Source organism: Rhipicephalus sanguineus, chromosome 8 (assembly GCF_013339695.2).
Source record: "Rhipicephalus sanguineus isolate Rsan-2018 chromosome 8, BIME_Rsan_1.4, whole genome shotgun sequence".
Classification (NCBI taxonomy): Eukaryota; Metazoa; Arthropoda; class Arachnida; order Ixodida; family Ixodidae; genus Rhipicephalus; species Rhipicephalus sanguineus.
Genome location: NC_051183.1, coordinates 13,464,077 through 13,675,565, shown reverse-complemented (window position 1 = coordinate 13,675,565; position 211,489 = coordinate 13,464,077). Strand labels below are relative to the sequence as shown.

The 211,489-nt window shown below is 44.9% G+C and overlaps 7 protein-coding genes across 7 annotated transcripts; 4 read left to right on the top strand and 3 right to left on the bottom strand.

Annotated features, from left to right (window-relative positions):
- Nucleotides 1–1,787: 1,787 nt before the first annotated feature.
- On the top strand, nt 1,788–40,387 carry LOC119401409 (RNA polymerase II-associated protein 1). Its single transcript, XM_037668187.2, has 28 exons — nt 1,788–2,285; nt 4,718–4,795; nt 5,293–5,521; nt 6,009–6,167; nt 8,835–8,996; nt 10,987–11,111; nt 13,379–13,489; nt 14,923–15,024; nt 15,925–16,089; nt 16,691–16,816; nt 17,834–17,968; nt 18,652–18,721; nt 19,335–19,441; nt 21,000–21,055; nt 23,053–23,154; nt 24,355–24,580; nt 25,625–25,767; nt 26,648–26,858; nt 27,566–27,721; nt 27,919–28,049; nt 30,443–30,625; nt 31,376–31,474; nt 33,625–33,755; nt 34,776–34,917; nt 35,616–35,781; nt 36,654–36,738; nt 38,629–38,762; nt 39,841–40,387. Exons 1-28 carry the CDS (start codon nt 2,013–2,015, stop codon nt 39,889–39,891), a joined length of 3,858 nt encoding a protein of 1,285 aa, XP_037524115.1. The 5' UTR covers nt 1,788–2,012; the 3' UTR covers nt 39,892–40,387.
- A 9,744-nt stretch (nt 40,388–50,131) lies between these two features.
- LOC119401408 (histone-lysine N-methyltransferase PRDM9) lies at nt 50,132–62,905 on the bottom strand. The gene is made up of 10 exons (XM_049418763.1): nt 62,788–62,905; nt 60,726–60,775; nt 59,930–60,086; nt 56,335–56,445; nt 55,337–55,438; nt 54,726–54,802; nt 54,304–54,489; nt 53,561–53,816; nt 52,519–52,684; nt 50,132–50,769 (listed from the first exon to the last, which is right to left on the bottom strand). Exons 4-10 carry the CDS (start codon nt 56,387–56,389, stop codon nt 50,271–50,273), a joined length of 1,341 nt encoding a protein of 446 aa, XP_049274720.1. The 5' UTR covers nt 56,390–56,445; nt 59,930–60,086; nt 60,726–60,775; nt 62,788–62,905; the 3' UTR covers nt 50,132–50,270.
- Nucleotides 62,906–68,727: 5,822 nt separating this feature from the next.
- On the bottom strand, nt 68,728–70,147 carry LOC119401404 (peroxisome assembly protein 12). Its single transcript, XM_037668183.2, has one exon. The coding sequence runs from the start codon at nt 70,139–70,141 to the stop codon at nt 69,152–69,154; it is 990 nt and encodes a 329-aa protein (XP_037524111.1). The 5' UTR covers nt 70,142–70,147; the 3' UTR covers nt 68,728–69,151.
- A 268-nt stretch (nt 70,148–70,415) lies between these two features.
- LOC119401406 (LYR motif-containing protein 1) lies at nt 70,416–72,342 on the top strand. The gene is made up of 3 exons (XM_037668185.2): nt 70,416–70,667; nt 70,741–70,801; nt 71,784–72,342. Exons 1-3 carry the CDS (start codon nt 70,509–70,511, stop codon nt 71,948–71,950), a joined length of 387 nt encoding a protein of 128 aa, XP_037524113.1. The 5' UTR covers nt 70,416–70,508; the 3' UTR covers nt 71,951–72,342.
- Nucleotides 72,343–74,332: 1,990 nt separating this feature from the next.
- On the bottom strand, nt 74,333–84,725 carry LOC119401405 (mitochondrial glutamate carrier 1). The gene is made up of 8 exons (XM_037668184.2): nt 84,575–84,725; nt 82,905–83,039; nt 82,755–82,810; nt 80,688–80,781; nt 79,951–80,066; nt 78,928–79,264; nt 77,922–78,059; nt 74,333–76,652 (listed from the first exon to the last, which is right to left on the bottom strand). Exons 1-8 carry the CDS (start codon nt 84,601–84,603, stop codon nt 76,637–76,639), a joined length of 921 nt encoding a protein of 306 aa, XP_037524112.1. The 5' UTR covers nt 84,604–84,725; the 3' UTR covers nt 74,333–76,636.
- A 627-nt stretch (nt 84,726–85,352) lies between these two features.
- On the top strand, nt 85,353–117,814 carry LOC119401403 (26S proteasome regulatory subunit 4). Its single transcript, XM_037668180.2, has 10 exons — nt 85,353–85,397; nt 85,803–85,868; nt 86,882–86,978; nt 91,281–91,420; nt 92,769–92,897; nt 100,623–100,784; nt 103,728–103,922; nt 107,425–107,525; nt 111,125–111,431; nt 117,628–117,814. Exons 1-10 carry the CDS (start codon nt 85,395–85,397, stop codon nt 117,760–117,762), a joined length of 1,335 nt encoding a protein of 444 aa, XP_037524108.1. The 5' UTR covers nt 85,353–85,394; the 3' UTR covers nt 117,763–117,814.
- Nucleotides 117,815–123,171: 5,357 nt separating this feature from the next.
- Nucleotides 123,172–161,509, top strand: LOC119401402 (cyclin-T2). Its single transcript, XM_037668179.1, has 10 exons — nt 123,172–123,341; nt 126,156–126,237; nt 130,040–130,168; nt 132,315–132,375; nt 132,477–132,539; nt 134,707–134,752; nt 140,459–140,549; nt 140,653–140,725; nt 157,522–157,676; nt 158,341–161,509. The coding sequence occupies exons 1-10, from the start codon at nt 123,196–123,198 to the stop codon at nt 160,549–160,551; spliced, it is 3,057 nt and encodes a 1,018-aa protein (XP_037524107.1). The 5' UTR covers nt 123,172–123,195; the 3' UTR covers nt 160,552–161,509.
- Nucleotides 161,510–211,489: the final 49,980 nt, after the last annotated feature.

Genomic DNA, 211,489 nt, shown 5'->3' with positions numbered 1-211,489 from the left:
GCGATTGTTTTAGGTACCACATATTTTGTACGGTGAAGCCTAGGTGGGGAAGAGAGTGGGGAAATAATTCCCTGGAATTTCCCTGCATTGTCTTCTTACTGCGTTTTGATTGGACAACAGTCGACGGCCCTTTTTTTCTTTTAATGAGCGCGCATTTGTTCTAGGTATCACAGATTGTGTAAGTTCAAGTATGGTCCCTTGAATACTGGTTCAAGGCTAGGTGGGGGAAGAGAGGCGAATATCATTCCCTGGAGACCTGGAGTTTCCCTGCATTATCAAGGAGAATTAAAAAAATTGCTGGAGTAGAAGTTTCGCCTCGAATGTGAAGCCAAGAATCCGCCATCTTACCTGTGGCAATATATAAAACGTGCCTGTAGCGAAAAAAAAAGCAGCGTTTTCCTCATACGCCCTAAAGTTTAATGTGGGTAATCCTTGGGACAAAGAGTGTTGGACGTGCGCCTTCGAGTTTGGTACATTCGACTGGTCGTTTTCGAGCGCTCCGCAGACGCTGAAAAAATTACGTAAAATAGCAACTAAACATTGCTGCTAACATTATCGGGTCAAAATATGATCAGGAACTGAAGCAGCGCTTGTTTGTGTTCCCTTCTATCCGTCCCGTGAGTGTGTGCGCTGTTACCGCCCATTATGATCAGGAAGGAGAAACATGACTATTCATACCTGTTTATTCTTGTTGGAGAGCTTTAAAGGCGTTGAATTGAACACTTTGAAACAACGTCAGAGCGCTCTCAAACGACCAGTCGAATGTACCATTAGACATGCCTTCAAATAAATCAAGTCATCAATACTGATCTCGATAGGTTAATACCGTCGGCAAGAGCAAAAGCACTTGCGCTCACCACCCGAAAGAGCATGTTTCCGAGACGAACCAGAGGCAAATCATGACTTCACCTTTGCGGATAATGCGTTGCGATATCTCTGATGGGCATTGTTTTTGAATCCTCCTTCGATGCATACCGAGATTAATTCCAGGGGCGAAGGTAGAAAATTTTTTCGTGGTGAGGGGGCACCTCCTTGATCTGAGTGGGGGACGGGCAGGCATATATGTGGTCAAGTGTCATATTTTTGTGCTCTATATGCCATGGGGAAAAAATATAAATAAAACAATAAAAATTCGGAGGGGGGGGGGGGGCGGTGTGCCACTGCCGCCAAGTATAATATTTCTCGCGTCAGCGATCTCTGTTCAGCGCGGTATCCGTTTGCGGGCGCAATAATTATACTCGCGTAACGTCGCTGGCCGGCAGAATTGTTTCCTAATCGAAAGAAATAAAGTATTATCCTCCCGGCCGTGTAGAGATCAAACTTCAAAGTATGTTTTTCGAGACATTTTGCGTTTACAAGCAATATAAGCGTGTATTGCTTCATGCTTCGGATGGCAGTGCCAAGGATTTTCTGCTGTAAAAATTCTAAGATGCTGGAGCGATGTCAGTGAAATCGAAACAACTAGGCAAAAGATGAAACACAGAGATTAAGAAAACAGACTAAAACAATTGAGTCGGATCACTGTTAGCAAAAATTTAGAGTACTTTTATTCTGGGGTAAAGATGTGTCGTTTGCATTTGCCGCGAGTTTTTACCGCCTCCGCTCCGTGGCTCCCGAGCGGCCGAACTGCAACTCTGCAACTACACCCATCATGTTGTGGCCTCCGAGCGCTAAAAACCTGCCGGCACGTTTAATCTCGGAGGCCATGCTCACGCACTCTCTCATTGAAAGCCGCCGCTGGGCTGAGCCATGTGCAGTTTGAATCCAGCTGCAGCCGTGCCAGACAACGCGCGCTGAGCGTAAACGCACGTGGGAAGCGTAACGTTTTACGTCAGTTCGGCCTTTTTTACCAGTATCTTGTTGACTAGCGTTATTGCTCTTGTAATGAGCAGAGTCACCGGTAATCGTCAATCTATTAAGAAAGGAAATATGTTTGTGCCGCACTGTGTTGTGTTGTGGGTGTGTTGAAGGAAAACTGTGGCATCTTTCCGCGCTCGGTGCACAGAATCAGGATGGATGTTTGTCGTCCCAAACAGGGCGAGACTGACGAGGAACTCATTCGCTTGCAAGAAGAGTTTCTGAAAAGCGGCGAGAAACCATCGGTCCAAGTGGTTCGAGCCGAACGGAAGAATCATGAATCCGAAGCGAAGACGCACTCGGTCGCTGAACCAAACGAAACCACTGGTGTTTGTGATCGAAATCCGCCGATATCTGCGTCAAATGCCAGCGATAAATCACCTGACGTGGTGCACGTGCAACTGGAATCCGTGCTGTGCGATGTCATTGTAAGATATCGTCCCGTATTTGCGCGTACACGCTTGCGTTAAAAAAAAAGGAAAAAAAAAAGCATTGTGTTTGCTAATGTGTTGTACGTAACAGCAGGTGTCCTACAGGCACTTTCTATTGCCATTGAAAGTGCACGGTGTGAAACCTGTGTTAGATGTGTTCATTTGTAAGGGTACTTGCTTGGGCCAGTTGGTATCTAGTCATTGTTACGTTATTGCGCACCACTTTGAGGACGAGGACTGAACCACTGAAATTTTATTCGTTTCGTATTCACAGTAGCACTTGATTCATACGAAAGTGCTGATGCATAGACGTAGGAAAACATTCCGAGTGTAGTGCAATTTCTTGTGTTTACTGACTAGTGCTTTTGAGCTTAGTTGATAACTACAGATGACAAGTGGTGAACGTTTCAATCAGACACACACTTTAGGCGTGTGTATCATGACAAGTGGTGAACGTTTCAATCTGACACACACTTTAGGCGTGTGTATCGCTAACGCTACTAGCTGATATTGGGATATGATCCATCTCATGATGTGAATTATAGGAACAATGCAAACAGAGGAAGCAAAGAAGCCTTAACCACTCCTTGTCCATTAAGGTGTGTCACAGTGCTAAATAAGTTGATGCATCTCTCTTATATATTTATCTATGGCATCAATGAAACAATGCTTTCTCAAGGAATACACCATTCACATGCAACATGTCAACTCTGTTGTTCCCCCTGTATTTCATTATCTGAAAGAGAACAAATACACCAGTATCTCACCAATTCCACCTCTATTATGCAATGAACCATGGTTTACATTTTCCTTTCACCCCCCCCCCTCCGTAAACCTAAGTCTTATCTCACTTTCTAATACTGGAAAGTATCCCTCCCATGTAAACTCTCCCTTTAGCACTTCTAACACTTCCTGAACATCTGTAAGAATTTTTGCTTCAGCTAGATCCCTGCTCTGTTTAATCCTGCCCGCTGCTTAATCAACCATGTGCCCCGAGCTTGGCAGATTTATTCCTTATTTTTTTTTATAACTCTTCATCACAAAGTGCCACTAGTCGTAGCTCACTTGTTGCAGTAGTAGCGTTAGCAGTAGTACTTACTAGGGTTGTGTGAATAGCAATATTTGAGACTCAGTTGAATACCACATTACTTTTCTAATAGTTTTCCAGTACTAAGCCGCCATTTTTACAACTAATACAAAATATTCACATTCTGTTATTAATAATTTAGGCATTAAGATCACAAGTCGGGCATCTAGAACAAATAAAGAGGTTCTTCACATGCACAGAACTTGTATAGCTGTTACCTGCCTTAGAGGCATAGCATGCTGCATTTTGTGAGTGTTCATGATTTATGCATTTACTATGCCCTTCAGGATGAAACTTATCGTACTTTTAGCATGATAGCGTTGAAGAAGTCATGTTGCAGAAAATGCAGTGTCGACATCAACGGCATTGGTTGTGAGCGAAAAATCGGCACTGTCCGTGAGGATAAACTCTTGATAGATGCAAAGAATAAAAATCGGGGTTCAAGGCAGACTTGAATCCAGGAATTCTGCGTAGCAGACAAGTATTCTACTGCATAGCCCCGCCAGTGCTTGATATTGCGTCTGAAGAAAACCTAAAACAATCGTCATGTTGAGCGAGGAGTCACGTTAACAGATGTAATATTTTGTATCAGAAGCGTAGGATCATACCAGGCATCACACCACGTGAACTACGTAATGAGTGAGTGGTTGAGAGCTGCCAACCCATTACAGAGTGCTGAGCTATAATTCATTCAACCCATCAGCCACAGCATCAACAGTGTGCAGCTACGTAGGTGCCTGTATTACCTCACAGACGCGTAGTGGGCAGTTTACAACAGTTACATCCTAGTAGTAGTTTACGTCCTTTACATCCATGCAAACATTTTGTCATGACATGTACGTCGAGGGGTTTCATCAGTTGTGCGTGACATTATAATGGTAGCAGGCAGAACTCGCCAGCGATGCGCTTCATGGTGAAATCTCTAGATTTCTTCACCCTTTTCTTACTAGTGCATGTTTATGGCATGCAAAATAAACAACTTGTTGAAAGCCCAGCTTCATGTCCTTATTTGTTTTATTCAGTCCTGCCTTTTCTTTTTTCGCTAAAGTAATAAGTTATTCTCGGCTATAAAAGTCTCCACCATGAACAACTAGCCGTGCTTCTCACTCTTATTGTAATCTGTTCCGACTACACTTTAGCCTTATATTAAAATGTGTTCTATGTAGTTACTAATGGCGATTTTTGTGTTACCCATGGTTATCAAACTAGGTAATGTGGATGGGCTTACACAAAAGAAGGCCAGTGTTGGGAATATTTTCTGTTTGATTGTTAATTTATGTGTTTTTGACCATCCACACGAAACTAATAATGTATGAACACTTTGTCTTTATAAATTACGCAGGAACGCAATGTTGACAAGGATATCATTAGACCTCCGTCTCCCACAACGGTGCCATTTCCAGAGCCCACGAGAGTTTCGGTAGGCACACATTTTTCTTCTTCTGACCTCTTTCCAATGTCTGCAGGGGTGCTTTCCTTACACTACCTCGTTGTATTGGTATTAATTACACGGATTAATTTCACGCAGTAGGAGTGTTCCTACCGACAGCCAAATAGACGGGCAATTTTCATGGTTACAACAAAAGATGTGCAACTTGGGAGTAGACTCATAAAGTCATTACAGCAGATATGTCACGTGGTTGTGATAGTGGCAGTATTACTTTACAGAAGGGCTATTAGCAAGCTTTGCCTAAAGCAGTGGGTGCTGTTTGATGAACAATATGTTCCAAGTTAATTAATGTGGTTTTTGATAGAAGGCCTTTGTCTCACAGGCCTGACACTTTTATATGCACACCGACATGTGTAGTTCCATTGCCACTGTTCACCACGGTTATTGATAGGCGCCAGAAATACGGCTTTATTCCTTCATTCTGGGCATTTATGACAGCGTCTGGTGCATCACCTTCTTTAATGCAGGGCGCTGCAGTGCAAGGTCGCAAGAGCCTTTTTGCGTCGAGGTTCAAGACGCTGAACGCAGCAGGGCACAAGCGCGATGCTCCAAAACCGCCATCTTCAATGTCGCCACCTGGCTCGGCCCTGTCGAAGGATGATTACGAAGCCGTGCACGCCGAAAACCTCGGACGGTTGGCTTCCATGTCGCACGAGGAAAAAATGAAAGCACAGCAGGAGCTCCTTTCTCGGCTGGGTACACCTCTTCTTTGCTTGTCCACAACGTTACAGTGTGCACTTTTTATGAACCAGGTGGTTTTCCACATATAACCTGGACATGTATTAGTTATCTGTTGCCAGTAATACGCCACTTCAATCGCTTTAGGCGCATTACCTGAAGAGGTATTGTTTCAACATTTCCAAGTTCAATCAAAGGTCAAATGAACGTGAAATATGCCACATTCAAATGTTATAGAATAAAGATTGGGAAAATGTTAATACTTTTTATGATAGTTTTCAAAGCGATAGTTCAATAGATAGTTTTCAAAATGATTAGAGAATAAAGATTTCTGCAGCCACTTCTAGTGTCCCACATTGCATTTTGTATGATAAAAATTTAGTGAACTGTAGTGCAGAGATTTATATGAATGTCACTTCACCTTATCTTCCAGTATGTAACTTGTATAGGATCTTTAGCCAAAGGAGTTGGGCTCATCACTTGAATATTTTTGTCTGTCACTTAGACCCTGCTACGGTGGCATTCCTGCGATCTCGACGGAAACCTGCAGACTCAGATGGCTTGAGAAGAGAGCATGCAAGGATGGCTTCCGGCGATTGCATCTCTGCTTCAAAAGATAACGTGCACACTGATGCCTCGTCTGGTACGAAGCAACAGATGCCAGGTACGTGCTGGTAGGCCTTTGTGCACCATTGTGATTTGACCCTTAGCGATGTGGCGTCCTCATTTGCAAGCATGACTTACATTTGCCACTTCCGTGCATTATTGGCAAGTAAGCGAACGCTAACACTGAGCTAATGGTTAATTAAGCACTCTTGTTGCCTAAAGTTCCTTTATATCACTTCTGGTTGAAATAGTTTGCTGCACACGATCGCTTTGGTAGAGGGAGTACCCTGTTTAACCCCTTGAGGGTTTTCGCCGTACCTGTATGGCAGAAGCCTCCTGGTACCAAAGGGTTTTCATCGTACATGTACGGCATAGCGTTTATTTTTAAAACGCGCACCTTTTTCGATCATTTCTCTCGCTTGGCCTGTGCTTCCGCACTTCGGGAATACGTGGAATTTTTTTCATGCCCTAATGTCTCTGCGTTGTATTTTTATTTTGCTTCCCAAAACGGCGCGCCGGCTATCCCTTGCCCATCCGAGCGCGTTCGCGGTGCAGCTGGTTTAAAGTGCGCGCCTTTTTCGATCATTTCTGTTGCTTTGCATGTGCTGCCACGCTTCGGGAATACGTGGAATTTTTTTCATGCGCCGATGTCTCTCCGTTGTTGCTTTTTTTATGCTTCGCAAAACGGCGCGCCGGCTATCACTTGCGCAACCGAGTGCGCCCGCGGAGTGGTTGGTTTCAAACGCGCGCCTTCTTCGATCATTTCTCTTGCTTGGAATGTGCTGCCACGCTTCGGGAATACGTGGAATTTTTTTTTAATGCGCCATTGTCTCTCCGTCTTTCTTTTTTTTTTTTTTTTCCAAAGCGGCGCGGTGGCGTTCAGTTGCGCATTGGAATGCGCGCACGCGGTGCGGCTGGTTTCGATTTCGTCCTTCGGGTAGTTTTCGCTTCTTGCGCCCGCAAAGCTGATGGCTGTTTGGTTTCTAATCTCTCAAAGGGTGACCACTTGTTACTGTCTCGTTTATTGCACCCCAGGGCGCGATTACATCTGTTTCCGTGCGGCGCTAAATTACACAAACTACGTCGCCGTGATTGCGTTTCCTGTTTTGGGGTCTCGGAAAAGCTAACTACGTCTTGTTGGCGATAAGGCGAAGGATTACTGCAGATTTTTCACTCGTTTTGCTTTCCGGACGGGCGCACAACCATAGAGTTTTCTTGCGTGCGCTCACTGACGCAGTTGACGCTTTGGAAGCGCGCGCCGGTTGCTCTGTTGCCGGTGAGTCGAGCAGCGATTCTTCAGATGCGGACTATTCCCCAAGTGCCGAATCAGAATCTGATTAATTGGATTTTAGTTTGTCAGACGAGGATATTTTGACGAGTTTAGACTCCGATGACGATCACGGAGCGACATCTGAAAAGCGTGCGCGGCGAGCCATGCCTCAATGACTATCACACGCTGAAAAGTTTTGTGTTAGAGCACAAACATTTTTAGCTGGAAAAGTACTCTGGTGAGCTACGTTTAATACAATGCATAATTTTTATTTATAAAAAACTGTTCAGCTTCTTTTTTTCAGGATTTTGCTTGATTTTACTACGAATAAACCATGTGTACGTAACAACAAAAATGATGTTTTTGTCACTTTACGGTCACGAAAAAAAATTTAGACAATTTTTTTCTTAAATAAAATCGTCTGAAGAATTTATTTCAGCAATTAAAAAATTACACATTTTTGGAATGGATTTCGCGAAAAAATTCGACCCTCAAAGGGTTAATGAGACGTTGGATGTGGGGTGTATCAGCAGGAATTTCAAAATATTTTTTTTGGCTTTTTAGGAATGCTCGCCGCCAGCGAATAACTGTTGCATGCAAATTGAGTGGGTCGTTGAATTCTGTTTAGGAAGAAATATAACATTATAGACTTTACAATAATTCGACAAATATTTACATTTCAATTACAATTAATTGCTATAATACAGGCTATGATTTATATTAACACCTCCTCTTGCTTTAAATTTGGTCTCCAGAACCTTGGCATCAAATTATGTAAATTTCACACATTTATAGACAGTCTGTCATAATGTGTGTCACAAAATGTTAAGTACCATTTAAGTTCACTATTTAATTGCCTTACTGACAACTGCATTTCATACAAAATATGAAAATTTGCTTGTCATTTAAAGAAAGCATTAGAAAAATGCTGCAATATTTCAGATGTTTATCGTGAATTGAAAATAACTGATTAAATGAACATCCTTTGCATGAACGACCTTTGTGGATGACACATGTAAGTTATGCATTTAGCAATGAAGCCTTAACAGACTCGGGTGTCTGCTTATGTCAGAATACCTAATATTTTACAGACTAAATGTGTAAAAAGTGCATCAAGCAGGCACGTAGGCAAGGGGGACCCCCCCCCCCTCGAAATTCATCATCCAGCCTTCTATATTCCCGGGCAACTTTCTTTTTCTTTTTGTCATGGAAAGACTTTCTTTCGAACAATTAGGCCTTGCCCCCCCCCCCCCCCCCCCCCCGAAAAAAAAATCCTGGCTACGTGCCTGGCATCAAGCATTATGTTAAGTGATGAAGTGCTGCTTTGCAAGTCGGTAGCGCTGCCGCACGTTATGTGTGCTTTCAATTCTGTGCCTGGTTATGTGAGTTTGTGCCGGTGACTCCTCATTGCATGTTACATCAGCCAAGTGACTGCTTTCATTTCTACTTCCACAGGCTCCCATACCAAGTTACACCCTTTAGGTTTCATAATGGAACGTTCAAAACTGGATTCTTCTAAGCCAAATGTGACCACAGCTTCTGAAGTGAAGATTAACATGCCGGCTTGCTCTACCACTGATACTTCCGAAGCAGATGATGCCCAAGTGCCAGCATTAGGTGAGCACTTTGTTGGTCAGTACTACCTATGGACCTGTAGTATCATCATCCTACTCATTGTAGCCAGCCTATTTCAAGCCGGCATCCGGTGAAAGGCCCCTTGCAGTGATGCCTCTTAAATTGGCACACACTAGAAAATTTTCTCTAAATTTCCTAATCTTCCCAACTGTCCCTCCCCCTCTGTTTTGTTTCTGGTCCTTGTCACTCTGACAAGTGATTGAGCGGCTGTGTATTTCATAACCTTCCAGGCTCAATTCTTTTTTACCATGATGCTCTTGCAGTAAACACACAGCTTTCAGATGTTGACATGTAGAAGTTTAATAAGTACTGAATTGGGAGGGGGGGGGGGGAATGAGTGCAGAGCTCATTTGTCATTGAAGACAGTTTGCCATGTGCCCTGACTTTTCGTGGGATCTCTAAATGAGTACATACTTCACTTTTATAGTACTACCATACCTTCCTATTCCTTGTGGTCCTGCGGATGTGAATTGGGGCCACCGGCTAGAGCCTACTACAGTCGGGTACAACTCTAGAAATCACGACCTCAAAGGCACATGAATGTGAGCCGTGCTGCCAGTGACTCCACCGCCTGGCACCCAAGCAATGCTGTTTGTTTAGTCACAGAGGTAATTTGTGGTCATGCTTCAATTGTCTCGGTGGGGCCTCTCCTGCCTTCTCAAAGGGCCAGTAAACATGCTCCGACTCTTTCTTTGTACCTCCCAAAAAAGCCAGCTAGTTTGTGAAGAAGGCTGCAATCATCACATTTTGCAAATATCGCAGTGCTTGGTGCTGCGTAGGCGCTCCATTTCGAAAAACAAGTGTGACCAGTCCTTTTCGCCTGCACAGTGTCCTAATGTTGCCCATGGGCAAGATTACGTAGCATCGACTTCGTAGATTGGTGCTCTGCACTACGAAACGGCGCCCTGGCCCTGCAGTGATGCAGTTTTGGCCACACAATCTGCATTTTCATTTTCCAATGCTGCCCTCTGCCGTTTTTGTAGAGCCAAGACTACGGGGACAAGCGGTATCGCCAGAACAAAAGCTTCCGAGATCAAGAGGCGTCTCGTGACTTTACTGCTAGAAAAGGGCGCATGCGCGTTGGCATATGTGTTTACCTTGCCAGTGCCTCGCGCTTCCTCACCACGCCACTCTGACACAAGCTTTTGTAGTGGAAGCCTTGCTCAGTTGTTAGCTACGCACCAAGGATGTAATTGCTAATGTTGTGTTACGTTTCCAAAGTGGGCGTAGTCACAACAAAGAGCTACGCCTACCCCTCTTGCTTTCTTGAAGGGTGGCAAGGCTGAGCGAGAAAACGAAACCAGTGGAAGCAGGTTGTTCTACAACCTGTAACTTCCTTGAACAATAATTAGAACTAACAGACAAGAAAGCAGGCAGAAAAAGGCTTCCACGCTTAAATGCACATATATACCCCATAAAGTGGATGGGGGGATGAGCGCTGCTGTAGCCGAATTGGTAGAGCATCGGATACGTTATTCAAAGGACGCAGGTTCCGTCCCTGCAAGCAGCAAGTTATCTTTTCGTCCACATTATTTTGTTCACATTTACATGATAATTACTACAAATAACATCCCCTATACTTTCCTTGACTTTCTTGTCTGTTAGTTGTAATTAATGTTGAGTCTTAAAAATAAAAACAAGCTCTTGAAATTCCCCTTCTTTCGTTCCTTATAACAGCACTTATTCACGAAATTCTTGCGAGAGCAAGTTCACATCGTACAACTGCGCAGTTATCTCTCCATCACAAATTTTGCACCACGAGGTTGTTTACTGGCCCTTAAAGTTGTATCTGACTATAGACTGTATCTGACTATAGTCCAGAATTTTTTTAGTGTAAGCTTGCTCTGGGTAGTTTGGTTCTTATAGTTGTGCAGCAGCAGAAAAACACCCATCCTTGGTCACATGGCAGAGTGTGGAAAACTGCCATTTGGTTTTTAGCTGCATTCGTGTTTTGGTTTGGCACACCATGCAGATGAAGAGGAGCTGCCAATCAAGCCATCGGAAGCAGCCCAGAAATGGATTCACATGGACGACGTCGAGAAAGACAAGCTGCAGTGGATGACCATGCTCCCGCCCGTGAAGGCTCCAGATCCCAAGGTGTCGTAATCTTAGCTCCTGGAGTCTGGTTGCTGAGTCTGTGTTTGGCTCATGGCTAAGCATGGGAGATGCCAAGCAAGCAGAATAGATAAGAGCCTACACTTGATATGCAAGAACAAATTTCATTGCATCTGTCTTCTTTCTGTACTACTGTGAGGAAATAGTGGTGTGTGAATGTTTGAAAATTTTGATTATTACATCGATTAAACTGGATTTCTTCTTCACTTCAAATAGCCACTACTAAAAAATACGAATATTTTTCGAACAATTGATAAATACTTAAACACGTCTACACAATATTGGTGCGAAAGAATGATAAAGTTTTAATCCCCCGGGCTTAGTATATACGCACAAAACGTGAGAGCTAATCATGCACATTCTCTGAAAGTTCTGTGTAAGCAAGGATACTGCCTGTTTGTCCTTGATGTTCCGTTTGTGCTTTTAATGGTACAATTACAAATACTAGGATGTGGACATCATGTTATAACATCATATTACAATATTATAGTAACTGTAAATAAGGCTTTTCAGTATTCAGAAACTATGGAAAAGTTTTTGATATTTGATTCTATTTGCATCTTTCACCATTTGATTTGGTCTCAAAAGCTGCTTTTCGCAGACCACTACAGGGGGGGGGGGGGGGAGTGTGCAACACTGGACGATATTCAACCCTCCACCTGTCAGCAGCAAAGGAGTATGTTGCAATCTGAAACATTAGAAAAGCTTGTCAAGCTACGTGGTTGTGGGATCGAATCCTGGCCGCGGCAGCCACATTTCGATGGAGGCGAAATGTTCGCTTAGATTTAGGTGCACGTTAAAGAATCCCAGTTGGATGAAATTTCCAGAGATTTCCACTACGGCGTCCCACATAATCTATCGAGGTTTTGGAACGTAAAATCCCAGCAATAATTTTTTATTATTAATTGGCAAGCCATGCATATACGGTGTCTTCTTTAATTGGCTAGAAAACTTAAGCTGGCAGGTATGCTTAGCAGACATAATGCAGAAACAATGCTAGTAGCACTGTGGTAGAAGTTTCACTCTGTGTATTTAGTGCGGGTGCTTTCTTTATTCTCCCTGTGGAATGCTTACTTCACATGCAACTACAACACGTGGACATGCGGTAACGTCAAATCATGTAGTATTCTCTGTGTACCGTTATGCTTCCATTATGCATCATACAGTGTTTTGCACTGTGGCCGCTGGTCATAGCAAAGTGTCACTCCATTTGTTCGCTGGAAAATCATTCTGTATTCATGACGCCTTCAGTGTCGTGATTACGCTATACTTAGTGACATAAGAGTGTTAGAAGTGCTGTTACACCAAAAACATAATGCGTACCTTTCATACGTAATACTATATTTTGGTTATAAATGCAAGCCTTGGGAAAAGTCTCCACCTTTTGCAGTCCTGTCTGCTGTTAAAAGGTGACCACTATCTTCGAAATTTTTTTTTACAATTTTGATCATATACAGATTAAATCTTCGGCCAAAATATATTTTAGCCTGCTAAAAGCAGATATCCAATTCATTTTTTTCTTTTCTAAAGTAGTTTTCGAGATAATCAGTATGCTATAAAAAATTGATTTAACCAACATTTCTGCAGTTTTATCATTAAATATCCCAGAAAAATTTATATGGCCATATTTTAGAACAATTGGAGACCACAGCTAGACCATCACTGCAATTTTAGCTCCATTCATGTCAAAGTTATTGCCATGTGTAATGTGGTGGTTGGGAACCCCAGAATATTTGTGAGTTGTATCACCAAATAAAATATTGTTTCATGAAAGATATCATAATTTGTTACCTTTATTGTGTGCAAGTACTCGTAAGCTTTCAATTGCAACAATAATCATGGTAATCTCACTTCTATATCAAAGCATACTGCGGGCAACAGCACAGCAAATAGGAGAAAAGTGCCTCTTTGTTGGGGCTGTTGGTGAGCAAAAATGGTCATAAAGCTGACTTTAGAGCACAATAACAAAAAAACACTCATCAAAATGCATTATTATTGCAGCAATAGGTTATTTTGGATGTCTAGATTGCATAAAAAATTATTTCAAAAAGTATATTTTTTGGCGATATTTCCAGGAGACCAGTGTCTGCCCATAAGTTGCGTTATGTCTGCATTACATTAGCGTGTGGAATATGGCATGTTTGCATTGCGGGTCACATGCTTTGCTTAATTATTATTATACTAACGTTTTAGAACTTCTATATTTTTCAACTGTTCCTCGTTTTATGTGTAATCGTTCTGTTGCGCAGGATGCGGCTGCACCGTGTGTCGGGCGATTCGACTTTGACGGGGAGCTGGTGCCTCCCGACCAAGAAGTGCCAATTCACAGGGGCTTGCATCACCACGGCGATAACCCCGAGGTCAGGCTCATTGTATGAAATGTCCGATTACAGTAGAACCCCGCTGTTACGTTCCTCACTGCTGCGTTTTCCCGGCTGTTACGTCGTTTTCCGCCGGTCCCGGCATAGCTCCCATAGGATACAATGTATTGGGAACCCCGCTGTTACGTCGTAACTGTCGGACCGTTCCCGTATGATACGTCGCGAAGTGCGCTCGGAGCCGACCGAGTGACTACCAAAGAGAGTGGCGATGGTGCATTTTCACGCAGCTTGGCCTCGTTTGACCGTAATATTAGCCGCATGAGAGGCGCAAGCAACAGAATCTTTCAATTGATGCAAACAAAAGCATGGCCTTCGAGATTCAAATTGCAAAGATGGCGTCTATGACGTAACTGCTCGCGAAAGCAAGGCCTTCGAGATTGGCATTTACTATTGACAAAAGCATAGCCTTTGAGATTTGCATTGCACAAACATGGCGTGTATGACGTCATTGCTTGCGAAAGCAAGGCCTTCGAGATTGGCATTCACTTCTGCCATTGCGTTGGCGTAGACTCATCATCATCGTTATTTGTCGGAGAACGGGAGGAGTTCGAGCTGGTTGGAGCTCGCATGGTCGTGCGTGCGGTTCGCGGTCGGACTCGCCGCGCTGGTCGTGATTGCGTGTGCTTAGTTCTTTCATGCCTAGAGCTGTTGGTGTTAAAAAAATCACATACGTTGATTACATTTCTGTGGATGAGGCCGTCCTTAGCTCCGCGTTTCTATCCATCAACTAGATCGCGGCTGAGCGCACCAATTTTCGTGCTGCTCGTAAGAATTGAAATAAAATTCTGTACCACTAAATATTTTGCCGTTTTTCCTGTTTTTCGTCTCTTACGTTTCCCGTCTCTTACGTTTATTTCCTACGGTCCCTTCAAAAACGTATCAGCGGGGTTCTACTGTAATAATGCGCATTGGTGAGCTAGCAGGTACATGACTGGAAAAACGAGCAGGAAGGGCTAAAAATGGGTACTAGACAAAAAAAAATAATAAGTAAATAATAAGGCCCATTGTCGTGTGTTCATCCTAGTCCTAGACTCGTTTTCAATGCTGTTTGTTCTTCTGTTGGAAGATATGTCGTAAGTATAAATGATAGACGGTCCCTCTCACAAGAAGCCACTTGTGCGATATTATGGGGCTGCATGCTCAATTATGGCATTGTCTTGATTTGAGTATTCTGTTATGCTGGCAAGTCGAAGGGTGCACACATTCTGAATTTTTTCCTTTTTCTTTTCTCTCTCTCTTTTTTGGTTATTCATAGTGACTGAGAGTGGGGGTCGAAGGAGCATGCATTGTGAATTTAAAAGTCACGTTCTGAAAACGTTAATTTAAACCAAGCGTGTGACTGAAAGTGTCACTGTTAAAGTGTTAACAATCACTACATTGCATGGACAGTAACCGTCTTTACTGATCTTCAGCTGGCCGGCTACAGCACTGCAGAAATCCTGAGGCTCTTGCGAAGCCAGGTGCGCTCACAACGCCTGCTGGCCCTGCAACTGCTGGAGCGCATGCTCACAAAGGTAAACATCTTGTATTGCTTTTGCCCATCTTTTTCCTGCATTCAAAAGCTTCAGCTGTCCGTTGAATAGCTCATCAAACTTAATTCCTCGTTTTCAAACGCGCAAGCGTATCTACGCCAACTCAACATGAAAACTGTTCGTCCATTCATCCCTCTGTCATGTAAGACAATCATCACTCTAACGAAAGCAAATAAATTTTCTTGGCGGGGCTGGGTGTGAGCCCATTCCACATGCTGCGAAAGTGAGTGTCTTAACCACTGGCCTACACACCGATGCTACCAGAATGTGAATGTATTGGAACCATACGGATGCATTGTAACCACGGTGAAAATAAAACGTGAAAGGACAACACTTTCTATAAAGGCTTCGTTACATTTTGGGATAGTGTAATAAAGGACCTCTGCAGGATGTCATGTAGGGCCTCTATGCAGGATTGTACAAATCAGGAAAATTTAAGCTTCGCAAAAATTTAATGCCAAACTTGCATTCCAGTGGTCATGGGATGTGCTTTCTCAGCTTGCCATTCGAGATGCTGACAAACACTAGAAAGAAGATTAAAGACACCATACCGATGCTGCCCAATATTTGTATTTTAGTGGCATCTATGTATCTCTTTCAAGCTGGAAAATCTCTTTTACACCGCCCATAGAATAATTCCTTGCAGTTAATAAATGTGTAGGACTTACTGTAAGATTCGAGTTCTTCCTAGTCGGACTAGTTGGGACGCCCATCAGTGGGCTTCGTCACGACTTCGTTACATTCTCTTGTTTACACTCGGTGTTTGTTGCATGTATTGCGTCATCGAAATAACGCAGTTTACCCGAGCCAGTGCAGTCATCCGATAATCGACTGTTGTCACAAGATATGCATAGAACAAGAACTATGGATTTCTCTTTCCAGCACTGGCTCGGTCATTACGTGGGAAGGTTGGAAGGAGGGGACTTGCTGACGCAGCTTCTCCAATCCGGACTGGCACCCCTTGTACGGTCGGCACTCGATGACCGAGCGACGGTGGACGCTGCGTTGGCGGTGCTCCAGGCACTGCTGGTCTCCCAGCCAGAACAGGTGCGCCCTGTTGCACTTTTTGAAGGGCTTAGTTGTGGTTAACGAAGCAAATGAAGTGCCCAGTGTTGCATAGCTGCTCTAAAAATTGCTCATAGCAAACTCGAATGCAGTCAATTGCACTCATAATCAAATAACCTGGAATGTCAATCTCTTTGTAAGCTAGTGAAGTATTTATTAGAATGAATTGAGACGATGCCAGGTGTTTGATGCATTTGTTCCACTTTTTGTTTCTCCCTCTTCAGTTATTCAAACAGAAAAATGTGCACTACCTGTTTCTAATGAGAAATCTACGTGTTTGTGTCTTGACTTGCGTCAGGCCACCAACGTCTAGACATTATTTTAACATCAAATTCGAGAAGTTAATAATAGTTAACTGTACACCAATGTTTGTAGTTGCCTGCCCTAGTAATTCATAGCTAAGTAGTTTACAAATGTCGTGATGGAAAAAAGAAAAGGCAAAAGTAACCACCGGCCACATAGCACAGAAATGATTTTTTGTGGAACCCGATGTTAATGCTTGCACTACACTAGTGTCATTTAAGTTTGGTCAATGATGTCTAACATGGTATTATTTCTACCACACGCATTTCTTTCTCTCCAGGCATTATTTGGCCGGGCATTCCTTTGGCGGCATGGTCATCATACGTTTTTTCTGAGGCCACCCACTGAACTTGAAAACTCAAGTGAAATTTCGGATGTGGACTTGTCACAGATAGACCTCGTTCAGGTAACGTAGGCATGTTTGACTGAGACCCTAAGTGGCACTTAAAGGTACACTAAAGGGAAACAATAAATCAGTTAAACTCTACTCTCATTGATTTCATCATCATAGGTTTATTAATAGAAGGTAAAATGAAGGCCGAAGTTTTGTTTTTAAAATTTCTTGGCTAAATCTTCACCAGGGCTTTCCCCACTGTGGGCGAGAGTGGTTTTGTCACCTCTAGGAATTCAAGCTAGCAGTACTTGAGTACAGCTTTCTGTAGCCGTTGAGTACAGTCGACGTCCAATTTTTTGGACTCTATACACTGTGCTGACAAAACAAAAGCACGCGCAACAGTGTTGGTAAACCTTTCTACGCTTGTCTTTCATTTAATAAGCGTTAAATGTATTTAATGAGCGATATTTAGGATTTCAGTATATTACCACCTTAGGCATGTTTTTCTTTGATAGTTCCTGTTAGGCATATTATAACTGAAGGGCAATGATTTTTAGAAATCATGGCGGACCTTTTTTTTTTTAGTAGGTCATATTTACCTGGCATGCTGTTTTTCATTCTATGTAAAGGATGCGTTGTAATCCTTCCAGTCTCTGCTTTTAAGCTCGTAGTAATAATTTTTATGGGCATATTTACAACCTTTGTAAGACCCGTACCCATCCATGGGGGATGTCCCTCCCCTGTTTCAATTTCATGGACATAGTGCTAGGCAACAGCACGTGACACTCGTCACTCTGTCGTTAAAACACTTTCTGGGGCTTGAATGATTTTCGTGTCATTATTATTAACAATAAGGATCCGTGCAGTCATGCTGTGAAGCCGCAGCTGAAGGCAAAATTTTTGTACGATCAGTGCACCCTCACTTTGCAGTTTTATTTTTCGAACCATCAGTGTGGCTTACTTGCAGGGAAACACGCTAATTGTCAGATAGCAGGGTGAGGCTAATCCAAAACGAGAGATCGGGGTTAGAAGCTCTGCAAATCGACTCCTGGGCACTAATAGGGTGACGCTCTGTGCCCTCGGCAACAGGCGCTTCTGCGGATGGACCTCTTGGAGCGACTGTATTATGTCTTGAAGACGTTCCGGCCAGGAGCCAGCGGTGTTGCATCCGCGCTGCTCGTTATGGCAAGGTTGGCGCGGCACTCCGCGGAAGCTGCAACAAAGGTGATTCATGGTATTGCGGAAGCCGGTTTTTCTTTCTTTTCAAGAGCTAGAGTATGTCTTTTGTGCCCCCCCCCCCCTTTGGTGAAGGATAATTCGACAAGAGTTGGAGGGGGAGCGCTTGCTCGGTCATGGATCAAATTCAAGATGGTGGTGAAAGAGCCGCTAAGAATAAAGAATGCATACCCGTGCTTCTAATGAAGTGCTTTATTGAATACGCATGTTTTCACTGTTTTTATTCGTCCTCGTCGGGCGAATAAAAGACTGAATGAAATCTCCTGAAGAAGGGAAGGGGACACTTGCTTGGGATTTTATGGTATACTACAAGCACATTCTCGCAACCATGAGCTTTTTAAGAAGGAGGAGGCTTATTTTAAAATTATTTAAAAGCAAACGGAAATAACTGTAAAGAGCATTGGAGCAAATTGACTTAGGGTGAATCGTTGTGGTGTGCAAAGCAATCAGTGTAATGAAGCGGAGGTGCAATAGTGCACATGTATTATTTTATTACGTTGTGTTAAGAATGAATAGCCAATCAATATCCAACAGTTTACCAGTGCCGCTGTTACGTGAGTAAATATGATTGTTGTGAAGTGCAAACCTTGTTGCTGTATGCTCATATTCTGCCTATTTTAGGCATGCAAAGGCAGGATATGTCGGCACTTATATTTCCTTGGTTTATGCAGGTCCTAAACCATCCGCATTTGATCAACTTAATCTTTAAAGAGTTCCTACCAGAACACTGGAGCACTCCGGGTAAGTACTGCTGACCGTGCCTCTTGTTAAAGCTTTTATTAAAAGTATAATGATACATTTGAACATGAATATATATAGTATTGAATCGGGGTATATCAAATTATTTGACACATCGAACAGTTGTCACATCCCTACGGATATCCCATGCAAAACTGTAGCTATGTACTACTACGTATGCGTAATAAAAAAACGTGTAATATTTCGAGAGAGTACCACCACAGGTGTGATCCTTGTGATAGTATTAAACCCACAACCTACACACGGTGAATTCCCACCGGGAATAATTTTCTTTGTCATTTATTTTCATTCCTGTATATCTAATTTGCTACGTTTCAGTTACAAACTACAAAGTAATGTTCCCTATGCTTCCATTGGCATCATTATCTGTTCGTTGCCTCCATATCGCTGTGTTCAACAAAAATGCACATGACTACCTGGCCTAAGTAGACGTATTCCTTTACAAATTTCAGTTCGTCACTACCAATCGTAGCGCGTGTTCCTCTTCCGAGACTGTTGGACTTTTATGTTTACTACTGCTTTAATCTGAGCCTTCTATTAATTTTTGTACAATGAGTAATAACGTTCATGGTTGTAATTGCCGATTCTATAACAGCTGTCATCAAGGGCAAGATCACAGAAGCCTACGGTAACCCAATGTGGCCAGCACTTGAGTTGGTTCGAACAATTGCCGCAGCTGGAAGGGAACTTGCAGAGACACTGGTGAGACTTTGTGTTCTCTGAGTGCTATGATTCAAATTCCAAGGGACGTGTAAATTTGTTTGAATAAAACTAATTTTAAGCTAGGGGGAGCTCCTTTGAAAATATCACACAATGACCTGAGCCGTGTTTTTCGTGCTGCACTGTCAACACACACGTCGAAAGAGGGGTGCAAAACAGTGCAGGCGTGCATTTTTTTAATTGGTATAGGGGGGCGGGGGTCTTTGCATTTTAACCCCTTGACAGTTTTTCTGTGTAAAAAGGTTATTTTTAAAAAATTTCGTATTGAATATTTTGCTTCTAAAAAGCATGTTTTGATAGATGAAAAAAAGATTGCTGTGTATGTCATCATTACTATCACTGTCGCTTCCAGAATCAAAGTAAACTTCGGTATCCAAATAATTACTACCTGAGGAGCTGGACGATGACGAAAGGCTTCTTTTCTACGACGACGACGCATGAGTAACGAATGCGTTGCCTTCGCTGGACACCAAAATCTGAAATGATGGTTAAAATATAAAAAATTGCCTAGCAAGTGCTGCCATCTGTGAAGTGACACACAAACTATTTTGGAAACGAGTGACTCTCGTTCAAAATGCTCATGGGGAGATATCATCTCAAGCGGACACTCCACACTTGTCCGAGACGGTTTGGGCACAGTTTGGCAAGGACGAGCTGTGCTCGTCCAAGACGGTTAAGGGGTTAAGAGGGATCCATCGTTGGAGTGAAATAATTCAGGCACATTTAAATAATGTTCACATTAAAGTGGGAAACTAACAGCAACACCATTTTTTCTTTCGTTTCCGGAGCAAAAGTTTTTTCCTGTCTGAATGTATTACCTTACCTTATTACCTTGTCTTATGTATTAACAAAAGAATTTAATTCAGGAACATCTGGTTGTGAGCCACGACGGGTACTCTCACCAGTTTGACTTGCAGCAGCCTGCTACCAGCCCCAGCTCTACCAGTAAAAGTTCAGCGTTAGTAGAGAGCAGATTAGGGCTGTAAATAAAGAAGTTTACTAGAGTACTTCTCAAATAATTACTTAAAATACAATACCTCATTGTCTTAATGATGAGGGAAAATGCAATGCCAGTGCTGAGGAGGCCTGTAGTTGGGCTAAATAGATTTAGGTGAATTTAGTATGCGTCATAAACGTACGCTTTTGCACAACACCTTAAAAACCTGTTAAACTGTGTCCTGTGTGTTCTTGGTAGTGTTACCCCACCATAAGTGCATAAGTGCACCATAGTGCATAAGAGCTAACAGCCCCTTTCGTCACATCACTGACCTTGAAAACGTGATCATCTTTGATCACATTAAGCAGAAACACAGCTGCACCATTTTGTGTAATGTGTATTGATGCCACAGGGCAAACTAACGCGAATAAAAAAAAAAAAGCAGAAACTGGTGCTTGTGAAGTAGATTGGCGATCTGCCAATCGAGCAGCTACATGCGATAATTAGTTCCGATTCTGAGTTAAATATAATGCCCGTGTCACAAATCTGCATGCGGTGAACCTTATTTGGGCGACTGTTGATTCTTTCCCAATGCACTCGCAGCTGCAGAGGCACAGACTTCGACAGTGCTTGGCTGCCTACTTGGCCTTAGAGCCGAGGTGGGTATCTTTTGCTTACGCTTAAGCTAGAGCTGTCTTCTTGCCATTAGCTTGTGGTTCGTTAGTCTTAGAAGGTACTGACACAAAACTCTTCAGTTGTCATTTTTTTTTTTGCGTCGAATGAAAGGCCAAGCCCTCAAGAGCCTATAAAATTTACTGGTAAGCATGAGTGCATCCTGAGAAAATTAATTACAACGTGTTTCTGAAAGCCAGTGTTGGTTCCTACCGCACCTCGATGTCATGACACAGTATGATCTTCTTGTCACATGTTCGTGCAAGATATTGTGACGTTTCCATGGCCGCTCCACTCCGTGCTCCATTGGTGGTGTGCAAGCGGCCATTTTGTATTTTTTGGCACCTGATGTCATCACAACTAGCCATACTGGTGCGTGAAGTCACCAGAACTGATACTGTAGCCTAACGTCACATTATGTCAGTAGGTGTGCCATGTGGAAATTGACTTTAACATCAAAATAAAATATCTTATCAGCATTTAGAACTTCACTCTTTCAGAGCTGTCTTTGTATACAGGAGCTTTGTATGACGAAGGAAACTCAGCTTCAGAAATTGGTGTCCGTAGCCCTTTAAAGCAGTCATATCAATGTGGACGTGCTAATCTCAGTTTATCATAGTAATTGACAGCATAGAGGGCTTAATGTAATTAGTCACACGCACAAAAAAAAACCTACACTCTAAATACACATTTTAACTCAAAATTCCTGTTTGACATTGCTGCTCTTAAACATCTCCCACCAACGGCGACCACCATTTTAATGTGGACTCTGCAACATTGTGAAATAAACAGCCGCAGCTGTTTTGTCTGCTTTGAGACAGTTTGTGACAATACTGCATGCATAACACAGCAAGGGCGTTGCAATTAAATTATGCCCACAATTATTTCGTTGTGCCATAAAAAGTAGCGGCAACAGATGATGTGCATGTGAAAAAAAAAATGCACGGCAGCCATGGCATGTCTCCTTCCTACTATAGCAATTGCTTCCTGTTCTTACAGTGTACAAAAGGATGGCCTTCAAGATTGAGCTCTGTTAGTCGGTGTTGTTTTCAGGATTTTCGATTGATTTCATCACCACTTAGTGTTCTTACACTGCTTTAAGGTTCAATTGCAACTTTAGAAAATACAATTTTTTTAACTGCACCAAATGCACTTTAATTTTGCCAGCTTGCTGCGGTGGATGTACCAGATAACATTCGCTGCATAATTTATGTGTTGTGGCTGTTTAGTAGCTGGCATGCTTTGCACTCGGCTTTACACTCTAACCTCAATATAACTAACGTGAATATAACGAGTTATTGGTTATGACGAAGTAAATGAAAAATAGTTTTGTTGTAAATACAGTGTTACAAATGCACATTTATAATGAATTTTTGGATATACATAACAGTCATTCTCGTGTCAGATGCGACTTCTTTAAAGGGACACTAAAAATAAAAACGTTTTTTCTCATATTAGTAAATTACTCTCGTAATTTCAATATCACCAACCTTGTTGCGAGAAGTCACTTGGTGAGGGAGAAAACGCACAAAAAGAAAATACTGAAGGTGACGCCACCCTGAAGTTACTGCACCAGTCACTATGACATCGTAGACCTTGACGGCGTCTCCTGGGGGCTACGTAGTTCGTAATCGCTAAAAAGCAAGTACGTTGTCTTCTGAGGCAGCCAGACACTGAACATACCAAGTTTCATGGAATTTTGTTGAACCAATGTGGCCAAAATACGAAAAATCATCTGAAATTGATTACGTCACCATCGGAGATTTCAGCGGGAAATTTAAGTGTGACTTCTGACATTGATTTTTCCATCTATTAATAAACCTAACACTAGAGTTTTTCAGAGTATAATTTATCAGTTTAAACTAATTCATTGTTTTACTTTAGTGTCCCTTTACAAGTATAAAAACTTGTTGTGTGGTTTGGAAACACATAGCTGAACGTTTCTTAGATTGAACTTGGACACTTTTCTTTTCTACGCATGCAGTGCCAGCCAGTTGCCGACCACGGACTGTCTCAACTTGGCCCTGGAAGCGTTGAGGACGTGGCGTGTGCTTCTCACGTATGGTTTGGTGGGAGAATTGTGCGTGTGAGCATTATGATTGTCACTTTCTTTTTCCTTTTTCTTTTTAGCTTCTTCCTGTGTAGTAATACTGAGTAACAATGACATTTTTCTTGATTTGATTCTTAAATTCATTAATTACTTGGTTTTCTTTTATTCACCTCATTGACATAGTGGGGATGGGGGGGGGGTGATAGGTACAAAGTGAGCGCAATAAAATTGCAGGTACAGCCTTATCGAGAAACTCACAAAACAATTCACAAAGAACACCTGACATCGCATGAAAACAATGAGCTAAAAGTCAGGAACACCTCCAAAAAATGAAGGTTACAAATGGACACCTGAAAAATCAAGCACTCCACATTTTTCTAAATATGTCAGTGCTTCGAGCAAGCAAGACCGCTGCTGGGATTCAAATCAGCTGCAAGCTGCCATACTACTAGCGAAGTAACAAGAATGTTCGGAAGCCCCGCCTCCGTAGCCTTCGCTCCTCTGCCAAGATGAGCTGTCCCTGAGTATAGTAAATTGCACATAGTTATGTCTTAGAAAAGAACATGTCACTGGAAGCAGCAGTGTGTTACTTTTTCACTTACAATTTTTTTTTTCTATGTTAAACCTTGCAGACACTAATGTGAGGGTGAAGCAGAGTTGCCAGGTGCTACCGAGCTAACAAGCAAATAATCGTCACGAAAGAAGCCCAAAAAAGCAATGCGACTTTTGTGAAGCCCAAAAGAAGCGAAAATTTAATGGATTTTCCGCCCCTTGAAAATATTTTTAATTATAATAAAAAAATATCTCTCAAATACGAAGGGGAGTTCAAAAAATCAGTTTAATTATTTTTTACAAGGAAAATATGCACCACTATGAACGAAAGCATATATTTACTTCTTAACATTGTCTCCAGGGTAGCTGCATTCAGTTGAATGCACGTTTGCCAGTGCACGATTAACGTTACTTGTTGATTCCTCCGGCATATGTTTGACTTCAACATTCAACTACTCAAAGTCATTGACAAACGCACTGTTGGTGAACGTGACGATCACCAAAATGACTTTATTTGTTGTAAGAATTTAAATAAGCCCAAAAAACACGACAAGCGACTGGAAAATTCTACAAGTGACTCCGTGAAAAAAAAGAAGCCCAAATTCACTTATTATAAGCAGAACTGGCAACTCTGGGGTGATGCGTATGTTTTGTGAATTATATTTGCCGATGTCTTCCTTCTAGGGATCTGTATTCCGTGTTAGCGAGGAGGTTGCAGTTATTCTCGGCCCTCGACTTGGACGGAGTGCCTTTTGATCTCGAGTACGGTGCCCACCTACTACACTGCCTGGCTGTGCTACCCGCAGAAACTGCAAAGTCTTGCCTGGCTGGCCTGGGCGTTGCACTAAACATGGTTTCCAAGCGGTGGCTTACACTCCTCGCTAGGGCAACCGATCTTCGTTCCATCCAGGTATGTCTTGGCCCCGGCGCAAGACTCGTTAAGTGAGGACATTCCTAAAGTGCGGTCAGCCAGATAGAGTACCAACGCTGTGCGCCATACGCTGTCAGTGGTGCTTGTCTATTATCGATACAACGCAACTTCAATGGGGATGGTGTGTGTTCTCAAGATCTTCATCAGTGAAAGCATCCAGTTGTGGTGTCTCTTGCACTCGAGGAACAAGGAACACAGTACACAGCTGGGCAAATGAACAGAAGAGCATTTATTGCACCTATTATATAGCGAGCCAGTTAGCGTAGTTGTACAACCAAGGAAGTTCTACTCACAACGCCAGGATATCGCGCGTGTAATGTTTGCCTCTGCCGGAGACCCTGCCTATGTTATTCGTGGATGAAATCTCACAAAGGGAGGTATATTCAAAGGAAGGAAAAATGACTGTGGCGAGGTATATTCAAAGGAAGGAAAAATGACTGTGGCACAGTTCCATGGAGCTCTTTGTTGAGCACACGATGCCATCAATCCCAAGCTAAAGAGATAGTGCCAGCACACGAACACTTGCGCCATCTCTCGCTCTACCTCACAACTACGTCGACCTCAGCATGGCAAGAACCATCTGAGGAAGCCGGATTTAATAGTAGATGTAAGAGCCATCTGAAGAAAGCAACCTTGGGGAATGCGAGATAGCCGAGCATCTCGACCAAGTCCAAACCCAGTCAATTCTGTTAATATCTATCGCTGCTTTTCGCTGCTTCCTTGTATTTGAAAATGTGTATGTGACTTGCAGTTTAATTTATATGGTTAACATTGTACTCGCTAATTAATATTGTACCGCAACATGTCATCTTTGTAATGTATCCGTAACTAGCCATATTGGCTGTGTATCCAGATGTTGTCTCAGAAATTTTTGTACATCTTTTCAGTGAAAATAAGAAGCATTCTTTTTCTATTCTTCGGAGCATCCACTAGGACTGTAGGCTCTTAACTGATTGGGTTATCTTATTTATTTATTTATTTATTTATTTATTTATTTATTTATTTATTTATTTTTGGTTCCAGATGGGAGTGTACACTGTGGCAGCAATGTTACACTGCTTGTCCTCGATGTGGAAACTTGGTGAAGCACCAGACACCAGCATAGTGGGCACCGTGCAGTTGGTTCTCAACTCTCAGCTTGCCACCTTGATGACTTCACAGCTCAGGTGTGTATCACCCCCTCGACTTCTCTGTGTGACAGTTCTTCTTGCTGGTGCCATTGTTAGGACAAAAAAAAAAACCCAGAAAACGACGAACTTGTGCCATCTTGATCATCAAAGTTTCTTAACGTGTTTTGCGTGACCTGAGGACTTGTTAGGCCGCTTACAGCTTGACAAAATGTAGCTCCAGAACATATAGCAGAACATGTAGTATTGAGTCAGAGAAGGGATTAAAAGCACAAACACGGAACGAAGAAACAAAAACACGAGGACGGGCACTATGAATCCATGATAATTCGTTCCGTGTCTGCACTGTTAATCCCTTCTTTGAGACGTGCATCAACTAGCCCGCCTTTCGCCGCTTCTTCAGTATTGGGTCCCAATGCATGGCGTAAAGTTGACCTTCACGCAAAATCATAACTCTGTGCAAAACTGAGGTACAGATCGGTCAGTGGTTTGGCATTTGCATTGTGCTTGTATTTGTGTGAAACTTGGTACAGTACTCACGGATTAAAATCCAACATCGTTTTCTTTAGTAATAGGACTGCTATGAGCAATCGCTCGTCATAACCACATCACGTTGCTGCAAATCTGGGCGCAAAAGGTAATGTTGGCTCTGATGTAAGTGTTCGAGTCAAAATTAAGCCAATATGAAACAAGCTGTAGATGCTGGAAATGAAAGTATGTGCATTGCTCAGCCCTAAATTTCCGCATTTCAGTCTGTGAGTACTGTACATTACAAACACTTTGCTTTAATAATGGCAAGCGTAGAACAGCACTCCAGTTAATGCACCAGTTCAAATGTAGTGCTGACGTATTGACAGTAGCATCACAGAGTTGGAAGACGAATTGCTACGCTTTAGAACGTGTTCTACCTTGCTTGCAGGAGTTGCTCATTGTTCCTAACTGAAAGTGAAAGAAACAAGCTGCAGTCAGATTCCAGTTCCAGCCAGTGCCTTCCATGTGTTGCCTCTGAGGAGCCCATCCCTTGCGAGGGTTGGGATATGGCTTCGTTTGAATTCCTGGCTTCTGCGGCCAGGCTGCTTCGCGTAATGGCTGCCAAATCAGAAGCTAGCAAGCATGAAGAACTTTCCGTGGTAAGTATAGTTCAGCTGCTCTATAAATAGATATTGTTGGTTGCCTGGCAACCATAACATGTTTCTGATTCCTGGAATTATTTCCGGCTCTTGACGTGGACGAAAGCGCGGCCTTTTAGATTGGGTTGACATTAACCCCTTGTGACATGCATTATGATTGACTGTCTATAAATACGTGAAACTTACATAATTTGATGCCAAGGTTGCAGAAACTAAATTTAAATCTAGTGGAAGTGTTCGAATAAAGTATAACGCATTTTACAGCAATTAATGGTAATTATGACATAAATAATTATCTAACTATTGTGCAGTCAGTCATGCTACATACTGTTGAACAGTCAGCCATTGATAAAGCAACGTAACTAAACAATTATTGTACCCTTATTAATAAAGAAGGCCCTCATATATAATCAATTAGATGTAGTGTTACAGAGGAAGAATATATGTTTGGGTCCTTTCACCATGTTTCAGCGGTAATCTATAGTAGTTACCAAAAGGTGTTCCCTTTAACAGAGGGGTGGACTGTACATAGAGTACTGATGTATCCAGGGAAGACCGCATTATATCCAGTCCTACATTATAAGCACTTGAGTGATGGGAGTGATTTTCTTGAAGTAAGCAAGATGAACGTATTGAACGCAAATTATTATGCACTGTTGATCTTGTTCACCTAAACTTTATTATTAATATTTTTTTACCCTATACAGGCCAAGGCCAGTCTTCTCTGTAATGCTGATGTGAAAGCCTACCTGGAAGAGCTCTGTTCTCAGGCTAAGCACTGGGTTCGGAGGTGCAGTCAGCGATGGCTTTGCCGTCCAGAGTTCAACCTTCTGTTTGAGTTGTTACGTCTTGCAGCGTCTGAGGTGGGTCGCACATTGAACGGTTGCCAACCATGCCTTTGGGAAATTGTGTGTTTGTCACGCTGCCTGCAAATCTGCATTGGGAACCAGTGATTTGTTTATGCGTTAGCTCTTCAAGTTTCCCTGTTGGGGGAACTTCGATTCGCAGTTTTTCACGTACTTTTTATTCTAAGCGTCAATCTCTTCTGTCTTTATTCCAGACTTTAGATGAGGATGACGCTGCACTTTACCACGAAGTGTCGCTCACGCTTCTGTGCACGTGTGCCCCAGGCTTTCAACGCCAATATCTGAGAGTTCTTCAGGAGGTTTCTTTTGCCAGAAACCTCGCTTGGTGAGAGTCCCGGCCATCCTTTGGATTGCAGTTATCCTGTTACAGTAAAATCTCGTTAATTCGACCCCCGTTAATTCGGAATTTCGGTTAATTCGGACGCGGCGTCTGGTCCCGGCCAAAATGTGCATTGTTCTATGGCTGAGAACTCTCATTAATTCGGACAGATTCGACCGCGCTTCGGTTAATTCGAACTCCCGACTGAGGTCGGGTCGAGACGGGGAAGCAGCAGCGGATACCGCCACGGCCGCGGTTCGGACTAGTTCGGATATAATTCGGATTCGCAGCCGAAATCGACGGCGCATCTGAACAATTTCGAGATCGGATCATGGCCTCCGAGATTTAAAACGAGCTTTGCATCTCGGAGGCACACACACAATGAAAGGCAGTGCATCGCTACTGTCATCAGCAACAGGCAACATGGTGACGGTCCGTCCGCGTTATTCTAGGCACTCTAGCGTTATCAACGCTACAGTAGCTACAGTTACGGTCCCTAGAATATCGGACCGTACTAGCCACTGTATCAACGCGATCAGCCAGCCATGAGTGGTGGATGATAAGAATAGCATAGAATATGGCATAAGGCATCGTTCCGCGATAGCACCCCTGGTGTTCCGCAACGTGCGCGGTGAAGCGTTGTGCAGGCCTGGCGTTCCGGACTTTCCGCACTCCTTTCTACGTACGAGCCGTGCAACATTTTCAACACTGACGAGACAGCGCCTGACAAGACGATCGTGTTTAAGGGGGACCCGTGCGTCGGCGGGAAACGGAGAAAAGAGCGGGTGACGGTTCTTCTGGCTACGAGCATGACCGGCACAGAGTAGTTGCCGCTGCTCGTGATAGGAAAGGCTGCGAAGCCAAGATGTTTGAAGAACATTAAGCAGCTGCCTGTCGACTACCGCTTTAATAGAAAGGCTTGGATGACCTGGCTGCGTCAGCTAGACCGCCGCTTTGCGGCACAGTGTGCGCGGACCTTCAGGAACTTAGCAAAATTGTGATTTCCTTGCACGTTGCCTCCGCGAAGCAAACCGCGATCACCGACTTCTTTAAGAAATAAAAGTCTGGTGGTGGCGGAAACATTTTTCTAGTGTTTTGATCGTACTCGCGATAATTCGAACCCTCGGTTAATTCGGACATTCTCTCTGGTCCCGTGAAGTCCGAATTAACGGGGTTTTACTGTACTTACTTGTAAGGCACCAACAGTTAGCAAGGCCAGAAGAAAAAAAAAAAGTGGTGTCCTCAGTTGTTCACTCACCAGTTTTTGTTGGTAAGAAAAAGAATGAAGGTAACCTCAGTTTGGCTTTATTTGTGAGAAAAATTGGCAATCAAACAGCACTGGAAACAAGACAGATGAAAAAAAAGCAAGTGCAAAGTTTGGTGGTTTTTTCATTTTCGATTCTGTTTGATTCCCCGTTATGTACGAACTAGCCCCTTAGCGTGCATTATTGAAAAGAAAGCCTTATTGCATCGGAGCAGCTGCAAACAGGGCACCACCGACCATTGCTGTCGGAGGCTTCCTCATCAGCTGCCCAGAGCACGTCACCTTTGGTGTAGTCCGTGCAATTTGGCATTGTTTCATTTCTTGAATGTCTTGCAAACCACTGCAAACCTGATTGTATAGCGTCTGGACTGACACGGTAACCTCAAAATCTTGAGGAGTGCTAACACACATGCCACAGCTTGCAAAGCCTCGGAGATTTTCATGGACGATGAGGATAACTTATTACTATTGTATTATTTATCTCGTACTCGACACATAAAGTACGGTCATGCGCCCAGTGAAAGGGAACTGCAAATCTGTGTTTATGCAACGATTTGCTCATAAGGTGTCTGTATGAATGTGATGTATTGATTAGCAAAAAGTGCTTTTCTGCTTGATCATTTAGTGTGATGAACACTTCTTCACTTGTCAACTGGGTTTAGCTGCTATCACTTTTTGAAGATAATTTCAGTGTTTCCTTTCGTATTGCTCACGACTGTACACGTCACTTTTAAGCTGTATTTCCTTGGGAAAAGTGTGCGATAGCGTGAAGTACAATTGAACCTCAATATAACGCACAGTGATATATTGAAGTCTAAATCGAAAGATAGTCTACTGCTATTGCAGTGTGGCAGACATACATTTAGTACAAGCATTGGAGATAAAGCTATTTCTGTGCTTGATGTTACTTTGAAATTTGACTAAATTCAGTAAGCACACTAGAGCCTAATACCTGAGGAGGCAGTGGAAAATGCGGTTGTGTTGAACTCGCAGCGTGCGTAGAATCACTGAAAGGCAGGCAAGTTGTTGCAGGTTATCTAGTACTTGTACTTAGGAGATCACACAAAGCAGTCGTGAAGCATTTCTGGTATTATGGTGTCTGTGATTTTACAAGCATATTTTTATCTGCTTCTAGCTCACAGTCCAGCCACTCAAAGACGTTGTCGATAGAGGGTGTTTCGGCAACTGAGATGGAAAGCATCACAGGGTGCTCGGTGCCCGTCACTGCTAGTGCCAAACTTGACAGTGCTGCGTTGTCGGACATCAAGGCTGCCTACTTGAAGACTTTTGGAACAATCCTAAGGCAGATCAATGAAAGGTTGGTTCTTCTTTTTGTAAGACTTGGCTAATCAGTCCATTTTTGTAATTGAGTCTTGTTGCTGCGACTTTTAGAAAGTGCATGTAGTATTCGTTTGAATAGTCAGAATATGGATGCAATAAGTTGCAACACAATGTGATTGCTGGAAAGAAAAGTCTCTTAATTAAATTAACCACGAACCCCTATTCGGATAAACTGCCTTAAACTGTATTAAAGAAAATCACTGGCTTGGCCAGAGCCGTGAGGTTTGCTTAGATTTACAGAATTTAACATTAATCAGCGTTTGTATCGTCATGCTTTCACTGCATCTATTTAGCGTGGTACTGTCGAGTTTATCTACAGTGATCCAAGTTATACTGAGAGCTTGGTTGTTGCAACAACAATGTTCATATGCAACATATAGACATGTCATCTTGTATGTCATGCAAACATCTCATTGCTCCATGTTCCTAGAGAGCATATGTGGTCGTAAAGCTATGGAAATGCTTGCTGAGAGTGTTTTCACAAGCCTGGGTTACACTAGGGGGCAATAAAGCACAGTTTTTTTGTTTTTTTTTCAAGACAGGCCAGCTTTAGAAATCGTTGACATCATAGTATCATTTCTGCATGCATAGTCAGTATACAAGGAAATGGTTTCATATCTGCCTATGTATTTCATGCTGTTTACAGTGATTTCTGAGTTAAATACTCATGTCCTAATAACTTTCAGCTCATGCATATTTTAGAAACTTTACGCTCACTCTATTGCAGCTCATCAGTGTCATTAACGTTGAAAACAAAGCCCCCGTATTCGTATGACTGGCTCTACATCCCGTTGCACAGGCTATGTGCTCTGGAGGAAATAACGAGGTAGGTGAGTTTGAATGTTTCAAAGCAAAGCTGTTTTTTTTTTTTTTTACAGCAGAGCTGTAAGAGGGACACTTGCTTGATTTGTGTACTTGTTTCCCCACGACATTTGAGTCGGCTGTGCATAGCAAATATGAGTCAACCGCTCGTTGTGAGAATGCCAGTGATAGAAGTGCTGCTCCAATTGCTCCAAATTGCTCCTAAAGAGAAATGCTGCTACACGCTGCTCGAAACTGTGATATTTGTTAGTAACTGCTCTGAACCTGCTCCAAAACAGCACTGGGAAAATGTAGAGAAGGGGCTTACCGTATTTACTCGAATCTAGGCCGGTCCCGATTCTAAGCCGACCCCCGAAATTCACAAGGCCAGAAAAAAAAAAAAACAAAAAAACTTGATCATTGTACTCCAATCTAAGCCTATCCCCCCCCCCCCACTTTCGCGTATCGTTTTTTTCGGAAAAAAAAACATCGGCTTAAATTCGAGTAAATGTGGTAACCCTGTGACCAACTTGCAAGGCCTTTAGAGAAAACAAAAAAAATTTGTATGCTATCATCCTAGTATGCTAGTATGCAGCTTTATCGGCTCTGATCTCATTTCCGCCACAACTACTGATACTTTAAAGATAGCTCATTTCACGGTGCATTCGATAACCACCCATCTTTTTAATCGTTGATTTCTTGCCATTTATGTTGATTGTTGGTGAAATACCTCTCATAATAAACATTAATATTTATGGGACGCTTCGGTGATGCTCTGAACTCCAAGATTTGTAGGTCATATTTTGCCATCTGCTCCAAAACACCAGTAGCTGTTCCTAAACACCAGCAGCTGCTGCAAACTGGCATTGTTTCTGATCTGAATACACTTATGGCTGCTCCAAAGCAGTAGTTTTTCTGCTCCGAAGTCTGCTCCAAAAAGTAGAGAGACACTTTCATCACGGGAGCGCCCTAGGAGCAGCGCGTTTATGAAGAACGCCGACGACAACATAGGTGGGAGCGTACCCGTCATTTCCTCAGTTAGAATGACTGCGTCATTTTGCATGGCAGGAGGCGTTTCGACTTGTGGGGTAACGCATTGTGGAAAATACTTGAGGTGGGAGACAACGCAAGCCATTGACTCACAGCTGTGAATGAACGAAGGAAGGGCAATTTTTAAGGGCTCATTTTTCTTTGCTAGACACAACATTAATTAGAACTAACAGACAAGAAATCCAAGTATGGGGGATGTTATTTGTAGTAATTATGATTCAAATGTGAAGAAAGTGAAGTGAGTGAAAAGATAACTTGCTGCTGGCAGGGACCAAATCTGCAACCTTCGAATAACGTGTCCAATGCTCTACCAACTGAGCTACAGCGGTGGTCATCTCCCCGTTCACTTTATGGGGTATATATGTGCATTTTAAACTTGGGAGTGTTAGTCTGTGCCGCTAGTAGCCACGACGGCGAGTGGGGAACACTTTTTCTGTCTGCTGGCGTCACAAAGCACGTGACCTTTTTACGAGCTGGCAGCTGACTAACACTCCCAAGTTTAAAGTGGATGGGGGGATGACCACTGCTGTAGCTCAGTTGGTAGAGCATCGGACGTGTTATTCGAAGATTGCAGGTTCGGTCGCTGCCAGTAGCCAGTTATCGTTTCGCCTACATTACTTTCTTCACATTTGCATCATAATTACTACAAAATAACATCCCCTATACTTTCCTTGGCTTTCTTCTCTGTTCATTCTAAATAATGTTGACTCTCAGCTTGAGCTTTTATTAAGGAGACATTATATATCGACATGTGGTCATAGAAAGCGTTGGGATCGAGTCAGAAACTGAGATTACCTTTCGATGCATTGCAATAATTGGATAACCGATTTCTTTCCTCTCAGAATGTGCACAGCTGTCAACTATGAAAGAAACGATGTGTCGAAAATTTTTTTTCATTTTGTGTATTTTTCGTGGTGACATTATATGCTGAAAATTAACCCGTGCTGGCCCAACTTTTCGTACTTCTGAAACTAATCGATTTTTGTGGTTAGGGTGTTGTTCTGAGAAGAGAATGGAATGGAACAGGTGGCAATCTTTTTTTTCCTGTGTCTGTAATTTGTATGCATGTATTAATGTGCTGGAAATCGGTAAAAATAATTAACATATTATATGTTGCCGTTGCAGAAACTACGATCGTGGTCATGTCCTGTCTTGCTTGCGCTGGGCCATCCACCTGCTCGACGCAAGGCAGCACTTCATGCGAGCGTTCCCACCACTAGTTCATTTCACCCGTCTAGCGTCAGTGTTTTTGGCTGGTAAGGGCCCTTTTGGGAACACACTCGAACCCGCATATATCGATCTCACACATAACGAAATGTTGCATATATAGAACAATTGTAAAATCTCCTTGGACATATTTTCGATGTAGTATGAGGTTTTTTACCTATACACAGGTAATTGTAGGACATTTTCATGATCACTTTCAGATTCGAAATATCTGGTTTCGACTGTGTCCATTTCTCATTGTGACTTTCTAGGGGGGGGGGGGGGGTAGGGGGCACAGGGGTCATAGGACAGTGAACCAGTGGCCGAAAGGTCATTTCTGAGAAGAACACACGTCAGACCTGTTCGTACCCTCGAGCACCTTTCTCAATATCATTTAACTCTTATCTTGACTAGCAAGTGGGACGATGAAACCTGCTCTGAAGACGCCACAGGAGCCACAAAATTTTCAACAACAGGCACAATTTGTTCTAACTTTCAAAGTGCACTTTGGGCACAGCGGCCACATGGTTGTTTCTGTCCTGCACTCTTTTTAAAGCTGGCTTCTTTGTGCGCATTTTTCTGTGGTTTAAAACGGCTTCGACCCCAGCAGAACAAGCAGTCTTACCACTTTTTTGAAGAGTAGTTTCAAGATGCTGGTTGCCAGACTGCGAGCAACCCCCCCATCACGTCTCCAATTGGCAGGCGGGATCGAGGCACCCTTTATTTAATTTGTAGTTTTGTTTTGCATCCACCGCTGTTGCAAAATGTCATTTTAAAAGCTGTGTCTGCTCTTGGGGTAAACAGGAGAATTAGACAGTGAATAGAACAGAAACTGTGTGTGGCCTCTTGAATGTTCACTTCATTGTGCACACTCAAAGCACTGTCAAAGTTTCTGTTAGCAACATATGGTAAAATCATTTGCAGTATTGGCCAAACTTGGTTGTCTTCGATGTTCATTGTCAGTTCTCTCATGCCCAGTATATTGTGCTCACCGTTTATTGTCATTGTCATTATGTTATTAGTGGCCCTGTTAAATATTGCGGCACTAATATCCACGCTTATTCTGGCAGGTCCTGAGCTGTTTCTAGACATGGAGGTGCAGGGTGCCATGTTACTGCTTCTCCAGCTGCTTGAGCAGACGAAACTGCTGTGTCGCACGCAGCGCCACCTGGATCTGAAAGACTGGCCGGGACTGCCATCGTTCTCAGATTTGTGAGCTTTCTCTTTCGTGTCGCGCTGCAAGGGTTTGAATGAAAGGAGGAGAACTGATTAAGGGGCCCATTTTTGGTAGATACATCCATATGAGGCCAAAAAAACACATATTTCAAGAGGTTTGCTGTTTGTTCCATAACTGCCGCATGAATTTTGCGTCACACAATTAGTGCAACGTACCCAGGAATGTTAGCCAGCACCCATCGTAGCCATGGCGGCAAGTGTGGAACACTCCTGTTGCCCAGTAACATACCGTGTGGGCTTTACAAGCTGGCAGCTAGCCAATATGCCCTCGTATGCTACCTTAAAGCATAGAGACATTAGTTTATGGGGGGGGTGGCTTACCAACTCTGAACTCGCAACCCACTTCTCTGGCCATATATACCTTAGTAGCCCTAATTAGTGGCTGCGTTTTCTTCTAGACGAGTATAATGCTGTAAGGAATGTACGAATTCTGTGCTGAGAATGCAGTTTACGCCGCTGTAAAACACATATTTCTTGGGAGGTACTATTTGTTGACTAGTGGCTAAAGCAAGTGTGCCATGAACTATTCTTTAATTTTGCAACACCCTTTCCAGAATTTTCCGTTCCTTTCATGACAGCCTAGCTGACTGTAGCAGGCACTAACTTTTAAAGGTGTGGCAAGTGCTTTGTAGCTTGATGACACACAGAATGTAATTTTGTGTCATCCTGTGCAGTTATCTTCAGCTTCTGGAGGAATATGTCGGTGAGTCCTACGGAGACGAAGTCTTCGCCTCGTGGCTTCTGGTTCCCCTGCAGGGAGCGTGTGACCCCCACTTCCGCAAGCTTCTCTTTGCCGAGAACCCAGAGGCACTGGCCATGACACGCTTGAAGGCAGAACAGGCACGAGAACATCATTGCACCTAATGATCTTGTCCTTAATTAAGTTTTTGGGCTGTGCCACCTCATTACCAGCAGCTTACCAACACCAGGACGATGGGCAGAACAATTAGGGTTGATGAAGTAGCCAAATGTGCTGAGGCTCATGCAATGAGCAATAAAACAAAAGGCCATTATTAGTATGTTAAAAGGAAAAAAATTTTTACAGTGAGGCTGTCGTAGTCTACCCTATGCCGCGGTTGTCATAGTAGTAGTAGTAGTAGTAGTAGTAGTAGTAGTAGTAGTAGTAGTAGTAGTAGTAGTAGTAGTAGTAGTAGTAGTAGTAGTAGTAGTGGTAGTAGTAGTAATAATAGTGGTAGTAGTAGTACTACTACTACTAGCACTATTACTACTACTACCACTACTACTACTACTACTACTACTACTACTACTACTACTACTACTACTACTACTACTACTACTACTACTACTACTATGACAACCGCGGCATAGGGTAGACTACGACAGCCTCACTGTAAAAATTTTTTTCCTTTTAACATACTAATAATGGTAGTAGTCATCACCACACAGGTCACATGACCAGAGGAGGGGCGTAAATAAAGAAATAACGAAATGATGATGATGATGACAATAATGATAAATGATAATGATGATGCTCGAAATGTGTTAGCGCGCATATTTCGAATCTAGCGGTGGATTTACGACCCACGGGATCTCACTAGCCAATCACAGACACTCGCGCGCTTACAGCTTCACTGTTCGATGGTTTAATGCATTTATAATGACCTTTAATGTTTGCCATTATGCGTTCAGCATTGTTTTGTAACTCTTTTTGCGACACAATGTTTGTGCAACTTTTTCACTCTTCCCTGCAGTCTGTTGTGCCTCTTTCTCGTTTCCTGGAACCACCCGAGGAAAATGCAATTGTGCTCGAGACGTACCTGAAACTCTTACTGTCAGGTGAGAACTGCGCACCTGTTTTACCACCTAAAACACCGGTAGTGCTTAGCATAGAGTTTCATAATAGTACAAAACTGACGCTAGTGTCTATGGGAGCTGTAATGCACGGCGCTTCAGCCAGCATGGAAATGATGGGTGGTACACAAAATTTGCCTAAGCTTCGTTGTTTCAGCTCGGTGTGGCCTGCAGCTGCTTTGTTGCAAGACAAAGTTCAGCAAAAGCTCGGCAGTCCCATTTCATCACCTTGACCCCTTTAGGCTGACCAATTCAAGTTTGTTCTCAAGGTTCACAACGTGTCATTCTTTGATCAGAAACAAAAGCCAAAACAACAATGAACAAAGCCACAAGTGCGTTTGAAGCCGTAAGTACGAAGATTAGGCAAATCCGTGTACTACCCATTATCCCAAGATGGCTGAAAAATTGTAGCGTCACAGTTCCCTCTTGTAGATATTGTAGAAAACTCTATGATGCTGGCAAGTTTTTTCTGTTATGCACTTTGTCCCTCACTTGTGACAGCTAACTCAGCTGCTTCTACTTTGTGCTAAATCTAGGCTTGTGCGAATAGTAAATTTTATGTTCGAAGCGAATAGTGATTTGGTCGAATAATTTCGAATCGAATTGGAATAGTATATATCACATATTATAAAGAAAAATTAGCATATTTGTCGTGACCCAACAAACCTGTGCAATATTTTTTAAAAATTGAAACAAGACATGTGCAAATGTCATTCTTTTTGGTTCAGAAGAAGTAGAAGCAACTTCAAATAGGAGCAGGATTTGACTTTTGGAAGAATGCAAGTGATAACCTGTAAAATATGTTACGTTTTAAAATTTACTATACTTGGAGCATATAAGCCGGTATAACAAGCTTTTAAATTTAAGAAAGGATGAATCAATGCAAGGGTAATTTGTTCATTTAACCTTGAAGTGAGGCTTCGCGGCACTGCAGATTTTTCCTGGAAAGGTGTATTCACGTACAGCTCCTCAGCACTGCAGTGAAACCATCTTTACAGGGGGTTACATTCGGTTTATACATATGTATTCGTTCATTTCGAATTATTCGAAATTTAGAATTTAAATTCATTTTGAAGCAAATTTGAATACTGTAATATTTGTTCGAATATTCGAACTGCTCGAATATTCGCACAAGCCTAGCTAAATCACCTAATCGTCTTGGGTGACAAGCCTTACGTTACGTTGTTAACGCTCTAGAAGCTATGCTCATTGTAGCTATTGTGTTCATTGTTTCACGTTTTACTCGTGGTATTTTACTTTCATCACGCTGTTGACCTGTTCCTGCTTGAAACCGTGAGTGCACTACACTCCGTTTAGTATGTCAGCTGTTTTAGTGACTTCTGAAAAGATAACACCATTCTACTACACACTACGATATCCACAATGCTTGCAGCACGTCTGGGGATTGTTTTAGTAATCGCCATTTGGCACGAAATATGGCATTTGCACTCCATACGTAGTGACCCGGGCTTATATTTAGAGATTATCACTTTTGAAGGTGTCGCTGTAACATCGCTGTTAGTGCACGCTGCTCGGTTGTTTGAGGAAAGGCGGGCAAGAAGTCGCTTCAGTCATTGGACACCTGTGACTTCGTGTCACGCAGTGACACTGTCACTGACAGTGATCGTCACAGAATATGGCCCCAGGTGCAAGCCACGCCATTTGACCTCTTGGTTGTGCTTGCTGCTGTCAGGTAATGGATGTTTTAGTAGCTGGGTAAACAGTTTTAAATACACAATAAACATTTACCTTTCATATTCTTTGTGTACCCATATGGTGTAACTGCAAAGCTATAACATCAGAGCCACATTACCTGGGCTGGGCAAAAGCTATTTGTAAGTACTTTACGTTAATATCAAGCTTGTGTCTTTACAGGGAGGTTGAATCGCACGAGAAGCCCACTGTTACATACCATCGCTGAGGAGAGCGTGGCACAATTTGTGCACAGCATAGCTTCAAGCCCCTTCAAAGTCCATTTGCTTCAAGTTCTCTCACATCATCAGAAGAAGGTGCATATAATTAAGGTCTTCACAGGAACATATCTGTTTCTGCAAATTTGCTACATTGTCATCAACACGACTGTGCAGCAATGTGCCGTTACATTGTCATGTTAATTACATCTTAGCAGCACATTGCTTTGTCGCTACACCATCATGTTAATGACAATGTAGTGGCACATATCAATGTCATGTTTCATTGTCATTATTATTGCCATGTTAATGACAGTGTAGTGGCAGATTGCTTGTAAAGGAATGCACTTCAAAAGTTGCACACTCTAACCACAGGTTAGGTTACACTCACTAGCCTAGTTTTGCCTGAAATGTGGTCATCACGTGAAAGGTCAAGCGGCAGGCTTTAACCACATGGCGCTTTATTTTGCGGTAATATTGTTACCGTTTGGAAAAGAAATTAATGTCAGTGAGATAGTTTGTATCGTATGCCAAGCCTTTGATTGGAAAAAGTGTCACGTGACCACATAAAACTTTTACAGACATTTGCAGCTTATAAGCGTGAAGGAATGAGTATTTAGATAGCAAATGTAGCTTTATTGAATGATCATCTGAGATTTTAGTCCTCGTAAAATCGCTCATTTTTTATCATGTTAGCAATGACCTCATAAACAGGAAGTGTGATACAAAGTTATGTTAATGGAGTAAGAAGAAATTCTGTAATCTATACTTAACAGTTTAGTAATAACAAATCTAATTATTCCACAAATTATTATGAGCCATATGGTTTAAATGCCGGGGGTGACATACGTATGTCCATTTATGGCGTGTAACGGTAATCTAACCCCTTTTAACGGGTTCGATACTATATATCATTAACTCTGTTTCCTCGAAGCATGGAGCAGCAAGGCTAATTTTGATTGATTTTGAACATTTTGATTTAATCTGAAGTATTTCATTTGTTTTCTGCAGCGCCGGGTGTTTCGCAGCAACTTTAATATACGGTATTTCTCCTAAATAACGTCACTGCGACTTTTTAGGAGCGTCTTTTTTTTTTTTTCTCTCTTTCTATTTTTTTCTCTTTCTATTTTTTTTTCTCTTGAAGGGCTTGACAGTCTTTTGTAACATCTTTTTGTAGGAAGCTGCCAAACGCATCCTGCGGTGGACACATGCAAAGGCAACATGCTAGGACAATATCCCAGTGCCATCATGCAAGCTTGCAGTCTCATCACTGCAATTATCCCCAAGTTGTGGCCAGCGTATTGGTGTGATTCAACGACCCACGAAGCGTGTTGTTGCGTGCACTGGAACTTTGCGAAAGGCAACGAATGTGTAGCTGTTGAACATTTTCATTCGTGAATCACGACATACTGCTTGGAAAAGTTTTGTACTGTCACATTTTTTCTGTAACGTTTCACGATAACCGTGCACAGAGCCAAAGCACTATCGCTTCATTCTTTTTCTTCGTCTTCTTCCCGTTCCCACCAGATCTGTCCTTCGACTAAACTCTCCTGGGCTTTGTTTCATCCCTCCGCTGCAAATAAGAGATGACGTTGGCAATGGCTGCTATTTCCATCACACCATTTTCCGTCAAGTAGCCAATGGTCTTGGGTGCACCTTCTTTTGTAGTCAATTTTACCACTTTAAACGAAGCCACAAGTTTTGTGTTAGGATCACCACAAGCTTTCCACACCAGAACAATACACCAGAGCAATAAAATTCAATTCAATTCAATTCAGTCATATCACCTAGTGCAATTGCAGGAATGTTTGTGTTACAACCTTTGTCAAATGCTCTCCTCATTGCTTCCTTGTGCTTCTTTTGCTCTTCTGAACTTTTCTTTGTTTCCTTCAAGTGAAGCTTCTCTATATGCCAAGCATGTCATCCGCAGTCAAATAAGCAGTTTCCCGGACGGCGGCGTATTGAGGACTGCATCCCAGAGCGCTTGTGTGAGACCTGTTGTGGGGCAACACAGCTGCTTGCAGACAACACTTCCACCCTCCTGTGAATCCTACATACACACTTATATATTCCTTTATATCTCGGATAACCCGCTCTGCTAGTCCACTAGCTGATGGATGGTATGGGGTTGTAAACTTCACGGTAGTCTTTCTCTCGTTTGCCCACTTTGTGAATGCCTGGCTCTTGGATGCGGGTCCCTTGTCAGATACAACGCATTTCAATGCTTTAAACATGTCTCTGCTCAGTAGAGATATGACAGCATCACCATTTTGGTATCCCGGCTTGGCAGCTAGCATCCTTGAGCATTCATCAATGCACACTAAAAAAGAATTGCGTTTTCTTTAGGGGTGTGCGAATATCCGAAATTTCGAATATTTTTCGAATAGTGTTTGCTATTCGATTCGATTCGCACAGGAATTTTACTATTCGAACTATTCAAACTTCCCAAAAACAAATATAGTCAACGTCCAATTGAAAATGACCCCTTCAGATTTTTAATATGCTTCACCTCATTACACCCTCGTATTGCGGCAAAGCTGCCTTTCAAGCTCCGTTACGGTCGAACTTTGCCAAGAGACAGTCAACGTCCGATTGGAAGTGGTCCCTAGATTTTCTATTTGCCTCACCTCATCACACCCCGGTATTGCGGCAAAGCTGCCTTTCAAGCTCCGTTACGGTCGAACTTTGCCAAGATACAGTCAACGTCCGATTGAAAGTGGTCCCTAGATTTTCTATATGCTTCACCTCATCACACCCCGGTATTGCGGCAAAGCTGCCTTTTAAGCTCCGTTACGGCCGAACTTTGCCAAGATACAGTCAACGTCCGATTGAAAGTGGTCCCTAGATTTTCTATATGCTTCACCTCATCACACCCCGGTATTGCGGCAAAGCTGCCTTTTAAGCTCCGTTACGGCCGAACTTCGCCAAGACGCAGTCAACGTCCGATTGGAAGTGGTCCCTAGATTTTGCAATATGCTTCACCTCATTACACCACGGTATTGCGGCAAAGCTGCCTTTCAAGCTCCACTACGATTGTAGGAAACTCTATGCCGCTACGGACGCAAATGTATTAACTCAAGAAAACGCTGGTTCCAACATGGAGATGAAAGATGTGGCAGAGATGGGGGCTCAATTAATGCTGTTTTGGATCTGAAATTTGGGCAGGAAGTCCAAAAAATTGGACGCCGAAGCTTTTTAGCATCCAAAATTTCAGATGTTTTTATATATTGACGTCTACGAGGCAGATTTGGAACTCCGGACTTCAAGGGAGCAGACCCTTGTCTGCCACATCAGTTGGGCATCAGAGGAGGAGAGGCTGAGGAAATGGCATCATTGCCTATCACGTGTAAAGTGTTGTCGGCAACACTTTGGTTGCACCAAATTATGTACATAAATACAATTCGGCCTTTACATTGCCTCATTCCTGATAAGACAACTATGAAACACCACCCCACCCGTACTTCATCAACCTAGCGAAAAGAAACACTTTCATGTTGCTATCTCATAAGAATATGCTTAGGAATCCTCTCTAACATTTTTTTCTGCAATTTCACTTCGAAGTATTCGAAAAATAGTCTACAGTGGAACCTCGTTAATGCGTACCTGCCGGGAACGCCGCATAACTACGCACTAAACGGTAGTACGCATTAACCACCAAGTAAAATTTTGCATCTCCTCGCGTATGCCATCGCCGCCAGCAAAGAAATATATACAGTGCCACAGCAAATATTGCCTAAACTACCCATTGCAAAGCCTTTTCTTTGTTTTTGCCAAAGTGGAGAAAAGATTCTGGCACTTTCGCACGACCGTCCGGTAGTGCCGATAGCGCGCGGTGGCGACGCCAAGGAGCATTTCGGAACTATTACAGGGTCCGGTATACGCAGTGACCGATATAGCGACGGAACGGACAGTGTCGGCTATGTGTGTGTGCGTCTGTACCGCGATCTGCTACTAAACGAAAACTGACAGTTTCAGTGAAACGCGGTACGGTTGCGTGGAGCCGATCGTCTCCTGGCTAGTTGCGTGCAGCACGTGGCCTTCTCGGCTCACGCCGTCACTGCCGGGCTGCTTGCTGCACTGCACGCGCGCATTTGTCGTGGGAGTGTGCTTCGTACCCACTTAGCTCCGACCGTGCACAGATGCGGCGAGTAGCTGGATCAGTTAACGCGCCGGCGGCAACGACGACCTTCCTGCAAGCGATGCGCACTCTGCGACGCTCTAGCGGTGCTGACAGCGGACGGAAGCGCGTTTGGGTGGTCGCCCAATAAAAGCGTGCAGTATGGTTACAACAGCGCTACGCTTGCTGTAGGTACGCGTGCGTTTATCGTGATAGCGTCAATACAAAGAGGTTTCTCGTCACCCGCGACCAGCAACGCTCAAATCCGCAACAGCGAGCTGCTTTCGTTTCTACAAAGCGGCGCGCGCTTGAACACGGCCCCGCACAACGAGGCGGCAGCGATCGGCGGCCCGGCGCGTTCAGGTTGTCGCCTATTAAAAGCGTGCAGTAGGCTTAAAGTAGTGCTGCGCCGCACGCGAGCCCGACCAGATATCTGAAGATACTTATTGTGATAAGGTTGTCGGCGATAAGTCATGCTAGCACGTTCTTCGGTGGCCGCCGCCTCACCTTCGTTCTTTCCCGGTGCTTACTCGCAAAAGCGTCGTCGCAATCGCGCGGAAGTCGGAATCAGCGATCGACCGATCTACGCACTTCTCGAAGATGGAAAACCTTTGGCGGCACTTTGGGGGGTCCGGAAGTTCAGCGGCGCAGTAAAATTTTATGGCACAAAAAGTTATCGCGGTACGTAGGGCACGCACTAACCGGTAGGCGTAGGACGAAGCACTACGGCTTAAGCGGTCAGCGAATGCATCAGGCTCTATGAGACTCAGTCGGGGATTCATCGCAACTGCGTTTTAACCGTTAGTACGCTTAAAGCGGGTACGTATTAACGAGGTTTGACTGTAGAAATATTCGAAAAATATTCGATTCAATTCGCACTCACACTTCAGTATTCAAATTCGCTTCGCACCCTAAATTTTGCTATTCGCACAGCTCTAGTTTTCTTCACTCCTCCGCTTTTTTTTTTTTTCAGTTCAGCAAAATCAACATGTACGGTTTCAAATGGGACATTTGAGTGAGGTGTAAAAATCATGCTGGCTGTTTTCTGCTTATATTTTGCTTTGTTCTGTTGATATTATTAACAAGAGCTAATGTAATCTCTAATATATTTCTTCATGCCGGGCCACATAAATCTTTTCTCATTTTGTAGTATGTTTGCCAGAAGCCGTCATGGCCTGCTGACTCTGGGCTGTCGTGATAACAGTCAAGAAGTCTTCTTTTTAGGGTATCCGATACGTGAAACTTTCTTTCTAGTACATACATCGGCTCTTCTGTGCCTTCCCACATATTAAGGGGAGACATGGCACTTTAAAACGTTTTTTTTTAATTCTTGATCGATTTTGATGGAACTTTCAGAGTTTAAGAATGTTTATGTGCTGATTTCAAATAGGCAATTGTTTTTTCCTATGATAAGTAGTTTTCAGGATATCACAAACACCTACTTCTTTGTTTAAGGCCTAATTAGCGAATTAACCACAACCTGCACACCAATGTACAATTCACAGAATACATTGAGAATGTTTGTAGTGTGTCATAAAGTATAAATCATTGTTTTAGGACATTTTCAAGCAGAGTTGTGGGCTGTTGCACCCAATTTAAAAAACGCCCCAATTAATACTCAAAACAAAACCTTGATTTAGAACATTTTCTTGAGAAAGTACTATAACAAAATTTGCCTTACGACACATCGCATCTATTTATCTTAGCAGCGAAAAAGAAATCATAATGATAACCCAGACAGAACAAAAAATATAGCTCCTCCATTACAGAAAGAGCATGAAAAATTGCTTGCCGTTTGCCCTCAATTTAAAGGGCAGGATGCAAGGTTTTGCCTTTTTATAGTATGATCTGGATAGAAGAATACGGTATGCAGCAATAAAAATTAGTAACTAGGTGCACAATGATGTCAGGAACGTGCAGAGATGGCCAGCGAAAACTAGATTTTTTGGTTGATTTTCATTCCCTAAGTGCCACGTCCCCCTTAAGTGAGTTCGCTTTGTCCTCGTTCGTGCAGTTACTGACAATGGGAATTCGAGAAGGTGCATCGGCGCCTGACAAACCTTGTCTGCTTCTGTGTGCGACCTCAAAATCAAACTGCTGAATTTCACTTACCCATAGAGTAACCCGGCCTTTCAGTTGAGAACCATTCAGCAAATGAGTAAGCGCCTGATGGTCAGTGAACAGTGAAATTCGTGCCTTCTAGGTACAATTGAAAATACCTAATTGCTAGCACAACAGTGAATGCCTTGTTTTCAGACGTGCTCTAGTTTAGTTCCAACTTCGGGAAAGTATAGGAAAGGTGCATTGAGCAGGTGGCGTTGTGGTGCGGGTGCTTCGTGCAGCAGCCAACCCATGAGCGGAGCCATGTCAGGTTGTTAGTGGTGCTTTGCAATGTTGCGTATGAATTGCTTTGTCATAAACTGTACCAATACACTGAAACCTCAATATAACGAACACGGATATAACGAAATATCGGTTATAACGAAGTAAATGAAAAATAGTCTTGCTATACATATAGTGTTAGGAATATACCGTTATAACGAATTTTCGGATATAACGAAGTTATTTTCGTGTAAGATGTAACTTCGTTATAATGAGGTTTGAGTGTAGCTAAAACAACTACCCGGCTGGAACAAAGCTTTTCAGTTTTTGCTTCGGAGACCAGCGGGAACGCTGTATTCACAGAGTGTGCCGTGTAAAGCAACTGGTCCCGGGCATGTTCATGAAGTATGCGCTGTAACTAGTTTTCTGTGAATCTACGCTCCACGCCAGTTAGCAGATATTTTCACTGTGCTGACGGAACCGAGTGGCAGCCTGTCAACATGTGTTGAAAAGCTATATTGCACGGAATGTTTGCACAAGCATCTGAGAATGTGTCGAAAGCATCTTTATGGAATACCTTGTTTAGCAAAACGCTTAGACTGTGTTGAATAATACAGAAGGCTTTTCCTCGAGCGAGGCATCTAGCTAAAGCACACGTGAGCAGGCTTAAATACAATTTTAATGTTTAAAAATCCAATACCAGTCATCCAGTTTCATTGTCAATAGAAATTCATTCATTTCTGCCTTGAAGGCAAGAGGCATCTCAGATTCAATCGCCAGACTGCTGCGTTTCACGTGAGTCGAGGGTAAAAATTACTTAGAAGTCATCCATACAATGGAACACTTTTCCTACCACATGCTGAAGTTAAGTATATAAGCTCCAGTCATAACGCAACATGAAATGTCATTAAGTATCAGTTCCAGGCACCAACTTACAGACACTCCCCCCTGCTGGCATGATTGACCAACGAAGCTCTTGAAGACTGTGAAAAATAGTACGTATTGCCAAATGAATGACATGTGCTCTAGATCTTTGTGTTGACAATACTTTTGTTCAAAAGGTTCATTATTTCTCTGCAATCAGTACAGAACACATTGACGTGTTCTGTAAGTAACATGTTCTTTTGATACTCTCATATAATGACAGGTCATGGCATTTGAAATTAACTCTCTCCATGATTGGCCAACCTTGCTGTGTCCGCAGGGGAGGCATGGCTTATGGTCCGATCGTAAAGATAGTGCACTTTACTGTCGTAGACCAAAAGCGGGTGCACTGATATGCAGACTGAAAAGAAGGCTGTGCTGAGGTAAGTTCAGAAAACGTTTGTTACTTTACTGCGTGGCACTGCAGGGAGCAGGGTCATTGCTGTCTTCTCTGCCTCCTCTACTTACCTTGTATGCTTTTTCCTCTGCTCAGGTTCATGTACTTGGACATAGCTGATGCTAGCTGTTCATGTGCTGATGGACGACATGAAAAATTCTGACCACATGTTCTATGTACGGCAAACCAAATTCTATGTACCACAAACAGCTTTGCCGTACAAAGAGGGGTGGATTGCAGGCAGGCGTAACTATTTTGAAATGGCTGTCCTCAGCTCGTTCTGCATGCATATTAAGACCTGGCTATCCCAAGCCTCTCATTTCAATCAGCAGTTTGCCCAAAAATAATGTCTTTCAATGTCCTTCTTATGTACTGACAGTGCTCGAACACTTTGCAGGCACTCACTCCGTAGAAACATTGACGCTTTATGCGGGTTTAGGATGAGGTATGGGTCGTTGTCGGAGAACGTGGGTGGGAGTATTTCTTTAGCTGCAGAGGTAATTGCCACTTGTCCTTTGGTGTTCTGGACGGGGCCTTTCCTACCTGCTTATGTTCTATCAGACGCTGACACCTTTTCCAAGATCACCACTCCGACACTTTCACACAAAAGGGGCTGCCCATGTTAGGCTTGTGAAACTTGATTTTTATCTTTACTTTTATTGGCCTTTCCCTTAAACAAACGGCAGAAGTTGATTTCCATCTTTATTGGCACTGCTCTTAGCTTGTTGATCACTGACACCCATGACGTATTCTCGCTCTCGTTGTTTACTGGGTTTCCTTCGAGTTCTTCACATGCACGACAAAGTGGCGGTATGGCCGAATGCACCGCCCTTTTCTTGACACCAACAGTGATGACTTTTCAGACTTCAAAATTGCTTTTGTTTTGTGTGCAGACTGCAATAAGGCACTGTGCGTAGACTTAGTTTCAAGGAATACTACACTCTGAAATACTATTGAACATTTTGCAGTTCTGAGTGATGCTAACACCAAAATACTGTTCCTGATTTTTTTTTACAATTTCTTCCCGACATTAGACATTTTATATGTTCAAAATCTACAATAAACTAATTTGACCATCTGGAAAAGTTTTTTTTTTTTTTTCAGGAAAATTCCATCTCGAAGGGTTAACACCATTCATTGTGATACAGAAATTCTCGGTAGTGGACGTTGACATCTTTTCTTGTAGTTCAAACACACCAAGACTCCTTGGCATCTCATATATGGCTGGATACAGCGTCTTGCACTCACTAGAACCCTTGTTTTTTGTCCTATTTTTATTCTAAAGGCATGTGACTATACGTCTACTCATGCCAACACGGACGAAACCGTCAACACGGCATTCCCACTTGTGCCCATACGTTTCAGCACAACGCAACAGGCGGCACTTTTTTTTTTTAATTGAGCAACCGTGCTTATGGAATCAGATTTGACAATGATGAAGGCAGGAAAATAGTTCCACTCGTAAGCTGTTTGTGGAACAAAAAAAGTTCAATAATACCCCTGCCACGTGGCACATGTAATGTTGTTTGCGGGAAATTACATTCCTAACGAATGTCATTGCAGTCTTGCTGTCAGGGTCTACACGGCCATAAAAAATGTCATTTGCAGTTGATGTTATTGTTTATCCACAGGCTGCTAAGATAACAAAAAGTAACAAATCATGCTCTTACTTTACATATTTTCTTTTTATTGTTATTTATACTGTAATAAGTATTGTCAGACTATTTGAAAATATACTGCGATGCGATACGACAGTGTCAGTAGAAAAGAAATCCTTGTAGTACATTTCCAAAGCAAGACTATCCCAAAGCCGCTCACAACTTCTTCAATCAGCGGTACGGTGGACTGTGACAGTGTGATGGCCGGCGGATAGATATCACATCTCTGCAACTAGTGCTACGATCCCTACCGGTGCTACCACGGCGCTGCTTCATTAAAACAGTGAGCGTTTGTAAACATGGCCGACAGGATCGAGGCATTAGCATCAAGTTGGAGTCTGGGAAAGAGAACATAGCTGCTCAAATTGCTTGCAATATCACGCTGTATGTAAAAAAACTTCTCAGAAAGTTAGCAACGGCCAGTAATTAAGAACCTTAACATTGATTACATTTTGCTTTCAGTTATTGATTTTACAATATTTTGCCGAGCCCTTGTCATCGAGATTACACATGTAGCGTGTGCAGGAGTTCAGTTGCAGCCCCTTGATGGAAACGCGCAAGGTGTGGCCTGTGACATCGCCTGAAACCGTTGTGCAAAACCTAGTTCTCTGCACCACTGCAGTGTGCTACAGGACAGAAGCACGAGGGGCCGAATCCACATGCTTCGTGCAATGGCCATGCTTTGCCTTTACATTTTACTGACGCGAGAGTTGTGCATTCTATTTCTAAGATATAAAACGAAATTTCAACACTGCCTGCAAGGATATGAATACCCAGGAGCTCGGTATTGGGCCACTATATGAACACACGAGCCTGAACAGCGCTCCTTTGTGAGCTGGTTTCGAGTCATATGGGAACTGGCGAGTTCTTTATCGAGTGACCATATTGCCTATACAGTGAGCGCTTTTGTTGACTATGCTAGTTTACTTTCCTTGCTCGATGTACTTGTTTGGGGGAGGAAAAAAACATAAGGTTAACCTTCTTACGAATGCACACATCATAATGATAGTTGTCTAGCTGTTTGGAAAACTATCTTCCGATAGATTCCTTTAGTTCCAGGTATATTCAGCCACATTACTGTTTGAATACAGTAATTGCAGTTGTGAGAAAAAAAAAAGATTGAGGGAGGCTGCGTCAAGCGTTATTGTCATTATTTACACAATGTGAAGCCACAGAAAAGCACCTCCTCCAATAGCTTTGAAATCGCATCGCCTGACAGATGCTTGTAGGTGAGTTTAACCATTTTTACAGTTGCATTCAGGTCTCTGTCCCACTTCGCCAGTAACAGTCGTAACAATTTGCTCGGAAGCACTTTACACAGTTCCTCATGGTAGCCTTGATACTCTCCCCCCTCCCCTCCCCCTTTTTTTTCTTTTTCTTTTTTTTTAATTTGAAGCGAAATAGCGTTACACCATATGCCAGGAGTCCTTTTACAGACTGGTGTCCCATCGTACAAAGATTGTAGGGGGATCCATAATGAAAAATGCATGGATTACAAAATGCATGTGGAAAAGCAAAGAATAAACATTAATGGAGCAGTGGTGAACAACTACAGCAAAACTAAGCTATAGAAAAAACAGTAATGAATGCATCAACAAAAATAATACAATAACTGTGACACAAGCTAAAGAGGACATAAAAGATATAATTGAATGAATTATGATGACAGAAGGAAAAATTTCAGAGCTTTTTTGAAAGTATATACAGGTGCGAAGACAACTTTAGATTGGGTGGCGAAGAATTTCCCAATGTGAAATGACGAAATAAAAAAAATTTGTGCCATAATCAGTAAGAACTCCTAACAGTAAAGTTCCTTCTGATGCAAAATGGGTACAGTTAGTGTTTTTCACTAAGTCATGGGTGATAAGGTTGAAAGGTTGCTGACGATTCATTATTTTTAAAAAATAGCGCAGCTTGCAGTAAGTCACGCAAGGCTGGGTCACATCAGAGCTGGTGGGCACCTATACTTGGCCCTGGCTTGGCTAGGCTTTTACCCTCTCACGTGTCTCTTTCCCAGCCCTGCTGTACTATGGTGGTAAAGGTACAGTGGTATAGTTGTTTGGCTTTTATTTAGAATCTACAAGAAATGTCAACCGGGTTTTGTTGTTTCCTTTGGTTCTTCAACATTCCGGGTCTTGCACACAAAGTCTCTCTTGTTGTCCAACTCTCCATCATGGCTGCTTTTTGCTTCAAGCTTCACTGTTTTCTTTGTTGTCGTCACAGTGACGAGCAAACGTGTGCTTTCTCATTTCTCTCATGTCCCAACACCCTTTGCCGCAGTGCGGGCAGTGAAGCGGGTACTGGCGACCATGCACGATGATCTCGTGTCTCTTGGCAGTACTGTGCCGTGTGAACCTCATCCCGCAGACGGAGCAGGCGTGCGGCTTTGCACCCGTGTGGATTAGCAGGTGTGTGCTGAGATAATAACTACGCGTGAATCCCTTTCCACATTGGGAACACACGTAGGGTCGAGCACTGTTACCAGAGTGCAGTGCTCTTTGGTGTTGCTCCATGGTTGACGAGTGGGTAAACCGCTGGCCGCAGTCTGGACACTCGTACGGTCTCTCCGCCGTGTGTACAAGCAGGTGGCTGTTGAGGGCTGATCGTTGCGTGAAGCCCCTGCGGCAGACGTGGCAGACGAATGGCCTCTCGCCCGTGTGGATCCTCTCGTGTTTGATCACATGTTGCCTGCAAGGATGGAAATGAAAAGGGGATGGAACAGAGCAGATTTACTCCGGTCCTAGTATTAGGTCTATTTTGCCACACTTAATGCGGATTCTGTAATAATGGTTCAAACGACATGAATCAGGCAATCAATCTATAGTTTTCTAACCGTCCAGCCAGGTCTCATGTGTTTAAAAAAAGGAAAGAAAGAACGAAAAAGAAACGATTTTTCAATGTTATCTATCAAAGAAGAAATTGTACTCAGGTTAACACTGTTCTTTGCACACGAAGTTGTCTCGATTCCGGAAGGTAGGAAATTATAACACACAAAAATAATATTTAAAGTACATTGTTAACACACCACGTGCCATTTACAAAGATTCACATGTTTGCATTTAGATAGACGAGCATTTCAAGGGAAATGTAAGGTGTACCGGCTCATTACTGGTAGTAAGGTTTTGCAGAAGCAAATAATGTATTTGTGGCATTGTTTCTTGTGTTATAACGTGAACAATAAGCCAACTTCTTAGCAATAAGTGTCGTGTAAATAGTCGAATGCATGCTGTGCCAGCTTCTTGTATGGCAAGATTGGCAGCAGTGCACAAATAAATGTAAAGCACTTCTCAGTGAAAGTGCCATCTCACTCACAAGCGCACAAGTCCTGGTGTTGTCCTGCTCACATGAGATGGCTAAAAGTTTAATAGATGTGCAACAATGAGGAACACTAGCAGGTCATGACTTGGACACCTGGTTCACGAGCACTTCTCGTGCTCAGAGTCTGTGTCAGCGGTACTGTTGCTGAGCAATAAACATTTTTACTGATGTGTGGTACATGGCACCTTCATTGTGCTCTAAAATGTGTGTTTGCCCATATAATTTTTATTAATGTGATGCTAATGAAGAGCAACTGAAACATCTAAAGCTGTCAGACTTTTATCATATGTGTTAATAAGAGCGGCTTACTTATATATAAAAAATCGCATTCTACAAATTAACATTCGCGTAATTATATAGGAAAAAGTCTTATTTCTCTATTATTGTACAAACTCGGACATACATTCACTTTACAATTGACTCCTGCCAATCTTACTGCAATAAATGAATATGTTATGTTGCGTGTGATAAAGGGTAGCAGAAATATATATCGTTTATCGTGTGTGAGTAATGCCAAATTTGACAGCAATGTGAAATTTTAAACGTTAGTGTCTACAAATTTTTTGTTTTATGCAAAGCAAGGAAGTATTTCTTGGAGTTTACCCAACATGAAAGTGTCATGAGAGGTAACCTGCTAAAAATTTAGCTTGCATTTTCATATTACAAACAATAAACTACATGGTGCATAAATTAATGCATCGTGAAACTGATCATACCGAGGAAACACTCCAAGAGCTTGTTCTCAAATGTCACAGATAGTAGTTTGCTAAGACACTGGTGCTCATGTTCAGGTTATTGCCACTGTTCGTTGTCTTTTGAACTGGCCGTTTCCAACACTGCTGTAGTAATGCATACCTGCTGCAATGACTGTACAGTTTGTTCAAACTTTTGCACTAATTCCATGCATAAGTGCATTTCCTTGCTTTCATATATGCAAATACCTGATGAAATATGTATGCCTGCAGCCAAAGCACATTACATTTATGCATTCTGGACATACTATCGTGAAAGCAAAAGTGTACGAGTTTCACACTAGCCAGTGAATAAGTGCGCCGACACCAGACGAACAAAACAACTACTACATAGCAGATAGTCGGCAAAATCCACATCTCTTCTCACTTGTTGTTGCTGGAATAGGGACAGTGGGCGCATCTGTGCTTTCCCTGAGGCCTTTGGTGGTGCTTGCATCGCCGGTGGTAGTCCAGCACTTTTTGCACGGAGAACATGTCGCCACAGTCTTCGCAGGAGAAGACCACTTGTGGTGTGGCCACATCCTCCTTGGCCCCTAAGACAAATGTAAGGAAAAATTAAGCAATGACCGAGGTATGTTTTTATAGTCACCTAAGCAGTACAGCACAGAGGTTGGTGACCCCATAAGTCAACACTACAAGATTTGGTTGTACATCTTATTTATTTTAAAGAGTGAACATAAAAATTAATACATCCTGAGTGTAAAAAAAATTATATTTAAGAGAGAGAGGTTTATTTGTAGAAAGGCAGAGAGGTCGGCCTGAGCGATATTATGCTCTAGCCTGCTACTCTACACCGGGGGTGGGGAAAGGGGAGAAAAAAGAATGATGGATGACGATGGTAAGTAAGAGATTTATACCAGCTGCTGAAACTATCTCGAAAAGAAAGCTACCATTGATCACGATGGATGTGCTTAAGCCAATAGAATAATAATTGAAAAATATAATTATTATTATATTTGCTTAAACACGTCCGTTGTCATCAACTGTAGCTTCCTTTTCGAGATAGTTCCAGCAGCTGGTATAATTTCCATAGAAAGCAAACTTGTATGCTGATTATGACAACCTGGTCCCCAGAAGAATGAAATGATTTCCTTCTTAAACTGAACATGTACTTTACAAGTGTATTACTTACTTTCAATTCTTGCTGTCTCTGTAAATAAGGCTCTTGTGCGACAGCCAGTATGCATTTAAAATTAAAATAATTTCTACTTTGATTGACACTGGATTTTTCATCGGTACATTATTCCTCGACCAGGCTGAATTCATTGAAGTCTCGCCACTAAGAAAGCTTATAAAAGTACTGTATTCAGTGTCCTCTTGGACTGTGACTTTACGCAAACATCTGAAAACAGAACATACGTTATCCCATTTAGAGTGTTCAGGAAAGATGCAAACAAAATCTTTCGCACCTTGCTTATTCCGTGCCGTGGGAACGGCCGAGTTTTTAATCAGACCGAGCTGTTTGGCGAATGCATCCCCGTACCACACGAACAGCTCCTCTCCGGCATTTATCACCCGGTTCGTGCGATAGTGGACGGCTCCCCGGCGCACAAACGCCACCAGGTTCTGCTGGCTTTGCTGGGGTGCGCAGTTCACGTACCGCATCCAGTTGGAGCGATCCAGAGGCCGGCCATCCACTAGGTACACATTGCCACCATGGCGGATCTGCGACATGCAACACACATACAAGCGGCCTGAATCTGAATCATTTCATATGTAGCTGTGATCATTTGTCAACTGAATAACTCAATAAGAAACAGAATAAAGAAACCACGCATTCGGCGATGGTCTTGTTCCTGCATATGTTAATATCTCATTCATCTATCCAGCAATTTCAGTAGTTTATTGTGACTGATCAATTTGCTGTGCTGTGTAAACTGTCCGCAATCAATGCACAGGTGTCTTTGCATGTTAATAATATCTGAGGTTTTTATGTGCAAAAACCACAATGTGAATGAGGCAAGCCATAGTGGAGGGGTCTGGAAATTTCGACCACTACAAGTCTGAGCACACTGGCCTTAGCATTTTTGCCTCCAAAGAAAATGTGACCAAACCCATGACCTTCGGGTCAGCAACCGAGTGCTGTAATTACTGTACCACCATGGCAGTTAATTTTGCATGTTATTCCCATGTTGCTTTCTGTAGTACATACCTGCCAGGTGTATCCATTGGCACCACTGCTGCCAACTCTGACACCCTCATATGGACCAAAGCAGAGCCTCTTAGACAGTCGCTTTAGGGTGAACACGCCATACTGGGCACCCTTAATGGTTGACCGGCCAACACACAAGCCGTCAGGCACCGTCTTGTTGGCACGCTGGGGGTCACCCAAGGGAACCTGCAGTGGATGGGCAATGTTACCTGAGACCTTGCCGTCTACTGTGAACATATTCATGCAACATGCTAAGTAGCATGATGGTTTAATATTCTTAAGCTGTTTCCACTTAAGGACATAAGCCACACCTTGGCTGATATTTCACACGCTGCCATCAAGGTTATCGTAACTAGAACACACAAACACAGAGTTTCTGTATTCAGCAACTCGTTTATGCAAAATCAGCACGCATCACTCACTGGAGTGTCTTTGACTTGTATCAGGGGTCCATGCACGGGACAGTCACCGGGGTAGTCCATGTTGCAGTCATCGCAAACTGGAACATAGGAGACCACAGATGTATGCTACAGTAGGAATTGCAGCTTAGAAATTACGACATTTAATTGTCATAGGGGCAGTGGACCAGGGGCTCGTTTGTTTGTTAGACAGAACCTAATGAAGTGAACAAGCAATGAAGGCAAGGAAGGCATAAAGGACATTATTTGTAGCTTTTAACTGTAGTGTAGTAATAGTGACATAAATGGAAAGGAATTGAAGTGGAAAAAAAAAAAACTTAACGCCAGTAAGAACCCATCCTATGTTCGGTCCTTACTGGTGGTAAGTTGTTTCCTTGATATTTATCTGTCGTTCCTTGATGTTTATCTGTCGTAAATCTCTGCAGAGCATATATGTGCTGACATTATTCTTCTCTTAACAAGCATCATGTCACTTTTGTTCACGTGACATCTGTGCATAAGCATATAACCTTGTGTATGGTTCAGTGTTTGCATTTGAGCATATGGATTGTAAGCTATATATAGTAACATATAAATATTGAGTACTCACTAGAATACAGGAAAGTATTGCTTACAGAGGTAGTCGTCGTCCGGTCCCTCTTCGCATTCCATGTAGTTCACCTCTTTTCGTTGGCGCCTGGGGTAGCGGAATTCACTGGAAGAGTTTTCTGAGGAAGCTGCAATGCACCCAATAATAGAGCTATGTAAAGTGATACTTGTATTTTTTTTTTCTTTCTAGTGTTGTGACACTAGTCGAAATTGTGACTATGTTGGCATAATTCAAACCCATTATTAGCATGCTAATGGCATAATCTGCACATGCATGCAGATTCTCTTTCAAAAGCAAGCTAACGATTCAAAGATATGTGCTCATTGTCTTTCTGAACATTGCCATCGTGTAAATGAACTTGAAATCATTAAATATCTTAATTTAGTGAAGTAATACGCTACTTGGATGTTTAATATATTGCTATATGGCAATAGATTTAACAACTGATGTTCAGTGTTTACTTTTTGCTATGCACTGGGGTAGCTTAGCATTTAAGGTGTTTCACTGCTAAGCTCAAAGACGCGGGTTCGATTTCCAGCTGTGGTGCCCACGTTTCAATGAAGCTGAAATGTAAAAACACCCAAGTACTTAGATTTGAGTGCACGTTAAAGAACCCCTGGGGCTCAAAATTAATCTGAAATACACCACTCCAGTGTGTCTCGCAATTAGATGATGGTTTTGGTATGTAAAGCTTCGGAAATTATTATTTAATAAACATCGATTTTTTTTATTAGCACAGTTTTTATTTTATTTTATTGTACCCTCAAGATGAAGGTATTACTACGGGGAGTAAGTAAAAAACATGCATGAATAAATAACAGAAAAAAACTGATGAATTTATCCAGCAAAATTTATTAACAGTCGACACCAAATGCATATTAATTTGACAGAAATTCCTCAGTTCCACACAACATCAGAGGTATCTGTCACCACAATTTACCACAGATTACTCTGGCATTCCATGTAATTTTGTCCATAACAGAGGGAGAAAGGGTGTTCTGAAAAGTAACTGCTCACACTCACAGGATGGCTTGTCCGTCGACTCTTCCTCACTGCTGTTGCACTCTGCATAGTTCATCCTCTTCTGAGCACGTCTGGGGCGGTGAGTGCCATCAGGGTTGCTTGCATCAGCGACTGCAGCAAAACATGCAGTTGGTATTACTAATGCTGTTAATGTAAGTTGGCCTGGAAATATACCATTCCACCATCTCACACACTCAGGCCATGGTTGCATGTATCAGCGTAGTTGCACAACAGATGCACCTGTTACTGTTCAACTGTGCCAGCCTCATAAATTGCAGACTGTAGCGGTATGTGCCAAGACACCTTTGAATGATGTTTGTTTATGAACTCACAAAATGTGTTTTGCTCGAGCCTCACTCAGACTAAGCCTCACCACAATTCTACTCAGCCGGGATCATTCAAACGCAGAATCGGGAACATTATACACAGGTGGACTCATATCTGCATATACAAACGTGTGAATGGAACTCAATTTATTTTTCAGATCAAGCGATACTGGGCTTTCTAACACACACTGCCTAGCCCAGCCATTTCTGAAGCTTCATATATTTCTTGTGTTAACTGGTATTTTGTTAAAATGGCTGATTGGGCGAGTCTAAGTATCATTAATTAGTATATATTGCACGGTTGTGACAAATAAATCTTGTTGAACATTTGTGCTGTTGTTTGTGTTCTATTACTGGCCCTCTGTTTTTTTTTTGTGTGTGTGCTGCTTTGATTTATAGTGAGTGCTTTCATGCCATATAATCAAACATGGCTACAAAAGTGTCATTAGCTGGGCTAGTTGGTACAAATTCATCACAAGTATAACAGTGCAAAGATGTCTACAAAGATTTGTGCCACCACAACACTGATATCCACGTTGGCATGTGTATATCGGAAGCATACTACCAGTGCATCCAATTTCTAAATATACAGTCCAGCAAACACTCACACTCAATAGCTTCTGCATAATATTTGTTTACACATGCTAGTTCACTGTGAACATTGACATTTCTTTAATTTAAGAATAGGAAACAATATGTAACTGTCCTTGTTCTGAGACAAGAAGCAACTGCGAGTCAACTTACTAGACCCTAAAGAAGATAACTCCCTAAACGGTTGCTAGTGTCTGGCATACACTGCAGCCATGCTCATATGAACCCCCATGCTTGCAGCCCTAGTAGGAGATCAGACACACTACTATTTACAAGCCTTGTGGAAATCGGGGTGGGAAAATGAAATGCCAACCCTGTTAGCATGCCAGGCAACAAAATAGCACAACCAGGTTGGACAACTTGTGAACACGCCTTTTGTGTAGAACACTGTAAATAGGCTAACAAAGCAAGTCCACTTCTCAGAGGCACGTAATGCATGTGTACGTGGTGGTCTTTATTGACTTGAGTGCCTAATGTGTGGTAATCCAAATATCGCAGAAGTTCATGGGAGGAAGGAAGCTTGAAGACATGAAAAATCCTTGAACAGGGGGTGCTGCCTTGACTAAGACAAGTCTGCTTGTTGGAGCGTTTGCTCCAGCGACATCCGCTGTTGAAAGATTTCTCATCTCTAATGTGTGTGGCGTTTTTTATCACACAAACATTGCATATGCCCTTAGACACGTGCACAAGGCATTCCATAATTGCCAAGTCTTCATGTTACCTGTCGAGAAATCTCAATCATCAGATACGTACAAACAGACAAACCTGAAGCACATTCACAGCAAGCAGTGCACTGCAAGCTACAAAATGCATTTAGAATTCTGTCAGTGTATGAGCTGAAGTAAGACCGAAAGACAAGCTAGTTGATACATATACATTAGGGGTGTGCGAATATTCGAAATTTCGAATATTTTTTTAGTAGTGTTTGCTATTCGATTCGATTCGCACTGGAATTTTACTATTCGAACTATTCGAACTTCCCAAAAACAAATAGAGTCAACGTCCGATTGAAAATGACCCCTTCAGATTTTTAATATGCTTCACCTCATTACACTCTCGTATTGCGGCAAAGCTGCCTTTTAAGCTCCTTTACGGTCGAACTTTGCCAAGACGCAGTGAACGTCCGATTAGAAGTGGTCCCTAGATTTTCTATGTAGTTCATCTCATCACACCTCGGTATTGCGGCAAAGCTGCCTTTCAAGCTCCGTTACGGCCGAACTTCGCCAAGACGCAGTCAACGTCCGATTGGAAGTGGTCCCTAGATTTTTCAATATGCTTCACCTCATCACACCCCGGTATTGCGGCAAAGCTGCCTTTCAAGCTCCGTTACGGCCGAACTTCGCCAAGACGCAACGTCCGATTGGAAGTGGTCCCTAGATTTTTCAATATGCTTCACCTCATCACACCCCGGTATTGCGGCAAAGCTGCCTTTCAAGCTCCGCTACGGTCGCAAATGTATTAACTAAAAAAAAAAAACGCGAGTTCCAACATGGAGATGAAAGATGTGGCAGAGGTGGGGGCTCAGTTAATGCTGTTTTGGATCTGAAATTTGGGCAGGAAGTCCGAAAAATCGTAAGCTGAAGCTTTTTAGCATTCGAAATTTCAGATGTTCTTATATATCGACATCTACGAGGCAGATTTGGAACTCCGGACTTGAAGGAGCACACCCTTGTCCACCACATCAGTTGGGCTTCCACAGAAGTTGAAAGAGGAGGAGAGGCTGAGGAAATGGCATCTTTGCCTATCACGTGTAAAGTGTTGTCGGCAACAATTTGGTTGCACCAAATCATGTACATAAATACATTGCCTCATTCTTGATAAGACAACTATGAAACACCACCCCACCAGTGCTTCATCAACCTAGTGAAAAGAAACACTTTCATGTTGCTATCTCATAAGAATATGCTTAGGAATCCTCTCTAACATTTTTTTCTGCAATTTCGCTTCGAAGTGTTCGAAAAATATTCTAGAAATATTCGATTCTATTCACACTCACACTTCAATATTCGAATTCGCTTCGCACCCAAAATTTTGCTATTCGCACAGCTCTAATATACATCTTGGAAGCGCGAACAATGACAGGGACAAAGAGGGCGCGCTGGTGTCGTTCCCTCCCTTTTTGTCCCTGTATGCATTTGACGTTTCTAAAGCGTATGATCATTGTTAAAGGGACACTAAAGATCAAAACGATTTTTCTCATATTAGTAAAGTACTCTTTCAAGTAAAGTATTCTTTCACACCACGCTTGCTACGAGGCGATGCTTAGTAAGCGAGAAAATGCGCAAAAACAAATGTGGGTGGTGACGCCACCTTGAAGTTGCCGCACCATTTGCCGTGATGTCACGTTTTAACGGCGCCTACTAGGGACTACATAGTTCCTAATAGGTAAAAATGAAGTGCATTGTTTTTTAAGGGGGCCATAGACTTAACATACCAAGTTTGGGGTAATTTTGTTGAGCCAATGGCGCCAAACTACGATAAATACACTTTGAAATCCGTGACGTTGCACGTGGAGATTTCGGCATGAAATTTAAAAATGAAACTTTCAACTTGATGTTCTCCTCTATTAATAAACCTATCATGGCGAAATTAAGGACATTAGAGTTCTCAGAGCACAATTTATCAATCTAAACCGGTTTATTGTTTCTCTTTCATGTCCCTTTTAATAAAATACCTACTTTGGCTCTCAACAGTGCTGTCATTGGCGAATTCCTTCTTCTCTGTGAGGACAGCGTTGTCTCTGATAGGAGCCACCCACGTCTTCTTGCTTGGAGCACGTTTTGCCAGACCACAGTTCTCTTTGCCCTGGTCTCCGGCTTTGGGTGCCTGTTTGCCCTAGTACAAAAAGTAATTGTTAATCACAAGCAAACATTGAACCAGTGCCATTATAAGTGCTGCGCATATTAACAGGTGACGCACAATGACTTCATATAGTATAATGGATAAAAGAGCACTGTCTGCTATAACGGTATAAGAGTCATATTGAAACCCTCCGTTGTAGTTTAGCAAGTAAGGTGTTGCACTGTGGCAACTATAGTGTGCCTCAAGGTCATAGATATGTAAGACCCAAAAAATTATTAAGATTCATATTCAAACAGGCGAACTTTTTCGTGTCTGGAGACAAGAAATATCAGAAATAAATGAACGAAATAAATTTTCCCAGTGGGGCTGGATTTGAACCCAGGCCTTCGCGCACTGAAGGCGTCTTAACCATTGGGCTACTCATCATTGCTTGCAGAAATTGAATAAATGCGAACGATATGAAGAATTCCCAGAAATAAATTAATAAACCCAAATGAATATTCTGGCAGGGCTGGATCATCCACATATAGCACATAATATATGCATCATCGTGGTAACAAAAAAAATTATTCTGTACGGAGTGTTCGATAGGGAGAGTAGGGCTCTTAATACTCCAAACGGTCGTTATATTTTTCTCTAAAAGCTATATACTCCATAAAACCTCATCTGTACCTTAGCGCTGTTCACTTTCTTCTTCTTGTCTTGGGTTCTGGTGTGCAGTTCTGGAACAAAACAGTGAAATTCATGATATGAAATAAAAGCGCGTGTGGTACCTTCACTGCATTTATTGCCACAAAGCCATCCCTTTATTACAACCACATACTCATAGTTGAGAAACCTTAAGGTCAATTTAGCCGCAATATAAGAAAAAATGGAGGCGACCCAAGTCCTTGACTTAGATGTGTGGTAGTGCCACTGGCACCTTGGCGTTTGTGTGCTCTGGTGTATTTCTTGGGTTAACTTTGTGTTTCATCGCGTTGCCGAAGCAGATCTCAGAGGCCACGCAGAAAGAAGCGCGTGGTCGAGATCTCCTTCGCCAGGTGCTGCAACTATCCCAGCTGCTCACAAGAAAATCGTCTGCTGTTCAGATGAACTCATCTGATTAATTGTCCTTAATTTTCCTGACAGTTAAGTGGCCCTTACTTTAAGTAAGCACAGGCTTCGATATCACATGCATCCAATGTAACTATATTTGAGAAGAACTTTTCTGAATATTCGGAAAACTGGAAGTGCTAAAAAAGAAATCTACAGGCCACTAAAAAATAGTCTACATATATAAATTTATAAATTGATCAGTTACATGTACAAGAAGTAGATGTAAATTCACAGCTGAATCGATAAAAAGTAATAAGAGATATTTAGCAGCAAAAGTGTAAGTGATTACCTTTAATTAACTCATTAGATTCAATTACTTTAGTAGCCAACATCAACGAATGCTGGAATTGTGCAAATAAAAATGGTAGGCTTTACACAACGGCCTCAATGGCTTGGTGTCTCGAGACCTGTGCAGAAATGTCACAGTTGACGTCATTGGTTGAGCGCTACGTCACTGCATTGATGCTGGCAAAATAGCAAGAACTGTGAGGTAGCACTATAGCGGCACCGCGTAGGTTACTGGCTCCCCACTGACATGGGCAAACCACTGCGCACTAGCCAAACAGCAGTACTATGCAACGCCAGCTGAAAATTTGCCTTTCATTCAAATTGTGACTGATGTTTCGTTCATATTCAGATTTTTCACCGTACATGTTTTTTTGTTTTTGGTGAAAATAAAGTTATTTTATTGATTGATTGATTGATTGATTGACTGACTGACTGACTGACTGACTGACTGACTGACTGACTGACTGACTGACTGACTGACTGACTGACTGACTGACTGACTGACTGATTGTACAGTGGGGATCTGAAGTCATGTGACGTTTCTGTTCAGATCATGTGACCCAGAATAATCATATACTTTAAAAAATTTTTGCCCTTCTATACTATGGCAGCTGACGCATGAAAGACACGTTGTGATGCAGCACACAAGTCATTTTTTGTTTGTTTGAATGTGTACTTGAGAGGTGTCATTTAGTTTTGAGTAGAGCAAAGACATTGAAAAAACAAATAAAAAGGATGAGTTTGCGCGTGCTTTGTCTTTGTCTCACACCATCATAAAATTACACGATGTACGTACGTGTTGCAGAGCCCTGCAACCATTCAATACAAATGAGCGTATAACTTGCGCATGGCAGTGTAAATCGAAACTGACAATTAATTTTGCTTTTCACAATTAATTTTTGTGGCAATTAATTGTACCCTTGAAGGGTAACACGCACACGACTGCACATGAACAAAATATATATTTAGAAGCATACTGCATGGATTAAATGGTGCACTATATATATGCTTGCACCCCTATCTTAATCCAAACATGTGCCTAAGAAAAAGGCTGCGCAAACGTATGCCTGCAGTAATCTTAATTGGAGGCCGGAGAATTAAAAATTAATTGTCACACACATGAACATGAAACAGTAAAATTCACGCAGTCTCTTATGCATCTGCCTAAGACGAGTTGAAAGCGAAAGCAATCTTCTTCTTTTTCTTCTCAGTTGATTGTGTATATTGATACCCCCACCCCTGAAAGCTTCCTGCACCCAACGTGGTATTGCATTGCCTCCGGGATCGGAGGCAGGCACTGGAAGCTTTTTGCATCTCACATGGTTTTTCAGTGCCTCCGGGATCGGCCCACCTTTGACCAAGCGACGATGCCATTTGATGACGTCATCATGTGACGTCACGATGACAACCAAATTTGGTGGCCTGTGACGTCATCACATAATGATTTGTTGCATGTAATTAATTATTAACGTTCATTCTGGTCGAACTGCGCAAAGGACGGGACACGAAGAAAAGCAAGACAAACGAGCCCGTCCTTTGCGCAGTTCGACCAGAATGAACTCGTACCAACTAGCCCAACTCTCCACGCTGCTTAATTATTAACGTGCACGAAACCCACACGCGGATTCCTCCTGTTAGTTATTGCTATAACCCTGAGCTAAAATAATTAAATATAACTATAAATAACTAAATGACTAAGTAACTGGCAAAGTGGAAATTAAACCCCAAGAAAAAAACAATATCCTCCACTCAATGAGCATGCAGACCGAGTCGGCAAATTTCCCAACAGCCCACAGATAGCCGACCTTGTGGAAATGCATGAATTTCGAGGTCTCATTAACCGTACAAAATTCAGTTCACATTCTGAAAGTATGTACAGGCATGAGACCTAATAAATAAAAAAAATACTTACCAACGCTGGGTTTCGCCACTGGTTTCGGTTGCACCGGCTTGGTCTTCATAAACTCCGGCATCGCCGGTCTAAGACCTGAAGAGTTGAACGTTACGATTTTTTGAAGAAATGTATCAAACCTTAGAGGCAGAATACACGGCGAGCATTGGAGTAAGCTTTTGAGCAAGTTCTTCTCTTACCCAACCCGATCATGGCATCGTAGTTGCGCTTTATGTTGGCGTACCGCTCCTTCGTTATCTCCGGCATCTCTGCCCACTCTTCGTCGCTGAAATAGCACCTAACTTTGCGCAAAAGTTCGTCTTGAGACATCTTAATTCGAAGATACAATACGGGACACGGCGCCACAAAATCAAGCTGCGAACGAGTCGCTCTCCAAACTGTCGTCTGCTTTGGCGTTTGTACGTTCGCGCTTAAAAAGTTGAGTTTTCAATAAAGAAGTTTGTACTAAATAAAATTTGATAAAGTTTTGATGTGGTTACTTTTTTAGATATTACACCTTGTAGTATCTAGACTTATCTAAACAGGTGACGTCCAATCACGCTTAAGCGACAGTCATCTTTGAGTCACGTCTCTGAGTCTGTCTTAGATCTCGGAGCCGATGCTTTTGAGCACTACATCCCTCAACACGTCATGGCTGCCATATTGTAGATATTGATTTCTCATCACTATATGTTTCTCACCATAGCCGGCAGGGTGGGTAGCAGTTGCAAGTGTCAGGTGGCGAAAGCGAAAGCGCGGCAGTTTCGCTAGTTCAGCCTTTGCGTGGCAAGTTTAGCGTGGTGCATGGTGTTGTGAGATCATTTTGGAAAGAAACCGTAGTCAATCATCTTAGGCGTTCATTTCTTGGAAACATTTCCAGCACTTTCACTGCTGCGATGTGCTAGCGCTAATCATAGAGGGCGACTATCTGAATCTATTTGCGATCGTCTTCATTGCAACGCACAGGCGAGGCAAGATCCGTCGCAACGACGGCATTTCCTTGAGTGGTAAGAATAAAGTTCGTTCAGTTTGTACTTTTCTCATTGCTGTGAAGTCCCACAAATAATATGTGGAGTGTTTTTTTTTCCCCTGAAAGATGGATGAATAAACTTTATTTCGGTCCCTCGGAACGAGAGCCAAATCCAAAAACAAACTGGTCTCAATTTCACGGGAGCGTAAAGCACGCCTAAGTATCTTTAACTTCTCAAACAATTGTAATCAAAATAGGGCAACTTCTTATTGTAACGTGAACTCACAAAGGCAGTCACAAAGGCCTCTTCGTGTTTCTTTTCGAGTTTTGCGCTACTTTCGCTCCAAGACGGTATATTTGAAATAGAAAACAACTGAAAGGAAGATATATTGGGCACTGATCTATTCCTTGAAGAAGATGGGATCCAAAACGGTGCGGCATAAAATGAGCTAAAAAGAAGAGCTGAAGCATTTTTTTTGAAGGCCTTCAATAGATGTGAAGAACAAGAAAATGCAGCCGACTGTCCAGAATGGTGCACCATTTGCCTGGAAGCCCACTCGCTCTACAAGTCTAATTATCGCGATTACGCCCATGCAGCGAAGGACGGCGCCGCCGGAAGCACAAGGATTGTGTTAATTCTGTCGCAAAATATTGCGATATCATTCATTCATAGCAATTTCGACTTCTTTTATGAGCTAATTCAAGCCCAAATGAAATGTTCCAATATATAAGAGCCAAATCCAAATTTTACTCCTGAATACTGATGTTAGAAGGATATATAGATTTTAGACGCATTATAGATTTGAGGTATTTTGGCGACATGAGCACACCGGAAAAAAATTGTTGGAGCAGGCCCGACCGTATTGTCAGTAGCAAAAAACTACATTTTTCTCAGTTTCGCTTTAAGGGCACTTGGCTCTTTTAGGAAAAAAAAAAAAAACGCCACATATATAAGGTATAAATTGGTCGGTTACATTTATGCCTAAAGTAGCTGCAAATTCACGGACTGAACCGATCTTGCCAAAGCCGATACTCGAATCGTCCAAAAAGTAATAACAGTAATCAGGCCCGTAGCCAGGGATTTTTTTCGGGTGGAGGGGGGGGGCACATGCTGAAAACCTTGACTTTTTGAGAAAAACACCTATTTTTAATATTTACTTTTGGTAAAAACACCTACTTCAACCTTTCAGGAGGGGGTGGTTGTGCTGACAGTAATAATTATAAGTGGCAACTTGGCTAGTAGTAAAAGTGTAAGCAATTACTAAGGGTGTGCGAATATTCGAGTTTCGAATTCGAATCGAATAGTTCCTAATCGAATAATTCGATTTGACTTTCGAATAGCTAGTATTCAAAGTTTCGAATAATTTGACAGCACGAATATCTAAAACGTGACAAAGGCCAATGGTGCAACTTGGTTAGGGTGGGGTGGCTAAAACTAACGCTAACGTCGCCGTTTGTTAAACTTGCACCGACATCCTGGTTCAAAAGTGAGCGCATGTTGATCTTAAAGGAGATTATGTCATTTCCGCAAGCAGAAAAACACATGTGATAACTGTCAAGTCCTTCAAAACATCGCTCCCAAAATGAAGGCACACACTTCTTGCGTAGTTTGGTCACATAAGCCGCAAGTGCCGTAAAACGACCTGACTTTGGCATGCGAAACCCTCGGTGATTGGCTTTGCATGTAAAAATTTGCTCATGCTGGGCAGTCGCCACTGCCACACTACTTCAAAAACTCTCATCGTTTTGGCGCCCAGTTAAAATGCTGCTGTGAACGGGTGCTCGATGACTTTTGGTCCCGGAGCATCCATGGCAATGAAGCACAACATTACCGTTGTCAGATGAGCGATATTGAGCGACCATAGAGAAAAAAAAATCTAGCTACCGTATCCCCCCTGTTAGGAGGTTAGGAGTGGCGCTGCTGACTGGAATGGCGGCTCTTCTATCAACATGCTTACGCGCCCATAAAAGCTGAAACAAAAGCCACTCCCGAATAAGTGTGTAATGAAGCTGTCAGCACACCGTAGCATGCTTGGTCTTTCCTTTGTCTTGCCGTAACTGGCGGTACACATTCCGTGTAGATATACTATTCGATGTTCGATTCGATATTCAATATTTTTGGCCACTATTCGGCACTATTCGATTCGAGAGTAAATTTCACTATTTGCACACCCCTAGCAATTACCTTTCATTACCACTTAGTACATTCAATTAGCTTAGCAGCCACCATCGAGTGCTGGTATTACACGAATAAAAATGGTAGGTTCACCACAACGGCCTCAACACCTTGGTGTCACATGATCTCTGCAGAAACGTCACGTATGACATTGGCACTGGCAGTACTGAAAAATTCCAAGCAAGAGCCCCCACTTGAGCAAGCGCCACCTCCCCCTTTTCCGGAGATTTGAAATATGCGCCAATGACTGAGCAAGCCCCCCCTCCCGCCATTTATTTTTCAATTTGTGAATCCTGCAGCAGCGGTTCCTAGGAACCCAAGTTCTGAGTGTCTTCAGATATGTGCACGATTTCTTGGCACTGTTAGTGTGGTACCTCGGGGTCACATTCTGAGTTGTCACAAATTGTCGGAACATTCGAAGAACGTCTTTGCCGCATGAAATTTCACACAGGTATCCCTACCGGTTCAGTAAAAACAGTAATATACATGCGTATTCAATGAAGCATTTCATTAGAAGCACAGGTGTGCGTTCTTCGTGGAGGCTCTTCCACCGCCATATAGGATTTTGGTCAGTGTCCAAGCAAGCGCCCCCCCCCCCCCACCAAACCTTGTCCGATTATCTTTCAACACTCAGGATTTTGTAGTACTGATGCTGGCAAAATAGTGAGAACCGTGAAGCGGCACGGTGTAGGTGAATGGCCATCCCTGTGGCACAGGCGAGCCATTGACACTGGCAAGATGATCAAGGTAGAACCTTGCCTTTCATTTCAAATTGCACTGAGGTGTTTTGATGTTCTGTGTACATGATGTTTCCGCTCAGGTCACGTGATTGAGCATAATCATAAATCTTTTTTCCCCTTCCTAATACTCTGGCAGCTCTAGCACGCCAAAGACTGCTGCGATGCCACACACAGACATTTTATGTTTGTTTTGATGAATAGTTAGGAGGTCTCGTCTACTTTTCACTAGAAAGCAAACAAAAAAATACAAATTTCTGTGCCTTGTTCTTCATTCATGGCATCATAAAATTTGGCAAGCTGCGTACATATGACAGAACCCTGAAACCTTACATTGCAATGAGCATCTAACTTGTGTGTGACAGTATAAACGACAATCGAAACTGCCGATTAGTTTTATTTTTTGCAATTAATTTCCCTGGCTGTTAATTGTACACTTACAGGGAATGCGCAAATGCTGACCGTGCACACCAGATATATATTTTGCCTAGCAATTAATTATCAAACTGCATGGAATAAATGGTGAATTATTTGCACCTCCATAGCTTCATGCATGTGCCTAACAATGTGGCTTTGCATTGCCTCCGGGATTGGAGCCACTAAATAATAATATCTGAAGTTTAAAGTACCAAAACCGTGATATGATTACAAGGGACGCCGTAGTGTAGTGTTCCTGAAATTTCGGCCATCTGACGTGCACTACCTCTATTGCATTTTACCTCCACCAACGTGCAATCACCACGGCCGGGATCAAACCCATGACTTTCGGGTCAGCAGCCAAGCACCGTAACCACAGATCCATCATGGCGGACGTCAGATGCGACTTCATTATGATGAGAATGACAGAGCGTCGTGCTTGGAACAGCGCGAGCGACATCTACGGTTAGAAACAGGCCACATCTGAGCATGCAGGCACAAACGATGTGACTACCTTGCAGTTTCCGTCCTTGTTTATCACCGCGGCCGCAACAACTGCTCTGGCCGTCAACTGTATAGTGCCGAAAAAAAAGGAATGCAATCACGTGCATCGGCACCTTTTATACTGAAAATGGTTCGCTTCGTTTTTTTTTTGTTTATTTTTGTTCTAAGCCATTGAGAGCGCTTTCGACAGCCAAAGCGGTTGTTGCATCCGCGGTGATAAATAAGCATAAAAAATGCAAGCGAGGCACATCACTGGCACCGCACATGCTCAGATGTGGCCTATTTAGGGCTGCAGATGTCACTCGTGCAGTTCGGAGCCGGACGCTCTGTTGTTCTAGACATGAGTGTTGACCACTGTACAAGGTACGAGATTAATCTTGACCACATGTGGCTTTGTAGTGTGCCTGAATTATATTCACAGTCATTTTTCCTATCCACCTCAGCTGGGAATCAGGTTTATGGCCTTGTATTCGAGAGCAATATGTGCCACCATTTCGATCCATCCACGACAGTGGGTTGTGTCTATGCTAGCAGTAGCACAACTGCTTTTTGTAAAAGGCTGGAAAAAAATGTTTGCAGAGATTAAGCACGATGTGTGTCTCAAAACAATTCATTAAGCATAGGCCGTGCAGTTCACAGAAGAAAAAAAAAAGGAATGACACTAGAACACACAATTCACTAGAAACAAGTACAGTGATGAGAGTATTCAATACATAGGTACGTGCTGTTGCAGGTTGAACCAGCAACATTACTAAGTCAATGAACATCGAGCTTTCAATGAAACACTGGCCACAAAGGCAATGTGGGCTTTGCATACCGGGCGCAAATAAGCTCAACTGCACTCCACATGTAGTAACACTGAAAAGTATCTGCAATCTCAAACCATCTGCATTCAGGTCTCATGCTTAGGCTTGCGTGCCTCAAACGCAGTACCACAATTCGTTTGCAGCCACAAAAATCCAGCTCAAGGAGTCCATCAGTTATTTCACAGACGTTTTTCTTTCAGGTCTCGAACTCGGTTTACTGGCCGACCAGAAGAACGACGTTTTCATGCGAAGAGGGGTAGCCCGTGACGGGGCAAGTAGTGCGACCGCTCGACAGATGGGTCCTGATGCAGTCGTAGCAGAAGACGTAGCCGCTCGTGGTGAGCACGGCGGCTCGAGCGGCGATTTCGTTCAGGCATAGCGGGCAGTGGCCGCGTCGCATCAAGGACTGCGACTCCTCATAATCGTTCTGTTGTGACCGCTCGTCGGAGAGCGGCGGGGCGGGAACGGGTGGATCCGCGACCAAACTGCCTTTCCTCTGCGAGTTCCACCAGTCGACGAAGTGCAAAAGGAAAGCGGCCGTCGCTAGGGTTGCGGAGAAGGCGTCGGCGACTCCGCGCAGAACGCGAACCGCTTTGCCCGCGTTCGGGTCTGGTGACACCGGTACGCTAGGAGCGACTTCGAGGCGTACGGAAGACAGCGAGAGCGTGGGCGAATGCACTGAAGACTTGCCGACCGCGTAAAACAGGGCGTACGACAGGGAGGCCGCTTCGCAGGCCAGGGAGAACGCTGGGTAAATTCGACGTAGAGTGCCGATCCATCCTCGGCCCTGGCCTCCACCGGGTGCTTCCTCGTCAAATACGATTGCGTCTAGCTTAGCGCGCACGTACGGAAGGAGCACGAGCGAGGCTAAGGACCTTAGGACGTGACTTCTCTTCAGCGCTGCGTCGCCTGTCGTACTGGATGCAACCCGGCGTAGGCCGTAGAAGTGCTCGGAAAAGGAGCTGGCGTATCGAGCCAAGTGGTAAAGCTGAACCGACAGGTCGGCCAGAGTCACCAGTTCGTCGCGGTGGGCCTTGAGCCACGACGTGCGGGGCCGCTTGCCGCTGCGTAGGTCGGCGAAATAGGATATCAGGTGCCTCAGCGCGTTCCTCAGCGCGCGGGCGAGGTTTTCCTGGGCGAGAACTTCGAATATGGACGGCTTTTGAGCTAGGTGAGTCGCCAAATGAGCGCCGTACTCCGCCATCTTTGTTTCCTGGTGGCTTTAGTTTGGGCTTTGGTTGATTTTGTTTGGATTATCCATCGCCTTAGGCCTTCAAATCTCAAAGGCTTTACTGTTTGTAGTACACCATACTTTTTGTGCACTGCCAGCGCGTAAAGGACTGGCTAAGTGCAAAGTACAAATTAGGTAGGAAAAATCTCTGTCCTGCACGTAATTTACGTCCTGCAGTGTAACGGTCGCCATGCTGTTAAAACGAAACCGGCTGAGCCGTACGAGACGAATCCAGCCGAAGTTTTAGTATCTTGGCCGGTTCGCACATGGCGGATCACGGATGCTCACGATCGTAAAACTTCAAGCGACTCTGGGTGTGTAACAGGAAAGCTTCGTTTTAATGTTTTCAACCATCATGCTGCGCCGCGACGTTTTGCGGCTTTACAAGCAACTTCTGCGAACCGGAAGGACCTGGGCCGCCGAAAACCCGGAGAAAACCTTGGAGGAACAATTCTACATAATTTCCGAAACCAAGGACATCTTTAGAAAGAATAAGAATGTTAGTTGTCGATGAGGCATCGCGTTATTTTCTAAATGTTTAACGCCGCTTTCTCTTTCACCTCTCCTGTCAGATACAAGATCCTCAGGTGATCAAGGAGTGCTTGAGAGAAGGACAGTCAAGGTTGGACTTGGGTGAGTTGCGTTGCATCACTGACTTCTTCCTTTGCAGCAAAAATAAAATATCTCGCAGCCTATTACCGCAGCCCACGTAATTATACGGCTATATGTCTTTGGTTTGTTTCCCATAAGCTGTGAATTGGTTGAGCAACTTTTGGTGCTTGTTCCAAATGTGAGTTCCAAGTTTATTGTTGTTTTTACTTACAAAAGCGGTTTTGCGTGTCGTGTTCACGAAATAAAAACTGTCGGAGGACCTCCTATTTTTGCATGCATCTAAGTATTAGATCAGCAAGTTGCAATGGTATGAACAATACATCACAAGGAATTACAACATACAGGGAACAAGCTATGATAAAAATAAAGCAATTAAATTACAGTTAAAACATTGTTTAACGAATAATATAACAATAATAAAATGAAAGGCAGTCACAGATTACGACAATTAATACTGAAAAAAGAAAAGTGTCTAATGATTAATAATAATATTTATGCTGTGTTATATATTATCAATGATATGTTCTACAGTTTGATGTATACACTGCATAAATTTACATGTGAGATATTGAATTTGTAGTAACAGAAAGTACAGGGGCGATGGAAAGGAACGCGAATGCCGGGGTGCGTTTCGCTATTCGGATTTATTTTCATCGTATTCTTACCTAGATGGTAATAAAAAGAAGCTAGAGTCGTTCTTGAATGTATCATGGCTGACTCTAGTGTCTTTGTGTTACCAGCCAGTTCACAACCACTTGAAAAGAAAGGGGAAGAACGGGGCACGTAGATGCCGCACTGTTCGTGTTTCTTTCCATCACGATACGTGGGCCAGTTGGTATTTCATATTCATTCAAATTCACATTCGTTCCATCGCCATAGTGCATTGCACATGTGACAAATACACACAAACTCGTAAAGATAGTGATATCAGCAGAATAGAATTAAAGAATTAAGATAATGTAGTAATTACGAAAGGTGAGAAGAGTTTCTATCGTGTTTCCAGCGTTGCACTACCACAACCCGTACCCGAGACCCGTGAACCTGGCGCCGAGTGCATTGTCGCCAAGCCACGCCAAGCATCTCAAGGCCCAACAGAAATTGTGGAAAGCATCTAGACCCATTTACATCCGATCCATCGATTCTGACAGCACTCCACCGGACAAGAAGTAACTCTGTTGAGTGCATTGCGTAGATGGCAAGTCTGTGATGACGGCACTCTTTTTTTTTTAATCGTTAATTTATTAAGCAAATTGGAGCGTGCAGATTGAGGAATCGTATGAATGAATTATTGGAATCTACATTCCAAGCGCACCTTGACGAACGAATGTGCCAACCCAGGTTGATTAATTCACGATGCAAATTTGTACGACGTGCAAAGAAATAATGGAAAGGCACTGCTGTTTGAATGTTGTATTATCTGTATTTCTTTATTCCGCACTGTGGTCTCCATCTTCCTCATGAATACTTCATTACTTGACCTTTGCTGTTAGCACCTTGTATGTTAGCACTTTGAAGGTGTCTTTTTCACATAATTAAGTCAATAAATAAGTTTATTCACGATATACGGTTGCAAAAGTTGGTATAGTATCTGGTGTACCATCTCTACCATTACTGCCCACTTTCTTGTTGGCTGTAGTGGCAGTGTAAAGCGTCTTTTGTTTGTACACTAGGAAGCATCCAGAAATGCTTAGCACTTTTCTTTGTAAAGGCCGTACTCTCAAACCAGCTTCCCTAGGAAAACTTGCACTGTAATGGTTCCACTTCATATGAACTTCACATAGGTTGTTTTTATGACCATATCTTTTTGAAAATAATATTACACTGTACAACAGTTATGGCACACTGCACAATAAATTGCTGCCAACAATGGGGTGGACTACACCTGAACGCAACAAACCTAAATTTTCATACTTGCCTCTAAGTAATGTCATGCAATCTGATTAAAGTACTGTAGTAGAGTTTCAAAGAAATAGTAATCATGATAAAAACAAACATCACAAGGGTGGGCAGATTGGGTAAGTTGGTATGATGCAATCTTGTCTTAGCACAACTGACGAGTGAATGGAAATAAGACAGGCAGTCTCTTCCTGTCTTTTTCTTTTTTTGCCTTCTTGCTTCATTTGTTTTTCTATTCACTCAATCTGAAATCTGCAAAAAACAAGACTACTTTAAAAATAGTTCTTGCTGCAAGTGGTGGCAATCCATAAAGCACGTAACAGCGAAGTGCTGGTGGCAATGCTGACTTGACATTCTTGTACTAGTTTGCTGTGAAGTTGCGGATTTTGACTTAATTTGCTGACTTAGATTGTTCCTTCATTCAATAAAGGGGTACTGACACGAATTTCCAGAGGAGAGTCTACTCTGCCATACAAATATACATGCAGGGATGGCTCTGAGGAAGTCATAAGTTCAGCTAATGCCGATATTTTGTTTTGGCAATACAATTTTCGCATGGTGTGCCCACTGACACTATATTGAAGTCAGGCTAAAGTATCAACCCTGGTGAGTTCATCCAACGGTATGGCTAGTTGTGATGATATCAGGTACTAAAACATACAAAATGGCTACTTGCACGTCACTAACGGAGTGGGGAAGCCGTGGGAACATCGCGATATCTTGCACGAGCACGCGATGGGAAGCTCATACCATGTTGCGACATCACGGTACAGTAGGAACCAAAACTAGCTTTTAAAAACGTGCTGCAATTACTTTTTCAGCGTGCACTTGCACATACCAGTACATTTTCTAGGCTCTTGAGTGATTGGCTTTTCATTTGACGTTAAGGAACACAACTGAAAATTTTCCTCGCAGTACCCCTTAAAGGGGTACTGACACAAAACTTTTGGCCTCGCGTTTTTTTGCTGTGATGTGTTGCTGGGGGTCTGTTAGTCCTAACACGGCACATCATTTGCTGCAGCGTGCGACAGATAATTAATTACAGGCTCCTCATTACCGACCAGTGTCAGTTTCTGTTTCAAAAACGACAAGCCTCCGGGTGCGACTATCACCACCTAGCGGGTGCAGCGCTCGATCGCATTAGCGTACAGAACTGTGACGCACTTCCGTGCGGTTCGTGAGCCCAGAAGTAGCCTGCTGGAACGAACGCGGCAAAAAAACATGGCGGCTATGACGTCGTCATAACTTGTCGTAGCGTGGTCACGTGAGGAAAGTAGGGGATCACCAAGGGTCACCTTTGAGGGTGTCGATCGCTCATGCAAACTTCAAGATTAATTTAAAATACCTTCCAAGCTATATTCGCTGTTGATACTTTGCAGATGATATACACATGTGCACGGGAATCGATCCTGCAGGCTATCTCGGCTGCAAAATATTGTGTCAGTACCCCTTTAAGACCGATTACCATAAACAGTGGGATGAAATCATTCACAACATACAATTAAGAGACCTCCAAGAAAGGGCAGCGTGCTAGAATGGATACGAAATATACTAAGGAAACCATAACAACATTACAACCCTGCCAGAAACGTTTACAAGTAATTCTTTACTATTTTGACCCCACTGCGGTAAGCATGAGTACACAGACAGGCATAATAACAGGAATATATACCTTTTTTATTTCACATTCACTGTTACAGCATTCCTGGACACAATTCGCAAATGCAACAGAAAGGTCAGCACGAAATAGAAGGATCATGAGTTGGGACCAAAACGCGTCCCACTAATTGCTCAGGCTGTCTGCCACTATATACATTAAGAAACGGGAGGGGTTGGTGGCAAAAAATGTACAGACTTGTGTCTACAGCTTAACAAGAGACACATGCAACAGAAAAGTTTTAAAAAGCTCTTTAACCTACGCAACATGTTACAAATGAGAAGCAATAGGGCTGTCATTGTTTCGCTCATCAAAATATTTCTCCAATATCCATTGTATACAAAACACCTACAAAAAAAAGACATGTGAGAAACACTTCGACGCAAAAGCGTTGTGCTTGCTTTACATTTTGGACTGAACCAAGGAGTTTCAGGAACATAAATTGAGGAAACGAATCTACAAAACATCTTTCAAGTAGTGAAACTAGGCAGGCATAGTATTACGCAGGCAGATTCATCTTTCTAGTGAGTAAATATGCACGATTCAAGGATGGCGTAGTTACAAAACATTACATTTGTATGTGCTTTCCCAAATCAATGTTATGTTCATACTCATTTCAAAGTAGAAAAAAAAGAGTGATCTTGCATGGCACTTTGATTATGTGCATTGCTTTCAGGACATTTCAGTTCATTATATAGTTTGTTGACCAAAATGTGTAAGTGTGAGTCGGAAGTTTTTCCACAGATTTCGCATAAAAAAGCTAATTTCAAACACTAAGCATTCAAATCAAGACAACGCATTTTTCGCGCAGAGTGTCGTGAAATGCAACTCTAAATTTTTGGCAATATGCTTAGAATTTACAGAAGTTCAGGTTTCTCAAAGATTTCGCGCACCATTTTTTAAACCCCAAGAGTTTGGCATAAAGACACCTGAGAATTTGCTCACGCTGTAGTATTGTCCATGTTAGACATTAAGCGTAAAATTTGATAACTGACAAAATGCACGAAACAAAGTAGTTCGCCGACCACCGAAAATTCCCTTGCAAAAGAGTTAGCAAAAAAATACTACAGCGGTTACAGCAGTGTTCCAACCATCCTCGCATTTAACGGTATCTAGTGTAAAAAGGAAAGCTTTTAATAAAAGGTAAAAAAACTGTGAAACAAAACCCAAGGGCATGTTCAAGAGCGAGGTTTACACAAACTTCGCGACACGACAAGGCAGGCGATGGCTGGCTTAGAAAACAGCTAAAGTCTACAACAAGTTGACTATTTTTTGTATAATTGGTCAGGAGTCGTGTTTGTGATCAGTGACCAAAATTCTTCGTAGAAGGTCATGTAACATATGAAGCTGCCAACTGTTTCAGGCTACATTTGTAGAAATCACTACAACCATCGGGTCACAAAATATATCAGTAAGACAGATAACTGGGCAAGTTGGTATGGATCCATAATTTAAACTTTTTTAGCGCGCACAAAAGACAAGCTCTATGCTGGTTTTTGGGTATTTATATGTATCGTTCCTTTGAAAAAATAAACAGTTGAGAGTTAGCGCTCGTGTGTCTCTTGCTTGTCCTTGTCTTTTGTGCGCGCTAAAAAAGTTTAAATTATGGACACAAAATATATGTTTCGTCCACATCTCTGGTGCATAGCATTCAGGCCGTGCGCTCAATACAACTGCTCAGAATACTGAGATGACAATCAGATATGCCACGCCACGTACAGCAGACGGTATCCATTTAAGTTACCACAGACAAGAACACTTATGGAATGCGACTGCACCTTTCGAAAAAGCGGCAATAATACGAGCTATCATTCGTCAACAATGGCTTGTTTGACATATAAACTGTCAATATAGCAAACAGCTTCCGCAACTCTTCAAGTGACTCGAGGCATGACTTCTATCATCAATCTATCTAAAACCTTGTACAAAGGCTCCAACGAGAAGAAGTAGATTTATAGCTACGTGTGCGCTGCATGCAGACGCACATTAATTCCCTCTGCACTACTAAAGCCATTTCTTTTTTTCTTTCTCAGTTTTTAAAATCTCTGAAAACCCCCAGTTTGTCAACAAATCTTTGGGTTGACAGTGGAGGTGATGACTCGGCAGTTGCTCACATTTCACGCGTGTCAAGCAACTCGCCGAGTAACGTGAACTGGGTACACTGCAGCCGGAACACACTGTCGATGTGCAGGAGGAAACAGGCCTGAGCGGAAATTTTGATTCGAAAGCCCTCGTGGGTTTTTTTTTTTTTTTTGTGTCGGGAAGAGGTTTCTGGCAGCGAGAGTTTCAGTATGTGGACCAGACTAGGCTGTCTTTGCTCTGAAAAAAATGAAAGGATGTTTTTGTATTACTGCTTTCATCTATCAACCACTGTTCTCTTAGAAATGTCTCTTGGCCACCAAGCAGCCATCAGCCCACGATTTCAACACATTTTCATCTTGCAAATGAGTTATGCGAAATCCCACAAGGTGGGGGCATGGTTATGAAAAGAATAACTGACAACCGCCAAGTGAGCTAACCAGGCTAATTGCCTTTGCGCTGCCAAGTGCTAGCATCCTGGTTAGCTCAATTGGTAAAACAACCGTCCTGGAAAGGCGTTGGTCCCGGGTTCAATCCCCGGACCAGGATGAATTTTTCTTCAACAAGAAGCTCTCCTTTCTGAGAAATTTGAATGAATTTCCTTGTGGCATCGTGCCACAAAAGAGTGGATGCCAATTATCCATTTCATAATTGTCTTCATCTTTTGTCTCTCCATAACAATATCTTACAATGCCACAAAAAAGTTACGCGACTGTAATCCCAATTTATTGCATCCATTTTTCTTTCTGCTCTGTTGTGGCTGAATTTTCTTGCAACACCTGAAAACCATTTTGTTAACAGAAGTTACTTGTCATAATACTTTACTCAGCATTTGTAAAATAGCAGAATGAGGCAAAGTTCATATACTTTATGACAAAGGCTGGGTGCCAGGTATGGCTGAAACCTACGAGTAGTGACGAAGGTGAACTAATGTACGCCATCACTAAACGTAGGCAGCGTAAAACCGAGACGGGTACAATAAGCAACAAAAAGGGGCTCCATTTTTCTCTCCGTGTTGGTGTACTGTTCTGTTTGCGTTCAGTACAGATTAAAAAGTGACATGGTCAGCCACCTAGCTAGGTACAAAGCAACAGAAAGTTGAGCTAATTGGTGAGGATTGATTGCAATAAAGGTAAGGCATGCAAACATGGACACAAGAGAGCAATAATAATAATTGTTGAGTTTTTCCGTCCCAGAACCACGATATCATTATGAGGGACGCCTTAGTGAAAGGCTCCAAACAGTTATCACATGGGCATCTAGCATATCATCTCCATCAAAACACGGCCGGGATTTGATCCCGGGACCTTCGAGTCAGCAGTTGAACACCATAACCACTAGATCACCGTGGCGGGTAAGAGAAAAGAACAAAGTAAACACAAATAAAGACTTCTCTTGTGTCCGTGTTTGCATGCCTTACTCTCTTTTGAGATGTAGCAAGTATGCTGGCACGTTCTGATGTCAGTGGTCACTGGTTGAGGATAAACAATGTTAGACGTGTCAACTCACCTCTGCATGCCAAGCAAGTATTCAGCCACGCCCAGGAAGTAAACGGTCTGAGCTATACCAAACAGGGGAGCGATGACAATGACACGGCACCCGGCTCCCTTGAAGAAGGCCCGCACCCCTTCCTCTCGGAGAATGCGGCTGCACAGACAGACAAGAAGTGCCACACGTTATTACAGAGAGAGATATCGACTCAGAAGAGATGTTTGCAGGTGTAGATCATGCAAGGTAGATAGAGAAAGGCTCTAGAAGTAGGAGGAAAGAAGTGAAAAGAACACCACTTGATTGCATCATTTCACATTAAAGATTTACTACTCCAAATCTGAATCACCTTGACTTTACTTTACTGCTGGATTGTTGTACAATGTAAGATCTCATGCATGAAATTATTTACACAAAGTTATTCACCCATATTAATTTTTTTCTCTCCCCTTTATAAATGTTTTAACCAAAAAATATTGCCAAAAAATATTGCGGACCATGAAGTCTGAGAAAAAGTGGAATATCCCCACAGTGTCACAACGCAGCCTAATTGCATTTCGGCCCTCAACTAGAATTCACTAACAACACTGTCGTACTATACAGTTTTACTGGCTACCACTACAGGCTGCTCGGGAATCGAGCATTTTCTGAGATCCCGTGGTCCATAAACTTTTGTGGTTGACTGCACACCTCCAACAGAATTGAATCTTGGCAGACTTGCAATGCGCTGCTCGAACACAAAGAAAGACGCACAAAAAGAACACACATGTACACAAGATGAGCGCGTTCATCTTGTATACATACATGTGTTCTTTTCGTGCGTCTTTCTTTGTGTTCGAGCAGCGCGTTGCAAGTCTTTACCATGCACAACCAACTAGCCCCTACTCTGGCTATTCAAGACTTGAATATAGTTCTGACAAGGTGTGACGGTGTTCAACCCTCACGTGCCAAGTTCAAAGGTATTGCCACACGCCAAGTGCCAGCTGACGTATAGATGCCCTCATGATGCAAGACGAAAAGCACTCACATAAATGCATCGGGGATGCCTGTATAAGAGGCCTCCCCGGGTGCGCGTCTCAGAAGCTGGAGGCGGGTCTTGACGACATCACAGGGATTGACGAGGAAGGCGGCTGCCGAGCCGGCTCCGCAGCCCGCCAGGAACGATGCCCAGAAAACCGATGTGCCGTCGGGCCTCCTGGGCCCGAGAGAGTTGAGGTGTGCAAAGAGGGGGAAGTAGATGACGGAGAAGGTGACGTCACGCAACATGGTGGCCCCCGTTCCGCGGTAGAGACCGACCAGACCTCGCTCGCGGACGAGTTGCAAGGCCACTGCTCGTGCCGACAGGCGCTTGCTGGCATCGCCACCTGATGAGAGAAGCAGGCACTTCGTTTCACTCTGTGCTACTATTTGGCAGCAATGAATAGGGAGCTAAGAGGGTAATTGCAAGGGAAGCCTTTTTTCTGGGGATGTGCGAATATTCTAAACTTCAAATCTTAGATTTGATTTGCAAGGCGTTTTACCATTCCAAATATCTGAACCCACAAAACTTCAAAACAAGTATTGAAATCACCACAAATGATCACATTCCTGTGCTGAATTTTAAAAAATCTGATGCACAAATCAACAAATTAGTTTCAGTTGTCACATTGCACCCTCATTACATTAATAAAGTTGCATCTGACACGAAAATAACTTACATATGTATTCATATTGCTGCATCTATGACAAGACTATCCTTCATTTACTTCATTATGTAACTTATAATTCGTTACATCCGTGTTCATTATATCGAGGCTTCAGTGTAACATGTTTCAAGCAATAAAATTCAGTTGACATTAAGTGTTTGTTATTGTCCTTTTTGAGCCTTCCACTCTACTAGTACCATAGTAGGGGACTCTGAATTAATTTTGAACACCTGGGGTTGTCTAACATTCAACTAAATATAAGTATACGAGCGTTCTTGCCTTTTGCACCACTGCCTGCCTCCCTCCCTCCAAAAATCCAGCCAGTGCGGCTGAAATCAAACCCACAACCTCAATGATGCACAAACCTGTGCGGCCAGCGTCCTGCAGCTGAATCTTGAGCAGTTCCATGGGCGTGGTGACGATGATCTGGCAGAAGCCTGCTCCTCCACCAGCAAGCATCTCTTGCGTTAAGCTCAGTTTACTGCAAGGAGTGATGCGCTCTTAGTACATTACATTGTCAATGCGAAGGCAATGATATGTTAGCTTGTATAACTTGCTCAATCGCTTTTGGTGTGTTTCGCCCATTCGGAATGTAGCCGTTACTGTCACAATGCAGAACCGTTATCTTTTACTACACTGGAATGCTATTTAACTAGAAATTCACTCTGGTGAGTGCCAAATTGTGTGCAACTGCGGATAGACATTAAGCTAAAGTAATCTTGACATCAGCCCTATTAGTGTCCTTACCTAAATTTTATACGAACCTTGTTCAACTGTGACTGTCCTTTTCACCAAGTCTTATCTTCATTTACCTTATTTTTTCGACACTTCAATGGTACACAATAACTACGCTTCGTTTTGCTTTCTTTGGATTATTTTTATGCTTTTGTATAGTTATGATCAACAAAAATTGAGCCTCTCAGATATTCCTATCCTTCATGGGCATCTGGTGAAAATTGTGCAGTATTAAGTTCAAGCACATGCGAATCACAATCTTATATAGACAGGAAAACCTTTCAGATTTATCGTTATATCCGTGTTCATTACATGAAGGTTCCACATTAAAAACTTCTCTTGGGCCACAAACACTGAACTGACGTACCCACTTGAAGATGAAAGACCATGGCGAAACCAGTCATTGGCAGCCAGCTTGATGGCTTTCTCCGGTGTTATCAACAAGATGTTTACTGCCGAACCTACACGGTCAAAACAAACAATCTGAAAACCGCATGTTTGCATATAGTGCACACAATTCAAAAATATATATTCACTTTTGTCCCAATTTCCGCATTTAAAGGAACATTAAAGAGAGCAACAATTTTTCTCGTATAAGTAAAGCACGCTTTAACAATTCCGAAATTGCCACACTTGCCACGAGAAGGTGCTTTTGAAATACGTGAAATCATATATTTTGAAATCCAACAGTACATTTTGAAATCCGTGACATCACGTGCGGAGTTTTCAGTGCGAAATTTAAAAACGAAACTTTGATTTTAATTTTCTCCAGTATTAGTAAACCTATGATGGTGAAATTAATGACATTAGAGTACTCAGAGTAATGTTTACCAACGTAAACAAATTAACAGTTTCACTTGAGTGTCCCTTTAAACCAACTGATTGCTGTGCACTACTGTGTAACATAAAATAACAATAACATAACAATAGACAAATGCACTTGTCTGGTGTCGTGCATGTCTTTTTTTTTTTTCATCTGTCACAGTAGGACGCTGCGATCAGTGCCCATGTACAACAAACCAGCCGCAACCTCAGCTCTTCTAGTATTGCGCTCAAAGCATAACGTACTTATCAGCACCTAAACGCAGCTCACAAAGCAGCAGGCACAGAAATGCACTCTCAAACCCAGGGAAGTTAGTTGTCAGTCATTCACTAAAGTGGTATTTTCCATTCGCAAACAGGGTGCCCCAGTAACTTCAAAAACTGAACCCTGGGCCGTAGCAAAGCAATACGTCTTGATGACAGATCACGACATCTGCAACGTGGCGTCGTACCTTCACGATTTCTGCAATCCAAAACTGTACCAGTGTAAGAACTTTGCCCTCTAAACGAAGAATGTTAAACCTGAAGTTTATGTGTTGCATTCTTTTTGTAGAATATAAAAAGGCTTGTAGACAGTAATGGATTAACTGGGTTGAGGGTGTGTGATAAGGGTGGTTGCCCCTTCCCCACCCTAAAGTCCTTGATAACGCCCCCCCCTCCCCCTTAAGTTTATGTGGTCTGCGTCCTTTATCAGGTTGCCCGATTGAAACATGACAGATGAAATTAATGGGATTGGTGTTATTAAGAATTAACAGTATCTAGGAGAATCTGTTGCTAGGCCTGTTGGTACATACTTGAAGAAACGAAAAAACCAGCTTACGGACGCGTACACAAGTAGAGAAGATGACAGACACTCGCTGGCCAGGCCTGGTACGACTACCGGCGAGTGTCTGTCGTCTTCTCTACTTGTGTATGCGTCCGTAACCGTAAGTGGCAGTACCTGGCAATTTTATCTGTTTACTACACCCCCAGGATAGCAATGTTTAGGAAACACTGAAATGTGCTACTATCAGCAATGAACCACACCTATCTTTGTAGAAAAGAAAATGTTCCCAGTACTACAGGCATCAAATGAAACTCGAACTGAGGAGCGCGTGGCCTAAGCATTAGCAGCAGTATAGTGGGTGCCATCCAGTCATCACCAATGACAGGCACGCACATCCAATTTGGCCGCACTGCGCAATTGAAAGCATGAATGTGGTGCAGGAGCGGCCAACCGCAGGAGTGTATCTGCCTATAATCATGAGGGTGCAAACTGCAACACATGAACAATTTTGCTCACGTTTCATTTGGTGCAGACAGCACTCATGGTTTTGGCGAACTGTGCTACAATACTGGCCGTCAACTGCAGCATTTTAGCTTGTGTTCTTTCATTTCTATTTCATTCTTTTCAAATATCCAACTAGAATAACTAGAATAGAAGTGAAAACATTGCACTAAGGGGATAGTGCAGTGCTGCCAAACCGGACGTGCATGCCTGTCAATGGTGATGATTGGACGGTGCACACTAACGTTAGTAACGCTTGGTCCACGCGTTATGCTTTTCGCATTTCATTTGAAGTCGATAGTACACTGCACTGCAAAGCAAATTTATGCAACATCATGCTCTCACCTCTGTACATGCCAAAAAAGCCTTCTGCTGCATAGGATTTCCGAAAGCAGTCGAGCCTACGGGGGCAAGAAAAACATGCTTCCACGTCAAGTGCCCGTTTACCAATGCGGCTAAAACATGCAGTGGCGAGTAGACCAGCTGGGTACCCACATGGAGCGATACATGCGCTCTCCGTTTGGCCCGATCTGTTGGTTTTGAAGTCTCGTCTTGACCAAGTCGATGGGAAAGACGCACGTGACGCCTATGATGCCTGCAATCCCGCCATTTACTATTTTTGGTAAGAGTCTGCAAATGGGAAAAAGTATCGATAAGCATCATTACAGTGAAACAAGAACACAAGGCAAGCACTGACTCTCAACTGTGAGATTTATTTCAAAAGAGTAGATACGTATAGCAAAGGGTTGCTCCTCGGGCGAGTTGGTGTTTCAAATCTGCAGCATGTATTAGCATGACACATACAAGAAAAAAAAAAAAATCATGACACACAATAGCGTTTATCTGTCTCTTCGTGTGTGTCGTGGTTCTTTTCTTAGATGTGACACGCTAATACATGCTGCAGTGACACATATAGCGAATTGTCATGCAGAAAATAATTGTACAAAAATTTAAGAAACACGTGCAAAACAAATATAAAAGAGCAAAAAAATAGAGCGACCTTAATATTAGGGTGAAAGCAAAGGATGATATTCCATATCCAATAATGTGCAATGGAAACATGTTTATAGATTATAGAAACATGGTTGTAGGTTATACGCCCCCATGCGGATATATTATACCGGTGTCACACTGTGCCCTGCTGATCGCGATTAAGTCCGACCGGTTATCGAATCTCTCAACAGCGATTGGCTCCCTTCTGCAGCTTGCGCGAAGGAGCCAATCACGATCAAGGAGTTCTATGCGGATCAGGCCCGGCTGGTGCCACCGGTGTGACAAAACGCGACACCGGTATTACTCCTATTAAGGTGCCAATGTGGATTCCGTTGCCTGTCACTGATTCGGTAATGTGCCGAAGATTTGCCAGGCCTGGTACGAGTACCAGTTGATGACAACACATCAGACCGAACTATGTCATCTGTAGACAGTATGAGCGGTCACCTGTACCACTGTAGCTTCTAACAAGAGTCACACCGTAAGGACCAACGCGCCAATTATTGCACAAGATCCACGATCCCCGTACTCAGTTTCGTTGCGAAACGAAGAGTTTGACACAACGACGAAGCTAAATGCCATTTTACATCGTTATAACGCAATGCGCGCGCCTGTACATCACGTTTTTTCTTACTCAGTATGCGCGAAGGTCAGCTAATGATTATGATAAATTTTATTCAAGGTTATCCGGCGCTGCTTTCGCGCAATTATACATCATACGCGCGCAATTGCGCAATCCGTACTGGCAAGAACTTCGCACAAACGAGCTCATCGCGTATTTCCAGCGAGAAAAAATGGTTGCGGAGCACCGGCCATCCTTCGGTGTCTGGCGAGTGGGTCAGATAGGCCGAGCTGCAACTTTCTCTTCTCCACAATCTCAGAGCGCCTCCGGTTATCAGCGTCGTAATAGCCTCCACTCCATTGATAGGCGGCGAAGGTCGTGACACCCCCCGTCTGGCGCACGCGAATGAACTGCCGATGCGCGAAAGAGCGTTTCATACAGAGAGAAGCAAGGCTAAAGGGCAGAGAGTCAATAACCGGACCAATGCCAACGTAAGCAGCTGGTTAATGGGATCGCCGGCTGCGTGCCGATGCAGCTTCACAACACGCATATCACGCGCGCGCGCGCGATCACGAGTTGTCGGCGCGCGCGCGCGTTTAATTTGACTCACGGAAATCGTCCCTTGGCTTGCGTAGTCATGGTGCCGACTTCGAGTTTCTTTGTCGGTGGGGGCTCGCGCTATCGTTGCCGTCAAGCGCCGGTACCGCAGCCGCTGTGCGACCGCTGGGCGAAGTGACGGCCGACGGAAAAACGGCTGATTGGCGTAATGGATCGGATTGGATTGGCAGTGTGTGGTGCTGTGCAGTAGACGACAGTAGACAGCGGTCGAGCCGTCCTCCATTCGCGATGTACGAACTATGGCCTCTGAGATTGAGCACGCAACCCACTCGCGTGGTTTATCACGGAGGCCATGCACAAGCCCGTGAGGGTTCGCAGGGCAAATACAGCGCACGCTTCACGAAGACTGACACAAGGAACACGAGGCACAGGCGCTCTTCATGTGTACCTTGCTCATTAATGAGTCGTACAGGAATTCATTTATTCTGAGGCCACCACCGTGTGTCAGGGTCTTTTGCTGTGCTGCAGTGCCACACATTTAGGTGTCGCAGCACTTATGGCGCTTATGGCTCTGAATGACTGTGAATTACTGTGAATGTTTGAGGAATACTCTAAGCACGTCGGCTCAAATTTTCATCGAGTCATAAGAACTGAGAACAAGAACTGAAACTATAAAACGGAAAATAAAAAACAAAACGCAATAGCAAAATCAAGTCGTACTAATATTTTACTAACTGATATAAATTTAAATACTAGTAATTGTTGTTATTGTAATGCTAACGTTGTTACTATACGCGTTAACGGAGAGAGAAAGAGGCTTCTGTGTTTTTAAAACCGGCGATTGTCAGTGACATCAATCTGCCGTCTCCGAAATGGTGAGCAAGTCATCGTGAATTTATTCGGGGTGTCATCGAAATAGTACACTTCACCAAAGTGTGTTATGTGCTTAATATAACGGCTCACATTCTAAAGTGTAGCCAGCGTACAGGTGCATTGAATTTCAGATTATATCAGAATCATAAATGAAGTGTGGGACAACTGGTTACCAAGCTTGCCTCGAGGGTCCGCAGCTTTGCGGGAATGACTAAACAGAACGCATTAGCGCACTTTATCGAAGTTTGTTCTGAAGACGATTTTACTTTTTGTTAGTGTATACAGAGCGGTCAGAGTACCTTGTTTCCAGTACCTCGTTCACGGACTGTGCGCTACGTTCATAGATTTGAGTGGCTTACTGTACGACGCCGTAGGTGTGCTGAATATTTTTTGTTGTTCATTTGCAGGGCCAGAATCAGTCTCAAGGTGGCAGTGGTGGAGGCGGTTCGGGTGGAGACAAGAAGGATGACAAGGTACTATTACAGATTTTACATTGAAGGGCATAATTAAGCGTGACATGTAATTGCTTTGTAGCCGGTTTCTAACGGGGATTCTGACCCGAAGTGTCAAGTTCTGCCGGAAGTCTGACTGGTAGCCTTCTCCAATCAGCCAATCAATAAATCAATCATACAGCCCTATTCGATATCAGCAACAGTTAGTGATGTCTTGAGTACAGACTAACAGCTTGAAGGCTTCGCTTGAAGTTACCTACGCCCAGAAAGGTGAAATACGTAGGGTGCTAGTCGGGCAATATAAGGAAGTGAACTTGAGGTTAAGGAAACGTTCATGTATCATAAATCTCACAGGATGTCTGTGTAATGAGGCAAAAGTGGATGCGTAAAAAGTAAACAAAAAAAAATATGCAGTTGTATGGACACTCCATAATGCCAACATTAATCATTGTAATGCAAGTTCGTCTTGAATGATAACTATGGTAATTTGGCGCCTATACATGGCTGTCTTGTTGTGTACATTTGAGCTTATAGATGGCTTGCAGTGGTATCACTGAAACCTCCTTGTTGAAGCACCAGCATAGGGGGACACAGCGTTTGCTATTTCACAGTAATGTTATCGAAACATCACAAGCGGGTTCTTTTGTTATTCACGCACAGAAGGCATTCCTGCCACATCGTTATCACATTGAAGCAGGTTAAGTGCAACTTGTTTGTCCTCAAAGCCGCCATCGTGGAATACCAGTTCAATCAGAAGCTGCAGTCATGTCCAAGCTGTCTATTCTGAGTTGGCCGTAAGCCACCATAGTTGGCTAGGTTGTGTGGTACGAATTGCGCTGCTACAAACGTATCAGCAGGAATAACGGCCCCAGACAGCCTGGGCAATGAATAGGTGGACCTACCGTTGTCAAAGGGGCCTTGTCATCCTTGGAGTGTGAGTTGCGCTGTAGTCACAAATTTTATTCATGACGCGAAAACGAAATGACACGTGGGAGTGGTAGTATGCAAAATTGTTTGTTTATCCCATGTTACAGGACAAGAAGCGCAAACACGAACCCCCGATTCCGAGCCGGGTGGGCAAGCGTAAGAAGCGCACCAGGGGACCGGAGGCTGCTAGCAAGCTCCCACTCGGTGAGTTTTCTTTTTGAAAGAAAACTAAAAAGAAAAACTTTTCCCGTCTTAGTTAATTACTCTTTCACAATACCAAGATCACCACTGTTGGTGAGCGAGAAAATGTGCAAAAAGGAAGTGCAGCTGGTAACGCCACCTTGAAATTCCCGCACTAATCACCATGACGTCATAGATTTTGATGCCATCTACCACGGCCTACGTAGTTCCTAATCAGCAAAAGTGAAGTAAATAATCCTGTGGGGGTGGGGGGGAGATTTAACATACCAAGCTTCAGGAAATGTTGTTGAGTCAATGTCACCAAGATACGAAAAATGCACTTTGAAATTCATGACGTCAAGCGCAAAGGTCTAGGTGCGAAAGTCAAAAATGGAACTTTGACCTGATTTTCTCCTCTATGAATAAATTTATTATTAGAGTACAATTTTTCAATCTAAGCCATTTCATTCTTTCACTTTAGTGTCCATTTAAACATCTTGCAGCGTATTGCAGTGATTCCAAAGTGTGCGCTAACACGAAAAAGTTCTACAAATGTTCATACACTAAAAGCTTGTTAATTTGACCCTCGTTAATTCGGAAAATCGGATAATTCAGACGCATTCCCTGGTCCCAGCCAACATATGCATTGTTTAATGGCATGAAACTTTCGTTAACTTGGTCACATTTTGCTGCAACCCGGTTAATTCAGACAATCCTTGGAGTGCGCTGAGCGTGAAGCACCTTATAGGTGCGACGCAAAAGAGCGAAAACGGCGTTTGCAGACAACGGAAACGAGACGGCACTGTCCGCATGGCTATCTTCATCGGTTAGTGACCACATTTTTGTCCACATGCTGATCCGGCACTCGGAAACTTCCTTTCTAACTTGATGCAATGCACCCGCAATGGCACAAAACTCAAACATGGCGGAAGCTGTCGAAGACGAAGGGCTTTCAGTTGCGTTCCGAATGCTGGCATAAAACTCGTTTGCTACATCTTGATGGACGAACTATCAGTTGCCGGCCATTTTACCTGTGAAATAACTATTGTCACATGTACGTGGTGGTGGTGGTGGCAGTGCATAATAAGGGAGGGGTGCAGAGCATGTTTCGGGATAATCAAACACTGGAGTCTGGTGCCGTGGTCACATTGGGAACGATGCCGCAGGATGACGAAAATTGCGGCTTTCACACTGCTCTTATGCGGAATAAGTACAAGATTTACGTATTCTTTAAAGGGACCGACAACCAACTTTTGCGGTACCCGTTTTCTTGAGTGCAACGGGAAGCTTACCTGTCAGAGCTTCTAATCACGGGGTGGTAACGCGGAGAACGCCGTAAAACATTTGTAATCAGAGTTTTTCGATCTGCAGCGATTATGCAGTCTTAATATCACATGCTGCAAACAGTGAGAGGTGAGCGCGATAGCGATTATACGCCAGCAGTGGCGACAAGTTATGCCCTAAGTATAAAACGGCAATGTTACGTTTGCAAAGCCTGCTGTGCCGCGACTACTGCTTTGTAGCCTATTAAATTATTTTACAATAGTTATAGCGTTTTTCTGGGGCTTCTTGTAGAAGTACTTTGGCCGTACACAGGTCGCTTTATCACATTTTAGTCAAGCCAAGCCAAGCTAAGCCTTCGAAAACGAAACAAATTGTAGGATACACCAGCAGTGTTGTTCTGAAGTGGTAGCAATCTTCCACAGAACAGTAAGTCAATGGCATTTTGCGAACAGTAGCGCAAACTCGCGTGCTACTCTTCAAAAGTCCGATACGACGAGAGCACGAGAGTCGAGCTACGCGGGAAACGCCGCCGGACGCCTTGCGCATGCGCCGCAGCCTCCGTTTCATTGGAAGCCACGAAAGCAGCGCCGCATCTCATGCTTTACTTCTTTTACCTTAGAAACAAACGGGATTCGACAATAACATACATATTCAAAATTTCAGCCCTCGTTCTGGTGCGTGTAAAAGCATTGCACTACGTACAACAAAGTTCTTAAGACTGCATACGTCTAGTTCATGGCGCTCGCGCTAGGCTGCGCGACATACCGGTTTTTGTTACTTTTAAACGCGATTTAAAAATATAAATCCTACTCAGATCGCGAAAAGTATTCTGGAATCTGTCACTATAATTCACGGCCTTTTCATTTCCACCAGGATCTAATCACCCGTTCTGGCCAGTTGTCGGTCCCTTTAAGAAAATGAAAGTGTATAGGTGTAACAGACGTTTGTTTATTGTTTTCTCGACACTTTCGATAATTCGGTTAATTCGGGCATTTTTTCTGGTTTCATGAAATTCGAATGAATTAGCTTTTACTGTACTTGTAGAACACTATGTGAATGTGTTTGGATGCATTGTTAAAATCGTATGACAGTGAAGAAATTTTGTACCATGCACGATGTCAGATTTAGGGGCTGTCTTAAGAGCCCCCATGATGGTCAGAATTAGTATGCTGCCCTCTATTACACCATCTGGGACAATGGAAGTGGCGTTCGGCATGTAAAACGCCAGAGATATATATTTTTAGTACACTAATATTCATAATGGTGAATGAGAGAGACGAAAGCTGCGACAGCTTCATTCAACCCAATGATTAGAATTACTTCCGGTGAAAAAATGCTTAATAAGAAAGCGGGTGGGCGTAAAAACGAGGGGCTTTCTGTCCACTTGTTTTCTTCTATGGTGCTTTTTTCGCTGGGAATTATTCTAACGCACTTAAGGGGTGCTAACACCACCTTCCGAAGGCAAGTTTACTGTGCCATACAAATCTCCTTTATACTGTGAGCAAGTGTGAAGTTCAGTAAATGCTGATAAGATTTTTTTTATTTTGACATTAAAGTCGATTTTCGCATGGCGCACCTACTGACATCGACACTGTCGGGACGTCATGCTACAGTCTCAATTCCAGTGGCTTCACATGCCAGCATTGCTAGTTGTGATGACATCAGGCACCATAACATTCAATATAGCTGCTTGCACATCGCCAACGGAGCGGCCATGGAAACGCCACGATACCTGGTGCGAGCATGTGATGAGAAGCTCATACCGTGTTGTGACATCAGGGTGCAGTAGGAACCAAGACTAGCCTTTAAATACATACTCTAATTACTTTTTCAGGGTGCACTCATGCTTAGCAGTACATTTTTCTAGGTTCTGGAGAGTTTGGCCTTTGATTTGGCACGCACACGCAAAAATAAAAGACAACTGAAAATTTTCGTGTCAGTACCCTTTTAATGCAGAGCTAACAAGGCCAGCTTTCATGTCCAAAAATATCATAACCATGATGCGAGACTATTATTGTCTCTAGCTAGTATCAAGTTCTGCCTTCTCATCCGTTTTACAGGGTTTTTTTTTCTTTTTCTTTCTCCTGTATCTTTTTTTGCGTCATTGTCTGTTGGCCTCATGTGGAAGTGCCTTCAAAAGAGAAAAAAAAAACATGGCTGATCCCTCTGTAACAGGAATCGGTATAACACGAAAGTGAAACGTGTCTTCACAGACCTAGTCGAGCGTTTGTTGTGTATTCTTTCGCCCCAAGCGCGAAGGAATGAATGCTACAGCATCAAATTGTAATGTTACGCAAAGAACTGCAAGCCGCTCGAAACTTGCAATGTGCTGCTCAAGCAGAAAGGACGCGCGGAACGAACATACACAGGGTGAGCGCGAACTGTCACAGTTGTAACTTATTTGTGTGTGAGCAGCGCGCTCCTTTCGCAAAAGCGGCCGCTGCAGTGAGCGAGGTAACCTTCGTGCTCTCAACGGAAACTTGCAGGCAGAGCTCAAGACGTACAAACCACCGAGATCACGAGATAAGCGACCGCATGAGCGACCACGCCCTGTCGAGGCGCGCGCTCATCCGTGTGGGGGACGACTTTTAAAGTGCGCTCTTCGAGCCCTTCACGCCATCTTGCTAGTGATAACGAAAACATGCTGTACCGCCGATCTCCGAGTACCGCCACCGGCAAATGGTGTACATAAATAGCTCGCCGTTAGCACAGCAGAGAACATGCCGTCTGTGGCGGAGTCGTTTCGCGCAGTGCGCTGGCGATCGAGAGGTCGTGAGTTCGACTCCCGGTGACGGAACATTTTCTTATAGTTTTTTCTTTGCCATATGTTAGTCTTTATATTTTACAACGTCATATCCGTGACGGAAATGCATCAGTGGAGCCGTGGTAGACCACGGCATAAAACACTTTCGTGTTAAAAAATTTAAACCCTCAGTTGCACTCATTGTTGTTGCCTTGGTACGGCCATCCAAAGTTATTTCGGGATTCAAGCCTGTGCTTGTGGACCAATGTGATCGACTTGCGACCTTCGGGATTGTGCAGTGACCCCCCACACACGATGCCGGCTAAAGTTGCTGAAGCAGGAGCGCATCAAGGACTACCTCCTGATGGAGGAAGAGTTCCTGCGCAACCAGGAACGCCTCAAGCCACAGGAGGAGAAGCACGAAGAAGAACGCTCCAAGGTGGGGATACACGCCACCTCTTCCATTCTGCTCTTTTTAACCCTTTCAGGCACATTCTACGAACAACCATCTCTAAATGCATCACATTTACGCACTATTTCAAGGCACTCAATATTCTATTGCAACAAAAATAACGTCAGTACGTTGATTTGTGTGTTTTGTAGTAATCAGTATTAATTAAATTGGAAATTAATATCTTTTTATCCTGAAGTCATTCATGTTCTGTTTTTGCCTAAATAGAACCATATTCCAGGCTAGACATGTGGTGCAGTTTTGTTTTAGGTTATATCCATCTCATGAAAAAAAACCATAAAAATTGTAATTTTGATGTGGCTCACGGAAAGCGGCACCTCAAACGACTCATCAAACATGGCAGTGCCTTCAGCAAAGTGATCATACGAAACAGTACACTGAAAAACGAAGTTAAATGAAGACCCATTTATTACCCAGGCGGTTCAGTTCATCCAAACCTCAGTGTATCGTGCTCTTTCATAGCCATTAGTCTACGCACCTAGCAAAAACATGTTGTGTGCACAAATGTGTACAAAGCGCCTCAATGGGTTAAACAAGTTGGGCTGTAAAAGGCACTAGTTGGGCTCCAGGGGCATTAAAGAGAAATGCTTTAATCTGACAAATTGTTCTTTGATAACTTTACTGTCGTTAATCTTGATATCATGGGTTCAATATTTAAAGGGAAGTTTCATTTCAACTCCAGCAGCATCACAGATTTCAATGTTTCTTATTCGAATTTTGACCACATTGGCGCAAAAAAATTTCTCGACGCTTGCGTGTTGTGTGACTGGCTGTCTTACAACGCATTGAAATTCTTTTTCATGGCCAAAGTATTATACTGTCGAACCCAGATACTCTATCAAATCTGAAGGGGATCATAAAACAGTTCTGTCTATGGGTAATTCGATATATGAAATACTTTATATATCGATAACATATTCAAGGGAATTTACAACTGTCTGATATACACAATAATTTGTTATACAGTAGACTCTCGTTAAATGGAACCTGATGGGACCAGGAAAATATGTTCCGTTTAACAGGTGTTCCATTTACTGAGATATCAACAGGAGTGCAAAATTCGAGTGTGAAATCAATCATAGTATTGGCAGTTGTTCCAGTTAAGCAGCGAGAGATTTCCATGTACTGAGAGTCTCTTGTATGTGGGATCAATACATGTGTGTTCGACTGTATAGGTCCTGGCAAACGCTGTCAGAATCAATGATGTCAAGTAGTGGGTGCGTTATACAAAGGCACCGCTTGTACACCGGAAATTGTGGGACTCGTGTGTTTGCCTGTGAGTGCTTACTGTTTGGCTCTCTTGTGTCCTTTGGAGGTGGACGACCTGAGAGGCAGTCCGATGTCGGTTGGCACTTTGGAGGAAATCATCGACGACAGCCACGCCATTGTCTCTACATCCGTGGGCAGTGAGCACTATGTCAGCATGCTGTCCTTCGTTGACAAAGTGAGTACGTTTACAGGTCTTCGAGTAGCCGCATTTCTTCACCCTAGGGAGCTGAATGTTTTACAGCGAAAGCTGTTATGAGAGTGCGACGACAATCTATTTTAGTGGCGTAGTTGCCTACCGCCACCAATGTCCGTAACAGCTATCATGCACAATGAGAAAAAAAAAAACGGGGTTTGAGTGGGACTTGAACCCAGGTACTCTGCGTGGTAGTCGAGTACTCCACCACAGAGCCACGCCAGTGCTTGAAACTCCTTGGCAAAAAGACCCTATGCAGGCGCCACGTCGGACTAGGAATCTCGTTAGCAGATGTAATATACACCAGAGCACGCCTGTCTTGCACCCAGGCTGCTGACGAGCCGAGCGGATACTCTCGCACCCAGACGCCGGGCTGAGCGGGCTGCCAAGGCGCGCGCAGGCTGCACCAAGTAAACAGGGCAAGCTGCAGTTCTGAGGCTTTGAAGTGCGAAAAAGTACCCGTTAACGCCGCTTCAGCGTATAAGAGCTCGTCTGGGCACTACTGCGTCGTCTTTGGATGCCAAAACAAGCAGCGCAACAAGAGGATATTAGTGTTGTCTGCGACGAATACGTCGCGCCACGGAAATAGTGCCGGTGCGGTGTTTTCAGCTTCGCCGCGAGTGGATAACTGTGATTCAAGCAAAAAAACTAGGAGCCGAGTGAAAATGCGCGAGTAAGTACACTAACTGCGTGTATTCTGTAGTGTGATGCCCACCTATTTCATTTTGCGAACCTAATTTGCATGACACGCAGCTGGGTTGAAGGCAGGCGCGAGCTTTGTGTGGAGGTGCACTTCATACCTTTGAGCGTTTCCTTTGACGAAAATGTAGTGCAAGGTAGTGCTTTCAAGCACAAGCAATCAGCATGCTTTGCCACTTTCAACGTAGTATTAAGGGGAGACGCGGGTCGAAAAATCGCGTTTTTTCCGGAAATTTTCACTTTTTTGTTTTCAGTCGTATTAGATTCTTTAAACATTCATGTTTACCAGAAATAAATTTCAATCAGTAATTCGTGTCAGAAGTTACTGAAAAATGCGCTCAAGTAAGCCCCGGAGACCTAGAAAATCGCTGAAATCTGCCGAAATCGACGTTTTCCCGGCCCCGGTATCTCGAGGCAGCGGCACCGTGCGCCATTTGTAATCACTGAGGCGGGTAGAGTTGTCCATGCTCTCTCGAAAACAGGTTCGGAAAGTCTCGTCCGGAAAGAAAAAAATACTATAAAAAAGCCTTTTTTGAACGCCCCTGCGTGCCGTTTGAATCGCGCGGCGCGTCACGTGGTGCCGTAGCGAGCGCGCCATTGGCTAGCGCAGCGCCCGCTTGTCCCTTCGGCCCCGCGCTGCATCGCAAGCTGAACTTCGCAAGGATTTATTCAATTAGTTACGCGATGAATCCTGCCAGAAAGCAGGTGTACAAAGTGAAAAAGTACCGGACGATAAACAAGTATGTGGGAAAACGTCGTAAAGTGCGTCGTCAGACTGCGGCAAAGGTGAACGGCCCGGAGAGGTCTAGGCCTAACCCCAGCGTCGGCAACGATCGCGACAGTGACTTCGCCGGCGGCCTCGACGCTGCCACAAACTTCGTCAGCGCCTCACAAAAAAAACTGGAGTTTTTTGAGAAGAACCAAAGGCATGCGCGTGATGGCGTATCATCAGCAGTGCTGTGCGACATCGATGCGATGACGGCACTTGTGGGCGGAGCGGAGTGCCCGTCTTGCCGTGAACACAAACTTGTTGTTCGCGAGGTGGCAGAACGGCGCAAAGGACTGTCGTCCTGTCTCGAGTTGTGGTGTGAGAACAGTGAGTGCGCGTCTGGTGTTCTCTCTTCGACACATACGTCGAGGCGTGTTGCCTCCGGCGAAGCCGCAGCAGCATCTGACGACTGCGCGGAGGTCAGAACGCTGCTGAGTCTCTCAACAGCAAGGTGTGGCTGCTGTGCCCAAAAACAAAGTTTGCTTCCCGAAGTGCTGTGGAGACTGCCACAGCCATTGCTGTGCTCTGGTATAACCGGGGCCATGCAAGCTTCGAGGTGGTCCTGGAGGAGCTTGGTGTTCTACCACCAGCAAGCTTGATCACCCTGGGGGACTACAGCGACAAGAGGCGCATTCAGAAGATGAATGCCCAACAGACTGCTGAGGCGAGGGCTCACCGCCGCGCATCGGCCACGAGAGCTCGCCTACAGGACTCCGCTCGGAAGGACCGCGAAGGAGTTACATACAGTGCAGGTGAATTCTAGTCACCGTGGCCAGCTCCTGGACATACTGCCTGTGCATTGAACACACTTTTGAGTGTTTGCAAGTGCACCCTAATTAGTAAACGTGTTTCAAACTTTCAAACGTGTTTTTCTCATTTTGAAATTTTTGGCCACGGTCACATTTCACTCACATAGTTTCATCCCCTTAAAATTGTCCTATTGCGATGAAACTTGGCACACACATTGTTCAAGGTGTGTAGAGTGCCGTTATCTATTCTGATTTATGATACATAGCCATTATCAATAAAAACATACCAAGAAATGATACAAGGAACCCTGAAAAAAAGAAGTTTGGCAGATCTGTTCATTTTTTGTAGTAACAGCTTTTTTTTCTCATAATTTTAACCTCTTAAATGCACACAGTAGTTCATGACAAGCATAATAAGCTATTACACAAACATCTACACAAAAGTTTTGATGTCGAAAAAGCGAGAGTAAAAATACCTTTGTTTTGCTATTGCATGTATAATAACTTTAAAAGTAATGAGGCCACACAAAATCTGATAACAGTTTTGGAATCTACAAGAAAAAATATATCTGTGGCTAAATTTTGGAAACCCTAACTTGAAAACTAAAGAAAAAGTGTTTTCGAGTAGCATCTCCCCTTAAGCTTTAGTGTTTTTGATGGCATTCACGCCTTTGAGATTTCGTCTTCAAAAAGCAATAAATGGCACGGTGCTCCTCAACAGCTGGCCAGAATTTCGTGCTTTCATTTCAGTGTTTGATGTCCACAAATTTATTTGGACACGAGGCATCCAGTTGCACATAATACATATATTGGCACGTAAGTAAACAGTACTCGCGCCAATGTCCTTTACATTGCAGGCGTAGCTAACCGACTTAACTAAGAGTAGCACAGTTTCGCTTGTAAAGCACCATCGTTACAAGAATAAAATCGCGCAGGTAGCTACCAAAAGGGATTGCTGAACAATACTGCAGGTTATACTGGTTATACTCTTTGATAGCACGCTTTTGTGAGGAAGACGCATTATTGTAAGAGTGCTCGTGAAACAAAAATTACGTTCTGCGAAACTACCCGTAAAGCGTACTCTAATTATTACGCGATGCATGCTGAAATGATGAGCTTTCACAAATCTTTGTGCACAACTTGTAATATGGGGGAACAAAACATCGTTTCACTCTTTCGCGAGCTGCACTGCAATTTCGATTGACGCGTACTACAGCGAGAACGTTTTTTTTTTACAAATGTAACAGTGTACGTATCTGACGAGGTTGCTTCCGCAGCCCACTCAGGAGTCAGCACGTACTGTATTGGCGGCGAGAACATACCGTGGCGCCGTCTGCCGGAATCTCTCTGTGACGTAGAAAACGGCATCACGCGGTACCGAGTGCGCGGAGTGTTCGACGTCTCGACGTCGCCAGTGTTCAGCCGCGGTTTTTCTCGTTTTGGAAGCGTTGAATGCACATGTATTAGCTGTGAAGCAATCAGTGTGTTTGCCAGCAAAGGTTTTTCGTGAGCCAACGCGCTGTCATCGTCGCGTCGCGCACTCTCGACGGAGCGAGTGCGTGCGGAGCCTTGGACACCGAACGTGAAGAGGCCACTCTTGTAAAAGGTGAGTTATGTAATTTACCTAATAATCTGTAACTCGAAGCATCCTCGCACTCGTGTACATTTATGTTTACTGAGGCAAGCGCGATATCGCGCACCTATCTCTTGCTTTTGCGTAGAAGTTGCGCGGCCGAGAGGTACCGTTTCGATCGGCGCGGACTGCCGCGCACAATTCACGGCAATGCCTTGCCCTTGTTTTCAGCGCGTAATCAAATGGCCGAGTGCAAACGATGCTTCAACATTGGTTATTACGTTCGCGAGATCTTTCGTAAAGGTAGCCATAAGTTATTTTGCCGCAATAACAGTAATGTCCACAACGCTCGTGGTGAGTGCGGCTCACCCCTTTAGCCAGAACTGTTGCCGGACGAGGATTTATAACAGATATATTTTAATAATGTGGAAGTTCAACCGCATATATTGTTGTCTCCTTTATTCATGCTTCCGCTTCGTGTGCTTCTCTGCGAGGGGTACATTGAATGATGTGATATCATGTCAGCACGTGTGAATCGCTTGTTCGACTACTACTTACAATTACCGTATCTCGTTTTCAGTCACTCTGCCGGTCTCTGGCATCAACGAGTTCGTTGACCAGCAGTTCAGCACATCGCGGCTACCGTATTTATTCGAATATAGGTCGACCTTTTTTTCTCGAAAATGTTGCCCATAATCAGCTATCGACCTATATTCGTGACCAAAGAATCTCGACCTATATTCGCGATCAAAGCGACCAAAAGCACCGCACCTATGGCGTTCACTGCCGCGCCTGCTGTTCTTCAAGCAGTTCCTGCTACATACGCACATTATATACCATAAAATCTGGTATAAAAACCGTACCCGTGCGCCTTTTCCGACTAAGTAACTAAGAAAAAAAAGTTATTTGTGCAATAGCTGCACACCGCCTTTTCAAAGCCCCCGCGAAATGCAGCCGCTCCGCCATGTTTGCGCTGGAACCCGTGATTTCCCTAGGTAGGCCGTGAAGTCCCTAGCCCCCTAGCCGTGCTGCCTGCCGACGCGCAGCCGCACTGGCACTGGCCTAAGGCCTCACTCTTTGTTGTTCGATCTGGCGTGACGGTTCGCATTTGCAAATGCGCGGTTGGACGGTGTCACGTCGGTAGAGCTACACAGCTGACTTCAAGCGTCAAGTGATACTTTTTGCCGAGAATTCCAGCAATTGTGCCGCTCAGCGTGAGTTCGACGTAAAAGTTGATTAGGGGTTGGCGGAAGCAGCGGGACCGACTGTTCGCGTGCAATGGATAGCGTCGTGCTTTTCGCGGCCCAGCAACTGCCAGGCATGACACTCTTGAAAAAGAACTGAGGCTCCGGGCGTCAAGGAGGCCCCGCAGAAGGCCAACAGACCTGGTCGTCATACCTAGCGGTATGACGTCCCGGCTACATTAAGGACCGGGTGGCGAAGAGTTACAAAGAGTGGCTTGAAGGAGGATGCTGCAATGACACCGACGGGACGCCGCGAGAAGGGCTTCCCTCAATGAAGTTGCGACGTGGGTGAAAGACGCGCGGAAAGACTTGCCAGCGGAAATTATCGTGACTGGCTTTAAAAAGTGCTGCATTTCCAACGCAATCGATGGCAGCGAAGTCGACGTCATTTCGGATGCCGAGGATGCCTGCGAAGAATCCGACAACCTTCCTTGCACATCTGACGAACATGACACTCCCGGCAGCGACTAGGGCGCTAAGTTAATTGTAAATAAAGGTGTGCTATGTTTCAATTTTCCTGTTTTTCCTGTTTCTAAAAAACATGGGTCGACCTATTTTCGAATATTTTTTTTTTATTTCTCGTAGAGCGCTATAAGTAGGGGTCGACCTATATTCGTGCCCGACCTATTTTCGAATAAATACGGTACTAACGGAAGGAGAGGCAGTCTACGAGGCCGACCACCTACGAATATGCAGCGTAAAAGAACAACATCGAAATAAAGTCACTCTCGCCGCCCTTGTGCCGAGCGCCTCCGGCGACGCTCGGTGTGTTGTGGACGGTCCAGGGGCCGGGCAGGAAGGTTTTGCGACGGCACTGCTTCGGAAACCAGGCACCGTATTTTCCAGCCTGGCGTGAATAAACGTCGTAAATTCATGTGTGTACAGTCACGCAAATTCTCACGTAGTACTTACCGAACATTTTAGCTCCAACGCAGTGCACAAATATTCTTCGCGAAAGTGCTTGCTACACACGTGATAATGGATGCTGGGTTGCTTCCCCATTTTAAGCTTTATCAACCACACATCTCGCTGCTTCTTGGTTTTGGGATATGCGTGGAAACTCACACCGGTCTCGGTCAACTACGTTCGGCACAGAGCAATAGACCACGCTGAAGAAAAAACAAAACTTCAACCTCGGGCATGAGATGCAGCGAGCAGCGTTGGCAAAGCTTTCGGCGGCAAAGGAGAGTCACGTGATGGCGTTTACCACGTCATAGCGATAGCAGCGCCGGTCTCTCCTGTGGTGGCTCTCTAGGCCAATACATTGTGGACTTGCATGAGCAAGATGTTCTTGATGTTCCAATAAAATCAGCGAAAATGTCCAGGCTAGAAAAGGCGCAAAACACGCTCTCCGACGGGCTGAGTTTCGGGAGTTTCACGTTTGCTCTGTGTAGCGTCTGCTGGGGTGGCAGCCCGCGCATGTTGTTTCGTCGCGTGTGCGATAGATGGCGCGACGCGCGATGCAAATATGGCGATGCGCATGGAATTCGCTGTGTTCTGGTCAATAGCGTGGCAGAAGAGTAAAACGACACCAGGCGTCCCACAATGTGAATGGCATAACGAGTGGTTGGTTTAAAGCTTGCCACTCATTACAAAGGGCTCAGTCGTAATTCTTCGTCGTCATCAGACACAGCATCAATAAAGTGCACACACTGCCTCACAGATATGTAGCAGGTACCTCGCTTCTCCGCAGAATGATCAATATTGGCACAGTGGGTACTTTCCTACGTAAAATTGTGATGGTTTATGGCGTAGTGGGTCCCTTGCAACTGTACTTGCGGTAGTCGCGCCAAATGATTTAACAACACACTGTAGAAAGGTCACTCCTCGAGCTTTTGCTGTGACTCTGCTGCATGTTTTGCACAGGCATGACGTTTTTCCTTGATATCTGAACTAAGTAATTTTGCTTCTAGAAGATAGCACTTCTTGCAAAAAGGTTTCCTGATGCGTAGCATGCGGTGGATAGTCATATCGATCAGACTGTGCCACTGAGAGGCATGCTGTTCTTGTGTCCGAGGATCCCCAGTAGCAAAGCTTTGGTTTGAGCTAGTTAGTCATTCATACTTATGCAAACATCTACGCATGAAGCAGACGAGGACAAAGAACGCTGTAGGCAGGGCAGGTACCAAGTACCAGCCAATTTTATTCGTTGCCGAATAAGATTTATTGGTTGGTCCATTTTGGTTGGTCATTTGCCCATTGTATAGATACTATCTTACAGAAGATTGTGAGCATGCACATGTCCGAGCTTTCAACATTTTGGTGATGGTGATGGTGCGCACGTTCCGATGGTGTGGTTGTGTATATATATGCTTTCATTCGGCAACGAATAAAACCAGTTGGTAGTTGGCACCTGTCATGTCAGCTGTGTTCTTCAGACACAAAATAACTCCAGATACAAAATAAATGCTGGGTAGCACACTATACTCACAGAATGAAACAATTTTGAATTTAGGACACTCAACGAGTGGAGTTTTCTGAGAGTACAAGGTTGTACTGTTTTGCGTATTATAGTGAAATGTGAAACTGACTTCACATATGTCTCAGAGCACTTGAGTCACAGTCATAGCATGTGCGGCAAAACTTCACTGATGCAAAACTAACTGGAGACGGCATAAATAAAAGTATGCACATTATGCGAGAACGGCTCATTTTGCTTGCTCATTTTTGCAGGACCAACTGGAGCCCGGCTGTTCTGTGCTGCTCAACCACAAGGTTCATGCTGTGGTGGGCGTGCTTTCAGACGACGCAGACCCCATGGTGGCCGTCATGAAGCTGGAGAAAGCACCCCAGGAGACATACGCCGACATCGGCGGGCTTGACCAGCAGATTCAGGTAAGCAATTCAGGAGCCCTTGCCCTATTGCAAAAATGGGGTTAAGAAAAACCTGGCATTTGCGTGCCCGGCATACTACCTTTCTGTCTGTATTTCTTTCTTTCTACCGCATTGGGCACTGCTCCCTCCTAACTTTTCCCATCCTCCATGCGGAGAATTTGACCTTGATCCACATGCTTGGCAGTGCAACACTTCAATGGTCATGCGTTCATATCCACCTAACAAAATGTCGCAGTGTGAAATTACAAGGCACCTCGATAAAAGGTCAGATTGCCACATCAGAAACGGCCGATTGCCAGCAAGCACATGATCGAGCGAGCATCAGTTATTGGTAAACGGCGCATACAAATACGCATGTCACTGGCACACCATTGAGGGCCGCATTTCCTTGCGCTCGCGGGCACCGGGTTTTTCGCGTGCAACGCCGCATGATGCCACCGAATTCCGTGAGTTATAACAAGCTTTGCTCAAAAAAGGAAGTAGCCTCGGAGAATTTGGTATCTTGTTTCTTACAAAAAGCAGATTGCGACGGCGTGTTCACAGCAGCCACGGCAGTGTGAGAAAGGGCAGAAGGCTATCGAATAGGGGTGTGCAAATAGTGAAATTTCATCTCGAATCGAACCGAATAGTGCCGAATAATGGCCAAAAAAATTGAATATCGAATATAAAAGATTTTATTGAGAATTAAAAGAAAGAACAAAGGAATGAAATCTGTTCATGTCTTCGAGCACATAACGCGGTGAGTGACTTCTACCGAAATCTACCAATAGTCATGCAGAAACACGAGCTGTTCCACATGACCTGGCTTCAGGCTCTCTCGCCTTGATGTTACAATGTTTCCTGCAGTTGAAAACATGTGCTCACTGGGCATCTCAGTAGCAGGGATGGGAAGGTATCGCAAAGCAGTTTTGGCGATACCTGGATAAAATGCAGCTCCATGCGCTTTCCAGTATTTCAAAGGATCATCCTTCCTTGGGTTCAGGGGCTCATTGAAGTATTTTTGAACCTCTTGACTACAGTAGAACCCCGCTGATACGTTTTTGAAGGGACCGTAGGAAATAAACGTAAGAGACGGGAAACGTAAGAGCCGAAAAACAGGAAAAACGGCAAAATATTTAGTGGTACAGAATTTTATTTCAATTCTTACGAGCAGCACGAAAATTGGCGCGCTCAGCCGCGATCTAGTCGATGGATAGAAACGCGGAGCTTACGACGGCCTCATCCACAGAAATGTAATCAACGGATGTGATTTTTTTAAAACCAACAGCTGTAGGCATGAAAGAACTAAGCACACGCAATCACGACCGGTGCGGCGAGTCCGACCACGAACCGCACGCACGACCATGCAAGCTCCAACCAGCTCGAACTCCTCCCGCTCTCCGACAAATAACGATGATGATGAGTCTACGCCAACGCGATGGCAGAAGTGAATGCCAATCTCGAAGGCCTTGCTTTTGCAAGCAGTTACGTCATACACGCCATGTTTGTGCAATGCAAATCTCAAAGGCTATGCTTTTGTCAATAGTAAATGCCAATCTCGAAGGCCTTGCTTTCGCGAGCAGTTACATCATAGACGCCATCTTTGCAATTTGAATCTCGAAGGCCATGCTTTTGTTTGCATCAATTGAAAGATTCTGTTGTTTGCGCCTCTCATGCGGCTAATATTACGGTCAAACGAGGCCAGGCTGCGTGAAAATGCACCATGGCGGCTCTCTTTGGTAGTCACTTGGTCGGCTCCGAGCGCACTTCGCGACGTATCATACGGGAACGGTCCGACAGTTACGACGTAACAGCGGGGTTCCCAATACATTGTATCCTATGGGAGCTATGCCGGGACCGGCGGAAAACGACGTAACAGCCGGGAAAACGCAGCAGTGAGGAACGTAACAGCGGGGTTCTACTGTATAAGGTCTGAGCTCAGTGTGCTGGTTATTTTTTGACGCCAGCAGTTCAATCTTCCCAGACCCTGGCCTTCTCTTCCCTGGCCTTCTTTGCTGGACCCATGACGTGCGATCACTTTTGAACCAGGATATCGGTGAAAGGTTTAACGAAAGGCCTACTTAAGGATTTTACATTAGTTTTAGCCACCCCACCCTAACCTAGTTGCACCATTGGCCTTTGTCGCGTTTTAGATATTCGTCCTGTTGCATTATTCGAAACTTCGAATGCTAGCTATTCGAAAGTCATATCAAATTGATTAGGTAGTATTCGATTTGAATTCGAAACTCGAATATTCGCACACTGCTACTATCGAATTTATACTGGGAAGAAAAAGTTCGTCAGTCACCATTCGTCCTGTCAAAACACATCTGAAAAGCCTCGGTGAATGAGGAAATGTTTGCAGTTTGCTACAGCTTGTCTGCAGTAAGGTAGAAAGTTTGCCTAGTTGAACTAGATGCATTGTCAAAATTGGCATGGTAAAGTGACAAGTGGAACAAAAGAACACAGGAGAATAACTCATTCATGCAAAACTTGCTTGATATGTGAATTGTTATGCACACAACAGGGTAGGGCAAGTGGACGATCAGTAACTGCCGGACAACACAAAACAGGTCGCGCGCAAATCTGTTTTGTGTTACGCAAATCTGCACTAAGGTGACCCTTGGTGCAGAGCAAAGTGTTATTGCCCTGGCCAAACTTAATGTTGCATTTTATGTTTATTTAGAGGTATAGGAATTCTGCTTTGATATCCCTTTTGTCTGGTATTGGTTAAAAAAAAGATCTTGAGCCTTATGGCAGAGATTGTAAGCAAGTCAAGGGAATTAACCCAGAAAATGTGTGGGTATCTGCCTTTGTAGATGGGTGAAAGGTTGACATGACTTACGATGTTATGTTTAGTAACTCTCTCATAATCTCAAAGCTGTGCTTTTGTCAGTGCTGCTTTTCAGTAAAGAACGAGCGAACTCGTCATGGCGTGAATTATTGCAATGACTTTCTGTGCAGGAAATCAAGGAAAGTGTTGAGCTTCCCTTGACGCACCCCGAATACTACGAGGAGATGGGCATTCGACCACCGAAGGGAGTCATCCTGTATGGACCTCCGGGCACGGGAAAGACTCTGCTCGCCAAGGCGGTTGCCAACCAGACTTCGGCCACTTTCCTACGTGTCGTTGGCTCCGAGCTCATCCAGAAGTACCTGGTACTGTGCTCGAGATTCCTCAAGCGTCGTGCATGCACAGATAATTGAGAGCCATTAATTGGAAAGTCGTTAGTCCGTGCTCACAACCAAACCAACGACGTCCCACTACCTGGTTCAGGAGTGAGCTCCTTCGTTGGCGAAGAAATGTAGGCCACAATTATGTTGTTATTTTTAATGAAGGCCTGTCGGGCCGCTTGTTGTAGCATCCGCACGCGTTTGCCGTGGAAGTGTTTTTCATGCCGCTCTGCTCCAGACTATGCACGTTTGTGGCGAGTAGCTTGTTGCATCAACGCTGTGATGAGCTTCCTGCAAGCGATCGACACTGCACGTTTCCATGATGTTTTAGTTAACCGCTAGAGCATCGCATGAGAAGGTGGCAATAGATGGAGGTGCAGCTCATTTGTGTTGTCACTAGTGAGAGCTCATAGTACGCTTACAACAGCACTACGCTTGCTGTGCTGTACACGCGTTTGGCGTGGTAGTGTCAGTGCAGTGAGGTTTTCTGTGCCCGCACCACACATTATAATGTGGTTGCTCATCTGGTGGCAGTCAATAGCAGTGGAGTGCACTTAGATTGTCGCCTGTTAAAAGTGTGCAATACACTTAATAGCACTATGCAACACTTGCAGAAAAGCAGATAGCTGAAGATACTTATTGTGATAGGTTTTTCTCAGTGATAAGTCATAGTGGCGGATTTGTCGATGGCCACCATCTCTCCTTCGTTCTTTTCTGATCCTTATCCCTAAAGGCATCACTGCAGTCACGTGGAAATTGGAATCATTGATTGACCTGTATCTGCAGTTACTGAAAAGAAAGAGTACTTTTTGTGACACACTGTGACATCAATGCGATGAGGGGTGCAGTTAACTTACTTGCGACCAAAAGTTATCGCGGTACGCACTAATTGATAGGCATAAGACAAGCCACTATGGGTTAAGCGGTCAGCAAAGATATTATTCTCTATGAGGCTCGGTCAGGCATTTGTCGCAACTGCATTTGAACTGCTGATACATATTAAAGGGATACTGAACAGAAAATTGGGAAAACTGACGAAAACATTGAAACTCTACTTGGAAGACGCGAATGAATGATAAACAGAGTTTTTTTTTTTACATATTTTTGAACAGTTGGCTGTATATTTCGTGGATTGTCAGCACGCAGCGGCTGCACGCGAGCGAGAGCCGTGACGTCACATTCTCCTGGGCGCATGCAGGGTGCACGTGTTCCTGTCCTCCTCTTTCCTTTCTCCACCTCTCATTTCATCCCTCTCCCCTCCTTCCACAAAGCCCTGATGCTTTACCCCAGCCGGGAACATTGTTCACTGCCGGTGCTTTTCGTAGTGGTTCTGGGAACCATGCTGGCAGCTGAGCGGGTTGAGAGACACGGGGAACGGCTGGCACTGTTGGCACGCCCATTTCAGGTGTATGTAACGTCACCAAACGTCACCTCCTCTAGTTCACGGCGCGGCAGCTGGATGCGGCAGTTTGTGAAGAACGCATTAAATTCAATATTTTCCTCTACTTTCTGCACGAAATGAAGGTTGTGTCTATCGATTTCAGCACCCAATCTTACAAATTGGCTGAAAATCTTGGTGGCAAAAATTTTGTTCAGTATCCCTTTAAAGAGATTTCACCGTAGTAATTGTTTCACTACAGTGTTGAAACGGCGTTGAATGCCCTCCAATACTCTTGACATACTGCAAGGCACGTGCTGTAATGGAATGCACTGGTCAAGCTCGAAGATGTACAGTCGAGCCCGACTATATCGAACCCGTTTATATCAAATTATCCCGTATATCGAACAATTTCTAAACACGGTAAATTTACATTGAGAATATATAGCAAAAGTTACTGTTACATCGAACGAAAATAGCAACGACATCCGATATATCAAACTCCATGTGCCTCAAAAGTGCCCCAGCAAGTTGGCTTTCCCTCGCTGTGGCGGGGAAAACTGCCGGCGCCACCCTAGAAAAAGTGGTTTAGACCCGGTTGTGCACGGGCGAACACCCCCCTGCAAGAAATGATCCTGGCCCGCTCGCAGCGCTTACAGCCAATCAGAGGCCGTCGTGCTTTCTCCGAGGTACAGAGGCGGTAGAAGTGAGCGCCATTTTTTCTTTCTTTATGCTTGTGTGCCTGCTGCTGCCTGTTTTCCTCGAGTCCTCATTCAGCGTGGTCCGTGCTGGTGGTGTTGCCTGTTGGTGCTCCGTGAACCTTCGTGTCGGCAGGGAGCTTAAGATCGACTTGCTCGGAGCTCTTTCTATGTTGAGTAGATCGTGGGCAGATGTCACGAAGGAGACGATCCAGAACTGCTTTAGGCGTGCCGGCTTCCGCATGCCTGGTGATGACACCCCAAATTCCGATGACAGCACTGAAAACACCGCAGGTGTTTCCGCCGAAGTTTGGAGCGAGCTGGCAGAGTTCCCGGGAGCTATCGACGGATCGACATTCGACGAGTTCGTCAGTGCGGACGATGATGTCGCCATCATGGGTGAGCTACAAGATGAGGACTACGTTGCAGACGTCGTGCCGACCACGAGCCAAAGCGACAACAATAAGGAAATTGACGATGGCCCATTGCCTACATCCTCTGAAGTGATAAGTGCACTTGCGTTGGTCCGGCGCTATTGCGTGAATGTGGAAGGTTGCAGCCTCAGCTGCTCCGACTCGTTGGACAACGTGGAAGCGTGTGTGCTGTCGCAGGCAGCGAAGTCGTTGACACAGAAGAAAATCCAGGACTATTTTGTTCCAAAGTAGGGCACGCAAGTAAGCCTCCATATTAATAAAGTACTTTTCTTATTATGTGCCTTTGTGTCAAAATCCTATAGCGGGCCTATATCGAATTATGCCATATATCGAACTAATAAACGTTTTTTGGCGAGTTTGATATACCCGGGTTCGACTGTAGTGCCACATCCCTTTTCTGAACAAACTTAAGTGGCTGGTGCACAGCAACGTTAATAACATCGCTGAAAAACATCGTATGAATTCTCTAAACTGTGGCAAAATCCGCACCTTGAGAAATGCACCTTCACCTCTTTTTATTAATTGTAGTAATCAATGCTTTTGGTGACACAAAACTGTCACTTGCGATGAAAAAAGTCTGTAAACAGGGGGTGGGTGCTCTAGCCGACCTTTCGACAAGTGGACTCGTCTTCTCCAAGGCTGGAACTGAACGTCGGCTCAAGCGCCCACCCCCTGTTTATGGATTTTTTCATCGCAAGATTCCATCTTCCCCATTCTGCCAGTTTTCGAAAACTGTCACTTGCAGCATTTGGTGTGAAATAAGGAAATTGTCTTGCACCACCTGGATGCCAGGACAACTCGTTCAGGCTTATGTAACCACAGATATCAACTTCACTTGCATATTTTTATTTTTCTGTGCCAAGTCAAAGTTCGGGAAACACATCACAACAAATTAGCATTATACAAGTGCAACAGTGCATTCTTCTTTGCTGCACGTGTGTAGCAGGAACCTGGTTTCACTGTTATTACGTATGCAGGGAGATGGCCCCAAGCTTGTTCGAGAGCTGTTCCGAGTCGCTGAAGAGCATGCACCATCTATTGTGTTCATCGACGAGATCGACGCCGTAGGAACAAAACGGTGCACATCTTTCTCTCGCTTGTGTTTCTTCATCATCATAACTCACAAGCTTCACTCTCAACTGATAATTCAGCAGTTAGCTAAGTTTATTCGGTCACCTGCTCAAGGAAAAATTGTGTGTGCCCATGTGTGCTAAGTGAAATGCCGAGTGCAGTGCTGTTACATTGGCTGGTGAAGTTGCGTGAGGATGGTTATTTTAGCTGAGCCGTTTGTATTTGTTTCAAAAGAATCGATTTGTAGTTGTTTGAAAGGTGCGGTCACTTTCAGTTCGTCAGCACTCCTTGCGAGTCCGTCTAAATTAACATACATTTAATCGTACCACTGGTTGTGAGATTATTATTTCGTCTATATCACCAACCGGCCATTACATACTACAGTCGTTGTCAATAGCAGAGTGCCGAAGAACGGAACTTGTCTCGTCAATATGGCTTGATGACTCATTACTATCCCCAATTGTTTCACATTATACTTGTTTTGCACATCATAAGTCCCGTCACCGGCTTCGTGGTAAACAGTAGATCGTCAACAATTGTCTGTAACATTTGAACTTGCCAAGCTTACTATGGCTGCCAAAAGGATGCTAGTTATATGCTTTTTAAAGTCTCAAGGTTCTCATTTATCAGTTTCACAACGAACTTGGTTTCTATTTGTCATTTCCTTCGCCTATCAGCGGCTAAGTCGTTGCGCTGCTAAGCTCAAGGTTCCTGGATTGATGCGCGGCCACTGTGGCCACATTTCAGAAGGGGCAAAATGAGAGTGCACCCATTTACTTAGATTTATCGTGTAATATATATAAACAGCACAACAGAGTTTGAATATGGACAGAAAGAAGAAATGGACACAGCGCTTTCAGCTAGCAGACTTTCATCGTAGAGCAAGTAGCGCAAAAATTACGGGGACACAAGAAAGCAACATAAACACGAGACAAGCGCTATCTCGTGTTTGTGTCCCCGTAATTTTTGCGCTACTTGCTCTACGATGAATTCTTACAAACTCGCCCAGATTTCCGTTCTCGTTAGCAGACTTTCTTTGTGAAGCAAAGTTGCGTGTTTTGGTTGCTGACAAGGAAGGTGATGATAAGGTAGGCGCCACGTTGGCAAAACATTTCAAGTGTGTCGATGTAAAAAGTGGGCAACTGAAGGAACAGGTGCGTTTCTTGTTACTAAAGTTTAATCTGGAACGCTTAGCTCTAGATTAAACTGGAGCGCTTAGTGTAAAGAAGGCAAAAATGCGAGAACTGTCAGTTTTCTTTTCAGTAAAGACACACAAGGTTAGGATGCCACGTAGAACGATTGTCTCTGAAAAAGACACTTGGCAGATAAATATTTCACGCTAAATTCAGAGAAATTTGGAGCGTTTGAAAAATGTGGATCTGCTAAGAATTTTTAACTCGGAATCTCTAATCACATGTCTAAAAGAACAGCCGTCGCTGTACCGCTATGTGCTAAGCATAGACGTAAAAGATTTACTATTCTATGCCCCAACATGCAGTGTTAAAATGCATCAAGCTTTGCATAACAGACGGTAACGACGAGTTGCTGTTTCAGAGCCAGTGCGGCGTCTTTGTTAAGTCTTTTCTAGAGCTTATGTAGGCGTGCCTGGATTCAACCGTTCTGTCTTGGGAGAGAAATATCTTTGTTCAAAAATCTGGCATCAGCATAGGGTCATGTGTGGTACCTGTAATCAGCAATATCTTTCTTGATTTTGTAGACAGGCGGTTGCATAACCACTTGTATGGGTTAGCGTCACATGTTTTTCGATGCATCAATGATTTTTGGGTTCTACTGGATACTAACTTTCGCACTGTACTCGTTAACATTATGAAGGTTTTTAATGAATATGGAATGGGTCTTAATTTTATTATGTAGCTGCCCAAAAATGATGAGCTGAAGTTCCTCGATCTAAGACTAGCTTTCGTCAAGGATCATGTTTGTTGGCAATACCAACCAAGATCCATCAAGCCAATCCTAAGCTATAATTCAAGCCGCTAAAAAATTGTAAAGAGAGGCATCGCATCTACTGTGCTGGGTTCCGTTCTACAAAAGTCATGCAAGCATCTCATGACGCGTGCTTTTGGTACACAGGTTGCTCGCCTTGCAAATTCTGGCTTTTCGAGTCACGTGATTTGCTCTGTCTCAGAAAAACTGATGTCTTATATTAAGAACCGAAGTCACTGTGACTCCGACGCCCCAGAAAATAGCAGGAAAAAAAGGCATGCAGTCATTCCATACCTACACCAAACTGCACATGGCTTGAAAAACATTGGTTCACGGTACAACGTAGTCGTGCTGTTTTCAGCACATAATAAAGTGGGCAAGGTGTGTGCTTTGGTTGATAGAGCGTTGTGTTAAAGCCAGGAAAAGGCAGCAAGTGTGTAGCCAGTCATGTACACAATTATGTACCTTGTGCTACTGGCATGGTTTACGCGATTTCACTCGTGGTAGTGAATACGTAGGCCAGACAGGACATTGCCTAAACATACGCCTGCGTGAGCATGCGTTGACTCTTTCGGGTGCTGCTGTCACGGCACATTTGGCAGTTCATTGCCAAAGTTCTATTTCTTCATTTCTTCTTTCTGTCCGTATTCTAACTCTGTTGCGCTGTTATATATTTCACGATAAACAGCCACCAACTAGCCCAACTCGCGATTTTATTTAGATATAGATGAACGTTAAAGCAACATAGGGGTTCAAAATTAATCCGCTGTCCCACACTATGCTTTTCCTTGTAATCACATTGTGTTTTTGACAGCTCGTGGCGGCACACATCAAAAACAAGGACGAAACGGACACATAAAGATAACATAGTTATAAGTGCAAACGCATAGAAAAAATTGAGTGCTTATGTATATGTCTATGTCCATCTTTGTGTCTATTTTGCCCTTGTTTTTGACGCGCTCTGCCATAAACTGTGATGAACAAACTAGCCCACCAGTATGTCTTAAAGGCCAACTCCGGCGATTTTTCGAGGTCGATGGATCTCAGTGAAATTCGCTGGGAACGTTCCTTTGCACGTTTCCGTCATTTATGCCAAATTACAGGATTGAGACATGCGCAGATTGTTTGCAAATTAATTTTAAAGATTGTCTGCAAACACCCTCCTGGCTTCCCACAATTATTGGCAACATTGCGTCTGTGACGTCTGTGTTGGCAAGGCAGCGAAAGTGACGCAGCCGAGGGCACCGCTAACTTCGGCGCTTAGGCCGCTACAGCGAGCGTCTGCTGTGCACACGGCGACAGACAGCGTTGGTTTGGCCGGCGCTTCGCTGGTCGTCCCGGCTGTCACAGTTTTCATACTCCGCGCCGGCGTGACCGGCATGCCTTGCACGACTTCCGGTTCGTTCGTAACAACGTCTACGTCATACGTAGACAGTACACTCGGTTTGGTTTCGGTTTCGGTGTTGCGCTTTTTTGCTTATTTAAAATTATTCTCCAATTTGCCAAGTATTTCTGCTATCGGGCCCGTAACAGGAGCGTCTCAGGAACATAAAAGCACCATTACTTTGACATGGCCAAAAAATCGCCGTAGTTGGCCTTTAAGGGTTCCTAGCACATAAAAGCATAGGGTGCAGTTTAAGTTTTTTTTTTTTTTTTCTCCAGGTATGACTCCAACTCTGGTGGTGAGCGAGAGATCCAGCGGACCATGCTGGAGCTGTTGAACCAGTTGGACGGCTTCGACTCGCGGGGTGACGTGAAGGTAGTCATGGCAACCAACCGCATTGAGACCCTCGACCCGGCCCTGATTCGGCCCGGTCGCATTGACCGGAAGATCGAGTTCCCCTTGCCGGACGAGCGGACGCGGCGGCGCATCTTCCAGATCCACACGGCGCGCATGACACTGGCCGGCGACGTCAACTGTGACGATCTGGTGGCCGCCAAGGACGACCTGTCTGGTGCAGACATCAAGGTCAGTGGAAACTTGGTTTAGCAGAACTTGCTGTGAGCTGGTTGGTAAGTCATCATGGTGAAGCATATCGGGTGCAAATTAGCACATACAGTGGAACTTCGATTATACGACTTTCAGGGGACCGCGCAAAATCGTCGTATAATCCGGGCGTCATGTACAGTAAAAGCTCGTTAATTCAACTCTCGTTAATTCGGAAAATCGGTTAATTCGGACACGTCATCTGGTCCCTGTAAATATGCGCATCACTCTATGAGACTGGGCGCTCGTTATTTCGGACAGATTTGACCGCAAATCGGATAATTCGGCGACTTTCGGGCCGCTGGCGAGGCTCGAAAACGAAAAAAGAACAATTCGGAACAAAAGTGAAGCTCAAACGCAGCATCACCATGGACATCAATTATCGACTTGGCTTGGATTGAGACTGGTTGAACGCCTTTTTTTCGCGTGTGGGTTTGTTGCTTTGTTCCCGTTGGTGTGCTGCATCGTTGATCGCCGATTTATCGAGGAAAGTTTCAGTACGGCTCCTTTAGCTTGATCGTTGCTGGTGCTTTTGTGCCGACTTCTCGTGCGACCGCACTCTCCGCCGATGGCAACGCCGGCGAAGCGGCCCAAGTACGAGGCCAAGGACTTCACCACCAAAGTAGAAATTTTGCGTGCTCTGAATAACGGGCTCTCCCGACAAGAAGTGATGAAGAGTGATGAAAGGGGATCCTTCAATCGGCGGCAAGAAGCAAGGAACGAGTAACCGTACTTTTATCCCTCAACGTGACGGGAAGAGAGCGCTTGCCGCTTCTTGTTATCGGAAAGGTTCAAAAGCCACGCTGCTTTAAGAACAACAACAATCTTCCCGTGGATTACCGTGCCAACCGAAAAGCGTGGATGACGGGTGAAACTTTTGCGGTACTGCAGACATCATGCGAGCTGCTGAGCACCTTGAAGGGCTCAGAAAAATTGTGTCTGCGCGAATTTCTGCTCGAAAACACAAGCATCCGCGATTACTTTGTTAAGTAAAGGTATGTTGAAAAAACTCGCGCATTTATTGTGTTTATTTCGACCATTCGATAATTCGGACATTCGGTTAATTCGGACATTTTTTCCAGTCCCTAGAAATCCGAATTAACGAGCTTTTACTGTAATCGAAAACCCGAGAATATAGGCAGTGACGGTCATTGTTGCCCCACAACAGCGGGCACATAATGCCTAAGAAAGTCCGCGGCACAAACCTACGCTGCTCCGAGGAACGTAGATTAAATTAATTGAAAAAATGACAACCACGCATTTTATTGGAGGTGTGAACGAACCTTTATTTCTCACCTTTTAAAAAAATCTGTGATTTTCTTCTGAGAGTTTGCCCAGCCACGACGCATCAGCTTTCTTTCGATAGCTGCAACATCTGGCAGCAAGTCGCTGATCTCGTCGCGTGCGCAAGCAAACCGCCAAATGTGGTTGACGTAGCACGACACGTCCGCGTAAGTCGGAACGGACGCGCTAGCCTCTGCAGTGTCGTCCATCTCTTCCTCGTCGGAAGTTCCCGCAGTGTCGGGACGCACAGTTTTGATAATGTCATCCAGCGACACTTCACTGCACACTGCAACGTCGTCGTCGGCACCATATAGTCCGCGAAAGATCCAGGCAGCTCCAGGCTGCCAAACTCTGGTTCGTCATCAACAGGCACTGCAGCTTCACTGGTAGAACAAGCACCGCTTCTATTAAAGCCGCACAACAGGCACTGCAGCTTCACTGGTAGAACAAGCACCACTTCTATTAAAAGGAGTTGGCGATGGTTTCTGGCGTGACTGCGTCCCATGCACTAGCAATGTAGTGCATTGCATCAAGCACAGAAAGCTTCTTATTCAACTGCTTGCGTTCCATGCCCGCCAGCCGACGCTGCACCAGAAACTTCCGATATTTCTGTTTCATGCACTTGATGACGCCAGCGTCAAGTGGCTGCAGCTGGCTAGTGCAATTGGGGGGCAGAAATACAACTTTCACATTTCTCAAATGCGACATATCTGATGGATGGCATGGCGCATTGTCAAGCAGAAGAAGAATCTTTCTGTTCTTAGCCCCCATTTTGGAGTCCAGCTGCTGCAGATATGTAGAAAACATAGCAGCTGTCATCCAGGCTTTCCGGTTGAACGTGTACGGGCACGGCAGCCTTTTCAAATTCTTGAAGCATCGCAGCTTCTCAAACTTGCCGATCACGAGGGCAGGAAGCTTTTCAGAGCCGTCTTCATTAGCGCAAAGCAATACGGTAAGACGCTCTTTGCTTCGCTTACCCCCGTGACAGCTCTCTCCTTTGAATGCCAATGTCTGTTCTGGCTGCATATTATAAAATAATCCAGTTTCGTCCGCGTTGAACACGTCGGACGGCTTGTATTCCCGTATCAATTCCGGCAGCAATGCAGTCCACTTTTCTACAGTGTCGGAGCTGACTGACGCGCTCTCTCCACAGCAGCGGCTGTACACAACTCCACTGTGTTTTTTAAAGCGATCCAACCAGCCATTGGAGGCTTTAAAGTCGTCAATGCCGCAGCGCAATGCAACTGTCTCAGCCTTCTCCTTCAAAATTGCACCATCCACGGCAATTCCTGAACTGCGGGCCTGACGCAACCACTCAACGAGGGCCTTCTCCATGGCAGCATATTTGGCATCTTTCGCGGCCTTCCTGTTCAGTCCGAACTTTGCCGCATTTAGTAGGATGCTGTCCTTCTTCGCGAGGATCGTTTCCAGCGACGACTCGGGAATGTTCGGGTCGCGGGCAATGCTGGCCTTTGTTGCTCCGTTCCGCGTCTCCGCCTCTTCGATTATGTGAAGCTTTTCTTCGAGCGTCAGAGGTTTTCGGTTCCGCGACATTGCGAGACGCAGCACTCGCAACCAAGATTTCGAAAGCTTCCTCGCACACCAATGTCCGAACACAATTTTGCACGTGGACACAGCAGCTGCGGCGCAGCACAACCAACCGATGAGGCAAACACGTGAAGGAATGGCTGAATGGCAGCACGGCAGTAGGCCTATTCAATTTGCAAGCTTCGACCAATCGCGAGCGGCTGAAACGCCCGAGCCCTCTGGTAGCTAGACAGCGGCGAGTTCCGGTTCCCGCGGCTGTCGCAAACATTGGCTCAACAATCGCCGTTCAACACGTCCGGTATAACGACACGAAATCTAGTGAAAATTATCGCATACTAGAAAGCGAGCTCAAAATTATCTGCCATGTTATCTGCTCACAACGGTCACTACAAAACCACCCAAAAGAAGAGAGAGAAAAAAAAAAGGCGACAACGGAAGTGCGCAGTGCAATGCGACAAAACGAATGCGCTCCGGCTGGCTCCGGCCAACGTTGGCTCTGGCTAGCTATGGCCGACCGCGTGTCGAAAAAAATTGAAGAGGCCCTGTGGTGCCAGCGCGGATACAAACTCGGTTCCTCGGTTTCCCGACTTTTTTCGCCCGGCCGCAGTGTGTTTGTGTGCCAGCCCGCGTCATCGTAGGTCTTTTTTTTTTCTCGGACAGTCCAGCGAAGCGTCGTACGAGGCGGGGCCGGCGTAAAATTGCGTCGTACAATTGAGGTTTTTAATACATTATTTCTATGGGGGTTTTGCCGGGACCAAGCCAATTCGTCGTAAAACGCGGGTCGTCGCAGGACCGGGGGACGTATAATCGAAGTTCCACTGTACAGTCAACTGCCGATTTTTCGGACTCCCTAGGGACCGCGAAATCGTCCGAAAAATCGGGCAGTCCGGAAAATTGCATTCATGCTTTTCTGTTTAGCTGAAGCGGTCAAATCGCCCCAGCCACGTCCGAAATAGCTTTAATGCCTCCCAGTACAATTATCAGGCATTTTGGCGCGCCCAGGCTCTCGCAAATACATTCGGTACCTGCCGTGAACTCCGCTTAACTACGTACGTGCCAACCGCCACTTTTGCATCTCATGATGAGCGCCGCTGATAACAGCAAAGCGCGGAATAGATTACGGCTATCTCGCGTGAAGCGTTTGTGAGGGATGACGCGGAACACAAACACTGTGGCGGAAGAGCGGACGACTCGTCTGGCGTTCTCCGATGCGTGTGCGCATGTAAACGATGCGCACACACATCGCCGAATCGCCGCCGATACGCAGCATTTGCTGCCGTGTCAAGCCGATCGTTTCTAGTTGTGTGCAGCACATCGCCAACTAAGCTGGCGCCATCACGTTACTGTTGCTGTATCGTACGCACGCATTTATCGTGAAAGGGTTCGTGATGCGCACTTAGTTCCTGACCGCACACGGGCGCGGCAATGGCGAGCTGGTTTTGTCCGCGAAGGCAACACGTCTATGCGGCGCACTTAGCGGTCTTGCACAAAGACGCAGCAGGAATGGCGGCGCGGCGCATTTGGGTTCTCGCCTATTAAATGCGTGCAGTACGCATGCAACTGCGCTAGGTCATGTGCACTACCGAGCAGTTAACTGAAGGTGCTTATCGTAAGGGTTGTCAGCGATTAAGCCGTACTGGCGCGTTTGCCAGCTGCCGCCATCACGCCTCCGTGCATTTCCGCTGCTTATCCGTAACATAGCCGCACGGCGCTGCGATAGCGGCCCCTTTGAATTTCTGAATGACATAATGCAGCGCTAAAAACACACACACCACAAAGTAAGGAACACAAACCGACGGGACAGGCGCTACTCACAACTTTAATGAAGACTACAAGATTGTGGCACATATATACACATCCCAATGCGCAAACGCAACGTCACAAACCATAGGAGGCGTATCATATCAAAGATTTGAAAAAATTGTGTTCCGCATTGTACAGGAAGACAGACGTCTGACTGACGCAATCATCATTCTTCTCTTTGATGTAGAAAGCCTCGAGAAGTTCACACGCCGTTTTATCATGGCTTCTGCCCAGAATCCTCACGTCATTAAATCTTGGCACACAAGAGCAGGTCTTACAATGCGCCGAAAGGTGCGCAGTGAAATCCTTCTTTAGATTGTTTGCGTGTTCCCTTATGCGGTCATTAACACATCTGCCCGTTTGTCCCACATAGGACTTCCCACAAGTTAGTGGTATTTCATATACCACCCCCGTCGCACACCGAGTGTATGGGGTGGCATGCTTGACTTGGCAGCCCGTCTTTGAGGCGCCCATGATGCTTTGAGGCGCCCATAAAATACCACTAACTTGTGGGAAGTCCTATGTGGGACAAACGGGCAGATGTGTTAATGACCGCATAAGGGAACACGCAAACAATCTAAAGAAGGATTTCACTGCGCCCCTTTCGGCACATTGTAAGACCTGCTCTTGTGTGCCAAGATTTAATGATATGAGGATTCTGGGCAGAAGCCATGATAAAATGGCGCGTGAACTTCTCGAGGCTTTCTACATCAAAGAGAAGAATGATGATTGCGTCAGTCAGACGTCTGTCTTCCTGTACAATGCGGAACACAATTTTTTCAAATCTTTGATATGATACGCCTCCTATGGTTTGTGACGTTGCGTTTGCGCATTGGGATGTGTATATATGTGCCACAATCTTGTAGTCTTCATTAAAGTTGTGAGTAGCGCCTGTCCCGTCGGTTTGTGTTCCTTACTTTGTGGTGTGTGTGTTTTTAGCGCTGCATTATGTCATTCAGCAAGCACCAACTCATCCAACAACACGTTCTTTTGAATTTCTGGTCTGCTTCACCCCATAACGCTTCGGCATTGCGGCAGAGCTGACTTTCGGACTCTGGTACTGTCTCAAACAGATCGACTCACGAAAGCGCTGGTTCGAACCTACGAGATAGTAGACGCGGCAGAGGTGGGGGCTTCAAATAATGCCTTTCGGACCTGCAATTTGGGCAGAAAGTCCGAAAAATCTGACGCGGAATAGCTTCAGCGTCCGAAATTTCGGACGTTCTAATACATTGAAGTCTATGGGGCTGGTGATGGTGCCGAGAAAGCGTCCGAATTTTCGAGCATGTCCGGAAAATCGGGCGTGCGAAAAATCGGCAGTTGTCTGTACTAGTCACATGAGCATCCACACATACATGCTCAAAACCACTATCAACCCCCCCGCCCCTAAACAGTGCTCACTACCAACAGTATGCACTTATAAAGAATGTGCAATCTATGCAAGTCCTTGCATAGATTGAACATCAGTGCGAAGCAGTGCATAAGTAATGCTCTGCTAGAACTGTCTCTTTATACTCATGTCAAATGTGTTCTGTGTATGCAGGCCATCTGCACTGAGGCCGGGCTCATGGCTCTACGGGAGAGGCGCATGAAAGTGACCAGCGATGACTTCCGAAAGTCCAAAGAGAACGTCCTGTACCGCAAGAAGGAAGGAAGCCCAGAGGGTCTATACCTCTGACTTCATCAGAAGATTGACAGCTGCATTGAAGGTGTAGCTAATAAAATGTATCTTGCTTGCCTTCATATCTGTGAGTGTTTTTCTAAATTAAAACTTCTATACAGTAGACTCTCGTTAAGCAGAACCTAAAGGGACCAAGAAAATACATGTTCCATTCAACGGGAGTTCCATTCACTCTGAGAGATGAACAGGGTTGCAGTATCCAGGTACGAAGCCAATCATAATAGAGGCAGTTGTTCCATTCAAGAAATTCCTGTTTACTGAGAGTCTGTAGTATAATATTTTTCACAGGACTGCGAAAAGAAACGCAGTAGCCAGGAGACTATACATTCGTATCTTGATATAAGGAACACAGATGTAATGAATTATCAGTTATAACAAAGTAGATGAATAGTTTTTTCATAGATACAGTGGTACAAATATATGCGTCTAACAAATTTTTGGATATTAACAAAGTTATTGTACTAGTTTCAGATGCGCTTCTTTATGATGAGGTTTGAGTATGGTTAAAATTGAAAGGAAGTTCTACCAAATCATAAGACAGTTGCATTGCACACAGCTCAGAAGAACATATTCATTAGTTTATGGCTTAAAAACATCATTGATTGCAGTGTGGCATTTATTTCACACCTCTGTCAGAACTAGACCCTTGAGCGCTTGGATAGCCTTGTGGCAGTCCACATCACCAAGCTCATCGACGAACCTCTTCTACATATCCATTGCAGCGACATTTCGCAACCTATCGGGCAGGAACGTTGTGGGGAACAACGTGTGAAAAAGTGGTTCAATACATAGGTGCCTGTAGATTCTCTTCTGGAACAAGACACTAGGAACGTTATGCAAGGTTGGTGAGACGTCTCTGTAGATAGCTACAACTGCAGAAGTCTGCAGCATCTCCTCCTCAAAGGCGGATGCACACCAGCCTGCAACGACTGACGCCGTGAGTCGCACGGCCCGTGGCCTCGCCTTTGGTGAACATTACTGAGTGCATGAGCGTGATTATTTCTTTAGTCGCAGAGGCTGCCACGCTATATCATCTGGGCAGGGCCTCTCCGGACTTAAGTTGTACCCAACTATCGTAAAGAATTTTTGTTGGATAATCGCTTGAATCATGACGTCAAATATTCCATCTGACTTTTTGTACTTCATTGAACTGCAAGGGCAAGGGAGAATGTTGAATGGCCTCATAGCCAGTTGGCAAGGTTAGCCTAGCACAGAGAACCAACCATGGCCTACGATAACAGACATATTGCACGACTGGCCATTCGTGCTAAGTAAGTCATCGGGTGTAGAACACTATATATTCTGAAACATTAACAGAAGAAGTCCAGCAACTATTTGTTCTCAAACACTTGCTGGGCATCATCAGTATACTAATAGCTCATTATTTATTTGAGTTGAGTTGAATAAACTTTATTTGCCCAACGGTTGATATTGTGCCCGGGGCTAGGCTGCCAGGGATCCGCCATTCGAGGAACATCTTTCGAGGTCCTCAGCGACGGCCCTGGCCCGCTGGACGGCCCACTCCTGGTCTTCGGGGGCCTCGCTTGAAATAGGATAACTGTTAGCATCAAACAAGCCCCGCCAGTGCATTTGATCTCATTACCAAGGCACTAAGTTGAGCAAGTTACCTCCTTTTGATGCTATTGTAGCCTTCAGGCAGGGCAGGTAACGTCATTTTGGGTGTATTTCCTGGTTTGTAAAGGCGCGCCAAGTTTGACAAATGATGATGATGGCGGGGGTTCTTTCTCTAGTAAGGTGAGCTCTAGCTGTGCGTTTTACTAGCGTCATGCGGGGATCGCAACAGTGCGAGTAAGTGAGAACTGAAAGTAAGGTTCTGCATCTGTCGAGGCGCGCACCCGAAGCATTTCCAGATCTGAGGATGTTGCACAATTGTGGTGATGAATGCAGTCGAAACAGAATCTGGCGCATCGCCATTGGGGATACCGGCATGCCGCCTTCCTTGAACCCCGGCCGATGTGCAACGATCGAATCTGCACCAGATCACACCGATCACCGATAACATCGCTACGAAATGTTACATTTTCGGAGCTCCGGCACACACTGACCTGCGCCAGTAAGCAAAATTGGTTTACTGCGCATTACGATCGAAGACTGCACCGTGATTTAGTGGTACAGTCTACGACTGAGGATCATGGTGCGCGCTGCCCGCGCCTGATCTCATTTTGATTTTCCCCTTTGCAGGGAGGCTGATTTTGGATAGTTGATGATACACCATCTCTGCAGCGCTGCACAATCTCTACAGCAGTCTGCGTCGGTTTCCTCCCTTCTATCCCCTCCTGTCGTTTGCGCTGTTAAGCACTTTTTATCGGTCTGAGTCCTTCTTCGTCGTGCAGACGGGCAGCAGATATATGTAGAACTAGATCGCAAAATGCGTTTGCTTGAGGCGTATTCCGGTGTTTGGGGGCTCCGGAAAAGCTCGACAAATGCATCGAGTCACACGTGCTCGATCGAAGTGATGAGAAGTCGCTGGAAGCCACTTGTCTTGGTCGAGGTGAAGCAAAGTCCATCTTCGCCCGAATTTTTTTCTTGTTGTCATACGTGCACGAATGTATTTACGGAGATGCTGGCGGTTGTGAAGAACTCCGCTGACCTAGCCGAACTCATTAAAAACCCCGGTCGCATCCTCGGGCCGTATCTGACAAACCCATATTACTATATATATACATATATATATATATATATATATATATATATACACAGCTACCTCGATACGGATACTGAACACTGTCCTGCTGGCACACATTGGTGGTTGTTTTTATTCGCATCCCAGGCTCCTTTGTAAGTGGACCACAGAGTTGATGACGCCATCTTTGATGCGCAGAACGGCAAAATAAATTAAAATATTAAAAAAATATTGGCGCACCTGGCTCATTCTTAAATAAAACGTATTCATATATTAAAAATATCTGGAATAAAGATGCACGTTGCGAGCATTGAGCGTCCCTTATTTTTTTTTTTTTTTCTAGCAACACGTGACGGTCGCTGCAGTTTGTGTTCCCCATATTTGTCGCCGGCCGTTAGCACGATCTCCACCAGCGTGTCAGTCTATGTGACGTCCTCCACAGCGATAAGATCGCAGTGATCTATCTCTCGTGCAGTCAGTCTACTAGTCTATCTTAGCATTTCGCTGTCGTATGCGTTGATATTTAATTCGTGCGTGTTTAAACTTGTGTATCCACGCATTTCCAGGCCGCATATTTGAAAGTCGCCGTTTTCTCGGAAGTTGTCTCGTCGACGGAGGTAAGTATATAATTGCGCTTCTATCACTATGAATAAGAGAGATTGACCTTAATTATTAAAATATTTTTTTTTCTTAATCTCGCGTTAGCACGTGCGCTGGTTGACTTCTCTCTCCTCTGCTGTCTTTTTTAACTTAGAAAGTTTTCACTGCAGTTGCGGTCCGACAGTGCAGGCATAGGCCTACACGCAAAACTGTTTTGTGTGTGCATGCGGGCGCGCTCTTTTGTGTCCCGAGCAGTTTTCAGCATTTATGCGATTATGCACAGCTAACTTCTGTCGTACGTTCTGCAAATGAAATAATATAGCGATTATGTGCCGCTGTTACTTAAAAACTATACGCTGCAGACACGGCAAAGTAACAATGGATAAACATCGGCGCAGTGAACAATCTCTTCCTTCGTCTTGTGTCGGTTGGGCTGTTTTTCAAGTAATACGCAGAACCAACGACTCGCCCAATCTGACATTCTTCAGTTCATCCGCACATAACTTCAGTTCATGCGCGCATACCGGAATCGTACTGTAGAGACGGCCATAATGGCGCCCGCAACTATAGGCCTAAAGCGCGAGACACTTAAGATTTCGCGGTACTTTCGTGGTGCAGATTTAGAAAAAAAAAAAGCAAGATTTTTGAACAAGATGTTCCGTTGTGTGGTACGATTTTTGTCCTACGATTGGTCCGATAGCACAGTCATGTAGCCGCAGCCAATGGCAGCGCAGCGCGGGAAAGCGTGATGTCACCCCCCTGGAGGCGCCTATAAGTCCCTAGATTTTTAAAAGGGAAAAATCTAGGGACACCGGTTGGTCCGGTCCTCACCGCTTTTACGGTTTACCCTCGACCATGGCGCTTTGACTTTGCTTCTGGCGCAAAATAACGCCTAATTAAATCAACTGACGTTTAAAGCACGCCGTTCTCCAAAGCAGAGCTCGCTGCCAAACCACTCGAGAGATCGGTAGCCGCCATGTCAGCGCATTTCTGAGGTAAACAGCGACGCGTTCATCCTTTACTTTTCACGTCGATGGCATTGAGAAAACCAGTTGCTCGTGTAAACGCAGGGACAGGGGAATATAAATCTTAACCGTGTTGGCAAAAATGAGCTCTCGATGACGAGTCCGCGTTTGATCGCCAACGGCGTTCACATTGTTAGGCTTATCAGGCCTATCGCTCGGTGTCGCGGGTCACGGCAGGCCGCTGTGATGTGCGTGTCGCTCGCGAATGCATAGTTTGATTGGGCTGTTTTTCAAGTAAAGGGCGAGACAGATCGTACGATTTTCCATCCGATGCGACGTCCGACGCGGCGGTGAACTTTCCCGATCTGACATTGTCGAGGCGGCCGCAATGGCGCCCACAACTGTAGGCCTAAAAGCGTACGAATTTTGCTCCTCCCGCGAAGCATGGCGGTGCAAAGTCGTTTACATCGCATACGCTCACCCTGAGCCGTCCCCTATTTCTCCCGATGACAAAATGGTGGTAAAACGTTATTTATTTTATTTTTCTTCTTTTCCCGGTCACAAAATTTCATGTCCCGATTTTCGCGCGCCTCTGTACGACTGTTCCTACGTTCAAGAAAGTAGTCCCGTGCATGTGCCCATTTCGCCTCGCGTTTGAGATATTTACGAGGCTGCAGTCACAAAAAAAGGTAAATTTTTGCGACAATTTACTGCTGCTGAGAAGGAAACAAACCAGAGATCCTCAAAAGGTAGCCGTTAGCGTCATGACTTCAGACAGTGTAGTGTGGCTCCGCGAGCGAGTTCCTGCTCCTTTATCGGCAACAGTAACTTTTTAACTTCTCACTCGCTCCGTTACTGAACAACATTAAAACTCTGCACCTTTGTCATATGGTTTAATGCCACCTCCTTGCCTGATAGCATGCGAAAAACTTGACATTATACGCGGGAACACGAAGACTGCGCCGCGCACATTTTGTGCTGACGTGCGGTGTTTTGTGTTTCCCGCCGCCCCGCGATGTCTGTGGTGATGCCTTCGGTGGTCATCGTTAGTACACTTTGGCAACTTTTTTTTATTATGAAGTATAACCTTATTGTTTTAATAAAATTCTATTCGGTAAAAATATAAAGGTTTTTTAACGTGGTTTTCGCTTCGCTGAAGAGAGATTATTGAACTTCGTTGGTGCGGGTTTTGACTGTGAGTTCGTGGTCGATGCAGAGTCAATGGCGGCAGCAGAAAGATGGTATTTTACCAAAGAACAATTGGCCCTCACACCGAGCCGAAAATGTGGTCTGGACGCGGACAAGGAGCTCTCGTACCGACAGCAAGCCGCCAACTTGATTCAGGACATGGGACAACGCCTGCAGGTGTATCCTCGAGGCCGGGAGTGTCGTTGTGCGCAGCTTACATGGTTAGGCTTAGCGCTTCTCGCCCTGGCGTTTGAATCGCATTCGGCCCGCTTTTTCTTCGACGCGACGGCTTCTCGTGTTTTCGACGAAATCCCGAGTCCCCGGTGTGACCTGCCGAGGCAAGTGTTGACGTAAATTGCCGCAGTTATTGTTTTGCGGGTGTTTACAACGCTCGTCTGTTCGAGCGCTTCTCGAAGCATCCAAGGTCTTCCCCCCAGTGGTCCGATAAGGACGCTTGTGTTTCGCCCGTCGTGTTCGCTGTTTTTGGCGACCGGTGGGACTTTTCTCGAACGCCACGGCATTCCTGGAATGTGTGCTTAGCTGTGTTGTGCAATTGTGTGCCGTTCCGAGCGTCCCTGTGTGCGTTTCTTTGGCGTGGCTTCGAGGCGGCCTTTACTACGCAGCTCGGCATTTCCAGACACGTGAGCCATTGCACTACATGGTAGACATTTTGTTGTTTTTTTGTATCGCGTCGCATTTCAGCGGCAGCTTCGCGACGCACAGTCGCGACCGCGCCAAGGAAAATAGTAAAACGTGCGAAAAAAAAAAAATGACGCGGGTATTAACCCGCGCCTCGTGTGCTGTGTTTCAGCAAACGCCTGCATGTGTGGTGGGGCGATCGCTTCTCGATCTCTCCATTTTTTTTTTTTTCCGCTCGCTGTACGGCATTGCAATACGCGATGACGCATAGTGTGTACGTTGCCGCGCACCTTGCGTTGTTTAGGTCAGTGTGCCGCTTTGATGCGGCGCACGATCGCTGGAATTCGAAGCACGCTGGCGTAGTGCGCCCCCTCAAATGATGGTGGCCGCTTCATTCATTGCTGACGCATGCACGTGGTTCGTATCTCGCGTCAACCAATTCCAAGTGTTACAGAAAAAGAGACGGAAATAAACGTTGTGAACTGTAACGAAGTTATATTCGTTAATTGCGGCGTTTTTTTGAGCGTTTGCACGTGCCGGCGTGTTGCGGCACTCGCGAAAAGAAGCCGGCCGAATGCGGTTCAAGGGCTAGCGAGGCGTCTTAGTGCATTGCAGCGTGACCTTTTTTCTTTTTTTTTTTCCAGTTTCATTTTGCGGGTTGCCATGTTCTACGTTATATTTCACATATTCACTCAGTGCTGTTCAATCACTAATTTCACTGTGTGTGTGCTTCAGACGAACGGCACGAATGTCGGCATTTTGTTGCGCTGTGCTATGCCGTATCATTTTGTCTTTCTCAAATGTTTTGGGTCATCCACTTTTGTACTTTATTTTGATTTCGCGTTGCAAATGCTACAGGCAGGAATATTCAAGCCACCTGTTGCTTATTAAGATCGCATAATGTATTACACTAGAAACTTGTACAGCAAATTCAAACCTACAAATTCAAATTTCATGTATATTCTTTACAGGGGGTTCTCAGTAAATGGAAATCTCTTAAACGGAATTACCGTCTAAATTGAACGACTGCCGTTAATATGATTGGTTTTGTACTTGAATTCTACACCCCTGTTGCGTCTTTCAGTTAATGGAACTCCTGTTTATTGGGACATATTTTCCTGGCCCCTTTGGGTTCCATTTGATGAGAGCCTACTGTATTATGCCTTACTTTGCGTTATTAAGGAATCTACCCTTAATTTGAGTTCGTTTCAATTCGGTTGAAGCTGATCACATGTGCTTAAACCTGGAGGCGGTAGCATTTAACTTGGTCAAGAAATTCTCTGCTGAATCTGTTTATATTGGTGTGTTGACATTTCTAGGTTCGGCACTCTTTAGAAATGTTTGGTGTGGTTTTAACCACGTATAATTTCACCACTTGTGCTTAATAACTAGTGCTTGCTTAGATGTACTGTTTGGGTTCGTTTAAGACGTCCAGCAGTGTCACTGACAGTTATGTGCTTCCATAGTACAATGTGTTATCATAAGGCAGTTCAGGGCTAGATGGAAGCTTGAAGAGATAAAAAAAAAAGTGAACACGTGGTGTTGCTGAAGCCAACGATTCGACAAGCGGTCTTGTCTTCTTCAAGGTTGCAGTCTTGAAGAAGACAAGACGAAACGTTGGCTCCAGCGGCACTCCGTGTTTCAAGGATTTTTCAGTCTTTTATCATTTTAAGACAAACCGAAGCCATCTGCACTTGCGTACTCATGATAAGGCTTTGTTAGTGTCCAACAAGAGTGGAGGGTATCATAATGGTTTTTTGTAAATACTGGGTGATCGGTTCATTGTAAAAGTGCTAATTAGGGTCTTGGCTTTGCAGTCTTCGGCGTCGGTAGTCTGCCCATGTCGCTAGGGTGGGGGAGGGGGCTGCAGTAACATAAGTTAGCTGCATTGTGGTGTGCCTTAGGCGCTGACCCGATGTTGCCAGTGTCACTTCTGCCCGTGATAAGCGACGGGTGTTGGCAAGCCTGCCACCGACACCATCGCGATTCTCCTTTAAAGGAAACCACGACATACTCTAGAACTTCTTAACCTAGTTGGTACTGCTTACTGTATGACATTTCGCCACTGAGAACGACAACACACTAGAAAGGCAAGAACGCGATGACATGGGCTGATGTGTTGTCATCTTCGTGTCTTTTTTGTGTGTGTTGTCGTTCTTAGCGGCGAAATGTCATGCATAAAACCATGACAAGTAGAACGACAGTAAACTTTGGGCACTAATAACAGTGCTACTTGTACACCCTTGTGTTAGTGCAAATGGAACATGCCCGCACTATACATTGGAAATGGGGCAGTGTCCTTTGTAGTGTGTGTTTTGCCACGTGCAATTGGCTCCTTGACTAGCTGCAAACAGCACCCAGCTCTGCATCAACACTGCCATTGTCTACATGCATCGATTCTACTACTACCATTCGTTCACCAAGTTCCACAGAAATGTAAGTTGTCTTTCTTGTTCAGCGAGTCCGCATGTTCCTTTGTGCCCATGTTGCGACACCACTTACTGGTGTTTTGTGCGAGCTCAGTTTGTGGGTGCTTGTACTAATAGCATGCAACGCGCTGTCACGGACGGTTTGTTAACATACTGGTGCTAAAACATAGTGGTTAAAATTGTGTTAGCACAGCATATTCACTGCTGCGGCTGTGTTTCGGCGTAAAAGCATGGCCGCAGCGCTGTTGACCTTTGTGCTTGAATAACGACAGAATGTGTGTGCAGTGTACTGATAATGCGCACGTGACAACGTGCACATTATTAATCGTCACGTGTGTGCAATGTATTACTAGCCTTCCACCGTGCTGGTAATTCATTGCGGTTTCAGTGACGTCACTGCAAGCCATCCGTTATGTGCATGTTCATGATAAGATTACTGGAGAGAGATTTGGGCCAGTGCAATATAACAAGTCCTTTCGCTTGATTTGTGTCCTTTCTTATCAACTGTCGCTCTTGGCATGGCAGTTTACGAAGCATAAAAAGATAATTATGTTATCCCAGCTCTGGCCCTGTAGTCATTTAACCGTAGTTGTAACTGTGGCCAAGACGTAGTTTCTTGTTTATTAAATTGCAGCCTATTGTAGTTCAGTTGTGTTGTGAGATAGACATGAATTTTTCTCATGAGCAGTAAAATGTTTCAAAGTCACGAAATCTTTGATGAAGCACATAATTTTTAGCTCTGCATTAGTCGTGCTTTGAATTGTGTTTCTGAATCTATGCCACATATGGAAGGATATCTGCAGAGGAATGCAGTAGTTTTTTTGCTTCCAAAACTTAATGTGGCATTATGAGAGCAGTTAAAAAGAGGTGCTCATGAGACAGATAATTCTAATTGATGTTTTGACAATGTAACTGACAAATTAGCATCAGCTTCAAAATCTACAAGGTGTCATTGTTTCTGAGTGGCTAGGGGCCATGCTAAGATAGCTTTAATTACCTTTATAAGCTCATATAAAGACGCTTAACTGCCAGCGTTTGGGTGGATAGTTGAGCGGCCAGTTTTTATTCTGACTTCGTTGGCCAGTGCAGCTCAAATGTTTTGAGGTGAAAGGTGCAAAGACGACATGCAAGAGACATACGCACAAGGTGCCAAGAAGAGCCCGACGTACCAGAAATATGCGACAATTGAATGGCTAACGTTATGCGTGTTTGCACCTATCACCTGAGAACATGCCAAACCAGCACGTCCCGCTTTTTATTGTAACATCACTTGGGTGAAGTTGTTACGGTAACGAATCTTATCTTCAGGCAGCTTACCCGCCAATAGCGATACAGAAAACTTAGAAATGTAATGTTTAGCAGCGTAGGAATTTGGGCTGGTTGGTGTAGCTTTATTTTCAAACATCGCACAACACGAAGTGCTTACGAAGCGATGTTTGAAGATAATTTTATTTATTTATTTATTTAACAATACTGCCGATCTCACAAGGAGATCATTGCAGTGAGGGCATACATATGAAACAAAAAAGCACGAAGCAATCATTTGTAGCACAAAAAACAATAGACGATTTTCCGCAGCTGGTTTAATAAATCAAACTAGATGGCGCCACTGGCGCCACCGCACCGTGGCCGTCCCCCTACCGTGGCCGTCTCCATGGCCATGCCCCTGCCGTGGCCTTTGGCAGCGCTGCTCAATATGTCTCCATCCGCGTCGCGTCGTCTGCTCGGCGTTCCCATAGTGTCTGCGCGCACACGAGTAAAAGCGAGCAGACGGCGCAGACGGCAGTGCCGGAAAAGTAAACATGTCGGCACCTGTGGATGTAGTTTCCTTCCGCCTCGAATTTATCACGTCGTCGTCCTGCGCTGTGTGGCCCATAAGTTCAAAACCTACGCATTTATTTGCTTTATATTCGCGTCCTGAAGCTTCGAGAGCGATGTATTCGTCGGTATTTTGCAGTATTTCCAAGATTCATTCTCATGTTGTCCGAGACAAGGCTTAGAAGGCATGGCTAAATAAACACAGCTGATCGCAATAATAAAGACAAAGCATACCTGACGTTTCTTCTCCAGCGTGAGCTGACACAAAGCGATGGCCGATTTTGCCATTTATTTATTGCTGTGAGGACAGTGGGCGAGTAGCAAGCGCGAGTTCGGATCGAAGCGGGGTGTCGCGTCTGCATGGGTGCTGCCATGTTGGCTTGTAACCCCAGCTAATGGCGGTTGCTAATACAACAATTAAAGACATACACCATAAATACGACGCAGATTAAACGTATCCCTTATCATTGTGGCGTGGTACGTACCAAACAAACGCAAATGTCTCACCGTTTTCAACTCTGAGGCGATTACATGTGGAACTGTTTTGCTGCGCAAGCATGTGACTTGCTTACACCCTGCAGCAACCAGCTTGTGTATACTCTGTTCCAGAAGTTCCGTGCAGCAGAGCCAAGGCTACACGACCCTCGAGCGCAGGTTGTTGCGAAGCGAGATGTAGTCCCCCATATACGTAGCCTGTTGTTTGTCCTCATGACTTTTGCAAGCGGTCTCGTCGGAGGATTTTTTACTTGAAGGCTTCTCTGCGTATTGTAGCTGTGATTTGTATGACGATTTTGTCGCATTTTCTGTATAAAACAATTTTTGTGGCTCCATGATACTGAAGAAAGAGTTCTTGCTTGTACGTGTTATAACATGCAAATGACGAAAGAAATAACGCTGTTGTGGCTCGTATGTGTTATGTTTTTACTTATAAAGTACGAAGGAATGGTACGACACTGTCTAAACTTTTATGAGTAGTCCGCACAGCCCGAGCGTCCACAGCGCCGTGGAGGACCCAGTCTTGGGTTGTGATTAGTCCGCGGTGGCATATTTGGTCACTCCTTAGTCAAAATGGCGGCGCCTGGTTCACCTGTGCGATATCGTGCAAGTATCTCGAAGACGCGCGCTTTTACGGTGCCGAGGAGAATATTTAACCGCTTTCACAATTACAGCTCATCTCATTGTGCAGTTGCACAGTGTCCCGAGACGCTCTTGCCGCTTTCGCTGCAGCGCTAGCCGCTAGCAGATGACAGGGCGCGGAAGGATACACTTAGATGTGCTCGCCCTCCTGATTGGTTGAGAAGGCCTGTAGCTTCCACAGTGCTGCACGGAACTTCTGGAACAGAGTATAGTACGGCCACGGCCGCTTCGCTGGCCCAATGCGTTGGCTGGGGCAAATGGCTGGGGGAAGGCCAGTTACGATCACGTGATCAAACATGGCAGCGCCCGTGCGCCGCTGCGGAAAATCGTCTATAGGTAATCAATACATGAGAATCAGTAGTAGCAATGAGCAAGGTGAGGGTACAAATCACTGCAAAACTACGAATTAAAACAACTATACTGACAAAGTGTACAATGATGGAATCACGCCGATATACAGTGCCTGGATACGAGTTACAAGAGGACAAAAGAAAAGAAAAAGAAGAACAGAGTTCACAAAAACTGCTGAGCGTGCTTCTACCATATCTAAGAACACATTCAAAGATGAAGTGTTGGTAACAGAAGGACTAAGTTGGTTCCAATCTCTTATGGTTGGCGGGAAATATGAATATTTAAAGCAGTTTGAATGAAGTGTATTCATTAACTGTTTGAGAGTGCCGGTAACGTGATAACCTAGAATGACTGAAAGAGTAAATGTAAAGTATGCTGGTGCACTTGATATCCACTGCCAGGGTTTCCAAGGGGTCTGCTCATTTAATTAAGCTTCAAAAATGCCTGCCACAAAGACATCGCGGTGCACGCTACATTAAGCCTTACGTACTTTGTGCGTGCAGTCCATAGCAGCGTGTGCCCTGTTCCTGGCGGCCAAAGTAGAAGAACAGCCTCGCAAGCTGGAGCACGTCATCAAAGTGGCCCACATGTGTCTGCACCGGGACGCTCCTCCGCTCAATCCCGCCAGCGAGGTGAGCTGACAACCCAGATATGTAGATTGGCAGGATAAGGAGGTTCTTGTTACTGAGAGCCCAGTATTTTACTAACTCGCAAATGTGTGTACTTGCACACGTAAAGGCACTGATATGCTCTGACATACTGTGTGTGCGCGCGTGGCTTGGTGACATTATGTTGGCAAAGTGCCGCCCTCCAGAGTCCAGTGACTTCATACTGCCAACGTGACCGGCGCTCGGACATCACCCGGCTCCAAATAGGGAGTTTTCGAATAGGGGCCCCACAGGTCTTTGTGGGTGCTCGCTTTGGGTCCAGCAGGAGCTACGAGTTTTCGAATAGGGTCTGCGGCGCTTTGGACACTCCCCCTATTCAAGTCACTCTAGTATTGGCCAAGAGCCGTCGCTTCAGTGGGTGCCGTCAGGTTTGTTTGACGCAAAGCCTTTGGGGATGACTTTGGGGGACTCCCGCTAAATTCGAGAAATAGCGTCCCCAATGCATCCCCAACTCAAAACTGGCATGCGCAGTGGCCTCGATGCTATTTCTTTGGGGCCCCAAAACGATTGGGGCCCCTATTCGAAAACCTCCTGATATCTCCGTCCACGTTTTATGCCAGCTGCATAGGGCCACATCAGTCTCGCGTGCACAGGAACCTGTTTCGCGGGTTCCCAACAAGGGGCGTGACATGTTTTTGGTTTACTGCTCATGCACCATCTTCCACTGCGGCGATGTCGCCGTGTTGGAATCGGTAGCCAGACTAGGGCCTGGCACGGCATCCATGACGTGACTGCAGCGTGCCTTCCAGTGCATGGAAGGACACCCAGTGGTTTGGTCCCCGCATTCTTTTGTGCTCTCCCCGCTTTCTTCTGTTCGTCAGCCTCCCCAAGGTTCTTCTGTTCGCCAGCCTCCCCAAGGGGGAACACAAATGAACAAGGAACGCCAGGGGGCACAGGCAGGAATCTGATGTCACCCTTTCTCGAGTAATAGTTCACGCGGCATCTCAACCAGCTGGAGCCCCAAGATGGCGATCATAGTGACGTCAATGAAAACTATGTTTAACAGGGCCTCAAGCATTGTCATGTGTACTTATGGCCACTCACCTCAACACTCATTCGCATTCATATAGTCACCTTCCACCGTGGCTTAGCAGCCAGGTGGAAGGCGACAGATTTGTGTGGATGCACACGCGTCTACAAAATACCAACTCACGTAGCATATAACAAATTAAAAATCAATTTTAAAGTGCTTGCCGCTCAACTGATAGCAAAATGAAAGCACCTCGCGACTTCGAAATCAGCTTGGTTTTAAGGGGGTACTGACACAAAATTTTATGGCTGAGATGGCCTGCGGGATCGATTCTCGTGGTCTTGCGAATATCATCTACCAAATCTGAACAGCGGATACAGCTTGGGAGGTAATTTATATAAATTTTGAACTTTGCATGCCCGATCCAGCACTATATGCTGCACCTCGCGACATTGACATCATACAAAGTGACCTGGAGGTGACCCCAAACTACCTCAGTGTTGCCACTGGGGACGAGGTCTGAGATCTCCAGCTAGATCAAGACGTCATGGTGGCTATTTTGCTTTTGCCGCACTTGCGCCAGCAGGCTACTATTCGGTGGCTGCTCGCGAGTCTGTTCCCGCGGCAAATGTGCGGAAGCCTCAAGAAAGTCTTTGTCACCAGGTGACGGCAACGACATCTTACTGCACGTGCAGCATGTGAAAGAATGTGAGCTGGCGATGCAGGCAGCTTGGAAGTGCATTGCAGTTCTGCGTGCCGTTGTACACGCTAGATGCCATTGTACATGGTGGCTTGTCGTTCTCGAAGCTCTCCCAAACCGAACCTGAGACTAGTGGATAATAAACAAACTATAATTAATTATCTGTCATGCGCTGCGACAAGCAATTTGCCGTGTTATGACTAATCTGATAGGCCTTCAGCAACATATTACAGCAAAAAAACACGACACCAAAATTTTTGTGTGAGTACCCCTTTAATGTAAACAACCGACACAGGTACACAAGTGACATAAACTTGTACAATACTGAAGTTTACACACACAGGTCTTTAAGCATTCCCTATTGCGATTTCAAAATTTTTGAGGTCGAGCCGAGGAAGTACCGTGCATTAACATTGCCTTGTACTCGTTGTTCGTTGCAGGCTTATCAAGAACAGGCCCTAGAGCTTGTCCTGAATGAGAACATGATGCTCCAGACACTAGGTGAGGTTGCAGGAGCTGAGGCGTACGTTGCTCTCACCAAACAGCACCGTCCCATGCTTGTCGACTAACGAAATTTGGCGTATCATTGGTAATCTTTTCAGGATTTGACATCGGCATCGAACACCCACACACCCACGTCGTCAACTTCTGTCAGCTAGTCAGGGGTGAGTACCAGTTTATTTCGTTAAATTGTTGAATGGTGTTTAGTGTTTTGTTCAGCTAAAATCGTGGTTTGCAAATGTGATAGCGCAGCGGTGCTGGTGGGCTGAGCTTGTCTCGTGGTACTAGGTGCCAAGTTACCGAGGTATCAAGTGCCAAAAGCATGGTACCAAGTACCACAAGTCTGGTGCTCGTGGTACAGCTTACCTGATAGCACGAGGCATGTCGGAGGAAAGCAGTGCTTGTAACGACGTATTGAGATGCTCCGATCACTCTTTTGCCCGGCCAACTGAAGAAAGATAACGTTAAGGTATGCATTTTTATGATTATTATTTATGTATTGCTGGAAAACAGTATCCAGGTGAAATATGGCTGATCAGTAGTACAATTAAACTATTGTATGCCTTGGGCAAAGAGAGCATCACAGGGTTTGTTACCAGCACTGCACTTCATTTATGTGTCCATTTGTTTCTGCTAGTAAACATCCATAGTCATAAGGTTTTGTATAGTTCATAAGGAGTGCAAAGATCGGGAGTGCAAAGTGATCTTTGCACATGGAGGGTTTTGTCTCAAGAATAGTTAAAATCTTGACGTTAACATTGAATTTAACCATCTCAATAGATCTCATGTGTTCATTATTCCTTTATTCATGTACAACTGTACATACTTAATTGGATGCAAGATTTTCAAACTACATGCTTGTAATTGCTTGCTTGATGTGCACCATAAACTTTGCCACAAGTGCTTGGTTGTGTGATTGCACTTCTGGTTTATTTCTATGAACAAAAGAATGCAAGTATACTAGCCATGGCGTTTGCTGTGCTGTTGGTAAAAATAACAAGTGTCAGTGTTGTGTGTTAACAGTGCAGAGCTTACACCTCTTCTGTCAGGTAATTGTGCCGCATTTAATGAAGAAAGTTTGCACGAGATGCTGCGGCTCCTGGTTAGCTCCATTCCTTTATGCTTCAGTATTCTGCTGTGTTTCATATTTGAGGTCATCTTTCCTTCCAATGTCACTGTTTTTATGAACCTGGTATACATGTTGTTCCAAATGTTCCTCGAGGCATTTTATTCAAGCTAGATATTTCAGATTTCTCTACAGCTTAATGTTGTCATTGCTTTACCTTAATCATCTTGTCTCGTCTTCCCTTTTGGCACATTTAATACCGTTAATTGCGACTTTTTATGATAGGTAGCTTGGGACGGTATCTACTGTCTACATGTCTGTACTTTTAGCTGGCCAGGGTCAAGTTTTACTTAGTGATCAGTGTAGTCATTATTACAATCGTTGTTCTGCTGTTAGACAGATCACTTTGGTGTGTGTTGACTGGTTAACACATTGCACGTTCTATTTCTAATGATATATTAGTGTCAATCGATCTGGATAAACCCTTTGTCTATTAGTCCACGGCAGTGGCATCTGGTGGGTGAGTTCTTGCTGAAATATATTTCGTAATTTGGCACATGTAGGTATATATCCCGTTAATTAGTGAGGTCGCCTTTTTTTGCTGAGTTTCTGCTACTCTTCGCTGTCGGTCATCCACCCGTATGCCAATATCTTCGCGTTGAAAAGCTTTCTTCTTCAAATTGCATCATCTTTATGATATAGCTTGCTTCTTCTGGTCTTTGGAGTTGCTAGTTGCTTCTTTCTTGCTGATACAGCTCTTATCATTTGACCAAACTATGTCTGTCTTAACTACAGCTTACTTTAAGTGATTATCTCGTAAAGTGAATCATAGGCAGTGATGTCGTACCGGAATACCTTGATTGTATGTGGTTTAGAATCTTGGAGATTGTAAAAATGCTAGTGAAGAACGTGCTTTTGAACTGCATTGGTGGCATGCAGCTCGTAAGCTGCTTGCACTGCTAAGTGAACTAATCCTTCACTCTTAGGAGGAACTTAACCAGAATGGTTTTCCTGTTCATAACACATGGGCTACTTGGTATCTCGAAATTTCATAATGCTAGTTTAAACTAAAGGCAAAAAACAAACAAACAAAAACAATGTCATCCGTGCAAATAATTAATTGTTCAAAACTAAATAACTAGTGCCTGACTGTTATAAAGGGCGGGAGTGTTGTACCGCTCAAGACGAGTAGCTCTGGCAGTACCGCGCAGTGTTGCACAGTCTCAGTGTTTCTTGTTTTCTTTTTTTGTTGCGACGGTCTGCAGCTAGCAAAGACCTGGCCCAGACATCGTACTTCATGGCTACTAACAGGTATACCATCGGTTCTTACGTGCATGTACATTTTTGCATTTAACCATAGTGCAGAAAGTGCATTGCCTACCCCTGATGGATACCTTAGGTCTGAAACGGGTGATGTCTTGCCATGCGCGATACGACCTCTTTTGGTGCCAAATGATAACATTTATTGAGGATTTTTCCGTTTCACCATGTTTTCTTTTTCAGTCTTCAGAACGTGTGAGAAGTTTATTACTGCAGAATGAATTTTTCTCCTCACTGTGTTTTGTTAAATTTACAGAATGGAATTCTTATGAAAACTATGTACTGCAGGGATTCCCAGTCTTTCTGCCCTAAACCCAAGCAACTTTTCCAGAACACCGCCAAAACCCCTCCCCTCTTACCTCTAATGTGCTTTTAGCATACAGAGAATTGGGTGGGTTGGGCAATCCACCTAACCAAGTATCGCCTCTGCCACATTGCTGTGTTGTCATTAATTGTGAAGGCCGTCGTTCGTGATGAGGACCTTGAAATAAATAGGCAAGTGTTTCTTTATTTTTAAACATATCCGTGTCGTGTAGCGTATGCCTGCTGTACAGCTGCTGCTATAGGCACTGCATGAATGCAAGAAGGGGATTTTTTGGGGGGCTTTTATACACGACCAAATGAATCCAACAGACTGCGAAAGGCCAAGTAGCGCATAACGGGCATTGTTTTCTTTAACTGTAGTGTAGTAATTATGATGTCAAATGAACGAATTAAAGGGACGAAAAAACGCTCACCGACGGCAAGGGTGTTTTTTTTTCGTCCACTTCCAAGGGACTGGCAGCCAATTTTTAGGGCACCTATTTCCTTTAGCGCAATGGAAAGCTAACTGGTCAGAGTGTCTAGTCACGGAACGGTAACGCGGAAAACGGCGTGAAACATTTTTAATCAAAATTTTTCAATCTGCGGCGAATATGAAGTCTTATACACACATATGCAAACGGTGAGCACGAGGGCGGTTCTTGTTTGAGTGCGGTGGTTTACTTACTGCGCATGCGTGCACTCCGCGCGCATGCGCCACGGCTCGACAGGGGCCACTGGTGGCCGCAAAGGCAGCGCCGCTTCTCACCGTGCAACTCCCTTCACCTCGTAGGCAGCACAGAACAGAGCACAGATAGATAATAATATACATACTCTAACTTTGAGGAACCAATTATGGTGCGCATGACAGCATCAGACTATGTGACTACGTACAGAAAAGTGACTGACTTCATAATCCAGCTTCAAGGCTCTTCCGCTAGGCAGCACGACCATACCGGTTTTTGTTACTTTCAAGCACAATTTAAAAACATAAATCCTACTCACAACGCCAAAAGGATCTGTCACCATATTTCAGGGTCTTTTCATCTTTATCGGTATCTAATGACACATTCTGCCCATTTGTTGGTCCCTTTAATTCGTTCAATTTATGTCGCAATTACTACACGAAAGGTAAAGACAGCAGTCAATGTACCCTGTGGTTTCCTTGACCTAATTGTCTGTTGGGTTCATTAGGCTAGGCACTGCGTGCCATACCTGGTGTCTTCACACGAATGAAGTTCGGACATATTAAAGTTTGCTTTGTTTTTTGAAACAAAATATATGTGCTTGTCGCACTGCAGAATGGCCGTCGATGTACCGGTTGCAAGGCTAAGCCTAAATGTTCGTGTAGTTCGCAGCTGGCACAGAGCAGTGCTTGTGTGCATAGAAGTGCAGTGGTAAATTAACTGCACCACACAAGCAGTGACATGCATCACGCGGAACACCGGGATTCCGCAGAGGCCGTTTTTAGGGTTCCGTGAGTGCTTGGAGATAATGCAACATGACTTCTGTGCAACCCAGTTTGAGAACATATGGTATACAGTGGACTCTCAATAAATTGAACTTCAAGTGGCGTAAAAAATTAGTTCCATTTAACAGGAGTTTTGTTTACTGAGAAGGATGCACGGAGTGCATATGCCCTAAGCACTAAAAAGTTAATGTGGCTGACATCTTCTCAAAAAGCGGAGAGAATTACCAAGGGCTTTTAAAGTGTTCAGAAAGTTTATTACGCAGCTACTAGTCATTGCGCATTAAAAAAATACATCAATTCTTGCTTGCTTGAGCCCTTGCCACTGCATTTCTTCTCTAGTTCTTCACATTTGCCATGTGGTAGACGTTTTCTTCGGGGCACAAATCGTGAACTTTCGAAGGCATATCCCTGTAGCTTCTCTTTGTCGTGTGGAATCTTTGTCAAGCTGCTTTTCGGAGCTGCATGTTTTGTCGCTAGCGTTGACGCTATAACAGCCGCTTACGAAATTTACAATAATGTCCATCCGTTTTTCTAAAGTAAGCGAATGGTGTGCATGCTTCCATGTCGTCATTGAAACACTGGCGGCTAGGACTTAGTAACTTTAATGGTGTGCGCCAGCCATCGGAGTGAGGAGATGCTGATGCCACAACAAAGCATGAAATAGGACGAAATGGCCACACCGAAGTGGTCCTGACGGGGATTGAATGACTACAACAACAGGAAACACTGTGTTACCTGCGCTGTTGACACTGACGAGGCTAAAGAACAAGTTAATACGTGGGGACGAAGTCAGCATTTGTGTTCTTTTTTGTCTGTGTTTGCGAGCCATAGCTTCTGTTATGATGAGTCCATTGAGAAGGGTTACAATATGCCTGCAACGCATATTCATTACTCGTGCTTTAATTGGGGGTTTTCACGTTGCGCTGCTAAGCACGAGGCCACTGGTTTGATTCCTGGCTGCATTTCAGTGTGGGCGAAACGCAAAGAACACCTTTGTGCTTAGATTTAGGCACATGTTAAAGAACCCCAGGTGGTCAAAAATAATAGTCCTCCGCTATGGCGTCGCTCCTGATCATATTGTGGTTTTGGCACATAAAACCCCAACAGTTATTGTTACTAATCGCAAAAAAAAGGTTAGGTGTGCAAACATGCATACAACAGAAGAAAACTGGATAATGCAAAGATATTATTGGTATTGTTTTAAAAGATATTAGTATTATTATTGTAATCATTGCTTTTGATGGCACCATAATGGCGACACACACAGCTCCTGAAGAGATGTTCATGCTGCCAAGAACTGCTACATTTGGACTTGCAGAGAATTTGACTGCTAGAGAGGAATATTTAATGTCATTAGAATTAAGAGATCCAGGATTTAGCTTTGCGTTACAGTCGAACTGAATATATAATCTCCATTCCAGAGACAAAGCTTTGAAAGCTTTAAAAAGATTGCCATTTAGAAGCGTACATGTAAAGGTATACTGTGATTATTATTTTTTAAACAATTGTTGAACTCAATTTGGCATTTTTAACAAGGTAAAACCTGTGCAGGCAGGCAGTCACTAAATGTTGTTACTCTCTACATCAGGTGCATACGACTTTGCTGGTTTCCGTATTGAAACGTTTGCCACATCAGTAAAATGTTTTATTTCAGTGAAGTGACGCCACGGAATTATTTTAAAAGAAATTTATTGCTTTTCTAAATGCATTGTGTGCCTTCATTGCTCTGCTTTAGTGGCAGTTTATTTGTCCGGTGTAGCACTAGCATTTGCTAGTGCTACACAGTGACACTTGCCTCAGTGACACTGTGTATAATAATAACTCAGTGACACTTCACTGAGTTATTAGTCAATAAGAAGTGGCAATTTTTTGCCATAGCCTCTAAAGAGCGAACTCTGCCAGTATGGCAATATTTGGTAGTATGCGTGTATTTACCTGAACCTTGTACATATGTCTTCGGATGGATTTGTGGCTTTGCGATTTGGTCATTTTAAAAAAAATGTCGCCTTGTTCTGTTTAAATAATTGGGAAGTTTGGAAAAGCTTGACCATATTGAGTAATAACACAGTTCAGTTGAAATGATCTGGTTTTTAATGTGCTCTAGTCAGTTGCCTTATTCCTCTGTATTCCTTTTACTAACTTTAACTAGTCAACAGGAGCTCACTTTGCAGCAATGCATTACCGTATCTGCTCCTGCATGCTTATCTGTTCACGTACAGTATGACACGCTTTTAAAGGGAACACACTATCAGTATAAAAATGAACATGACTGGAAGGTGCCATAAGCTACACGTGACATACCAGGTGCACATACCACTTTAGGTTGTGCCTATAGGATTAAAGTATTGAGCATTGCAATCGAGGCAGAGTGCAAGCACCTTTGTATAATCATAATTTGGGTGCATGCTAAAAAAAATTGGTTGAAACTATTTTTGCCCCCACCCCTTATCCCTCAGTTCCTCCATTGCCTCTGTAGCCTGTATGACCACTTGTTTAGACCGATATTTGTAGTAGGTGATCAGCAAACTGTTCACAGCTAAAATTTCAAACATGGCAGATTGTTTTAACAGTGAATTATGTTGAGCTGGTTTGTTCGGACTGTACGTGGTAGGCGAATCCCCACTAGGCTTGATCCCGTTTTGGGTGCTGCTACATGCTAGTTACGTTCAGGCCCGATTCGGATAAACGATTGCAATCTGCGTGTGGCGAATCTGACTCCTAGGTTATGATTAGACTAACATCTGTGCCAAAGTTGATCCGGATTAGTTTGGATCATGTAGCAGCGGCCATTGTTGATTGTAATTAGGAAATATGATTAAGAGAATTCATTGCTATGTTAGTTGGTTCATAATGGTGAACTGCAGAGTGCAAATTAGGTATGGGACATAGAACGCACACAGCACAAGGCAAGTGCTAACATGCAACTATCTTTATCGTGAAAACTTTCCTGCCCATATGCATTGTACTTGCCGTCATAACCCCGAAAAATGCATATTGCCAGTATGCTGATTAGAACATAAAAGCTGAAAGTTACTCTTTTTTTGTTGTGCTACACCACAGAAGTATCACTGACAAGTAATCAATTCAGCTGGGAAAGGATGGATAAGTGGGCTCGCTGGTAATTCATATTTGTTCGAAGAACTGGGAGCGCGGAACCAAGGACGACAGACGAGGAAGAGTGCTTGTGTTGTGTGGTTCTTCCTTGTTTGTCGTCCTTGGTGCCGCGTTCCCAGTTCGTTGAACGAACCACCTGGGAAAGTCACGTAAATGGGGGACTCCTAGTTGTGGGACGTTCACAACAGGTACACTTTTAAAGGGAAGCTGAAGCACTTTTAAAAAAAATTGACTTTGGAGTGTGTAATCATGGTTTGATCCCTGCTGAACTTGAAAACCAATGTAAGAGTTCACAGAAGTGAGTGCAAATAGCATTTCTTGGCAAGAAACCGCGGCTGCAGCCGCAGGGCTTCTTGAGATTCTGAGTGAATGCGGTGACGTCATCTTCGAGGTGCACGTCATCGGCGACATCATAGCATGGCCTTCGCGATCAGTTTCACCAACACGCGCAGCCAGAACTAGTCACGGAGGCCATGGTTGGAAATACGACAGCGCTTCGCGGCTGCCCGACTGTGACGCAGTTCCGGTTAGTTCATTTCCACGCCCACACTCTCAGCGGGTTCGCTGGGCGGAGCAAGATGAAGTTTTCTTTCGCGTATTTGAAAGCTCCTGGGGCTCCCACAACAGCAGCAAAAATTACGCCATTGTCGACAATAATGCTGGTCCTTGTTAACAGTTTTACCGAATTCTCAAACCACTTCGGCATCCCTTTAATGTTGGTGGAAAGGGTGGCACGTGTGCGCTCTTTGCCTGTCCGTGTGGCGTACAGGCGACTGATGCGCCTCCTGTTGTGGTGTCTCTCTCTACCCCAGCCTCCACCTGACCATGATGTGCCTGCAGTACAAGCCCCGGGTGGTGGCCTGCCTGTGCATCCACCTGGCGTGCAAGTGGTCCAACTGGGAAGTGAGTGGCTTTGCTGCACGCCTCCCAGTGATCATGATTGCCCATGGACCTCGGCATGTCTCGGTTCGGGACATTTTTGTCGAGCTTGTGTGGCGCTTTGCAGATACCCAAGTCCAGCGAGAACAAGGACTGGTTCTGGTACGTCGACCAGAGCTGCACCGCGGAGCTGCTTGAAGGTCAGTGGGCCGCCACTTTTCTTTGTCCCGGTGTTGGTTGCTGCGGTAACCATGATCGGTTGATTGTGGCGTTTGCCTTAGCTGAGCTTTCACCTGCATCTAGTAGGGATCTTTAGATTCAGTGTCTTAGCATATGCTAACCTCAGGGGGTACAAGAGAAACCAAATTGGCTTACCTTACAAGACAAGTGCGGTTTGGTGCACCAAGCTGCTTAGCGCCTTTGCATTATGCCAAGGCAATACAGTATAACTTCATTCATACGTTTCTGGAACAGAAAAGCAAAACAAAAAAAACAATCTGAATTCACTAAAACAATCCACAGTTTTGCTTGTTGATGATATCGCGATCATTGCCACTGGATAATAGTATGAAACGGGAGGGTATCAATGAGGTTCTACTGAACCGTATTTACTCGCATAATGATCACACTCTCGTAATTGTCGCACCCCTGAATTTTGTCGTCAAACTTTGACTTTCCGCCTCCGCATCGTGATCACACGCCAAACTTGGTGGGCAACATCCATGATGCTTTCAACTTCCCGTGAGCGAAAGCATGACCTCTGATATCCGTATAAAAAATGGTACCTATGACTTGCTTTAGAAACCTAATTTTGGCGAACACAGTTAGCAAAAGTAGGGCCTCAGAGATCTGTCTCTCGCCTAGAGCTGTTACGTTGTTGTGACTTCCATGCTTCCCGTGCACCTACAGTGAAAAAAAGATTGACTGTGCTGATTGACAGTCTGATGCTGATCTCATTGCCTTTGTGTTTCTTGTGTTGTGAATCGTTGTGCAAGTGTGCAGTGTATGTTAGTGCTGTTAGTGCTGTTTGGCTGACTGCTACTGTCTGTAGCAGGGGCGACATAGTTGGTTGTTCGCATTCGGGGGTGTTTTTATACGGGCCCCGGGGTGGTCTCACACTGGGCTAACGGTGCTAATACTACAGTGGGCCGGGAACGCTATCGCCCGGTGACGCCGACACATCCGGCCGTAATGTCGTGAAAATATTGCCAAAAGTGTGCAAGGTGTGGAAGCCAATGTCCTCATTATTTTGCGCGCTCATTTTGAAGGAACAATTTTTTTCTTCTTCAACTTTTACTGAGCCGTTTTTCACTGTCTGTGGTGCCTATGTTGATTGGAATAGTGGCTGTTCTGTCACCGATTGACACTTCCATATGAGCTGTACACGTTGTTATTAGAGTGTTGGTCAGTGATGGAAAGGCTGCTGTTCTAATCAGCAGCAGCACCCCCGTGGGCGAACAGCAGCACAGTGGCACTTTATTCGACGAGTACTGATAGCTCAAGTTTTGTATGTGACGCCATGCGTTGAGGTTTTCGTGGGCTGTATTCGGGACGCTTTTCGAAGCTTGCGCCCTATGTGACTGAACTACGTGATCACTCTGTGCTGATGACAAACGAAATGGTCACGCGAACAGCCTCCACATTGGAATTGTGAATACCAGAGACTCGCTTTAGGGCCAGCAGGACCTAGGCATCGATGCTAGGTTACTAATTACTATGTGTAATAAGTTTCTAATAATTTCTAGGCTATGGTAATAAATTTCTGTTATGGAATGCGCTCGTATGTGTGCTTTGGATGTAAAGCAATGCGGAGGGTTGGCTTACAGTCGTGAAAATGCGGTTGTTGCTACGTGATTTCACTGTGTACTGCATGCTAAATGCAACTCAGTCAGTCAGGCAAGTCTTCGTACATTTTCAACAGTTGGGCTGCCTGGAGGAACTTCGTTTGTGGTGCCGCGCATTATGTTTGTAATGTTTGTATTAAGAAACCTTCACATGTTTGATATGCCTGGCAACAACTTTCTGTGGCAGCACAGCCAAAGCTGCGTGGGCGGAGCTTCTGCACATGTGTTACTAGGCCAATGTAGTCCGTTAGAAGGTGGTTTGCACGAAAATGTGAAATTGATGCCAGAAAATGAGAAACAGCAAAAAACGAAAATCTTTCGCGGGATAAGCTTTCTTACCTACAATGCAAAACATCTTGATCATAATACCCATTTCTTTTTATGTTTCCTTTTATGTTACGTATTCTGCAAAAGTTAGCGTTCACAGGCTACATGCAGTGGCATAGTAAAGAAGTGTGCGCTTCGGTTTCGTAGCCTTGGTTGTGCTGCCTCAGAAAGTTGTCGTCAGGTGTAGGTAGTTTTCTGATGAAAGTTGATGTCTCCATACAAGTTCAGTATGCAGTTTCTTCAGGTTTATTCAGCCCACATGTGTACGCAAAGCATATTGCCCTCAAAGAAAATGCTAACCGAGACTAAAAATAGACTGTGACCTAAGACAGAAGGGCAGTATATGTGCATTTATTAGCAGCTCACATATCAAACGCCATGAACATTTGAAATAGCGACTGGCAGTGCGGCAACAGCCCTGGATGATGCTGGTGCTGCTTGCATGTTATGTGGCGTGCGTACCTCCCACGCATTCAGACCCTTCAATAAGGAAAGCCTGGTACAACAAAATACAGTGGAACCTTGTTAAAGGCTTGCTAAAGAAAAAGCAAGGGAAGCAAACTATCGCTTCGTGTGGTCTTTGCAAGAAAAGAACCTAACGGCCGTGCAATAAGGATCGCGTCAGAAGACGATCTCGTGAACTGCTGCCAAGAGCAGCAAGAGGTGACTGTAATCTTCAGCAGCCATGACGTCATACTTTGATGCAGACCTCTTTAATAATCTAATAAGCAACAATAGTCACTCTCCAAAGCGAACCCTTTCCCTATACCATTTAAACGCGCAAAGCCTTAAAAACAAAGCAGAGGAATGGGATGCAAATATTAAAATACTGCTTTGACATCATTGACTTCTCAGAGATGTGGTTTAGATCCAATATGGATGTCAGGCATCTTCCTGGTTACAGCAACATTTCTATGTTCCGTGAAAATAAACGGGGAGATGGTGTGGCCCTGTATATAAAAGCAAACCTGCTTTGTGACATTTTACTGTTATCAATGATGCCTATGAAGCAATTTGTGTTGTTACTAACAAGGTCGCTGTTCTTTTATTATATCGTCCTCCTCAAAGTAAGGTAGAAACATTTTTTGAATTTGTTGAGTCTTCTTTGGAATTTGCTGCTCTCAACAAATGCAATGTGATAATATTTGGTGATCTAAATATAGATTTACTTGCAACCAGCAATGTTAAAACAAATCTGATTGAGATAATGTCATTTATGGGTGTGAAAATGTCGTTAATCAATCCGCAAGGGTTACTAAACAATCTACCACATTGCTTGATGTCTGTTTTACAAGTTTTCATCCGGAAAACATAGTGTCTGGTGTGTTTTCGTCGGGACTGAGTGACCACTTGCCATTTTTTGCTCTGTTCGCCTTAAAAAAACAAGTATCAAGATCTAATTACACACATCAGATAATAAACTCCACTAGCGTTACTAACTTCTGTTCTTTAATGAGTGAAACTAGCTGGGATGAATTGTACCGCGAATCTGATCCATCAAAAGCCTATGATATCTTTATTCAAAAAATCAGTGAGAACTATAATTATGCTTTTATGGTTAAGAAGCACAGAAAAGCTAGAAAAGAGTGGATCACACCGTCATTATTCAAACGCATTAAAGAAAAAGACTTCATGTTCGCTCGTTTCCTGAAAACAAAGAATCAGGCAGATTTAGTCGCGTTTAAAAAGTATAGGAACAAATTAAGCTTAGACCTAAAAAAGGCAAAAAATGCATATTATCAAAATAAGATTTCCCCGCTAATTAATAACCCTAAACGGCTTTGGGGTGCTGTTAACAAAATTATAGGAATTGAACGACCACGTATACCTACTGAACTACACATAAATGGAACAGCCATCTCTGGCACGACGCTTGCAAATCAGTTTAATATGCATTTTTTGACATCAGGTGCTTTTCTTGGCCCCAAGATAGCATCATCTTCGAAATCTGCTATTTCCTACATTCCCACAGCGTACATGGATTCTATGTTTTTAACACCTACCTCAGATGAAGAGATAGCATCTACCGTGCTCGCACTGAAAGACACGTGCTCGCCCGGTTACGATGAAATCAGCGTTTCGCCGATTAAAGCTGCTATCTGTGACATCTCTGGCCCACTAACTTATATCTGCAACAGAATGTTGCAGACTGGCATTTTCCCTGAGAAAATGGAGGTTGCACGTGTTACTGTCATTCATAAAGGTGCAGTAAAAATGACCTCAATAATTATCGACCAATATCGGTACTGCCACTTTTTAAAAAATTGCAGAGCGTATTATTTATAAACGATTGTATGATTTTATTCACGTTAAAAAGATTATCTCGAAACACCAGTATGGCTTTCAATCTGGAAAATCTGTGGAATCTGCTCTACTGCTGGTAAAAGAAAAGATACTTAGTAATTTTGAGCAGCGATATTTTACAGTGGGAATTTTTCTTGACTTTCGAAAAGCGTTTGATTCGATCAAACACCAAATCTTGTTTCATAAGCTAACGACATATGGTATCCGTGGACAGGCCCTAACATTATTAAAGAGTTACCTCGAAGGCAGAATGCAATATACACAGCTTCATGAATTAAAGTCAGACTTAGGTAACGTAAACTTTGGGGTCCCACAGGGATCTATTTTGGGTCCTTTGCTCTTTCTTTTATATATTAATGATATTGCTAACATTTCTTTTGCTCCCGCCATTGCTATGTACGCCGATGACACTAACGTTTTCTTTTCTGGTCCAGATCTAAATTCATTAGAGCAGCGTGCTAATATCTGGCTAAATGAACTTCATACCTGGCTTAATGTGAACGAAATAAACTTAAAGAAAACACAGTACGTAATATTTCGTCCAAAAAATAAACCACTTCAGTAACGCCAGTCAACTCTTGCCGATTCTTGGGAGTCGTTTTTAGGTTTGACCTCAGCTGTTCTGAGCGCATAAATTATGTTCGTGCTAAGCTGTCTAGGTCTCTTGGTATGTTATACAGGCTAAAATATTTATTCGCTTTTATTCATTCCCACCTAACATATTGTCACCTAGTATGGGGTACGTGCAACAAGACGGATGCTGAATGTGTTTCCTCTCTACAAAAAAGGAGCCTAAAAATGATTTCTTCCCATCCTTCCTTATCAACTGACTCTCTGTATAAAACTCTGAACGTACCACCATTCTCAGAGTTATATCAGCTTTCTTTGGCAACTATGATTTTCCGCGAATTCAAACACGATCGTACCATGTTCTCAAACAAATATCTAAACAGACAAGTGGCATATGACCTTCGCACTATTTCATTGACGGGATCAAGACCAAGAACTAATTATGGTACTAAAACTATAGATTATCAGATTATTTCATTGTTGAATGCATACCCATCCCTAATCGAATTGGCCAATCAGAACTCAAGTATGTCTCGTTTTAAAAAACAAGTAAAGCTACTTTTCCTGCCTCCTTGAAATACACAATTATTTTGCTATGAACGTGAAAGTTATGTAATTTTGTATATTTGTATAACTTTATAAAACTGTTAAACCTGAACAATGTAAACATTGTATAATTTTTGTCCCATGTGTTTTTTAGTGTTCATGTTATTTATATAAGCTGTGCAATGAGCATTGTACTTATTTTCTCTGAACTGGCTCCTGCTGTCCGACGTGTGTGTCCGGGGTGAAGGCCTCGTCAGGAGACATACGAGTCTCCTTTTGCCTTGCCTCCTGGACATATTTCATGTTATGTAACTATGTCCGAAATAAACTGAAACTGAAACTAAAAAAAAAAAAAAAACTACATTCTCAGAAAAAAAAAGAAACATACTGTCCAGAAAAATGTTCACTCCATATTCACTAAAATATTGCGCAGTTTCGCTTGACAGTGACATTTTGAATGTTTCCACCAGGAAATCTTATGAAATGAGAATGTGTCCATGAAGTTCTACTGTATTTTCTGATGCCCACTGAGGTCCTATAGAGTTTAGGCTTTTCTAATCTCTCAACTATAAAACATAACCAAGCTTGAGCCCGTTATTAACGGAGTGTAATTGTTGGCAAGTTGGTGCATAGCTTACTGAAAGATATGTGGCCACACTGGGAGCAAGAAAAAAACCGAGAGAACAATACGATGCAAATTTATGATACGAGTATTTTTCGTGACCCCGTGCGATTTGTATCACGGAGATTTTACAGTACTTGCAAAACAAGAATGGTACCTGTGACGTTTTTTTGTGCATGCAGTTAGCAAAAGTAAGGCCTCTGAGATTTATGTTTGTTGACCTTAGCTGTTGGTGTTGGCGGGGCCCCGTCGTCGGAGGTGCTTCCATGCCATGCTTCCCGCGGTCTGACTGCATTTGCACTCGTTTGTGTTCGTAAGTCATTGTTGTGACGCACTGTGTTACGAATGGGAGCTGCCATACTTCTGATGAAGACCATGTGTACTATGTTTTTCTTCTGGGGGGAAAACCTTGTCGCCGCCATCTTGAATTTTTCCGCAGTTCTTGAAAAGTGCCCCCCCACTTCACCAGCATTTTCGACTTCCAGAGGGGGGTGCGCTCACTCTGAATATTACGGTAGTTTAAAATTCTTGTATTGATAATGTTATCGGCGTGTTTGTCAGTGGCTTTCACCGTGCTGTTATCATTTGTGATGCGTTCGATCGGTATCTGCCTTTACCAGAGAGGCGGCAGATCTCTTCTGGCGTATTGTGGCATCGGTGATATTGCCAATTCAGGGGTGCAGTTAACATTTATGCAACAAAAATTGATCGATCGCCGTTGACACTGTTAGGCGTACGATACAAGCTACTATGGCGCGAACGCATTGGGCTCTGTTGAGACTGGGCCCGGCAATGGCTGCAATTGTGTTGTAACCATGAGTGTGTTTAAAACTAATATTTTGGTCATTGGTTGCAATTGCGCTTTCACTATTAGTGTGTTTAAAACTGGTACAATTCAGAATGTTTTTACCTGCGCCTAATGCATTTGGTTGTAGACTCTCCAACACACATGGTGCCAAGCCAAGTGAAGCCTCTCTCTCTCTCTTTCCTTTTCCCCATTACTCCCCTAGTGTAGGATGACGAACGAGATGCTTATTCTGGTTGACCTTCCTGCCTTTCCTTTTCTCCTTCTCCTCAAAAATGGTCAAGAATATTGCTTCTTGCCAGTGCGGTGACACGAGGTCCACTTTGGTCTTGGTCTGCAGTGCTGTTCTGGACAGCCCTTGAGCAGAGCTTGCCAAAGCAGGCTAACATAATTTGGACAGTAAAATCTCATTTTTACGTGTATTTCCCCTTGGTTTCTTGTCGTTTTTTGCCACAGCGAAATTCTCGAGGAAGCATATTATTTTGTGTTACCCGTTTATTTCGTTTCTGTGGTGCAACTCTGTATACAGTCAAACCCCGCTACAACAAAATTGACGGGATGCGCGAAAAAGTTCGTTGTTGCATAATTTCGTTGCAGCGAAATTTCATCTATAGACCCAAAAGTTAGGAAGATATCTGATGATCATGACTCGTCCTTTGGTCCCGGCAAGCGCATGCATTGTCCTTTGCATTTAACTCTCGCTAACTCGGACGTACTTGGCCGCACACCGAGTGAATGTATTTTCTCGCGTATAACACGTACAAAATATGCACAAAATTTAGCGCTGAACTCGGGGTGCGGGTTATACGCGAATTTCGGTGCGCAAGTTGGCTTCGCGGCAATGCAAGGAAGGCGGCTTTGCGTCAATACGCGAGTTATACACGTGGTTTATACACGAGCAAATACTATATGCAGGCTACCCTCGAAGCGTGCCGACCGCGTAGGAGTGTGCCAAAGTTCGCTAGAGGCTAATTGAGAACAAAGTGCCGAAGCTCCGCACTACCACAGTCATAAGCGAGAGAAAGGAAAGTCGAAACACTTCGTGTCGTTTTATGACATTATTGTCGTTAATCTTTCTTCCGGTGTGTTAGCTGCGTACTTCAGTGTATTTGCTATCGATGATCGCGACAATAGCGACCGCGGTTTTCTGCGCAGCGGTTGCGGCAAACGGTAGTTCCGTTTTCAATCTGTGCGCGCTGGCCGTGTGCGTGCCTTCAGAACTGCGTCGTTGCTATCTGTGATCGCATCTACCGCGGTTTTGACTGCAGCATTGCTTTGAGTCTGTGCACGTACGTTGGATGGATGCGCACATACTTTCGTGGTCGCCCTCGATCGCGTTGACACGACCGCATTTGTGTTTGCAGCGGTTGCAGCAGAATGTAGTTACGCTTAGACTAGGTGCGCGCTGAATGCGCATGTGCTTTCAAAACGCCGTGGATGTCATTCACGATCGCAGGGCTTGTGACAACGAGCAGTAGTTTTGTTTTGAGTACTGCGTCAAAGCAATGGCGGGAGTTCTTGAAGAACGATTCTTCCACTGCCCGCACGTGCATCAAACCCGCCGACAGCACCATGGTGGATTGACGATCTGTCGTCGAGCATCTCAGTGGCGAATAATTTACCGGGATGTGCATGAGGTGGCAAAAAACATGTCTCCGCGATGAAGAGACGGGTCTTGCGATGCGGCCGCACGGCTCTGGCAACGAGAAACGGTCAAGTTTCTAGCGGAATTTCGCGGCAATCCTAGGCAAGCTCCTTTTCCTTATGTGGTGGCACTCGCGAAACCTTCGTTCAAGCGTAAATACACAGAAAAAATATTCGTTGTGACGAGACATTTTTCGCATTGTTTTCCATGGGCTGCTGTCGGGGAATCGAAAATTATTCGTTGTAGTGGGATTCGTTATAGCGGGATTCGACTGTAGTACCTGCAGAGGTTCTGCCTGCATAAAACATATTCTTGTCGTAGCGTCACGCTTTCTTCGTGGAATAACTTGCAGTGCAACACTGAATATAGACTGTAAAAAAGGGACACAGGTGCTGATGAACGCTGGCTGGTGGATGCTCTACAATGAACATCCACCAACTAGCCTACCTGGTGATTCTGCTCCACGCTTCCTTATAAGTTATGACTTGAATTTCTGGAATACAGCTCGTGTGCAAGTGGCAGATAGGTAGATTTCTATCAGGATTGAGAAACTAACGCATTTTGCACCATGTGCAGTGAACTTGAGAAGTAGTTTTCTCTTTGGCTTTCTTTGTGACGCCATTTATCGTTGCTCACACGTGACCTTGTAACGGCTGTTATCTGGTTCAACGCAAGCCCGTTGCTACAAGAGGCTGCCCCCAGATTTGGACCGAGATATCATGCTACGTGTAAGGCTGTACAAATGAGCAGCTGGAGTTCTCACAAAAAGATCAATGCAATTATAGTCGATGGTTGAAACCTTATATGTCAAACTCTAAAAAACGGCAATTGGTTCGATATATAGGATAATTCAATATACAGCTTTTAATGAAATTGTATTTTCAATGTGAATTCCTGTGCGCAGTTTGGCTTCACGGCACTGCTCACGATAATGCAAGAAAGGTACCTTCATTGGAATATGCGTTTGTTTATTTTTTGTTTTCCCGCGGTTTCTAGTTAGGGATGTAGGGTATATGCGGAGGGGGGAGGGGAGGTTATATGCGAGAAATTATGGCATTGATGTAAATTGTGCTTCAAAATCTTCATACGCTGCGGTGCGTACTCGCCAGGTGCTGGAAGAATCCAGTCTGCATTGGCCCTAATGTCTGTCTTGATTTTCAGTATCATACTCGGCTCCCACCTACAAAATGTGCTATGCGTGCATCTTGTCACCCCCCTCCTGCCTTCATGTAACTGAGCCGTGCTCCCAATTAGGGTTGCAGAAGTTGCGCCTTTTCCTTTCCTCAACCTCTCCTCCTCCTCCTCAACTGACACCTACTGAGTGATCATCAGAATAATGCAATCATCAAGGAAGTCAGAGCACTAAATGTTGTGGTAAACATAAAGGGGCACTCGCACAAAAATTTTCAGTTGTCATTTTTTTTGCGTCAAATGAAAGTCGAAGCCCTCGAGAGCCTAGAAAATGCCTAGTAAGCCTAGTAAACATGAGTGATCAGTGCACCCCAAAAATTCAATTACAATACAATTTTAAAAGATATAATATAGTTTCGGTTCCTGACACGGTATTAGCTTCACCTCACTAGAGGCCGTATTTTTAGGCACTAAAAAAGCTGGTTTTAGGCGCCAAAAATAGGCAGACAAAACAATGTTTTAGGCTTCCAAAATTGTAAATATAGGCACAGTAAATTTTCCCATAAATGCAGATAATTTCAAACCTACACGTGCGGGACCTCTATCTACGACAGGAAAATAAAAATGTTATTGCTCAAGAGGTCACAAAGGCGCCAACATTTGAACATAGCAGGCTTTGTCCCGCATGGTTCGCACTCCCGTGTTCTGCAGAGTGAGTCAAGTGTCCACTGTTGAATCAACACACTCCTGAGTGTCTTTCCGGCATGACTGAGAAGTGCAGAGCAGGCGCAGACAGCCAGATTGCTAAAAGACCAGAAGGGAGGGATTCCTCCTATTGGCTGGGTCGAATTGCGTAGAGCCAATTTCTCCCCTGGCAGTGAACCAGTGACGTAGACAGGCGGAGGGGGGAAGGGGGGGGGGAGGTCAACCTCCCCTAAACTATTCAGTATTGTGTGTGTATATACACTCACACATACAAATGCATACACGAACATATATAATACCCGTGACACACGGGCACGTTTGAAAGGCCATTGAGCCGATGGCCATCGAAACGCTACAACTCCATCGAACTCGATGGAGTTCTCGCGTTGCCACACGACGGTTTTCAACGGCCGTTGACTGATTCAGGTGTTTCTCGCAAACATTTTGTGGCGCTGCTAATCTTATTTTTGTTTTCATGTCGTCGTAAGTGAACTAAAATCCACTTAAAAGCACACATTTGCGCGTTATCTTGTTCTGAAATATAAAAAAAAATGTTTATACATAATTATAAGTGCATTATTAATTATAAGCAGAGTTGGTTATAAGTATGTTGAACGGCGAAACTGTGGCTACGTTATAAACGCTTTACCCGTCCGGCCGCTTTTCCGGGTTTGCAAAGTTTACCACGTAGTTGTGCCTGGTTTTGCGGTTGCGTGTATTCATTTCGTTTCATTGGTTTCATTACGTGCCTGTTCCGCCATCCTGAGTGACCGTGAAACAGATGACAAGGCCGCTATGGCGTTCTATGCGGCTGCGATCATGCAGCTTGATGCTGGGATCGAAGCGGCGAAAGAGGAAGCCGACGCCATCGAGAACAACGTTTATCGAGAATGAGCTGTTGCTCGTGAACAATTTGTTGACGACTATGGATGCGGTGACACAACGAAGCGTGAAATCACACAAATACTTTAGTAAATAAGTTACAACGACCATGCACACTACTTTTAATGCATACTCATTAAATTTTTCCTTTTCTAATCATGAGTACGAGCACACTGGGAATGAGAGGGCGCGGTGACGCTGTTTCCGCTTCCGCCGCTCGATGGCCGTCGAAGTTTCAATGGAGTTGTCGAGTGCTCCGTCGACTCGATGGGCCACTGACTCAATGGCCTTCGAAACTGCCCGTGTGACAGCGCGTGCATCCCCGTTGAGTCAATGGACCATCGGTTCAATGGCCTTCGAAACGCCCGTGTGACACGGGTATAAAGTATGGTTGTCCCCCCCCCCCCCCAACCCCTGAAAAAGCTGTCTACGCTACTGCAGTGAACACCTTAAAAAGTACATTGCAAACAAAACAAAGGCTGCGTGCACATAACATTTTCTTTTTCTTTTTTTGCCCTTCACTTCCCTTTCCGCTGAAGGCTCCCCGCGGTTTCGCATTCACCAACCGCTCGAGCCATGTCAGTGCGGCGGCGAATGCTCGCCAGCGTGTCCCGCTTCACTGCTGCTATCGGTTGTTGGTTGGTTGAACTGGAGGAATAGGCCTAACCCTATAGTTCTCAACAGTCAATCTTACGCAGTAACATGAATAACGGTCTCAAACAGCACCCAGGAGCGCAACTTGACGCTAAACAGCGTTCATATAAGCACGAATTTTGAAAATAGGCATTTATAGGCATTTGTAAGCATTTAGGCACGAATGCCAAAAATAGGCATAGGCGCAGGGTTGCTCGGTGGTATTCACCCCCGAGCAACCCTGCGCTCCCACACAATACCCGTGCGGCATGCCGGGAAGCGACTCCTTCCGGGTGTTCTGTGCCACCATGTCTAGGGCCGTGTCCCCTGTGTGTACCTCTGCGTGATATTAAGTTCAGCCATTTTTTGTGCCCGCCATTTGATATCATGGTTAACTGAGCCATATTTGGGTGCAGCAAACGCACAAAATCGAAGGGTGACACATGTGAGAACGCAAAAGTGGTTGAATTTTATTCGTTGGTGAACGTTATTCGCAGACAGTGTAGCCGTACTCTGGAGGTTTCGGCGAAACGTTGCGACGAATCGTTCAGCCGCCTTCGCCGGGCTCAAAGGCTGTGTAGTAAGCGTCTGAGAGTGGTTTACCTGCAAATGGAAACTCAGTTAAGTTCGGAATCTGACAGCTGTGTATCAAAAAGAAGGAAAGTCATTTAATCAGACGCGAACGAAATACGACAAAAAAATCGCATTGACACAGTAAATGCATTCAGTATTTGCCGCATTGCACTAAATCACGAAGATGTCTGCTTAAAGCACGACACAGTAAAGTACTCAACATTGGACTGTCCATACTCACACATGCGCGGTACATTGCGAGCTAAAATGAGATGCACACGCTTTTGTTTTTCTCGCTAAAGTGGACTTCTGGCTGCGAGTTTTTGTACACTTGCACACGCGACTTGTAACTACGGTCTCGTGAAATAATTTAACGCCCTAGAGACCACATTTCATCGCGATCAATCAAAGCTGTGGGTGAGCAAGTTGCGTCGAAATTTAAGTCTCGTTTGCACTCTACTGCAATCGAAAGTACACCTCCGTGTAACGGTGCTTTTATATGCATTAGCAGAAGGACTCTGGCATTACTTGGTAAGCGCTGTTAACCCCGCTGCTTCAACCAGGATTGTACAGAATCGCACTAACATCAAATTGTTTGGTAAACACGCCTTTCACACTTACAGCTGAAATGTAAGTTTTGCACGCACAACGACGCAGTCGTCGCGGTAACTTTTCAGCGAGGTTTTCTGGACAAACCCACTCCTCCAAACATTTCTTGGCATTAAGTTGCTCATGCGTCACAAAACTTGTAGCGTGCACCAAGTGCTCCTTTATGTTTGAAAGTTCCACCTTCCGTACAAGCACGATGAGGCTTCCTTGCTCGTCAGATTCAGTGGGTCAACGGCACCACCGAGAGCCACTTTGTCCAAGTGTATCGCTGTTTCACATCGGCGTCCAATTTCACAGCTTACACGCACAAGCGAGCCGAGCCCTTATCGCCCATGGCTGCAGCAGCTTCACAACCGGTAAATTTAACATTTTTAGAGCCAAATATATTAAAACAGGAGGAGTTTGCAGGAAAAACAGCTTGTGGGCAGCGGACGGTGAATGCACCGGTCGCAACCGACGGCCTCCGAAATGGTGGCCACGCGGTTGCCAGCACAGCCGGTGCACTTTCCGCTATCACTTCTTCCAGCATGACCGTCACGTGAATACAACCTATAGGCACCATAAGAACACTAAAAGCCCTTCTTAAAGGGACCGACAACCAACTTTTGTGGTACCCGTTTTCTTGAGTGCAATGGGAAGCTTACCAGTCAGAGCTTCTAATCACGGAGTGGTAACGCGGAGAACGCCGTAAAACATTTGTAATCAGAGTTTTTCGATCTGCAGCGATTATGCAGTCTTAATATCACATGCTGCAAACAGTGAGAGGTGAGCGCGATGGCGATTATACGCCAGCAGTGGTGACAAGTTATGCCCTAAGTATGAAAAGGCAATGTTACGTTTGCAAAGCTTGCGGTGCCGCGACTACTGCTTTCTAGCCTATTACATTATTTTACAATAGTTATAGCGTTTTTCTGGGGCTTCTTATAGAAGTACTTTGGCCGTACACAGGTCGCTTTATCACATTTTAGTCAAGCCAAGCCAAGCTAAGCCTTCGAAAACGAAACAAGTGGTAGGATGCACCAGCAGTGCTGTTCATGAAGTGGTAGCACTCCTCCACAGAACAGTAAGTCGATGGCATTTTGCGAGCAGCAGCGCAAACTCGTGCGCTACTCTTCAAAAATCCGATACGACGAGAGCAGACGAGAGTCGAGCTACGCGGGAAACGCCGCCGGACGCCGCGCGCATGCGCCGCAGCCTCCGTTTCACTGGAAGCCACGAAAGCAGCGCCGCATCTCATGCTTTACTTCTTTTACCTTAGAAACAAACGGGAATTGACAATAACATACCTATTCAAATTTTCAGCCCTCGTTCTGGTGCGTGTAAAAGCATTAGACTACGTACAACAAAGTGCTTAAGACTGCATACGTCTTGTTCATGGCGCTCGCGCTAGGCGGCGCGACATACCGGTTTTTGTTACTTTTAAACGCGATTTAAAAATATAAACCCTACTCAGATCGCGAAAAGTATTCTGGAATCTGTCACTATAATTCACGGCCTTTTCATTTCCACCAGGATCTAATCACCCGTTCTTGCCAGTTGTCGGTCCCTTTAACCTCTTAATTCATGCTCATATGTCAAAATGGTGCAATAGGAGCACAAGGAACAAAATAGGCATTTGCCTAAAATCCGGTCTCTACTCGTCACATTCTCGTGCAAGTTTCACAATGGCATCTTCGTCTTCAGGTGAGCGCTTGTCACCCTCCAGCTTTTCCGACGACACGCCGAGGGAGCTTGTGACGAATTTCACTAACAAATGGCTGTGTAAGCCTGTGACGGCCACTCGAATAATGAAATGGCCGTCACGGGAGGTATGGAAGGTTCACAAACCAAAAATAAATTCGAAACGCGTGCCGAACCGGACTACTTCGCTGGGCAGTACATGTGCAGTAGCTCCGCCCCTGTAGCCTTTCCTTCATTACCAAGGAAAGTTGTCCGTGAGTATAGTGGCTATCATGCCACCTCGCAAAGCAGTTTCTCACTGCGGTGAAACAAAGGTTGGCTGCACATAATTCGCAAAAAACATTTTTTTCTGCTCGACTTTCCTATCTTTGTAGCATAGTTTTTCAATTTGCCTTCCCATGTATACATTGCAATGAACAGTGTACTCCGTTTCGGAATCTGCCAAAACCCATAATTTGTATCCCCATTTGACCACTTTGTCCTTTATGTACTGTCGAATATCGGACTGACCTTTAGATTTCACCCTTTTCTTATCCACGGAAAGGTTCCAATACGGTTGAAAAAATAGCGCAGGTGAATCGTTCGTGTGTTGCAGTAGAGAAGACACGTGGTGAAACATACCGTACGATGCGACTGTCTTCTCCAGATCAGAGACACTCAAGAAGACAAGCAATGCCTTGAACCTTTTCTGTGGCATCACTGATGCTGGAAGGCCTGTAAATACGTGTTGACTCCAATAGCAATGGAGGCGTGGGACTTGGACAATTCCCGTGTACACCAGCAGTCCGACGAACATGCGCATCTCCTCCTCCTCAGTGACCTCCCTCCAGAATCCGTCCCTCTCACTGTGCATTGGCTTTACGAAAATATGCATCCACACATAGTTAATTGTGTGGTTGCATATCTCTCTGACGACTGCTGCAATGAAAACAACACGAAAAAACCACCGTGCGCAACTCCGGAGTGCTATACCTTTATCAAGGTCCACTCCACGCTGTCTTTGCAGAGAGAACTCTGCTCTTTCTGCAGCCGGCACTAAATGCTCCTGCCCAAACGATATTGACATTTTGCAGATAAGAGCTGCGACCTTTAGTATGCACTGGCTATGTTTACATCAACACGCGGCAGCGTTAAAATGGCCCAAGGAGAGAGTGAAACTTAGTGGTGGCTACCTGCTGATGTTCCGGGACGGTTTGACGCACTATCGTCATCCTTACTTAAGTCTGACAAATTGAAGTCGTCTTCTGTGTCTGTGCTGCTACCATCTTCCAGAGGTTGACACTCAGATTCATCGGAATCCGTCGAAATTCGCTGTTTTCGTGGAGCACCCGCGAGTGACGACGCCATAACCAAAACCACAAGTGCCTGCCTCCCCGACTGTGAAGGAGCTTTAAAAATGCCCCCGCAGCGGAAAAAAGAAACTCAGAAACGAAACTGATAAAATACTGCCTCTTTTCCTTTTTGCTTTAGCTGTCCAGAAGCACTCAGAGAGCGACAAAATTTGAACTTGAAGTCATCGGTAACATACTATTGATGAGAATAGGCGCAGTTACAAAAATGTTAATGTCAAAATAAAATATGAGCATTTACTGAGCTTCACACTTGCTCAGAGCTGTCTCCGTATTCAGATTTGTAGACTCAGTTTAGAAAATTGGTGTCAGTAGCCCTTTAAGAAAATATTAGTAGCCCTGAAGAAAATATCAGGCATAGGATTCTGCTGTCTCTTTCAAAACAGGTGACATAAAATAGGCTGCTGATGGTTCTCAATAAAACTTGTGAGATGCTTGCTGTTTGGTATTAGATCCTGGTTTGCAGTAGCCTGCTGTGTTCCTCCTTGTCTGAAATTCTCACGGCTTGTGTTAACTCCCCTAACCTGCCACAGTGGTCTGGTGGTTATGGTGCTTGACTGCTGACCTGAAGGTCATGGGATCGAATCCTCGCCGCAGCGGCCGCATTTTCGATGGATGCTGGAAGCCCGTGTACTTAGATTTAGGTTCACGTTAAAGAACTCTAGGTGGTCGAAATTTCCGGAGCCCTCCACTATGGCGTCCCTCAGTCATATCGTGGTTTTGGAATGTTAAACCCCAACAATTGTTATTATTAAATGTTAACTTTTCTAGAGCTGACGTCCGAGTTCCTGGCCATTCTGGACAAGTGCCCGAGCCGGCTCAAGCGCAAGATCATGAGCATCGGAGCGGGTAGCGGCGGATCGAGCTCTACGGCGGCACCGACACCGGTTGCATCGGCACCAAGCACCAGCGGTTCTTCGCGAAGGGTATGTGCATTGCTTGTTGCTTTACATCTACAGACAACTTTCTTTGGTGGCGCAGAACCAAAGCTCATGTGGTACAGTGGTGCTGACGTATTTCTCTACTATTTGAATTAAGGTGATAAAGGTGTAGTTTGTAGTAGTGTGCTGTGAGCTTGCAAAAGTGCACAACAGCTGTGTCTGTCAGCGAGATGACTGTTTTTCGCTAATGCAGCTGTCATTTCTAAAGCATCTTCATATTGGTCAAGTGCGCTCAAATAGCTGGTTTTTAGCATTTTAAATGCACAGTGATAAAGTGCTACATACATTCATACAACACTCGTCACTGTACACAAGCAGATGCTTATAAACAACTGAAACGTATTTGACATTGTTGCCCAGTGTTATGTGCAGCGGGTACATTCAAAGAATGCCAATATATAAAACAATTGCCGGAGTGGGCAGCAGTTATGTCATTCCAAGATTTTGCTGTAGCTCTGATGAACACTGCAATGTGTGAATTGGGGCATTAAAGTCTTTACTGGCAATATTGGTGTTATGCAGGCACCATAAAATGTGCTATGTAATGCTAGCGTGACATTAGTGAAATCAGCATATACTAGGGGTGTATACACTGATTACTGCTACTAAATGGTATCAAAGCTACTTTTTCACTTGGTGCACTTCACAGGAGGCCCACGCACAGCAGAAGAGGGAAGAGAGGGCCGCAGCCGCTGCTAGTCATGAGCCGTCCACTTCAAGTGAGGCCCATGCGAGCAGCGAAAGGCAGCCTGCATCCAGTAGCCATGGCAGCAGTCGGAAGCCACCATCGGACCCAACACTGCACCGGAATGCCAAGGTACCACCGCATCACGGACCGGCGCAGCCGTCACCGGGACTGGTGCAGCTGCAGACCAGTAACCAGGGCGCCGAGCACGTGCTTTCCCCTGGCAAGCGAAAGGCCCCAGAAGGCTCCAGCAGTCACGGCTCTCAGCCGCTTTCACTGGATGCGTACCGGGACAAGCGCTGCCGCCAGAAGGGACAGCCAAAGCCTCAGCCACCACCATCCGATCGGTCAGGGTCGCATCACGGAGCCACGTCTCACCCTCCTCATCAGGCTCCTTCGTCGCATTCTCAGAGCAGGCATCACCAGCCTCACCTTGAACCGACCCCCGACGTCAGTGCGACCACGGCGCCGCTGCACCATCCACCGACAGCTACTGCTACCGAAAGCACTAAGCCATCAGCCACACAGGTTAAACAGGAGCATACCTCAGACGACGCGAGCGGCTTCAACTTCAACTTCGGAGCTCAGTTTGGTGGTGACGGCGGTGACTCGTCCATCGACAGCTTCTCCTTTGGCCTCGATGGGCCAGACATCATGCCTGCCATATCGCCGCTGCAGTTTGACGCCGATGACAGGAGCAATTCGCAGGACGTGCTCATGACATTGTCGCATACGGTTCCACCGCCTCCTTCGGTGCCAACGTTGCCGGCCGAGGAGAGTATCGCTCCGCCGAAAGTGGCTGCTGTTCCACCTCCAGCAGTGCCGCCAGCGAAAGTGGAGCCTCGCACTCCTCCACTGCCACCGCCGAAGGTGCGCCCCCCTTCGCCCCCGCCACCGCAGAAGCCAGTCCCGGCAACCCCGCCGCTCCCTCCTCAGAAGTCCCGGCCTTCCACGCCTCCACTTCCACCTCAGGCTGCACAGCTGCTGCCTCCACCGCCGCCACCTGCAGCACCGGCACCGACTGCTGCTCCATTGCCAGCACCCGTTGCCGACAAGCCAGAAGTCAAGGCTGAAGTGAAGCCGGAAGCAGTTGCTGCACCTCCAGTCAAGGATAAGGAAAAGGAAAGGTCAGAACGAAAAGAACGCAAAGAAAGGCACAAGCACAAACACAGCTCATCGGAGCGTTCCAGAAACAAGCACTCATCCCCCGGTAAGCACAGTGGAGGGGAGAAGACTTCGGAAGGAAAGTCTCACGGTGACCGGGTGCCTGACGTAGGAGCCCACCATGCAGCAAGCAACGCTGTCGATGCACAGCCGGCTGTGAATCAGTCTGTGGATGGCGCACCTGCGGCAGATTCAGACAGAAAAGTGGAGCGCAACGGCATCAGCAAGCACGACCGCAAGTCGTCAGGCAGCTCGAAGTCCGAGAGTTCTCGGAAGGAGAAGTCCGAGAGGCGAGAGAAGGAACGCCGGGAGGCGTCGAGGGAAGAAAACGGCAGCAGGTCGTCACAGCCGAGTGCTGGCGGCGGCTTGAAGATAACCATCAGCAAGGAGAAGCTCCAGCAGTCCGGCAGCGGGTTGACCGGAAGCCCGCCGCGGGAAGCTCTGAAGATCAAGATTCCCAAGCTCAAGATTGTTCCGCCCACGCCAACGCCGCCCCCGCCTCCTCCAGCCGACGTGCCAGAGTCTGGCAAGGGGCCGCACACTCCGCCGCCTCCACCTCCGAGCACGGGTCTCAAGCTCAAGATCAGCAAGGAGCGGCTGAACAGCGGCCGAAAAAGGGACCGGCGGTCTGACGACGGGGAGCACCGTGCTCGCTCGCCCAAGTCGAGGAAAGTGTCCGTGCCTGTGCCGCCACCCCCTCCACCGCCACCAGGACCGAGCTACCCGGCACCGCCCGTGCCACCTTCCGGTGGAAGTGCCAATCACGTGCCGCCGCAGTTTCACCAGGGCTACGTTCCTGCGCCACAGTTTTCGGCACCGCCTCCGCCTCATCACCCGCCGCTGTACTTTCAGCCACCGTATGGCTACCCGCCGCCCCCGCCCCCTATGCACATGGCGCCAGGTGCGTACCAGGTGCCCCAGTACTTTGGCATCCCACCCCCGCCTCCCCCCGTTGACCCGCCGCTGCCGAAAGAACTCCCGCCCCCGCCCCCACCCCCCCCTTCGGAGTGAGCGGGCACTTAGGCTAGAATTTTTAAATGTGTGAATGCCACACCACCGGAGGGCCCCCCGCACGGTACGAGGATGACTTTTTTCCCCGAAGTGGCCGTGCCTCCGGTTATCTTTTCCTAACTTATTGTGGAACACTACGTTGTCGGGTTTGGTTCTCTGCTTTGCGGAATCGAGTGAAGCATAGCTGCTCGGTTTTGTGCAGTGCGAATGTGTGTACTGTCCTCTGTGCGCATAGCAGTACCGGTGTTCCCGACAACGTTTGGAGGCTTGTAAGTGGTGAGAGGGGCTCGCGAAGTCTGTGTGTGTGGGATTTTTGGTGGTTTTTGAGCACCCTGCTGGCTTGCGTTGTGGCGTCAGTTCTTCTCCCTTCGTGATACCGCCCATGTGTGAGATCGTGTACGCCACCCGTATTGAATGCTGGTGTTTTTTCTTTGTTGCCGCAAAACGTGTGGCCTTGTATATAGTAGAACTCTAGGAGAGTTGTGGTTAGCAATTGGGTGGGAGTGGTGTGGTGCAGTGTTGCATGCCACGCTATGCGGCAGGTACATAACTGGGAAGGAGGGGGTGTAGAATGAATTGTGACTCTCAGGTTAGGACCTGTAAATGCTGTTTCTCGTGAACTCAAGAAACAAAAGAAAAAAAAGTGAAAAAAAGAATTGAAGTTTGCTCAGTGTGAGTTGTAAATAGTATATAAAGTTGCCTGTAATATAAAGTTGAAACATGCAGTGTTGTGTTTACTGTTATGTTGCATTCAACTGCATGTTTGCAATAGACTTAATTTTTTTTTTCTATGTGTATGTGGCCCACTCCTGACGTGTCATGTGTGGCTTAGTTTTTTTTTTTTTCCCCTTTCGAAGCAGGTTGCTTCTTCAGCCAGTTGTGTTCAGGAGTTACTGTGGCTGGCAGGACCCTCTGTTTTGCTCCTGCAATGTAAATAAAAATTCACTTGATTGACACACGCTGTGTCTTGTGGTCCTAAATAATCTCCCTGAAGTCCTGTCTGCAACAGACATTCCCAGGCCAAAGTATTTTGTGAAGAGATTGCAGCAGAAGGCTGGCATCTTGTTTTGAGGGGTTCAGTGGTTGTGTACTGGGCATTTGTAACAAAAAACAAGGCGAGTGCTATGAGGCATGTTAGCATCATTGTGGTTTTTGTATCCAGCCTGATTTGGAGCTATTTGGGCTGAGTTTAAAACTTAGAACAATATTGAGCTGGTTAGCACCTTTATAGTCATGACAATATGTATATACTACTGAGTAGAGGACGCGCAAAACGAAAACTTCTTGTTTTCCCGACGTTTCAACTGGGGACCAGCCTTCATCAGGAAACACACAATACAGGAGGGGGAAAAAAGACACATATATATATAAAATCTAGAAAGCTAGCCTTCACTTCACACCTTAAGTTTTCCTGTGATGGGTGACCTGGTAGCTTCCCTGACATAGCATGTAGTTTTTAATATTGACAGCATAGCAAAACTAACGAGAGCAAAAAAAAAAAGTGCAGGAGCGGTATTGTGAATGCCGTGCGTGTTGTCTATGGTTGGCACATTTAAAGAATGTGGTGATTCAGTGTACATTGCAGATCAATCAGTTTCTTACTTATTGAGCATAAAGTATGTTCATCAGTTGTCAAGCTTGCTCCAAAATGCTTCACACTATTGCCAAGACCCATGCTGCATATAATAGAGCAGTCTAAGTGCACTAAGCAGAAGAGAACCTTTGTTGACAAATTCGATTTCTAATGAGTAGATGCTACTCCTCTGCAGTCGTAGTTTAACAATGAATTATGTGAATGCAGCAAATGTTTGTCTAGGTTAATCTATTACGAGCACTGCTTGTAATGCACATGACTGCGTGGCTGTTGGGGCTCTCTTATGTGCTATTAGTTGGAGCTATGGGGGTGCGGACAACCATAGCTGCAGTCTTATTGATTGGCACTCCCAGTGTAGCCAACAGCACACTTGACTGCAGCAGGGGGCAGTATCAGAACATGCGCAAGTTGTAAGGTTGTAATCTGCTGTTGGGGATGCCTACATTTGTTTGCTGTGCAGGCATGTCTGTCTGCTGTAGCGATGCTTATTTGGTTTGCACCTCGTTTGTCAAGCAGGTAATTTTGTTGTAGAGGTGTTTTCAATTGCACTTCTCTTTAGTTTGTGATGGTATTGTGATCTTTTTCTGTACAAGCTTAAAGGTATCTCCAAGCAATTTGTGGAGTGTGACGTTACTAGGAGTCTATGAAAAAAATTTTTCCACTAGGCCTTGCTTGAAGGACGCTGTCGGCAAATTGGCTGCTGCCATTTACTGGCAGTTTTTCCTCCCATAGCTGTGTGTGTAAACCTTGCAGTTCAGTGCCAATAAGGCTCAGCCCACCATAGTGCCTTGTTTAGTTTGTGTGGGCAGTAAAAATAACATCATGTATCAACTAGCCTGGTTCCATGCCTTGCATTGCATTATTAGTGTATGCTTGGGGAATATTGAAGATCCAGTCGGGGATGACGAATGGTTGTTGTCGGGTCGACGCTGTTGAGGGGATTAAAAGTCCTTGGCAGAGATCTTTCTGCAGTTAACACTTGTAGTTCTGATTATTGTGTGTTATGAATTCACGAATAGATTGATTGTATTGTGCCTAGTATTACACTAAGGCAACAACGAAAGAACAAGCAGTGTTATACTTGCTTGTCATGTTCCTTCGCTGTTCCCCGAGTGCAGTACTCGGCACAAAGCACTCTTGAACATTCACCAACTAGCCTTGTTCATTGCTTCACTTGGAGATTGTGCTCAGTAACAATCTGAGAGCTAAAATTACCGCATATAAAATTGCACTGCACCTTAACGCTATGCTTCTGCACTCAAACACTTCGTCACTGAGAAGCACCAATAGTGGAAGCGTTTTACCGTGAAGTCATGAAAATTAGTGAATATAATTGGCTGGAGGGCCTGAAATTCTGTTGTTGGTCAGTTGTGTTTGTAACCTTATTGGTTGTCAGGGAATTGTTTTACACACGAAATCAGTTGATTCTCATCTAAAATTACATACATTTAACTTTGCAGAAAGATCGTTTGCTGTAAGAGTGAAGGGCCATAGTTATATTATGCAAGATTTTTGTAAACCATTCGTTCCTCATTGGCTCAGATGCTTTCGTCACCGACTGAGGTGGGCCACGGTATTAACCACTGTGGAAATATGCCAAAAAGTTGAATCGTAATGTTATGGGCCCTTAAGACTCATTTTACAGCGTAAGCTGTTATGAGATCATTTCAGCGGTCGTTTTTGGCGCCGTAGTTGTCCTCCGCCACCGGTGTCCGTAACCACTATCGCGCGAAGTAAGAAAAAAAAAACTGAAATAAACAAAACAATTTCCAGGATGGAACGGGATTCAAACCTGGGCCCTTTGCGTGTGAGCCCAGTATTCTACCTCAGCCATGCCGGTACCTGAAACTGCTTTGTAGAAAGACACTATATAGGCTTCATGTCGGGAAGGAACCACATTACTATATGTAACATAGCGTGATAGAAGAGTAAAATAACAAGCAGGCTTCACTCGACGCGAATTCTCTAACCAGGCGTCACACAATGCGAATTTCGCAACGAGTTGGTTGTTGAATGCTTCCAACCTATTACAAAGGGCTCTGCCATAATTCTTCATCGTCATCAGGCTCAGCATCAACAAAGGGCACATAATGACTTACATGTGTTTAGCGGGTACCACGGCTCTCCGTAGAATGACGAAAAATGGCATAGTGGCTGCTTCCCTATTCACAAAAATTACGATGATTTAAAGCGTATTGGGTTCCTCGCAAGTGCACTTGTATTGGTTGCCAACGAAGCCCATAAGCCCATGATTCATTTCCTCAGGCTCTCAATAAAGTACCGCCCCTCTCTCTCTCTCTTTCTCATGTCAACATATGTTATATATCCTGGTGGGAGAGTGAAATAGCGACCGGGCGTCGCCCAATGAGAACTACGTAACTGGTGGGCCGTTTAAAGCGTCCAACCTATTACAAAGGGCTGAGCCATAATTCTTCATCTTCATCACTTGTCGCGTCAACAAAGTGCACATAATGCCTTACAGATGTGTAGCTGGTACCTCGCTTCTCCGCAGAATGACGAATAATGTCGTGGTGGGTGCTTCCCGACTTCACAAAAATTGTGATTTATGGCTTAGTGGGTACCTTGCTAGTGTACTTGTATTACTAGCTTCAAGAGAGTTTACAACGGGCTCTAGAAACGCTGCTCTTCCAGCTTTCGCTGTGACTGTGCTGCGCTTTCAGCACAGGCCTGGTGATTTTTTTCAATCCCGTGCTGCACCGTTGAGGAGAGAGTTTGAAGCATTTTTCCAAATTTGGGTGCCTTGGTGCAGTAGGTTCTCGACAGCTAAGTTGTGGGTTTGGCTCCTAAAGAAACTCAGTGTAGTCTTCTGTGAGCAATAAACATTTAGCTAGGCCCACAGAGATGCTGCCGCCATCTGCAATACCACTGTTGTGCTGGTGTCGCCACCAGTGTAGGTTTCGCGTCTTTTTCTGGTTTTCCAAGCCTTCGTACGGTAATTGGGTTGTTTTTGGTGTTGCAGTAATACTTTACTTATGTAGCTCAACTTTCTTTGGTGTTTCTTTATACGCATTTTCGTGGTGTTTTTTACTCGGTGCCATAGAAATGCACTGAGGGAGACCTGCTTATGTATTTGACAATGTTATAGTGCCTGTTTCAAGGTTCTGTATATCTTCTATTTGATGACGGAAACGATTCTTCTCATTTTTGAAGATCCAGAATGGGAGGCAGAATGCAAGAGAGCAGTAGAGTAGAGCGTATCCTTAAGAAGTGCTCTCTTTTCACTGAATAAATGAGCAGGCAAAAAAGGCATGGGAGAGTCGGGACGCGTGGCGTTGTGTTAACGCCCAACGCAAACACGCGAATAATAGGCGGCGCACCCCGCGAGTCTGTGAAAAAAAAAAAAAAAGCAAGAGAGAGAAAATATCGTGGGAAGAGCATTAAAAGCGTTAGCGTTGGTTACGGAAGCAGGAATGAAAAGAAGGGGAAAAAATTGGACAGTTTGTAAATTCCAAAGTATGTTCGGCGAAAGCCTGTGGCCATTGCACTGACTATTCCGTGGTATCGGGGGAATCCACATTCTTGGGGCGCTTCTCCGAACCGCTTGCCGTGGTTCGGAGAAGCGCCCTTCTTCAGACGAGACGTCTGATGAAGTAGCGTCGTAGCGTTGCCGCGCGCGCCGCTGTGCCATCACGTGATTGCTGAGAGAGTGGACAGATTTAGTTGGGCGTCCGCAACAGCTTTGCGGACGCAGCCTGCCATAGGAAATGGCTGGCAGGCTGCGTCCACAGAGCTGCTGCGGACGCCCAACTAAATCTGTCTAGTGTGAGGGGCACAGACGGACGCCGCCGCCGCCGCGTTGTGCAACAGTTGCGCAACGCGCGTTGGAAGGAGCAACGCGCAACTGTTGCTATGCGCCGTCACGTGATTGCTGAGAGAGAGTGAGGGGGAGAGGCCACAGCTGGCACCGTTCCACGTTACGGACTAGGCTTTCGCCTTAAAGCTCCGAAGCGCACGATAATGTGAGTAGGGGGCTAAAGCCAAAGCGCGGCTCGGCTGTAATCGAGGACCAATGGGACGAGCGTTGCCACCTATCGCCACTAGAGTGCGCGGAACCACCGCAGGGCGCTCGCGTACTCGCGTGACGCGCGTCGTCTCGGGTTACAAGCTGCGTGTGAGAGGGGGAACGGAGGGGTGGACACGAATTTTAAATAATTTCGGGTTGTTGCTCTAAATAAAAACGCGGGTGTCGAGAACCCTGAAAAGAGTGTCGTAGTACTTTTGAATGCACTGAATGTATTTTTAATACCACGACTTTAAAGCAGCAATTTCGGTATCGAGGGGGTGGCTTCGCAGTGGCGTGTCAACACAAGTCTGACGTCGCGGGAAGACTGCAACTCGCAACATACTAGCAACAGCTATCAGTTTGCTGTCAGTCGCACGTGGTTCATGTAAACAACGACGAGGGAATTGTCGTCCAGAGGCTCTGACAGCGATTTCTGCGATTTAGGCTGCATGCAAAATGAAGGTTTCGCAAACCTAGTGAACTGTGTTGACTCGTCGTAATTATGTCCATTACGGTGGGGCTGGCAAAACTTTAAAATCGAAATTTGGCCTTGTTGGTAAGACATTAGGAAAAATTCAGCGCAAAGTGACACAAGGACGAGAAGGGAGGACACAACACGTGCGCTAACTTTCAACAAAATGGTTTATTTCAACCGAAGCACAAATATATACAGTGGTGATGGTCAAACGCTACAGCCAGATGTCATGCGCAGAGAAGCACTTTTTTGTCATTCTGATCTTAACAGCTATGCACGTCTCCTAGGAGACGTGCAGAGAAGTGATATTTTCTTATCATAACCTTTTATACAAGATATGCGCACCAACCACAAAACTAATGCATGTTCAAAAAATACAATTCTTTTTCTGACAGGGACAGGGACAGCGTGCTTACACAATCGCTACCCAGCTTTGCGGTTTTGGCGGCTTCTACTATTAGTCTCGTTAGTTCATCACGGTTAGCCAATAACACCTTGGTGTTCTCAAAAACCGGGGCGCACCCACAAGCTCTGCAATGTATCGCGAGCCAGCCATCGTTACCCTTCTTTACAAGGTTGTAGTGCTATCGTAACGTGTCATTCAGACAGCGCCCCGTCTGTCCGACGTACTGCTTTCCGCAAGAGAGGGGAATCTTATACACCACCGCCTCTTTACAGTCCACGAACTAAGTCCTACGTCTTATCTTGCAAGCAGAGTCGTTTTGTGGTGCTGGACTACTCAGTATGCAAGTAGAATTAAGCTTGCACGGGGCGGAAAAAACTACCTGCACATTAGCATGTAACGCCACCCGTTTTATGTTATGCGAGATTTTGTGCATGTACGGCACAACCGCTATCTGTTTCGCGTGGCGTCAGCGTTGGAACGACGACCTTGATTATATATAGCGTGCAGGTATTTCTTAATCAAGCCCTCGGCAACTGACACCTAGCTGGACGTGCACGGGGTAGCCAGCTTCCGAGAGGCGAGAGGACTGCTTCCAAAGACTGTCCTTTACACTGTTCACATGATTTGCTGACAGCGTTATCAGGCAGTGTCTAACGATGCTTCTTTTAACGAGTTTGGTGTGAGATGAGCTGAACGGCAAAAGCTGCTTGTTGCCCCTTGGATCATACTGCCAGCAGGTCCGGTTATCAAGGAACGTGAACTTGATATCAAGGATTAATGACAGGGGGTCTAGGTACTGTCGGAACAAGTTCAGTACGTTAGCAATTGAAGGTTCAGAGGGAACTCGGTCGCGTTTAAAAATGATCAGGTAATCGTCGACGTACCTAAAGATTCGCCACGTACCTACGTCACAGGACAAGCTAAGTAGCTTTTTGTCAAGCTGGGCTAAAAATAAGTCACTGAGAAGCGGAGCGGTACAAGACCCAATACAAACTCCTTGTTTTTGAATAAAAGGCTTATCGTCTCAGAGGATGAACGTTGACTTCAGATAAAATGATAAAAGTTCTAAGAAGCCCCTTGACGACACACCTGATGCATCCTTGAACGGTCAATCCACCCAAAGCTTTTGATACTGTCACTAATACATGTCAGCTGTTGGTCATGAGGTAAGGAGTAGTACAGGTCCTTTATGTCAATGGAGAAGGCATAAAGACCTTCGTTACTAAGAGGGCTGATAGCCTTTCAGCACGTCATTGGAATTCTTCACTAAGAAAGGGTCGTCGATTTGTAACAGCTTGAGCTTATCCTGTATGAACAGAGCCAGTGACTTTTGCCACATATCATTTTCAGACACAATTACACGGAAAGGAACCGGAGGTTCCTTTCCTCGTAATTGTGTCTGTACTCGCCTGCCTGAAAACATATCCCCTGGGCGTGCTTCCGGCCGACAAGGAAGGCGGATTTGCTGTGTTCACTGGTGAGCTGTACAATTCGAAAGCCTCCAGCTGAGGCAGTCTCGACTGTCTTCGAGAATCGTGTCGATGTTTCACTGAATAAGGTTAAGAGCTCCGCTAAGGACTTCTGCGAAAAACTCAAACTTTCTAGCCTTAGTCTAGAATTGCTAAAAGCAAAAAAGATTTTCTCAAAAGATTTTCTCGAAGTATTTTTTAGTGCCAAGACGCACAAACCGGAGGTTCCTTTCCGCGCAATTGTGTCTGAAAATGATACGTGGCAAAAATCAGTGGCTCTGTTCATACAGGATAAGCTCAAGCTGTTGCAAATCGACGACTCTTTCTTAGCGAAGAATTCCAATGATGTGCTCAAAGCTATCAGCCCTCTTAGTAACGAAGGTCTGTATGCCTTCTCCATTGACATAAAGGACCTGTACTACTGCTTACCTCATGACCAACAGCTGACATGTATTAATGAAGGAGCACTGACACAAAGATTTTGCACCTTCTTTTTTTTTTGTTGCAATAGATAGCTTATGATCCACTTATAACGGCTGCAAACCGCGTTTGCGCGAGTGCGTGACGGTTATTTATTTAGAGACGTTTTTAGAGCGCCCAGTCGCAGTTTCGCTTTCAAAGAGCACCGAGCTAGGCAGCACTACTTCCGGTGGCCGGGTTAACGCAGCTGGCCACGTAACCACGCAAAATTGTGACGTAGGCGGCGCGCGAGAGCGGGTCCACAAGCTCGCACCCATGCTCGCACCAGGGGTGCTATCGCGGAACGATTCTATTTTTTATTCCAATGCTTTTCGTGCTTTTCGCGCTTGGCCATTGGTCAGAACGACGGTCCGTCCGCGTTATCAACGCGATCAGCCAGCCGCGAGTGGTGGATGATAAGAATAGCATATATAGAATATGGCATCGGAATCGGGAATAGCATCGTTCCGCGATTGCACCCCAGGTCAAGTGGCGCCAGCTATGGAGGATTAGAAACAACTAACAAACGCGTAACATATGTACTCAGAATTAAAGCGCCCATCTCGACTCACTAAACCTACAGCATCGATTATTTGACTATGGCTCTCAAAAACGGCGCCGAATCAGGACGAATACATTGCCGTCGAAGCTTAATGACATAAATCTAAAGCAAATGGAAGCATCAGTTCGGAGCTTACACGTTACAGAGCGCACGGCGGCCACTTGATAGATTCGAAGTGGACGACCGGAGGCCATGGGACGACAACCGCTTTTGGCTGTGCGGCCATGTTTTTCGGAGGCACGAATGCCTCGCCGGCGATGCTTGCCGCTATGGCTTGCCGTGCACGTTGGACAGCTCTCGCGCGTGCGGCACCGCGCCGTTGCGGCAGGCTTGCCGCTAGCGTGAGCGGGCCATAACATCTGCCAACGGGCACGACGAGCGAACAGCGGAAGAGAACATAGGCGGAGAGTACGGGGGGGCTGGGGGGCTCAGCCCCCCCCCCCCCCCCCCCGGATGGTTTCATGGGGGGGCAGAGCTCCCCTGGCGCCGCCCGAGATTTTGTCAAGATCTTGGCTTAGGTCCCCGTCCACTGACAACGAACTGTTGGCCGTCCTGTCTGGCTATTTCACAGGGGGCTGTTTATGCCCGCGTTTTTTTCATTTCAGGCCTTTAAAATTCGGACCATGGACCAGTGACGAGTGAAACATTCACTTGAAAATGCCCCTCAAATGGATTTGTACATACAGAACACGTTGTCTTGAATCGCGTAGCGACTGGTTTTCAGAAAGAAAAATTCGGCAGATCCCAAGCCTCGTGGGAATCGGTTTCATGCGAAGCAGTCAGCGAGTAGTTCTATGCTGCAGTTTTTGGCTTTCCGTCAAGCGTCACGAGGTGGATCGACGTGTTTTTGTAGCCTGTAGGTGTAGTAGTTGTGCGCACATCGTGGGCTTACCAGGCACTTCGACAACACGTCGTTTAAAGGGTAATTTACGGTCTGGCGTAACGTCAGCACTCACGTTGGGGCACATGCGTCAGTACCATCGAAACGAAGTGCACTCTGCGGTGCGATGATGTGAATGTCATACGTAACTTTCGTTAGCGTATTCCTCCGGGGTCGAGCAACACTTGTATATAGCTCGCTGAATCATAGGAATACAATTGTAATGTTTATTAGACTGCTATAAAAGCGGAGCCAGCACTGGAACCACAGACGTTAACCTGTCATGACGCCTGTGTCGTAGGATTACATATATGTGGTGTTTATTGCTTTGTTATAAAAGTACATAGCCAGCCTCACAACCGCAATTGACGTTGCACCGACATTACGCCTGCTTAAAGTGTATTTCCCAAGCAGTTTCTAGACCTGGCGTGGCTCTGCGGTAGAATACCTGACTGCCACGCAGAATGCTTGGGTTCGATTCCGGCTCGGATCCTAATTTTTATTCTTTGCATTCGTCGGGTCAACGCTGTCGATGATGGCTTTCCTCGAATTTATATTACCAAAGTCAGTTCTCGTCATTCCTGGGTATAGATTGTGGAGATAGGTTTGCACTAGGCTTACCTACGAGCGCGACCGTGCAGGGACGCGACGTTCTCCACTGCCGCTGCGTGCGACGACGCTGCGGCCGGGTTCGTCGTTTTCTCCGACACGGCGTGCGACGACGGTGCGGCCGGGTTCGTCGTTTTCTCCGACACGGCGCAGAAACCACGCACGAGGCAGGGTAACAGCAACAACGGGTTTATTAACCCAAGATGCAGCACAGTACGACACTCACGGGCTTGCAGGCCGTATAGGGAACTCCGCAAGACCGAGCAAGTACGCTTGCCAGCGGCGCTAAGACTACCACACAAAGGGCAGCGGTCGAGCACACGAACGAGAAGCCGCCTGCTAGAGCAGCGCGTCAACCTCTCGTCAAGGCCTGAGAGTATCTGCCGCGGGCAAGCCCGCGCCAGACAGAAGCGAGCTTGATTAAGAAATACCGACACGCTAATCAAGGTCGTCGTTCCAACGCTGATGCCGCGCGAAACAAGATAGCTGTTGTGCCGTACATGCACAAAATCTCGCATAACATAAAACGGGTGGCGTCACGTGCTAATGTGCAGGTAGTTTTTTCCGCCCCGTTCAAGCTTAATTCTATTTGCAGACTGAGTAGTCCAGCACCGCAAAACGCCTCCGCTTGCAAGATAAGACATAGAACTCAGTTCGTGGACTGTAGAGAGGCGGTGGTGTATCAGATTCCCCTCTCTTGCGGAAAGCAGTGCGTCGGACAGACGGGGCGCTGTCTGAATGACAGGTTACGAGAGCACTGCAACCTTGTAAAGAAGGGTAACGATGGCTGGCTCGCGATGCATTGCAGAGCTTGTGGGTGCGCCCGGTTTTTGAGAACACCAAGGTGTTATTGACTAACTGTCGGGGCGTAGCCAGAAATTTTTTTCGGTAGGGGAGGGGGGGGGGGGGTCAACCATACTTTATGTATGTTCGTGCGTGCGTTTGTATGTGTGCGTGTATATATACGCAAGCAAAACTGAAACATTTCGGGGAGGAGGTTTGAACCCCCCCCCCCCCCCCCTTGGCTACGTCCCTGCTAACTGGGATGAACTAACGAGACTAATAGTAGAAGCCGCCAAAATAGCAAAGCTGAATAAGAATTGTCAGGTGTTCAACCATACTTTATGTATGTTCGTGCGTGCGTTTGTATGTGTGCGTGTATATATATATACGCAAGTTAAACTGAAAATTTTCAAGGGGGGGGTTTGAACCCTCCTGGCTACGCCCCTGGCGATTGTGTAAGCACGCCGTCCATGTCCCTGTCAGAAAAAGAATTGTATTTTTTGAACATGCATTAGTTTTGTGGTTTGTGCGCATATCTTGTATAAAAGGTTATGATAAGAAAATATAACTTCTCTGCACGTCTATTGTTAAAATCAGAATGACAAAAAAGTACTTCTCTGCGCATGACATCTGGCTGTAGCGTTTGAGCATCACCACTGTATATATTCGTGCTTCGGTTGAAATAAACCATTTTGTTGAAAGTTAGCGCACGTGTTGTGTCCTCCCTTCTCATCCTTGTGTCATATTGCGCTGAATTTTTCTTAATTTTTAAAATCAAAGTAAAATATTTTTTTTTGCAAGTTGTCTGGCTCCGGTGTGTGGAGAGCGTTGATAGTGCACACCATCGAAATGAAATATGTCTCTTTTGGGGTGCCTCAAAATCGTGTCAGTACTCCGTTAGCCGAGAAATTTTCGTTAATCCCGTTACCGATTGTCACACCATCTATTGGCAGAAACAGAAACTACAATGCCTTTTTCCTATTAACGATGTTTTATTACAGGTGGCGCTAAATAGCTGGCCTCGAAAATTTCTCGAGCGATCGCCGTGGATCAATACGGCAGGAGGGGTCTGAGAACACGGGGTGCCGAAAAGAGGAGGACATGCCAAACGGTTCTTAATTAAATCTAAGTGGCCGTATTCTCCAGCGCGGGGGAAGACCGAACGCTGTGAAGATACGCCGCGGTATGCTCGCCTTGATGAGGGGGACGATCGTTGGGCCTGAATGTTATGTGTACCGGGAGTTACAAAAAAGGTGAATGAAAAAGGTTGAGGGACGCAGTCTTATACTTCATAAATATGGGGAAACTTCTTGCGTAAAACAGGTACTTTCTAATCGATTATTTCTCTTGTGGAATTATCACATGGTAGTATCCTCGAGTAACAATGTGCCTTTCGTCAGGGTACCTTTCCGTGAGGATCAGTGGAAAAAAAATGAAGATGAATGCAACGTGACAGGTGGAATCCAGCAATAGTATGCTTACACAATGCCTACTGCACTGTCACTGTTTCAACATACAGTTCCTAAAAAAACAGACATATACATATCATTACCGAAATGTATATCAATTCGTACTCTCACTTCGATGTGGTCGAAATGATTCCCTAGCTGTCAGGGGCGTAGCCAGGGGGGAGGGGGTTTCAACCCCCCCCCCCCCCCGTAATTTTTCAGTTTTGCTTGCGTATATATAGACGCGCACATACAAACGCACGCACGAACATACATATAGTATGGTTGAACCCCCCCCCCCCCCCCCCCCCCCCCCCGAAAAAGATTCCTGGCTACGCCCCTGCTAGCTGTGACTTCCAGCAGGGATACAAGGCGTAGCAAGGTGGTGAGATGGGGGAGCTAGAACCGCCAAGTCGTGGTGACGATTCGGTTACTAAACCATGTACAGATGTTCTCTGACTAAACGAAAAGACGCCCCCCCCCCAAAAAAAAAACAAAAAAAAATTAAAGTCCAGGGGTTCTTGTTTGTTTAGTGTGCACTAATTGGCACCATAACCACGTGCTGTTCCATGCTGTCCAGGTGTCCTGACGCACTCCTGCAAATTTCTGTGCGCAGCGCCAGGGTATATGCTCACGAAGTCTTATTTATTCTTGAGACACAAGAAAGATTTATTGATTGTTGAAGAGAACCGTAATGGGAAACGTGCGGCACCTGCATGTGGCGCAACAGTCCACTGCATCATAGACTACTGCACCAATACGCCGCCAGCGCCACGATCGAGTGGCCACTTGCGGCCACTTCATTTTCAACTGGCGTGCCACGAACCGTCGTCTCTCCGTCTGCTACGCCCGCGTTGCATGCAAGTGCGTTCGCACGATGGCGACAAGTTTGACAAAACGGCTAGGCTTTCAGAAAGTTGGCAGTGCAGGATTCTTTTAGGGCTTCAGACGAAGAGAAAGGACAAATTATACGGAATCAATCATGTTTGAGATGTGACAGAAAGCACGGACGTGCGACGGAGTGTTTTGAAAGGGCGATTCGTGCGGCCAGCCAGCGCAAACCTCGAAGCATAGTCCGTCACCATCGATGTTTGTATGCATTCTTTCTTGTCATTTTGTCTTCTTATTGTTGAGTAAACGATGACATTTGTGTCTGACGTGTGTTAAACAACCCCTTGTCACCCACTAAGGGGGTCGAGCGCCGCCTCCGGATAATAATAAAGTTCTTTGCCTGCCTGCCTGCCTTGCGATGGGCGCAAGTAAAACGTACGATCGCCGAACTGCACGTGTTGTATTTAGTAATGCGTGGCAGTTCCGCGAAGTTTTCCGTGCTGTAGTTCAGCTTCGTTCGTAGACGTTGCTCGGGCTGCATGAGTCATAGAGTAACTTTTGAGTCATTGAGCCAATAAGTAACTACTAGTTCTTCACTACAATAGGGCACACATCAATGTACTTTAAATGCACACTTTGGCAGCTATTATCACCACCAGTTACTGTAACTACTTGGGCCATCTTAGAGTTAGTACAAACTCTAGAGGAAAAGCTCCCCGTAGAGCCCATGAATAAGAATCTCCGACCACAAGGGCACCAACGCGCCGCCATTGCCGCCATTATACTATCGTGCGAGCGTTACCAGCCCCTGAGACAGGGGCTGGATTTGACGGTAGCATTCAATTTTCGCCGTCATTAATATGAAAATGAGCTCACGTGAAGCAGAGTTGTAAGTACGTGTCAACAGAAAGCGCAGATGACGACGCACTAAGACCCGCGATCGGCCGCGATCTTGAGAGAGAGAGAGAATAAAACGTTTATTTGATGTTCTTGAGAAGATTTGTGAGTTGGATCCTTAGTCCGGGATCCCATTGGCGCGGGCCGCTGTCCTCGCACGTTTCAGGAGGGCCTTTTGGGGCTTCGGATCCGAGCTGGACAGAGCTGCCTCCCACCCTTTTATGTTTAGTTGTGTCCTGGGTTGCATGGGTGGATTGTGCGGACATTCCCATACCATGTGGTACAGGGTGGCTGTTTTATTGTCGCAGAACCTGCACTGTGGTTTGTGTGCGTTGGGATCTATCTTAGATAGTACGTACTCAAGTGAATAATATCGCCGTCTAGCAAGTGCCTGCAAACGCATCTTCCCGCGCCGCAAGTCTGGGGCGCAGTAAACTGCCTAATAGCCTTGAATATTTCCAAACATTTTTTAAATTAACATTAAACACCGTCCGCACGTATAAATACCTCTACTTTTAGCTGATCTGTAAATAATTGCCAAGGCAACGCTGACACCGGTAGGGTAATGGCGGTGTTCTTGTGGTCGGCGCTCTTTTGATCCAGCTTTACCACTAGTGTCTGTACGCTATGTTGGCCATAGGTGGGCCGATACCAACATGAATCATATTTTAGGGGCGAAGCTCCTTAAGGCGGCACCCGTTCGTCTCTCGTAGTCATCGTAGTAGTGCGTAACAAGTCTTACGCTTTGACCTCCAAGGTGGTGCCGGTGGGAGATTTCTCCTGTGCGTTGTTGAACAATAAAAAATTCGCAGCGTGCGCGTTAACTAAAAGCCGAATTCTTCTGTCTCTCATTCCCCATTAGCAGCCATTGGCATGTTCCAGTAGGAAACGTTAGTAGAAGTAGAAGTGTAAGTGTTAGCTAAAAGCCGACTTCTTCTGTCTCTCATTCCCATTAGCAGCCATTGTTTACCTCCAAGGTAGTGCCTGGTGAGATTTCTCCTGTGCGTGATTAAACAATAAAATTTTGTTCAAAACGCCGTTGATTGATGAAATAAACCAACGAAAGACGCCAGATGTTTTGTAAAAGCAGAACGAAAGAACGCCAGATGTTTTCTTAAAGTGTAGTAGTAGTAGTTGTATGTAACCACCTCTCCCGATCGTCAACGGGCGAGGTGGACCGGCAACGGCACGAGGACCCTGCCGTACGAGAGTTAAATCACACTAAAAGACATACTTTGCGGGCGATACACTCTAGTGAGCTTTCAACTTTCCGTCTTAATGTACATGATAAAGAAATTATTTCTACGAAAAACGCAAGGCACACCTTGAGCAATATATTTGGTTTTGGGACGCTAAATGGAACCATGAGGCGATGCGAAGCCGGAGCACTTGCACGATCGCGTTCCGTTGGCTTTCGTTGGACATGCTACCGACCTCGCGTCGTGGAACGCGCGTCCTGTCTTCCCTCTAGCCTTGCCTTTAATTCGCACAGGGCGAGCGGGGAATGCGGTCGCTTGCTTGCTTGCTTGATCCTCTTCTAGTGGCTCTTACCCACAAAGGGGGATTGGCCATGAAACCGGCGGTAAACATTACATGGAAATTTAAAATTTAGGCAAAAGTAATTGAATTAATTGGACTACAAGCGAGTAATGAAAAAAAAATAAGAATATTTGGGTTATGTGCCAATAGAATGAGAAAAGAACCGTAATATCGAAAATAATCAATTAGAGAAAAGAATTATGCGGTCGCTCTTGGCGCTCTTTCGCTCGGGAGCGGACTTCTTCCTTGCATTTCACCGATCACAAGTGATAATGAAGGGACCACGTAAACCAACAGTACAATAAAAGTTTGATGTTTAATATATACACGATGTTTCACACTCTTTATATTATGTACTGGGCGCATTTCACGGAAGAGTTTCACGGTTTACAGATGATTCCCTCTGTAGCTTCGCCCCACTCATCATCATTCACCCCGTGGATATGCTGTGATTTTTTTTGCGCTCCTTTCAAATCGGTATCACTTCATCCAAAAGGCTGACGGGTAGATCGATTTCCGCTTCATGAGTTATTGCATAATCGGATCAGGATTGAATATAAGTAATTTCTTTATTTACACAATGTGTGTAAGGGGAGGGGGGCGCAGCGCACCTTATTTAGAAGTCGCGATTTTGTATTTCGCATTACGAAATGGTGCTGAGGAGTGCGCTCGCAAGGGCTGCGGAAAATAATGCTATCTTCCACTTCCTGAAGAACCACCCCACGAAATACAAAACCTCTAAAAAACGTCTCAAAACGGTTACAAGCGGCTATAGACGCCTTGGTCTACGAGAAGACCTAAAATAGACATTTTTAAAAAATATAACGTTTGCGCCTAAAATGTGCTTGCATGCTGTTCATTAGCATTTTCAACAGCTACGGCATAGCCAGAGTCTATTTTTCCAAACAAGTTCATAACGTCTACTTCGAGACACTTTTTAGACATTTTGTCCAAAAGTGCGAGTGCACAACGACTACATCAGTGATTCTTCGAATGTTTTGTCGAGAAGGGCCAATATGCCAAAACGGCATGTCAAAAGAGCGGTGACCGTCGGTTTTACTCAAACAAATGACGCAGACAACGAAACTCCCAAAATAATTGGTTTCACACCGCAACGCGATTTCTACCTGTAGATATATTACTATCAACAGATAACGATGCCTCTAGCAGCACGCTCGCAAAGCAGCGACTGACAACAGGAGCAAAACGCAGGCACGCACGCAGCGCACCATGCAATCAGCTTCGGCAGCACTCATGTTGAAAAGTGTCCTTCACGATCGTGCTCCGGCGATTGCGGTTGGCGTCGTTTTGCGGTGGTATCAGCTGGGCGGTCAGCGCTTTGCGTAGCGTTTCCAGCTTTTCTGTACAGTTGACTGGCTGTTATCTGGCATCAAGTAACTGTGCTCATGCCATTTGCAGCATATTTTCCATCAGTGTTTCGTGAAACAAGCTCTACTGTACTGTGTGTTTTCGCCGACGGTTCGTTACAACCAATGGCCGGATCTGCTCGCCAGCTTCGTTGCAGCTAGGAAGCAGCTATTCGGATAACGTACTTCTTTCGGTAAGCGAAATAAGTGCGCCTGACTTTTCGTCCTTACTGTTGGAACTTTTTAGCTGTCTTATAAATAAGACGTTAAATATGACAGTTCTTTGCTGGTGGTTGAGTCTTGGTTGAACGCTAAACTATATATGGAGGACGCGCCGGTGCGAATCGTAAGCCAGACGGACTCGTCCTATTTCGGGTCATGTTGTTCTTCTGCGGGTTACAGCTCGTGTGTGGGTGTGTGCGTGCGAGCGCTTGCTTCCTTACAACCATGTCGGCCTGTCGATAACAAATAAAGTGCAACGCTTCTGCAATAGATGCCTCGCTTTGTGAGTGCAGTTATTATTGATCGTCGTTTATAAATACATGACAGCATTTTATCACATCTGTAATTGGAAATCTGTCTTTAGATTGGCTTGATGCTCTGTTACTTGTTGTAGATCATATCTGCTGTCGCGGCGTGCATCGTCGTGTCGTGTCCATTTGCTCGAGCGCAAGAGAGGGCGCCACCTCCTCAGCGCACGCCGTGCGGCGAGAGGGAGCGAACGGCGCACGTTGACTATGGAAACGCTCTTTCTGCGATGAATATTGAAGTACCAGCTCGCAAGGAATGAGAACGCGCCCTCGCCCGCGAGAGACAACGCCGACGCAAGCAGCGTCTGCTAGCGAGTTTCTTGATTGAAGAAAAACCCACTGCTCGCGCTGCACAATCGTTCACCGGCCACCGCGTATATATAGGCACTGGCTCTTGACCTGCAATGTAGTGCCGGTGGGAGATTTCTCTTGTGCGTAGCTGAACAATAAAGATTTGCAGCGTGCACGTCAACTAATAGCGGACTGCGCGTCTCGGTGTCTAATCTTTCTTCTGTCTCTCATTGCCCATTAGCAGTGATATTGCTGTGGGAAACACCGGCGCACACTGCATGCTTCGCCCCTCCACAGGTTCCACGTTAGTGGAGCTGAAACACCCTTCCCTACATGCTTCGCCCCTCCCCAATTTCTTTTCTTGTATGCAGCTTTTCTTCACTGCTGTTTGTACAATTAAGACATTGGGCCTGAGACCGCACCAGCGAGTGTGGAAGCCAGTGCAATTTTTTTGACGGGACTTGGAGTGCGTTCATGCAGAACTTGAATTATGTTGCTGCCGCGGCAATCAGCTTCACCTGTCGTATTTTGTGCCACATTTGGTTGCGCTTTATTCATTAATAAAGCCACTTTTACAAGATCATGGGATAATTAATGTGTTGCTTCTGATAAGCATGATCGTGCGCCATACACTAAACGTCATTTATGAAGTACGTGTTCATCCTGTGCACGTTCAGGTTCATTATTTGTTCAAAAGTAAACCGATGTGTTCTATATGAAAATTGGATATATGTGGTGTGCTGAAGTAGTTCTCCCGGCACATGGCACTGACACATGGCACGTCGAAAATTTAAAATGCCACAGTGAGGACATGGCTGGATGAACGGGTATGTTAGTGATGTTGCTTGATTGGTCACCTGAACGACGACTGACATAGGAAATGGGAGAAAAACAGGGAAGAGCTCCCGCGGGAGCTCTTTTCAGTACCTGTATTATCTAAATTCCTATTATAGCCGCCAGGCTGCCGACCAAACATGCTGCAAAGACAGTTATAATAGCTTGTTTTTTATTTCTAAAGCCATTACAGAAAAATTACGAAAACGTCTAAAACATCTTAACTTGATCTTGTCAAGACGTTTCTTAGACAACTTTTAGCGTCACATTAGCACGGCTATCCCACGGTCAGAGAGCCATCTAGGCCTACCGAGTGTCTTGACCAAGACGCCTATTAGCCCTTTCAGCTAGCCGTTCAAGACGTTTTTTTAGACTTGAAATAGCTTCTTTTGTGTTTCATGGGACCTCTCTCTCGCAATACAAAGATTTGACTCGTTAAGGCCCGGTAAAATGTCAGGGTGTTGCCACCAGCATATTTTCAGCTGAAACATTTTGGTATATATATTTATGGCTTTATAACGACATGGTGACTGACAGTGCAGTAGCGTGGTGTACGCGTGTCGTATAGATGATTTTATGTAAGACACACGGCGCCGCCACCTTAGGCTGTTAAAGGAATGTTTTCATTTTTGTATATCGCGACGTGAATTAATAAGGTCACGAAACGTCGAATGCATCAACCCAATCGTTTCCATGCGCATTGCGTCTACCGTAACGCTGTTCGTTTAGTCGTTAGAGATACCAGACAGCAAGGTGGACAGCCCAATATGGCGGCACCGAGACACATCCGTAATATAGTTGATATTATGTTTTTACAAAGTGAAAATAATGTGTTGCCTGTTTATAAACATCGAAATATAAAATTAAAAGAAAACAGTTTCTTCAACGCACACGTTTCTTTCCCCAATTGATTATTTGCGTTTTTTCATAGGAAAGCCATCGCAAAAACCGTGCGCTTGATTCAAGCACTTCAAGCATCGCCGCAGTAGTATACCGTACAAATTAGCTTCTCGACAGCGTGGCATGCGTTGGCGGAGAACGCGCGGTGCGCTCACGAGGCACGGAACGCGAGTGCACCAGCACACTAGCGCGCACACTTTGCTCCATGAAAACGAGACGGGCGCGGGGTAAATTAAGCCTAATTGGGGCGACAGTTTCGGCGCCTCCGAAACAACTCAGCCGCCCAGGCACGCTCCGTGCTCTAACCGGAGTGCGTGCCCGAGTTGGGGGCGTGGAGGCGAGGCAACGCGTGTGGAAAGGGGGGCGCGCGAAGTGCTGGAAAGGCGTGCTAGGCCTAATGAAGTCACCGCAGTTGCGCGCGTCTGCACACACACGACGCGTCGTCGGGTGCGCCGCGAGGCGGATGAGGAGGGAAGCTACAGCCAGCGAGCTCGCCGATGGGGGCTAATTAGGCTAAAGCGTCGGTTTAGGCATGGCTCCTAAAAAATAAAGAAAAAAAAAGTGAATGGAAGAGAGACTTATAAAGTGCGCGCCTGCTCGCGATGCCAGCGGCGAGCCGCCAGTTCGATCCCCTCTCTTTTCGCTGCTCGCTTTCGTCGAGCGCTCCTTTGTGGGCAGTCTGCGTAGATTAGGCCTGAACAGGCTAGCCCAGAAACTCGTGAGGAACATTTTAAAAAGGGTCGAAGCCGCCAATCGGTTCGCTCCATTATGAAAACGGACGGGACGAGTAACTAAATAACCTCGTTTTCGTTCTCTTAAAACCAAGAATTGTTGGTCTCTCTTCCCCCTCAGCTCCTCACCCTCTCCCCCCCACCTAACCCTCTCTCCCCACCGCCACTACCTTGGCGTCCGTTTCTAACCGCCATCAGTTTGTTGCGAGCACATTTCATTCAGGCAATTCATCCAGCGCCCTTTCCGCATCCTTAATTGTGTCAGTGTCCAAACATCGTATATGGCGGTTAACTGAAAGTTGCGCGCGCTACGTTTGTTTTTGGTTAACTCTCGTAGTTTATGACGCATGTGCACAGTAGCAAGCCTATTAAACGCTCGGAAATCAACAGCACGGAGTCATATCAGTAGCGATTGCATTTAGAAGATATATCTGGAAGCTACATTGAACTACTAAGCAATCAGAAAGAGGCAATGGTATCCCCATATGCTTATAGACCTTTTCACAGGAGAGAAACAACGTCGCTATGCGGGGCTGCATGCGCACGGGAGTACAAAGGCTGACGTCATAGCCTCGGCAGTGCATTTTTGGGGGGTCACGCCTGTTTAGCGCAATCCAGAGAGGATTATGGCGGCGCCCAGGGAGCCATCTGTGAAAAGGTCTATAGCGCGGGCATGCACTGACGTCACCGATGTCGCAATTTGGTTGTATAGCCAGCGAAGCTGCTCTTTATCTTGGTCGGCTTGTCTGCAGAAGCAAAGCGCAAGTTGCGAATCACGCAACAAAATGACGTTCGATGACGTCGTGATTACACCATATAGACCATAGAGCTTCCTACGATATTTACACGACGGAGCTGTGGCGCTGCGATCGTACAGTCAATATGGGAATGATGGGTTGTGCAGATTCGCCTAGTCATCGTGCATGCGGCTTCGAAAGTACTTTGGGTGTTGTTGTGTTTTTACTTTTGTTTGGGATAAAAGAATGTGCTCAGTGTGAACCGATCGTGAGCTGATTAGAATCGGTCAGCCTAAAAGAGACAAGGTGGTGAAGTGGGACTGTTGAACTTTTGTTGAACTTCGTCTTGCGACAAAACGGCTGCAGGCCACACGAAGCCGTAAGAACGAGGCTTAGGCAAATCCATGTACTACCCATCATTCCCACGCTGGCTAAAGCGCCATGCGTTGCAGCTCCAATAGTGTGCCTCGATGTGTGCGCCCCCCTTAGGCTGTTGCCATTCTTTGAAGGGGCTGATGCCGCCACGACGCCATTTCTTGCCCCGCGTCTCGCGCCTCTCAGCGCAGCTGCCGTAGAGGGGTGAGACGCCGGTAAGAAGCCGTGGGCTAAAATATGGCAGCCGCGCCGCAGTAGACGCCGCAGATGTCCTCACCCTGGACAAAACGCGCAACAAAACGCGCATCAAGGCACCCTACAGCTCCAACAGACACGAGCGCCACATTTCACTCTAGTGCACTAGTATGAAACTCTATGCTACAGACTAGGCTCTTTCAATCTGATTGCATTAGCATTTAGTCTACATCAGCCATATATATTATTGACACCATTTATAGAGTGTGCTAGAACCATTTATCACCTGTCGGTACGGTCTGCATAGGGGTTGCAAGTTTAATGACTTATGTATACACCAGCTGATTGCGAGCGCACGCTGGCGGTTATCATGCGATCATAGGCATGCGCAAGGGCGGGGGCATTCAATCAATCAATCAATCAATCAATCAATCAATCAATCAATCAATCAATCAATCAATCAATCAATCAATCAATCAATCAATCAATCAATCAATCAATCAATCAATCAATCAATAAATAAATAAATAAATAAATAAATAAATCAATAAGGCGGAAAATTGATCCCAGCGGTGACGTCACCGATTCTAGTCAGAACGCACTGTTGGGCAAGGTTGTTCATAAGAGCAGAAAATTGTCTCAAGGGACACTATAGGAACTAGAAAACTCGCAGGGTTCTTTATGAATTAGCTAAAGGCTGTTTCACATGCTGCGACTGCAGCGGAAAAAATCGTTCCATTCGCTCTGTCCACTGTGTTCGCAACCGCCGCTAATGGCGGTTTCTTTTCACATGGACTGCGAAAGGGCTGCTGCGATTTTTCTTATGCAACTGCCGTGGCGCGCAAGGTTGCTTGCTACCGTTCTTTGTGCCAGACACTGCATAATTTTTTAGTGTAATGGAAAAATCTGTCCGTTATGATGATGTTAAGTTTTCATGAACGGTAGCGAAGAGCATGCGTGTTGTCATTTAAAAACACTTTCCAATCTAAATTCATTTCGAAGTGCGCTATAGCGGCCATAACCAAAAGAAACTTGTCGGCGCAATATTGACGGCTCGGCCGGATTGAAGCGATTTCGACGGGTCCCCACCGAAAAGCTTCCAGCATGTCGGTCGATCGCCGCTGACCGTTGCGGTAAGGGATCGGCCATTTTTTCGCTGCGAGCGAATTTTCAGCCTGAAAATCGCCATGTTTTACGTCATGTGAAACGGCCTTAACACGACTCGAAGGCGAAAGACGTTTTGTCTTTCCTCCCAGTCGGTGTATTGATCCGTCCCAGCACCCCTACGAAAGTTTTCTGCTTCTAGCGTCGTTTCGCACAGCCTCCGGGATCAGAGGCCGCATTCTGTACCTCACCTTGTTTTGCACAGCCTCCATGATCGGCCCACTCTTGACGAAGTGGCGATGTCAAGTGATGACGTCATCATGTGACGGCACGCTGTACGATGCCATAGTGACTTCATGATGACGTCACCATGAGGTCATTATTTAAAGTCTTCAGCCTAAAAATACAGACGGGGACGATCACAAGTGCTTCGCTGTCATCACCGTCTCCCTTTCTTGGTCTTCTATGTATATGCCACCAATCGTTGCTTCGAAAGAAGGGAATTTTATGGGCTCGTTTCTTTGTTTGATACAACCTTATCTATACAGCATAGTCTGTTGGTTTCATTAAAGTTGAATCGTTGCTTCAGTGATTCCACAAGCCAGATCTGGCCATCCTGAAGTTCAGTGGCGGAAATTATGGGGGGTCAGGGGAGTCCTGACACCCCTTGTGTTCAGGCGGGGGGAACACTCCTTGCATTGCCACTCCCCCCCCCCCCCCTTGAGATTTATCTTTCAAATGCCATATACTTCAATTGCTTGAGAGTTAAGTATAGTGCAATCAACTTTTTTTTTTGTTAACGCCTGTTTATTTTGTAATGTGTGTAGTTCAATACCCGTCAGTATGTGAGACTATTGAAATCGCAACTGCCGCTTAACCGCTTTCGGAGAAAGCTCAATAGAACAATGCAATTACATGAGCTGGGAACTCAAGCTATTTCGAAGCGTGATTTTAATATTTATATAAATAAAAATAAAAACAAAATGGCCGCTGTGGCATGATGTGTGTGTGTGTGCGATTTAAGTGATTTTACGCCACTGCTGAAGCTGTTTAAACCTTGTCCTTCTCAGCGCTGTTCGGTGGATGAGCCGGCCACGGACTTGTCCGAATCAACAGCCCATTTCATCTTCTCGCTTCCCTCCCATTTCTCGAGAGCGCCTATCCGCGCTAACCGCCCATCTCTGGCCTCGTTAACGCGCCCGTTTGCCCACAGGGGTCGCCACACGCCTCCGGCGCGCCGCCTCGCTAGCCTCGTAAATGGGGAGTGCAACCTGGTATAATTCGTCGCAATCTTGTTAGTGCTTATTGAATTGGCTCAGCGCAATAGAACCGGCGAGGGTGGGCAAGCACCCAAACGCCTCCTTTTTGTCGGCTCTCTGAGTACTTTAATTCGGTGCAGCGTTTTCGAACATATAAAGCGGTGAGCAGCCACCGCAAGTCGTATCCATAATATCAAATCAAATCTCATGACTTGATTTGATTTCGTCAGTGGCAGTCATCGCCTAGAAAAGAAGTACTGTCATGCAGTATATTTAACATCAAATAATGTTTTGTTGACACACACTGTATACAGTGCAAGGTGTGAGACATTGCAGCACTAGCGTAGCCATGGGGAGGGAGGATCTGGGGGTTCCACCCCCCCCCCCCCCATAAATTGTTCAAATTTACCTGTGTATATGTACACGCACACATACAAACGCACGCACGAACATGCATAAAGTATGGTAGAACTCCTCCTCCCTCCTCTCCTCCAACGAAAAAAAATTCTGGTTACGCCAATGCTTGCAGTGTATATGCATTTCGATAAATGCGTATACATTTCGACGCATTTTGAGAAAACAATTCTTCGAGACATTTTTGGCCAGGAAGGTAAGCTACTCTTTTGGTGAAAACGCCCTCAAAATTTTTTTTTATTGGAATCCAACGAAGCTGCAAAACATGGAAAATTTCAAGATTTCCAAAGCGTTTCCGGACAATAATGCCCCCCCCCCGATTTATTTTGTCAGAATGCCACGAAACCTGAACAAAAATTAATATCTCCAGAGAGAGGGGGAGAAAGAATGTAGGAAAGACAGGGAGGTTAACTAGACTATGCGTCCACTTTGCTACCCTACACATGGGGAAGGGGAATAGAGGAGTAACAGATAGAGAGAGAAGGATAGACGCATTTCACATCACATACACAGTGCCGACTTTCACAGGTGGTCGCTCAATGAAGTTGCTTTTAAGTACCTCACTATCATAGGTCGGCAAAAATATTGGAGCTTACTCAGACTCGCTCAACAAATATATTTTGCTCTGAAGGCTCACTCGGACTCGGACTCACCAAAATTTTCCTCAACCGGACTCAATCGGACTCAGACTCGCTAAACTCTTTCTCAACTGGACTCCTCAAACTCAAACTTACCAAAATATTACTCAGCCGGACTCACTCAGACTCAGACTCACGGCTTCAACTGAATCTGACTGAGTCTGAGTGAGTCGACTCATGAGTCCGTTGGCGTAAAGTTAGCTTTTTTAGATCTTGGTGTCAATGCTCTTAAATGCCAATATCTGACATAATCGGTGCGCTACGATGTGCCTTTTGATCTTGTACCTTCAGATACGAGTTTTCAGTGGTTTCAATCCAGTACGGACATTTTTATGAAATACACGACTCACACGATATATTTTTATCAAGGATTTCCCATGAAAGAGTTTGCTGGGGGAGGTCATGGCACCCCTTCCTCTAACTCACGCCTCTGATGAATAAATACTGAGGTGGCGCATCAATGCTAGCGTGCTGAGGTGTGTGTGAATAATCTTCAGTACAATCCGATATAAGGCTGAGAGTAATGCTGAAGATGAGTAGACAGGACCATAAGTCGGCAAAAAAAAAAAAAAAAGGTGGAGCTCACTCGGACTCATTCAAGAAATATATCTTGAGCTCAGGACTCACTCGGACTCAGACTCACTAATATTTTTCTCAACTGGACTCACTCGGACTCATACTCACTAAAATTTTCTTCAACCGAACTCACTCGGACTCAAACTCACAAAAATGTTACACACCCGTCTCACTCAGACTCAGACTGACGGCCTGATCTTAGTCTGAGTGGTTCTGAGTGAGTCGACCCATGAGTGAGTTTGCCGACCTGTGCTCACTATTTACAATGGCTATAGCCTTACCTTTTTGGTCAGAAAAGGCAGCACAAATTATTTATGAAATGATGCGTGCACTGAGGCACTAACCCCAGCATTTAATCTTTATTACAGGCTGCATATTGTACAGACCAACTTGTAAACACCGCTGCCTGTGTCGTTCCAGCACCCAAGGGGTAAAGTTTTCACTCGCAAGATCGGTGGTTCAAATCGCGGTACCGAACTTGCTGGAAAAAGAAAAGACAGCCATACTGTGATGTGGGTACCAAGGATAAAGCGAATTAGTCTTCATTTTAATTTTTCAGCGCGGGCTGAAGGTGTGAGTATGCATGTGGTGACATATGCGTATCTACCGGGGGGGGGGGGGGGGGGGGGGGGCAAGGGGAGCGCTAGCCTTCCCACTGAGAAAAGTTAGAGGGTCGGAGTCCCCCCCCCCCCCAACTTTCGATAGGAGTCATTGTCGGATGCAGACTGGGAAACTAACAACTGAGGCGAAGTTTGCCTTGAGTACAGCAATCACGTCATTATATAATGGAATTTCTCCTGTGATTCTGCTGTGAAGATTGTCGTCCGCGTCTCACGACTACGCACTGTAGGCTCTCTGCGGTGCGGGCTGCCTATGCGACGCTTTAGCGCCTTGCGCTCTCGCATTGCCGAGGGGGCTACCGCTGAACAGAGGCTCTATAACGTTAGATCACTCTGTCATACTTTTATTTTGTTCTGCCTGGCCTGAAATTTACATAATCGGCAACGCAAATGCGGGCGGGAACCCATAAACGTTTTGTAGGCCGATAAAACGCTCTTCCTATTTTATGCAACTTATTTTATTTCTTTGAAAACGAATAGCATCGCTGCTGCTTCATATCCAAGCTGCTGTGAGTCGACGAGTGGGCAGAAGTGTCGAGTGTTTCAGTTGCGACAAGTCAGGACAGCTAAAAAAGGGTCCCGCTTTAGTCTCAGATTAACCTGCCTCGCCTTGCTTATCACATGGTAGCTTGCAGCGATCGCGCCGGCTTTAACAAGGCGGTAAGGCAGTGGACTCGAGCACATCGAGAACTCCAGCTTTGAAGCTTGCCCCGCAGGAAGGAAGGAAGGAAGGAATACGAAAAGGAGAAGGCAGGGAGGTTAACCAGACAGCAGTCCGGTTGGCTACCCTACGCCGGGGGAAAGGGAAGGGGAGTAGAAAGAACCAAGGAGCTGGTAAGGATCCACGGTTTTCTGGATTAAGAAGACTGCCCCACTTGCAAAGACGTTTGTCTGTCCATAATAATGTTTATTTCTTTCTCTCCCTCTCTCTCAGCAAGGATGAGTTTACAGAACGTTGTGTACGCGCACAAGCTTTATACTACAACTGAAAATATGTATTATATGAGTCCTTCTCGCCAGGTGCTATAAGTAGCCGCTGCCAATGTGAATGGCGGGCAGCCTTCTTGAATTGCGCTCAGAATGAGACACTGTCCGGCTATTGCAGAAAAGGTTTACGTGTTGCTCAGCACAGTAGTGCTCTGTTTATTGTGCACACTAGAGCACTGCACGGGCTCGGGCCTACCCGAAAACCCGGGCCCGGCCCGGCCCGTGGGCCGGGCCGGGCCGGGTAAAGTAGTTTTCACGGCGGGCCCGGGCCGGGCTCGGGCCTGAAGGTCCGGGCTTAGGGCCGGGCCCGGGTTTGAGGTGGCGGGCTCGTGTCGGGCCGCGCTTGGACTTTGCACCGTTCTTAAAGGGTCACTAAAGTGAAACACCGAATTGGTTTAGACCGATAAAGTGTACTCTGAGAACCCGAACGTCATTAATTTCACCATCAATGAGTTTATTAATAAAGGAGAAAATCAAGGTCAAAGTTCCATTTTCAAATTTCGCGCTGAAATCTCCGCACGTGACGTCACGGATTTCAATCTGTATTCGTCGTAGTTTGGGGACATTGGCTCAACGAAATTTCCAGAAATTTGGTATGTTAAGTGTTATGACCCCCTCAGAGGTCAATGTACTTCATTTTTACCCACTATAAACTACGTAGGGCCCAGTAGATGCCGTCAGAATATATGACGTCACGGAGTTTGCTGCGTGAATTTCAAGTTGGCGTCGTTACCAGCATTTTCATGCGAGTTTTCTCTCTTACCAAGAGTCTTGTCGCGGCGAGCGTGGTGCTTTTGGAATGGTAAAAGAGTAATTTACTGATAATAGAAAAATCGTTGTTCTCTTTAATATGCCTTGTTCCGCATACGCTGTGCATACATATATGTCCCACATTTTATCTCGAAAAAACACTTTTTTTATGTGGGGTAAGCTATTTGGAGAAGTTTTATGAGGGATAAGTACTGAACTCCTTTGCTTCTTGCATAGGAGCTACTTGATTTATCTGAAACGGGCGAGCTAAAAGTAAATAGACCAGGCACTTATATGCAACATCTCGCTATTCCGTGCTTTATTTGCTTTCGTTACTATTTTATATCCTAACTGTTACTCTGTAATCACAGTAATAAATGTAATATAATAAAATCAGAGCTCCAAAGCGGGGAAACATTGTTGAATGCAGAGCCCCCCTCTAAAACGATAAGACTGCACGGAGTTTTGATACATAGAATCCCTATAAAGGCACATTGTTTTTCCGTGACTCTGTGACGGCTCCCAGTGGTCATGAGGCGCGAGATGGACATGCACAGCCTGCTTTGTGTGCCCACATTGTTAACGTCTGAGCTTTCGTCTTGTTCCGCCCTGTCAGGGTTCTCAAACTCACCTCAGCTAACGGGCCGCATTCGCGAAAGGTTACTCCCGCAAAGGCTAGGGCAATGACGAAGGTAGGAGGGTGGGAGGGGGAACAGGTTGTTTTAAAACTACCGTTATTTAACAGCAGACCGTTCCCATATCTCATACAGGGGATCATTTCTGAAGGGGATTTGGCGGCAGGATTCCAACAACATATTGTTGCAAAATAGTGCGGAACGGAGCAACTTGGAGCGCGCCAGACTCTATCGAAGAACAGGAAACCGATGGCCATCGAGGGCACGTGCACATGCACGTGGCCGGCGCAGCAGTTCGCGTTTAGTATTGGATTAACGGACGTCTCTCTTTCACGTCTGGGGAACCAGTCATTTCGTATCACCCATAGGGACTAAAATCTGGACGCCGATTCTGAAATATAGCTTTTGTTTCACGGTTATGTATCAACACACGGTGACCACAGGGGGTGCCTCACGAAAAATATGCTTTCGATCTGTCATGCCTGAGTATCTCAAGAACATACTTACAAAAAAAAAATGGGATGAAGACAGTCATGTGCGGGCGGAGAGCCGATAGCGAGAGCTCCGCGAGCCGCGTGTTTGAGGCCCTATATAGTGCGCTATATAGTGCGAGATCTACATGATACTGCCACAAAAGCGTTGGAATGTGCAGGAATAGAACAGGTCCATTAAACAAGTTGTGGGGTGAAGTATATTCGCTTGACGAAATATCTGGCTTGAAAAAGGATAATGATAGATTCCGTGCCGGGTGATGTCCCCTTACCTCGAACCATATGCATCCAATGAGTTAGCTTCGAGAAGCTTAGTCGCGCATTTATTACCAAACTCGAGTGAACCCCGAAAATATATCGAAATTGCTTCGTCCTACTCCTGCCAGTCCTAACTGCGTAGTCCAATGGCCAGCTTCTACCGATACAACATCGCTGGGAAGGCATAAACCATTATAATATGGATAAAACGAGCACGGTGGAAACCGCGCATAACATACACTGCTGAAAACTACAAGGAGAAGCCCTCAAAGAGGAGTTTTATAGACGACATTGAAGAGTGGCACGACGTTCGGGAACGAGAGAAGTGAAGGGATGACCTGGACAGCTATGGTCATTCTGCAGAGGTCCACAAAGACATCCTAGATTTGCTCCAGTGGTGGAAGCTAAGAACAATGACTGCCGACGCCTTCGCAATTGGCAAGGCAGATGTGGTGCGCCCGTCCGGCCAGCGCGAGCAGTGCAAGAAGCTTTAGCGCGGCAGGATATGTGATGCAACAGCACATGGCGTGCTTAAATCGGGAATCTCTTGATACTTTGATTTTTCGCACAATAACATGTGAAGAAGTAAACTGTAAACTATGCCATGAGAAACTTACAGTCTGTATATACTAGCAGTGGTATGGTATATGAAAATAGTGCTATGACAAAGTTTTTTTCTTCCTTTCGGCTGAATATACGCATACACGTGGTGCACGCGGTTCCATACCTTTGCCCAGATTAGTGTATTTACAACAAAGGTCACAAATTTGTTTTTTTCCTCCTGTTTCTCTTGCTCTGGCAAGGTGCTATATATATACAATGGTGAAGACGGGTACTACATATCGAGAAGGGTGCATGGTTGGCTTTGTGGCTACAGCATGCTATAAATTTCAATAGGTTATAAAGTGCAATAAAAACAAAGTGAAGTGAGCGTTTTGTTCTCTGCCAAGCCAATCTAGAGCACATGCTCTGGCGGTGCTCCGTGTTACGCGGCGGCGAAGCCATCACGCTGTCCAAATGGGAGGCTGCTATTATACACCAGCTCCGCGCTAGAAGAGCAGCTATATGGGCAGGCCAACGGGCCCGTGACGCAGCAGAGAGACTTGGTCTTTCTGTTCCGATGTCGGTGCGGCCCGCAACGTGCTAGAGCGCGTTCCGATGGACCATAATAAAGTTTATCCATCCATCAATCCATCCTTTGTTGTTATTGCGCTCCCTATCGAAACTAAACTCGTGCTGCAAATCACTTTTCTTGGTACAATGTCTGCTACAAAACACCCTTCATAATCCCCAGTGTATTTGCCGAAAAAATAGGTACAGTATACCACTGCCGAACAGACATTCATCGTATTCAGTATGTCCGCTCAACTGTTTGCCCCGTGAGCCCCTTTTTACAAGAAATTACCGTAGCTATGTTAAAGCATAATTGTTAGCAAAACATGCGCCAACAAAGCGTAGATATTTGCCACTTAAAACACCCTGCTGTCGATTCCATGTCCGGGCATCACCACCTAGATTACTGGGTCGGGCCTCAGTCGGGCCTGATCTGTGGTCGGGCCGGGCCGGGCCGGGTAGGCGAAATTTTTTCTCGGGTTCGGGCCGGGCCCGGGTCTCATTTTTAGTCACCGGGCCGGGTTCGGGCGGGTAAATCTGAACGAGGTCCGGGCCCGGGCCGGGCCCGGGCCGAAAATTACGGCCCGTGCAGTGCTCTAGTGCACACTTCCTTTTAACGCCGCGAGCTTTCGCAGATTTGTCACGTCGCGGAACACGCAGGCACACCGAAAATTTGTGACGAATCGCAATGGACCAATGGCCAACAACGTACCGAAAATAGCTGATGCTCTCATTTTTTTAACGTAGTCCTGCATAAGTGGTCATAACGCGGTGGATGACTTTCGCGTCATTTGTTGTATCGCGTTACCAGCAGGTACTGTGCGCATGACCCAGAAAATTCTGACCAATCATTATCAGCCTTATCAGCGACCTATTCGCAAGGGAAAATGCCGGGCAGTTTAACGTTATAATCGCCCACATCTCTTCAAAGAAAATTTGAACTTACCCAGTTTACATGGGCGTATTTATTTGGACGGGCCGGAGGGGAGGAGTAAAGGGCCCCGTCCCCTCTCTTCCCTCCGCCCTCACTCAAGCCGTGAAATGAAAATCAGGAGGGCAAGGAACGGCACCCAGTACATAACTTCGTAGTAATTCATAAACTTATATATACAACCAGCTCAATGTGTTCTGCACGAAAATTAATTGCCGCTTTCTGAGCAGTCAATCTTGGAATGTCGGAAAGATCGAGCTTCACGCCAGAAAGCAACGAAGGCACTGATGAAGTTTCTGCGAGCGACCCGCCTCGTTGAACGATTGTGACACTCATGTGTGTGTGTGTGTGTGTGTGTGTGTGTGTGTGTGTGTGTGTGTGTTTCCCTCCCTCCCTCCCTATCTCATCCCCCTCTTTCTTACTTTTCTCTCTCCCCTTTCCCCTTCCCCAGTGCAGGGTAGCAAACCAGATATATTTTCTGGTTATCTCCCTGCCTTTCCGCATTACATTTCTCTCTGTCTCTTTAATCGACTGAGCTTCTTCCTCAGAAATACTTTATATTATAGGGCTCTCACAGTAAAAAAATTGGCACGAGTACGTCTTATTCTGAAGACTTCTGCGAAGCACTTTGCTTTGACAGGAACACGTTTCAAAAGTGAGAATTTCAGGTATGAGAGCACAGATCTCAAACATGCGGCCTGCGGCTTCACACGGAATAAAGTTTTGTGACTTTACTAAATAGTACTCGCATTGTTTTCTCGCCTTTAGCAATCAAAAGCGCTTTGTTAGGGTAAGAGACAAGACTGATTTCAAGCATTTCATTTTTTTTCTTGCGTGAGGCACCACACGCAGTCACTACGTGTTGAAACATCACCGTGGAACGAAAACTGTATTTCAGAATCGGCATCCAGATTTTAGTTATTGCGAAAGGCGAAAGATTAGTGCGAACGCATGAGAATAGGCCTGAGCTTCCAACCAGACAGCGACGAAGGCGCTGCTGAAGTTTCTGCGCTCAACCGACCTCGCTAAACGACTATGATGCTCCCGTGCTTGAGTGTGCGTGTGCGGTTTTTCTTTGTTTTTTTACTGTTTTTTTTCTCTTCCTTACCTTTATATCCCCCTTAACCCTTCCGCAGTGCAGGGTAGGAAACCGAAAAACTTTCTTCTGGTGAACCTAGCCTGCCTTTCACTAAAAACTTTCTCTCTCTCTTAGTTACTGTAGAAATCAGTATCGCTATGTTTTTCGAGACCTGACGACAAATCCCCTTCAGAAACGACCCATACATGGGATATGGGAAAATGCGTTCTTTCAAATGGTAGCGTTTGGTGACATTTTGTTCAAATTCTCTCTCCCACTCCCTCCACCTTGACTGTCCCGGCCCTCATGGGACTACATTTCGCGACTGCATGCGGCCCAGTAGGTGAGCTGAGTTTGAGACCTCTTGATCAGAGGCATGGTAGGTTCTTCATACTCGTAGTATTTACATCTACAAATTGAGACTGAAGTTTCCAGATGCAGTGCTCAAATGAACAACACGTTAAATATGGCTGCACTCTTTAAAATTTAGTGTACTTTTTTTAGAGTGTTATTAAACACTGCTGTGATGTTGCGGTGTAGGGCGGCCCAGTCTGCACAATCTGTTTGTGCATCTGCTTCCTTGATCGCAGACAACAGTTCTGAAAAGCAAGTGATCTTTCTGTATTAAAAAAAATTCACGTGAAATCACGTGAAAGCTCTTTATATATATATATATATATATATATATATATATATATATATATATATATATATATATATATCTGTCGACTCAGCTACATTCTCTCTCCGAAACTTAAAATATTAGTTTACAATTCTCTTTTCTATTCACACATTAACTATAGCCAACTTGTCTGGGGTACAACTCCATTTTCTAATCTACAAAAAATGTTAATTATGCAGAAAAAATATCTACGTAATGTTTACATTGCTGAGTATAAGGCAAAAACCACATGCTTCTTCCATAAAACCCATATTATAACAGCCCATAAACTATACTATTATCCACTGAGTTCTAGGTTCAAATATGAAGTGAGAAATAATATACACAATTTAGATACCCTAGCACATTTGGAAACAAATGAGCATTGCTATAGAACAAGACGCAGAGAGCATTGGAATGTTGTCACACCGCGTTTGAATGCTGGCATAGAGCTTCTGTGTTATCCTTTACCATCGTTGCTAAACCATTTTCAGTTAATTACTTTTGATTTGTTTGGTTGTTCCTTAGCAAAACTTAGATCGATGTTTGTAGAAAATTAATTTCTTTTATCCTAGCGTTGTATTTTTTTCTATGTATTTGCTCAGGCTTTTGTGTATTACTTTTATTCTGCACTATAATATGTTTTCACTTGTTAATCGACTGTTTTTCTTTGCTGTTGGCCACACGCCATACATTACGGGATGCGGACTAGTCAAGCCGCCTATAGGCAGCTTTTATTTTCCATTGTCCTCCATCTGTAAAATACACGGTGGAAATAAAGATTTGATTTGATATATATACACACGCATGGCTGACAGAGTATAAGCGAGGCTTGCCCCCCACTCGCGAACAAGTTGGTACGCCACTGGCACTGAGTGAGTATCCATGGGAGCGACTACCCATGGGAGTGAGTAGACGTGAGTACAAATGGCTGTGAATAGGTGTGAGTATGAAACGTGAGCACCAGTGGGTGTGAGTAGGCGTGAGTGAGTATTTCATCAGGGTAAGTGGCGCGAGTATGAACTGAAAGCGAGTGAGTACCGATGGGTATGAGCAGGTATGAGTATGAACGCGAGCGAGTGCCCATAAGAGTAGAGTACACTTGAGTATAAACGTGAGTACTTATGAGCGTGAGCGGGCGTGAGTATCAACGTGAGTACTTTTGAGCGTGAGTATCAACGCGAGTGAGTACCTATTGGCATGAGCAAGCGTAAGTATGAACGTGAGTGAGTGCTATGAGTGTGAGTAGGCGTGAGTATGAAAGTGAGTAAGTGCCTATAAGTGTGAGTAGGCGTGGGTATGAACGTGATTGCGTGTCTATGAGTGTGAGTAGGCGTGAGTATGAAAGTGAGTAAGTGCCTATAAGTGTGAGTAGGCGTGGGTATGAACGTGAGTGCGTGTCTATGAGTGTGAGTAGGCGTGAGTATGAAAGTGAGTAAGTGCCTATAAGTGTGAGTAGGCGTGGGTATGAACGTGAGTGCGTGTCTATGAGTGTGAGTAGGCGTGAGTATGAAAGTGAGTAAGTGCCTATAAGTGTGAGTAGGCGTGGGTATGAACGTGATTGCGTGTCTATGAGTGTGAGTAGGCGTGAGTATGAAAGTGAGTAAGTGCCTATAAGTGTGAGTAGGCGTGGGTATGAACGTGAGTGCGTGTCTATGAGTGTGAGTAGGCGTGAGTATGAAAGTGAGTAAGTGCCTATAAGTGTGAGTAGGCGTGGGTATGAACGTGATTGCGTGTCTATGAGTGTGAGTAGGCGTGAGTATGAAAGTGAGTAAGTGCCTATAAGTGTGAGTAGGCGTGGGTATGAACGTGATTGCGTGTCTATGAGTGTGAGTAGGCGTGAGTATGAAAGTGAGTAAGTGCCTATAAGTGTGAGTAGGCGTGGGTATGAACGTGAGTGCGTGTCTATGAGTGTGAGTAGGCGTGAGTATGAAAGTGAGTAAGTGCCTATAAGTGTGAGTAGGCGTGGGTATGAACGTGATTGCGTGTCTATGAGTGTGAGTAGGCGTGAGTATGAAAGTGAGTAAGTGCCTATAAGTGTGAGTAGGCGTGGGTATGAACGTGAGTGCGTGTCTATGAGTGTGAGTAGGCGTGAGTATGAAAGTGAGTAAGTGCCTATAAGTGTGAGTAGGCATGGGTATGAACGTGATTGCGTGTCTATGAGTGTGAGTAGGCGTGAGTATGAAAGTGAGTAAGTGCCTATAAGTGTGAGTAGGCGTGGGTATGAACGTGAGTGCGTGTCTATGAGTGTGAGTAGGCGTGAGTATGAAAGTGAGTAAGTGCCTATAAGTGTGAGTAGGCGTGGGTATGAACGTGATTGCGTGTCTATGAGTGTGAGTAGGCGTGAGTATGAAAGTGAGTAAGTGCCTATAAGTGTGAGTAGGCGTGGGTATGAACGTGATTGCGTGTCTATGAGTGTGAGTAGGCGTGAGTATGAAAGTGAGTAAGTGCCTATAAGTGTGAGTAGGCGTGGGTATGAACGTGAGTGCGTGTCTATGAGTGTGAGTAGGCGTGAGTATGAAAGTGAGTAAGTGCCTATAAGTGTGAGTAGGCGTGGGTATGAACGTGAGTGCGTGTCTATGAGTGTGAGTAGGCGTGAGTATGAAAGTGAGTAAGTGCCTATAAGTGTGAGTAGGCGTGGGTATGAACGTGATTGCGTGTCTATGAGTGTGAGTAGGCGTGAGTATGAAAGTGAGTAAGTGCCTATAAGTGTGAGTAGGCGTGGGTATGAACGTGATTGCGTGTCTATGAGTGTGAGTAGGCGTGAGTATGAAAGTAAGTGCCTATAAGTGTGAGTAGGCGTGGGTATGAACGTGAGTGCGTGTCTATGAGTGTGAGTAGGCGTGAGTATGAAAGTGAGTAAGTGCCTATAAGTGTGAGTAGGCGTGGGTATGAACGTGAGTGCGTGTCTATGAGTGTGAGTACGCGTGAGTATGAAAGTGAGTAAGTGCCTATAAGTGTGAGTAGGCGTGGGTATTAACGTGAGTGCGTGTCTATGAGTGTGAGTAGGCGTGAGTATGAAAGTGAGTAAGTGCCTATAAGTGTGAGTAGGCGTGGGTATGAACGTGATTGCGTGTCTATGAGTGTGAGTAGGCGTGAGTATGAAAGTGAGTAAGTGCCTATAAGTGTGAGTAGGCGTGGGTATGAACGTGAGTGCGTGTCTATGAGTGTGAGTAGGCGTGAGTATGAAAGTGAGTAAGTGCCTATAAGTGTGAGTAGGCGTGGGTATGAACGTGACTGCGTGTCTATGAGTGTGAGTAGGCGTGAGTATGAAAGTGAGTAAGTGCCTATAAGTGTGAGTAGGCGTGGGTATGAACGTGAGTGCGTGTCTATGAGTGTGAGTAGGCGTGAGTATGAAAGTGAGTAAGTGCCTATAAGTGTGAGTAGGCGTGGGTATGAACGTGAGTGCGTGTCTATGAGTGTGAGTAGGCGTGAGTATGAAAGTGAGTAAGTGCCTATAAGTGTGAGTAGGCGTGGGTATGAACGTGAGTGCGTGTCTATGAGTGTGAGTAGGCGTGAGTATGAACGTGAGAGTGCCTTTGAGTGTGAGTAGGCGTGGGTATGAACGTGAGTGCGTGTCTATGAGTGTGAGTAGGCGTGAGTATGAAAGTGAGTAAGTGCCTATAAGTGTGAGTAGGCGTGGGTATGAACGTGAGTGCGTGTCTATGAGTGTGAGTAGGCGTGAGTATGGAAGTGAGTAAGTGCCTATAAGTGTGAGTAGGCGTGGGTATGAACGTGAGTGCGTGTCTATGAGTGTGAGTAGGCGTGAGTATGAAAGTGAGTAAGTGCCTATAAGTGTGAGTAGGCGTGGGTATGAACGTGAGTGCGTGTCTATGAGTGTGAGTAGGCGTGAGTATGAAAGTGAGTAAGTGCCTATAAGTGTGAGTAGGCGTGGGTATGAACGTGAGTGCGTGTCTATGAGTGTGAGTAGGCGTGAGTATGAAAGTGAGTAAGTGCCAATAAGTGTGAGTAGGCGTGGGTATGGACGTGAGTGCGTGTCTATGAGTGTGAGTAGGCGTGAGTATGAAAGTGAGTAAGTGCCTATAAGTGTGAGTAGGCGTGGGTATGAACGTGAGTGCGTGTCTATGAGTGTGAGTAGGCGTGAGTATGAAAGTGAGTAAGTGCCTATAAGTGTGAGTAGGCGTGGGTATGAACGTGAGTGCGTGTCTATGAGTGTGAGTAGGCGTGAGTATGAAAGTGAGTAAGTGCCTATAAGTGTGAGTAGGCGTGGGTATGAACGTGAGTGCGTGTCTATGAGTGTGAGTAGGCGTGAGTATGAAAGTGAGTAAGTGCCTATAAGTGTGAGTAGGCGTGGGTATGAACGTGAGTGCGTGTCTATGAGTGTGAGTAGGCGTGAGTATGAAAGTGAGTAAGTGCCTATAAGTGTGAGTAGGCGTGGGTATGAACGTGAGTGCGTGTCTATGAGTGTGAGTAGGCGTGAGTATGAAAGTGAGTAAGTGCCTATAAGTGTGAGTAGGCGTGGGTATGAACGTGAGTGCGTGTCTATGAGTGTGAGTAGGCGTGAGTATGAAAGTGAGTAAGTGCCTATAAGTGTGAGTAGGCGTGGGTATGAACGTGAGTGCGTGTCTATGAGTGTGAGTAGGCGTGAGTATGAATGTGAGTAAGTGCCTATAAGTGTGAGTAGGCGTGGGTATGAACGTGAGTGCGTGTCTATGAGTGTGAGTAGGCGTGAGTATGAAAGTGAGTAAGTGCCTATAAGTGTGAGTAGGCGTGGGTATGAACGTGAGTGCGTGTCTATGAGTGTGAGTAGGCGTGAGTATGAACGTGAGAGTGCCTTTGAGTGTGAGTAGGCGTGGGTATGAACGTGAGTGCGTGTCTATGAGTGTGAGTAGGCGTGAGTATGAGCGTGAGTGAGTGCGAAGGCTGAAAAAAAAATTGGGGTGAGTGAGTATTCTCTTATCCAACCTATCCTTAAAGTTGCCTTGTTTTTCGATAAAATAAGTTTTGCATGCTTTTTTGATCAAGCAGGTAAGACTAACTCTTCGAAAAAAAAAACAATCTTCCGGCTTTTGATGCTTCCTCAAATTTTCATCACATCAAGTTTTCCAGCATTTTTTCACGAGAACAGTAGGACTTTGGACGCAGTGCTGCGGCATTTTTTCGTCTCTTTTCCTGTACTTTCACTCAGCCTTTGTCCTGGAGTATTTGAGCACTTCATAAATGACGAAATAGCAAAACAGGACAACGGTTTTCATAACAGCCACTAGGCGTCCGTAGAAACCGCAATAACTTGGCAAACTGAAGTACGCTCTAAAAATTGACAGCCTCACCTTTTCGGGAGTCCTTTTTTTTTCTTACAAGAAATGATTATATACCTTAGGTGCGTTTTCTTGGTTTAACGCCGCGTACCTTCCCTCTAAGAAAAAATCGAGTATTTTGGGAGTATTTCTGCCACACAACTATAATCGTCATCTGGCTTGCTCGCGTTTCCTTTTTTTGAAAAACCGGCTCCACCCCTTTCCTATCGGGAATGCTATGTCACGCTGATGGCGCGCACGCCATTCGTGACCGGGAAGTGCCGGGACCGCTTTGATAACGCAGGGAAATGTATGCGAGGTAGATGACGATTACAGTTGTGTGGCAGAAATACACCCTCAATGCTCGATTTTTTCTTAGCGTGTTGTGTCACGAACCGCGAGCGCGATTTGTTTTCATAAAGAAAAAGAAGCGCAAGGAAGCAAGCCGCCAGACGATGAAACCTCGTTTTCAGTCCGTGTATGAGTCTGAGGGGTCAGGATTTACGCGGCATTGGGCGTAAATTACGGCCGAAACGAAACGTGAAACTGCTGGGGGGCCTCAAAGAGCTACCGGTAGGGAGCGCTACGCGCTTCAGTCTTCGAAAGCTTCAACCGTAGAGCCGGGATTCGATCTCACTACCTTCGGGAAGTCGTTAACGGAAGTGACCAATAAGCTAGGCAAACTACAGACCATTGAGTCGATTAGCTGAGTGATCAATCTACGAATGATTAGACTGATAAAAACCGTAACCAATTACTCACTCAAGTGATCACTCGGCCATTCACTCTATTGACGAATCAAGCAACAACCGTGTCGATCAATCAATCAGCTTATCAATCAGCAGCTCAGTTAATAGATCAATCAGTCATTTACCCGATAAGCCAATCAACCACTGAATCGATCAACGGCGCAATCAACTGCTCAAGTGATCGCTCAATCAGTCATTATATTCGCTAATAAACTAACTACGGGTCCAGCAATCAATCAGTCATTCAGTCTGCTGGTTAAAAGACCACAGAGTTCGTGAATTCATGAGCCACTTAACTTACATATCAAACAACTAATGAATTGATTCGTCTCCCAGCCAACCACTCAGTAAACTGTCAGATAGTCCTGTCGAATAGGTGATCGCTCAACCGACGGATCAGTTGATGAAGACTCGTTACTCCGTTTCATACACATCAGGCACAACGTTGTGGAAGCCACGCAGGAATTTCGGTCAGCAAAATGTGTAAGTCCGAACGTCTCGCACTTGGATTGCGTCGTTGTAAACGTATCTTCAGTGATTGGCTCCAGCTGCGCGCTACCGGAACTAATCGCCGAGGCCACGATACGAAAACAAAGAAACGCTAAGCGATCCAGAACAGCCTAATGACAACCGTATAAATAACGAGGTTTGTTTATTTCTAAGGTACAAATTATCTCCATTTATTACTCAGTCTAAAAACGAAATCAAAATCGCATTACGGGTGGTTAAATCATCGAACCATTTCTTGGTGCGAACGCATCTACTGTGAGAAGTCCCGCTAGCTTCCGTAGCGCTGCGCCTGATGCACGAAATGACGTATAGGAAAACGGACGATGAGTCTGCAAATAAATGAACGAAACAATTAATAGCCGACGTGATCGGCGTCGCCACCGACCAACCAATGAAGTATCTGAAGTTGCTCACCACTGCTTGCACGTAAGCTTCGCTCCTGCATTTCACCAGTGTGTCAACCTGCGACAAGAAGAGATGACGATAATAAACAGGTATATTAAAGGGGCTCTACAAAACTCTTCCAAGTAATTTTAGAATGGCCTCATTAAAGGAGTTTATTGCTTCACGAATCTACTGCCGCAAAAGATTTTAGGATCCGCGAAGTGCGAGCGGAGTTACTGGGATTTGTCGCACGCGCTTTCTCTCGCCTTTCGTACCAGCGAGCGCGCTGAAGGCAACGCAGGAAGAGATTACAAGGAGGCAGCTAGCTACGTCCGTTCGTCAGCGCGTGTCATGATCTTGAGCCCTTCCTTTTGTTTTATTTTTTTTTTCGAATCCGTGGCTTGCTTTCAGTGGGCACGTCATGGCATCCCGCGGCGGCCGCGGTAACTACGTAGCTCACGATGCTTAAATCGGCCAATGACCGTGGACTTTGGGTTTATGGCGTCATCATTTTTGGTTTATGGCATCATCTGTCGAGAAAAGAGCGAGCGATCTCCGACTGACTTTGAGAATTAATTGTAAATTCCAGGACGCGTACTGCGCTACACCTATCCGCAGCGTTTCCTGACCTTGCTCAAAAAGTGTTGCAGGGTCCCTTTAAGGCGAAAGCATTATGTCTTGTGCGAACATGACCTTGAAGAAAAAAAAAACCAGCGTGAGAGAGGTGAGAAAACCAGATCACGTGACGTGTAGGCATAGGGAAAAGTTTTCCCGCAGACTCCACCCCCATCAATTGGATGAGTACGAAAGAAAATAAGCTTCGTAATTTATGCAAAAACATCGTTGATCCATCGTTGATTGTGAACCGTGTCTTCGCAGAAGTTGTCGACTGTTTATTGTACACTGATGCAAGAACTTGCATAATGTCGATTGGTGCTTGGTAGCTATAGCACCGTTTGACGTGAATGCAGCCACGTTGAGGCTATGGCAGTACATCTCCATCCCGACGACGGACCTTTGTGGTAGCAGAAGTAGTTAACATACACCATATGGTGATTCCCGCGCAAATATGGCATCAACAAGCACATAAGAAACACTGGTACTCGATATGCACTCATTCAAAGCATCGTCATTTGACGAGAGAAACGCCAAGGCGTGCGCTGCCCATTTATAGGGGTAACCTACGCAAGAAAGGTTGCACAAAAAAACATGCCATGTAATTTGTCCTCTGTACCGGGGAGGTCGTGTACAGAATTCCGTTGAGCTGCGGAAAAGTGTACATCGGCCAGACGGGCTGATGTCTAAATGACAGACTCAGAGAACATGCTTCGTCTTTGAAGGTTCTCGCAGGTGGCACGCACTTGTCTCTTCATTGCAAAGATTGCGGGTGTAATCCGCTGTTCACAAGCACTAATGTTCTTTGTAAATCAAAACACAGACTGACCAGGGAGATCACGGAAGCTGGACAGATAAAAGCAAACTCAACCACGTGCATCTGTGTCGCCTTGGTATACTGTTGAACGATAGGGAAACCGGCTATCCAAATAGTTAAAGCGTGGAACATATCAGTTCGGATAAGTAACCTTCCTGTAGGCCTTGTCTTTCTAGTGATAGGGTGGTTGCACACGCGCGATTCTGGGCTCTCGTGTGAGAAAAATTTCCAATAAACTGCAGTTGTAAGTTGAGCGTCTGTCCTGTCATGTTCTTCGCTTCTGTTCCTGCTGTTTTCCGCTCATACAATCTACAATACGCCTGCGCTCATGCATGCACCACACAGCGCTTCAGAAAGGCGAGAGGCACAGCTCGTAGTTTAACTGATCACGTAGCGCAAAATTTTACACAGGACAAGAGAGGGGGACGAAGACGAGCGCTTACTTCCAACAAGGTTTATTTCGAGGAGCGTACACATATATAGTCTCGAAATGCGAAAAACAAAGAAGTCATTCAATAAGCTCGCAATTTGCCATGCGCGAAAATCTTACATTCTCAGGAAAGACAATTCTTTTTGACAAAGCCCGAGAGAGGGAGTGCTGACGCAGTTCAGCCCTAATCTACAAATCCTCTCTGCTTCGATAATTTTTTTTGTCGCTTTATTTCTGTTTTTTTCCCAGGATAACGGTGTCATGAAAAAGCGGTTTGCAGCCACACGTGCTGCAGTGCAAAGCCAAAAAACCATCGCGACCATTCTTGACATTACAAGCATGTTCCCGGAGCCGGTCATTAATACAGCGGCCAGTTTGTCATATGTACTTCTTGCCGCATGAAAGAATCTGATAGATTGCATTTGCTGTACACGTGACGAACGGGATTTTGTACTTTTTTGAGCAACCTCGTTTTGCATTTGAAACATCCTTGGTGCACATGTACGACAGCTTTTTCAGGGCAGAAAAAACCACCTTCACATTGGCCCGCTCCCCAACCTTTCTCAAGTTGTGAGAGACTCCATGTAGATACGGGACTAGAGCAAGCCTCTGAGGCCTTACTGGCTCATCATGTGGGAGCGCTTGTTCCGAGAGTTGAAGCTTCTTCACCAAACTTTCCGCGACTGAAACCTGTATGTGAGAGGGGTACCCGGCTTTCGAAAGTCGCTCTGCTTGCTTTTTAAAACTGGCTGCCATTAGATGGGGGCAAGACTTTTCTAATGCATTGCGAAAGCACAAGTTTACAATACCTCTTTTAACGAGTTTTGTGTGGGCAGAATGATACGGAAGCAGAGGTTTGTTGCTCCTGGGCTGGTACGCCCAACAGGTGTGGTCTTGGTGAAAAGTAAAGGCTATGTCTAAAAATCTTAGAGTGTTGTTATTGGCTCGTAAGTAAACAAGAGGGGTTCAAAACGCTCCTTGATGAAATTGAGGATGTCTAGAGCACAGGACATGGATTCACAGTCAAGAAGAATGAGGAAGTCATCAACACATAAAAAAATGCGCGTGGTATGCTTGTCATATAGGTCGCCGGAAACGGTTCTGCCAAGCTTGGCTAAAAACAAGTCACTTAAGATTGGAGCATTGCATGACCCGATGCATATACCCTCCTTTTGAAGGTGGGGGTTCTCGTCCCATTGCATAAAAGTAGCTCTCAATTAAACGGTTAGAAGTTCTAAAAAACTACTAGACGGCACACCAGCACTGTTTTGAAACGCTATACTACCAAACTTGTCAATGAATTCTTGTACATTCTTGTATTTTGGGACCATTTTCAACCTTAACAGCAACCTATGGAAATTTTTGTTTAGTTGTCAACGTTCTCTTAAAATTTGATGAAATGTATGGTGCGGGTGTATATTTAGCCAAAAAAGTAAAGCTATAGGCTCAGCTAATCTAGAGTTTTTTCCCTTCGGAATGTTTTGTGGAATTTGCATAAAATAGAATTGAGGACTAGTGTTCACCAACCAGTAAGCCTATTGGCTCTCCTGTTTGGTCAAAAATTCTTCAATGATTCGTTTTATCGAATTGTAAGGATGCCTAAAAATGGAGAAATACAAGGTTAATAGAGACTATAGCCTTCATCATCAATGACACGAATATTTTTCTGAAGTGCTATAGTTACCGAGGCTTGGACAAAAAGCCCTAGCATTAATTTTTATGATTATGGGGTGCAACAATGTGCAAACCAACTTCTAAGCGTGGTTCGTATCGCCGTTCCAACAGCCCAGTGGCTAAGGTGTTACGCTCGTAAACAAAAGGGTGGTGGTTCGAATCCCGGTGCGGGCATCGCAACCAAGAATGTAAGGCAATAACCCTCGGAATTCTTGTTGATGCGATTGCAGTAAGATGGTGCGTTACTGGAATGATGGACCCTCCCTCTTACATCTCGTGACCATGACCTTTATTTCATTCATTCGATTCTTTTTAAGTTTCGTCGCAAATTACCGTGCAAGCTATATCTTGCTCGTTGTTCACTAGTACCCTCACCGAATTGGTGGCGAAACACTTGGGCGTCAGCTTCCAATACGGGAGGTGCCGGGTTCGATGCCCAGTGCCGGCCGCCCACCCAGCGGTTTCAAATGGGTACAGCCGGGCTTCGTAGTGGTCTTACAGTGCCACTGTGGTGCGGAGCTTAAGACGCCTGGAGGATCCCCAACCCGTTGCACGGGCTCAAGGGTAGCTGCCCGTGCACGAACCGGGGATCCTTCTTTTTTATGAAATATTCAGTTCGAAAAAAAACGAAAAAAAAAACCAGCGTCCGTAATTTTTAGACCTGGTTGTCTTTTTTTCTTCGTTTAAGGTACGGTCAGGACCTTATTGCAGAGCATGCTTACAATTCTAATGGTGGCCGTGGCAATGAAAGCCCCTACACGTGAATGATGTGATCATGCTATGCTGATCATTTGCGGCAGTGCGATGCGAACCACCGGGCTTTGATCTGATTCAGCCATGGTAAGCGCAACAATGCGTCATACCGCTCCGCTTTTTCTTTGGCGATGCCGTCGGCGGGATTCGAACCAACGCCCCTTCGCTCGTGAACCGAACGCTTTACCGTCTCGGCTACAACAACGGCACAGGAAACGGTGCTTAGAAGTTGCACTGCACATTATCGCATGCACACATCTAGCGCGTGCATGTATCTCAAGGTGTAGTTGCGCATACGTCAAAGTGAAGCGCGGTGTTTGCCTGTCCATCCTTGGGGAAATGCACAGTTTCGCAGGTAAATTCTGGTGTCATTTGTGAACAGAAATGTAACGCTGTAGAGTCCAGCAATTTTAATTTCTAGGTTTTTAAAGGTTTCTTCGAATTCTGATGGAACAGGTCTTATGGGAGTGTTTAACCTAAAAGGTCAGCCTAAGGCGTTTGGAAATCTCGAATTTCTGGATTTTTGAAAGTTTTAACATACATTGAAGAAAGCGAGTTTAAATTAGAATTATCTCGGAGTTGTTTAGTTGGTTCATAGCGAAGAAATTCTGCAGTGTGAGCAAATAAGGACCAGATCAGAGTCATCAGACACATGAGAATAGGACGAGCGCTGGCTACAACTGAACTGCATAGTTTGAAAGGGGTGACGCTTGTGCAGGTTGGTGTGGATCCATTGCAAAATGTTAACAGCGCATAGAAGGTTTGGAAAGGAACGGGACCAAGAGAGACAAAGAGCGCTGTTTGCCTTTCTTTGTCCCGTCCCTTTTCGAATCTATGTATGCGCTGTTAACATTTTGCAATGGTTGCTACTGAACGTTTCATCACAAAATGCCAGGTATATATGTTGCAGGTGCCACGCCCTGACTGGTTGTCTTGATAGTACCACGTGATGCGCATTAGCGATGCGCGTGGCCCATCCTGTTTCTTAAAATGTGACCGACTTCGCGCATCCAAGTCAGAGGATAAAATGGGTCCAACGAGAACCACACGCTGCCTGGAGCTGCTGTTCGCCTGCGTCTATCTTCCTGGCTGCCCTGCCTTGCGCGCCTTCGGTCGTCGTGCTGACGTGTGAGCGTTAAATAAATTGTTGTCGGTTCTTATGTGAATACTGCTTGTGCTTCGGTTGAACTACGGATGGGATGCACCAAGTTCAATACCTACAATGTGTGCCGTGACAGTGATGGCGTACTGAAACGACTAATTACTTCGAGTTTAAGGAAGTATGCCTCAATGATTACGCGTAAGAGCTTATCATGGGCCCGCTGAAATCGCGCCGTGGTATGGAAAGCCGCAGTGAATTGCCACTGTTTACAACGAAAAAGAATCGCACGCAGGACTATTATAACACCCAGTTTGTTTGTGTTCACGGGCACGCTGCTATTTTCCAAAGCAGCACATTTTCGTATCGGCGGCGGCATGATAACTTTAAGCGGGAAATTCTTGAAGGTCAATTAATTAACCTTTACCAAAGTACTGTCAGTGCGCCGTGGCTATCACAATTGAAGAGCAAAGTTGGTTGCCTTAAATGTTTCATCTGATTTTTGGATGATGTGCGCACACATATATATATATATATATCATATTTTCTAAAAAAAAAGACAAAGTATTCAGCAACGTTAGCAATCGTACCGTTTTTATTGTCTCTTCTCGTCCTTGTTTGTTGGTGCTGCAGAAGTTCTCTGCCTAGTTCTGTCTATATTTGAACTAAATAGTAACCATATAGCCTGTGGAAAGGTTGTATTTTTTATTTTTGACAGTTTGGTAAAATGCTGGTGAAACAGATTTTGGGGCCATATTAGACATATGTGGCAAAGCCTATAGAATTTACAAATATTGTATTTTTCGATTTTTGATAGTTTTGTTGAACTAGATTTAGGGACCATTTTCAACGAAGATTGCAAACCTGAAGCCTCTGTAAATGTAGAATTTTTCGATCTTTCGTAGTTTGGTCGTGTTTTGATGCATTCGACTTTGGGACCATTTTCAACCTAAATGGCAAGCCTATAGCCTTTGGAAATCTAGAATTTTTCGATCTTTCGTAGTTTGGTCGTGTTTCGATGCATTCGACTTTGGGACCATTTTCAGCCTAAATGGCAAGCCTTTGGAAATCTTGCATTTTCCGATTTTTTATATTTTGATTGATTTTTTATGCGTTCGACTTTGGGACCATTATCAACGCAAATGCCTTTTTTCAAAAGCCTACAGCTTTGGGAAATCTTGAATTTTTCAAATTTTTAGAGTTCGGTTGTGTTTTGATGGATTCAACGTTGGGACCATCTTCAGCCTATGTGGCAAGCCTAGAGCCTTTGGAAATCTCGCATTTTTCGATTTTTCATAGTTTGGTTGTGTTTTGATGCATTCGACTTTGGGACCATGTTCAATCTAAATGGCAAGCCTATGGCCTTTGGATATCTCGCATTTGTCGAGTTCGCATAGATTGTCAACGTGGATTTTTGGGCTAGTTGGTTATATGCTTCAGAATAGGGCATAGCGCTAACACACACGGACGAGGACGAGGACACACGGTCCTGTTGTCTCTTCCTCGTCCGTGTGTGTTAGCGCTATGCCCCATTCTGATGCATAGATTGATCGCGTTTTGATGCATTCGACTTTCGTGCTATTTTCATCCTAAATGGCAAGCTTTATAGCCTGTGGAAATGTTGCATTTCCCGATTTTTTGTATTTCGATTGATTTTTTATGGGTTCGACTTTGGGACCATATTCAGCCCAAAGAGCAAACCTGTAGCCTTTGGATATGTCGTATTTTTCAATTTTTCATTGTTTGGTCGTAGTGTGACGAATTCGATTTTGGGACCATTTCCAACCTTAACGGCAACCTATGGAAATTTTTGTTTAGTTGTCAACGTTCTCTTAAAATTTGATGAAATGTATGGTGCGGGTGTATATTTAGCCAAAAAAGTAAAGCTATAGGCTCAGCTAATCTAGAGTTTTTTCCCTTGGGAATGTTTTGTGGAATTTGCATAAAATAGAATTGAGGACTAGTGTTCACCAACCAGTAAGCCTATAGGCTCTGCTGTTTGGTCAAAAATTCTTCAATGATTCGTTTTATCGAATTGTAAGGATGCCTAAAAATGGAGAAATACAAGGTTAATAGAGACTATAGCCTTCATCATCAATGACACGAATATTTTTCTGAAGTGCCATAGTTACCGAGGCTTGGACAAAAAACCCTAGCATTAAATTTTATGATTATGGGGTGCAACAATGTGCAAACCAACTTGTAAGCGTGGTTCGTATCGTCGTTCCAATAGCCCAGTGGCTAAGGTGTTACGCTCGTAAACAAAAGGGTGGTGGTTTGAATCCCGGTGCGGGCATCGCAACCAAGAATGTAAGGCAATAACCCTCGGAATTCTTGTTGATGCGATTACAGTAAGATGGTGCGTTACTGGAATGATGGACCCTCCCTCTTACATCTCGTGACCATGACCTTTATTTTATTCATTCGATTCTTTTTAAGTGTCGTCGCAAATTATCGTGCAAGCTATATCTTGCTCGTTGTTCACTAGTACCCTCACCGAATTGGTGGCAAAACGCTTGGGCGTCAGCTTCCAATACGGGAGGTGCCGGGTTCGATGCCCAGTGCCGGCCGCCCACCCAGCGGTTTCAAATGGGTACAGCCGGGCTTCGTAGTGGTCTTACAGTGCCACTGTGGTGCGGAGCTGAAGACGCCTGGAGGATCCCCAACCCGTTGCACGGGCTCAAGGGTAGCTGCCCGTGCACGAACCGGGGATCCTTCTTTTTTATGAAATATTCCGTTCGAAAAAAAAAACGAAAAAAAAAACAGCATCCGTAATTTTTAGACCTGGTTGTCTTTTTTTCTTCGTTTAAGGGACGGTCAGGACCTTATTGCAGAGCATGCTTACAATTCTAATGGTGGCCGTGGCAATGAAAGCCCCTACACGTGAAGGATGTGATCATACTATGCTCAGCATTTGCGGCAGTGCGATGCGAACCACCGGGCTTTGATCTGATTCAGCCATGGTAAGCACAACAATGCGTCATACCACTCCGCTTTTTCTTTGGCGATGCCGTCGGCGGGATTCGAACCAACGCCCCTTCGCTCGTGAACCGAACGCTTTACCGTCTCGGCTACAACAACGGCACAGGCAACGGTGCTTAGAAGTTGTACTGCACATTATCGCATGCACACATCTAGCGCGTGCATGTATCTCAAGGTGTAGTTGCGCATACGTCGAAGTGAAGCGCGGTGTTTGCCTGTCCGTCTTTGGGGGAAGTGCACAGCTTCGCAGGTAAATTCTGGTGTCATTTCTGAACAGAAATGTAACGCTGTAGGCTCCAGCAATTTTCTAGGTTTTTAAAGGTTTCCTCGAATTCTGATGGAACAGGTCTTATGGGAGTGTTTAACCTAAAAGGTCAGCCTAAGGCGTTTGGAAATCTCAAATTTCTGGATTTTTGAAAGTGTTATCATACGTTGAAGACATCGAGTTTAAATGAGAATTATCTCGGAGTTGTCTAGTTGGTTCATAGCGAAAACATTCTGCAGTGTGAGCAAATAAGGACCAGATCAGAGTCATCAGACACATGAGAATAGGACGAGCGCTGGCTACAACTGAACTGCATAGTTTGAAAGGGGTGACTCTTGTGCAGGTTGGTGTGGATCCATTGCAAAATGTTAACAGCGCATAGAAGGTTTGGAAAGGAACGGGACCAAGAGAGACAAAGAGCGCTGTTTGCCTGTCTTTGTCCCGTCCCTTTTCGAATCTATATATGCGCTGTTAACATTTTGCAATGGTTGCTACTGAACGTTTGATCACAAAATGCCAAGGATATATGTTGCAGGTGCCACGCCCTCACTGGCTGTCTTGATAGCACCACGTGATGCGCATTAGCGATGCGCGTGGCCCATCCTGTTTCTTAAGATGTGACCGACTTCGCGCATCCAAGTTAGAGGATAAAATTGGTCCAATGAGAACCACACGCTGCCTGGAGCTGCTGTTCGCCTGCGTCTATCTTTCTGGCTGCCCTGCCTTGCGCGCCTTCGGTCGTCGTGCTGACGTGTGAGCTTTAAATAAATTGTTGTCCGTTGTTATGTGAACACTGCTTGTACTTCGGTTTAACTACGGATGGGATGCACCAAGTTCAATACCTACAATGTGTGCCGTCACAGTGATGGCGTACTGAAACGACTAATTACTTCGAGTTTAGGGAAGTATGCCTCAATGATTACGCGTAAGAGCTTATCATGGCCCCGGTGAAATCGCGCTGTGGTATGGAAAAGCGCAGTGAATTGCCACTGTTTACAATAAATTCTTGAAGCATGTTTAATGAACTTTTATGAAGGTACTGTCAGTACGCCTTGACTATCACATTTGAAGATGGAAGTGTATTGCTTGTCAGATTTCATCTGATTTTCGGATGATGTGCGCACACATGAACACGTCATATTTCCTTAAAAAAGAAAGACGAACAAAGAATTTAGTACGTGTAACGTTAGCGCTCGTAACGTTTTTATTTCTGTTGTCATCCTTGGTTGTATGTGATCGACAATTTCTCTGCCAATTTTTGTCTTTTTTTGGATTAAATAGTAACCTTTTAGCCCTTGGGAATATTTTATTTTTTCGATTTTTCGTAGTGTGGTCGTTTTGCGATGCATTCGAATTTGGGACCACTTCCACCTAAATGGCAACGATAGCCTTCGAGACCTTGTATCTTTCGATATTTCATAATGTGGTCGTTTTTTGATGCATTCGACTTTTGGATGACTTGAGCCTAAATGGCAACGATGGCCTTCGAGACCTTGTATCTTTCTATTTTTCAAAGTGTGGTCGTTTTTTGATGCATTCGACTTTGGGATGTCTTCAGCCTAAATGGCAACGATAACCTTCGAGGCCTTGTATTTTTCGATGTTTCATAGAGTGGTCGTTTTTTTATGCATTCTACTTTTGGGATGACTTCAGCCTAAATGGCAACGATAGCCTTCGAGACCTTGTTTATTTCGTTTTTTCATAGTGTGGTCGTTTTTTTATGCATTCGACTTTCGGATGACTTCAGCCTAAATGGCAACGATAGCCTTCGAGGCCTTGTATCTTTCGATTTTTCATAGTGTGGTCATTTCTTGGTGCCTTCGACTCTGGGACGACTTCAGCCTAAATGGCAAGCTGAAAGCCTTCGAGACCTTGTATTCTTCGATTTTTCATCGTGTGGTCTTTTTTTGATGCATTCGACTTTGGGACTACTTCAACCTAAATGGCAAGT

Coding starts and splice junctions, on each gene's coding strand:
- LOC119401409 (XM_037668187.2), top strand. CDS start 2,013: ATGGATGTTTGTCGTCCCAAACAGGGCGAGACTGACGAGGAACTCATT. Junction 2,286..4,717: donor CCGTGCTGTGCGATGTCATT/GTAAGATATCGT, acceptor TAAATTACGCAG/GAACGCAATGTTGACAAGGA. Junction 16,090..16,690: donor TGGTCTCCCAGCCAGAACAG/GTGCGCCCTGTT, acceptor CTTTCTCTCCAG/GCATTATTTGGCCGGGCATT.
- LOC119401406 (XM_037668185.2), top strand. CDS start 70,509: ATGTTTTCAACCATCATGCTGCGCCGCGACGTTTTGCGGCTTTACAAG. Junction 70,668..70,740: donor TCTTTAGAAAGAATAAGAAT/GTTAGTTGTCGA, acceptor CTCTCCTGTCAG/ATACAAGATCCTCAGGTGAT. Junction 70,802..71,783: donor ACAGTCAAGGTTGGACTTGG/GTGAGTTGCGTT, acceptor TCGTGTTTCCAG/CGTTGCACTACCACAACCCG.
- LOC119401404 (XM_037668183.2), bottom strand. CDS start 70,141: ATGGCGGAGTACGGCGCTCATTTGGCGACTCACCTAGCTCAAAAGCCG.
- LOC119401408 (XM_049418763.1), bottom strand. CDS start 56,389: ATGAACTATGCAGAGTGCAACAGCAGTGAGGAAGAGTCGACGGACAAG. Junction 55,439..56,334: donor GTCGACGGACAAGCCATCCT/GTGAGTGTGAGC, acceptor GGTGCATTGCAG/CTTCCTCAGAAAACTCTTCC. Junction 54,803..55,336: donor ACCGGACGACGACTACCTCT/GTAAGCAATACT, acceptor CCTATGTTCCAG/TTTGCGATGACTGCAACATG.
- LOC119401405 (XM_037668184.2), bottom strand. CDS start 84,603: ATGACTACGCAAGCCAAGGGACGATTTCC. Junction 83,040..84,574: donor CAAGCCAAGGGACGATTTCC/GTGAGTCAAATT, acceptor TCCCATTTGCAG/ACTCTTACCAAAAATAGTAA. Junction 80,067..80,687: donor GGTCTTTCATCTTCAAGTGG/GTACGTCAGTTC, acceptor CACTCCTTGCAG/TAAACTGAGCTTAACGCAAG.
- LOC119401402 (XM_037668179.1), top strand. CDS start 123,196: ATGGCGGCAGCAGAAAGATGGTATTTTACCAAAGAACAATTGGCCCTC. Junction 134,753..140,458: donor TACTTCATGGCTACTAACAG/GTATACCATCGG, acceptor TCTCTACCCCAG/CCTCCACCTGACCATGATGT. Junction 140,550..140,652: donor GCAAGTGGTCCAACTGGGAA/GTGAGTGGCTTT, acceptor GGCGCTTTGCAG/ATACCCAAGTCCAGCGAGAA.
- LOC119401403 (XM_037668180.2), top strand. Junction 85,869..86,881: donor GAGACAAGAAGGATGACAAG/GTACTATTACAG, acceptor CCCATGTTACAG/GACAAGAAGCGCAAACACGA. Junction 103,923..107,424: donor AGCTCATCCAGAAGTACCTG/GTACTGTGCTCG, acceptor TTACGTATGCAG/GGAGATGGCCCCAAGCTTGT.